The sequence below is a fragment of the Rhineura floridana genome, chromosome 4, assembly GCF_030035675.1.
Source record: "Rhineura floridana isolate rRhiFlo1 chromosome 4, rRhiFlo1.hap2, whole genome shotgun sequence".
Lineage (NCBI taxonomy): Eukaryota > Metazoa > Chordata > Lepidosauria > Squamata > Rhineuridae > Rhineura > Rhineura floridana.
In genome coordinates this window covers 2,945,296-3,182,074 of record NC_084483.1, presented here as the reverse complement: position 1 = coordinate 3,182,074, position 236,779 = coordinate 2,945,296, and the positions used below count along the sequence as shown (strand labels likewise).

General features: G+C 42.8%; 1 protein-coding gene across 7 annotated transcripts; it reads right to left on the bottom strand.

Moving 5' to 3' along the window:
• Window positions 1-29,764: 29,764 nt before the first annotated feature.
• Window positions 29,765-193,195, bottom strand: SERTAD2 (SERTA domain containing 2). Of its 7 annotated transcripts, none has more exons than XM_061622244.1 (3): window positions 72,897-73,277; window positions 72,459-72,685; window positions 29,765-37,101 (listed from the first exon to the last, which is right to left on the bottom strand). In XM_061622244.1, exons 2-3 carry the CDS (start codon window positions 72,497-72,499, stop codon window positions 36,138-36,140), a joined length of 1,005 nt encoding a protein of 334 aa, XP_061478228.1. In that variant the 5' UTR covers window positions 72,500-72,685; window positions 72,897-73,277; the 3' UTR covers window positions 29,765-36,137. The 7 variants fall into 7 exon arrangements, 6 of the variants coding, with proteins under 6 accessions (XP_061478228.1, XP_061478233.1, XP_061478230.1 ...); XM_061622249.1 differs by lacking the exon at window positions 72,897-73,277 and adding an exon at window positions 71,715-71,752 and having other exon boundaries at window positions 72,459-72,486; XM_061622246.1 differs by lacking the exons at window positions 72,459-72,685; window positions 72,897-73,277 and adding an exon at window positions 192,323-193,058.
• Between the last annotated feature and the right edge of the window lie 43,584 nt (window positions 193,196-236,779).

Here is a 236,779-nt window from a genome sequence, read left to right as displayed (position 1 = left end):
TAGCATTGATTACCATTCCATCCTTACTCAATTCAAGTTACATCCTCTGATTAAAAAAAGAAATTTCTAACCCAGGGAGGTAGACATGCATGTATATGCTGTTTACAGACAAGAAGTGTAGAACAATAAATATAAAATGAATATGGCTGCTCTGCATCTTTGTACTCTAAAACAGGTATGTGTTATAAACAGGCACATGGCTTTGCACCCCCGCATTTACTGCAGAACATCTTGAATCTGAATACCTGATACGGGGTGAGTGCGCACTGCACGCACACAGTTCCAACTGAGAAAGGAAAAGGTGTTTGGGCCGACATCCTAACTTGTACAATCACTTTCTCATCTAGCTAAAAAGCCAAGTTCAAACGATGCGACGCTCTGAGAAATGCCATAGGGTGCTTTTTTCTTTTTGAGTCTTCTTTTGGGTCTTTTCCAAAAGTCACCACAGGAAAAGGTCCACTACTACTAATTTTTAGGGAAGAGTGCCACCTACTGCATTACTGAGGCCAGTTTCTAACTCCACAAGATAATTTTCTTAGAAACTGTATCAGGGTATATTGATCTTGATTAACTTTGAGGTTGCCAAGGGAGAGTTCATTAGAGCATACAAATGAATACCCTTTTCCCATTTGCAGCAATCGTACTGAAACATGCCCCACATTATTTTGCCTATAAAATCTTTGATGTTTTAAGGTTTCTTATATGCTGAACCCTCACTACGGGAAGGCTTCCTATGGTAGAAAAGGTATGGTGGTACTACTTCCTTGGTGCAATATATGTATTAATAACCTGTGCAGTTGAACTGCTGTTTGCCGCCCTGGGCTGCTACAGGGAGGAAAGGCGGGATATAAATCTAATAAATAATATGTGTTCTGCTTTAGCTCACCTTTTCAACCTCAGAGTTTAATTATTTTTAATTGTAACGTTACTGCCAAGGAACAAGATGCAGAAACAATGTCTGCTCAAAAGTGGCTGCTATAGGTACAGTCAATATAATATAACTACTATATTGACTATGTTTTATAATAATATAGCAGTGCTTTCCATCCGCCAATCGTAGGGACTTGCCAAGCACAGCTGATTATCAGGAATTTGGGAAGTGGTGTACAAAAGCTGCACACTGACATTATTAGGATGTCCGCTAATTGCCTCGTGGATGGTCCGGCCCACTCGTGAAAGTGAGCCTGGTGAGTGGGGGAGATAGAGATACAGTTTTTAATTATCAGAAACAGTTTAATGCTATTTTAAATTAGAGTTCATGTTTTAATTATATCTGTCTATATTTATTTATGTATTACATGCTTTTAAGTGTGGTAGGTTTTAATTGTATCTGTTTTTCATCTGGAAGCCGCCATGAGTTCCAATTTGGAAAAACGGCGGGGTATAAATAATAATAATAATAATAATAATAATAATAAAGATCAGACTGTTCCCTTGCAATGCCTTCAATGTAATTCTAGTCCCTTTTGTGCAATTCACCTGTGTAATCCTGCCAATTGCGCTGTTACAGGAGTATTTCCATGATCCACATATCAAAGACAACATATTTTTCAAATATTTTTCATTTTTTTATTAAGAAATCAAACAGACTGTTGCATTACTATGTTCTCTTCCTTGTAAAAATCAAAAAATGGATGCTTGTTGCCACGTAGAACAAAAGAGGGAGGGGAGCATTTTTAATGAGCAGCACAACTTCACTGGGGATTTGCACTGTAGTTTCTGCAGTTTAATAAAATTAGACGCATGGCTCCGTGCTTTCTCTTGTTTGTCCTTCACCTCTGCCTCATTTGTTTTGATCCCTCCAGTCTTTCCTACAGTAATCCTCGTCCTCCTTTGTGCTTTATTAGCTTTGCTAAGGTTTGGCCATTTGGGGGTGATTTAACACTTTGGAACTGCACTGCACTTAATGGGGTCTCTTTTATACAAAAGTGCTCGGAACTAGGTGTGCCCTGCTGCCCTGAATGAGTTATTACAAGTCTGTAGCCAAAGCATACAAGTTCTTTTAATCCTCACCCTTCCACACACATGTAAGAACACGTTGGGATCAGGCTGGAGATGGATGAGCTCTCCTTGGTTCCCACTGGGGTGCTGAGAAGTTAGGAGACCCCTGTTCACCTCACAGAGCTACAATTCCCAATCAGTCCTTCCCAGGGTACTCTGGGAATTGTAGCTCTGTGAGGGGAACGGGTCTCCTAGCAACTCTCATCGTCCTTAACAAGCTAGTTCCCAGGATTCTTTGGGGAAGTGGTAGAATGCTACTTTACATTTATTACAACTTTGTATGTTGTATGCCACCTTCATATACTTTTATGAAAGTGCGGATTATAAATACTTCAATAAGAAATAAGTAAATGCATGGTGTAGATGGTGGCCTCAGACTGGAGAGCAAAAGCCCAGCTTTTCCCCATGAGCTACTCTACGAGGCAGGCCTTTTGTCTTCCAGCTCCAGTTTTCCTGGGGTTAGCTCTTTGGGGTAAATTCTTATTCAGCTCTGGTTTTAATTTGGGGGCTTCTGATGCTTGGCTCTCATTTTGAGGTTAGCATTTTTAAATGCCTGCAACTCATTTCTGAGCCTTAACTCAGTACCTCTAGATCAGACCAAGGGTCCATCTGTTCAAACACTAAGTCTAAAGATGGGCAGTTAGATGCCTCTGGACATTCACAAATAGGGCATAAGTGTGGTAGCCATCCTATTTGTCTGCAAACATCTGGCAGTCAGAGATAAACTACCTTGGTACACAGAGGTTCTATTTAGCTGTGGTAAGAGCTGTTCGTAGACCCACCTATCCTCCATAAGCTTGTCTAACTATTTAAAAAGCCATCAAAGCTAGTGCATACTTCAAAAGAACCAACCTGAGCAGCTAACCTAGAACTTGGAAGTCTTTCAAGCATCATCCCCTAGGTAATAAGAAGTGTCAGCCCATAAAGTGTGAGTAGATCAGAAAATGGTCCTGGATGTCACATTGCCTGCTTCAGTCATGTAACAGGCTCGCCTTCCCATTTGCATGTGGAGGACTAGGCATGTACCTTTCTCCCACTGCCCCATACCTAATGTAATGTGTGAGAGGGGTGCTTCATGTGGAGGCTTGTATATCCAATTCATACGACTGCCCCTTCCTTCCTTCCTAGGTGGAAGAATCAGGCTGCTTTTTAAAGCAATCCTGCTAACTTTACATGGATGGTGAAAGAGAGGTGTGTCCACCTGTTCCACAGCCACAGGGAAGGCAACTAGCCTGATGTGTGTATGAAAGTGAGCCTTAAACAAATCACACTGCAATGTGGCTTTCGCTGATTCCCCCCCCCCCAGCATATGATCACATTACAGGGCTGGAAGCGGTTGTCTCCGTTGTGAATAGCTCATTATCATGGGCAATAAATTATCCCTTTGCTCAGCCTACGCTGAAATAGTTTAAAAGAGAGAGAGCCTGACAATCCAACTTGTGATCTAAATGTGGCATTGGAGGCTGCTGTTGTGAAGATGGCAGGTTTAAAACTACACTGCTGAGTGAAGGCTGGAGCTCTGACAAAGCCAGCCAGCATTTCTGTAATCAAGCACTTCAGCATTCAACTTTCCCTCCTCTTCTCCCTCCCTTTCCTGCCTAACAACTTCCTCTAGCTTTTCTGTTGTTGTTTTACCCATCTGGAGTAGTCTGCTCTTGTGCCTTTCTTCCTCCTCCTCCTCCTCTTCCCTCTTGGGTAGAAGAAGGAAACCAGCGGCGAGAGGAGACCAAAGCAACAGGCTGGCGGTGTGAGTTGGGTATTAACAAGGCTGGTTTTTCATGCAAGAGGCTATGCTTCCTAAGACTCTGTAAGACCAGAGAGTAACAAAAAGCTCCAGGGACCAGGTGAAAGTGGCATGGAAGTCGAGCAGGAACTTCCAGATCAAACTTCTGGTGCCTCATTGAAAGTCTCCTAAAATTAAAGTCCTACCCGTCGCAGAGGCCCTGTGCGTTTCCATTATAAAGCAAGCTGTTTGTACAATTGACACTTTCTGCCAATCTCAGTGTTACTACTTTCTTGGATCCTACTGGAATTATGCAATATATATTACCCCTTTCCTTATCATTGAAATACTCCGCTCCCCAAGAAAAATAATTCACTAATAGGCAAAAAAAAAACCTTGTGGTTTAAGAATGTACCTACAGCCAACCAGATATTTCTATCCAACTTTAAAAAGCAGGGAAATTGGGCAGCTAAAGTGAATGCACCAGGGGAGCAGGAGACCTGACCTCCCCTCTGACATATTGGACTGCCCTACAAATTGGTCAAAATGGAAACACAATTTGGGTTGGTCTTTCACAGTCCACTTCCTGTGTAGCTTGGAAGAATTTGGTAACATGTGCCTCTGAGCATAGGTTTTTTGCCTATTAGTGAATTTCTCTGATTTTTAATGTGGGAGGTAAGAAATGGGATCCTGTGTAAGTTTGCTGAGAATGGATTGATCATTGGTTTTAATGGGATTTACTCCCCTGCAATGATGCTTAGGATAGGTGAAACTGACCACAGGAGGATGGGGAGGGGAGGAGGAGGAAGGGCAGAGAGGAGGTGGGTGGGAGCAGAGGGGAGGGAGAGGCAGGGCCTGTTGTGGTGCTAAATTAGTTTAAGCAGAGAGTAACAGCAGTCTGAAATGCGAGTGTGCCAGTGTGTGCGTGCCTTTACCTAAGAAAGCAGGCTTTTACCCTGCACCAGGATCAGTGAGACTTAGTAAAATAAGAAAAGCTACTTTATTTACAGAAATACATAGTAGATAGAAAGGCATACCTAGTTCTAACTAACTAACTAAGTTGGAGGCATAACACCCAGGTGCGGGAGTTAGCCCCATGGCTTGGAGACAGCAGAGACAAAGGGATGTCTCCTCTCTCCCGGACCGTTAGAGAAGAAACAAGTGGAAAGGGCGGAAGGAGGAGGGGCAGGTAAGCTTCCCTAAAGGTGTCACAGTCTAGCGACAGAAGGAAGTCAGTCAGAGCATCACAGGTAAAGGTAAACAGGCCTATCCATCTGGAGGTCCCTAGCTCTGTCTTCCTTCTGGAGCACAAACAAAAGAACAAAACAGGAGTTGCTCTTGCCCCACTTCCAACAAGGCCGGCCCCGGCATGCCAGGGCCCTTGGGCATCAGCTTGCCCCGGGCCCCAGCGTGTGCACATGTGTGTGTGTGCACATGGGGGGGGCCTCATGCCCCCCACCTGCCTGTCTCCACTTCCCTTTTCCCTGGAGCTACAGGGGCCTTTGAGGGTCCCCTCTGCTCCCCTTCCAGCTGCAGATCTTAGGGCGGGAGCTTCTGCCTGCTCACCATTCCCTCACTCCACCTACCTATTCTCTGTCTTTTAGCACTGCCATTAACCAAGATGGCGGACACGGTTTCCATTAACCAAGATGGCGGCAGGGGCTTCAGCACCTTAGGGAAACCTCAGCCACCATCTTCATTAAGGGCAATGGTAAAAGCCAGGAGACAGGTAGGTGGGGCGAGGGAATGGTGGGCAGGCGGAAGCTTCTGCCCTGCGATCCGCAGCTCTTGCTGCAGATTGTGGAGGGGGAGCGCAGGGGCCCCTGTAACTCCATGGGCCTTCAGGCCAGTGCCCCACCTGGCCGCCCTTTAGAACCAGCCCTAGGGGGAGTGAAGGTTTGATCATTTGTATGCTTACAAATGAGATTTACTCCCCTGCAATCATGTTTAGGATAGGTGAAACTGACCATGGGGGAGGAGGAGCAGGGAGGGAGGGAGGGAGTGGGCAGGGAAGGAGGAAGAAGGAAGAGGAGAGGAATAAGAAGAAAAAAATTAAAAAGAAATAATCACCCCAGAGCTTCAACGTGTACTGGTTAGCTTTATCCTCTCATGGGCAAATTTGTATGTGCTAATGGAGGGACACATCTAACTTTCTGCTTTCCCTAGGATGTCTTTCACTTGCCTCTCAAGGAGTCCCTCTCTTGCATAGTCAGGGGAGGGGTCAAAAGTAAATGCAGCCCTTATCAAGGGCTCTGGGGCAAGAGCCAAAGTTGAGTTTTTTTCTTATCCAAATCCAGTAGTGTGGAGTCTTCTGTTTACTTACAAATCAGATTTCAGTTGTAGTGTCTACTCTCTACATCTTTTTGTGGGGGAAGGTGAATATGTAAACGGAAGAACTAGAGGACTTGAGTAGCTTTTCAGTTTGTTGCCAAATACATAAAGGTGTTTTATTAGCCTGATTGAGATTTGTAAGAATCCAGTATAGAGACCCTGCAGGACACCTTAAAAAGCATTTGGAAGGGCATATCTACACAACAGCCTTCAACAACTTGGTGTCCTCCAAATGTTTGAGACTAGAACTCCCATCAACCCCAGCCAGCACAGCCTCTATAGCTTTGTGGGAGAGAGGAGGCAGGAACCTGAATCTATAAGGTAGAGAACTAGAAGAGTTAAATAGGGTTTCAGTTTGTTGTAAAAATAAAGATTATCTATTCTTCATCTGAATAAAAGGATTCAATCTCTGCAGGTCTGAAGAGGCCCTGTGGGCAACTTAAAAAAAAACTTGGAAGGGTATTATAGTAGCAATCACATGCATTTGACGTGAATACACTGCATTGGTTTTCAACAACTCGAAATATATTTGCCACGAAAAGTAACATCTAGAGCAGAATTCTTCAGGTACAATCCAACTTGCATTTAAACTGGGCTGAGGGGAGTTGGATGTGGTGGATCTTCAGCTGAGCCAGCTGGGTCCTGGCTCAGCTGGGCTAGGCCAGCATAAGACCCTAAACCCAGTTCACCCAGGGCTAGGACCAACACAAGTGGAGCCAGCATAAGCCGGTGTAAGGCCCAAAAAAGGGGTGTGTTGGGGATGTGCCAGGGGAGGGGACTTACGGCACATCCAGCTTCTGTTTGGAGTGCTCCTGCAGGTCCCAATCCAGGCAAAACTTACACTATGAAAAAGGTCAGTCTAAACATAATTGCAGTGGAAGTCAATGGAGAGGGCTTACTTCCTGGTAGGGGTATTTAGGAGAGAAGGCTTTTACTTTCTGGCCCCTGTGCGCAGCTCCCAACTGAGGCAGCATTCAGCCAACCCACAGGCTCCTGAATGACAGCTGGATGCGGTAGAACTTTGCACCTGCTTCTCTAGCTCAAGTACAACTTACGCTGGCTTCCCCTGAGTTGCATTGCTCTGCCTGTGTATGAGGCTTCAGTTATTTGTTTGTTTTTTGAAGCAAGTTTCAAGCCGTCACTGCTGTAAAGAGAATTCCCCCTGGAGAAGTCTGGGCAATGCTTCTGGAGATGAAGACTCCAGGACTCGGCATCACTCCTGTTCCTCAAAATTTTATTTTATTTAAAAGAGTCATATCCTAACTTTCCATGAATCATGCCTAAGGCAACTAACAATATTAAATACAAAAATATTAATTAAGAACAACAAACACTGACAAAGAACCAAAAAGGTATGCTGCCTCAGGTCTTCCTGGATTTAAATTATTCTATTCAGTTGGGGAAATTGTAGTGAAATCCCACCTCCAGGCTGATTAATGCCAGTTATGTAAACCTATATAAATGCCTAATTCATGCAATTTGATTCTGACCATAGAACAGATTGTAGACAATTCTACAGCCCCTATCACAATGATGCCCAAAAGAGAGATTCATATGCAGCGACTGATCCTAGCAAAGTTCACTCCAGGTAAGAGACCCTAATTTCAATGGGCCTTCTTCCCAAGTAAGGCTCCATCTTCACTATACATTTAAAGCAGTATTATACCACTTTAAACAGTCACGACCTCTGTGATGTTCCTATATTAATGTATATATGGTAAGTGTTGGTTGTTTAGAAGATACATGGTAAGTGGAGTGAAAGAGGAGGGGGAGTGAATGGGCAGTAGAATGCTAGATGATTGGCTGAGTGTTTAAAATGGCTGAATGTATAAAAGGAAGAGTGAGAGTGGAATCCGGGGGGAGAAGAGAAAGAGTGGGTTGCTTGGTGGGGTTTAGAGAGTTGTTTGCCAGGAGAGAGTGGAGAAGGAGGGGGGTGGAGTTCGGATTAGTATTGAGTAAAACCATATGCTTATGTGCCTTAAGAAGAAATCTTGTTAATCTTGTTAGCTTTGTTATCTTTAATAAATACTTAATTTGGTTTACCAAAGGCCTGATCCTTGGCTGGGGTTTCACAGACCAGAAGGGAGGGTAAGGTAATGACCAAGGCTGAAGGGGAACTGTAACAAATGGTGGCAGCGGTAAAGAGAATAACAATACCAGTATTTAGAGTCTCTGGGAATACTAGTATTGGGACATTACTGGTGGTTGCCTAGCAGGGGGATCTGTTGAGATCTGTGCTAGAGCGGGGAGAGAAACAATAAAAAAGGACAGTCCGGACTGGTGGAGTCCCTGGTGGTGCCTAGTGACAGACAGTAGCCACGCGCAGGTAGGAACGTGACAGGGAGAGCCAGGGAAGGGCGTCACAACCTCCCCTGGAGAATCCTGGGAAATGTAGTTCATGAAGTGTGCATAGAGTTGTTAAGAAACCCCTGTTTGCCTCACAGAGCTACAATTCTCAGAGTGGTTTAACAGTCAATCCCTCTTCACAGGTAACTCTGAAAATATAGTTCTGTGAGGGGAATAGAGGTCTCCAAAAGAACTCTCAGCATCCTTAACAAAGATAGTTCCCAGGATTCTTTGGGGAAAACCAGGGCAGTTTAAAGTGGTACAGCATTGCTTTAAATGTATAGTAAAGAGGGGGGCATGTGTGTAGAAGTCTTCAGCTTTAGTAACACAGCAGAGGCTGTATCTGAGGTTAAGCATAGCTGTCATGCCTGAGCTGCCTTATAACAGCTGCCCAGCTAATATCACCAAGTCACTCAAGAGCATCTGGGCTTCAAGGCCGATACTGTATTGCAAGGAGATCAGTAGGTTTTACCAGTGTGCCATTCCTTGGTCCGTTAGTCTTCATCTGATGGGTCTGGAACCACTATTGTGCCACAGCCTGATCTAAAGTGGGTCACAACAGCAGCACTCTCACCATACAAATATATGGGGCGTGTTAAGAGGAGTCTCCCCAAATGCATGTTTGGGCTAAAGGCGAGTCTTGAGTCAGAATAGGTATTCTACACCACTGTTCTTCAACCTTGAGTCCCCAGATGTTCTTCGACTACAACTCCCCTCATCCCCAGCCAGCTTAGCCACTAGGCAAGGGATCATGGGAGTTGTAGGCTCTAGGCTATAGGGCACCCTTTCCCAACCAGTGGGCCTCCAGATGTTGTTGGACCACAATTCCCATCTTTCCTGACCATTAGCAATGCTGACTGAGGCTGATGGGAGTTGTGGAGGCACACTGGTTGGGAAAGGCTGCTATAGGGGTAGGGAAACCTTTGGGAGGAAAAGGTATTCCATTTTTCTCTCAAAGTCTGGAGCCACTACTCAGTTCAACCCCTCCCCCCAACTTGGGGGCTTCTTTTAAATAGTTGGTCTCTTCCATGGCACAGGCGATATAAGGAAGCAGCAGCCCTGAGGCTAGGGCGGCAAAGGCATGGTTGCTGCTTGTTATTCAGATAGCCATTTTTAATAGCCCTCAGACAGGGCCAGTCCAGGATATTTTGTTGCCAGACATGGGAGCAACAGACAGCACACCACCTCCTGCACCCTGCCACTAAGTACCCAAAAGTCTATGCCTCCTAAAACCAGTCAACTTAGTTTGGCACCTGAGGCAGAAAATTCAACAAGCACCTCTCATCCTCCTTCACAGTAAAAAGGTAGTAACAATGACGTCTTTAGTGCTCTTTCATGCAACCCTGAGGCAGCCCAATGGTAGGACCTGCCCTGGCCTCAGCAGGCACATGTGTGTAAGTCATTCCACAGACACCTGTCCTGCTTCAGGTAGCAGCTTCAGGTTAACAGGGAGCCCCAGAACTGGAGTCTAACAGGAGGCCAAAGTCTAGCCACAGGGACAGTATACAAAGGAAGAGCCAGCAGCAGGCCAAGGCCAAAGCACAGGTGCTGTAACTGTCCTGAGCCCCATCACCAAGAGACAAGGCCCCACAACCCACAGAGCTCCCAGAAAGAGATGCCAGCACTTTGTGGATGGAACTGAGCTTTTGGGGACCCACCCAGAGCACAGCTGCAGGCCATCCAAGTTACCTGCTGATTTGGTCTACTCATGAGGAGTGGGTAACTCACAAGTAGCCCTGTGTACCTGAGGAGACCTTGTTCCTCAGGCAGGCACTCCGGGCACGTGGCAGACAACGGAGCCTGCACTCGGTGTATGCTTTGGGTGAGTACGCTTCCTAGGACTCGGTGGCCACTCAGCTTCCAATTCAATGAAGGGCTGTCAGCGTCATGAGGAGGTATGGGTTGCTGTGATCCCTCAAGGCCCTGGATCCCCAGCTCCGGTTCACAGTCCCTCGATGCAGGCTCTTCTATGATGTTGCTTTGAGGAGCTCCATGTCATCCCTCAAAGAGGATTCTTCCAACAGGGGCATGACAACACCTCAGCCTCATGGAGCTACCTGTGGTTTTGAAATGGCTGCTAGCAACTGCAGCTGAGAAACATTCATTTAGGAGCCCCTATCCAGGGGCCCACTGAAAATTACTTTGATAAAATTGCAAAAGTGTCAGTAGTCTTCTCTGCCAAACATATTTTTAAAATCCTCTGGGATCCTGTTAGCAATGTTACGGTTCTACTCCAGCTCATCTTTTGCTTTTAACGCTCAGCAGTGCATTTCCCCCCCGACCGTGCTATTGTGTTGTCCTTGCATCCAGGTATAAAGTTGCTTTGGACAGACAGAACTTAGAAGGGTTGTGCAAGATGAGCCTTAAAAAGAACTTGATTTGGGTGGGGATTGACTAACATGTTTTTCACTGGTAAAATGATGAGTTGCTTCATTATGGTCAGGTGAAAAGAACAGCCCTGCTGGATCAGCTAATGGTCCATCTAGTTCATCATTCTGTTCTCACAGTTGCCATTGCCAACCAGATGCCAATGGAAAGCCAGCAAGCAAGGCCCAAGTGCAACAGCGTTCTTCCGGCTTGTGATTCCTAGCAACTGGTATTCAGAGAAGTAACTGGTGAGCTTTTTTATGGGTTTCTAAGTATGTTTTACAAATATGTTACAAAGGCCTGGTTCACACTTAACCACTAACCCTGTGTTCAGATGACACATTGAACCAAATCTAGGCTTAGTTGTCATGCCACACTAAGCTGAAAGGATCAGGTAGGAGCAAAGCAGCAGTTAACTCCTCTCTGGAAGCCCACACATTTGCGTGGTCCCAGTAACCCATAGTCATGCAAACCGGACCAAACAAAGGGAGTGGGGGAATGACATAAAATTCAACAGTAAGGTTATGATTGGTTGGCATATATGTGACATCTAGGAACTGTAGACAGGCCAATACAATAAGACTTTTTGAAGTCTCACTTCCAATGCTGCTGCTTTGGGTGGGGGTGGGAATGGGGAAATGGCATGTCTAGGCCATGTCCCCACTCTTTTTTTGCCATGGCTCCATAAAAAATAGCAACATCATTTTGCTCCTCTAATCCTCTGGGCTGACAAAGCATTTGTAATGTTGGATATTCCCCCATCCTGTGCTGAGCAGGGAGGTGGACTTGATGGCCTTATAGGCCCCTTCCAACTCTATGACTCTATGATCCCTCAGGCTCAGGGCAGTTATATGTGTGTATTAGGATTGCCAGGTCTCTGGTTTTGCCCAGAGATTCCATTTTTTTGCAAACCTCTCTGGGTGAGTCACCATAATCTCTGGACTCTTAGCTTTCATATTTTACAAAAATTAAGTTTCTAGGTGGTCTTGTTTAAAAGATATAAACCAAAATGTCAGCCCCCCCAACTTTTGTTAGTACCCGCTGTGCTAATCCCTGCCCTTTCAGGTTTTTAGCCAATAAGTGAAGTCAGGGTTGTGATTAACAATATTTGTTGACCCACCCACCCCGGCAATAGCTAAAGCCACAGTTTCCTTTTCCTTCTTGTCTCATATCAGGAATTCAGTAATATGTAGCTTTCGGCAGCATACAGAGTATTTTCTCAGTACAGGATTGGGACTTGCTTTTGAGTAAGCATGCATAGAATTGCACTACAACAGAAGATCACAGCAGAATCTTAGTGGGTATGCTACAGTAAACATTTTAGTTATAATTATAATAAAATGTAAAATTAAAAATAAAATGTAGTGTTTATAATAAAATGGAGGGGTTTTTTAATTACTTGGGAAATGGCATATTATACATTTTATCTTTCAAATAATTATTGAACAGAAGTTTTTAAAAGTGTACATGATGCAGTGTTATACTTTTCTAATTAAGGAGTCAAACATGTTTAAATTTTACTGGACTGTTGAAGAGGGCACTTTATTTGTCTTATTCATAACCTGTTTTCAAAACCTTCCCAGCATCTATCGTTACTCCTGAGTGTTCCCATCTAACATCCCCGCTTTCTTCCTACAATGGCCTTCTGATGTCTGGCCTGGCCTGAAGGCACTTGAACCCTTTTTGCCAGAAGCAAGTAAACTAGATTACATGTCCCTTATCCAGGCTCTCTCTAAACAGGTGAGAAGGAATGATCCCGCCACTTCAGCTGGACCTGGAAACACCCTCATTTAGCTAAGATTTCTATCTTCATTTCTAATTAGATTTTTTTTTTAGTAGTATGCTCCAGGCAGCTGTGGTTGATGCTTAATGTAACATGCTCAATGACATCACTAGGGCACACCCCCATGACATCACTAAGGCCAGCCCCTGACATTTCTGGGTTTGAGATGCTACTGACCTGGCAACCCTAGTGTGTATACTCTCACATATCCTTTCCCTAAAAGGTTCACAATCTAATTTAAACAGGTAAACATAAGTCAACAATTTTATGTAAAACATTGTTTTCATATACTATAAAGATGAGCACCTGTGTAGTGTAATGGCTAGAATATTGGACTATGACCAGCTTCAAATCCCCAATTAGCCTTGAAGCTCACTGAGTGCTCTAAGGCTAATCATTCTCTCTCAGCCTAGCCTACCCCACGGGGTTGTTGTAGAGATAAGTGTGGACAATGTTCTACTCTGAGCTCCTAAGATACAGGGCAGGACAATAATGTAACTAAATATGCAGGCTAGGCATTTGCATGCACAAAATGTATATGAAATGTGCCCAATATTTGAACTTTTGTAAATGCCTTTAGATGTTCCCGTCTTACCTCATTTATTACAGCGTATAATTTTTTGCAGTATAGAGTTGAAGATGGTGCTCTGCTGAATGGAAATCTGAGGACTGTGTTAAGATGTTGCAGAATTAGGACTAGATGCAAGATAGGACAGACACCGTAAATCCCAATAGCTGCCTAACAGAGGAGATTTCCAGTAGATGATGCTTTTCCTATCTATCTATAACAAATTCCACCTGCCCCAATTTTTTTCTTGTGGACCCATTGAATAATGGACATAACTAACTTAGATCCTTTAATTTCAGTGGGTCTACTCGGAGTATAATTTAGTTTGATACAACCTCAAGTCTCTCTCCTAAGGGAGTCTCCAGCATATGGGAATTCTCATGTGAGAAACGGAAGTCTCAAAAATGGGGTCCAATCCCAACAGTCTGCTGGGACTGGAACAGAGTAAACTGTGTCTGAGAGAGACTCAGCATGGAATAGTGTATGCTGGCAAAGACGGAGAGTGATCCATTTCAAATACACTTGTTCAAAAATTTTCTTGGACATTTGTTTTTCTTAATAATGTTATTTGTTATTTAGTTTTTTTGTAAATTGTATTGCTTTTATTGATATATTTTTATACTTGTGTTTATTTTTCTTTGTAAGCCGCCTTGAGGGCCTTTGGCCAAAAGGCGGGGTATAAATAAATTTAATAATAATAATAATAATAATAATAATAATAATAATAATAATGTGGAAAGGACTATGCAGGGTGCCTGAAGGTGTGTGATTTCCCCCCCCTGTTGATTTCTCTCCTCACCCACCCCCATGCCTGCCCCTGCCATGGGGCAAAGAACATGGGCTTGCTGCACATTTGCAGTAGTAAAAACAAATCCTGGCTTGGTGTTGGTGCCTTGTCCTTTTTTCTTTTTCTTTTGTTCTCTTCAACATGTCTGTTACCATATCTAGGGAATTTTGCAGCCCACAACTGCTTAGTATAACTGTAGTCAAAACAAAAAATACCAATAGAGGTCTGCTTTGGGCAGGAGATGAGGATATAATATTGTCTCCAGGATGTTATATGTTTCTGAGATAAAAACAAATTTTTGGTTTTTAAATTTGTGTGCCTTTTACAATAGCTAGGATATCTCCATTTCAACAAGGAAAGAACGACAAATGCAATTAATTTATAGCTAGGGAACCTGGCACTACCATGTTGCCAATTACCTCCCCCTCTCCTTGATCCTATACAGCTCTAGTGCACCCAAAATCTTCCTCTATGATCAAAGCTCCAACACAGCCAATTTCTTAATAAACTAGTGTTCATTCCCTGTTTTCTTAGAGGTTTGTAACTACACTAGTGAAAAATATTGTGTTAAAAGGTCGTATGACATGACTGCACAGTCAATGCTGAGCAGGCAAGCTTAAGAGAGGGGGTAGCCAACAAGGTGTCCTCTAGATGTTTTTTGGATATATCTCCCATCATCCTTAACCATTGGCCATGTTGCCTGGGGCTGATAAGACTTAGTCTAACAACATCTGGAGGCATCACATTGGCTACTCCTGCATAGGAGCACAAGAAAAGGAGTCCTGAGGCCTCAAAACAAAGGCTCACCTAGTACAGCATACTGCTCCCCAAAGAGGTTCACCAAATGCCCCTGGGAAGCCCACAAACAGGACACAGGAGCAATAGTTTTCTCCCGCTCTTGTTCCTCAGCAACTAGTATTCATGGTCTTATTGCCTCTGATCCTGGAGGTAATATCATTCATTTGACAATCACTCGTATCTGAGTAAGATTGTCTTCCAAGATAAGGTCTAACAGTGGGTCCATAAGTGACTGTGGAGGCCAATTCTGGATCCACACAGCCTCCCACAGTGAGGACATAGGTTTCCAGGTGGAAGATGGTCGGTTTGAGGATTTGTTTGATGTGCCTTCTGGTTAGCTCGTTTCTCCCATTTGCCCTGTATTCATGCTTCTTCAAAGTCCAGAGCACCTTTGATAGTAGCTGACCTCCATTTGGGACGTTCATGCACCAAGACTTCCCTGTTTTCAATGGTCATGCTACATTTTTTTAGATTCGCTTTAAGAACATCTTTAAACCTCTTTTGCTGTCCACTGATATTCCATTTTCCATACTTAAGTTGGGAGTAAAGTAGCTGCTTTGGAAGACGGTGATCAGGCATTTGAACAACATGGCCAGTCCTGCTAAGTTGATGTTGAAGGATCATTGTTTCAACACTGGTAGTCTTTGCTTCTTCCAAAACGCTAACATTAGTCTGTCTTCTCAAGTAATTTGCAGAATTTTCCGGAGGCAGCATTGGTGGAATCTTTCAAGAAGTTAGGAGTGGTGTTTATAAATGGTCCAGGTTTCACAGGCGTACAGTAAGGTCGGTAGTACAATGGCTTTGTAATTAAGCATTTTGGTCTCCTTGCAAATATCCCAATCCTCAAACACTCTATGCTTCATTTGGGAGAATGGAGCACTCGCAGAGCTCAGACATGGAATTTCAGCATCGATGTCAGCTTTTACAGAGATGGCTGCCAAAATAGGGGAAGTGATCAATGTTCTCCAGCATCACACCATTAAGCTGGATTGATGGTGCTACAGAGGGACTAGTTTGCACCTGTTGATGAAGCACTTTGGTTTTTTAAATATTCAGTGAGAACCCAAGCTTTCCATATGCTTCTGCAAAGACATTTAGGATAGTTTGAAGATCTTCCTCTGAATGTGCAGAGACTACATTATCATCGGTATATTGAAGTTCTTTGACAGAGGCTGACATTACCTTACTTTTTGCTTTCAGCCTACTGAGATTAAAAAGCTTTCCATCTGTTTGATATATGATTTCCACACCAGTAGGAAGTTTCCCCTCAATGAGGTGTAGAATCATAGCAGTGAAGATAGCAAATAAGGTAGCAGCAATGACACATCCCTGTTTTATGCCTGATCCAACTCTGAATGGATCACTCTGAAAGTCATTGTTGTCCAAAATTGTTGCTGTCATGTTGTCATGAAGGAGTCGCAAAATATTCACAAATTTATCAGGGCAACCAGTTTTCAGAAGGATGGTCCAGAGAGCCGTTCGATTCACAGTATCAAAGGCCTTGGTCAGATCAATAAAAGCCATATATAAAGGTCGGTTCTGCTCCCAACATTTTTCTTGAAGCTGTCGTGCAGTGAAGATCATGTCCACTGTCCCCCTGGAAGGGCGGAAACCATTTTGGGATTCAGGGAGGATGTCTTCTGAGATAGGTAGGAGGCGATTTGTAAGGATCCTTGCAAGGATTTTACCTGCAGTAGCAAAAAGAGAGATACCTCGATAGTTCCCACAATCTGTTCTATCACCCTTCTTAAAAAGGGCGATAATTATGGCATCCCTAAAGTCTTCCGGGATCTCCTCCCTCATCCAGATTTTTTCGATTAGCTTATGAAGCTGTTGTGTAAGTTCAGGCCCACCTTCTTTTAAGACTTCAGTAGGAATCCCATCAGGTCCACTAGCTTTGTTGTTCTTCATTTGATTGATGGCTTTACTGACTTCATCCAAATTAGGGGATACTGCAAGCTCGTCTCTAGTTTGTTGTTGTGGAATTTGCGAGAAGACCTCACCAGCCACAACAGAGTTACGACTAAGGAGGTCGTGATAATGCTCTTTCCAGTGCAGTGCAATAGACTCTTTATCCTTAAGAAGTTTGGTACCATCCATTGAACGTGAGGGATTTGTACTGTAATTTGTTGGTCCATAGATAGCCTTTGTGGCATTAAAAAAACCTGTGCATCATGAGCATCTGCAAAGTGCTGGATTTCTTGAGCTTTCTTTATCCACCAGGCGTTATTAAGCTCTCTAATTCTTCTTTGGACCTCAGCCTTTGCACTGGCATAGATTTTTTTTTTTTTAGCAGCACAGTTAATGTCTTTCTGCCATATCTGGAAGGCTTTCCTTTTCTTGTCGATGATATGTCCAATCTCACTATCATTCTCATCAAACCAATCCTGATGTTTCTTAGTTTGGTATCCAATAGTTTGTTCACATGCTGCAATAATGGATGTCTTATGTTTAATTCAGTGTTCCTTGACATTTTCAGGGAGTTCCATCGGTAGATGTTTCTAGAGAGTTGTTTGAAAGCAGGCTCGCTTAATAGGATCTTGAAGGGCATGGATGTTCATTTTACACCTTGGTTTTCTTCCTTGGAGCCTACGTTAAGAAACAATATTTTTTGGTAAGCTTTAACTGGAGAGTTGAGAGTCGTTCATTAATGCCAGTGGGAACTTCTGACAAGAGCTTCACAAGATTATTTTTAATAGCAAAGCCTACTCCATGTATTCGTTGTTCTTGTTCAGGCAGTCCTTTCCAGAAGAAGGTATAGCCTCCTTTTTCTTCCTTCAGTTGTCTTTCTCCTGCTGTTCAAGTTTCTTGGAGTGCTGCTATGTCAATATTAAAATGTCTCAACTCCCTCGCGATGATGGCAGGCCTGTGTTCAGGACATTCACTATCTGTATTGTCCAGCAATGTCCGTATATTCCATGTTCCAAAGTTCAATTGTCTTTTTCAACCGCTCAGTGGTGACCCCACTGGATGGAGTAATCCAGTCAGGGAGAGAGATGAGGCAGACTATGTTTAGGGCACCTTTTCTAGCCCCCTCCCCATACGGGGTGAGCAGAGTGGATCCTGAATAGGACTGCTCAGTTGTGGATATAGCTGCCGAGCTACTCAACTGCCTCAGTCCTTGTGCCAGGACGACTGATTCTGTATCCAGCACCCATGTGCTGGTCCATGACTAGGGGCTTCTGGATTTCACAGTCCTGCCCACATTGCCATTCACCAATCGCCATGGGACGTTTGGTTTGGTTTGATTGGAAGACGCCTGTGCGTGAATTTGTTTTATGTGGGGAGATCAGCGCACAACGATCAACACACAATCTTGACAGAAAAAGGCTTTGATCCAATGGCATGGGATACCACGACTTTTGGAAGTCTTTTATCTGCTGCAGCCTTCATCCGCCTTCACAGCCGTTGTAACATACACATTGTTACCCTGGAGGGGGAGAGAAAGATTTACAATGCAAACACAATTCTTTGCTATGTTCAAAAGTCCCATTGATTCACAGCACAGTCCTAACTATGTCTACTCAAAAGTCCTATTGAATTCAATGGGGTTTACTCCAGGAGTGTGGGATTAGCATTGCCGTTTTGTTCCCAGAAAAGCGAGTATTGGATTAAAGCTTCATATTGGGTTGGTTTTCAAAACCTTCTTCAACAGCCCAGGAAAATTTAAACTTGTTTCACTCCTGTACACAAGAGGGAAAAAGACTGAAAGCTATATACTTATTCGATTTATGAGGTTTTCTGATAAGCAGGAAGAAAAAAAACATTTTCTGGCTTTGTAGTGGTTCTAGCTACTGCCTGGACATAAACAAATTCCTTGTCAATCACAATCCCGAAAGGACAGGGTCAGAATAGCCAGCTACAAGCTCATTTAACAGAAGGGGGGGCGGCTGACACTTTGGTGTATATTTCTTGAACCAGACCACCTAGAATTTTTTTTTTTAAGGAAAGCTGAGAGTCTGGAGATTAAGGTGACTCATCCAGGGACCTGGAGAAGACACCAAAAATCCAAGGTTTCCTGGCAGAAACCAGAGACCTGGCAACCCTACATGGTGTAGTTTATGCTTTTAATTATTGTGCTATGCTTTATCTCAAGAAGCTTTGGGGCTGCTGAAGAAAGGGGTCCGCCTGGGTTACACATCTCAGCAGGAGTCTAGCTCCCACTTGCCCCACCCATTTCCCTACCAGCTCAGCTCTGCACATCCCTTTCTTGTTCTGCATTTTTGCCGTGCCCTGCCACCCACTCTAGGCCTCGCCTGCTTCCCTCAGGACAGGAAGCAGTAGGAGGGGGAACAGCTGCATATGTTAACAGCAAAGGTCTTAGAGGGAACAAAAAATAAATAAGCAAGGAGGGCAGCATCCAATAGAGGATAAAGGGGCAAGAGGAATGCTCTCTTGGGATTTGTGGCCTTGAGTACCTCTGTGCTGAGGGAGAACGAGGATAGAGTGGTTTGCTTTGAGGACAGAAATCATGAGCCAACTCTAACAGCGTGGTCAAGCATCCTTCCCCACCCAGCACAGCTGCATGTTTAGTAAATGTGACAAATTTAAGTTTCTAGCTCTTAAGAAGTGATAAGAAATGTGGAAAAGCATCTGCATTGCGTACCTTCTATGTTTGAGCCTCACTGTGTTTTAGTCAGATAAAGCATTAAATGTTGTTGCTTTTCACAGTATTTTTGAAGGAGAGACTGTTTCTTCCATGATGTGGAGCGTTCAGAGGTCTCTTGTTATAGTAGTCATTTGCTGATCTAGAGGCAGAGTTTGGAAGGGAAATATTTTTTAATAGTTTATTTGGAGAGTTTGACAAGGGAGGATTCTCTGCTCACAACTATTAACATGAAAGATCAGCGTTGCAGGATGGGTTGGGCCATAACCTGGCCATAGAGTAAAACAAACAAGCAAAAAACCCTGTAATGAATAAGGATATACAGTGGGATAATATCTGGAAGGAAGGACCTTCTTTCCATATTAACATGAGTGTAATCTCAGACAAATTAGTGCCACTACCTGGTGGTGGTATTATTCTCCCCTCATTTTTTAAGGAGAGCAGACTGTTACACAAAATGAGAACAGGGATGACTTTACTGATGTTTGTGTCAACAAATAGGGTAGGCATGTATTCTATTTTACAGAGAACAATCCTCTCTTTGAAGGGCTATCAGAGGGCAGTCCTTTATTTGAAGGAGTTCCCCAGGGGTGCTGCTAGATACTTGAAAGACTCAGGACACAGGCCCATAACACAGATTTGCATAAATGTTTAGAATGCCTCTACAAAATTAAGTCTCCCTGGCACTGCATGTTTTAGCAAGGCCAGATGGTGTGTAAGCATTTGGGGAGGGGGAGTTTTGGGGGAAGGGCTATGAGATATCTGGCCTGGCACAAAAGACCTGGGGCTTAAGCCCCCTGGGCTACCCTCAAACAATGCCCCTGGAGTCCTCTATTTGAAGGGCTGTGCAGCCCAAGTCTGGTTTAAAGAGGCATAAGAAGAGAAACCAGGGGCCTATCAACAGTTAGCAGTCGGATAGCAGATTGAACCAGCACACAGGTCACCTGCTCACAGTTTCCCTTCTATGCTGAGATGTATTTCTGTTTGAACTATTGTAATTATTTCTAAATTTGCTTCTAAACATATAAATTAGCATATGCTTATTGTACGCATATACCTCTCCCCCCCCTTCTCTTTTTGTTCGTTCGTGAGTGCCATCCCACTAACAACTATGATAACGGAAGGTAAGACTGAAAAACCTGCCCTCCTTAAGAAACATGACTGACCCGCTCTGACCAGATAAGGTGGTTTCTAACTAGCAAGGAGCTTAAATCTGTAGCACAGAGGTTGTTAACCTGTGGCCCCCCAGATATTGTTGGACTACAACCGCCATAATGCACATGCTTGGGAAGGGTCATAGCTCAGTGACGGAGCATCTGCTTTGCATGCAGTAAGTCCCAGATTCAATCTACAGCATCTCCCGATAGGGCTGACATGTTCCCTGCCTGAAACCCCATAGAGCTGCTGCCAGACAGTGCAGACAATACTGAGCTAGATGGACCAATGCTCTGACTCGGGGCTCATCCAGACGACTGTAAAATGTGTGACATGATCGCTTTGTGTTTTCATTATTTTTCGGTCGTCCATATAACGCTGCACGCTTTTGCGCATTTTTGCGCGGTTAAATCCGCTCCTGCAATACCACAAATCGTGCAATTTGCTTTTTTAAACTGGGAATCATCCGCTGTACCTTCAGGCGCTCAGATGCAATACCGCAGACTTTACAGCTGTGGGCGTTTGATGGGCGGTTCTTGGGCGGTTCCCCATATCCCTTCCCTCATTCTCAGCTAATCACGTATTTCCACTGTTGCGCATGTGCGCGAATGTCCGGGGGAAAGCCCGGGAAAAAGGAACCTATCAGAGCAATGGTGTGGTGTTGGGGCCCCCCCTGCAACTTCTACTGCACAGATGCAAAAAAGTGCATTTGCGCAGAAGCAGCAACAGCGGTTAATTTTTAGCCAGCCTGCAAACTGGGCAGCCGCTCAGGGTGAGATCTGCAATTGTGGTTATTTGTAAACTTTTTCAAGGGAGAAAATATTTATCTTTGCCTAACCTCCACCTCCCACCCCTCACCCCCCACATCAAATGCCCTTCTTGAACGTATTGGTCTTTGCTTCCAGGCATCCAGAGTCAAGGGAGAGGGGGGGAGAAGAGAAATAGAGCCTTTCCTCTTGGATTACAGACACTCAGGCACCCTTAGTCAATTTCGCTTTCCTGCCTGCAAGGCTACTCTCTTTGAGTCTTGTCAATTTCAACCACAGCCTGCAGGTTCTCTGCAGCCCAGCTGAGCTGAAAAGCATACAGGCTGCTTTTGCGAAATATGGCAAATACAAGCAAAAAACCCACAGGAATTATTGGCATATAAGTGGTTTGCTAGAGCGTCTCAGCCACACACAACCATAGAGACTGGTGGTGTACCTTCCTAGACATGACACATCGTTACTTGCTGTTCTGGAGAAATAAGTGGAATTGCAATCATGTGTATCTCCAGAAACGTTAAAGGTAGAAAAGCATACAGTCGGTTTTGCGAAATATTACAAATACAAACAAACAAAAATACAGGAATTATAGGCATATAAGTGGTCTGCATGTTTCTTTTATCAGAGGGAACACCGCAAAGCCTGTGCTGGTCGCTTCAGCGCAGATTGACACAGCAGCACGCGGGGCTGCTTGCCCGCATTCCCTGCCCGAGCCAAGAGCGGCCACCCGTGGGGGGGCTGTTTGCTTCCCTCAGGGGCAGCATTCCTGCCGCCAAGCCACATAACGGTCCGGGGCTGAACTCTGCAGTGAATGAGCCCAAGGGTCATGGGGGGATTCGCCTGGTGATTACAAGCGCTGATCCCTTGCACTGCCCACAATCCCCCTGGATGGTCAGGGGTACCTGGAGACACCCCCACCCCGCTGGCGCTGCTCCAGAGTGATGAGCGATGAGGAACTCCATTACAGCCACTACTACCAAACCATCAGGAAATTCAAACTTTCGCGCTTGTACGTTCAAGCGCATGCACCTTGTTGTGCTTTGTTGCAAAGGGGGAGAGGAGCATACGTCATATTTTTGCGGACCAATTGGCTGATAGAGGGGAGTGTTATGGGCAGAGCTGGGAAAAAGTGAGAAGTAGTACGGGTCCTCTCGCTGCGTGTGTGGGCCCAAAAAAAGCGTCTTTTTATATCGGCAAAGAGTGAACAGGCAAAGTGAGGACTGTCAGATGATGAACCGGATATGGAAAACGTGGATTATCCAGCTCTGTTTGGATGAGCCCTCAGTATAAAGCAGCTTCCTCTGTTCCTATGTTCCTGCCCATTAATCTTGCTGGCTGAGAGTGATGGCAGTTGGGGTCCAGTAATATGTGGAGAGTCAGAGGTAGCCATCCTTGCAGATTCTTTCTTTAATTTGCAAACATAACTAACATAATAGAGCTGCTTTTGGAACTACAGCCCTTTTAATCCCACTCATCTCTGATACGATATAGCCCACCCATGTTGCCACAATAGCATATGACATTTTTCTTTTCTTCACATCTCTGTAAAACAGGAGACTGCTATATTATCCCTGTTTTGTAAGTGAGGAAGCAGAGCCTAAAGAGGTCTGGTGGTATCTTGTTTACATGAATCACTATGGGAGTGAATACCTATGGAATTTTTGTTACCTTAAGTTCATTCCCAATTATGCTTCCTCCTCCAAGGTGCTATTAGCACCTGGTGAATGATCATGGATATCTTGCCTGCGCAGTCAGTATTCTGATACTGTTTTGTTGTGAGGCTCTTGAGATTGTAGCGTGGAATATACTTTAATAAATTAATGAATGAATAGAGTACAAGCATGATGCTAACCATGAAAAGTGAGAGGGAACTTACCATCTCCTCTCCCTAAGAGAGAAAGTTAGCCACATTTGTCAGTTTAAGATTTGGTATGCCAAGCAACAGCAGCCTGAGAAGTGTAGAAACAAGTCATTCCAGACTTACCTCCTTCCATTCCTCAAAATTAAATGCTAGCTAGCAAGCTATTACAGCCAGTGTGGTGTAGTGGTTAAGGTGTTGGGCTACGACCTGGGAGACCAGGGTTCGAATCCCCACACAGCCGTGAAGCGCACTGGGTGACCTTGGGCCAGTCACTGCCTCTCAGCCTCATGAAAACCCTATTCACTGGGTCGCCATAAGTCGGAATCGACTTGAAGGCAGTACATTTACATTTAGCAAGCTATTAATTTCGTACCTGCAAGATAAAAATGGCAGATTTTCCAGAAGTGAACATGTATGCTCCAGTTCTCAAGGATTTATGTGTAAGATGGAAACAGTGACCATGATATATTCTTGATCACAGAAAAGAAAGAAGGATAAAGGTTTGCAAGATCCCTGTTTGTAACTGTCCTATAACTTTTGTTATTTTGATCTCTGATGCTGCCCCTGGGCTAAGAGTATATTCTACAGTCTGCTGAGATGCATGCTTCTAACTGTGAGATGTTAGCTATTCTGTGACAGTGAGAGAGAGGAGAGGAGTAGTTTTTGGACATTGTCTTTATTATTTTTACAGCTTTATATGAGAAGATCTTGATGCTTGGGTAATTACACTAATATAGAAATATTTCTTGAGTGAGTGATCTTAGCAGTAAATACAGCTGATGTATACAATGGTCACTATTTAATTGTTTAAAACATCAGAAAGTCTTATGGCACCTTAAAGACTAACAAATTTATTATGGTGTAAGCTTTCATAGACCAGAGTACTTCATCAGATGCATGGAATGTTAATCTAATTTGACAGGTATTACATACACATGGGTGTAAAGAAAAAAATTGTTAGCAATAAGGTCAGAGGGAAATGAAATGGAAGAAATATAGACTGTGATAATTGTCTTAAATCTTAAATATATATCAAATAATTACAGTGACCATTCACAAAGCACTGGTGATAATAACACAAACATCCTAGCATTGTTGAACTAATTAACACTTGTAATGAGATTAAACCTTATTACCTCAATTCAGGTCATAGGTGATAGACCTAATTTGTAGGCTATTAAACAGTGAAATTCTACGCATGTCTTCTTAGAAGTAAATCCCACTGAGTTCCATGTGCCTTTCTCCCAGGTAAGTGGGTATAGGAATTCAGCCTAAAACTGCAGTCCTAATCCCTTGCCAGCAGGAGGGGGGCTTGATAGAGCCGTACAACCAGAGCCACACCCACAGCCCTGGTGCTTGAGCTGGCCAGAACAAAGGTGGAGGAGAGGAATAAATGCCTCTTCACTACACCAGGATTCCAGCAGATTCTGAGCTGGCCTAGCCCAGCCCTATTCCTGTTTGGGGTTTTCTGCTGGCTACCGATTGGGTGGGCACATTGGGATGGTCCTTGCTGGCAGTGCTTTCCCACCACTGGTGGCAGCTGACAGAGCCACGTAGGGCTGGGTAGAGAGACCCCTCTCCTCCATCCAGCCCCTCTCCAGTGCAACATATTGCTGCTTCTTTGTTCATTCTCTCTCACACGCACGTGCACACTCTTTTTGCTTCCAAATTGGTGTTTATTGTGGGATGGGTACTCCTCTCGTATGCAGGTTTTTCGTAGCATCCATGCAACAGTTGGCATCAAAATGATAGCCTGTATTTTCTCCCATTGATTCATAATTTACTCTTTCAGTGGGAAATCTAATAAGTAAAAAAAAAACTGTTACCAGCTGCTAGTTTACAATATTTGAAGAACTATTTGCAAGATTTATGCCCTTGTATGCCTGTCTTTCTCTCTGGCTCCTTCTCTCCCTCTTAAACGCACACATCTGTACCATTCTACCTGCCTGAATTTGGATGTTCCACCTTCACCAAACTCACATTTCCCATTTCAAATATTCCAAAGAGATTTCTATATCAGGAAACTTTATTCTAATAAAGAGACATCAACAGGCCATCTTAGACCATTAAGAAACATTAACGTTCTTGGGTCCAATCCAGATTCTGATCAAGCATTGCTTTAAGACAAAACCATAGTAATAGACCTATTCACAAAGCTAGCAAATATGCAACAAAACATTATTTTTCAGTAAATCACTTTATGATAACCTTTGTTCTCATGATGAAGTGTTTATACTACGTGGGTTATTGGACAGGCTCCCACTGAGGAGCAGTTAGGGAATTTTGACCATGCAAAAAGAATTTCTGTTTCATTAAAGGTATAAATATATGCATCCTGTTATTTAGCACCACATTTTGAATATCCAGCAGTTGTTTTTAATTGTAAATGAACCTTCTTGACTTGTTCAGTCCTTGGCACTGGGTTGTCTTTGCTTGATAGTACAAAACACTGGCATGTTTGCTCAGGGCCTTGTGTTAACCTCAGTCATATTTCTGTTTCCAGTTATGGCCGTATGCCTTTATATTGTGACAGTCAAGGAAAGGGATACAACTTTATTCTGGTGGATCCTGACCTTCAGGGTCTTCCTTTGAAAGTGCCAGGAAATGATGATAGACAAGTAAAGCTACCAGCTCCTTGATCTCTCCATAGCTTTTGATACCATCGACCATGGTATCCTTCTGGAACGGCTCTGTGAGGTGGGAGTTAGAAGCATGGTATCACTGTGGTTGCACTCCTACATATTGGGCTGCTACCCGAAAGTGGCATTAGTTAGCACTGCCTCAACCCCTTGACATTTGGCTGTGGGGTGCTGCAAAGTTCTGTTCGCCCCAAAGCTGTTTAACTTCTATATGAAGCCACTGGGAGTGGTCATCAGTGGATTTAAAGCATGTGCCATCAGTATGCTGATTATACCCAGCTATTTCTCTTTACCAGCTAAGTCAGGTGAGACTGTGCAGGTGTTAGACTGGTGCTTGGATGCAGTGGTGGACTACATGGAGACTAATAAGCTGAAATGAAATCCTGACAACATGGAGGCACTGTGGGTAGGAGTGGCAGAGGTTGCTTGTCCTGGATGGAGCTGCACTCCTTCTTAAGGAACAGGTGTGAAGCCGGGGGGGGGGGATACTCCTAGAACCATCACTGTTGTTGGAGATCCAAGTGGGCTCTGTGGCAAGGAGAGCCTTTTACCAGCTGCAGATGGTTTATAACCTACCACTGTTCCTGGACAGGGATACAGATGTTGCAGAGAAATAGAGCTGGGTATCGTCAGCATACTGCTGACACCTCACCCCAAATCTCCTGATGACCGCTCCCAAGGGCTTCAGATAGATGTTAAACAGCATGGGGGACTAAATGGTACCCTGCAGCACGCCACAGCACAACTGCCAGGGGGCCGAAAGACCCAATGCTATTCTTTGAAAATGACCCTGGAGATAGGATCAGAACCACTGTAAAAGAGTGCCTCCAATAAACATATCACCAAGTCGGCCCAGAAAGATACCATGGTCAATAGTATCAAAAGCCGCTGAGAGATCAAGTAAGAGTAACAGGGTCACACTCCCCCGTCCTTTTCCTGATAAAGGTCATCCATCAGGGCGACCAAGGCCAATTCAGTCCCATAACTAGGCCTGAACACAGACTGGAACAGGTCAAGATAATCTGTTTCATCCAAGAGTACTTGCAATTGCTACAGCGCAACCCTCTCAATCACCTCCCTAAAAAGGGGGTATTTGCGTCTGGTCGGTAATTGTCACAGACTAATGGGTCCAGGGTGGGCTTTTTCAGGAGCAGTCGGATCACTGCCTCTTTCAGGGAGACTCCCTCCCACAGTGATGCATTGACCATACCCTGGATCCACTCAGTCAAATCCCCTCACAAATGTTAATAAGCCAAGAAGGGCAAGGGTTGAGAGGACATGTTGCTGGCTGCATCATCACAAGCACCTTGTCTGCATCATCAGGCCGCATCAACCGAAACTGTTCCCAAGAAGTTGAAGCAGATGTTGCACTGGAAACCTCATTGGGGACTACAGTAGATATGGAGGGGGCATCAAGACTGCTACGGAAGAGAGCAACTTTACCCTCAAAGTGCCTTGCAAACAATTCACAGTAGGCCTCCGAAGGGTCTAAGACTCCATTTTCTGGAGTTATAACCACCCCACCTCCCACATTGCCACATCAGTGTGTGCACAGGTGTGGGCACACAGCATGCTGGCATGTGCATGCAGTGTGCTGCTGTGCTGTTGTGGTGACATAAGAGTCTTTGCACAGCCAGGCCTATTTAAGCCTGCACAGGCTGCATGTGGGTGTTGGTGCCTGAGAACTCACTTATGCCTGGCCCTGGCCCTGTGGTTGGCCACTGAGAGAACAGGAACCTGGACTATAGATGGCTTTTGGCCTGACCCAGCTGGACTGTTCTTATGTTCTTGAAAATGAGTAATATTTTTTATTTGAATATACCACAATTCAAAAGCGCTTTTAGAACTTTCCAGTTCATCCACTTATATGGAACCCTCCCCTTGATCACTGGCTAATATGCAAAATCTTTATATTCTTACAAGATCCTTTTGCAGTAGGAGAGCATCACTGACTAATCCATAGTACACATCAGGAATTATGTACAGAAGAATTATATATGTAATTGTCAGGTGCTTAGAAATAAGTGGACAAGTTGTAGCAAAAGGTAGTCAGTGATTTCTGCTTTGAAGATTGCAGCCTATGGTTCCATTGGACATATGTGGTGGCAAAAAACATGAATCCCAACTGTTCAATGAATCTCTTATCTGACAAAGAGAGAGGCAAAAGCTTACAGCAGTGGGTCCAATTCTGTTTCTGATACTGGGCATGGAATGAGTTGCAGACTTAACCTGTCATTACTTGTGTAAATTGTTCTGTTTTGCACTGTCAAAAATATTAAAAAAGTATGTCTGAAGCAGGTATGTTTTACCAGCAGAGTGTGGGGGAGGAATGTAAACTGATACAGTACTGTATATGTGCTGCTTGTGGGCTGCAAACCTTAGATCACAGCAACTTCAATACAGAGGTACTGAGTGGAAGGAAAAAAATACCCCTCCTAGTTTTGTACATCAATATGTGTGCACAATGAGCTCTGCTCACGGCCGGAGTTCGATTCCAACAGAAGGAGGAAGTTGAATCTCCGGTAAAAGGGGTCGAGGTCCACTTAGCCTTCCATCCATCTGTGGTTGGTAAAATGAGTACCCGGCATATGCTGGGGGGGTAAAGAAAGGCCGGGGAAGGAACTGGCAATCCCACCCCATCTATATGGTCTGCCTAGTAAATGTCACAAGACGTCACCCTAAGAGTCGGAAACGACTCGCACTACAAGTGCAGGGACAGCTTTACCTTTTTTTGCTTTGCTTCTTAAAAACTTGTTTTGCTTCAACCATCCATTTTCAACGTACAGATATTTTTAAACTCATTTTACAGGGCTGTTCTAAGGATTGCACAGATAGCATGCATGAAGCATGTGTGTGAAGTGCTTCTGAAAACTTTAAAGCATCTCTATAAATGCTTATTGATCTTGTAAGAAGAGGAACTGCAAATTAACATTGGAGCACATCTGAGAACCAATATTGAGCCTTACCTAGCTAATTGTTGACATTTGTTCAAAAAGGTTAGAAGCAAACACCAATAATCTCTCTCTTCGAGCAAACATTTTCTACAAAGAAAGTGATCAAGTCATCCTGGAAATTTAGGGATTTGTGAACATTTTTGTTTATGGGTAATGAGACATGAGAGCACAAGGATGGGTCTGCCTCTTTTGCAGAAACCCTCTCTCTTTTGGATGTGACAGGACAGTGGAGATATGCAAGTTAGTATGGAGACATTTCCACCCTCTAAGAGGAATTACTTCCCTATTACATCTGACCAATACAAGCAGATGCATCAATGCTCAGTTTTGCTATTATGGATGACGTATGTAGGTTGATCATGTTTTTTTAAAAAATGTTGCCCTTGCTGCTTTTCATTTCCACATGGCAAAAAAGTTGCTCTCATTAAGCTTTTGTTGTTGCCTGACTGGTACTACTTTTGTATGTGCATTATTATCTGTGTATAGCCAGCAATATTAGTTGTTTATAGCCAGCAATATTAGTTGTTTAATCAGGCTCATAAGGGACTAATTTGAAAAGTGATGTTCCTAGTCTTCATGATAGTGTGAGTGGATAATTTAAAACTTGAAAGTCCTGTTCATGCAGTGCATCAGTAGTCACTGATGGCATGGGGGGAGGGTAGTAGGGTCACATTTGCTGGTCCTGACATTGACCTCTGCACATTCTCGTGACCTTGTGTATAGAACCTAGGCATGTTTAAGCTACATGTGCATAGTGTCTCTTTCTCTGCATTACTTGAATCCTATAAACCATTGCAGATGGGAGATATGTAATATGTGCATGTAGGCTCTGCACACAAGGTCAGGTGAATGCCTGGAGGTTGCAGTTGGCATGGCAATAGCAGGTATGATCCTTCTAATGGCTCTCTCCCAGTTTGCAGCGAATATGCCTTGATGTATTTGTGGCTGATTCTACCCCACATACAACCCACAAATATCATCCACCCTCCTCTTTCTGTTGCACACAGTATGGTACTTTCCTATGTTTCTTTTTGACTCCTACAGTATGAAAATGCTAAACACTGAACCAAGGACAGCTGTGTTTCTTTTTGAACTGTTTATTGTATAATATAAAACTACAAAAGTAAGACTGCTCATTTCCATGTAATTTGCCCAACTTTTTTTTATTACAGCCCATACCTACAAGTGAATACAGTAATCTGGTTTCAGATGTATATGTCTGTAACATTGCATAGAAAAGGCACAGCTCTAAGGTCTGTGGTTGGGGGGGGCAGGGGGAGGAGAAAACACTTTTTTTGGCAAAAACAAGCCCTGTTTAAACAACCATGCACCAAATGTGTTAGACTATTTACATCTTTTCTCCTCCCCCACCTCCAAATATCTGCCTTCAGAGAGTCTAGTTTGGATTACACTGTTAAGCATCTACAACATTTTTTTAAAGGTTGGGTTTTTTTAAATTTAAACAAAATCCAAAATTTGAATTAGGATTATTTTTAGCATAACATTTAAAAACAAAAGGCCATAAAATGTGAGCTAAAGTTTCCAGAATAGAAGCTCAGCCATAATATTATAAGCACTGAAACATTTCATAAAAGCAAGATACTGTTTGAGTGTGGCTTTGGGCTTTTTTTTTGTTTGTTAAAGAGAGAGAATTACATTCTAGAATAATGATTTCTCAGGGGAGGACATTTGCTCTTTTTATTATATATTAACTGTAAACTTTAGTCAGGTTTTGTAAGACATCAGGAATATCACATATAGTACAATTTATTCTCACACTGGTCACGTTTGAAACATTAAGATTGTATTCTGTATCTCACTGCAAAAATGAGCAGTCAGTAAAGGCAACATGTGCCGGAATCTTCCACACAGGAAGCTGTGATGAAAGGAAACTCTATAACATTGAGCCCCTGTGATTGCCTATGTAGCACCCACCAGATCCAGATATGCCCAGGCACAGCAGAGGGCTTCATACCTAGCATTTCCCACATTCTGGCCAGGCACTCGGCTCTCCCTCAGCAGACATCCTGTTCTGCACAAGGAAGAATGGTGGATGGGAGGGGAAAGAGTTCTGAGAGTACTGATGCGCTTGTGGTTCTATAGATCTGGATGCTGGAAGTTAGGGCACATGTAATCTTCAAATTCTGACTGCTTTTATACTGGTTTGTATAACCCCACCCCACCCAAAGACTCTTTGAATTGTAGCTTAGTTTGGGTGATTAGAATGGTTAGATCCCTAGATTCGCTCTCTGACTACTTCTCTGGGGAATTCTTACTCCTAGGGAATTCTTACTCTTAACACAGGGTCTGCGGGGTAAGACAGACAAAAGATGAAGAGGCAATCTTATAGCATTAAGCTATCTTTGTAGAAGTTAGATAGCTGTTTCAAACCAGTACAAAATATACTTCTAAATAACTACTACGTTTATCAGTGCTATTTTGTCCTGTCTCGAAGCATGGTTTATGCAAAACCTTAGAAAGTGTGTCTGGTTTTTATGTTTGCCTTAACAAACAAGCCACTCTTCACTTGCATTAGGAAATTCTTTTGAAGAGCAGCAAAACTGTGATGGCAAACGGTAATCATACTTTACTTGTGATGGCATACTTAAAACAGATTTTGTTCAATAAACTCATGTTTTTTGCCCACAAAGATTTCCTCCCTCAGTTCCACGTACAAAAGTCTGGGGCAGTTGATTTCCACAAGCCACACAGCACCCAACAACCTAGTCAAGGCAATGCAAGTTATGTTATTCATATGGGGGCAAACCTGCAAATCCACTGTGTCATTATATTCCTTGTCCTGAGAGCTTCTCCAGGGCCATGCCAGTAGACAAGTATGTGCGTACATAAGAGAACTTGAATTTGCCAGGCTTGATCTATGAGGAGACTCTTTCCATGGTGGTGTTAGAATCATCTGCACCTTTCAGAAGAAATCATGCAACAAAAACGTCTAATTGTGTTTTTCAGGCAGTTGTGTTACTACATTAGCCCAAAAAGAATATTGAAAGGGGCAGAGGGACTACCAACTTGCTGACTTTTATGTGGCAAGTCAAGACCAGTCTTAGGTTGGTTAATTGATTGTGCAATCCCCCAACCCCAACTCCCTGACCATAAACTGCTGCTTTTCCAAACTGAAAACCTAAAATGCAAGAGCAGCTTAACACTTTTAAAAATACTTTTAAACATTTGAGTGACGATATAGCAAAGGTGCGATCCACATAATCAGCTCCTAATTTTAACAGATCAAGATCGGATATATTTGTTATTTCTTCTTGTGTGTTGGTCAGATTGTTTTATTGTAACGTCCTGCTTAACTGTGTGCTTTGAAAGCTGACCTGAAACCTACTCTCATCCTGCTCAGCAATAACTTAGGTGACACTGCATGGGCCGTACCAGGTTTCCCTGTTCAGAAACTGGTGCCCATTCTGCTTGTGTGAATCCCTGGAGAGGAAGAAAATGTAAACACACTTTCCATGTGTATGTTTAGAATGACCAGGAAGCCTACACCAGATGCCTCAGACTATGCTGCCTGAGCTCACCTGTCCAACTTGAGCACCAGTGCAAGAATAAATTGCTTTAGGTCTCTAAAGGGGCAAAGGTGATGCATTAAAGCCTCAATGAAACCAAGGTTGCGCTTGGCTGATTGAAACAGGATCTGGCCCTTTAAAAAAGTAACCAAGAATACAAAAGCAGCTCAATTTTCATAACTAAGTTTATAAAAAAAATTTTTTTGCATATTTCTATTCAACCAGATCTACTCATAATAGAGAGAAAGGGAGGAGTAAAGAAACTGGAGAAGGACAAGGGAAATCTTGTGAATGACATGTATCCTGAATAGAACCCAGTTAATCTCCAAATCTAACTTTCATCCCCCTCTTGTGTGGATTTACATTCCTACAAGAGAACACATTCCTACCATACATTCTGCACATGTTACAATCCATATGTTGTTAGCCTCACAATAAAATAAATATATTTACAAAAGGAAAAATAAAAAGGAATAAATAATTTATGAAAAACGAAATAGAAAAAAAATCACTTCAAATTAACAAATTAACAAAGTAACAAAGTAACTTCAAATTCAAAAAGCTCTTTCTAATTCTGCTCTCTTCTTGTCACTTCATTGCACGTGAGTCTAAATAAAATTCCCCCAGTAATTATACCTTGGGGGGGGGCAGGCCAGAAGAGAAATCTTTACCTCTTAAAATCTAACCCAGAGGTGAGGTTGCACTAGGGAGAAAGCTACCCAAGAGCAAGTTATTTCAGTTCATATTTTCCAGGGCTAAAATGCAAAATAAAAAGCACTTGGTCATTTTGATACAAAATTCTATAGGACAATTGCATTTCCTGGTCTCATATACCACCAATTTGCACCAAATTATGTTCCAAGACCAGCTTCAGCTACAAAAGTTTCAAATGGATTTTCTGTGCACGGTAAGGGTTAGTTTTTGAAAAACAGCTTACTGCTTTCCTCTAAAATGATGTTAATTTGAACTCTTGCCCAACATATGGTACTTGTTTAAATACTCAGCTAGTCCTAAGAAGAGGGCAGTTGTTTCTAAGTTAGTGTAAAAGCAGATTTTAACAATGGTAAAGCATAGTTTTTTCACTCTGTTATTTTTCTAAATGATCCTTGTAACTGTATGGATTTTAGCCTGAACCTAATATTGCACCAGCAAAGAGATGTTTGGGATAAGTGTAACACTTGTTGACTATGCCTATGCAATAGCCTGATGTTACTTGGCATTGCAGGTAAGTACTCTCTATTCTTCAGTATCTGTACCCACGTTTGTAACTAGCAACTCGGTTGGTAGCCTGGGGCATATAAGCATCACTTCCAACTTAATCTCACAGAGAAGGATTTTTAACTTGGAAGCGAGTACAGGGATCGGTGGGTCAATGGGTTAGTAAAAATTGCTGTGTGCTAGTAACTTTTGTGGCGCTATTAGCAAGGCTGGATTCCACCACTACAAGGTTTTATGTGACAGGCTATTTTATCATTATGCTTTATACATGACTAGCTGTATACATGGTGCTTTCCGGAGTAGCAAAGCAGAAACAAGGCAACTTGTTTGAAGTAAACTTCAAACAGTTATTTCACATGGAGTGAGAACGACTCTTCAAAATATTAAATATTAAACAGGTGGACTGATTAGGATTTAATTGATAATTACGCATGATGCGTTAGTAGGGACAACCAATTCTCTAATTGCCAAGTTGGTATGTAGCGGAATGAGGAACTGTGTGTACATAACACATTATATTCATTAGAAATAAATAGATATAGCCTGTTCTAAAGTGCCAGTTTTACAAAGCTGCCTTCTTAAAGGCAGGCAAGACCCAATTTTTTTATCCATGACCAGAAGTGAGCAGAACTGACTGAATATTGCCAAATTACATAAAACATAATTTAAAATTCTTAAATAAATATAAAAGTTATTCCTAAAGAAGCCATATGCATATCAACAATATAGTTTGTAACCTGCACTCAATTAAGTACCATTTAAAATTAATATGCCATAGCAATTTCAGCAACAGGCATGATAGATAACATTGCAAGTTTTCTTTAAAGTAAATGTACATCACAATGAAAACAGAGGGGGGGGAATTGCAATAGGTGCAGTAATGAGAAGACTGCTTTGGGAAGCAGACATGCATAGAGTTGCAGTTGTCTATTCATTGTAAAACAGGCCTTGTAAAGCGAAAAGCAGGTAATATAGTCAGTTCAAGACACCAACCCTAGAGAAGATACCAAGTGTTCATAACATGGCCGGCTCCAGTTTTGACAGCAATGGATATTTGAGTGAGTCCATCCAGTACTGATAAGAGATGATTTTACTGCAGTAATACTGTATTTGCTTTTCCCCCCAGCACTTCTCAACACAGTGAATAATAATATGTTCCAAGAAAAGGGGAAGGTAAGACTAATTCAAAGGAATAAGGTATATTAGCATTACACCATTAGAGGGGCAGAAAATATTTTCCCCCTAGACCCAAAAACACATTTCCATGGAAGGAAGCTCCACTGACTTCAATGCAACTTACTTTCAAGTAAGCATAGCTAGTATGCAGGCAAAAAGAAGAAAAAAATCCTTTAAAGAAAAAAAAAAGTTACAGACACATTGTAGGTAGGTTTTCATTTAAAACCAATTGCAACTTACTAAATCATGACACTAAAAGTAGATGCAAATACAATGGCTATAATCCAACACAGAGTTAAGCTGTTAATTTCTATGGCTTGGATCCTAACCTTTTGCTCCATGACTGGTAAGGAGTGTTGAGCTCATAGCAATGGGCCTTTCCAAGCCAATGAGGTTAAGAATGCTTAACTTTCTGTTGGATAGTGGCTGAAGTCAGGTTTTCAACTTTTTTATTTTTTATTTTTAAAAGGCTCTGATTCATTATTTTTAAAAAATGTACCCTTAACCCTTTTTGGGGTGGGGCAGGGAGGAAGGAGAAGGGAGTTTAATAAGAATGAAGTTTCACAGCTATTTCCTGCCAACTGTTTGACATCAGTGTTGGAATATATACATGGCTCTAAGGTTTTTGTTAAATCACAGTAGTTAGCAGTAGGGAGTAAATATTTGTGAAACTTTAAAAGGGAAGAGCCCTTGGCCTTTTCCTTGAAGCATGTGTGTCTGGATTCAGGGAGGCCAAATGTAGAATGATTTGATCCAAATTTCTCTTTGCACCATTATACATTTATAAAATACTACAAGTCTGTATAAAACTACAAGCAGTTCTTGTACATCAGAAGGTGTGTGCAGGAACTGGGTGAGCAAATCCTACCAAAATAGCTATTTCCTTTTTCTGTGTGAGTATAAATAGCATTTTCTTTTTTTCTTTTTCTTTTTTTAAGAAAAGACCTCAGTATCATAAATTGCAGAATCTGTACAAAAATATAAAATAAATTTGGGTAGCAGTTTTTTTAAGAGCCATGTAAATGCAACATTTAAAGAGGAATAGTTAATACCTCTAAAAAGGCTGAATTGCTATGTCGACCTAGACAGGGCTAAAATGCCAAAAAGGTACTGCAATTAACTAAATAATATTTTAACCTCTTGCAATAAAACTTATAGAAAAAATAGACAAATATGCACATGCAATTTACAGCTTTTCCCCAACATAATCCTTGTGCTTAGCTTTTATAATTATTTTCTGTCAAACATATTAATATTGTTTACAATATGCATCTTTTCCTATTATCAGGATTTCAGGTCTCCCTTGAGGAACCACTTTCAAAAATACATTAAAAGTGGTCATACATGGATGAAGGCACTCCAACTCTGCATGAAGCAAAAACTAGTGTGATCCTCTTTAGAAAAAGACAAGCAAAGATGCATGCACAGTGGGGTGTGTGTGTGTCTGAACAGATTTGTATGGAGGGGGGAGGTTGTGAAAATACTACCAAGTGTTTATACTGGTACATTGGGGGAGGGGGGAAGTTGCTATATTTAAGACCCTACAAGCACCTCCATTATATGATCCAGTTCTGTAAGGTCCATTTTGAAAGGCTGATTGGGGGTTACTGGCTGGGTGCTGTAGGGAGCCAGAGTTTTTAGGAGGTCATCTGCGGAGACAGGAGCCATTTTTGAGGCAGCCCCAGTAGTAGATGTGCAAGGGTCAAAATCATACATAGAAGTATCAATGTCAGCAAAGAGAATATCATCCAAGGTCAAGTCTGTAAGGAAACCTGTAGATGTTGTGATCTCAAAATTTCCAGGTAAAGAGTCCATTAGTTTAGGTTCATTTATTCTGTTCTCCTGTACTCCCTCAGATTTCTGAATGCTGGATTCACTGGAGTTCGCCTTAGAGTTATCGGATGCTGTTGTTTCTGCTGTTGCTGTAGCTGGTACTGCCTCAGCGGAGGTAGGTGTTGGACAGAGCTCCTCAATTTCATCCAAGGCCGAGGAGAAACTGTCTTTTACTGGTTGGATAGCTGGAGGTGGTAGTTTTGTAGGACCATCTTGTGGGATAGTCTGGGAAGTGCAAAAAGTGTCATCCTCAAGGAGAGAGGCCGGGGTGAGGCAAGACTCCAGTGGTGTAGTGCTTGCTGAGTCAGTGGAATGGACTGGCGGAGAGGCCAGATGGCTAAAGGCAGGCTGAATCTCTCGGAAGTTTTCTCCAAGAGGATCCGGAGGCTGTGAAGTGGTGATGAACACGGGCCTCAAGCTACCTTCCTGTTTGAGTTCCTCCTGGATTCGCCTCAGCATGTTGTTAATTAAAACTGTCTTTTGCAAGCTTGGCTCTGTTAATGACCTGTGGTTATAAAGTTTCATAAGGGAAATGTTGAAGATAGTCTGGCGCTGTAAGGTGTAAGACACCTTAGATGGACCATCAGTAGGAGACACCACTTTGCCTTCCAGCCCATCTTCATGCTCATCAAACTTCCGCTTTCCTCCTTTCCCCAACATATATCTGGAAATAAAGGGAAAGGGAGAAATTACAACTTGTTAAACAGACAACACCAACATGTATCACCCATTTCTCGTTTTAAGAAAAGTCTTTAGAACTCCTCAGATATTATGGCCTTAGTCTTTTTGTGATTAAATATGACAATGTGCAAGGCATTTGAAATTTCATTTAGTGAAACTAAAATGCTTTCCCCTTTTAAAAAATTTGGGCTCGGCTTTCTATCAAAGTAGTTTACCATGCCCACCTGTACTCTGCTAAGTGCAAAGAAATGGGTTCACTAATAAACTCAGAAGTTACAGTTTCTGCTCTGACAGACAGAATAGTGCATGCTGAAGAGATCATGCTAGTTTCAGAGGGTTATAGGGTGGATATCATATGCTCTCCTCACCTTGTCACCCTAAGTGGGGCATGGAGAAAAAAGCTGAACCTTTCTCTATCTAGGGAGTAGAGGTGTGTGTATATATATGTATGTATACACATCATACATATACAACACACACACTCTCTCTTCAGTGTGGTTCATGGTCCTAAGCAGCTAAAAGGGTTTCCTAATTCTTCCCCATGTGTGGGGTATCTGTGCATGGCAGTCGTACGTTCACATGCTTGGACATGCACCTTTGCTAGGAAAAGTAAATGCAACCCACTTGCATTAAATGCAGGTATTGCTTTCACCTCAGGTTACCTTGAGACAATATGTGTGGAAAGAAATCCTGATTATTCCAGGGCTCTTTTTTTTTAACTTTAACTAACTCCATTACTTGTCTAATTTAACTTATCTCCGAAAGCAAAGCAAACCTGAGTTGAAAATCAAGCGGCTGAAGTGACTCCTCACAGGGTTTTAATCTCTGGCTAGCTGTCTGGTCTCTCTCTGTCTGTTTATAGTACATACACCCACAGCCCCCCAAAGACACACAAAGGCATCACAGTATTTAATGATCAAGAAGTATAGTAGCAACCCCTGGAAAATATAGAAAGAGAAATCCAGCTTGCATCAGTCCTGGAACCCTAATGTAAATGGCCTCATCCTAAAGGCAAGCCTAATGTACTGATCCAGAGATGTTTCCACCCAGGATCTGAAATCAGAGAATGAGCATCCTAAAGAGAACCAACTTTCTGATTCAGATTGCTAACATTTGCTGCCATTCCATTAAGCATATGCCTTGAAATATTAACCAGTCAATCATATGGTAAGCCCCATGCTACCGTTTCTTTATTAAGCAGCAGTTGATAAAATTAGTTAATAAGGGAATCTTAACAAGTAAAAGGCATTTGAAGAGGAACTGAAGGCCTCAACTTTCAAATGCAAATACGTATGCATATCTGAATCGTGGTTTTATTTAATATCACATGAGGGGAAGTAAGAGCAGGAAGTGCCTTTACTACTGTGGCCACATCTCAGAATCAGATACACAAGGACAACCCTATCATTAGGTAGAGTGAGGCAGCTGCCTTAGGCCGCAGATGCTGGAGATGGCGACCAGGGGCAAGATAACAGAGCTATGGCCTCCCCGGCACCCCTTAAGTTAGCCTGCAGCACTCAGGCAGAGTGGAGGATGCTGTCCTATCAACGGCCAGTCTGGTCAGCTTCACTACACAGGGCAGGAAGGGGATGCCAAATTGCCCTTTGCGTCAGTCAGCAGAATGTGTTGGGCCAGCCCTGCGGATACATTGTAAAAAGTATAGCAGCCTTTAAGGTTCACTAGTTAGCCCATTCCCTCATTCGTCCAACCAATCATTAATGGGTGTTAACTTAAATATAATGAAGTTTCTAGCTCTCAGGGTTACGGAGAGAATGCTGAAGCAGGTTTCTGCTAATCCAGTCTAGGATTTCAGGCCAATATAATCTGGTTAATCATGGAGGGAATTCTTCACTTAATACAGGTGCAGTCCTTATTTTAAATCTACATATTGTCTAGTGATGGGCTGCAGAATATCATGAAACAATAGAGAAACTGGCAAAGAGACCACCTAAAACAAGAGGTGCACAAAAAATAAACAATGCTAATGTGCTTCATGGAATCCTCATGGAAAATTTTGATGTGTTGGTTGCAAAATTAGAAATTTTGTTACTCTAGGATTCTAGATTCCCTGTAAACTTTGATTTATAGGGCAAAGAGGATTCTGCTTCTTAAAACTTTGTAACACAATAGTTAACCTGTGGCCCTCCAGATATTGTTGGACTCCAGCTCCCATTAGCCCTAGTCAGCATATCCAATAGTCAGGGACAATGGGGGCTGTAGTACAGCAACATCTGGAGGGTCAATGGTTTGCTATCCCAGCCTTATGGCATCATAAAACACATAATTGAAGGTAAAACTGGCGGTCTGTAGTATATTACTTCTCTGCAGCTGTTTGGTAATGAGGGCAAGCAGAGAGTTGATAATGCATTATCAGAGTTTACAGATAACTGGTTATAAAAATGCAGGCACTGTGCAGAGTAGCTACTGTACGATTCCTGTGCTTCTGAATCTATCCAGGTAGGAAACCTTGTTTGGCTGCTTCTGAAGAATACTAGCTGCAATCTGGAATGAGAATTTGCTCATCCCACAGTTGAAATCTGAATCAAAAGCACCAGGTTTGTAATATAGGGGCCCACGCCGCAGTCACTAAAGCCTAACATCTTAGAGGCATACAACAGACATCATTTTGGGTCACTCGCCTGTCTGCGTAACCGATCGCTGAATTTCTTCGTCTAGAATGCAGCTGCACACTTCATACGTGCAGGAATTTTTCTGCAGAGCCTGGCTGTTGAAACAACTGCAGTGGCAAGAGCCCCCAGGCTGTAAAGCTTACCAGCCCCCCTCAAGACCTCAGTGAATAAGGTACATCGTCCTTGGAATTGCAGCTGCAAAAGTTCCCTTTGGAGTTATTCCAAAGCAGAAAATACAAGCACGCACAAAGCATTCCCTCCACTGCACACACCCTCATGTAAATTAGAATGGGAATATTTATCAAAACGCTAACCTGGTACCCTATAAGCAATGTGGGGTGGGGGTGAGGGATGTCAAAATGACACTCGCACTCCAAAGTTATTGTGAGGGTTAAATATTATTCTTACATTCCTGGAAGTGAATCTCACTGCTGGTTTTAGGTTTTGATTGCCTCATATCCCCGTGCTCATCCTACATACTGAACAGAGTAAGACAAAGCTACTTAGGGAGAAGGCGGATGTGGATAAAGAACTAAGTATCTACTTTATAACTATAAGAAATGCAGCTTAGAAGTCGGAAGGGGAGTTCTTAGAATCTCAGACAAAGAGCCACATTGGGCTGAAGTCTAACCTGCATTCATTAAGGAGGATACTTTGTGGCTCCTTATGATGTTTCTGTTGGAAGTGGGGCAACAAATTTAGCACCACAACAGTTTCAGTTGTGCCCCAAGCACTTGTTGCACGTAGTCTGCTGACAAATCTTCGCCAACCAACAGTTTGATTTTTATTTTTTTGTCTAGCCTTTTCCCTTATAGCTTGCATAAATATCATCTGTTCTATAACCCTGGGCCTACTTCCAACCCCAGCAATGTAATGCCCCAAGTTTACAAGTGGTGGTAGCTTGTCAATTTTTTTTAAAAGTCAGCTAAAAGCTCTTTCAAAATGTAAACCTCAGGGGCAAAACATTATACTTTTCTGTATGCTTGAAAAAAATCACCCCCCCCACTACAGCAGCACAGCTTTGAGTAAAGATGTGCATGAGTTGTGCCTAGCAAATGAGAGATGAGTGTGCAAATATTGTGCAACTGATTGTGCAGAAATGCTCTTGGGCACTGAAACTCTATGCTGGCTACACACAATTTTTCTCAAGCAACAGGGGGGAATCTCAAGCCCAGGGACTGAATGGACTCCCACTATGCCACAGCCTCTCACTGGGCATGCTCTGCCCACTCTTTAAAATGCTTTTGCCAGGCTAGAACGTGTCCTTGGACTGTGATAACGCCCTCTTGCTTGCCTGAATATGTGTGTGTGTGAGAGAGACTGCCTTTTCCTTTTGCATGGCTGGGATGTAGCTTCTTAATCTGCCCACTTTTGCCACCACCACCATGTAGCCCTCCAACGTTTTCCACAAGGGAATGCAGCCCTCGGGCTCAAAAAAGTTCTCCACCTGTTTTCAAGTAACCAAACTCTTTCCTAGGTAGTAGAGTGATTTACAATCCCAGCAAGGAAAACAAAAGTATTTGTTTTGCCCAAAAGAACTCCAGCTGATGTTTCCTCCTCTCTTTCCTGTCCATCCATAGTATCACACCCTGGAGCTGTTCTGCCACTGGATATCTGTAAAATCTGCTTTTATATTGCAGGAAGAAATACAGTTTGCTAAACTATATTCTCACTCACTCTCATTAGAAATTCCAGGGAGGAATGGCAGTAATCAGTGATAAAAATGATGCATGTTTTCCTGTAGCTTCAAATTTAATATTCACAAAGAGGTAAAAAACCTATTGCCACCACTCACCATATGCTCAGAGGCACGTTACCAAATTCTTCAAGCTACACAGGAAGTGGATTGCACTGTGAAAGACCAACCCAAAATTGCATTTTCGCAAATTTGTAGGGCAGTCCATTATCTCAGAGAGGAGGTCAGGTCTCCTGCTCCCCTGGTGCATTTACTATAGCTGCCCAATTTCCCTGCTTTTTAAAGTTTGATACAAATATCTCTTGGCTACAGGTACATTCTTAAACCGCACAGGATTTTTGCCTATTAGTTAATTTCTCTGCTTTTTAATCCAGGAAGTAAGAAATGGGATCCTTTACAAGATGGCTGAGAATGGATTGATCATTTGCATACTTATTGAGTTCAGTGGGATTTACTCCCCTGCAATCATGGCTAGGATAGGTAAAACTGGCCATGGGGGAGGGGAGAGCATTTATTTATTATTTGATTTATATCCCACCCTTCCTGCAAGCAGGAGCTCAGCAGCAGAGGGAAGGAGGATGGGGGGGGAAGAGGAGCAGAAGGAGGGGGAGGAGGAAGGGGTAGAGGAAGGGGGAGGGAAGGGGCAAAAGGGAGGTAATGGGAGGGAGGAGTGCAGGTTTGATCATTTGCATGATTATTGAGTTCAATGGGATTTACTCCCATGGAATCATGCTTAGAATAGGTAAAAGTGGCCATAGGGAAGGGGGATGGGGAGGGTGGAGGGGAAGGAGAAGGAGGGGGAACAGGAAGAGGGACGGGAGAAGGGGAGGGAAGGGGCAAGAGGGAGGGGATATGATGGAGAAGGAAGGGAGGGCAGATTTGATCATTTGCATGCTTTTTGAGTTCAGTGAGATTTATTCCTGTGCAATCATACTTAGGGTAGGTGAAACTGACCAGGGGGAGGGCAGGAATGGGAGTAGGAGGGAGGAAGGGGGATGGAGAGAGGAGGAGATTGGATGGGTGGGCACTAGGCACAGGAGAAGCCCATTTCCTTTCCAAAAGGAAAACATTGCAAACAGTATCATTATTTTTCAGGGTTCCCCCCACCTTCTTATTCTACAGCAGGCACATGTAGCCTCCCACCCAAATTTAAACCAAAGCTGTCCCTGGCCACATCCACACCAGACCTTCATTTCACTTTACACAGCCATGGCTTCTCCCAAAGAATCCTGGGAAGTGTGGTTAGTGAAGGGTGCTGAAAGTTGCTAGGAGATGCCCTGTTCCCTCTCAGAGCTTCAGTCACATCAAACCACTCTGGCCACTGGAGGTCTGTCAGGAGAATAAGAGTCTCCTCTCAGCATCCTTCACAAACTACACTTCCCAGGATTCTTTGGAGGAAGTCATGACTGTCTAAAGTGAAATAAAGGTCTGGCATGGGTGTGGCCCCCTGATTAGCCACGCCCAACAGCTGGGAGTCTGAGTTTTAGTACACTGACAGTTGGTTCTTACTGAGCATGCCCAACATTATCACTGAGTTCAGTGCTAAATTTCTTAAATTAATTAAAAATCAGCCAGGCATTTTTTAAACTTTTAAACTGTAGAAGATGAAGGTTGAAGTGGGGGCAAGGTCAGTAATAGGATTACAGGTACTCTGTGAACATGCCTGATTTAATTTCAACAAATTATGAGACCACTGACACAAAAAAGTCCAAAAGGGGTCTGGTTTCCCCCCCTCTGTTTTTACACTTTGAACTCTCAATTCTCTCTGACTGTTTTGTGTATCACCATGAAAATTTAGAGGCTTTTTAAGCAAATGTTTCCAAGTTCAGGACTATAAGTTTTGTAAGGTTTTGTTTTGAAATGAGCTTATGGGAAGCATCAGAATGGCATGGGGGGTATTTTCAATTTAACATTGTGGAATGCAAAAAAATCCATGCTGACTATAGTATACAGCCACTGCTGTGGCTGTATAATACCTGTACTAAAAAGAGGGGTCTGAAGAACAGCAAACCTAGATATTTGGTGGAGGAGACTAAAAAAAAGTGGCCTAGTTAAAAAAAATTAAAATCCATGCTTTACAATACACTTAAATGTATGATGATTGCATGATTTATTCTCAATTTCCCCAAGATGGGAACATATTTAATTAAGATGTATAATACGCAAGTCATTCTTATTGTGTGAGTGAGGGGGGGGGAGGGGGAGGGAAGAGCGGAGGAGCTTTCTTGAATTGTGGATGCTCTATATTTGCTAATTGATCATGCTTGCATTCTGGGGGCTTCCATCCAAACCTTTGTAATTTCCCCTCCCACCCTCCAAACATCACCACTGCTTTCTTAATGCTCTCCTGTCTTCAACTTGGAATCTATTTCAGCTTGAAACACTTGGTGTTCTGTGTCACAAGTGTGCTGTAAATTCTTTGTACATGTTTCGCCTGCATTCAACGGTATGAGCTGTGACTTAAGAATATATGTACAGTTTATAAATAAAGCCATTCTTGAGCCTTATAAAACGCAATAATTATAACACTCTTAAAACACCTTTTTACACAATGCAGTAATATCCCTGGAACATTACACACCTCAGAAGTTCTTTAATTAGGAGACTACTTTTCAAACCATTTGTTGTATTCTGAACTCTGCTACAATTGGCGCACTGAATGGCAACGTTTTAAAACTGTCAGATTCTTTCCAGTGAGGTAGAAGTTCCTGTATCAGGAACAGGAAGAGAACTTGAATGATAACAAAGCCTGAAATCTGAAGTTTACTTATCAGGAAATTAAGCCCCATTGAGTGCAGAGGATTTACTTCAGAGTAAACACAGTAAGGATCAGGCTGCAAATATTTCACTTTAGAAAAAATAGAAAAAGTCTAAAGTCCAAAGGAGCAATATTCTTCAAAAGAAAAAATGGGGGGTTGGGGTGGTGGAGAGATAATGCTATAATTAACACTATTAGGAAACCCTAGGTTTTAAAAAGTGAGGCTTCTTGGCTATCTCGAAGAATCCATGGACTCCTGGAATCCAAGGAGAATTGAAAATTTCTGTGATTTAGCACTGGTCCCCACAGGGAAAGGTGGTTTCTCTCTCCTTTTCCAGTACCAAAAACAAGGAAGGCTCCTCCATCCCGAAACTGCTTCCTTTGGCTTCAAATGGCTGTGCTGAGAGCAGAAGACACCAGACAGATATCAAGCATGTCTCTAGAGCAGCCTTTCCCAACCAGTGTGCCTCCAGATGTCGTTGGACCACAACTCCCATCAGCCTCAGCCAGCATTGCCAATGGTCAGGAGAGATGGGAGTTGTGGTCCAGCAACATCTGGAGGCACACTGGTTGGGAAAGGCTGCTCTAGAGCATAGCAGTTTTATAGTCTTTGTGCTGGAATGAAAATGAGCAGTTTTGCAAGAGAGAAAGGGGATGGCAAATCTGATGCAGATTTTTAAATGCTAGATTTAAAATAAAATCACTTTTTGGCTTTTCTTTCTTTTTTGATCAAAGTGTAAAGAGACAACATCACAAAGTAACCAGATCATTAAAGTTTGTCAGGCTATGTAGATCAAAGTTATGTCATTAGAAAAATATCAGCTCTATAAAGCAAAGCAATCCCCCTTACGCCCCCTCTATTAAAGCAGACTGTGTGGGTGACAAATACAGATACTACCAATGCACACAACTTTCTACTGTCACTTTAAGATTTATTTTTTTTTAAAAGAAACTGAGCTGGCTTCTAAAAACAGGACATAAAGGTCTATTACTCAACAAGTTAAAACGGCTTTTCTTTTTTCTTAAAAAGAATTAAGCAGTGACCAAAATTATAGTAAATTCTCGCAGGGTGGTTTTTTTTTTTTGTACTAAGTTCTGAAGTGACTCACTCAATGCTTTTCTGTAGCCAGCACTGTTTACTTTCAACTACCGCTCACTCTTCACTGATTAAAAAGACACCATACTCAGAACTGTCCCTTTCCCACCCACATCACTACTATGAACAAAACACAGCTGGCTGCACACACCCTTAGGAAGTGCTATCCCCCCTGAAATGAAGGACACCAGTTGCAATTCCACACACAGGTAACAGCTGAAGAGCAACAATTAGATAGTTCTGCTACTCTGGATTCACCCTGAACTCTGGTGAGAGCTTAATCAACAATCCTCGCCATCTTCCCCTACATATAGAGCCTCTCTGAAATTAGTCAAAGCATGCCCCAGGTACGCTTTAATCAAAATATTCCCTCAAATCCCTTTTCAATGGCTGGAATTTGAAGAGTGACCCCAGCTCGTAGGCTTGCCCAGAAGGATTTTCTACTCCCCATGACATATCACAAGCTGCTTTTGAAAGCTGCAACAAGCTCACCTAGTCAAGGTTGTTTTTACATGTGGTATTCAATGTTAGTCTTATGCAGAGTAAGCCCATTGAGTTTAATGGACATGAATAACTTAGGTTCATCAATTTCAATGGGTCTACTCTGAGTAGGACTTAGCTGAATACAACCCTATGATTCCTTTTGCAATATATTTATTTGTACTTCAATTAAAAAAAACCAGACTCAAATAAGAAAGCTAAAGGTTCAGAGAGACAAGGCAAAAATAAATGTTCTTGCAGAGAAGATTGGGATGGGGAAACACAAAATCTTTAAGTAGCAAGGGGCTTCTGCTTATGGTTTGTTTGCTCATTAATCTGGGTCCGCACATCACAACTAGCTAGACTCCAGTCTATTTCCTTCCTTCAGACGGCACAGTCAGAAGCAGGGGAGGAGTAAAGCATCCCTGCATATTAAAACCATTGATCATTTTAAACTATAGTTTAATGTTGTGTGTGAACTGGGTATCTGTAGCTCTTTGGATCAAATTTGCAGCATCCCACAGCTGCATTTCAGTGAAATATGAGATATCAAGATGCTGCTTGTAAATCCTGTTTGGCCCAGACTATATTGCAACTATGGATCCATCAAGTGCCTGTGGTGCTTATGAAACCACAGTCCCAACAAGTGATGAGACACTATACAGGGAAGTATTTTTATTTATTCCTTTGGCTGGGAAAATACAGTATGCTTTAAGTGCTTGAAAACATGCCGTATCCCCAGTACCCCAATAACAGAAATGAAACTGTAAGGCAGGGATGCGGAATTGGGTCCAGCTGGTGGGCTCGATTTTTATTTCCCCCACTCCTGTAGGCCAAGTTTGGTAAGTGGGCAGGGCTAGCCACCTGATGTAATGACGTTGTCCGGCGATCTACTGCCACACAATTAAATTGTCAAGACTTGTATAGCACTATGTGCAGTACTTTGCAAGCCTCAATCAACAACCAGCTGATTGGTGGCACCTTCAAAGCTTTGTGCACAGCTCTTTCCAAGCCTGACAGTCATCTGATCGTTGTGATCCCAACCAGATGGGCGACTAATAAATTCAATAAATAAATAAATAAAACGCTGTGGACAAGTGTTTGCCAGCGCTGCCTATCAGCTGTGCTTTGGCCCAGCCACATGTTACCAGCCCTATACCTGAGGTCATATATTAATGATACAGCTTGACCAAAACAGCCTTGCAGGCCAAATGAGAAGGCTAAGCAAGCCTGATTAGGCCTGTGGCCCAGAGGTTCCCCATCCCTGTGCTAAGGGAACATGTGACAACCAAAACCAACACAAAACAGCTATACAGCTATCGCTCAGGAAACTGACAGTGTCAAAGGGCCCTCACAAAACGGACGCTGTTCTACTCCATTTTCACCAAGGGCAACATTACGTGAAGAGGGCATCACTTGGTGAGAACTTGCTTCAACTGGCCCAGTAGAAGCAAATGATAATCTCCAACAACTAGATGCATTCAGTTGGGGTGAGGCAAGAGAGAGAGAGAGAGAGAGCAAGCTTTGGAAGGGGACGCTCTGCCACGAACAGCAAAACGTCATGACCAGTTATGTGGACTTGCACACACACTTGTTTTATATGGGCCCTCTGCTGCTATGTTAGGGTTGCCAGGTCTCCGGTTTTCTGCCGGAGTCTCCAGCAAAAGGGGTCCGTCTCCGGCCTCCAGCAATACTTCATTTAAACTGGTGGATCTCCGGCTTTTCATTGGCCCCCTCAGGCACGCATGTGTGATTGACACACGCATGCGTGAAGGCTGTGGCTGGCTGCCTTCCCGCCCTTTCTGGAGAGACAGGAGGAGGAGTTGAGGCGGTGCCCTGCAGTCTCCATCGCGGCCGCTAGAGCACCTCATCGTTTGAATCAGCTCGGGATGAGAAGGCCGCTTTTCATGAGGAGCAGGTTGGAGGCCGGTTCATAGGCTCTTTGGGCAGTGAGTGAGTGAGAGAGAGAGAGAGAGAGAGAGAGAGAGAGAGTGGGGGCAGGCAGGCAGACCCTAGGCAGGCCCTAGGCAGGCAGGCCCCAGGAAGGCAGGCAGGCCCCAGGAAGGCAAGCCCCAGACAGGCAGGCTCCAGACAGGCAGGCAGGCCCCAGGCAGGCAGGCAGACCCCAGGCAGGCAGGCAGGCAGACCCCAGGCAGGCAGGCAGGCCCCAGGCAGACCCCAGGCAGGCAGGCAGACCCCAGGCAGGCAGGCAGGCAGGCAGGCAGACCCCAGGCAGGCAGGCAGGCAGACCCCAGGCAGGCAGGCAGGCAGACCCCAGGCAGGCAGGCAGGCCCCAGGCAGACCCCAGGCAGACCCCAGGCAGGCAGGCAGACCCCAGGCAGGCAGGGCCCAGGCAGGCAGGCAGACCCCAGGCAGGCAGGGCCCAGGCAGGCAGCCAGGCAAACCCCAGGGAGATGGGCTGCATAACCTCAGAGGGGGGGCAGAGAGAGCGGTGGGCTGCATAACCTCAGAGACAGGGCGGCGGCTATGGGCTGAACAATTCTCAGCGCTGATGTGCCTGTCCCTCCACCTTTATCTTGCTGTAGATAGCCGGGACGAGGTCCAGAACAGCCAAGAAACACGCACAGCAGGATCTTGGTAGGCATGCCTTTATGGAATCATATGGCTTCCTTTATGGAATCAATCCATGTCTTGTTTGGCCTTCCTCTTTTTCTACTCCCTGCTATTTTCCCAAGCACTATAAAAGCTTATTCTTATTTTGTATAATCTTTTATAAGACGTTTCATCTTGATGCAATTAAAAACCATTCAATTGCTTCAGCAGGCAAAAAAGTCATTAAGTGGTCTGCCAAGACCCTCAGTAATGTTCAAGTAGTGGTGGTGGTGAGTTTGGAAATCCCTGGTCTATCGCCTTGCTGTCTGGTTGTGAGCTTACAGGATGCGGTAGACACAGGATGCTGGGTTTGAAGAACATAAGGAGAGCCCTGCTGAACCAGCCAAAGGCCCATTTAGTCCAGCGTCTTGTTTGCACAGTGACCACCTAGATGCCTGTGGGAAGCCCACAAGCAGGACCCGAGTGCAGCAGCGCTGCCCCCACTTGTGATCCCAGCAAATGGTACACAGAGGCATATAGCTTCTGATATGAAGGGCCTTTACTCTGATCCAACAGGGTTCCTCCAGCAGCATTGTGGCATACTTGTGTGCAGGGCTGGATTACCCACTAGGCCCCTGCATTAGTGCCTATGAAACTCCTACAGGCCTACAAGAAAGTTTGGGTTCTACAAAATAATTTAATTAATGCAAATTATTGTCTGATGTAGCAGTTTACTCAGCCTTCACCCAATGAACAACAAACATATGTCTTAAGTAAATGTAGATTAAAAACTCACTTTGCAGCTGTTGTTGTTAGCAAAATCACAGATTACAATAGAGGAGCACAAGCCAAGATAGCCATGAAGCATTCTCAGTACATGAGATTTTGGCGTGAGGGACAAAATGATAAAATCTGACAGTGAAGCAGTTTGCTTCTCTTCAAGATACCCAGCTTATAAATGATGAGTAATAAAAATAGAGCTCAACCCACAAAAAGAGTGACTGGACAACCAGCCAGATGGGTTTTCCCAGCATTGTTGTCTTTTCTAATGAATCACGTCTTCTCATGATGTGTCCAAAGTATGATAATCTCCGTTTCATCATTTTAGCTTCTAGTGATAGTTCTGGTTTAATTTGTTTAACATGGCTGCAACCATATCTACTCAGAAGTAAGTCCTATTGAGTTCTATGGGGCTTAGTTCCTTAATAAGCATGTTTACAGTTGTTGCCTTCAAGGGCATCCATCTGTGCTCCCATCTAACATCTCTGCAACACTAAGCTCCTTTCTTCCAATAATGGCCTGGCCTGAGGGCACGTAAACCCTTCTTGCCAGAAGCAAGTAAACTAGATTAAATGTTCCCTAAAGGCGTTGAACTGTGACCTGGCAGACCAGGGTTCGAATCCTCACACTGCCATGAAGCTCCCTGGGTGACCTTGGGCCAGTCACTGCCTCTCAGCCTCAGAGGAAGGCAATAGTAAACCACCTCTGTCTGAATACTGCTTACCATGAAGACCCTATCTGGGATCAACTTGAAGGCAGTCCATTTCCATTTTGCATCACCATAAGCTTGTGAGAAAGAATGACCTTGTCACTTCAGATGGACCGAGGAACACCCTATTTTAGGTAAGATTTCTATTTTAATCTCCAATCAGAGAATTTTTTTTTGAATGGTATGCTCCAAGCAACTGTGGTTGATACAATGTGTCATGTTTAATGATGCCACCAGGGCCCGCCCCGTGACATCACCAGGGCCCGCCCCCATTTTCTCAGGTTTTTGGATGGTTCCGACCTGGCAACCCTATGCTATGTTCAAGTAGGAATCCAGAGATATGACTACCACAGTCGCTATGGTGATCAAGAATTGAATTCTGATGGTCAGAACTGAGGCACAGTCTCCAAATAAGGAGAAATTCTGATATTCTGCCCTTTTGCTCATTGAAATCATCAGCATTTTCCCTATTAAGAAGCTAATATAAACTGCCCTGCATGGCTAACTGCTATGGTAGGGTTTTTAATCCTGCCAAGCTCTTGATATGATTGACTGAGTGAATGACCGGGTGCTTTTTTATTGAAAACCAGCAAATATAATGAATAGTCAATAACAGTGCAACCATTTTTAAACTCTTTTTTTTTTTTTACTTCTCGGGTATGCCCTTTTTTGTTGCTGTACCCCATTCCCCCACTTCAGCAGAGTCCTCCCCTTTTTCCTAACCCCACTTGTTCCCCTGGATTTGCTCACAGCAACATGGTACACTCTCTTCTGCCTAGGTCTTGCCACCCTCTGTTTACCTTGCGGGGGTGGGGGGAGGACAATTTTACGCCAATTCACTCTTACCATTCTGTCCTGCCAGAGGGTTAATTAAAAAAAACCCAGAAATCTAGTTTGTGAAGAACCAAGTTGCTTCCAGGGGGTGGGGAGAACACCTGGAGTTTTATGCCTTAGTATTTAAAAACAGATTTCTGCTGGTCTGTATCCAGGCACAAATGAAGCCCTTGTGCAGGTGTGGGTGCTAAGAACCAAGAGCCTGCCAAAAGATAGGGAGACAGAGAGATAGTAGTGGGGGGGTATATATTTTTGCGAACAGTTGCTGGACAGGAGTAGGAGAAAGAAAACAAAGACTGGATGTTTAGAGGAAGGGAGACACTTCTTCAATGATGTACAGTATACTTGCAAGGGAAAGCCGGAACAGTGTATAATTTTTTTAAAAGAGATTCAGCCCTGTGAAAAAGTTATACCACTTGTCCTGTAAGTCCTTCTCTCTCTGTGTGAGAGAGAGTAAGAGACAGAGAGAGAGAGAAGCCGAACTGCACTTGCACATAGTGGAAGGAGTAAGCAACCCTGCATGTGACCAGAGACACTTTTAGTATATTTCCTCTAGTTCACAGAAATAACCATTGACTACCAAGCCCAATGGCAATTTGTTGAACGCTTAAGTGTGCCAGTGCAGCACTTGCCTGGGCTACAGGTCCCTGGCATGTAAAATGTGCACATGCAGACAAAGCAATCTGGTTTGAATAAGATGCTGGATATGGGCAATGCAGCATGGGGATGTTTGATCTTTAGATTGTGTTTCTTTTTTTTAAAAAAAGTCAAATGCTTTTTAAGCTTCATTCTCAGCTGTAATTCTGCACCATCTCAAGATTTTATCAGCTCGAGCAATTCCTGAGCTGCAATTAATCCTTACAAGTTCACTTAGGAGGAAAAGAAAAAAAAATCCTAGAGAGGAATATGGTTTGGAAGAACCGGCTAATTCCTGACTGACAGCACAGATTGTGTAGCACAAATTACAACACTTAAATAAAACAACAAGAAAAACAATTATTTCACAAAATCCACAGCCCTGATTCTATGGAGTAGATTCAGTATTTTCACATCTCTAACACAACAACAAAAGCAATCAAAATGCAAAGATTTTAGAGCCAAGACTCAAGTTTCCCCCAAATGTCCAAGATATTTCTTCGCAACCCTACCATTAGATGGAGTCAGCCACCTCGGACTACTAATTTTGGGTATAAAGAAAGGGCAACAAATTTGTTAGTTATTTAATTTATTATTGTTGATTTATTTTATTTTTACTGCCAGGGAGTAAGAGAAGGTCACATGGGATTTTATCTCAGGTACCAAAATATCTGGGTTTGGACACTATACACCTTGACTGGGTGGGGATGAAATCATCTACATCTTCACCTCGGGCAACAAAATGTCCTGGGCCAGCCCTATTCACAACTTTTCCACTGTGAAATACAAATATCCCCCTTTATGGTCTCAATCCCTTTTGGTCACAGCACCCCCCAAGACAGGTAAATGAATGCGCTAAATGACCCTATGTGCATAAGGGATGCTTGACTTAACTATAGATTTCACACCATATGGCAACTATGGTCTTCATCAACCGGCCCTCACAACTGAGTCTGTCTGATTAAAGTTGGGTATTTGCTCTTAACCAAAAGCAGTCTGGGGATGGATTACAGGTTTACAGATTGTCCCTAAAGGGCAGAATACCAGGGCTGTGGAGTCGGTCGGAGTCGTGGAGTCGGAAGCAATTTTGGGTGGAGTCGGAGTCAGTAGAAATGTACCGACTCTGACTTCAAATTAAATTTTGATTGACAATTTTTTTAAAACATAAATTCAAAATGTCAAAGAAGCTTCCCATGAAGTCAAGTGTAGTTGAGCATTTCACCATAACTCAGGATGGAAAACATTTTGTGTGTGACACAGGACCCAGATGAAGACAAATGCTGTGATGCCAAGATCAGCGCATATTCAGGCAGCGATAAAAATGCTCCTACGAGAGCTTCCAATTTAAAAAGACATTTACAGCCCTTTCCAGGGCTGTGGAGTTGGAAGCAATTTTGGGTGGAGTCGGAGTCGGAGAGTAGAAAAATAGAGGAGTCGGAGTCGAAGGTTTGGCGTACCGACTCCACAGCCCTGCAGAATACTACCCCTTCTTTGACTCACCTTTTGGCTTGAAAGGTGCAAACTCACATGCCAGCTCCACACCAGACTGAAGGGGAATTCCTTGGGAAGCCAGGTTACCAGATTGCTGCAGCAGAGAAAGAATACCCCAGGTATGCTATCCTATCACTGCCAGCTGCTTAGAGGACACTGGAAGAGTGGGGGAGTTGGAATATTGACTCTGTGTGAACAAGTGGCAGCACAACATACCATTCACACATTGCTTTTAGAAATCTGGGAATAAAAGAGCAGCAGGAAGTGCTCAGCCAGAGAAAACAAAACACAGAAAATAGCCATGATGGCTGTGCTGTGCCACCCTAGTCAGAGGCAGCATGCTTCTGAAAACCAGTTGCCGGAAGCCTCAGGAGGGGAGAGTGTTCTTGCACTCGGGTCCTGCTTGCGGGCTTCCCCCAGGCACCTGGTTGGCCACTGTGAGAACAGGATGCTGGACTAGATGGGCCACTGGCCTGATCCAGCAGGCTCTTCTTGTGTTCTTATGTTCTTAAAATGCATATACTGACGTTTCTGAACTATGTTGATTGTGCTAACAAAATAAAGGTAAAGGTGTCCCTGCACTTATAGTGCGAGTCGTTTCCGACTCTTAGGGTGACGTCTTGCAACGTTCACTACGCTCGACGTCAAAGGCCCTTCTCCGGGTCCCAACTCATAAAGAGGCCTGGAGATCAACAACTAGATCTAGGGCCTTCTCGGTGGTGGCCCCTGAACTATGGAATGCCCTCCCAGACGAGATACGCCTGGCACCTTCTTTGTTATCTTTTCGGCGCCAGGTAAAAACCTACCTTTTCGCCCAGGCTTTTTAAACATTTTAAATTTAATTTTAAACCTAATATGGATTTTAATTTATAAACTCAATGGCAATTCTATTTTGGATTTTTATCATGTTATATTTTTCACACTTGCTCATATTTTAATTGTGATTTTATTTGTTGTACACCGCCCTGAGAGCTTTCTGCTATAGGGCGGTCTAGAAATGTAATTAAATAAAATAAAAATAAATAAATAAATAATAAACAAGGCAGACCATATAGATGGGGTGGGATTGCCAGTTCCTCCCCCGGCCTTTCTTTACCCCCCAGCATATGCCGGGTACTCATTTTACCGACCACGGATGGATGGAAGGCTGAGTGGACCTCGGCCCCTTTTACTGGAGATTCGACTTCCTCCTTCCGTTGGAATCGAACTCCGGCCGTGAGCAGCGCTTCGGCTGCGTTACCGCCGCTCACCACTCTGCGCCACAGAGGATCTTGCTAACAAAATACCCCACCAAAAAAGCTAATGCCCTGGAGTCACTAGTACAAAGGAGTCTCTAAATCTTTGCACAATCATGTCCCACTACTATAGTTAGTCCTTAAGTCACATGCTAGAAAATTTGATGTATTGCAAAACTTAGGATTTGTATATTTCGGTGATTATGGAGGAATGCTGTGCAGTGTTTGAGTCATCTATCCCTTTTCTTCCCAAATTATTGCTTCTGTTCTATTTTCACAGGTGCTCTGAACCAGGTGCAACTCCCACCCCGATTTGCACAAGTATTATCACTATCATGTCCCACAGATAGCTATATAGATTGCTTTGTAGTGCTTTTTCTGAAGAATTAACTCTCAATCTTTGATTATTTTTGTAGTTTTATTCTTGCCTTGCTACATATCTTTTCTTTTTGCCACACTCTTTTCAGAGACTACAAATGAAAATATTCCATGAAGATTAACATATCAGTCCTTAAGTAGTGTGAAGATTCCACCCTTAACTGAAAATTTGTTCAACTATAAGCACCTTTTGAACTTAACATTTGCTGGGGGCTGTTGCTTGCATAAAAGCCTGGAGGTACCCTGAGAGGGTAAATTTAGTAGAAAAGGACAGCCAACACAAATTTGACGTATGCATACTTCTGATTCTCACAGCAAATATGTCACGTGTGGACAACAACCTTGGCTTCCACTCATGGTTTATTTGGAGAGAAACAAACCATGAGTCTGAGTTCGGACAAAATGACAAGCTATACCCTGGCTTGTTTCCTAACAGCAGGAGGAGTATGGGAGGCGATTTCAGCAGTGCAGTTTGTTTGCATTAACCCATACAGTAGGGCTCTGCTTACCGGTGCTTCGCTTCCCGGCGTTCCACTAACGCGGCGGCTTTAATTCCCCTTTTTAAAGCCGATTTTTGCAATTTTTGCATCATTTTTGCATCATTTTCGCGCAATGCGCCCCATTACAATCAATGGGGTTCCACTTTACGTCAGTTTCCGCTTTACGGCAGGGATCCGGAATGGAACCTGCCGTATAAGCGGGGCCCGCCTGTAGTTTATTTTAAGTATGGTTTATTATGATGTGCAATCTGGATCACAAAGTGTGGGGCTTCTGCAAAGGTAAAGAATCACTTTCAGGCATACAGGGGTTGTTATTTTAAGATAACTGATCATGTAAAACAGGCCCTGAATATGACCTGTTGCAAACATTTTTTATTACTGCATGTATACTGGTGTACATCAGTATTTTCCCAGCAGTATATACATAAGAATTGCAGACTACATTCAGACGTGTATACAGATCTAAGAATGCCAATTCTGATACTAGCCCTCATGCAGATCCGGCAAAAAAAAATCACACTGGCTGACTTTGAGGTATATTTGGACCCCAAAGAGATTTCCAATGGAAGGATGTGATCACTCTGAACCCCAGAGGTGCTTTTTGGGGGGGGGAGGGGTCTTGATACTACCAAAGTACCTTGAGCTAAAAAACACTTATTCAAAGGTGGAAGCAGTATAAGTTGGCCCTTTCTCCATGCATCTTGAGTAAACTGGGATATTTTGGGATCCCAGTGGTTTTTTATTGTTGTTTTTGTTTCCAGAAGGAAACTGGCTGAAATTTGGGGATGTTGTATGGGTGACAGTTTGTGACAATGTTCTAGGACAACCCTGTAGATCTACTCATAAGTAAATTACACAGTAAAAGGCAGAAATTTGCCCTTGGGTTTTTTTGCTTGGGTATTTTTTACCCCCCCCCTTGTGGTTTTTTGTTTCCAGAAGGAAAATGGTAAGTAGTAACTGGCTGAAATTTGGGAATGTTGTATGGGTGACAGTTTGTGATAATGACCTGAAAGGACAACCCTGTAGGTCTGCTCATGTGTAAATTACACAATGAAAAGTGCACCTGGAGTCCAAAAGTACCTCACAAGTCTGCATAAGAGCTAGAAAATTTACTTGTGATTTACATCACTGGTCCCTCATAATATCACGTGTGAAGCTGGGCTGAAGTGGAAGCCAAAATTAAGGTCAGTTTCTCTTCCCTACCCCTGGTGTGACATCACAGTAATTAGGATTTCCCCCCTTTTCCGGTATTTTCCTCCCAATTCCATAAACAAAGTGTACATTAGCTGTGCTTTTCCTTTCCTCTGCAAGGAAACTATTATTCATTAAGAATATGTTATTTAGAATTACATCAAAATTGGTTCCTTTTCAGTCCTGGGAAATCACTAGGCAGCCAGAGTACAGACTTGTTTAGTGTTCAGTGGTCATCACTGCAAAGATTTCAGTGCTGCCAAAAAGCCACACATTGGAGAAAGCTGCTGTTTTAAATTTTAACACAAACCAATTCTCCCCATTTACTTCCCTGTGGATCACAGGTCAAATCAGGCAGGTTAATTTCATTGAAGCTAGAATGCCCACAAACACACAGAGCAAGTTCCTAATCCCCCAAGAACACTTCAGACTGGCACAAATCCAATTCACCTTTCAGAAGCCTTTTGAGGACTGAGCTATAAGTGTGTGACTTACTGGATCTGGAAAACACTCACAGTTATTTACTGATGGGGGAAGAAATCAGGAAAACTCAGAGCTTCTGAGGGGAAAAAAAGGGAAAAGGCTAGGAACCTTTAATTTATGTGCTTAAAAAGTCTTATCCACGAGAAACTGCACATCAAATTTAAAGAGATGGAAAACTGACAGACAGTAAATAAATTATGAGAGTTCATCTAAGAATACTTTACAAATGTTGCAATATCAATGTGACATATGTTTTGGGCCACCAGGCTGAAACCGAAAGAATAAACCTTACACACCTGAACCTAGCTCTGAATCTTCTCCCTCACTTATACACGTGGAAAAGTGTTTCAGAGTATTTTCTTCTGCTCTGTGTGTTACACATCACAGAATTCGCACCCCAATTCCAAATGAGACTATCAATGTACATCCATTTTACTCTGAAGGCAGTTATTAAAAAAATACTGCTTTTAAAATAGGTCAAGATAAGTTTGTTTCAGATAGACTTTATCATGTACAAAGTTAGCTGAGTACTAAAAGAAAATTGCTAAAATATTCATACTTCAGACTAACTTCTATGAAAACCCAAAGTAGTAACATCCATGTTAATTGGGAAGAAAGGGGAAGCCTTTCTCAACAAATAAGCAATGCAATTATATGGCAAGTCAATAGCATAAGCCAGCTAACTGTTCCAGCGATATTTTGAAACTGTAATCCGATACGACTGTTTCCATCGTCGTGCCTTGCTTGCACTCCCTTGTTGCATACTGTACTATTTGAGGCCCAGAGGGCAAAGTGAGTGCTTGCTGTTTATTAATGATCAGACACTGCACTGCAAGACAGGGGGGGGGGCAGCATGAGGAAGAAGGGGGAGATGTGCACCAACACTCCCATGATCACTTTCTGCAGAGTTTAAGACCACAGAACACTGAAGCTGCAGCATAAAGCATTCATGCTGTTCTCAAACTCTCTCTCCCCAACAAGATTTTACTGTACTATATAAAAAAAAAAAAAAACACCAGGAAAAGCCACAATTCAAGTAGGCCTGTAACTCATGTGGCTTGCTAAGACTTTGCAGAAAGCATATGCTTCCGTTAAATTAGAAACAGTTTCTAGTGCTGTCAGTTTGCTAGGGGCAACCTCCTCTCCTCCCAAAGAAGAGGCGCTTGTTTAATGGTTTTGACAAATTGTGCTTGCCTGACAGGGCAATGTCAAATAAAGCTAAGAAGCCCTCTACTAAATATATCCTTTAGAATAAATTACTGCCTCATTAACTAATCCTCTGAAAGAGGACCAGGTCTTGTACACTAAAAGACTCAATTGTTCCTAAGAGTGTTTATAATATTAAAGAGTAGCGCTACGTTTTCTTGTACAAAGTGTAATCAGACCTACATCCTTCAGCTTGTTAAACTACTAGAAATTACGTTGGAAGAATCAGACTGTTTGTTCTGTGGGCTGATAGAGAAAAGACATTCTGAATACTAGGGCTGAAATCAAGAGCAAGTCAGTCTGAAGCTATTAAATAACTAATGCAGTGAAATCAGGGGAGCTTGTAAAAACAGAACATTGGCACATAAAGCAATTATTTTCCATGAAAAAACAAATGAACTGGGTCAAGTATTGATTTTTTTTAAAAAAAATCCATTGTTAGCAACACTATGTATGTTCTGCTTTGCACAAGCATAACCCAAAGTCTTGGAACAACAACCATAATACAAAAGTGGCAAAAATGCTATGATGGAAAAACAAAAAGTTGAACTTTTGTTTATTTGTTTAATGTTGTACTTCATGTGTTCAGCATCTGGTTGTTGACCAACTAATTTGGACTACTGACCACTGTCACGGCAGGGCATATGCAATCTTAAGCCCAGATAACTTTTTCTATAGTGCCACAGAGAATCTGCAAAGCCATTCTTCTAATAAAATGTTTGGAGTAGCAACTGAAGTAGTATAGCAACATTTCTCTCTCTCTCTCTGACACACACACACACACACACACACACACGAGTGTCTCCATGTGGCAGTGCAATGGATGCTACCAAGCACAGATCAAGTGATCCTACATCTGTTTATGCAGAATTCAGACTTCTATGAAATCATGCAGTACATTTTATGTTAATGGCAGTATTTCTGGAGTGAAGGATTAAAATACAGGTTAAAAACCAATTATATTTATCTAAATACCAGTTGGGCTTATACACACACAAATTATATAGAACATGAAAACATACTATGAATAATTTCATGCCATGATAAAGTTTCTAAGATGTGCCACCACTTTTCTGTCTTTCTGTTGTTACAGTCCATTCCTGCAGCTTCTGGAATTTGGACCCTTTCAGAGATACAGAATCCAAATTAAGCAACTTCTCTCTAGAAAGTAAGTAGACAAAAGTCTTTACTAAAGAACTTCTTGTTCAGAAGCTGGACAGGTGACCACAACTGACCCTGCAAGTAGGAAAAAAAGTGGCTATTTAAAATCAAGACAGCTTAATGGTGCAGGGGGGAAATGTGAAGAGGCCATGAAGCACTGCTTTTAATTTAGAAAGAAACTTAGCTGGAAGAAGCAGTTTGATCACAATTTAAATGTAAAATAACTTGGAAAACTTGCAAGGCAGGCAGCACAAGTAAAGCACGCTAACCCATCTATGCTGGTCTTCCTCTTTTAAAATTACATGCCTGAAAAACGCAAGATGGGGGGAAATATTTTAGTCCTCCTTTGGAATTCAGTTAGGGTGTTAACCAATGGATTATTGGCTGAACAGCTTGTTGAACAAAATGCCATTATTGACATGTGTGTCTCTGGCTGTTGCAGTGCAGTTTGTGCATTTAAAAGTCTCTACTTCAGGCTCCTTTCTCCCCTGCAGATATATACTTTGCATACAGATTAATGACAGTTTTGACTGCACGGTAGGGAGACTAGAACACCCCCCATATCCCTTTGCGTTATAATGGGAGGTCCCCTCCCCCTTTCCTAGTATTTATAATTACTTGGCTGGAGCCTTTATTTTCAACACTGCTGTAAAATCTTTTCCCTAAAGATACCTTGTTTTTCCCCTCACATTGTAGACCCTTAATAAAATACACTGGGGGGGGGGGGAGAGATAGCATTTAGACAGCATGAAAGCTCTGCTCAATCAGCGAATTATAGCTTTGGGGAAAAATAGTTTGACCGCGATTACAACTCAAAACAATTACTCCCCCCCCCCAAAAAAAGTTGCAGTGACTGATTTATGGGATTTACTTTTAAGTGAAATGCATTAGGGATCAGAGCACCAATTAACTATCATGCCAAAAAAGGTAACAGAATTCCCCCCCCCACACACACTCACACATAATGAACTAAACTGTAGCAACTACAAGGTTTCTGGATTTCTCTCACAAATTTTATTGCCTAATTTCTTCCTGCGGCACCCCACGAAGAGATCATAACAAGGGAAATGTTTCCATTGAGCTCTCTTTTTACAGGAGTTTGTCCTTGTCACTTAAGTTTTCAACATTTCTTGCATTCTACCAGAGTCTGCACAGCGATATTATTAAACAAATGTACCATTTAAAAAGTTTAAAAAACCCAGTTCTCTAAATAATCAAACGTGAACTAATCATAATCATTTATGTAATCCTTTTAGATTGTTCAAAGTGTATTGCATATATTACCTTCCTGCAGCCCTCAAAATCACCTGGTAAGTACTATTAAGCCCCAAGTTGCAGGTGGGTCTAAGGTGGAAAGAGCACAACAGAAGGCTATTTAAAGATCATGGCTGACGTTGTCAGATATAAACCAAGAAATGTTCAAATTCATAGTTCAATCTGAGGCTTGGAGATCACTGATTGGATCTCCTACCTCTTCTAATATTTGGAAAACAATGGAAGGGGAGAAAAGTATCCCAATATCCTGACAGGGTCCCCCACCCCCAAAGAATATTACAACTAAGAAATGAGTGTTGCAAGTTTACACAAGGAGGACGTTAAAGCTAACTTAGAGCAGAGTTAACCAATCCCCTAGAGTAAAATTTACTCCTGGGGTCGCATAGACCCATTCTGTCCTTTTGTAATGGTTTGTTGTTATTTTTACACACTGGAAAATATGGGGAGAAACCTCCTCTAGTGAACTTGAAGTGGTATAAACACATTTTAAAAACTGAATTTATGACATATACAAAATGCTAAGGCTGACCCTATCCTAACTTGAGAAGTTGCTGGGGATAGGATGGGTCCCAGTTAGCTTAGGATTCTAGGTGTTTGGAAATTTCACTTTCCTGCTGAATATGAATAAATCAGACTCCTGATTGCTTACTAAGTCACATGTATTTTTTATTTTTATATTTTTTTTAAAAAAATTGAGAAGTGGGGGCAGGGGAGAGAAATGAAATACCACAGGACAAGCAGCCCCACAATTGTTGAGGCGTGAGGAACATGGAATATGAAGTAATTCAGGTTAGCTAAAAAGTTTTTTTACAAACATTTCAAACAGTTGCTGGGTCTACAGCACCCCCATTAGTGTAGGAAGGTTACAAAGAGATGGCAAATCTACTCACAGACCAGACCTCCAGTGCCTTACCAGGTGCAGCCCTTAGCCACTAACCTTCATTTGATAAGAGATCATTCTGATTTTTCTCTAAAGGAAGACTTGTCTGTGCTAGCATGCTGTAGTGAATTGAGGCTTATCTCTTGATTTCTGTAATATTCAGGGCATTTGAAAACAAAAAATATTTTTAAACATAGGTATTTTTGTTTCAAGACAAGAAAATTCTATTCATGCCAGGCATAGAAGCTAATACAGAACATCGAATATGAACATTTGCTGACAAAAGCTTTAAGCAATGCTAGAGAAATGGGACAACTGTGAGATTTTTCTTTGCTCTTGCATTGTTTGTACTATTGTGTATTTACAGGTTTGGGTAGAATTGTGAAAGCTGCTGCGGAGAACTTTGTTGAGAGTCTAACTTTAACAATTCAGCCTCACAGGCTAACTCTAAAAAGTAGAAGAACCTGGATGTTAAGGCATATTGGTTTCATTGACAAGTAGCATGCATTACGATGGGGTCTTGGGATAGGAGTTGTCACTAGGTTTTGCCAGCAGACAATTACCACCTGGAGCTCAGTAAAAACATGTGGGTTTCTGCCATCCTTACCCCTCAAAGTCAAGAGAGACTGACAAACATTTCCCCCTTCATTCTGCCCTGTGAGTAATTGAGACAGAGGTTTAAATTACAACCACTAGCCACTTGACTGAGCGAGGAACGAGAAGGTTGTGCTCTGAATGAGTCCCCAGGAGGAAGGGAGCTGGAAGCACTTGCAGAGGGGGGACTGGCAGATGGAAGAGGGGGGCTTAACCTTTTTGACCTGACTCTCCCCCTGCAAAAGTCCCCCAACTATTTTACCCCATTTCCCCTTAGCCAACCTCTTAAACCAACGGGAAATGGCCTTGGGGTCCATCTGCAGCGAAGAACTGGTGGCCAGGAGGAAGGTTTAAACACCACCCTCCTCCTAGACAGCTTCCCACTAGCCCTCACATCCACAGCACTTTGGTGAACATGATTTTGGGAACACATATTTGCTGGGTTAATGTGTAATTCTTCCCCGATTTACTCTCTCCCATCATGAATTTCTCCCCTAACAAAATCTCTATTAACAGTGGCTCTAGCTCCTGCCAATCCCAACCATATAAAGAGCTGAGACCACCAGGTGTAGACAGTAGCCAATAAAAAAGGTGGGGGCAGAGCCTGATGCAGCCTGGGCCAGTGTTGTTCTTTCCTTGGCCAGCAGTGACCTCCTGCGGACAGATCAGCTTCCACTGACCCAAGAAGGTACGGGTGCCACTGCCAACCAGTGACACCCCCTGGTTTTCCTTTGCCTACCTCCTCCAGCCAGCTCCTCACCCCCCACAAAGGAAACCTGGCTGAAATAACCTAGGCCCAGCCTACCCCATAGGCCTCCCTCCACAGAAGCCTGGGCTAGTTGGTTTAAAATCACTGGTCTCCTCATACCACTGCAGACAGGAGAAGCTGCAGCTGGTAGACGTTTCAGGTCAATGCATTCCTCCAGGCCACTCAGTATTGGACTAGCCAACTTAATGCCCACTTGCCCCCGAGGGTTCTTTGGCTTCCAGGCTTCTTTATTAGCCTGTAAGGTTGCCAGTTTCTCTTTGGCCCTACTTTTTAAAACAGCAGCCTGGCATCAAGAAATGAAGCAAGCAATGCTGTTCTTATCAGGTAAGCAACACAACAACGACAGCTCTGCTTGCTTGCTTTTTTCATGCCGGGCCTCTGTTAATGGAGTAGGGCCAATGTGTGTGTGTGGGGGGGAGTGGCAGCTTTTTTTCTAATTTTTTTTGGTGTGTTTTAAAATGTGTATATTTGTTTTTAATGTTTTTAATTGCTGTAAACTGCCCAGAGAGCTTCGGCTATGGGGCGGTATATAAATGTAATTAATAAAGAAGCAAATAAATAAATAAACAAACTGTACTTGCAAGTCCACAGCTCACAGACTTAAGTGTTCTTAAGCCATTTATGGGATTGCCACCTTTTTTTTTGTGGCAGGGACTCCAATGTCTTTAAATGCTGAGTAAGAGGAATTAATGTATGAAACTAGTGAAGTCAGAGCTGCAATCCTACCCTTGCATGCATTTTTGTCTTCAAATCCACACCTTTGTCACCACTGAAATGGGCTCCACCCCCTGAATAAATCTGTTAGTGCCATAATTTCGTTGTCGTCATGGTGCCACAAGACTTGTTTTTGCCACAATGGACCAACATGGCTACTCCTGTGGAAGTGGTTTCCTCAAATCTCTTCGCTGTCTTCCTTCTGCTAATTGGTTCTGCTTCCTTCAGTCCATTGGCACCCAGCCAACATACTTCACTGCTCAGCACTCTTATTTATCCCTCCCACCTTCTTCCTGCCAACAATATACAGCTTCTGCAGAAGCTCATCTCAAAAAGGATATTATAGAGTTGGAAAAGGTTCAGAAGAGGGCAACCGGAATGATCAAGGGGATGGAGCGACTCCCTTACGAGGAAAGGTTGCAGCATTTGGGGCTTTTTAGTTTAGAGAAAAGGCGGGTCAGAGGAGACATGATAGAAGTGTATAAAATTACGCATGACATTGAGAAAGTGGATACAGAAAAGTTCTTCTCCCTCTCTCATAATACTAGAACTCGTGGACATTCAAAGAAGCTGAATGTTGGAAGATTCAGGACAGACAAAAGGAAGTACTTCTTTACTCAGCGCATAGTTAAACTATGGAATTTGCTCCCACAAGACGCAGTAATGGCCGGCCACCAGCTTGGATGGCTTTAAAAGAAGATTGGACAAATTCATGGAGGACAGGGCTATCAATGGCTACTAGCCGTGATGGCTGTGCTCTGCCACCCTAGTCAGAGGCAGCATGCTTCTGAAAACCAGTTGCCGGAAGCCTCAGGAGGGGAGAGTGTTCTTGCACTCGGGTCCTGCTTGCGGGCTTCCCCCAGGCACTTGGTTGGCCACTGTGAGAACAGGATGCTGGACTAGATGGGCCACTGGCCTGACCCAGCAGGCTCTTCTTATGTTCTTAAGCTTTCTCTACACCCCTTGTTGGCCCCACCTTTCCTCAATTCCTGACCTTCTCGGCCTATTGTTTCCACAAGCCCTTGTCTTCTCTTTGATCTTGGTTCCGTATCTCAGTCCAGTGCTAATCCTGCGCTTGTCTTTCCTCTAACTTTTCTCTGGGCTCCCTTTCCTTTAGCTGCCCTGCCTCTATGGCCAGTATGGCATTTTTGTTCTAGATAAGTGAGCTCAGACAAGACTATCTCTGAACATGCCACACTACTTCCTTCTGTTCTCCAGCATCACATTCGTTTAGCCAATAAAATACGGGACTCCCTTGCCCCGGCCACATCCAAAACCTCCCTTGGCTAAAAAGTGATCTGAGATCCAAGTAGGAGAAGGGCCCAGGAGACAGAAAATACTAACGGGGACAGAGGACATATGCGGCGGACTGACTGAGAAAAGGAAGCTGGAACAGGCTGAGGTTCAAAGTGATGGAGGAGCAAAGGAGACGCAGCAACTATAGAAAGGAGGGGATAAGTATGATGACCAGGAAATGAGTAATGAAGGCTAAAGTAACCAAGGCAGAGATCAGTGACAGGGCTGAATTTCACATGTTGTTTTCTATCAACTAGCCAACTCTTTGGCTGTAGGATCCTACTTTCATGGCCTGAAAAGAGTGGTGACCTAAACTTTGACCTGAAAAATCTAGGCTCATGGATCTAAGCTAGTCACGGATTCAACAGATTTCTGAGGGCAAGACAGTTCCCCATATATGCAGAAAGCGGCTTCCCTCTCACAACACTGAGGTGACGCTGAATAGAGATGAAGGTTACACAGAAAGTGTGGGGTTCCAGGCCCCACTTCAATGCAGTTGTGGGGCAGGTATGCAGCAGAGATGTCTGCTGAGCGTATGGAGGCTCTGTCAGGATTCCCATTCATTTTAATTTTAATTTAAGCTAACTTAATTTTAAATCTGTTGTAATTGATTTTAGATTGTTTTATTTTTATATGTCTTTGTTGTATTACTGCGTATTTTATTGTATTTTGTGTGTTCACCGCCCAGAGAGCTATTGCTAGTCGGGCGGTATAAAAGTCTAATAAATAATAATAATAATAATAAGAGCCTAGGTGCATTCAGCAGGCATCCCTGTTGCAAAGATGCCCCCAGAGTGTCGACAGCATGGGAGGGCTGGCAGGGGGCATGATAGTAGAACTGAGGCCACCAGACACAGTCCCCACTTTCCCATTCACCACAATGTTAAAAAATCATTTGGAGAGAAATGACGGATGCTAACAACTTATATTGTTTAATTCAATCATCCTATTATTTATTTATTAGATTTATACCCCACCCTCCTTTTCATGCTAGAAACCCAAGGCAGCTTCCATCTGGTTCCCAGGCGGTCTCCCATCCAGGCACTGACCAGACCTGACCCTGCTTAGCTTCAGCAGGGTGCTGGCCTCATGTGTCTTCCTAAAGAAGGAAATCTACATATTTGTTTTATGATTTTTTAACATTTTTGTACATCACTTTGGATATTTTTTAAATATAAAAGTGGTATAGAAGTGTCTTAGATAAATACTGAATTTAACATTTAAGTACCTACTTGACAGCAGTCATTTTCTCCATACTGGTTGCCTATTGAGCAACGTGCAGCTGTGAAGACATTGTTGTACTGTTTAGGAAGCTGGTTGTTATGAGAATGAAACTTGAAAGAGAAACTCTCTTGTAAATGGCCATCAGGAGAACCAAAGATTCTGAAGACACACTTCTCCCTTAAGTCATATGCAAATCCTGTGACAAATTCTATGCTAGAGAGAAGCAACATAAGTGACTCACTTTCCCCCACTTTTCCTTACTTCTTTTTTTTAAAACCATATGAATCAACTCTTAGTTTTACTGCATAGTCAAGGAGAGGACGATGGAAACTAGAACACACTACTGAAGGGTGCAACATGCAAGTCATATTACCTTCACAATTCATATTATTGGGAGCAAGAAACAACTCTACATTTTTTAAAAATGTTCTGGCTGAAGGATTCTGCACAACAAATACTTTAGAGAAGGAAATCTACCAGAAGTATAAGCTCACCAACAAGATGGCGAGGAAAGCGTGATGCAGACCTGATTTCTGATTCACAGATGAAGAATTATCGCCCTTGGCAGAGAAGTGTGGTACTAAAGAAAGTTTCTGATCACTAGACAATGCAATAAGGCACTTTTCTGAGACAGAAGGTGACATCAGTTCAAAGCAGCAGCACCCTGTTAATAAAGTGCAGATGCTTAAGACAAAGACAGTATGAATGGATCTTCCTATTTCATGTATGTTTTCAGTATCTTGTAATGCCTGTCTAATAAACATGGCCAACCTGCACGTTTTGGTATAAAATATTCAACTGTCCATGCTTCTTTGGACAGCAGTTAAGAATGTCTTTGTCATTCAAAGCAACCACTTAATAAAATACAATAAAAAAATGAACTCTGGCAAGTTCAATTTTATCTGGCTGTTTCAGAAGTTGAGAGAAAACTCTTTAGCTACCAATTTTAAAAAAATCTCTAACATTTTTATGAGAAGATATTAAGGTGGCACTATACTGACAAATTTGGATTTAAGAACTTACTTCACAGCTACTTGCACATTATTAAGACAACCCGCCCTGAGGCATTCAAAAACTAGTTGGACCTGCCAACTGACTAGCTGCACCCTCTGCTTCAAGTAGGCCTTCTTTCCAATCTGCCCCACTACAGACACACAACATATCTGCATAGTTTACCTGCCATCATGGGCATTTCTCCGCTGTTCACTTTGGAAAGGGGAAAGAAAATAATTTAAATTTAACACAACAGCTGCCACCATCACCACCAGTAACTGGTGCAAAAGTCTAATTAATGACAGCAACAAGCTTATGATCATGTTGCTTGTCAAAAAAGTTTACAGCATATCTATCTTGCCCTACACAAAAAGTCACACCTAAGCGATTTAGTTTAATTCAGATACAGTCTTGTTTATTTATTTATTACATTTATATACCGCCCCATAGCCAAAGCTCTCTGGGCAGTTTACAAAAAAGTCTTGCTTGTGCATATTAATTAAAACCTTAAATTATGGCAAAAAGTGATACAATATATAGCGTGACAATATTCTATAGCACTTAAATGAAAACAATTGCTTCAGAAATGAAAGTAGTGGATTTTGGTTTCGTATCTTTTTAAAAAAAATCCTTTATTCATTTTCTTTAAGAACAATCATGCCTAGTGAAACTGTCCTGATATGAATATCACCTGCTCTCAGGAACTTTAATTATCACTGCATGTAACCCAAGCATTCTCTAAAAACTAAAACTTGAAATAAGTTCTAATTTTTCAAACTTCCATAGCTTTGATAGCCTGCAGCACCACTCTAAGGCTGCAACCCAATGCACACCTACTTGGGCGTGATCCCTATTGACCAGTATGCATAACATGCAAAGGAATGCATTGTAAATGAGTTAGGCTGCATGACATTTACAGGCATGGCTCTTTCCATGTCTCAGCATTAAGAACATGATCCCTTTTTTTTTAATATTCTCTGACACACAACACCTTTAAGATCATAGAAGCAATCTCCTCTACGTAAGTATATGTCTAAGTTTATCAGCCTAGATTTCAAGTGTTAGAAAAGGTAGAGACCGTTTCCTATTATGTATTTTCTATCTCAATTACTGTGCTCAGCAAGACAACACTGAACCCAAAAGAAGCAACTCCCCATCCCATCACAGATGTTCAAAGGTTGCCCACAAGCTAGCATCCTGGCACCTAGGGACTCTCCGCACTTTCAAAAAAGACAGAAAACCCGAGCACCTGATTAACATCACACTTCATATGTGCCCTCAATATGACATAATAAGGGGCTGGATTATATGATCAAAAATCAACTCTGGTCATATAAGCCATGGGAAGATGTGCAGCAAAAAGAAAACCTTACCTCATTATGTGCTGAAAATGGATCTGGCTATGCAACTGATGACTACTTAGTCACATGGTCAACAATAATACCTGAACTCATCGAATAGCCATGCTGATATTCAGTCATGTGACTCGACCCTGTGTTTCCAGAAAGGATGAGACTCTGGCCCCATAACCTTTAGTGCAGGTATTCCAGATTTACACCAGCATAACAAAATCAAGAAATACACCTTGTAATATACATTGCTTCCCCTGCACCCTCTGAATATTAAAATATCCAATTGTACCTTTAATACCAAGTTTAAAACTGTTCGTTTCCCATCTATTTTTTGTTTCCCATATCAATTATTCCCAGACAGTGTCAGGATAGGGTTGTTACACTAGATACTGCAGCTTTCGACAATATAGTGCCCTCCAGATGTTTTGAACTACAACTCCCATAGCTGATGGGAGTTGTTCTCCAAAGCACCTGGAGGGCACCAGGCTGGCAAAGGCTGAGTTATTGCAGGTTCTTTGTTCCTTTAAGAGTTCCAGGTAGGGCAGAAGCTTGTTAGATTTTCTTTCAACTACTGTGGAGCTGGAGTCTTAGTGGTCTGTTTCCTGCAGCACCGGAAAGTAGAAAGTCAAAGCAGCCAATCTTCTCTCTTCCTCACTTCTCAAAAAAGTTCTAAACTGGCAGTGATAAACCCAGTCAACCAAGAGCCTTTAATAGATTATCTGAATGTTTAAGTAAGTTCGAAAGGGGGATCCCTGCCGGTGGTCTCATTCCACTCTCATCTCTGGTAAACTGTTATTTGCATTGCTTCAAAAACCTGCACAGCCTGCTTGACAAGAGGTAACAGTGGGAGAGAGAAACGTGTGCCCACCTTTGGATGCAAAACCTCTGTGTCAACTCACTTTCAAATCTCTTAATATCACCCTTCTGCAGCCATAGGGGAAACACAGGCTAATGGAAAAGCATATTGAGGGTCAAGTACATGCAACTTAAAACTATTTAGTGTCCAAGTCAGGTGTTGAAATCTGCAAGTGTACCATAAAAGCCACATTTTATTGTTAAATTCTTCTAGGGGCAAGGTTGCATGGAACAGATTTGGTGCACCAGAGCCCCACAAAGTACCTGTGCTCAGCATGCACTGGATTCTCTGCTACCTGTACTGCAAACCAGGGTGGTTATGTGTGAGTACTGTCCACATAAGGGAAGGGATGGCAGAACTTTACACTGTATTGACAACAGTCATTTTATCAGTAATAGATAAAAGTCTTATGGTTAAAACAACAGATGAAACCTTATATTTATTAATATCGAAGGTGTTTATTTTAACCGGATTTTAATTGTCAAAATGTTTTTAGGGTTTTTTTATTCTGTTTTTAACTGGTCAATGTAAGTTGTTTTGGGTCACCTGGTGAGAAAAGAGACCAACATAATAATAATAATAATAATAATATGATGATGATGATGATGGTGATGGTGATGTGGCTTCCCCCTTCATTCTGCACTTCAAAGTCAAACTAAAGGTGGTGGGTTTTTTTGGCTGGTTAGCTTAACAATTAGCAAAAAAAGAAAAAGGTTTATTTTAGGGGTAGGAGGATCAGCTATGCTTGTGCTCAGGACCTATTGCCAGCCTGCAGCCATTTAAACTGGACCTTGCACTTTCTCCCTCTCTTTTCCCTTTAGTGCATTAAATGATCTTTGGACTCTGTAATCAGAGCCTGCTGTTTCTGGCACAGTTACTTTTCTTCTCGCTCTCCCCACCCCCTTCTTTTTGGCCAAGAAGCAGTTGCTACTGGAGCTGTCTCCATTTGTGCTATCTTTTTAGACAGAAACTATACTTCTAAAGAAGACTCTAAACAGCCCTTATAGGTGGTTCATAGAAAGACTGCCTACATTTTAAAAACAACATAATCTCCCTTCAGATATATGGCATATAAATATACATATGTAATGTAAATGCAAAAAAAACCCAATCAATTCTCAACTAGTAAATATCATCTGTCACATATCAGCCCCAACTACATCCCAAATGTGCAAGTTATAAAATGAAGTTCTGCAGTGTTTTTCACACCAATGATTCATACCAAGTGTGAAGAAAGCACTGTAGTTGTCAGCAAAGTAGTTCAACTGGCTATTACATAAGATGTGTTGGAGGTGAAACTTCAAACTTTTTCATCTTCAGTTTGGGAGCAGACTGCCTTCAGTATGTATACCAGCTTCAACTATTATCCTTCAAAACAATGGCTTTAATAAATCTGGTTTCTGGACGGTATGTATTATGCAATTTTCATCACTGCATGTTACTACTTCATAATATGGGAAATGCATGTTAAGAAAAAAGGAATAAAAAGAAACATTTTTACTTATGCAGCCCAAACCAATGCATGTTTACTCAGAGGTAACTTCTACTGCTTCCAGTGGAGCTCACTGGTAAGTAAGGGTTCCTCAGACTTCAGCATAAAGTCATTGGCTCATTGACCTTAATCTAAATGCCATTATATTAGAACAAGTTTTCCTGTTTATTTAAGCCAAGTTCTAAGCAGGAGAAACAGTACTGAACATGAACACATAAAATATATTAGGATTTTTAATGCACGTAGTACAATTTTTAACAAGCAAGATTACATTAAAAAAATGGTTCAATATTGTTCTTCCAGAAGACAAACTAGGGTTTTTGTTATGAAGTTAAATGAAGTAGAATCAGGCACCAAAAGGAAGAAAGTCTTGCAATTGTTATGCTAGATGCTACAATACTTGTTTGAACAATGGGAGTATTCCCAAGGATACAGACTCATGTACCTGTCTGGCACCACAAGCTGCTAATCCCTCTTCCATCTCTCAACATACACTGTTCAGCAATAATATTAGCTCTTAAACTTAAAATCAGTTTCCTTTGAAAGAGACCATAGCGACAAGAGGAAAATAGGATCACCAGTCTCCACATATTTTCATTCAACAAGTTACTTGAACAATGCTGTATCAAGAACACTGTATCAAAACAGTTGCTGATATATCACTGTGTATATCAAACATTAAGGTTCTCAATTTTTTTTAAAAAAAGAAAAGCATTTTTAACTAGCAATAACACAATCTTGACCATAAGAAAGGCTTAACAGTTCTGGAACAGAAACCAAAGAAAGACCTGCACAATTCTAATTTCTAATAGTTACAGTTTAACTTTAGGGGCAACGTTGGTCCCCTACTTTTATCACTTGGATATAAAGGTACATGTGTATCCAGACAAGCTTTGAAAATCAATTTCTTGGCATCGCAGCCAAAGAAAACCAGAAATAATGAAACGTACAGGACCACACCACTGGGTCTGGTACTGCCATCAGGCCTTCACTCCAAGCATTTCTGAAAACTTCATAGAAGCTTCAGGGATTGCCTCTGATGTTAATGGACAGCATTCAGTTCAATTTCTGAGAACTGGATCGCTGACCTTCATCCAGAATTCTGAACCCTAAATGGGAAAAAGTAACTTCTCTGAAGGGACCTCGATAGGTGAGCCTACAGCCATCTGAGCTATACATTTCATTTTGTGCTGCTAATTTGCAAGAGGGGTTCCTGCTGCAAGTCAGCTGTAAACATCTCTCAGGAAAAGCAAACGTGCATTCCATAAGAAAGTTAACAAATGAAGAAAGGCAAAACATGCATTTGCAACTGAAAAATATATCCTCCCACTCACCACCATGGTAGAATTCAGTACTTCTGTGTCGTCGATGACTGCGAAAAAGTTAGAATCCACAAGAAAGTGCAAAATAAATTTTAAATTGTATTGCTTCCAGAAACTATTGTGTTTACCAGTTTCCACATTAAAGAGCTATTTAGGAAGATCAAATTTAAAATGCAGAATGTCTCCATGAAAAGGCAAATACCACCACTCACATGCACACATCACCCCCCCCACTACAATGCACACATCACCCCATCACAATGCCAAGCTGAGAAATAAAGCATGGAATAATCTAGTTCTTTAATAACCCGTTAGAACAGGGACACTTACTGGCTGGGTTAAGAATGTTAGTTCCATCACCCATGAAAACCTTCCATGTTTAGTCCTCTGTTCCCAATACCAATTCAGCCAGTCCTAGCCAACTGAACGAATATGCACAGATACTCCCTTAGTTGGAGTTTGCCAGTTTGTTTTGAAAGAAGACCCTCAACATTCACAGTTCAAGGTCCTGAGACACCCACGCCGCCGCCTCTGCTGCTTCCTCTCCTCCGAGATCAGAAAGCAAAATTGCAGTGTACAGTTTCCACTGCATCTGGCCTCTACTCTAGCACATACTGAAACTTATCAGAGCAAAAGCAAGTTGCATTGTAAACACGACTCTGAGAAACTCTTACATACGCCACACTGAGACCGGCAACAAAAATGGGCATTTACGTACATTTATGCCATAAACACCACGGAAATGCGCGCACACACCTGCTTAAAGCAAGACTGGAACCGCCGATCCGCCTGCACATTTGGACTCAACCGTTTTGAAGGAAGAAAAGTAACTCAGCCGGCCTCTTTTTTACTGCACGTTTCTTTGGAGGCGGGGGAAGGTAGTTCTCCATAGGGTTACAAAGGGGAGCAAATCATGCAACGGAAGATCGGAGCTTCCTTGGCCCCTCTCTCATCACGCCGGGAGTTCTTTCTGCCTTTAGTTCCTAACCAACAAATATGGGGGGTATTAAACGACAGCCCCCGGGTTTGCCTTGAACGCGTCCCCCCTCCAGACACCCAGCTTGCTCACAGAGCCATTCGCATCTCCCCACTCCACCGGATCCTGAAGCTGGACCGCACGAGGGACACCCTCCCTTCACCCACCACCATCTCTCCTGCCCAGATCCTTCCTTTTGATCCGAGAGTTGAACTTACCACATGCAGCTCCTCCTGAGAACTAAAAGCATCAGGGTCTGCTTCGACACGCTCCTAATCTTCCATATGTCGCTCTTCTCGCCCGGGGGGGGGGCTGACGGTGGGATGGAGGGAGTGGAGTGGGGGCGGGGAGGTGACTGCAGCTTGGGAAGGATTTAAGCCTCCGCTTTCCTCTGGCTGCGGCGATCACGAAGCATTATACAATGGAGGAGGAGGAGGAGGGGGAGGAGGAGGAGACAGGCAGGCAAGCCCTGGAACAGCAGCAGCTTCTGCTTCCAGCGCTTGCCAGGCAAGAGAGTGACGCGAGGAAAGGCTCCTGCAAGCTCCTTGCCCTTTGGCTTACGTTAGAAGCCCCGCCTATGTCCCTAGGCAGGCAGGCACTCCGTCGCTCGCTCCTGCCGCCGCCGCCGCCTGCTTTCCGCTCCATCCCCCCCGCCCAGCTCCCGCAGAAGGCCTGGGAGGCAAGCGACACATGCCCCCTTGCTGGGCCAACCAATGGAAGGCGGAGCCGAGCTCTCAGCTATCACTTACATGTGCCTTCGTCCCAGGAGATCAGCTATGCTAATACAAATCTGCTGCTTACTGCTGGAGACAACACACACGCACAGGCACGAGAGAAAGAGAAAGGGTGACAGCCGGCGCAGGGAACGTGGCTGTCCTCTCCCCCGCCCCGTCTCTGGCCGAAGGTGGGCTTGGGGAGAAGAAGGCGGCCGGAAGAGGCTATTTATCGTCGCGACAAATCTCAAAGTGACGATGGGCGCACGGGAAGAAAGACTCGTCAATTCGAAAAGGAAAGGTGACCAGGAGGTTGACTCCTGCCCTCAATTTGCAGCCCCTGGGGTGGGAACCCTAACTCGATCCCGCTGGTGGTCATGCGTAAGCGTCAAGGGTGGAGTGAAAACTGCACTTTGCATATGCCCAGTGACACTATTATGACTACTTCACATGCCTCAGGCCCAGCTCTGAAAGTGACGGAGGCCGAGCCCGATTCCGAACAAATCGGGCAGGTCCGGCCTGTTCAATGCACCTGTGACGTCCCGAATGAATGAAGTGTTCATTGTCTGCTGTTGAGCTGTGATGTTGTGGGGCAAGGACTCGCTTTATGGGGAGGCTAGCCCAAATCCTGACTACCCTGACTAGCAGTGGGGGTGGACGGAGCCTGCCTCCATCCCACCGGAAACGTGGAGGAGCAAACTTGGAACCTTCTGCATAAAAAAACAAACACAGGCACCCTGCATCGCGGAGCAGCAGCAGCAAGAGTCTTTCAACACGCACAGCCAGCCACCTAGCAAGCCAGGCGACTCTCGTTTCCGAGAGGAACGAAAGCCAGGCAGCAAGACGGAAAGACGCAGAGAGACACACCAGTGTGTGTGTATATATACACGTGGCCCGTTCCAGTTTCATGTGCACACGTAAGTTGTACAGTTTGGTAGCGACGCTCACGCGCAAAAAGCAGTTGAGTTGGGCGCGGACACGCACGCGCGCAACCTCCCAACAACCAGCAGCCAGCCTGCTGAGCGGAGCAAACCGCAACTATGATCAGCATGCGAGCTATTTAACAACTTGAAACTGGTCAACAAGTCAAACTGCAGCAGCGCTGCCAGTGCCTGAAAGCAGCGGGAGGAGCAGCAGCAGGCGAGATCTGCAGAAGGAACAACAACTGGGGTCCTCCTGCAAGCTAGAGCAGCGATCAAGGGAAGTGGGAGGAGGAGGAGGAGGAGGAGAAGGTTGGGAGGGCTGGCTCGGCTGCTGGCGAAAGGAGGGGGCAGCGAGGGCCTCCCTCCCTGGCATGAGTGCACAGAGAGAGACGGGAGGGAGGGCTTGTTTTCGTCGGCAACTTGCGCCGGACCTTTTCCTCGCAGCCTTCGGGAGAGCCACGCTTCTCTTTCTCCCCCCCCCCCCAAAAAAAATAGGTGAGCGAGGTGGAGCCTCCTACCAGCCCTTGCATAACTCTGGGATGCAGCAGGGTAAAAACAAGCCAGGCGGGCAACGGCATTGCTTAAGAGAAGGCAGCGCTCTTGCTGCGCGCTCTGGGTGACCAGACTCGGGGCGGGGAGCCGCAAGACCTAGGCTCCCCGCTTCGCACCAAACTACCCTCAAGACGAGCAAAAGCGTCTTGGTTGGAACTTTTCCCCCTCGCCTGGTACAGACGATGAAGGCGCCACAGAGGCAAACAAAACTGCTGTCCGCTTCCACCCCACCCCGTTATCAAGGAACTTGACCTACAATAAGAGCTCGTTACCATAATGACAAGGTATCACCATACGTGCGTAAAGCCAACGAGTTACCTTGACGGGAGAGGGATGGGCGCTGCCTTTCGGCAACATCTCATCTTCCCCCCCTCTTGTCCTGCCCCCTCCCAGGGATGATGGGATTGTAGGGTTGTGATGTAGAAAGATGGGTCTTTGGGGGGCAGTTTTGGGAGCTGTTCTAAGCACCCCTCCCTATTCCTAGCTCCTGCAGTTTCTTTCAACCTCCACTACTCAAAACGGCCCTTTATTTATTTATTTGTCAGTGGTGGTGGTGGTGGTAGTAGTAGGCTACAGCAGTTGTGTTACGAAATCATCAGGAAGAAACTGGTCACTCGGTTTCTTCCTTCTAGAAGTTTATTCTTACCTGGGAAGCTAAACTCTCCAAGGCTGGTGGTGGGTTTTTTGGCCCTCATCACAAGCTTGCTTTCAATACACATAAAGATTGAAGGGAGGTTTATTATAAGTTACGTAAATGATGCTTAAGAAGTATAAGTTATTTCATGTAGAATAATAAAAGGCAATTCATGCACCTTAAAATGTTGGCTCTAGCCCCAACATTGTCACAAATAATTTTGGCCTTTAATTGTTCACTAAACCAGTGGTACCTTGGGACAATAAAGCTTTGCCATAAAGTTGATTATCAGTTATTAGTATGGAGACAGGGTCGGGTGTTACACTCCAAATGTTCTGTAATGATTTATAATAAATCAGTCTGATGATTGCCTTGCCATTAAACTCAATTTTTTAAAAAGCACAGAAATCACCTGAAATGTGAAATTCAAATGGAGGCACAATTTTGAAGCCCACGTAAGTAAAGCTACTTAAATACAGAACTAAATAGGTCCCATGGAATTTAATAGGGTCTACTGCCAAGCATAAGATCCTCTGTGGCGCAGAGTGTTAAGCGGCGGTAACACAGCTGAAAGCTCTGCTCACGGCTGGAGTTCGATTCCAACAAAAGGAGGAAGTCGAATCTCTGGTAAAAGGGGTCGAGGTCCACTCAGCCTTCCATCCATCCGTGGTCGGTAAAATGAGTACCCGGCATATGCTGGGGGGTAAAGAAAGGCAGGGAAAGGAACTGGCAATCCCACCCCATCTATATGGTCTGCCTAGTAAACGTCGCAAGACGTCACCCTAAGAGTCGGAAATGACTCGCACTACAAGTCCGGGGACACCTTTACCTTTCTCTTTAGTGCCAAGCATATGCACATTGGATTGTAGCTGAAGGCAGCAATTCAAAACACATGCGCTAGAGAATAGGATCCTCTGAGCTCAATGAGACTTACTCCAGTGCTCAGGATTGAATTGCAAGGGTATTTCAGTAGTGCTCCACTTCTTGTGGCATAATGACAATTTAAAAGTAGATTGGCACTTACACACAGAAGCCCCTCCCCCTTCAAGGATACAGTTGTATTATGGAGACTTCAGCTAAGGCAGAAGAGAACTGAGTGGGTTGCTTGGTGGGGTTTAGAGAGTTGTTTACCAGGAGGGAGGTGGAGTTTGGATTAGTATTGAGTAAAACCATATGCTTATGTGCCTTAAGAAGAAATCTTGTTAATCTTGTTAGCTTTGTTATCTGTAATAAATACTTAATTTGGTTTACCAAAGGCCTGATCCTTGGCTGGGGTTTCACAGACCAGAAGGGAGGGTAAGGTAATGACCAAGGCTGAAGGGGAACTGTAACAAATGGTGGCAGCGGTGAAGAGAATAACAATACCAGTATTCAGAGTCAGAAGGGGGGGCATATGAAGATTGGGAGGGTAGCATGTTTCCAAAAACTATATACAATATAAGTACTAAATTAACTATATTAAAACATAAAAGTATGAAATGTTATTTTCGGAAGGTGAGAAGATAATATGCAGCTTATTTTGTGATCTGCATGTCATCACAAATGTGTATTAGTTTGGCATGATCTCACAAGCACTACGGAACCATATGATAGTAGAGTTGCAAGGGGCCTATGAAGCCATCGAGTCTAAACTCCTGCTCAATGCAGGAATCCAAGTTAAAGCATACCTGACAGATGGCTATCCAACTGCCTCTTGAATGGCTCCCTCCCTCTCTCTCTCCTTAGATCAGGGCATTTTCTTCAGTCTAGACTCTAGGATGTCGTAGGCTGATCTCAAGAGTTATGTGGGCACCAGGCTGTCAGCTGTAGTGCTGCTGTTGCAGTGAGTCCCCTGTGCCTGGCCCAAAGGGGCCTGGAAGAGCAACCAACAGCATCCTCCAAATTGCTGCTGTCAGGGCTGGCTGGGTGGCGAGGAAGAGGAGGAACAGAAAGGATGCCCCCCTTCCTCCAACCCCAGAGGTCCTTGAGCTGCTTCTTCAGTTTGCAGGCAGAGCAGCAAGGAAGAACAGGAAGCAGCTAGCGGCACCAGAACACCCTGGTTGTGGCTGCTTGTAACCAAAGAGGGGGGAAAAGAAGAATATCATCTCATATGAATCTCTTCACTGAAGGGAATTGTGTTCCCTTTTTATCTTTACAGTGCAATCCTATACATGTCTTCCCAGAAGTAAGACCCATTCAGTTGAATGGGGCTTAATTCCAAGGAAGTGGGTACAGGATTGTATTCAGCCTCAAAGTAAAGTTGAAATCTATGGAAAGATGATTATAGGTACATAAGATTCTGGCTGTTCTTAAAAACTTGTTAGAAACCCTTTTATCACTAATATCCAGTCCTTGCCAGAGCATCTCCAAGAGTTTTCGGGACTCAAATTTGATTCAACTGCCAAAGCTGATTTCAAACAATTCACTTTGGAAAAGTTTTGATTGAATTATCTCCCTGTATATAATACCTGAAAACAGGTGAGCAGGCTCTGCGCATAACTATTCCATTTTCATCTGCATATCTTTGCAAAGCTGGTTTTTCTACTCCTATGACTATTAAAGCAAAGCAGCAGAATATACTGGATGTTGAAAGTAACCTAAGATGTGCTGTATCATCCCCGGTGCTCAGAATCCAAAAGCTTGTGATAAGCATGTTAATCATAATTGAAGCTGACTCCTTGAAATTTAAAATTTGATGTGGCTTTTTTGAAAATTTGAATAATTTTTCAAAAATTGTAAGTACTTTGATTCATTGTTATTAAGCCCAAAATTTTATTTAGAATTAAAAGTCACAATATTTCAATCCTTTTGAAAATTCAGATAAAATAATTGGGGGAGCCAGGTTTGAAGAGGGGGGGGGGTGTAGGTTATGTTAGCTAAAAAGGGGCATGGGTTTGAAAAGGTTGAGAACACTGTGTTATGCCACAGCTGGAAGAATTGCACTGACTGCCAGTTAGCTGCCAGGCTAAGTTCAAGGTGCTGTTGGTAGTATACAAAGCTCTATACAGCTCAGGACCAGGATACCTAAAAGATTGTCTTACTCCTTATATAATCAATCAAACACTGTACTCTGAAGGTGAGAGTGTCCTGCAGATAACATCTATCAGAAAGTCAGTTTGACCCTTTGGCGTGGCAGTACATACGACAATGGAACCAATTACCTATACCACTCCAAATCAGACAGGCACCATCACTTAGTATCTTTTTGGTGCCCACTGAAGACCCTCCTTTCCCAAGAAGCCTTTTAAGTGGAGACTTTTATCCCAGTCTGTATCTGTATTGGACCTGAAATTGTTTTTATATATCTTTTTATTGTTGAAGTTTTCATTGTTTAAAATCACTTCAGGGTGTTTTATGGGAAGCAATGAATAAATATCCAACTGCTTGTGTTTCTATGCCAGTCATACTGGACAAGTAAAAATTAAATAATGGCCTAAGATTTCCTCTTGCTGCAATAATCTGCAAACTAATTTTTGATAAATGATTCAGGAATTGAATAGTTTAGACAAAACTGATGTCAAAGTTACCTAACAGCTGGATTCTTTTCTTACAATGGGACAGGAAAACAGTTTTTCCTTTTGATATTTTAAAATGTTAATTTCTCGTATTTCCCCCCCACTATACATAGTTATATATAATCAAACTGCAAGTTTATAAAAATGAATAATCCCCATCAATTTGAGTACTTTAATCTCAGTGTTAAGAATCAAGATTTATTTTTGTAAGGAATTGGGGGTTTCTTGGGAGTAGAACTTGGATATTTTAGAGGGAGATGGGAGAGCCAGTGTGGTGTAGTGGTTAAGGTGCTGGACTACAACCTGAGAGACCAGGGTTCAAATCCCCACATAGCCATGAAGCTCACTGGGTGACCCTGGGCCAGTCACTGCCTCTCAGCCTCAGAGGGAGGCAATGATAAACCCCCTATGAATACCGCTTACAATGAAAACCCTATTCAAAGGGTCACCTTAAGTCAGGATCAACTTGAAGGCAGTCCATTTCCATTTTTTCAGAGGGAGATGGCAAATAGTGTGAGCAGTCCTGGCCAAATTTAAGAAAACATAAAATGAGCTTCCTTTTTGTAACATACTACATATATACACACACAGACAGACAGGTTAAGTCTGCATCACCAAATTTAGAAGTAAAGTGACTGCCAGAAACTAGCACAAGAATGTCAGATGCAGCCTCAACTCCCACTCCCATTCTGTTTTATTACAAAGTGAGTGCAAGGGCAGTTTCAATGAACTGATGAACACGACAGACCTTTATGCTTGCACACCTCTCTCTAAAAAAATGCATGAAATATATCAAATTATTCTAGGATTTACGGACTCATCACAACAGCTCACCTAGTCTCATCAGTCTGCCTCTTTCCAAGGTAGAAAAGCAATATATATTTATATCAGAGTAAAAGTGTGGGGTCCACAGCCCTGTTCCATTGATGCAGCCACTGATGTTGGCTTCCTACCTCCAGCTCTGCACCCTAAAAAAATATTTATTTATTTATTTCACGAATGGCTTCCCATAAAACATCTCAAAGCAATTTAACAATAAAAATAGATACAAATATAATCCAGATACAGAGTTCATGTCAGAGGGGTATGCCTATGAATACCAGTTACTGGAAATCATGAGTGGGTAGAGTGCTTATTGCACACAGGTGCTGCTTGTGCCCATAGGCATCTGTTTGGCCACTGTGAGATGCCAGACAAGATGGGTCTTTGGTCTGATCAAGCAAAGCTGCTCTTCTTAAGCTCCATTATCAGCTTGTAAGAGGAACGGGCTGGGGCAGCAGGCTTGTAGCTCATGGGCACGACCTTGTGCAACTGCTTTATTAACCAGTTGCAGCAAGACTTCACAGCTGTTATATAACCAGAGGGGCATGCACCAGCAGCACATGTATTTCTGGAGTTTGCCAAGATATGCCTGCTTGTGCTGTCTGCTCTTTTGCTTTTGGCTTCCTATGAGGAACAATTCTGCAATCAATAGATAATGTAGGTGGAATGCACAGAGTGCAACAAATACATACTGCCACATACAGTGGCTATAATCTCTTGGTATCCTGTATCCAGGTCAACAAATTTATGATATAGTCTTAAATAAATACCCTCTCTGAAAACAATTGTGTCATGTCCAACTACATTAGAAAGCCCAAGGTTAGGATACTAATCTATTACCTGTAAGTAACCTATTGTTTGTCTCCTTGGCAAGTTATATTAATAAGAAAAAATGTTATGAATGCAGTAAGTTATTGATGTTGATGATGAAGGCGACAACAGCAGTGTGGAAATACAATCTATTTAGAAAAGGGGGAAGCAAAAAAGGTCCTCCTGGAAACCAAGTAACTTTTTAAATTGCATTTCATCCCATGGATCTAAAATATTGCTCACTTGGAGCACAATTAAGCCAAAAGTTAAACACATTGAAATCGAGTGGACTTCTGTGTCCTTATGTCTGGCAGAGAGGCATGCAATCTTGAACAGAGTTCTTTCTGGATTTCCTGACCAAATAGTCAGTCTCAATTCAAATACTGGAAAGAGCTAGGCATTCTTCTGAAATTCTCCCCATCTGGGTTTCTCCTTCAATTTTGGAATTCTAAATTACTTTTTCCAATTTCCAAATTGGAATAAAAACTGATGCATTAGGAAATCCTCCAATTTTTTAAATAAAAAAACGTTTATTTTGTACAGTGTGCTGCATATGCACCATTTGCTTTTGGTTCCTTCAATTCATTTGCATCTTTCCCCTTTCTGAGTTACCAATACACATGTGTTCACAAGCACAGCAAACAAACAAACACCAGTACTGATGAGACTGTATGTAATATTGTATGTAGATTATTTTTGTGTGGTGCTTACCCAGGGGCTGTTAGAAAGTTTTCTGTTAGAAGAAACCACAGTTTCCCGAGTTTGGACACAAAGTAGGATAAAGCTATGGTTTGACACATTAATTTATTAACTAACCACAGTTCTCCAAGTGCAATGGTAATAGGGGTTACCTATAGGTAAACTGTGGTTAGTTCAAGAACGATTGCTTTCTATATGCTCTCCTCACATGTGCAAAGTCTTACTCCCAAAACCATGGTTTCCCATTACATATGAAACGGCCAAAGCTGTGTGACATCCCTTAAGATTGTGCCTTTCTTGTGGGGATAGTACTTACTGCTTTGTCCCAGAATGCACATTTAATTGCTATTCAGGTTGCTGCATGGAATGTGCTTACACAAGTGTTCCAGGTAAAACTTGGTATTTTTAGTGTTGTTAGTCTTGAGCCATACAATTTCCCTTCCCCAATGCTGGCACCATTTTATGAAAATGGTTAGTCGTTGTTTTTTAAAAAAACACTTTGTAGATGTTATGCTGCCTGCTACAAGATGTGACACCTGAGAATACTGATCCTGTCACATTAAAACAAAATGTTTAAACACTGTTTCTTTAGAAAAGGGATTTGCAAAAGTGCAAGGCAAAAGATAAACACATTTTTGGAATGCTTTTTGTGCAAAAAGACCCTATGGACACAATCCACTGAAGTTATCTAGCACGTGCCCCACTGAACTGTGGCACTTATACCTGTATAACCATGTGAAAGTTTATCCTATTGAAGCCTGTGAGATTTGCTCTTCTGTAATGCCTGCAATCCAGATGAAGTTGGCTGAGTAGACATTCTTCAGTGTACAGTTAAGTGAACAGCTCTTTCTCTGAATAACACTCCAAGAGCTGGTTCGTATATGTTTGTTTATCACTTCATGCATTAAAAAAGCCATCACAGATCTAATCCACAGACAGAACTTAGAGATCACCCCACATCACCTCAAAAACACACAATACTTTTTAACATTTTCATGAAGTCCACTTCTGAGGCATGAAGTGACATACCAGCCCATGATGTTTAAAACTGGGGGTTCCAAAGTCACAATGGAACCTTAACTGTCTCAGTGTGGGCTCGAGAGGCAGTGTGGTGTAGTGGTTAGAGTGTTAGACTAGGACCTGGGAGACCAGGGTTGAAATTCCTATTCAGACATGAAGCTCACCAGGTGACTTTAGGCCAGTCACTGTCTGTCAGTCTAATTTACCTGTCAGGGTTGTTGTGAGGATGAAATGGAAAGCGGGGAAACCATGGACACCACCTTGAGCTCCTTAGAGGAAGAATAGTATTGCAGGCCATATAGGGCATGCAGAGCAACTACTTTGCACAAATTTGATAAGTGTGCTCACTCATTCAGACACCAGTTGGAAAGTGCTCTCTCTTGTTGGCAACCGTTGCAGAAGGAAACCCTCTGCTGCCATTTGGAGACTGAAAACGCTGTAGTATTTGTAGCCTAAGAAACCGTGGTGTCAGCTGAAAAGGGCGGCCTCCACAATAAACAGAATACACGAGTTGACAGGCCTTTTATTTTTCTAGACAGCTTATTTATGGCTGTTTGGGAAGCCCAAGATTTTGCTTTTATAGGGTGTTGACCAAAGTACCAAAGAAAGCCATCTTTTGCTATTGAAAAATATTTTTTGCCTGCCATTCGATGTTGAAGTGAGCAGGCACCCTCTTAAAAAAAGCAAACACATTTCAGGTGCCCCATTTATTTATTTATTTAAGCTAGGTTCTTCTCTGAACTTGGGTCGCATTACCAAAAGAAAATGCATGTATGTCAAATGCAAAATGTTTATCCTGTTAATACTAAGTAAAGCTTCTCCTTTTCAGTGAAGTTGCAGCAAGGATATCTGTTTGAAAGGAGCCTTTAGAAGTTGTAATCATGCTGTTCCTTCCCCCCCCCCCAGCAGTTGCTGAGTAGCTAAGGTGGTTCTAAATAAAGAACTGGAGTCAACAACAGGAAATAACTCCCACAGAAAAAAAAGACAGAGAGCGAGAACGAGCAGAATACAAACTCTCACCAACTCTTGTGCACAGCTGACAACAGCCCTTTTGTTCTGTGCATGCTGCATCTAAAATAGTTGCTTTTCAGAGCTTCTACTTGCCTTTTCATCAAAGCCAGTAAACCTGTCAGAGGCAGCAACCCCTGCCCATGTACTGGTGTTCAAAGTTCTACCTCCCAAGCTCCACCCACCCGTCAAACCCTGCCCACCTGCCTTGTTAGAGTTTTGCCCACTCTAGCAAACCTACAGCCTGCTCAGCCACGTCACCTGTATGCTCTAGTATGGTTAAATAGGTTCTCTGAAATAGACACACCTCTTTTGAAACTGAAGCTTTTCTTTCCAAAGCATTCTTGAAAAGAGAAGCGGGGGCTGGAGACGGGATGGATGAAGTTAGGTCAGGTTGGAGGGACTTTGGTAGGTCCATCTTTTGAGTAACACTACAATTTGAGAAAGGGCAGCAGCTGCAATTAAGATGAAAAAGAGGCAGGGCAACCAGCTTTCCTTCCTCACTTCCACAATTAAATACAAAATCCATTCAGCCTTCCCCATCCTAGAACCCTTCAGACACTGGACTCCAGCATCCTTCAGCTCCATCCAACATGACCACTGGTATGGGATGATGGGAATTGTAGTCCCAACAACCTCTGGAAGACACTGGGTTCCAGATGTACAAAATATCAAAACATCCATTGACATTGTGTATGATAATTTTTAGGGCTATTTATTGGAGATAAACTCAATGGAGAAATTATGAGTTTTATGACAGTATAAAATTGCCAGATTTGGGGGTTTTTTTTGGAAGCTAATTCTTGTGTACAACTTGAAATAAATGATGAGCTGTTCCTGTTCCTTAACATGTAATGAAGAGACAATTCATTTACAGATTGCTAGTTAGGGTTCTCCAAAGGCAAATTCAGCAGTTAATATGAGAGGCTGTCAAGGTGACCAGTTTCTCAGAAAACCTTGAGATCTGTTTCATTGGCACCTTAAGACACATTCATAATGTACTTTAAAGTGCTTAATGCTTTTTACCTTCTGTACAATTTATACTGTTGGGGGTCTTTTTCCTAGAATTACAGCAAAATGGTTGCCATTCCCACAACAGGTCCATGCTGTTCTGGTACCATCTTTTGGGGAAAGCCACTATTATGACCCCAGTTTAACTAGTTTGTAGAACAGAACCTTAACTCCAGTTGAGATCTATTGAGGACAAATACTATCAGGAGTAATGAGCTATGCTCTCTTGTTCACTATTTATGACCCACAGGCCTGAAGATCCATTTCCAAAGCTAACAACAGCTTAACCATGCTGTGGAGCCAGTTAGGAGCCTCTTGACACACCCTACTAAATTGCTGTTTAATAATCTCCTCCCAGGAAGATCCTTGTAGGCAGTACTGTAGTGGCAAATTCAGAAGTACAGGGTCCCTTCATGACAGTCATACCATGCCCCCTCACAGCCACTCCACCTTCTAAGAATATACAATAAAATGAACTCTGTCTTTTGATTTGTTTAGAGAACTTGCCCTTAGTGATGCATTGCAACTATCAATGCAGATCTCCATGTGCTGCCTTTCAGCTAGATCTACTATTTTCTGTGCATGTACATGGGCAAATGTAACAAGATGCTATACAGTAAGGAACTTCCTTTGCTGAGTTTCCCTTTTTGGCTGCCCTACCAAGACTAAAGGGGAGTGTGCTAACTAATGGGAAGAGTCATTTCACTATTATTGGCTCCAATTAGCAGGAAAGCACTGAAGATGTAGGGACCCTATTTGGACCCTACTTCAAAAAATGTAAGGGGTCTGAGACACCTGGGGCCCTGGATGATTACACCCCTGCTTATAGGGCAAAAAGTGCTGAGAGTGAACAGGAAGTGAGGAATCTCTAGCAAAAGAAAGCTAGTTCAGGCTGCAGGTAGGATATTCCTGGCCATCAGAAAGGACTGATGAATTGTTTTGCATTGCCCTCATCCAATGGGATGGAAAAAGCTAAGAAACATACAATGATGAATTCATAATCTCTCTTGACTTCAATAGAGTCTACACTGGCACTGTTTTCAAAGCTGTGTTAATTTTCAACAGAGCAGTGATGACCATTTGGGCCAACATACTAGAGACAAAAAAAGGACACCAACATATGTGTGCAGATAATATTTTGGTTTGATAATTGGGTCTTTTTGTATGTATTTTATGATGTACAAGAGCAAACGGGTCTCACTAAAAAAAGATAACATTAGATTCTGCATCTTTAAAAGGCACAGAATAAAAAAGAAACAAGCAGAAGTCAGATATTGAAGCAGGCTAAGAGAAAACTAACAAGGATCAGATGGGGCAGGGGAGGGTCAAGAAGAGGACTCAAAGGTTCAGTGAAGAAGCCAGTTTCTGGGACTGGGTTGGGGCTACAGGTATGAATCTCAGTCAGGAAGGTATTTATGGTAGGGCTTTGCCCAAGTCTTTAGTTCAGGAGTGGGGAGCCTGTGGCCTTCCAGATGTGATTGGACTCCAACTCCTATCGTTCCTGACCATTTGACATGCTGGCTGTGGCTGGCAGGAGTTGTAGTCCACCATCTAGGCAGCCTTTCCCAACCAGTGTGCCTCCAGATGTTGTTGGACCACAACTCCCATCATCCTCAGCCACCATTTCCAATGGCTGAGGCTGATGGGAGTTGTGGTCCAACAACATCTGGAAGCACACCGGTTGGGAAAGGCTGATCTAGAGGGTCACAGTATTTCCATTCCTTCTTTAGATAAAGCCTACCTTTGAGGGGCGGATAAAAGTTGTTCTGGCGGAACTGACCATATCCCATTGCCCATTTCTGCCACTGTGCAGTACTGCCATCTTGGCAAGCGTTAACATGCATACATAGCTGATAGATACGGCTACTAAATGTGACGGTGCTGTGTTCAAGTCTGACAGCTGGGCATCTGCTTTGTAAATTTGCAAAACTGTGGCAACCCAGGCATCAGTAGTGCAGAGCAGTGGAAGGACAGCCCCCAGGAGGGATGTTGCAAGCAGCTGACAAGTACAAATAGGAGAAAGAGGAAGGAAAACACAGAGCCTAGCCCCTATGGATGGTTTTCATTTATGGGCTCTGTTATGCTAAGATTTTAGTTAGGTGAGGAAATAAGAAAAATATTACCCTGCAGGTTGTTATACTCTAGCATAGCCTTTCCCAACGTTTGGGTCCCCGGATGTTGTAGGACTACAACTCCCATCAGCCCTAGCCAGCATGGCCAATGGTCAGGAATGATGGCAATTGTAGTCCAGCAAGATCTGGGGACCCAAACGTTGGGAAAGGCTGCATACCCTATACCTACAATAGTAGAGGGAGCTAAGCACATGAATTAAGTAAGCATGCTATTACTAGTAAACTATTAAATATCACATCAGCAGGTAAAGCCTTTCATTGCATATTATTTACCAGATAATCTGTATCATCCTTTTGCATCACTGATCATAGGCAACTGCATGCTGTACTTGATCCCTGCCCTTCCTGGAGGGAACAAAGTCCTCCACAATCTTAGAATGAAAATTACCTTTAAAAATATCAGTTAACCATCAAAATCCATTTCCACTCAATATGTTTGTGCTGCATTGTGACTTAACCTCCTAACAAATTTCATTTAGAAACCAAAGCCTGCTTTGAGATATCCTAGCCAGGAGAAGCCCATTTGAGTGACTAAACTTGAAACATGTACGCTTGGAAAATTTGCAAGGGAGACAAGTCAGTTTCATTTGGCAAACAGGAATTAGCTGCCAGGATAACAACAAAAACGATGAAAACAAAATACAAACTTGGAGTAAAACTTGGTAGCTGTTCTTGCAAATCCCTCTGGAAAACTTTGGTTTACAAACCAAAAATAATGTTTCAGTCTTTGTCGCAGTTGCAAAACACTGATGCCTACTGCTATCAGCTGTTGCTGAAAGCTACACTGTTATCACTGAAAGCGGATTTGTAAAGTTAGTAAGCTTTTTTCCTTCTTTCTTAGCAACTAAAAATCTAGGAAGAAGTGGCAGTAACAATCCTTGCTTGTAAGTTGTAGGCCTTGACTGTTGCACTTTCAAAAGGTGGCAGAGAGGGGAGAGAGAGAGGAGAGAGAGAAAAGATGAGAGCCCCAACGTAAAAAGAATATGTGAATCTGCAGTGTTTACAAGCTCGCAGCTGTTAGCTGCAACTCTCTTAACATTTGAAAAAGCACCGTGTCCCTGCCCACTTGCACTGACACACACAGAGCCTTAACAAGAGCAGTGATTCACGGTCGGCTCCAGTCATACTCACGAGTGATGTGGCACATTCTCGGTGCCTCCGGTATTTGCGTAATTGAGCTTCATTTGCTCTGCCTCCAGCCTGCTTGCCAAAAAGCAGCAGTGTCATCCGCCCACAACTCGTCCTCCTACCTGCCTGACGGATGTTGTGCGCGGCACGACTCAGGATGAATAAAGGAGAAAAATAAGAACGACAAAAAGTGATCAGAAAGAGCTTTCTGAGCCATCCTCTGAATTAAAGGGTGGTGGGCAGGTGGGGTGGGGTGGGGATAAGAATGAAAGGCTGATAACCATGGATGAGAGTCTCTAATACACACAGATAGTATCGTAGCAAAGTTATTCCTTCTGAATGAATTTTGTCTGTATGCATATCACAGCACAGCCTGTGCACATTTAATTGCATGAATCCCACTGAATTCAATGGAACTTACTTCCTGGGAGCATAGGTCTGAAAGGGCCCTCTTGTAGTCATCTTGTCCCTGAGAAAGGACTACCTATCTAAAATGCCCCTAACTGATGCCACTCCTGCCTCCTCTGAAAGTCTGCCAAGATGTCAATTCCACAAATATTTACTGGCAATGTGTTTCACTTCCCACCAGGGCTTGGGAAGTGCCTGGGTCGAGAGATCTATTGGAGCAAGGCATGGAGGGGGGTGCAACATGGAGAGCGAGAGCGAGTGAGCGACTCTGTGCTCCACCCAAACTTACAATCACAGAGAAATCTTTGGTAAGGTGATCCTTCACCTCCCACTAGGTGATGGGTGCCTAGGACATGGGAACCAGCATGACTCCCTTGCCCACTGTTTTTCATCTTTGGGTTCCCAGATGTTGTTGGACTACAAGTCCCATCAACCCCAGCCAGCTTAACCAATGGCCAAGGATGAATGGGACTTGTAGTCCAACAACATCTGGGGACCCAAGGTTAAAGAATGGTGCTCTAGCCAGTGTTACTAGGAGATTCTCAGGAAGCTTGGAGGAATGCAAGACACAGTGCCTTTGATCTCTCCAGACTTTCTGCATGGACCACGAATGGCAGAACAAGATGTCAGCATGAACCTCTGGGCTCTTGGCTTTTGCCCAATTCTACCAACCAATGTGCACTGGTCATATTTCCCTACCACAATTAATGTTAACAAGCTCTTCTCTGATAGCCAGCCTAAAGGGTTAACTCTACAGGTACAAACATGCAAGTTGAATGAGTCCGGATGCCATATAAGTGTGCCACCTACCCACAGCACTGCAGTCACGCATTGGCAGTACACTGCTCATTAGCAACAGGATCCAGATTGATGTGATCTCTGGATAAGGATGTGAGACATGTCAGAAGAACTGAGACCTACAGCAACTAGCTCCATGTTTTAGGTACAACGTACTTTGCAATCCTTTATCTGCCATGTAGATACAACAAAAGGGTTGGGGCCAGGCGTATCTTCATGGCACACAGTCGTCTGGACACTATCAGGAGGAGAATAATGTGCTTTACATGGGGCTGCCCTTGGAGATGACTTGGAAACGTCAACCAGTCCCAAATGGCTGGGGTCCCATTTAGATCTCATATAACCCCTGTTTTAAAACAGCTGCATTGGTTGGCAGTTTATTTCTGGGCCCAATGCAAGGTACTCAAGCTTGTGCTTAAAATCCAAAATGACTTAGGCCCCAAATATCTGAGAGGCTGCCTCCTTCCCTACAGACCCTCTCGGGTGTTGAGATCGGCAGAGGGGCCCCTCTAGATAGTTCTACTGCCCTCAGACGTCCAGGTGGTGGCAGCCCAGGAAAAGGTATCCTCTGTGGCAGCCTCTCCATTGTGGAATTCCCTCCCCAGAGAGGTACGTCTAGCATCTTCTCTGCACAGCTTTGTCATATGCTGAAGATGCACCTCTTCACCCCAGCTTTTAACACTTGAGGTGCGTATTTTAGAGCCCCCTGTACTTGTGATTGTAATTTGTTTTAGACTGTTTTTAGTGGTGTCTTTTATTTTGTTGTGACCCACCCAGGCACCTGCTGGTTAAGGGGCGGGTGATCATTTTCTTCCGACATCTATATTTTTTGTAAGTGTCACACTCGCCGTGAACGCTTCAGCACAGGTGTGCAGCTGTTGCTGCTGAAGCGTTCAGGGCAAGCGGAGCAGGCAGACGAGGCGAGTGGCTGAAGGGAGCAAGCTGCAGTGTGAATGCTTCCGCTGCCCAGCTTGGTTGGCTGGGAGGCAAACTGCAGCTGTGCTGGGCTCAAAGCCTGGGGTGGGGGTGCGAGGCTCGTAAGCAGCTCATATAGTGGCGGCATCAGCAGCCTCATAGGGAGGAGGGTAAGTGGTCGAGGCAGAGCAGCAGTGGTGGTGGGCTGGGCAGGTGGGACGCCAGGGAAGGGGACCGGTGTGTTAGCATTGGGGAGTTTGAGTGCCTCTGTGTGTGTGTGAGTGAATGAGAGAGCGAGAGACCCGGTGTGTCTGTATGTGTGTTTGGGAGAGCTGGGGGTTGGCAAGCATGGGGGTCAGCCCCCCCCCCAGTTATAGTAGTAGTAACAGCAACAAAGTAAAATCTTGAAGACTTTGAAGAAAATGTCTCTTGAAGATTCTTTTTTGTGCCAACAGGCCTATGCAGCTGTTTAAAAATTGGGGGGGGGTAGCCAGTCATCTCAATTATTGTTTTTGTATTGTTTTAAAATGCCTTCATGTTGTTGTAGGCTGCCTGATGTTTTGAAAGAGGTTGGTATATAAATAACGTTATAAATAAAATCAAATGCATAGAGCAGCACCGGCTGAAGCATCCTGAACATGTACTGTGGGGGCAGGGTTCTGTATTCTGCAGTTGCACCAGTAAACAGTAGAAAATGATTCTGAACACCGAATCCACATCCCAAGAATTCCAGATTTCATTATTTTAACACATATGTTTCTAGCCCTCAATTATGTGAAGGTAGGCTTGAATAATGTATGCATGAACAATGCCTGGTGAAATCTGAACAGTGGTTAAGAACATAAGAAGAGCCTGCTGGATCAGGCCAGTGGCCCATCTAGTCCAGCATCCTGTTCTCACAGTGGCCAACCAGGTGCCTGGGGGAAGCCCGCAAGCAGGACCCGAGTGCAAGAACACTCTCCCCTCCTGAGGCTTCCGGCAACTGGTTTTCAGAAGCATGCTGCCTCTGACTAGGGTGGCACAGCACAGCCATCATGGCTAGTAGCCATTGATAGCCCTGTCCTCCATGAATTTGTCTAATCTTCTTTTAAAGCCATCCAAGCTGGTGGCCATTACTGCATCTTGTGGGAGCAAATTCCATAGTTTAACTATGTGCTGAGTAAAGAAGTACTTCCTTTAGGGAGGTAATTAGGACCAGGGATGTAGCAGTGCCCCAGAGAAGTCTCCGCTCTGTTCCAGGCCAACAGTAGGTGAAATAAAAGAAATATAAACACAGTTTGCATATGTTAGTGCTGAATTTTAAGTTTTGTTATACCATGTGTACATAGCCCTAAAGGCGAGGAGTGGAAACACTTTCTAAATAAAGGCCATATGGGAATGTCCCAAGTTTGTTCAAATTCAGCAACATATTGCATTGTGTAGTTTTGTTGGATGCTAAACAATCCTGTCATTAAATACTTGAAACTTGCTTTCATCCCTCCAGCTGAGCCTTATTTAAGTTACACTTGGCCATCTCCTTCAGCTTTACCTCCTGAATTCCAAACACTTTGTTACAATACAAAATTGACACATGCGCTCCGTGTAACATCAAAAGGGTCTAAACAGCAATTTCTGCATGATCGGTTAAGCCCCACAGACATTTCATAGGTAGCTCACATTTCAGATTTGCTGGGTATCTGCAAGCCACACAGACTTTGGTGGCCTTTCCATGTGGGTATACTGGAAACTAGATGGGTTATTGCCATTAACTTCTTTTATGATAAAGGCGCACAGTTCTTCAAACTTATAAATTGTGTTACCCATAGTTAAACCCTCCCCCCACGAACCGTAACCTTTATTCTTCCATGACTAAAAGGAAACTTTTTCGTTTTGTTTTCTTGACACTTCCTGCAGCAGATTATGAAACCAAGACAGAAGGAAGGGGAAGAACAAGCTTCCAGGCCCAAGAGGTGTATCATAAGCAGCAGACTCTCCAATAGATTCCACAAATAACAATACTGAAATCTATCTGTTTACATCCCAAGGACAAAGGCCACCCCTGCATTACAGCACATAGAGGCTCTTCTCTGCCCGTCATGCTAAATATTCATTTGTTCTGAAAGTTTCTGTCCTGTATTGCTTTCTGAAATGGGATGTTGGTTAACCGACTACAACAGTTTCCTAAGGCTATTTTATCTCTCAGTGCATCTGGCTGTACTTGTTATCAAACAGCTGCAACTGAAACACATTCAGCTACATCTACTAACTGGATAGGAAGCTGGAAAACCATGCAAATGCAGTTAATAATTTTACATATGTATGCACTATAAAATACATCATTCCAGGTCCCTCCCTCAGATATTTAACTTTGAGGGTTCAAAGAGAAGGTGCTGAAATCTGAGTGTCGCCAAAGGGTAAAATATGGGAAAGTGTTTTACCAGAAAGAGATCATAAAACAGGTGCTGACCACCCAGAGAACAGGTGTGAATGAAGCAGAGGCAAGAACACTCACAGTGGAATCCCAGAGCAGACAATCAGGAAATGATCATATTAATTGTAAAATTCGGAGGTAGCAGACCAGAAAATCCCACAAACAAACCCCTGTTCAGGGACAGACAGACACACGCACACAAACCCCTCCTAACACTGACATCCAACCCAAGGCCACCCCTGTACACCATTTTTGTACCAGCTCCTGCAGATCTCAAACCATCCAACTAGCAAAGGGTCCTTCTGGAACTGGCAGAGCAGAAGACAGGAGCAGAGAGTATAGAAAACACCTTGCATGTGGTCCAGTGGGCTGTTGGATTGTTTGTATCGGGTGCGTAAAGGATTTCCAGCAGCAAGTGGGACAGAGCTGGGTACAGGATCATTGCAGTATCTATCTATCTGTCTGTCTGTCTGTCTGTCTGTCTGTCTGTCTGTCTGTCTGTCTGTCTGTCTGTCTGTCTGTCTGTCTGTCTGTCTGTCTGTCTGTCTGTCTGTCTGTCTGTCTGTCTGTCTGTCTGTCTGTCTGTCTGTCTGTCTGTCTGTCTGTCTGTCTGTCTGTCTGTCTGTCTGTCTGTCTGTCTGTCTGTCTGTCTGTCTGTCTGTCTGTCTGTCTGTCTGTCTGTCTGTCTGTCTGTCTGTCTGTCTGTCTGTCTGTCTGTCTATATGTAAAAACCCACCAAAGAGACCAATATTCAAAGGAAAGGAGAGTCTCAATGGAGAAGACCTCAGTCCAAAAAGATATGGATGACTGATTTCAAGGAGAAAAAATTCCATGGACTTGTTTAGGATCACAGCCTTTTAAAGACAGGGTTGAATTCTCAAAAGAAAGAAAAAATTTCTGGGAATCTGTAAACTTGAAAACAAATGTCCATGAAATCACACCAATCCAATCCATTCTTTCTGTAGCTTTCTTCCGGAATGGGGCAACTGCAGAGAAAAGCACAAACTTTGCTGTTTTAGTACAGCTGCAGGTATTAACAGCTCTAAGGAGACCATTTTAGTCTTTAAAAACCAGCACAGCTGATACACTAACAAACATATTCAGAAAAAGAAGAAGGTGCTATACTACTTTTGTAGCTGGTACCACTCGATGATGCAAGGAGGGGGAGATCACAAATAAATATTCCCCTCATCAAAAACTGCTGTCCCCAGGGAGAAGGGTCCCAATTGAGAGCTGTTATGTGCAGAGATGTCTTACGGCAGGGAAGCATTTGATCAGGCGATTCCCCCTCTCTATCTTGAAGTCTCATTCTATGATAGCTGTACCACATGCTTTTCCAAAATAAGTCCATAAGTCCTCTATCTGTCTGTACATGTCATATTGTTAATCTGGCATCACTTAAAACAAACCTGGAACAAATGTTCTCTGTTTCATAAGTTACGCTGAGGCAAGGCAATTTAGCCTTAACAAAAAGCAGCCATAATGTCAATTTTCCTTCCCAGCAACTGTTCCTAGTTACATGATTCAGTGCACAGGTCAGACTGTTTTGTCAAAGGGCAAAGAGACAGTACAATTTCAAAGCTAGTTAAGTTACAGGCCTCTTGCCACTGGCCATTAAGAGAGCTCATATGTAGGTGCAAATTTTGTGATATGCATTATAATACAACAAAGTCTGAGTTAAAATTCACTAATGGGCAGAAAATCTTGCTGTTTCAGAACGTACCTATAGCCAACAGATATTTCTATCAAACTTTTAAAGGTAGAGAATTTGGGCAGCTATAGAAAAGAAGCAAAGTAAGAAGAACACCAACAAACAGACAAAAAAGTGGTTCTCCATCTTTGGAGATGGTAGGTGTTGCCACCACTCACCATATGCTCAGAGGCACGTTACCAAATTCTTCAAAGCTACACAGCAAGTGGATTAGACTGTGAAAGACCAACCCAAATTGTGTTGGCATTTTGACAAATTTGTGGGGCAGTCCAATATCTCAGAGAGGAAGTCAGGTCTCCTGCTCTCCTGGTGCATTCACTATAGCTGCCCAATTTCCTTGCTTTTTAAAGTTTGATAGAAATATCTGTGGGCTATAGGTACATTCTTAAACCGCAATATTTTTTTTTGCCTATTAGTGAATTTCTCTGATTTTTTAATCTGGGAGGTAAGAAATGGGATCCTGTGCAAGTTTGCTGAGAATGGATCGATCATTTGCATGCTTATTGAGTTCAGTGGGATTTACCCCCCTGCAGTCATGCTTAGGATAGGTGAAACTGACCATGGGGAGGGAGGCCTGGAGTGGGCAGGGGAGGAAGAAGAAGGGAGGAGAGGAAGAAGGAAGGAGGGAGAGGAGAAGGAAAGGAGGGGAAAGGCAGGTCTGATCATTTGCATGCTTATTCAGTTCTGTGGGATTTACTCCCATGCAATCATGGCTAGAATAGGTAAAACTGACCATGGGGGAGGAGGGGGAGGGGAGAGTAGAGAGAAGGAGGAAGGGGAGAGAGGGGAGCAGAAGGAGGAGAAGCGGGAAGGAGGGGTTTGGAAGGGGAGGGATAAAGGAAAGGGGGGAAGGGGCAAAAGGGAGGTGATGGGAGGGAGGAGGAGGGGAGGGCAGGTTTGATCATTTGTATGCTTATTGAGTTCAATGGGATTTACTCCCATGCAATCATGCTTAGTATAGGTAAAACTGACCATGGGGGAGGACTGAGTGAAGGGGAAGGAGGAGGGGGGAAGGAGGGGCTTGGAAGGGGATGGGGAGAGGAAGGGAGGGATGAAGGAAGGGGGAGGAGGAGGAGGGGAGGGCAGGTTTGATCATTTGCATGCTTTTTGAGTTCAGTGGGATTTACTTCTATGCAATCATGCTTAGGATAGGTGAAACTGAGCTGGGGAGGGGGAGGGAGAGGGAAGGGGAGGAGAGAGTATGGGTGGGCACTGGGTAGAGGGGAAACCCCTTTCCTTTCCAAAAGGAAAACTTTGTGAACAGTATCATTCTTTTTCAGGGTTTCCCCCACCTTTTTATTCTACAGCTGCGCCCCTACCTTCCCAACCATCTGTTCCCACCGGTAGTACGTGCCCTGGTCACCTCTCGCCTAGATTACTGTAATGCGCTCTATGTGGGGTTACCCTTGAAAATGGTCCGGAAGCTGCAACTGGTACAGAATGCGGTGGCTCATCTGATTAAAGGCAGCCGCCGGCAAGATCACATCACTCCAGTGCTGAAGGAGTTGCACTGGCTACCGGTTGTTTACCAGGCCCAATTCAAGGTGTTGGTTTTGACCTTTAAAACCCTATACAGTTTTAGCCCAGTCTATGTGAAGGAGCGCCTCCAGCATTGTCAGGGATGCCGCTCAACAAGATCAGCCTCAGAAGACCTTCTCTCGATCCCACCGGTTAAAACAGCTAGACTGGTGAGGACTAGAGAGAGGGCTTTTTCAATAGTGGCCCCCACCCTGTGGAACTCTCTCCCAAATGATCTCTGCCATGCCCCTTCTATGATGAGCTTCCGCCGGGCCTTGAAGACCTGGCTCTTCAGGCAGGCTTTTGGGGTGGGTTAGGTTTTTATTGTTATGGTTTTAAATGTTAATGTTTTAATGTATTGTTTTTATCTTGTATGTCACCCAGAGTGGCTGGACATCCAGCCAGATGGGCGACTAATAAATTTAATAAATAATAATAATAATAATAATGTAGCCTCCAACCCAAATTTAAACCAAAGCTGTCCCTGGCCACATCCACTCCAGCCCTTTATTTCACTTTAGACAGCCATGGCTTCTCCCAAAGAATCTTGGAAAGTGTAGTTAGTGAAGAGTGCTGAGAGTTGCTAGAAGATGCCCTGTTCCCCTCACAGAGCTTCAGTCAGAGTGGCTGACTGTTTAACCACTTTGGCCACTGAAGCTCTATCAGCGGAATAGGAGTCTCCTCACAGCACCCTAAATAAACTACACTTCCCAGGATCCTTGGGGGGAAACCATGACTGTCAAAGTGAAATAAAGGGCTGGTGTGGATGTGGTCCCCTGATTAGCCAAGCCCAGCAGCTGGGAGTCTGGCTTTTAGAACACTGACAGTCGGTTCTTACTGAGCATGCCTGGCCTTATCATTGAGTTCAATGCTAAATTTCTTAAATTAATTAAAAGTCAGCCATGCATTTTAAAAACTTTTAAACTAAAGAAGATGAAGGTCAGAGTATGGGGCAAGGTCAGTAATAGGATTAAAGGTACTCTGTGAACATGGTTGATTTTTAATGAATTTCAACAAATTATGAGAACTCTGACAGAAAAAAGTCCAAACGGGGTCTGGTGTTTTTCTCTCTCTCTTTACACTTTGAACTCCCAATTCTCTCTCTTTTGTGTATCGCCATGAAAAGTTAGAGGGTTGTTGAGCAAGTGTTTCTGAGTTCAGGACTGTAAGTTTTGTAAGGTTTTGTTTTGAAATGAGTTTATGGGAAGCATCAGAATGGCATGGGGGGTATTTTCAATTTAACATTGTGGAATTCAAAAAATCCATGCTGACTATAGTACACAGCCACTCTTGTGGCTCATATAATCTGTTTTAGAGTAACAGACCAAGCTTGAATGGAGGTCAAAGGCAAGATTATTGTTTGATAAATCTCATTAACTTTCTGACACTGAAAAAAAACACTTCAGATAGAGGAGCATATCATGGTCCATGGAAAGAAAAAGAGGACAGACCAAAGTAAAAGGTTCTTAAGGCTGAAATCTTAAACCCTTGTACTAGGGAGGAAGCACTTATGTACCTACAAAAGAACTGCAGCAGGTCAGGTGGACAGCTTACAAAATTCTGGAGCAGAGGTGGGGAACCTTTTTCAGCTTGAAGGCTGCATTCCCTTCCAGACAGCCTTCTGAGAGCCATATGCCAGTGGTGGGCAGGACCAGAGGCAAAAGTGGGTAGAGCACATACATGTACAGATTCTAGTTTCTACACACTCACCTGCCTCTTGCTGTCTTCCATCCAGTCATGCAAGAGGGACTAACAGAGTTCAATGACACATTCCAGCTAGGAAAAAATATTTTCGGTGCAAAGCAGGACCAGTGAAGAGTGTGGCTTGGACAGAGAGTTCCGAGGGTCAGATAGAAAAGCCTGGAGGCCTGCATTTGCCCCCCTGGCCTGAGGTTCCCCACCCTTGTTCTAGGGGCTATACATTCCCCATGTGCCTCAGAATCCAGCAATGAAAGCCAAGCTCTTGAGCATTAATTGAGACACTTTTTTAAAAACCTGATTCTAATTAGCCAATTCATTCATGAAAAATCTGCAAGTTGATTCTCCCCCACTTACATTTACTGCTCACAAAATGGCTCACATCTCTAGATGATTAGATCACAATTCACTTGTGCACAAACTGATGTAAATGAGGTATGTTTAACTTGCTAAATAAAGCCATCATCTCCTGAATATAGAATGCAACTTCACTGAAATCTTGTCAGGGGGCTAGAAGGTACCATGAACTCTACAGACACAGAAGTCTAGATATACAGAACACTGATATTAAATACTGGCACATTATACCACACAACACTCAAACAGCATCCATATGTATATTTTCAGTGTGTCTTACATGACACAGAATGGATCTGAAACAGTGACCATTATTAGCTTTCTTGCCAGACGCTGAGGAATGGAAAAGAAGCTGTACTCTCCCACCACCGTTGCATCTTCACATATGTCGCCCAGTGGAACCCAGGCTTTTAAGGATGTTTTCTGGCTGATATCTTTATCTGGCTTTTGAAATGCTCTTCTGTCATGATGTTCCTTGTTCTGAATACAACTGTGAGGGCTCATCCAAACAGAGCGGGATAATCCACGTTTTCCATATCTGGTTCATCATCTGACAGTCCTCACTCTGCCTGTTTGTTCGCTCTTTCCCAATAAAAAACCCACTTTTTTTGGGCCCACACACGCAGCGAGAGGACCCATACTTCTTCTCGCTTTTTCCCAGCTCCGCCCATAACACTCCTCCCTATTAGCCAATTGGTCCGCAGAAATATGACGTATGCTCCTCTCCCCCTTTGCAACAAAGCACAACAAGGTGCATGCGCTTGAACGTACGAGCGCGAAAGTTTGAATTTCCTGATGGTTTGGTAGTAGTGGCTGTAATGGAGTTCCTCATCGCTCATCACTCTGGAGCAGCGCCAGCGGGGTGGGGGTGTCTCCAGGTACCCCTGACCATCCAGGGGGATTGTGGGCAGTGCAAGGGATCAGCGCTTGTAATCACCAGGCGAATCCCCCCATGACCCTTGGGCTCATTCACTGCAGAGTTCAGCCCCGGACCGTTATGTGGCTTGACGGCAGGAATGCTGCCCCTAAGGGAAGCAAACAGCCCCCCCACGGGTGGCCGCTCTTGGCTCGGGCAGGGAATGCGGGCAAGCAGCCCCGCGTGCTGCTGTGTCAATCTGCGCTGAAGCGACCAGCACAGGCTTTGCGGTGTTCCCTCTGATAAAAGAAACATGCAGACCACTTATATGCCTATAATTCCTGTATTTTTGTTTGTTTGTATTTGCAATATTTCACAAAACCGACTGTATGCTTTTCTACCTTTAACGTTTCTGGAGATACACATGATTGCAATTCCACTTATTTCTCCAGAACAGCAAGTAACGATGTGTCATGTCTAGGAAGGTACACCACCAGTCTCTATGGTTGTGGGTGGCTGAGACGCTCTAGCAAACCACTTATATGCCAATAATTCCTGTGGGTTTTTTGCTTGTATTTGCCATATTTCGCAAAAGCGGCTGTATGCTTTTCAGCTCAGCTGGGCTGCAAGAACCTGCAGGCTGTGGTTGAAATTGACAAGACTCAAAGAGAGTAGCCTTGCAGGCAGGAAAGCGAAATTGACTAAGGGTGCCTGAGTGTCTGTAATCCAAGAGGAAAGGCTCTATTTCTCTTCTCCTCCCCTCTCCCTCGACTCTGGATGCCTGGAAGCAAAGACCAATACGTTCAAGAAGGGCATTTGATGTGGGGGGTGAGGGGTGGGAGGTGGAGGTTAGGCAAAGATAAATATTTTCTCCCTTGAAAAAGTTTACAAATAACCACAATTGCAGATCTCACCCTGAGCGGCTGCCCAGTTTGCAGGCTGGCTAAAAATTAACCGCTGTTGCTGCTTCTGCGCAAATGCGCTTTTTTGCATCTGTGCAGTAGAAGTTGCAGGGGGGTCCCCAACACCACACCATTGCTCTGATAGGTTCCTTTTTCCCAGGCTTTCCTCGGACATTCGCGCACATGCGCAACAGTGGAAATACGTGATTGGCTGAGAATGAGGGGATATGGGGAACCGCCCAAAAACCGCCCATAGCTGTAAAGTCCGCGGTATTGCATCCGAGCGCCTGAAGGTACAGCGGATGATTCCCAGTTTAAAAAAGCAAATCGAATGATTTGCGGTATTGCAGGAGCGGATTTAACCGTGTGAAAATGCGCAAAAGCGCGAGGCGTCATATGGACAACCAAAAAATAATGAAAACACAAAGCGATCATGTCACACATTTTACAGTCGTCTGGATGAGCCCTGAGACTGTATCATTACAGGAGGAAGCCCAGGTGAGCTTCAGTTTGTATGCTCCCCACCCCCACCCCACTCCAGCACAGCAGCAGTTTAGTGTTCCGTCTGAGTCTTAAACTGTAGTTAATCTTAACTATGCTTTATTGAAACAAGACAACTTCAGAATCCAAAGTTTGAAGCTGGCATATCTACAGTTAAATCTAACCACCAGGTTTGGACAACATCTAACTAAGGGTAATCAAAAACAGAAGTGAAGCCTTCTGATCTCATAGCTGTGCCAAAGGAGCATGAGGAGGGAGCATATAGCTCAAAGATTACCTAGGCTCCTTCTCATAACAATAAACCCCAGCATATCATTACATTCAAATGCAACCTGTATTCCAAGAGGAAGACCAACATTTGAATCTCAGCTCAGCCAAGGACTCACTAGATGGTCTTAGGCAAGCTGCTCTGTTTTAGCCTCAGCACCAACTCCTCTCCCCAGGTTCAGCAGCAATGGAGCAACGACTGGCCTACTTCAGAAGGTTGTTATAAATGCTAACATTTGTGAAGCATTTTGAACACTTACTATTATTAGAAGGCAAATCAGGGAGGGGACTAAAAAGGAAAAATATATACATAGTTTGCAACTACTCACCAAACGTAAGGACAGAACACAAGAAAATAAGTTGCAATTATAGTAACAAGGAAGACTGGTCTAGTGCTAGGAAGCAATTCCTAACTACAAAAGCCCTTCAGCAATTGAACAACCTGCTAAGGGAGGCTGTGGGGAATTTATTTCCTTGGAAATTTCAAGGCTGAACCAGTGAGCATAGAAAAACTTAAGGTATGGGGTACCAAGCTTCAGGAAAGGTAATTTGATTAGATGGCACTTTAGCTCTGAGAAATTCTGAAATCTGCCCTTCCATTAGAATTGTGGAAAAATATCAAAAGGCAACTTTTACATACAGGTCTTAGAACAACAAGAGCCTTACAGAGTCAAAGCACTACAGCCCACTAAGGTCAGTGCATGGCAAGATGGAGAGAAGCAGGCAGAAAATGCAAGAGCGAGTTATACACATCTCAGAAAACAAAGTCAAGAACAAAAAGCCATGCATTGCCTGTAGTATCAGACTGTCACTCCCTTTTTGCAACCAATGTGACTTTGCACACTGAAGGCACAAGCTTATAAGACCCGGGCTAGTATTTCTTGCTGCTTACAAGAGGGCATCATTGTGGACATGCTTTTACAATAGAAAAACCAAGAGCCAGCTGGGACTTAACTGACAAAAATATGTGTTTTTCAAAATGCACACACACACAGCCAAAGAACTTTGTTGAATTTAGCTCCACTAACAATATGTATGTTGATTTGCAACCTCTAAGAAATCTGACTAGGCGTCACTTAATCTGCTAGGCTAAAATCGCATGCTCAATGCTGTATTTACTCTGCTGTCCTCATTGCATCCATGTCTGCATTTCAGGGCCTCACCACAGTTCTGCTCGCCAGCTTGCAAGCTGATGAAACACCAAGTCTCAGAACAGCTGCTTGAATCTATGTTAAACTGCATCTGGCACCCATCTATCTTCCAACCAGCTACATTCACTTCTGAAATCATACCAAAGCAACCACACAGTCCCACCCCCTCTCCCCTTGAGCCACTACAACACACCATCCTTTGTCTCATCATTAGACCTCTTGAAGCAATTTATCTGGTGATTTGCCTTGTGTTTTACAGGGGTAGCTTTGCAAAGGAGGGAATGCATTTAAGTACATATCTGGCAAGAGATATAGGTGAAGGCGAATAACGTCTCCTACCTACAAATAAAAGTCCTGTCAAGTTCTCATAGACTCTCATTAAATCCAGTTTTGGCTTAAACAGAATGTTTAGGGGTTTTCCAATGGAGACATTCTGGTGCCTGCACACTCAGACAGGGAGGAGAGTCTGCTGTACAATTCTTGAATTGTTGTCACGGCCATTAACTTTGCTGTAGTAGTAGAAATATCAACAGGGCTGAAAGTTTGCTATGTGCTGGTTCCAGAGGAATATTTCTATTTTACAAATTATTTCAAAATTACTCCAATTAACTAAAGAATTTACTATTGTCCAAATATGAAACTAAGAAGATTAAGTCAATCTACTCTCTGTGCACACATTTTATTCAAGTTAAAATATATCTGACATTTATCAATCACGTTAAATGGGCTGGATCTTCCCAAAAACATTTGGAAAAGCTGCTTTCCTTCTCCCCTAAGAACAAGCAAACAGTTAGACTCTGTATCTTGCCACCGTTTGCACACAAGGGCAGCGGTACGTGAGTCAGTAGTATAACAAAGCCTTTTGGGAAGGAATACCAGCCCATGGATAATGCGTTCATTCTCTAGGAATTGGAACTGCATACAGAAGTCTAGTGTTCCTAGTTTCACAGGGAATTGTGGTTTCTCTAGGTGAAGTCTGCTATAATAAATTCCAAAAATCAGTATTTCCCAAATTTCTGATCACTGAGGTACATTTTCTCCTGTATTAAAACTGGAGGTACAAGCAAGAGATGGATTGATTCCATAAAGGAAGCCACAGACTGAACGTACAAGATCTGAACAGGGTGGTTTATAATACATGCTCCTGGAGGTCACTGATTCATAGGGTCGCCATAAGTTGTAATCGACTTGAAGGCATATAACAACAGCAAGAAGAACAACTATTATTACTATTTCTACTACTACTACTAATAATAAATGTTAACATTAAATGTTGCTCCATCCTCTTGATCGTTTTGGTGGCCCTTTTCCAAACCTTTTCCAACTCTACAATATCCTTTTTGAGGTGACCAGAACTGTACACAATGTATTCCAAATGCAGTCACATTTGTATAATAGATTTGTACAATTATTATGATACCAGCAGTTTTATTTTCACTTCCTCTCCTAATGGACCCCTAGCGTGGAATTTGCCTTTTCCACAGCTGCTGCACACTGGGCCGACATCTTCAAGCTAGCTACTATGACTCCAAGTTCTCTTTCCTGACCAGTCACCAGCACTTCAGACGTCATGAGCATATATGTGACATTAAGATTTCCCCCCCCCCAAATTGCCTCACTTTATACTTGTTTACATTGAATTTCATTTGCCATTTTACTACTCATTCACTCAGTTTGGAGAGGTCCCCCTTGGAGCTCTTCACAATCCCTTTTGTTTTAACAACCCTGAACAATTCAGTATCATCAGCAAACTGGGCCATCTCACTGCTCACCATTATTTGCCTCAGTTCCTCAGGCTTCCTTCCTGCAAATGTTAGTTCAGACACAGGGATCTGCCCTACAGCTTCTGCTATGTTCTTAGCGTGCTGGGAGGAGACAAGCCCAAAGCAGTGTCTCAAGCAGAGACTCAACAGTCCTGTCTCCTGCCCTCAAGATATAGACAGCCTTGTCAGAAAACCGATTATCTCTAGACCCATTCCATTCTGGGTTAAGGACTAGTTATGGGACCGAATCAGTCCAGTATGCTGATGACACACAACTCTATTTCTCTATTTCATCTGAGTCAGAAGAGCCTGTGCCAGCCCTTGACGGGGTGTCTGGATGAGGGTCCAATAAGTAAGGCTTGCCTCCTGATGCAAATATCACTTTCAGGGGGCAACCAATGTTAATCAGGCCCCTGGCAAGACAGGAAAGAGCTAAACCCTCCTACGGACTTAATGTTGCTCAAACCTCCAAATGGCTGTTACATACATTTCTTTTTTTAAAAAAAGCCATGCACCTTAATTATATTCATGCAGGAATCATCATATCTAGCATGGCCCTGTATTCACTTAGCTGTTTCACAGAGCAACTCAAGTGAAGCATGGCTGAAAAGATGTCATTCCTTCATACTCTACTGAAAGTGGCCTTTACTACCCAGCTCTTTGGTTTCCAGATGAGGCCATTAAGATGCCAACAGCCATGGTTGTCTGGGAGGTGAGTGGGCAACTGTTTAGTAGGAACTGGACTGTGATCCACTATCACTGTTTACAAAGGCCAATGAATTGACAAGGCTGATTTCCAAACAACCAGCATACTATTATCACTATGTTCAATGTGCAGCTCAGACCCTTATTATGGACTTCTAACATTGGGTCAAGTGGCAGGGGATGGCACAGAGAGAGAGAGTGAGAGTGAGTGAGTGAGTGAGAGAGAGAGAGAGAGACAAAGAGAGAGAGTGAGAGAGAGAGAGATGTGAGTAAAACCAATAAAAGAACAATATATTTGAGGGGGGGAATCTAGTGTCAGGGGAAAGCCACTGAAGTTTGGAGCAAACAGGATCACTCCGCAAAGATAGAGAATATGCGGACCATTGAAAAATCCAGTGCTAAATCCAAATTCAGCTAAATTCTTGTCACTCAGGATTGCCCTTTATTTTAGTGAACATTTCCAATGAATTAGGAGATAAGAGTCAGTATGAAGATTTGAAGTATGGAGCCTCAAAGTTAACTCATACACCTACCTCTGTTTTGTTTGTCTGCTTATTTCACTTTAAGCACATGGTATTTGCAGTAAGGCAGTGGATATGCTTGGTCAGCTGATCTGCTTGTTTTCCACTGCACCTAACATTTGGTACATCTCTGAATTCCTTAAGTATCTTTTATCCCAAGTAACCATTAACTAGGAAAATCCTTGATAAACATACCTACTGTGTGTTATTTAATATACTCATTATCTGTCTAAAGTGGCAGTCCAATGCACAGTTACATTAAAAGCAACCTGCATTGAATAGAGCCAACTTCCTAGTAGGATCAGGCTGGAAATATACTCCATTTTAGTACTGTGTTCTTTGTGGATTTGCATCCACATTCAGGTTCACATCTTGCAAAGATACATTTTTATATAGACTTACAATAAATTTATTCTCTGATGCCTCTCTTTATGTATGAAACTGGCATCACTCAAAAACAAGAGGTAGTGATCAGCAGGCACTGTACTTCTACAATGTCTGGAAATCCCAAGGTTTGCAGAAGTACAAAATGTTTCTAGAAAAATCCTGAAAGCCCCCACCCACCCCAAAAAAACCAGAAGGAGAGTGAGTATGCTCAGTGTGCACACAATGATGACCAACTGTCTGGGGAAGGAATGGAAAACTGGGTAACTGGGCAACTGGGGCAATGGAGTGGTGGAAGATTGGAACAGAAGCACTATATGCTGCAACACTTTGTTGCAGGCAATGAAGTGGGGCTTTCCACAATGAAAATTTTTCTAGGACTTTATTTTGCAGTAGAAAATGTTTCGCTTCATATGTTCACTAATGACAATGAATGGATGTCAACTGCAAATACATGAAGCAATCTTGACTATTTCAAAGGTTCTAGCTTCGTTTACTAATTACAAGTACAATAAACATGCTAAATTAGATCATTTTCTAGAAAACAGAAAAATTTCAGATGCAGGTGCAGTTTCCTGCAGACGTTTAGAATGTATGGATCCATTTTTTCCCCACAAGCTGGGAAAAGAGTTTTGAGAATGTTGGGAGGCACTAATTGGGGGGAAAAATAGAGTGGGGAGCTTGAGACTTTAGCTGAGAGAATAAAGTATCCCCCTCCTCACACAATGGCTTCGTTTGTCTGATATGGTAAGCCAAATGATAGCTTACTGGGGCTGCATGGGCTCCTGAAGCTGATTTGCTCTTCCTTGGTCCTTTTTACTGCCACGCTGAGCTACCCCAAGATATCACTCATAGCTGAGCTCTCTCTTTGCCAACTTTGGTCTTTGCTCTCTGTGATCCCGTGGTATGATCTGGAAACACAAGAGGCCACCACCTTGCTGAAGTTAAGCAGGTCTGGATCTGGTCAGTGCCTGGATGGGAGACCACTTGGGAATGACATGTATTCTGCCTTGGATTCCTTGATGAAAGAAAGGCAGGATATAAACGTAAGAGAATAACGAAATGAACTAAAACACAAGCTGTAGCCAACAACAAACCTTAGCTAGAGCTGGTGGTTACACTTGCTGGCTTGGGCTGTTGGAATTTGGGGATCCAACAACTTCTGCAGGGCACCAGATTCCCCATTGCTGGTGATGACCTTCATTTGCTTTACTACACTTGTCACAAATCAAGACACCCTTTCGTCAGCAATCCCATCGGTCCTATGTCTGTGGAAAGCTGATTAAGAAGCATAGTCTGCAATGCTGTATGCAAAATAACCTTTGTGATGCAAGAACCCAGTGAAATATAGAGGTTCCCATTATTTTCTTTAAGCTGGGGCACCACAATCTTAACATTAGGCCCTCTTAACTATAGTAAAGAAATCTGGACCCAGCAGTGGGAATGCATGCACCCTTCTTCTACCATCTCCCCTCTCTGAAGAAAATACTCCACCATTATACCATGGTTAAGGAAAACATAATAATTACTCAATAACAGGCAAAAAACTCTTTTATTTATTTTATTTTTTATTTATTAAATTTATATACCGCCCGACTAGCAATAGTTCTCTGGGCGGTGAACATAAAATAGCATAAAAATACAATGAATAACAAAATAATACTAAAATACAATCATCAATCCAATACAATAAACATTTTTAAAAGTAAATCAGTGTAACTTAAAATGCTTCAGAGAATAGGAAGGTTTTGACCTGGCGCCGGAAGGAGAGCAGAGTCGGCGCCAGGCGTACTTCCTCGGGGAGACTGTTCCATAGTTCGGGGGCCACCACTGAGAAGGCCCTAGATCTTGTCATCACCCTCCGGGCCTCCCTGTGAGTTGGAACCCGGAGGAGGGCCTTCGTAGCAGAACGTAGTGCACGGGCCGGTTCATATCGGAAGAGGCGTTCCGCAAGGTATCGTGGTCCCGCACCGTATAAGGCTTTATAGGTTAATACCAACACTTTGAATCTAGCCCAGAAACATATTGGCAACCAGTGCAAGCTGGCCAGAACAGGCGTTATATGCTCGGACCGCTTGGTCCTTGCCAGCAATCTGGCGGCCGCATTTTGCACAAGTTGTAGCTTCTGAACTGTCTTCAAAGGTAGCCCTACGTAAAGCGCATTACGGTAATCCAAACGTGAGGTTACCAGAGCATGTACCACTGATGTAAGGTCCTCTTTACTCAAATAGGGACGTAGCTGGGCTACCAACCGAAGTTGGTAAAACGCATTCCTAACCACCGAGGCTACTTGAGCCTCAAGTGAGAGGGAAGAGTCTAAAAAGACTCCCAGACTACGAACCCGGTCGTTTAGGGGGAGTGTAACCCCGTCCAGGACAGGGTATATATCCACCATCCGATCAGAGAACCCGTCCACCAACAGCATCTCAGTCTTGTCTGGATTGAGCTTCAGTTTGTTAACTCTCATCCAGTCCATTGTCGCGGCCAGGCAACGGTTCAGCAAATCGACAGCCTCACCTGAAGAAGATGAAAAGGAGAAGTAGAGCTGCGTGTCATCAGCACACTGATGACAATGCACTCCAAAACTCCTGATGACCTCTCCCAACGGCTTCATGTAGATATTAAAAAGCAGGGGGGACAAAACTGACCCTTGCGGGACCCCATATTGGAGAGCCCGCGGTGTCGAGCAATGTTCCCCAAGCACTACCTTCTGGAGACGACCCGCCAAGTAGGAGCGGAACCACTGCCAAGCAGTACCTCCAACTCCCAACTCCGCGAGCCTCTCCAGAAGGATACCATGGTCGATGGTATCAAAAGCCGCTGAGAGATCAAGGAGAATCAACAGTTACACTCCCTCTGTCTCTTTCCCGACATAGGTCATCGTACATGGCGACCAAGGCTGTCTCGGTGCCAAAACCGGGCCTAAAACCCGATTGAAATGGATCTAGATAATCAGTTCCAATAGCGCCTGGAGCTGCCCAGCAACCACCCGTTCCAAGACCTTGCCCAGGAATGGAACATTCGCCACTGGCCTGTAGCTGTTAAAATTGTCTGGGTCCAAGGAAGGTTTTTTCAGGAGTGGTCTCACCACTGCCTCTTTCAGACAGCCCGGGACCACTCCCTCTCGTAAAGAGGGATTTATCACTTCCTTGGCCCAGCTACCTGTTCCATTCCTGCTAGTTTTTATCAGCCAGGAGGGGCAAGGATCCAGTACCGAAGTGGTTGCACGTACCTGTCCAAGCACCTTGTCCACGTCCTCGAGTTGAACCAACTGAAGCTCATCCAACAAAACAGGACAAGACTGTGCTCCGGACATCTCACTAGGATCTACTGCTATAACTTGAGAGTCTAGGTCCTGGCGGATACATGAGATCTTATTCTGGAAGTGATCGGCAAACTGATTACAGCGGGCCTCCGATGATTCCACCGTGTCCGGAGGGTTTGAATGGAGAAGCCCCCGGACAACTCGAAAGAGCTCCGCTGGGCGGCAAAGAGATGATTTAATAGTGGCAGCAAAATGATGTTTTTTAGCTGCCTTCACTGCTCCTACATAGAGCTTAGTCGAAGCACTAACCAGCGCATAATTGTATCCGTCGGGAGTTCGTCTCCATTTCCGCTCAAGCCGCCTCCTATCTTGCTTCATCGCTCTCAGCTCCGGAGTATACCATGGAGCTGTATGAGCTCTACACAGGAGAGGGCGTGCAGGAGCGATCGTGTTTACAGCCCGGGTCATCTCCGTATTCCACAGAGCAACCAGGGCTTCAGCAGGAGCGCCAGTCCTATCAGCCGGAAAATCTTGCAGTTTAAGAACATACCTATAGCCAACAGATATTTCTATCAAACTTTAAAAAGCAGGGAATTGGGCAACTATAGTGAATGCACCAGGGGAGCAGGGGACCTGACCTCTCTGAGATATCGTACTGCCCTATAAATTTGTCAAAATGCAAACAAAATTTGGGTTGGTCTTTCACAGTCCAGCCCACTTCCTGTGAGGAGGTGGGAGGGGACAGGAGAGTGAAGGAGGGAGAGGGAAGCAGAAGGAGGGGATTGGAAGGGGTGAAGGGTGGGGGAGGGAAAGGGCAAAAGGGAGGGGATAGGAGAGGGAGGGGAAAGCGGGTTTGATTATTTGCATGCTTTTTGAGTTCAATGGGATTTACTCCTGTGCAATCATGCTTAGGATAGGTGAAACTGACTTGGGGGAGGAACGGGGAGGCAGAGGAGATGGAAGGGGCGGACACTGGGCAGAGTGAAAGCCCCTTTCCTTTCCAAAAGGAAAACATTGTGAACAGTATCATTCTTGTTTCCCCCACCGTTTTATTCTACAGCAGGCACATGTAGTCTCCCAATCTGATTTAAACCAAAGCTTTCCCTAGGTGCTAGGAAAGGCCCTATTCCCCTCACAGAGCTACAATACCGAGAAGAGGGGCTGACCGTTAAACCACTCTGGCCACTGGAGCTCTATCAGGGGAATAGGAGTATCCTAACAACTCTGAGCACCCTTCACAAACTACACTTCTCAGGATTCTTTTGGAGAAGCCATGACTGTCTAAGTGAAATAACATTCTGGTGTGGGTGTGGCCACCTGATTAGTCAAGTCAAACAGTTGTGAGTCTGGCTTTTAGAACACTGAAAGTTGGTTCTTACTGAGCATGCCCAATGTTATAATAGACTTAAATGTTAAATTTCTTAAATTAATTAAAAATCAGCCAGGCATTTTAAAAACTTTTAAACTGCAGAAGATGAAGGTCAGAGTATGAGGCAAGGTCAGTAATAGGATTACAGGTGCTCTGTGAACATGGCTGATTTTTAATGAATTTCAACAAATTATGAGACCACTGAAACAAAAAAGTCCAACAGGGGTCTGGATTGTTTTTCTCTTGTTTTACACTTTGAACTCTCAATTCTCTGACTGTTTTGTGTATCGCTATGAAAACTTAGAGGATTGTAAAGCAAGCGTTTCTGAGTTCAGGACTGTAAGTTTTGTAAAATTTTGTTTTGACATGAGCTTATGAGAAGCATCAGAATGGCATGGGGGTATTTTCAGTTTAAGATGGAGAAATGCGAAAAATCCACCCTGGCTATAGTATGCAACCACTCTTGTGGCTGTATAATCATCACACTGAGATGGAAATGGAAATGGAAATGGACTGCCTTCAAGCTGATCCCGACTTATGGCGACCCTATGAATAGGGTTTTCATGGTAAACGGTATTCAGAGGGGGTTTACCATTGCCTTCCTCTGAGGCTGAGAGGCAGTGACTGGCCCAAGGTCACCCAGTGAGCTTCATGGCTGTGTGGGGATTCGAACCTGGTCTCCCAGGTCGTAGTCCAACATCTTAACCACTACGCCACACTGGTTCTCTACACTAAGCTGTAGTTACTCTTTTTTTTAATGTTATACCACTTAACATAATAAAAATCTCAGTCTAAGCCGTTTACATAAAAAGCATGAAAAATACACCAACATTCAATAACATTTCCTAAAAACTGGATAAAAGCAAAACTGCAACTGTATAACAAAAATAAAACTGTGTACAAAATAAACAGTGTAAAAACAAAACAAAAAATTAAAATTAAAGAGTCACAGTCTAGGAAACTGGGGTAAACAAGCTTTCAATAGGGTGTTTAGAGATCACTACCATCTGTACCTCACAAATTATCTGATGAAGGCCATTACAGAAGGTGGGTGGATGCCACGATGAAGGCCCACGGCCACGTTTTCACCAAGGCCCCCTCTGCACTATACATTTAAAGCAATATCATACCACTTAAAGCAGCAGAGGATGCTGAGAGCTGTTAGGTGACCCCTATTCCTCTCAAAAAGCTCCAATTCCCAGAGTTGTTTTTTAGCAATCAATCCCTATTCCCAGGAATTCCAGGAACTGTAGCCTTGTACGGGGAATAGGATGAGAGGGAGCCAAGCATAATGCCTCCTACCACAAGGTCACTGGCAGTGCATTTTAAGCCATCCCTCATTATCCTTAAAACATCCTCCCACATGTCTTTCTTCTGGATTTCTTTACAGCAGTGTCTAGGGGCCTCTAAAGACCTGTTTGGCCCCTTCTCTTTGGAGTGTCTGCTTATTCAGGTGATGTGTCTTAAGCCCAAACTACGTAAATCACAGATAATAAATTAAAATTATCCCTGGACTGTTCCACTTCAGATTGTTGGAAGTGGTAGTGGTAGTGGTATGAGTAGTGGCGCTGTAAACCGCCCAGAGAGCTTCGGCTATGGGGCGGTATACAAATGTAATAAATAAATAAATATATGTGGCCCTCCCAGACAAAACAAACAAAAAACCCCAACCCCGCATATGGAAAACTCGCATGTCACAGAGAGTAGAATTATTCTTCCCAACGTATGACTTTCTGTGTGCAGGGAGATGTTTTTACTTGAGGGAATATTTAGGCTGTATGTGTAAGATTGTGTGGCTGTAAATGCAAGATCCCAAAGCAGGTGCAGTCGAAGAACAGTTTTACTACAACGCCTACTAGAATATCTGTTTTTTCAGAGCATTCTGGCTCCATAGAGGAAATGTTCCTGTTTTCATTGAGCCCCATAGATCCTATAATCTCAAATGCCAACAAATTCTTAGTTCTTCTGAAGTTGACCAACAATCTCATGCATAAACTGAGGTTTCTCCATAACATGCCCTTGTTTTGCCATTTTATATGCAGGTGGAATTGTCTGTCCTCTCATTTGGACAGGACTTCATCCACTTCTTCTCTGGGGACATAAAGCCCCAGATGCAGTGAAGGAGGGTGCGGGGGGACGCAAAGGCTAAACCAAACTAGGGGCATAAAAAGATGAGAGCAGCCAATCTAAATCTGATAGGGAAGGAGAGGGGAAGGCAACAAAAGGGATTCAGAGGAGAGGAGCTATATGCAAACAGACCAGCAGGACGAAGTGATGATTTTTGCAGCAGCTCTTTGGGAGGCTTAAAAGGGAGTAAAGGCAAAAGGTCAGGAGGCCCAAGGTAAGGCATGGAAGAGATCATCAAGGCTCAGACTAACAAGGATTGTCAGCAGAAGGCACAAAGGGGGGAAAGAATGGTGCAGAACAGACAAATATCAGGGCTTCAACCCACGATGAGGCAAGACACATTCGAGTCTTGGCAGTGCTTCCAGCTTCCTAACTCTGTGCTCTGTTCTCTTATCTGCCCTAGCTCCTCCAAGGTCCTCGATGCACTCACTGAATGCCCTGACTCAGTCTCTGCCAAAGACATACCCCTCCCCTTCCGCCCATGTCATTTTTAGGCTGGGGTAAAAGGATTTCATTTCAGCCAAACTGGCCATCTACCTTCCATCATGGAATTTCAACTGTTGGAAAAGTCTCCCACCTTTAAAAAGCAGGAGGGGGAGAGAGAGTGAAGGGAAAGCTTTTAGGACCAGTAGAGATCAACTGTTTTTAAAAGCATTATTCTAAGAAGCAAGTGAAACAAGCAAAGGCAGAGTACAAGACACACAAAGGGACAAGCCAGAAACTGAACTGGTAGGGATCTGAAATCACACACACACACGCACAGAGCGCGGTGTGCGTTGCTAAGCACAATACGCAGACTACATTAAAGCACAGTCTGTCACTCACTTAACATGATATTCTTGTGCTCAACCGATGTTTCCTTTCTGTGTCTCTCATCTAAACACACCCATGCCCAAAAAGGGTAGGTTTCAGTCTCTAATATTCTCCAACACATTATCTGCTGCAGTTAGCATGCTGCTGCCGAATCAAAACAAGCTTTTTAAAAGTGTTTTTACAAAGTAGTTAACCAACAAGGCAATTCTATGCACGTTTACTCAGAAGTAAGTCCCACTGTGTCCAATGGAGCTTAATCCTTGGCAAATGCACACAGGTTTGGAGCCCAAGTTGTCTCTGTTCCAAGGCCAATAATATTGCCTGCATTTTCTGCACTTAAAAAATCAATGATGAAAGGAGTTCTGTGCAGAAGAAACTCAGACCTGCACAGTCCTTATGGCCATTGCTGTCTGGAGTTCTCTATGAAACTGAAAATATGTGTTTGCACAGATGGGCATTTTCAAATTGCTAACTGTTGGAGACGGATGTAAAAAGCAGAAAACCCTTGTTATTAAAACCACTGGTAGAAATAGATGAAGAGGAGGCTCCACATTGCAATACTAGTCATTTCACATGGGTATCTTCCAGATCAAGAGTAGCCAACAACATGGTGCCCTCCAGAGGCTGTGGACCACAACTCCCATCAGCCTGAGCCAACATGGCCAATGGCCAAAAACATCTGGAGGATGCTACTTTGACTACCTCATTCTAAATCATTACAAAACCAACAGTAAAGGCAGACTGCAGAAGATCCCAAACCATTGACTTAAATAGAATCTGCTGAACTGGGAGCTTATATTTCACCATCTTGACCAGTCTGGGCCATCTAACCTTAATAAATGACTGCAAAAATACATTCACATACTTTTTTGGAGTTTCTGGTTATTTATTTATTTATTTATTTATTTAAAATATTTCTATCCCGCCCTTCTACCCTGCAATAGGGAACTCAGACCGGCTTACAATAAAATCACACGCATACATAATACAATTATACACAATAAAAACACAAAACGTTAAAAATGTAAATGTACTGCCTTCAAGTCGATTCCGACTTATGGTGACCCTTTGAGTAGGGTTTTCATGAGGCTGAGAGGCAGTGACTGGCCCGAGGTCACCCAGTGCGCTTCATGGCTGTGTGGGGATTCGAACCCTGGTCTCCCAGGTCGTAGTCCAGTAAATTAAAATACATAAAGTACAATTAAAATACATAAAATACAATATATATATATACACATACATGTATATATATGCATAGATATATGGGGGAGTGATACTAAAAGGACTCAAAAGATAAAAATTAAAAATAAAGAATGTAAAAATAAAGAGCGTATAAACAGTGTCAGGCTCACCTGTCAGTCCCTCCCAAAGACTCTAGACGAAACAAGTTAGTTTTCACAAGTTTCCAAAAAACCATCAGGGGGGAGCAGAGCGGGCTTCTTGGGGCAGGGAAGTCCACAGCCTGGGAGCCACAACTGAAAAGTCACTCTCCCGCATGCCTGAATCTATCATCTTTCAATTCAGGCACATGGAGGAGATCAGAGGCAGATCGTCTTCAATCCAGGGTAGGAACATATTAGTGAAAGCGGTCCCTCAGGTACACTGCTCCAAGGCTGTTTAGGGCTTTAAATGTCAAAACCAGCACTTTGAATTGGGCCCGGAAACAAACTGGGAGCCAGTGGAGTCGACAAAGCACAGGGGTGATATGTCCCCTGCACCGTGCTGCAGTTAACCTTCTGGCTGCTGCATTTTGGACCAACTGTAGTTTCCGAACCATTTTCAAAGGCAGCCCCACGAAGACTGTGTTACAGCAGTCAAGCCTCGATGTCACCAATGCATGTGTCACTGCAGCCAAGTCAACTGCTAAATGTAGACTGCTATATGGCTAGATGTAGCTACCCAGATTTTGAAGGAATATGGTTATCTTTGAAAACATCCAGTGTGTTTCCCCCTTTTATTTTCTTTAGATTCCCTAAATGTTAAGACAAACTGCTAGCTCTGTCAAGACCTTAATCTAAGAGTAACAATTTGTTGTCCAGTTGCTGCAGGGCTCTTTCTTCTGCCCCATGCAATGTTCGCTGTTCAACTGAGAACATAATCAGGAACGTGTGTTTTGCTTTACACTCACTAAAATCTCTTTTCTTTAAGATTGTGAGGCTGCTAACTGGGTCTTTTTTTTCCTTAGGTAACACTTAATTTTTGGATGCATACAGTATAAATAAAAAATACTATTAAATGTGTTTCAATGTCATTAATGTAGGACAGAAATAAGGAGGGAGCCATTTTTAACTAGCACCGTGCAGCCAATTCAGGTATAACATTTGAATTAGAAATGTGGAAACATGAAAGACTCATATGCATCATATATGGTTCCAAGGATCATATGCAAAAAAGGCCCATGAGTAACCTTCCATGCGATCTGCCTATATTGGGGCACTGAGGAAGGAAACAGAGTGCTGCTGTTCAGACAGAGAACTCTAGGTTCTGTGCCTACAGGGCGCACAACATGACAGTGGTTAGCTTAGAGAAAAAATACCCAGCTTTATTTACTTCACCAGGAATCATGTGTAACCTGAAAGCTTGCGTGCTTAACATAAAGGTGTATGGGTTCAACAGAAAGTAGTGCTTTTTTAAAAAAAGAAAGAAAGATGTGTCTCTAGGGTTTGGCATAAAAATGCAACCCCAGTTTACACCCTGCTCTCTTCAGGCTTTGCTGTTCCAGCAACGTCTTACAAGAACAGCTTTTCTATCATTGTGTCTTGCAATACTTATATGAAGCATGCTGCTAACCCCCAACCCAACAGGGCATACATTACCACTGATTGAAAATCAGTTAAAGAGTAATTGGGAGCCAGCTTCTTCTCAGTCATGACTCCTGATATGTGTAGTCTACCAGCAAGGTGTAACGGTTAGACTGTTGGCCCTGGGAGAGCAGGGTTCAAATCCTCACTGAGTCATCAAGCTCCACTGGGCCTGTCACTGTCTCTCAGACTCATCTATTTCACAAGGTTGTTGAGAGGACAAAAAGAGATGATTGTTGCCCTGAGCTCCTTGAAGGAAAAGCCCAGTATAAATGAGATAATAAATTACAGGACCATCTGACTTCAGAAAGAGCATCCATAAGGCCACAGCTCCTCTTCCCCCATCCCAAATCACAAAAGGGGAGCTTCAATCTCTCTTTCTCCAGGATTACTTTGCTCACATGAGCCAACTACTGCCATGAGTATTTGGGGTTAGGTTGGAGTGATGGATAAGCCAAGTCTGATATTATATGAGGCAATGTTCAGGGTCTGCATGCATTGTTTTTCATGGATCCCATGAAAGGGTCACATCCATACCATACATTTTAAATACACAGCTTCCCACAAAGAATCCTGGGAACTATAGTTTATCCCTCACAAAGCCACAATTCACAGCACCTTTAACAAACAATAGTTCCCAGGATTCTTTGGGGGAAGCAATGTGCTTTAAATGTGCTTAAATGTATGGTGTGAATGTAACCTAGGATTCCCTGACCAGCTTTTCACTTCAGTTTTTTCTCTCAAAATGAATTAACATGTTAATAAAGAGGCACTGTTCCATTACATTGTGGGCCTCTCTCCACCCCAAACTTTCCTAATATTTTTTTTTTATGTCTCTGAACTTTGTGCCCCTTTTTCACTAGAAATTACATTGGCCAGGAATGAAATGGTACACCCTTGGCAATGAATCAGGAGAACTACTGTTACTTCACAGTTAAAAATAAAATCTAGAGCTGGGGGCCAGGGGGGATGTTATCTGGAAATGCTCTTCAAGACATCATTAGAGGCTGCTAAACAAGAATGACTGGAAGGAATCACAAAAGTAAAGCAAAAGTGTCAATAGTTTTCGTCCTCCCCCAGCCCGCATCTTTAACAATGTAGTTCCCATTGAAATCCATGTCTCAAAATCCAAGCCCACCATGTAATAAGATTCAGATTCACTAATAGGCAAAAATCCTTGCAGTTTAAGAACATACCTATAGCCAACAGATATTTCTATTGAACTTTAAAAAGCAGGGAAATTGGGCAGCTATAGTGAATGCACCAGGGGAGCTGGAGACCTGACCTCCTCTCTGAGATATTGTACTGCCCTACAAATTTGTCAAAATGCCAACACAATTTGGGTTGGTCTTTCACAGTCCAATCTACTTCCTGTGTAGCTTGGAAGAATTTGGTAACGTGCCTCTGAGCATATGGTGAGTGGTGGCAACACCTGCCATCTCCAAAGATAGAGAATTATATTTTTCTATGTTTGTTGGTGTTCTTCTTACTTTGCTTCTTTTCGGTGTTACTAATGTTTCTACTGAGAATCTAAGCTAGAAAATTATATTTCTCTCATTCATCCTAGAAATATCTGTCAAATCTATTTTTATTAATTTCAAAGCCTTTTTATTGGTCAATGTCATCAGTCAGCGGCAATTATTCATGACGGAGTAAGACTGTCTCCAAAATATTGGAAGACGCCTGTGGATGAATTTGTTTTATGTCAGGAGATGGATGCACAACGATCAACACACAATCTTGTTGTGCTGAGAGTTGCTAGGACAGCCTTTCCCAACTAGCGGGCCACCAGATGTTGTTGGACCACAACTCCCATCAGCCTCATCCAGCATTGCCAATCGTCAGGAAAGATGGGAATTGTGGTCCAACAACATCTGATGGCCCACTAGTTGGGAAAGGCTGTGCTAGGAGATGCCCAGTTCCCCTCACAGAACTTCAATCAGAGTGGTTGACTGTTTAACCACTCTGGCCACTGGAGCTCTGTCAGGGGAATAGGAATCCCCTCTCAGCACCCTTCACAAGCTACACTTCCCAGGATTCCTTGGGGGAAGCCATGCCTGTCTAAAGTGAAATAAAGGTCAGGTGTGGGTGTGGCCCCGATTAGCCAAGCCCAGCAGCTGTGAATCTGGCTTTTAGAACTCTGACGGTTCTCACTGAGCATGCCCAAGTTCAATGCTAAATTTCTTAAATTAATTAGAAATCAGCCAGGCATTTTTTTTAACTTTTAAACTGCAGAAGATGAAGGTCAGAGTATGGGGCAAGGTCAGTAACAGGATTACAGGTACTCTGTGAAGATGGCTGGTTTTTAATTAATTTAAACAAATTATGAGAACTCTGACAGAAAAAAGTCCAAACAGGGTCTAGTGTTTTTCTCTTTCTTTTTACACTTTGAACTCTCGATTCTCTCTGACTGTTTTGTGTATCGCCATGAAAGTTAGAGGTTATTAAGCAAGTGTTTCTGAGTTCAGGACTGTAAGTTTTATAAGGTTTTGTTTTGAAACTGGTAACAGGGATCAGACTGATCGAACATACAAAACTGATTCTGGCCTGCTTGCATTGGCTGCCTGTATGTTTCCAAGCCCGATTCAAGGTGCTGGTTTTAACCTATAAAGCGTTACACGGCTTGGGACCACAATACCTGATGGAACGCCTCTCCCCACATGAACCCACCTATACACTACGCTTAACATCAAAGGTCCTCCTCTGGGTGCCTACTCCAAGTGAACCTCGGAGGATGGCAACAAGGGCCTTCTCAGTGGTGGCCCCTAATTATGGAATGATCTGTCTGACGAGGTGCACCTGGTGCCAACACTGTTATCTTTTCGGCGCAGGTCGAGACTTTCTCCCAGGCATTTTTTAACAGCGTTGAATAGCATGTTTTTAACTTGTCTGTCGGTTTTTATGGGTTTTAATTTGGTATGGTTTTAAATTTGTGTACTTGTTTTTAATGTTTTTAATTGTTGTAAACCGCCCAGAGAGCTTCAGGTATGAGACGGTATATATATATATACCTCATGGCTGTATAATTAGCACTCCACCACCTCTAGGCTAGAAACAGCACTGAAAAAACCTAGACAAAAATTAATATTGTTATAAATATATTACATTGTGCTTCTCCTCCAAATGTCACACAGATTGTGTGTGAATTTCAGTTTGTAGTATTACACTTCCCAATGTTAGTCCTAAAACAAGCGAGATATACGATTTCTTAAATACAGTTGTAAATGAGTTCAGGACTGATGGAAATAGCTGAATGGACCTGTGGTGTGCAAATGAAACAGCAAAATGTCTGTATCTGTTCTAGGGATCATTACAGCTCATGAATTAAGAATAGGAAACACTGTCATTTCACAGCAGGCACACAATGAAAAGGGTCCAAAAGAACAAACTGCCTAAAACAGAAAAGTGGATCCTTCACACATTACCTCCCCCCACAACCCCAGCCAAATGTCCACATGATGCAGATTACAATGTGTCATCATTAGAGGGCGTGAAACAACAAACCACTTGCCAGTGGAGGAATGGATGCAACTCTGACCTTACAAAAGTAGGCTACATTCCAGCCAAAGAAAAGTCGGAGGTTGCTATACACACACCTCTCTCCATCCTTCGTCTAGGCAAGCAAGTTTAGAGAAAAGGCGGGTCAGAGGAGACATGATGGAAGTGTATAAAATTATGCATGGCATTGAGAAAGTGGATAGAGAAAAGTTCTTCTCCCTCTCTCATAATACTAGAACTCGTGGACATTCAAAGAAGCTGAATGTTGGAAGATTCAGGACAGACAAAAGGAAGTACTTCTTTACTCAGCGCATAGTTAAACTATGGAATTTGCTCCCACAAGATGCAGTAATGGCCACCAGCTTGGACGGCTTTAAAAGAAGATTAGACAAATTCATGGAGGACAGGGCTATCAATGGCTACTAGCCGTGATGGCTGTGCTCTGCCACCCTAGTCAGAGGCAGCATGCTTCTGAAAACCAGTTGCCGGAAGCCTCAGGAGGGGAGAGTGTTCTTGCACTCGGGTCCTGCTTGCGGGCTTCCCCCAGGCACCTGGTTGGCCACTGTGAGAACAGGATGCTGGACTAGATGGGCCACTGGCCTGATCCAGCAGGCTCTTCTTATGTTCTTAAGAGGCGTTATCACAGTTCAAGGGCATAGAGCACTCCAGGAGGGAGTGGACCAGGACCTAGGATGCAGCCTAGGGTGAGTCCCAAAGGCTGGATAGAGAGGCCTGGAGGGCCATTAGGCTCATTCACTTATACATTTTCATGAGAGGAGTCACAATAAATTCAACCTTGCCAAGCAAGATTAAGGACTTTTGAAACAAACCTGTTTTCTCTCAGGATAGATTATAAGGTGGACCTTATCAAGAGTTATTGTTATTATTAAATTTATATCCCACCCTTCCTCCCAGTAGGAGCCCAGGGCAGCAAACAAAACGCTCTAAAACATCTTAAAAACAGACTTTAAAATGCATTAAAACATCCTTAAAAACATATTGAAACAAACATCTTTAAAAACATCTTTTAAAAAGTGTTTAAAACATCTTAAAAAGCAATTCCAGCACAGACGCAGACTGGGATAAGGTCTCTGCTTAAAAGGCTTATTGAAAGAGGAAGGCCTTCAGTAGGCACCAAAAAGATAACAGTGATGGTGCCTGCCTAATATTTAAAGGGAGGGAATTCCACAGGGTAGGTGCCACTACACTAAAGGCCCTATGTTGTGCGGAACGGACCTCTTGAGAAGATGGAATCTGCAGGAGGCCCTCATCTCAGAGTGCAGTGATCGACTGGGTATATCATTTATTATGACTATGATAAATTACCATTTTTATACTGTTGTAGATGGAGTTAGCAAGTACCATAGGGGCACACTGTCACATGCAGAAGCTCAAAGATGGGAAGGATGCATGACTGACACAAGGCAGAGTTTGCGTAAACATGGGCTGCTATCTCAAGACAAGACAGATAATTTCTGAAAGTTTAATTGTGCAAGCCAGCCTTGACAAAGAGAATGGGCAATTAACAAATCCTAAGCTAGGTAAATGATGCACTTGATCTTTGTAGAGGTGGGTTTCATGATATACCTGAGTACAAGGCTGAGCATCCTTACCATTTAAAAAGTGGCCCCTATACATATATTATGTGTGGTGTAGTGGTTAAAGTGTTGGACTACGACCCGGGAGACCACAGTTCGAATCCCCACACAGCCATGAAGCTCACTGGGTGACCTTGGGCCAGTCACTGCCTCTCAGCCTCAGAGGAATGCAATGGTAAACCACCTCGGAATACCGCTTACCATGAAAACCCTATTCGTAGGGTCGCCATAAGTCGGAATCGAACTTGAAGGCAGTCCATTTCCATTTTTCCATACATACAATATTTCCTGTCATCACCTACCTTCTATTGGTAGTTCATGTGCTCTGGGAAATTATGCACCTCATTTGCATGCTTGCAAAGAAAACCTTGCTTGCAAATGTTGCGGCTGGGCACCTTGAATGAAGCATTTGTGTTATTTGTTGACAGCTGTTTTGCATCGTGTAGCACACTGCCACAAAGGTCTTAGGGCAACATGGTTTGGAGGCATCAAATCAGGGGTACATCTTAAGCACCAAGGCCAAGACACATGCCTCCTTTACCATAATGATTTCACACACACACGCTCTGAATTAATATGGTTCTTTTAAAAAGAACACAGTCCTACTTGTTCAAGGCTTTAGTTTGAGATTCACAGTAGAATGGTAGAACCACCCCAACAATACACTAATAATGATAATGATAATAATAATAATGTTTTTATCCTGTCCTTCCTTCACAGAGCTGAGGGCAGCTTAGATGCTCCTTCCCCCAACCATTTTCTCCTCACATCAGCCCTGCAAGGTAGGTTAGACCAAAATATAATAACTGGCCAAAGTCATCTATTGAGCTTCATAGCTGGGTGAGGATGGCCCATGGTGAACATTCTAACCACTAAAACCACACTGGGTCAAGAGATATCATGAAATATAAAGAGTCACAGACGGATCCCTACCCCGGAGAGAGAGAGATTTATTTTATTTCCATCGAAGGTGGCAAGTAAAATCAAATCATAGTTGGCACTAGAAGTCAACACAATTGGCCCAAAGGGATTCAGGGTGGGCTCTCACTTCAAGGTGGAAAAAAGCCAGGATGGAAGTGGTCTGGTGACCATGTACAGCCTTTAAGCAGCATAAACTGAAAGTCCACCAAACTCTTCTGTGTGCTGCTCTTTCCGGGACTCTATCTCAGAGACATATGCCTGTAGCCCTGCCCCTACTGGACTGGGGCACTGGAGGCGGGCTAGAGGGAGGTTGGAGCAGCCCTTCATTGATGGCATCCTCACTCACGAAGAAGAGGGAGCAGCAGCAGCAGCTGGCCGTATACAGAATACCGGGAAAGGTTAAATTTGTTTGATTCATGGCAAGCCAATATTAGGTGAGAAACTCATCAGTGCAACAGACGTCTTTAGAATGTGTACACCAGTTTCATACATCAAGCATTAGCTAGCAAGGGTTTCCCCTTGTGTTCAGTTGAAAGAGCTAGGCTCGAAATGTCAGATATAGTTTGATTAGAGCATAAATTTCAGCCACAGAAGGTTACTGTAATAATTGTGCTAACTGGCCAAATTAGTTCTAAAACCATAAATACTTTGCATATTGAATTTAATCTGGAGAAGGCAAACATCTCTTTTTTTTACATTTCTCCAAAGAAGTGGGAAAGAAGATGTTCATAATACACAAGAAACAGAAGACCACCCATTAAGATGAGGTTATTCTAGACCACTGGATTTCTGAACTGTGGACTTTGGGGACCTGCTGGCTGCCCCTTACATCCAGCTGCTTGTACAGATGCTTTTCACTGAAAACAACCTTAGGCCAAGAAAGCAAGGACAGAGGAGTTTCCAATAATAAATGTAAGAGGAGAGGAGTCTCACCCGTTCATTTGTTAGCCAACATGACACATCATATAAAGTCTGAACAAATTAGGACCAGATTATCTGAACGACCGCCTGCTCCAGTATAGACCGTTAAGATCACTTGGATCATCTGGGGAGATTCTACTTGGCATTGCACCCTACAGAACATCATAGGGCAGTGATCTGAAAACAGGCATTTTTTGCACAACGGAGTGCCCTTCCCTCTGCCATACATGAAGCAGCAACCATCAGTTGCTCCAGACATCTTGTAAATACATTATCTTTCTGCCCAGGTTTTCCCTGACCCATAAGTTCACACTTTCCTTTACCTATATAAATTCCCTGAATTCCTGTTTTCATATGCTTTTATACTCCTGTTTTATTGGTTTTGTTGTATTTTTGTTTTAAAGCATTGTGGTTTATAAATATTGTAAATAAATACATAAACCATATTCCTTTTGATTGGTGTGGATGAAGAGGGCCTCTCTGCCAATTTGTCCATCCCAACCAATTCAAGCACAGAACTGGCCTTAGAAGCACCACTGTCAGAATGCAAGAAGGGCAATTTCTAATACCCTAGATTTGTTTTAAGGCACATTCTAGATTACCTGCCAGCCATCAAGTCAATCATTCAAGATTGGAAAAATAAGAAACTGAGAGAAGCAAAAGTGAGAGATCTTTTCATCACTAATCAGGGCCTATGTCAGCAGGCAGTCCCTATTCTAAGCTTTCATTAAGGAAAAAAAGGAAAGTCTCTAATCAAAGCAATAGTGAATAAAGTGAGTTTGAAATCTGAAATTGCACAACCTCAAGAATATTTTCATTTTGTTTATCAAAATTGGCAAAATGTTTTTGTTTGTGTTTCTCTGCAAGGTGTGAAATATGCACTCAGAATATTTTTGGTAGTCTCTGAAAGCTTATGGCAGAATAAATTTGATAGTCTTTAAAATACCACAAGACTTATTTTGTGGCACCTTATGTCATGGGTTCCTTTTTGGGGTTGTTGTTGTTGTTATGTGACTTCAAGTTGATTACGACTTATGGTGACCCTATGAATCAGTGACCTCCAAGAGCATCTGTCATGAACTACCATGTTCAGATCTTGTAAGTTCAGGTCTGTGGCTTCCTTTGTTTATGGAATCAATCCATCTCTTGTTTGGCCTTCCTTTTTTTCTACTCCCTTCTGTTTTCCCCAGCATTATTGTCTTTTCTAGTGAATCATGTCTTCTCATTATGTGTCCAAAGTAGGATAACCTCAGTTTCATCATTTTAGCTTCTAGAGATAGTTCTGGTTTAATTTGTTCTAACACCCAATTATTTGTCTTTTTCGCGGTCCATGGTATGTGCAAAGCTCTCCTCCAACACCACAGTTCAAATGACTTGATTTTTCTCTTATCCGCTTTTTTTCACTGTCCAACTTTCACATCGATACATGGAGATCGGGAATACCACGGTCTCAGTGATCCTGACTTTAGTGTTCAGTGATACATCTTTGCCTTTGAGCACCTTTTCTAGTTCTCTCACAACTGCCCTCCCCAATCCTAGCCTTCTTCTGATTTCTCAACTATTGTCTCCATTTTGGTTAATGACTATGCCAAGGTATTGATAATCCTTGACAAGTTCAATCTCTTCATTGTCAACTTTAAAGTTATTACATAACTCTTCTGTTGTCATTACTTTAGTCTTTTTGACGTTCAGCTGTAGTCCTGCTTTTGTGCTTTCCTCTTTAACTTCCATCAGCATTCATTTCAAATCATTACTGGTTTCTGCTAGTAGTATGGTATCGTCTGCATATCTTAAATTATTGATATTTTGGGAACTGTACCAGGCCCCCCACTACCTTAATCCAGCCATAGGCACTGGCAACAACTCTTTTGCTGCCCCATTTTTGGGGCAAGGAAAAGGCTGGAAAAAAGAGGAATCTTGTCTACCAGTAGTTGCTTTGGAGACTGACAGCAATTAGAGCTGCCAGGAAGCATCTTTCCACACAGTGCCTTGTTAGAGCAAAGAGGATGACAACTGTCATATTCATACCCTGTCTTGTGACACTGCACACAACATCAGGCTGGACACAACTGAAAGCAGAATACTGGATTAGATGGATCTTGGCTTGATCTGGAAAGGCAGTTCATGTGGGTAAATCTTTAAACTGGCAGGACTTATTTTATCAATTCCATTTGTTCCACTCAATCTGAAATAGCTTGACACTCATGGCATAACTTATCAAAATCCCCCCCTTTAAATTCAAGCACTAACTTGCTTAGATGAATAACAGAGTTACAACAACAATGTTCATACAACAAGTTTAGTAGGAAAAAGTAGGTTCTCTTTACAACTGGAATGATCTCTGGAGAACTTCACAGCTACATGTGAACTACAATCATCAAATGCATCCGGAAGAATAATTACAGGGTGGAGTGCCCCAGCAGACGTTACTGCTGCTAGAAGGGTTTTAATTGGGGGGGGGGTTACATGATGATGATGCCGCCAGGAAATGGGTTGGGGTGAGGATGGGGAGACTAGTCAGGAAACCCACTTGGCCAGAACTGTGGAAAACAAGAGCAGAGCAAGAAATACCATCAAGTGCAGCACATAGCACTAAAAGCTGTATCCACTATGAGAGGTCACAACACTGGACAAACATCTGGTCTAGCTAACTGGGGGTGGGGGGTCCACAGGTTCTTCATTCCTGCACTAAGGCAACTCAGAGAGAGTGCTTTCTAGGAAAATTTTAGACTTTAAACCATCACTTCCAGAATCTGTTAAGTATCTTATTAAAAGCCACAAGTTCCGCTTTCTTACGCCCACCTTTTCCTCCCAATCCAAATGCAAGAATTAGTCCACTTGCTCCATAGGAAGGTATGGAGAATCCATTCTTGGTCTGTGTTGTTTTTGGATGTTTTTATCCATAATTCAGTACCATTCCACATTAATTCGACATTTTTATAGTCCGAAAATAGTATTTAAATACACTTTTATCTCAAAATGCATACTGAAAGGTGTCTTTTATCTGAAAACATGTATTTAGATGTTTTGATACATTTAAACTGCTGAGAACTGCATTGCAACATTAAGAAAAGTGCAAAATTTGTTGGATAGCTGCTTTGATCCCCACATTAACCATTGGAAGCACAATATTTTCCCCAAAGAATCCTGAAAACTTTACTTTTTTTAAGGGTTCTGGGAATTGTATCTCTCTGGGGTAAAATAATGTACTTTCCATGTGCTTTAAATGTATGGTGTATATTCAGGAATCCACAAAGCTCAAACCCCTCAAACAACCCTAGCTTGGGATAGTGGAGAGCTAACACTTTTTGTACTGGAAGGGAAGGTGATGGCACAGATATGTGCGCTCTATGAAAGCCAGTACCAATAGCATATTATGTAGGGTAAAGATAAACTAAGCAAGATACTGCAACTCTAAATGTTTGCAGAAACATTAAAATGATTAAGTGAAGTACTGAGTTGCAGTTTTTCAAGTGGAGATCTTTCCTAGGCTTCCTTACTGTTTCAGGCCACATTCACTGCTATTAGCTATGGATTTAGGAATGCAAAATATAGCACATGAAAAATTCTCCAGATCAAGTAGATCATTTTAATTTGCACAGTGGTGGGAGAGGCAGAGCAGCCTGCTCTGAAGTTAGCTTGCGGGCCAATAAAGGCAGGTTTGTAACTTTTATACAGCAATCTGGTTTTTGTCTTAGCGCATATTTTGCGATCAGGCGTAGCAAGCGACAACTTCATATTACAATAGCAATTCTCACAATACACATCCCACAAACACTTTTTAAAAAAAGTATTTAAAAGGCAGTGCATTTGAAACAGTGTCCCAAGGCTTACACTGCAATCCTAACCCCATTTACCTAGGAGTAACCCCACTGAATTCAATTGAGCTTACTTCTGAGTAGACATTGTTAGGATTGTGCTGTTAATTGTTTCTCATTTGACTCGCTTTTGGAACTGTGGCTGTGGGCAGCAGGCCAATAAAAGTAGCTGCTTGAAGCCTACAGATAAGACTGCATTGCATTCACTGTGTCCGGGAGGTCTGACTGAACAAGCATGCATGCTTTAACATGCCTATACAACAACTCAGCTACGAGGAAGGAAAAAATGCTTTCCACAAGAACAGAACGGATATCTTGTCACTGGTGCTTAAACAAACCGAAGCAAACGTGCTGCAAAACACCCTAAGACACTTTTGTAGCAAACTTATTACAAATGGTGAATGGACAATAATTTTAAAAGTACTATTTAAGGAAGGGTTTTAGGCACAGAGAAATATAATAATTCAAATCCTTTTAACCACACTTTGCCCAATAAATAAATCCAATAATTTTGTAGCCTGGAAGCTAGGATTAGTCTGAAGGTAATTCTCTGTTGGCCAAAGCACTAGAAGGTTCCCAGAGAAGCTGTGATGGTATGAGAAAAAACACTGAAGGGCTTCTGGTATTTGTGACCCATTCACCAGCAAATATGCACATTAATAAAACATGGGGTGAAGGCAAGCAGTGCTGGTTTGTAAAACAGCATCAGTTCTAAAACTAAAACTAAGCCACACACTTGGAGCATCCTCTTCTGTCGAGGTTCCTCCTTCAAGCCAGCTGCAAAACTCAGATTCATTTCTCTTGCACTGGCTACCCCCTGCTGACTCACAAGTGCTTCTCCAGCCCCCAAGCTGGTGAGGTGTTACAGGCCAGCAGCCAACTCCCATGATGCTCTCAGAAGAAACAAGCCATTGAGCAAGCATCTTACCCAGCTCTAGAGACAGACCAACAGCAAGTAAGCTATAAAGATAACCATGTTTCCCTCCCCCTCAATAGGCCATATAGCATTTCTACTATATCATTATAATTGTTTTATGAACTTAAATTTTCCCACTGATGTTGCTACTTTGCGAGTCACAGCCATGTGCAGTGGTGCCACAAGCAGAAATACACCCAAATTTACAGTCAGAAAATGGAAAGTGGGCTAGGAACTGAGTATATATATATATTGTTCTGATGTGAACAGAAGGAGGAACTTAGCAAAAGAGCAAAAAAGTATACATTAGCATTACATACCAGAGATGTTCAAAGCTTTGTCATGATGAGGCTCTCTAAATAGGAAACACAATTTGTATCTCCCAAGTCAACAATAATTAGTGGTGTATACTCAAATTTACTTCATAAGGATAAGCTACAACTTTATACGCTGAAATCATCCCATAGCACTTAAGGTGTTAACATAACACAGTCAAGGTGTTAAAAGCATGCTGAAGGGTGAAGTGGGGACTCTCACCTGTGCTAATGACTGTGAGTATGGAATGGAACAGTATGATCTCGCACATGGATTTATTTAGAGGGTATGTATACCGGTTTTCAAGCCAAAGCCTGAAATGTTAAAACAATCCATTAAGATACAATTTAAAAAACTGTAAGAGTTAACAAAAAAAAGTATGGCATTAGAAAGACAGATAGCCCAAATGAACAGCTGTCAGGTGCGTATGGAGCCAATGCAAGGGGCCAAGAGCTAGGTCCCCAAAGGAAGGCTCCCAGGAAGCAAAACATGTAGGAGAAAGTCTGGAAGTGAGAACATTGGTGATTCATTGGTCTCTAACAATAAGGAGATAGAGCTCATACACAGGTCAGAGTACATTGACAGGAAGTGGAGCAATGAGCTCTCAAAGCAAACCCAAAATGTGAAAGATTGGGGAGGAAAGGGTCAGGATGGAGCTGGCATTGTTCCTTGCTGCTACTATAGTTCCTTAAGAAGATCCACTTCATATTTTGAAAGTCATTGTCCAACATTTATGATTTCATTACATTTTACAGCTATGTCTATATAAAGGGACAAAAATGTGCTGTGAAAACAAGTTAAAATTGTTGAACTCAGGATTTACTTCTGAGTTAACTTGCTTAGCACTGGGCTTTCAAGCTCTCATCTTCAGATTGATTGGTTTTTCTTTTGGATTTGTAAAGATCTAATGAACTCAAGCCAGGAGCCCTATTCCAAAAGATTAGAGAAATGAAAGGGAAATATAAACCAAGAGTAGGATGTTGAATAATCAACAGGGGAACACATTGACTTATTGAGATGAAACAAAAGGAAGATGGAAGCAATACACTGAAAAACTCTATAAAAGAGATGACAGGATGACAGATTCATTCACGGAGGAACCATAGGATGAAGAACCAGAAATTTTAGAATGTGAGGTGAAAGCTGCTCTTAAAATACTTGGAAGAAACAAATCACCAGGAATAGATGGCATACCAATAGAGTTGCTACAAGCTACTGAGACTGAATCTGTCCAAATTCTGACAAAATATTGTCAAGAAATATGGAAAACTAAACAATGGCCCACAGACTGGAAGCGTTCAATATATATCCCACTTCCAAAGAAAGGGGATCCCAGAGAACGCAGTAATTACTGAACTATTGCCTTAATATCCCATGCAAGTAAAGTAATGCTCAAGATTCTACAACAAAGGCTCTTACCATATATGGAGGGAGAAATTGGCATTTCTAAATCTGGATTTAGAAAGAGAAGAGGCACCAGAGATCATATTGCAAACATACGTTGGATAATGGAATGGAGCAAGGCATTTCAGAAGGAAATCACCCTGTGCTTTATAGATTACAGCAAAGTGTTTGATTGTGTAGATCATGAAAAACTATGGAATGCTTTAAAAGAAATGGGGCTGCCACAGCATCTAATTGTCCTGATGCGCAACCTATACTCTAGACAAGAGGCTACTGTAAGGACAGAATATGGAGAAACCAATTGGTTCCCCATCGGAGAGGGTGTGAGACAGGGTTGTATTTTATCACCCTATTTGTTTAATCTGTACACAGAACATATATTATACGGAAAGCCGCATTGGACCAAGATGACAGAGGTGTGAAAATGGGAGGGAGAAACATCAATAATTTAAGATATGCAGACGATACCATACTCTTAGCAGAAACCAGTAATGATTTGAAACGAATGCTGATGAAAGTTAAAGAGGAAACCACAAAAGCAGGACTACAGCTGAACGTCAAGAAGACTAAAGTAATGACAACAGAAGATTTATGTAACTTTACAGTTGACAATGAGGACACTGAACTTGTCAAGGATTATCAATACCTCGGCACAGTCATTAACCAAAATGGAGACAATAGTCAAGGAATCAGAAGAAAGCTAGGACTGGGGAGGGCAGCTGTGAGAGAACTAGGAAAGGTCCTCAAATGCAAAGATGTATCGCTGAACAACAAGGTCAGGATCATTGAGACCATGGTATTCCCGATCTCTGCGTATGGATGTGAAAGTTGGACAGTGAAAAAGGCGGATAAGAGAAAAATCAACTCATTTGAAATGTGGTGCTGGAGGAGAGCTTTGTGCATACCATGGAATGCGAAAAAGACAAATAATTGGGTGTTAGAACAAATTAAACCAGAACTGTCACTAGAAGCTAAAATGATGAAACTGAGGTTATCATACTTTGGACACATCATGAGAAGACATGATTCACTAGAAAAGACAACAGGGAGTAGAAAAAGAGGAAGGCCAAACAAGAGATGGATTGATTCCATAAAGGAAGCCACAGACCTGAACTTACAAGATCTGAACAGGGTGGTTCATGACAGATGCTCTTGGAGGTCGCTGATTCATAGGGTCGCCATAAGTCGTAATCGACTTGAAGGCACATCATAACAACAACAAACAAGCCAGGGGAAAAAAAAAAGTCTAGAGATTATCCCAGATTTGGTTTGAAAATGCCACCTAGTATACTTCTTGATTTCTCAGATCGTTAAAAGTGAATATGAAACAATTGACTAGCTGGCAATGTAAAAACAGAAAAGGGCACATTTCATCCATTTTGAGACTGTGCTATAAAAGTCTCCCTCGACCCCATGGCTATTTATCCCTTGTTTATAGTATTACAAGTTACATTTTAAAAAAAAAAACTTCTGTTGCAATGTACACAAGCTTTATTAAGAAAAAAAGTTTCAGCACCCACATGATCCCTAAACAAACACCAAGGAACAAATTGTGCCCTGGCTTAATCATACTGAAAATAACTCCACTCATCAACAGAAGCCGCTGAGTTATAACCTAAGGCAGCATCTGGTACACTTTACAAGCACAATGGTGGAGACTGAATATGCTCTGAAGTAGTTTGAATACACATTTGCTGCATTCAGTGGCACTTACCCAGGACAGAGAATGTGTGTTACAACCACTTTCACCACTTAGGTTGCAATCCTATGTATACTTACCTGGGAATAAGTCCCATTACAGTGAAACCAACTTCTGAGTAGACAGTGATAGGATTCAGTGCACACAGATATGGCCCAACCCTCCTGTGAAGTGATCTCAATTTACCTCCAGTTTCAAATTACCCATGCATTTGTCCAAATTCAACACGGATTTGGGCTTCCTCTTTGCCCCTCCTCCCATATTTTAGGTTGGCTGTCTGCTTTAGAACATTTTTACAGCAAGTGCTTTATATGGCTACCCAATTAAACATTTGCCTGGCATTTTGTTTATTTAATGTAGCTAGAGGGAAGAAAAGATGGCTTTGTCATAAGGACCAATCTAGTCACAAACCAGTTTTGTGTCCTGCCCATTCAACTGCAACAAGAACATATTCCCAAAATTTGATCCAGGAAAACAGAGAAGTGAGCATCCAAAACCCAATGAGTATTCTTCCACTAAAATGATGTACATCTCAAAAATCTCATGTAAATAATGTTCAAATTATGTACATCTTGCCTTACTATTAGAATGTCTGCCTGCTTTCACCCCAAGGCAACTCAGGTTAAAAATAAGCCTTGAAAAATGAGCAAGCCACTGAGAACATTGGTGAGAAATTTTCATGGATGAAGGAACCAGTCTACAAAATGGACTATCAGGCTTGCTTTTGGGATTCCACTCAGGTTGGGGATGTGAGAAATTAGGCATTTAGCAAAAAACCAAGGACAACGTTTAGCAGAAAAGGACCAAGGACAACTCAAATATAACTGGATTCCCAGACTTATCAACGAAAAAGAGCAAAATCATGGGCCAGGTCTGGCAGATCATTTCATAGAGGAGTCTGTCAGGATCCCACCTCAGACCACCACCTGTTAGGTCCCTCCAGTCAGGATCCTGGGTTTTATTTGTTCTCTCTCTGGCTCTAGCACAGATCTCGCAAGATCCCACTGCTAGGCAGCACCATCAGCCACTCCCTATTTCACAATATTACCTTGGGACTTTGCCTTAGTCCCCTTCTGGCTTATTGTTACTTTGTGTCTGGGTGCACTTGCAGACCACAACCCCCCTGTATCTTTGTGCCAATAAAGCATACAGCCCTGGGTTGCCCTGGATACTTGATGATACACTATCTCTTCACCGCTGCCACCATTTGATACTGTTTCTCCACCTTGGTAATTACCCTGCTCACCCTTTTGGTCTGTGAAAGCCCCAGCCAAGCATCAGGCTTTTGGTAAACCAAGAAAATGTTTATTTATAAACACCAGGAAATAGCAAGATTACTTATGGGATATTTAACAAGCATATGGTTTCATATATTGTGTTACTCTTTATGTTTCTAGTCAAATATAATCTGCCTCATCAGCCTAATACCATCCAGCCCACAACCAACAGAACTCCAATCAACCCAAACTCCACAACCAACCGACCACCTCCCTCTCATTTATACCTTCAGCTACTCAAACACTCAGCCAATCATCATACAGCATTCTCCAGCGTTCTAGCCCATGTACTCTCCCCTCTAACTCAATCCACTTACCATATATACCTTAATAAACCTGCACTTACCATATTTACAGTAATATCTATATACAAGGACATCACAGAATCCCTCATCTTTGCCCCTCCCCTTTCAAGACCAATTCACTTCTAAGTGTGCCACTGAGTATACACTCAAAAAGCTGCTGCACCAATTATAGCTCGCCAATGAGTGTAGGTATGTATTTATGGAAAGGTTTGCATATCCAGTCATCACATTTTTGGGGTGAACATATAAAAAATGACATGTGTCAATTGGTCCTTATGGCAGAGTACTGTATCAGAAACCTCATTTACCCATTATTTTTATACTCCTGTGATTTCTTGAAAAATTCAATCATAGAATGATTGTGGAAGGCAGATGCAGAACGAGATGCGTAGTGCGGGATACACTTCTTCCAGAAAATTCAAGAGGACTGATGATAGTGATGCCTTCCTCCAGATTCAGCAGGAAGACAAGTGACAATGTCTCAGGCCACGCCTGCTGTGCCAGTTTCAAACGTCAACCAACCCAAAATGTCTATCTATGGGTCACATGAAGACTACTCTCTACCACATGCTTAGATATTTCAGAAAATAAGTGTAAGGCACCAAAAGTCTTCCCAAACATGCCCTAGAGAAGGATAAGCTTGAATTAGCACTCACTGTGGGAAAGAGACAGTGACATTTCTCAAAATTAGATTATGTCAAGACCACCCAGGCTTTTGGAGGAAGTTGATCTGAGAAGGTGGCAGTAAGTTCATGGATGTTATCTACTGTTCTGCTCAAATGGCTTTCAAAACTATTAGATTTAATTTTAGGTGTTTTTCACTGTATTTCCTGCCTGGCCACAACTGCCTCGCAAGGAAGGCCAGCCGTACCAGTGTTGTTCAGTAGTCTGCTACTATCGTTCCCTTTTTACCTTCTGACCAGAAAGGAAAACTAAACTACGTGTTGATTACAAAGGGGATTGTCCAGTCTTCTCCTGGCAGACAGGACACCTCAAAAGGAGGGCTCAGGTGAATCTGGAAGTGGCAGGAAGTATGTGAACAGGCCGCTTAGAAAGAACAGGAAATTAGAGAAGTTGAATGACTTAAAAGAGACTTACCCTGGCAGGGCAGATCTGTGTCACATTAATGTTTGGTATCTGTATTTCAATTTACCTTGCCTGGGACCTCCACTGACAAAGGGCAGTTTAGAAATTGAATTAATGAAATATATTTTTTAAAAAGAGATTGGGAGAGGTAGAAACAATGTACAATAATGTACAGGTTCTATGTTCATGAAATATTGTGTTCCCTAGGGATGAGTATCTGCAATGGGACTGGGGCTTCAAGTGGCTTTTCTTAGATTATTCCCTTGGTGACTGTCAAAAATTGTGTTTAGTAGCTGGTGCTCTTTATCCACTGCTCCAGATCACTATTTATTCAAAACTTAACAATGGAGACTGGAACTGGAAGTAAACTTAGGATATTACTCCCAAGCCTTTAAACAAAAATAAAATTCCCAAAGCTCACTCTATTATGTGAGCAAAGTTTGAAGTTATCATCATCTCTAGGATGTGGTCATTCCAGCTCAAACTTGAACTAGGCCAATGATGCAAGAGTGGAAGGTGGCACAGAGGAGACTCTGCCTTCTATTCATGCCTCACAGTATTCTTCAGAGAAACAGAGTTCTTCAGTTTCCACAGCAGCCAGTCTATTTGGCTCCTCTCTTAGTCACTTAAAAAACATCCATTGCCAAAATAAATGCTTTACTATTAATAGATGAAAAGCACTGCAGAATTTATTGAGTGCATACCTCATCTTCCCTATTTGAAAAAAAAAATCAAAACATTAGTCCTTATGTTTTTATGGTAATCAGCCAAGCCACTTTGATCCCAGAGCTAGTTGGTTCCTGCAATCTAATTTGGGCTTGACCAGCAGAGACTGGTGCTGATTGGGAATGGTGAGGCAGAGGGAAGGACAACTAATGGTTGGTGGAGCCAGGGATCACAGTAGGTGGAGCTAACTAATAATGGGTTTCTCATTACTAAAGATAACAAGTTGTTTGTTGCTGTTATATGCCTTCAAGTCAATTACAACTTATGGCGACCCTATGAATCAGTGACCTCCAAGAGCATCTGTCATGAACCACCCTGTTCAGATCTTGTAAGTTCAGGTCTGTGGCTTCCTTTATGGAATCAATCCATCTCTTGTTGGGCCTTCCTCTTTTTCTACTCCTTTCTGTTTTTCCCAGCATTATTGTCTTTTCTAGTGAATCATGTCTCCTCATGATGTGTCCAAAATATGATAACCTCAGTTTCATCATTTTAGCTTCTAGTGACAGTTCTGGTTTAATTTGTTCTAACACCCAGTTATGTGTCTTTTTCGCAGTCCATGGCATGCGCGAAGCTCTCCTCCAACACCACATTTCAAATGAGTTGATTGTTCTCTTATCTGCTTTTTTCCACTGGCATTTCTTTCCTGATAATGTCTCTGACCTCACTCCACAGTTCATCTGGTTCTCTGTCAACTACGTTTAAAGCCTCAAATCTGTTCCTTATTTGATCTTTATATTCTTCTGGAATGTTATGTAATTTGTATTTTGGTGTTATGATTGCTTTGTTGTTGTTCTTTAGCTTTACTCTGATTTTCGATATGACCAGCTCATGATCTGCACCGCAGTCTGCTCCTGGTCTTGTTTTTGCAGAAAGTATGGAACTTCTCCATCTTCTGCTACCAATTATATAATCAGTTTGATTCCTATATTGACCATTTGGTGATGTCCACGTGTACAGTCGTCTTTTCAGTTGCTCAAAAAATGTGTTTGCAAGAAACAAATTATTGGCTTCACAGAATTCAACACCTTTTTCTCCTGCTTCATTTCTATCTCCTAAGCCCCATTTCCCCACATTTCCTAGTTCTTCTCTGTTCCCTACTTTTGTATTCCAGTCCCCCATGATTATCAGCACATCTTGTTTTGGTGTGTGATCAATTTCTTCCTGTACTTCTGCATAAAATCTTTCCAATTCCTCTTCTTCTGTGTTTGTCGTTGGAGAATAGACTTGGATGATGGTTATGTTGATACGTTTCCCATTTATTCTCATTGATATCACTCGCTCAGACCTTGCGTTATAGCTCTTGCTTTTGCTACATCACTTCTCACTATTAAAGCAACCTTGTTTCTTCTTAATTTCTCATTTCCTGCATAAAATATTTTGTAGTTGCCTGATTGAAAATGTCCCATTCCCATCCATTTTAACTCACTCATGCCAAGTATTGTAATGTTGATGTGTTCCATTTCTAACTTTCCCTGGTTCATGCTTCTCACATTCCATGCTCCTATTGTTTACAACTCCAGACTTTCCTTTTGCATGGTCACTCTGTAGATAACATCTCTGCTACAGGAAATGTAAGGTATCACTTAAATTGACATAATGTACTTCGGACAGATGCTTTGCTATCTTTAGTCTCCTGGAACGTGGCAGGTTGGTCCAACAAGAGCTCCAACCCCGCATTTTTCACGTTTCTCTATCAGCATCATATTATAATGCTCCAAGAGACCTGGCCTGTAGAGGAATTGCACTTAAGTGGTTTTGTAAGTTATTCTCTAGAGGCAGTCTTAAGCACTGGAGGTGGCCGGCCAAAAGGTGGTCTAGCTACCCTGATTTCTACCAGATTAGGCGCAATGGCGTTGAGCCTAGAGGGGCTAGAGGATATAGCAACCGCCTTACTGTTGAATATACAAGATGATTCTTTTTTGGCAATCAACATTTACCTCCCTCCCGCATCTAGAAAACAACTGATAAGAGAGCAATGGTCGAAATTACAGGATTATGTCACCAAGCTTATGGCCAAGTACCCCCCAGCCTTTGTTATTCTGGCAGGGAACTTCAATGCAAGGTCAGGCGCTAACAATGCAGCATTGTATGAACACTTCAATCTAGTCCCTCCAATAGTGGAACGGCCCTTTTTCTGCCCAAGTAGGCAATCTAAGGACAAAGGCTGTAATTTTGCTGGCCTCTGCTTCTTACAGATGGTCCATGCCCTTGACCTGGTTATTCTAAATGGAGGCATGGCGGGAGATTGGCACGGCGAATTTACTTACATTTCTTGCCATGGAGTGTCCACCATTGATTATATTGTGATCTCCCTCAATTTGTTGAAATACATCTCCAGGTGCAAAGTTGGTGTCAGGGAGGAAAGTGATCATCTCCCTTTGATCTTTACACTTAAACCGGGTCATAAAAAGTTACTATTAGACCGAGAACCTTTATATAACCTAGCGGCGGAGAGAAGAGCCACCCGTATCAGATGGTCCCCTGCTATTGCTAACAAATTAGCTAAATCCCTATATTCTGCTGAAGCTCTAGGCATTAGGAATAAGCTTTTATTTGCCTCTGCTTCATCATCTGTCTGTTTGTGGTATCAGGAGATGGTGAAATTTCTAAGTAACTCCTTAATCCTTAAAAACCAATGGAGACCAGGCTCTCTAGAGTGGGCGTCAAAGCCCTGGTTTGACCAGGACTGCATAGCATTTAAGAAAACCCTCACATCCATTTATAAAAGGTATAGAGCCTCTGAATTATCAGTACTCCCTCTGAATATTTAGATACTAACAGACGATTTAAAAATTTAATAATAAAAAAAAAACCTTTTGCACGTGTGCGCATCAGTCTCTGGGCTTCCTTTGGGCTTTGACCCAACTGCGTCATTAGTCACAGCGCTACTCATACTTGTCCTTTGTTCTTCCCCAGTAGCTCGGTGAGTGCCTTCTGACCTGGGGATCTTATCTTGTGTTGCATTTTGGATACTCTGTTCATAGGGCTTTAGTGGTAAGAGGTATTCAGAGGTGGTTTACCATTGCCTTCCTCTGAGTTTGGATGCATCTTAGTCTGGTATCTCAGCTCTGACCATTCTGCCTTAGGTGACCCTGCTAGGAGTCTACCTTCTTGGTCTAGACTCCTGACAGTATTGCTCTCAGATTCTTCGACACTCTCAAACCCCCTCACCACATTAAGGTGTGCAGCCCAGAGGGGGAAGACACCGAGTACAAGTCTGCAATCCTAAGTATGCTTAGATGGCTGTCGGCCCCAATGAACTCAATGGGACTTCCACTGATCCACCAGGCCTCCCCATTTGGCCAGCAAAGCCATTTTGGGGAAGCCACACCCACCTGTCCTATGCCTGACATCATACCACAAAAACCCTATGAACAGGTGTTGGGCGGGTAAGGGCAGGGATTCAAAGGAACAATTGGGAGCTTAAAGTGGGCTCTCGGTTGTTTTTTTGCTGGAGCAAGGCACATTGCCAACCTTGCTTCATCCTTGAGTGTGCCTTGCTCAAGGAGGGTGAAGTGGTTTCCATTCAAGCTTGGGAACCCCATGTAATGGATTTTGACAGGTGGGTGTGACAATCCATCTGTCAATTGTGTGATACCATAATTATGTCATGTGATTGTCAAGTGGGTTGCAGCGTACACCTGTCAACAATGGACCACAGGGTGGGGCCAGAGCCAAAAATGTTTCCCACCCCTGTAGACTGCATAGAATTCCTTTGCATATACCATATCTCTCTCTTTTACCCACACACTGACTGAAAACAGGCCACAGTGATGCAAGTGAAGCAGACTCCAAGCAAGCACACAGACACAAAGCAGATAGTGAGTTGTTATAGTATGGGGTGAGGAAGAGTTGGCTCAAGTTCTGGGCTCTGATGGGTCCTGGGGGACACTACCCTAGATGCTCATAGTAAAAAGCCTCCTCCAGACCAGCCCTTGCAGAAGAAACCTCCTGGGCAAAAGCCAAGCTGTTCTACTAAGGAAGCAAGCAATTCTGTGGTTGTGTATTTCTGTCTAGATAAAATAAATTGAACCAACGCTAAAGCTCTATGAAAGGTGAGGTATGAATATTATTATTATTATTATTATTATTATCATCATCATCATATCATATCATATCATATCATATATTATATTATATTATATTATATTTATTAGTCGCCCATCTGGCTGGCTGACCAGCCACTCTGGGCGACGTACAAGATAAAATACATTGAACATTAAAAATTAAAATTTAAGAACCCAACAGTAAAACTTAACCCATTCCAAAGGCCTGCCGGAAAAGCCAAGTCTTCAAAGTCCGGCGGAAGCTCATCATCGAGGGGGCGTGGCGGAGATCATTTGGGAGAGAATTCCATAGGGTGGGGGCCACTATTGAAAAGGCCCTCCCTCTGGTCCTCACCAGCCTAGTTGTTTTAACCAGTGGGATTGAGAGAAGGTCTTCTGAGGCTGATCTTGTTGAGCGGCATCCCTGCCGATGCTGGAGGCGCTCCTTCAGATAGACTGGTCCAAAACCGTATAGGGATTTAAAGGTTAAAACCAACACCTTGAATTGGGCTCGGTAAGCAACCGGTATCCAGTGCAACTCCATTAACACGTGAGAGATATGGTCCTGCCGGCGGCTGCCTTTGATCAGACGAGCCGCTGCATTCTGTACCAGTTGCAACTTCCAGACCGTTTTCAAGGGTAACCCCACGTAGAGCGCATTACAGTAGTCTAGGCGAGAGGTGACCAGGGCATGTACTACTGGTGGGAGCAGATGGTTGGGAAGGTAGGGGCACAGCCTCCGTATCAGATGGAGTTGATACAGCGCCACCCGGCTCACAGCCGAAACCTGAGCCTCCATGGACAGCTGGGAATCAAGGATGACCCCCAGGCTGCAGACCTGGTCCTTTAGGGGCAAACAAACCCCATTAAGCACCTGGTCTATATCCCCCAACCTTCCCTTGTCTCCCACAAACAGTACCTCGGTTTTGTCTGGATTCAGTTTCAGCTTATTCCTCCCCATCCAGCCACTCACCAACTCCAGGCACTTGGACAGAGTTTCTACAGCCAACTTCGGTGAAGATTTAAATGAGAGATAGAGCTGCGTGTCATCCACATACTGATGACACTGCAGCCCAAATCTCCTGATGATCGCCCCCAGCGGATTAATATAGATGTTAAACAACATCGGAGAGAGGATGGAACCCTGTGGCACCCCACAAGTGACAGGCCAAGGGTCTGAAACCTCCTCTTCCAATGCTACTCTTTGGTACCTACCGGACAGGAAGGAGTGGAACCACTGCAATACAGTGCCTCCCACGCCAAACCTCTCCAGGAGGTCCAAGAGGATACCGTAGTCAACGGTATCAAAAGCCGCTGAGAGATCGAGGAGGACAAGGAAGGTGCCTTCGCCCCTATCCCATGCCCTCCTCATATCATCTACCAAGGCGACCAATGCTGTTTCAGTCCCATGTCCAGGCCTGAAACCCGACTGAAATGGATCCAGATAATCTGCTTCCTCCAAGTGCGCTTGCAACTGCTTTGCCACCACCCGCTCAATTGCCTTGCCTAAGAATGGCAAGTTTGAAACTGGGCAGAAGTTATTCAAATCTCGAGGGTCCAAGGAGGACTTCTTTAGGAGTGGTTTTATTATTGCCTCCTTGAGCGCTGATGGCATTACTCCCTGTTCCAGTGAAGCATTTACCACCAGCTTGATCCCCTCGCCCAGTTTATCTTTACAGCTCATAATGAGCCATGATGGGCAAGGATCAAGTAAGCAGGTGGTTGGCTTTAAGGTTGAAAGCACCTTGTCCACTTCATCAGAAGGAAGAAGCTAGAACCTATCCCACACCAGCAGAGCAGCACTGGTCACCTCTGGCTCACTCACTGTATCCACAGCGTACGGAATAGCACTTTTGATACGATCGATTTTCCCCGTGAAGTGCTTTACAAATTCGTCACAGGTGACCTTATCATGTTCCATGGGTTCCGGAGCAACTGGACCGACCAGGCTCCGGACCACTTGGAACAGTCTCCTGGGACAGCACTCCGCAGATGCAATAGAGGCAGCATAAAAATCTCTTTTTGCTGCCCTTATTGCCACATGATAGGTTGCCGCCGCAGCTCTAACATGTGTTCGATCGTCATCAGAGCGAGACTTCCGCCACCGGCGCTCTAGCCGTCTCACCTCCCGCCTCAGAATTCGCAACCGTGGGGTAAACCACAGTGCCGTCTGAGTTCTATTCAGGGGGAGAGGGCATTTCAGAGCCACCCGGTCTAATGCTCCGGTGATTGCGGTATTCCAACCTTCCACCAGGGCATCAGCCGAGTGGCTGTGTGCCTGCTCCAAATCCCCAAGCGCATTCAGGAACCCATCAGGATCCATCAAACGCCTGGGGCGGACCATCTTAATGGGTCCTCCACCCCCACGGAGGGTTTGTGGCATCGAAAAGTCTACCTTCACCAAATAGTGGTCTGACCATGACAAGGGTATGATGGAAGTATTCCCAATTTTCAGATCACTTCCCTCCTCTCCCAAGACAAACACAAGGTCAAGTGCATGCCCGGCTACAAGGGTGGGCCCCATAGAAATAAGGTGCAGCTCCCAGGAAGCCATGGTTTCCAAGAAGTCCCGAGGTGCCCCAGTGAGAGTGGCCTCCGAATGCACATTGAAGTCCCCCAATACCAAAAGGTTTGGGGACTGCGCCCGTACATCCGAGACCACTTCTAGCACCTCGGCCAGGGAGTCCGTCGTGCAGCGGGATGGACGGTACACGAGCAGAATCCCTACACTGCACTTTAGGCCCAACCTCCAGTACATGCAATCTCCCACCCTGGTCTCACAGAGAGGAGGTCTGGTGAAAACCAAAGACTTTCGATAAATAACCGCCACTCCCCCTCCCCGACTACCGACCCTCGGCTGCTGTGCATACGAAAACCCAGCCGGGCACATGGCAGTCAAGATAGGAGCAGCTGCATCATCCAGCCAGGTTTCCGTAATACATGCCAGGTCCGCCCCCTCATCCAAAATCATATCATGGATGAGGGATGTTTTTTGGGCTACAGACCTGGCATTGCACAGCAGTAATCGAAGGTCAGAGTATGGAGACTGGCCACCCCTAGCTGTCTGTTGGCTCTGGACAGGCCTGGAACGAGGGACAGATATTATGCATCTCTCCCTGGTTCCTCTTCTCTGACATGGCCTGCCCCTAGCTCCCCACCAGCATCTGCCACCCAGCCTCGCTATACATTGGCCTCCCACCCTTCCCCCATCACTCCCTTGACACATGCCCCAATGTGGCTTCCCTCACCCAGGCAAGCACCCACATATTGGTTTCCAAGTGTGAGATTGTTAAGGATATGCTAGTAACCATTTGTTAGAAAGAGTATTATGAATGACTTACATGTTTATGTAGTGGTCATTTTCACATTCTCAGCCAAACTGTTAGTATCAGCAGGGACCACAACTAACAATATATGAACACACACACAGGCCACAACTGAAAACTAGTAGGTTTTCCTTGATATAAAAATTGAAATCTTATTTGTCAGTTACAGAGCAGGATACCCAATATTAAAACCATTGTAGAATATGCCATTAAAAATGTGAGAATTTCACTTTCTACAGAATGTATAGGCCAAAATTCAGAAGCATGGCAAGCCACTTTCAAACCTGGGCAAGTTTCAAAAGTAGCTCGAGATTGTCCAAGGAAGCATACAAGCCTTTGAATGCGATTAAAAAACTTTTTGGTTTGTGACAGTCCCTCAAGAGATGTAGCCATCTAAAGAGCCAATATTCTCAAAAGGAGCAGAAAAGTTACACATAAATCTAAGGAAATATCTGAGCAAATAATGATAAGACACAGAATCTCCCCAAAGGGCACCCATTTCAGATATTTATCATCAGGTATCTAGATGTATCAGTACCTGTTACCACCTAACCTCATAGATAAAACAGTGATCTATGGACAGGAGACATCTCAAAAGGCACACATAAACATCTCTGTTCAATTCAGTAAGAGATCCACAGATGTAAAGTCTCCCATGTGCATTTCCCCATCTAGATCACAATACTCATCCAACCCTTTGAATACACGTTAGCACCCAGATCTAGTGTTCATGACTACAGATGGATTAGAGACTTCAGTTCCTCAACAGAGGTAGTCTCATGTGAAAACAAATACATACACATAGGCTCAGTTCACAGATAGTTAACGGTTTACTGTGAATGCAGAAATTAGGGCTGTTTTGACCCTCATGGTTCATTTTCCTCAAATCAACCATGCTAATTAAGCGACTAACAAGTCTTGGGTACAGATCATGGTTTGTTGGGAGCAAAACAAACCACGATCCCTGGTTCAGACATCAGGAGCTGCCTTAAGGAGATTTGGAGTGAGGTGTCATTAATATGTGAATAACACACAAGTCTCTCAAGTGGTTGAAGTGTTAGACTGGCGTTTGAAGGTGGTGATGGGCTGGATGTGGGCCAATAAACTGAATCCTGAAAAAGACAGAGGTGCTATGTGTCCCAAGTTCTTGAGTCTGGGATAGGGAAAGACAGCCTGTCCAAGATGGGGTTGTACTCGCCTGGAAGGAGCAGGTCTGTAACCTGGGAGTACTCCTGGATTCAGTCTTGTCACTGGAGTCTCAGGTGGCCTCAGTGGCTAGGAGTACCTTTTTCCAGCTCCAGCTAGTCTGCCAGCTCTGGCCCCTTTTAGAAAGAGATGAGTTAGCCATAATCCTCCATGCTTTGGTAACTTCCAGACTGGATGATTGCAATGCACTCTACTTAGGGCTGCTCTTGAAAATGACTCAGAAACTTCACCTGGTCCAAATTGCAGCAGGCAGATTACTGGCTGGGGTCCCATTTAGATCTCATATAACCCCTGTTTTAAAACAGCTGCATTAGTTGCCAGTTCATTTCTGGGCCCAATGCAAGGTACTAGCATTTGTGTTTAAAGCCCTAAATGACTTAGGCCCCAAATATCTGAGAGGCTGCCTCCTTCCCTACAGATCCTCTCGGGTGCTGAGATCGGCAGAGGGGATCCTCTTGGAGGTTGGGTGGTGGTGGCCCAGAAGAGCGCACTCTCTGTGGCAGGCAGCCCCTAAGTTGTGGAATTCTTTCCCCACACAAGTGTGTCTGGTACCTTCATTGTACAGTTTTTGTTGTATGCTGAAGATGCAGCTCTTCACCCTGGCTTTTGACACTTGACAGATATATTTTTAGGACCCTCTCTAGCTGTGACTTGCTTTAAACAGTTTTTAATAATGTATTTTATGTTGTGGTGACCTGCCCTAGGATCTACAGGTGAAAGGTGGGTGATAAATTTGATGATGATGATGAGCCATTGTTTGTTTTGTCTGGAACTAGCGGGAAGAAGCAAAACAGCCCAGACCAGTAAATTCACAGTAAACCATGAACTATGGTTCACCATGATATAATTGGGCCATAGTGAATTACACTGGTACAGTGCTCTCTCTCTCTCTCTCTCTCTCTCTCTCTCTCTCTCTCTCTCTCTCTCTCTCTCTCTCACACACACACACACACACACACATACACACACACACACACACACAAGAGGAAATAAGTCTTCTGAAATGGTGTTCAGGTTGCTCTGATGTACACACATACATGCATCATCTAAACTTAAAAAACACCTCTTTCCTCAGAACTCGTGTTTAATTCATATGCAAATTTAAACAGATTTAGTTAATTAAAACTCATTGGGTGACAGCCCTAATTAAAATTAGTTTGGTGAAGGAATCTAGATTTTTGCCAAAACAAAGAAGGATTAAGGTTCATGGTACAGCTACATTTCCATGTCAATGCAAAGTTCAGATACGTTTTTAAAGCTGAGCTGTAAGGGCTCAGAAACTGGTCAGCTTTGCAGAAACCCCAACTGATGCTGATATGTGATATGTGTGTTTACAACTCAAAAGCCCATATTTAGTTTTTTAAAAGCCTTTAGTGTTCTCTCAGAAAAGGGATGAGGAACCTTTAGCCCTCCAGATGTTGCTGGTCTATACCTCCCATCGTCCCTGACCACTGGGCATACTAGCTAGGTCCTAGGGGTGATGGGAGTTGTAGTCCAACAGCAACTGGAGAGCCCAGCTGTGCTTTAAAGTGTCACAAATAACCCGACTGAGCCAATTGCAAGGAGAATTGAACAAGGCATTTGGCTGCATGCTGAAGTAAGCAAACCTGTGGGGGTCCCCCCCCATTTGTAGATAACGCTTCCCACAAGAATCCTTTCAATCAAATATGTGTATTTACATTCCTCCTCTTCCAAGCAAGGCAAGAAAAAGAAAGCTACTATTGCCATGTGTTGCGGTTATCACAGGCTTACGTCTGCTGAAGCTCTGCAGCTGCCCAAGCCACACCCTCCCACTGGCAAATTGTGTGTGTGTGTGTGTGTGTGTGTGTGTGCTCCTTCCGGCTGCCCTCAGGAGGACCCGCTCTTTATAAGCACTACTGCAGCAAGGAAGGTTTTTTTTGAAAAAAAACCTGCCTTTGGCCAGCAGCTGTTCCAGCTCCTTACCTCCTGTCACTCATAGAAAAGGGGGAAGGAAATAAATGCCAAAGAGACAGTAGCGTGTTTTCTTTGTCAAGAAGTTTCCTCCCTTTTGCCTCAGTTTTTTCCTTTCAAGTTACCACTGAAATTACATAGACTTACATAGAGGACAGCTTCTTTAAAAACCAATTCATGCATTTATTGTCATTTTTCAAGGGGGGCTACAACACTGAAAATATTCTTAAAAGTGCACAGGCACACAATTTCTGTCCATTTTATTTAGCTAAAAAACAGCTGCTTGATAGACACATATGTCCGTGCGTAATATAACTGCAACAATTTAGCAGGCTGTCATATTAACACGCAGACGGGTTTTGAATAGGAAGAAAGCCTGAGCAAGCCACATTCTCCTGCTACCAAAGTTTCCCGGTCTTCCATTTCGATGGCCTTCCTCTCCGCCTTTCGTTCAAGTGGACTGCCTCACTCCCACAGATGTGTACATTTTCTGTGTCTGGACTAGTCTTCCCCACCTGGTATCCTCCATATACTGTTAGACTACAACTCCTATCATCACTGTCCACTGGGCAGGCTGGCTGGGACTGGTGGGAACTGGCCAGTCAAAACAGAAGCTTTGGTACTGGTAATATTACAAGCTTTATCCTATGTACAAGAAACCCTAGCAATGACACCGGGACATCGCTGCCGAGATAGTACTTTGGAGGTTTACTACCGGCATCATTGAGCCACTTCATACAAGAATACTTTTGAGAAGCGAAACACGGCTGATTGTACTGCGGGGGAAGGCCATGTGCATCTGTTCCCCAATATCCAATCCACATATTTGGTAAACCTGACCTTGGAAGAGGGGTATCCAACTATGCATATGGCAGATCTGGAGCCAATCCTCACATGAGTTTTCTACATTATGTGAAAGCACATTTCCTTACTTATGGGTACCCTTGCATTAGGGAAAACTAACATATGAAGCAGTCCATTCGGTTACGGCATTTTGCAAGGTGGAGGTGTGTGGGATCCAATATCTTATGGCATTTATATTTGGAAGCTGGTATGAATTGTTCTTTGATTGGGCTTCATATCCAAAGTTTGGTTGCTGCTAGCAGTTACTTTGGAACACCTTGCCGAGAGGCTCAGCTGCCTACTGCCCTCCATGCGTTTAGGAGGCTGATCAAAATCTTCCTTTTTAGGAAGGCTTTTACACCTGTTTTTCTAGAGCTGACTTGCGGTTCATGGCATTGTTTTATCTTGCTGTTGTGTCTGCATTCATTGCTCCATTTTATTATTCTGTATGCAAGTTATCCTGTTTTACTTTGGCCAGGAAGCTCTGTTTGTGTGTCTCTGTGTGTGTAAAACACAGAAACACTAATTTTACATGCTACAAACTTAGCAGCAAGAATTTAAGCCTTCAGAAACACAGTCTGTATGTATAGATACCAAAAAGGTAGACTCTTCAGGGGAGCCTCCAACGCGACCAGGCCTAGACATTTTGCTGCCTGAAGCAAAAGACAAGATGGTGTCCCCACCTCCTTCCATATACAGAAGCTGACTGGACTGGCAGTTGAATCTTGCTTCATTACTGGGTGACAGGGTAACACCCACCATCACACCTGAGGCATTCACCATCACACCTTGGGGTAGGGGGAGTAGGAGAAGCTGTCTGGCAACAAAGGGGAATAGCTGGTGGAGCTGAGGAGGAACAGCCAGGGATGATGGCCCTGGCATCTACCGCTTGAGGTGGTTGCCTCAGTCTGCCTAGCGGTAGGGCTGGTGCTGGCATCCAAATGTTTTGTGAACTGCATAAGCAAGAGTAGTCAATTAAACCTGTGAAGCATTTGTGAACCTTCAGTTTCAGGCAGGCAAGTAGATTGCGCTTCTATGCAGAATTTGTTAACCTGTTATCTTAACCCATGAGTATGTTACAATTCAGAAGGTTATTCGGCATTATCTAAATGACAAGTGAAGACAACAAGGGCTTAGTTCTAAGACAACAAGGACCAGATTCTTCCACTTATCCATGACCCACTTGAATGATAAGTTGTAGTCCCTAATCCTCTACTACTGCAATATGACTTAAGGATCACTGTGCCCTAAAGGACGTAAAGGGCATATGAACTGAGGAAAACACCTTTTGTGTACCATAATAATAATACAGGTAGTCTTATTCAGGCAATTCTTTCTCTGCTTTTTCCCCCAAGTAAATTTGATTTTTTGGGGGGGGAAATAGCAAACATGAGTTGAATTTATCCATTCTAAATTCAGTCTTGTGAAGGAACCGATATGACTTCAGATATCATGAATCACAATATCTAGCATACCCTTTGGAAAATGTATCAGAAAATATGGCATTATGGCCTGCAATCCAGGGTCCTTATCTTCAACCATTAATGAAATTATTCCCCACATAAGAAATTTCAATGACTAGTTTGAAAAGGGTATTTTCAGAAGTGAGGAAATAATAACACAAATTTGTAGCAATTCAGCTATTTTGTGTGGCATAAGAAATATTGTCTGTAATAAATAATGCACTATTGATTGTCACTTGATACATCAGGGATTCCAGTTTCACTTGCTTTTTCCTAACGGGCCAGTACTGATACAAGCCTTCCTTGTTAAAAACTCCAGGAAAGGTGACAAAGCACAGGCAGAATCTTTGCGGTGCAATCCCTGTATAATGAGGAGTACCCAGTACACTGTGAAATAAATATTTAACACAAGGAGTGGCATGACAAGTTCTGCACTGTCTTGCTGCAGTTCCTGCCTGTGCTGTGGTCCATCCCTCTCCACAACAGATGTCACAAGGTGGGTGACATTAGCAGTCTACCGTGTCAGACTTTTACCACACACGCAAACACACACACTCTTAGTGCTTTCAAGATAACAGCATTTTTCAGCAGCAGAATACGGAAGAAATCTCAATTCCATTATTTTAGTTTAAAACACAGGTGCACCTTTCACTCCACTCCACCTCAAGGAACATCCAAGTTGTTTTACATCAATATAATTCAAAATTACACTTGAAGGATCAGTAGAACCCACAAACATACACACACGAAACATAAACCAGAAGAAGCTTGCACTCTAGTATTCCCACCACCAGTGGCCTGCTATAAGGGGGGTAAAGAAGGATCAGGCAACCAGCAAAGGATCCGAGTGCCAGAAGATGCGTGGCTGGTGAGAAGTGCAAGAGTGCTCATGCAGTGTTTGCACAAGAAGATGCACAGGAGAATTAAGATCAGCAGCATTTTAATATCCTGCCTAGGCTGATACAATACCTATGGCTTGCCATAGCAGCCTTAATTCATAGGCGTCTCCATTGCTGAGTGATCAAGAAAAAAAGAAACTATCATGCAAACAAAATCAAGCCCTACCAGACCTGCCCTTCAAGGCATCCATGGCTTTGGACATACAGTTTTCCATTGAGAGATTTGGGGTGATAGAGAAAAGAAGAGCAGTGCCAGCCACAGACATGCATGTGCCCAAAGGGAAGAGTCAAAATGTCGTGTTGGAGGCCACAATTTAAAAACAATATTTTTAATTGAATAAGTCGATAGAAATAGCAACTCCATCAGATTACACAATCTGCCCTGACTGATTCATGCAGGTCCCAGAGAAGCCATGGGTGCCATGGCTATATTGGAATTAAATGCCTAAATATTGAAATTGGCATGGATGTCATTGTTCACATTATTTAAAATATGGCTAAACAGGGGGGAAGGGAGAGAGATTGCACTAAATGCCTGTTCTTTTCAGGGTATAAAACCTAATTGTATATTGATGGCTCACCTTCACATTAGATTCATGACATCTTATTGTGAATTGAGGGTTAATGATTGTCTTGCAGCATTAATATATTTATATAAAAAACCCCAGCAAATTATTTCCTCACAGCATGATCATAACGGCTGGTACAATTGTGATCTGTATGACCTTAAACAAACATTACTGGTGAATGCTACAAAGGAACTATAAGCCTCCCTTTGCCAATGAATCTTAATTCTCTCTGTTACAAAAAGATGGGATGAACAAGCCCAGCCCTGGCCTTTTACCACCCCCTCCTAATTTTTTTATATGCTAGGAGCATTGTGTGCTAGGAGCTGTACAAAAAACAGAATTGACTTTGTAGATACCATAAAGTTATGCAAGTATTTTTTAATGAACTGCATTCCTACCTAAGGCTGTGATCCTAAGCCCACTTACTTGAAAAGCTGCTCCTTTTCAACGCAATGGGATTTACTTCCCATTAAATGGGAATGGGATAACTTCCTAGGATACATGGATACAAATGGGCTACTTACATCATCACTGTTGTCGGGTCTTCAGAATCCTGGATGCCAAAACCCACAATACTGACTAGTCCTACACAGAACTATATCTCCACCACACACAACAGAATGAATGCAAATATACAGCTCAAGGTGCTATATACTCTGTAGCACAAAGATTTGTTTAATGAACCACCCACATTAAAAAAGCGAGAAAAATATAAAGAGCCTTGGGAACTTCTTCTTTTTGTCCTCATGTTTCCATTGGGTAGCATAGTCATTTTTATGTTTGTTTTGATTCTCCCACTGTTACCAACACAACACATTTGCAAACCATTTTAAAATGCTGATTTTGACGTTAGGCTCTGAAAGCAAGCATGTTTTTGGTGTGCAAGGAAAACAGTCACACTCACTGGTTGGTTACAGGCAGAACCAGCTACTAATAAGTCTCAAGAATGATCATGACTCAACAGTGTAAGGAGCAATGGCATACTTCACAATCCAAACATCATTTGCACTGTTACATGTTCTCATATTTTATTGACTGCTTCCAGTTTTTATTTACAATGCACACTGCTAAAGCATATCCTCCCCCCTCCCCCCATGTTTATTTCGTGGGTAGATTACACATTTTCTCACTTTGCACACTTGACGTAGTTGGGAATTCAACTTTACTAATAATGCACAGAAATTCTGCAAGTTGTAGGATTTTAGCCGCAAGATGTTAAGCAATAATAAACATGTGCTTATCCAGTATCTCTGTGTGCATTCACTTTTTAGGGTGTTAAGTTTGCAAATACATGGCCCTAATACTTCTAAACTTCTTCAGCAGAGGAATTCCAATAGTCTCCAGGGGTTTGCCTTTGTTTTGTTTGCTTATCATGCTATGAGCCACAAGTTCAATTAACATTAAGCTAATATTGTCACATGCTGGAGAGCACTGCTGATCACTTATAATTAGACTAATCACTGCTTGTGTACTCTGCGCTTAAAGTAAAAGCCCACTTCTTCACCCAGTTTAAAATTATACAAATTAAACAAAATTGCATATTCTTCATTTGCATAATTTTTTCTGCTGCTGCTAATCAGGGCAGGTGTAAACAGCTATGCAGGATATTAAAGCCCTACCCTGCTGGAGATGCCATTCAGATGTCTGGCTTTGGAGATTTCGGCAGGCAATGCCCACACACACAAGAGTAGTAAAATGTGCTTTTAAAAAAATGAAAATTGAGTTTCCCCGGGAGCTGAATTATGTCCCCCGTACTATACTGTGTGTTTCCGGGCTTGCATGAGAATCACAGAATACAGGCATCTCTTGCATGTAAAGTGTTGATTTGTTGGGCATTTCCAGATGCAAGCCTCAAAGCAGGTGCAAGCCAGGACAGCAAAGGATTGTCCAGACCACTGAAGGTCTCTCAGACCTTTTTAGGTTGTTTTTATTTTTATATCCTACCATTACCCCTTAACACACAGAGTGAGCAGAGCATGGAAGTTTTTCCTCACTTATCAGATGTCCACAGTAGGGAATAAAGTGGTTTAACCTGAAAAAAATCCAAATGCAAGGTATCATCGGGACATCCCCCCAAATTAGAATGAACAGGACAGGGTGATTGAGCAATAAGAGGCAGATCTAGCAGTGCCCCACATTTATCTTGTCTGCCTCATATATCAGATTAAGCAAGTTCTCATTGGGATGGTATGGGAACAGGGCACTGTTATAATACTGTATAAAACAATATTTCCAAGTGTGGGGTGATTGGTCTACTGTGGGGCACAAAGAACTGATGCTGGAGGGTTTGTTTTGTTTTGTTTAAAATGAGGCTATTATACACCACAACAGTGCTTTAAACAAAAAGGTATAGCCCTAGCTGAGTGGCAGAGGTGGCACACTGAAGAGTGGAGGGAGCTTTCTTCCTTATGTTGGTAGGAGTAAAAATGTAAATGTACTGCCTTCAAGTTGATTCCGACTTATGGCGACCCTATGAATAGGGTTTTCATGAGGCTGAGAGGCAGTGACTGGCCCAAGGTCACCCAGTGAGCTTCATGGCTGTGTGGGGATTCGAACCCTGGTCTCCCAGGTCATAGTCCAACACCTTAACCTCTGCACCACAATGCACTCTTATCAGGGAGAAAAGGGCATTGAACACAGTGGGACTTAGGGCCCTACTAGTCACAAAAATTAAACAAATTGTTGCATTTAGCAAACAAGTTGTTGGGGAGCTGTTGTTTTTTAAAAAAAGATAATTCTATACTTAAAGGGAGGGAGTTGATAATTAACAGGATCTAACAAGCACAGAGGGGAAATTAAGCCTCTCTCTCCTGCTGCAGTCCTGAGAAATATCCCTCTTCTGGAGCGAGCATTTTTTTTTGGGGGGGGGGATACCCTATTGTCACCAATGGGGGATTACCCTGCAATGTAAGTATCACCTTCAGAATAGGGATATTTCTCAGGGCTACAGCCAGGGAGGAAAGGATTAAATTCCCTCTCCGTGCCTACCTGATATTTATCAACCCCCCAAAGCAATTTCCATTTTGAAAAATCTATTAAATGCAAAGAGTTATTTAACTTCACATATATTTCAGCTCTTGACTGCAAAAAAACATGCACAGAATTGTGTTGCCAGAGGGCTTGAAAGTGTTTTGTTTTTCATCCCAAAGCTGCAATCCACATTTACTTTGGAATAAGTCCCATTGACCTCATTAGAGCTTATTTCTGAGTAAACATGCATAGGATTGTGCTGCAAAGAGTTCAGCATTCCAACTATTACAATTACAATTATTTAGCCTGAATTCAACAAAGGAGAAGAATCAAAACCACCCCCACTTTAAGCTATCACATTCAGTTTTGGTTATGGAGCAGCTAACATGACAGGTAAAAGGATTAAACTAACTCCTAATAAATGTAAAGTTAGTTACTTGAACTTAGTAACGTGTGACATGCTGCATAGGACAACACTGTGAAAGTAAAAAAATTAAAAACTACAATGAAACTGATTAGTTCCATCAGTATGAAAAATTCAAATTGCCATATTTTTAAAACCCTGCCTCTAGTAAAGTGAATTAAATAGTACTGAACAGCAAAGATAGACCATGAAACAACTATTACATAGCAGAAACCAGAATGCTGAATATGTATAATATAACCAGCATGTACTAAAAAAAATCACTATGATTTTACAATATCATCAGGAATTGGCCTATTATTTCTGTCATTAGCAAATCCATTTTTTTATCTAGGATCCTGTAAAGCATAGCCAAAGATTATCAAAACCAATGATAGGCTTTCAACAGCTTGTCCAGCTGAAAATCTCTCAAGTTGTGCTGCTGTCAGCCTTGCATGAGCTGACGTCAGACTGTTGTTTACAAGAGATGGGACACTGCCAATTTCCATTGAACTGAAGACAGCAGTGTCCTGCCTCTCTTGCTTGTTCAGAAGCAAAGAACAAATTCTTGTTGTTTCTGGTGTGCATGAGAGGTTGTAGATGTGCACAGATACAAACTCACAGATAAATCCTGTGCCTTCACCACTATCTAAGCAAACCAAGTTCTTCAAATATCCACTTAAACGCCCAAATGGGAACTTGCAGAAGTTAAAACAGCAACAACACCTCACACTTTTATGTACATACCATTACCAGATTTATAAAAACACTTGTTTGGAACACACAAAATAAAACAGTTAGATGTTTCAGAATTTAAAAGCCTTAGAAACTGCCCCCCAACTACTCTAACCAAGAGCAACAAAAGTAGTAAGATGAAAATATGAATGCCAGCATTGTGCCCCAACATGAATCCCTTTAAAATGTTTCAGATAGCAAAAGTTCCTTCCTCCTCTGAAGACCAGGAAATCCCCATGTTAGCAGCAACAAGGCAGGCAGATTGTATAGCAGGAAGTTGGTCTAATACTTTAATATACAGTAATACCTCAGTTAACAAAGTAGATGCGTTCCTGGACATTACTTTAACAGAAACTTTGGTACCAGAGGAAAGAACAGGGATCGGTTCCTACACCTGCTCATAGATGGTGGGGGCAGCTTCAACAGGGGCTTTAAAGGGTGCCTATTCTGCACCCCTCCCCCTCCTCTGAATCTTATTGGATCCCTCCCTCCTCAACCTTGGGAGAAAGCAAGGTATTTCTTTAATGCAAAGCAAAGGCACAGGCTTGTCAGTTTCACCCCAGCAAAGCAAAGGCACAGGCTTGAAAATGTATCCCTAGCAAAGCAAATCTAGTCAGCTTCACCTTTCAAAAGCCTTCCTTAAAAGGAACTTGGTTCCCGGAGGATTTATTAACTTAGGTAATACTGTATATTATTGTTCAAATCAGATTAATCATGTTAATATTTTTTCCCATTTTATGATTTTATTTGTCACTGCATCTAAGTTTTAATAATGTAATTTTTAATAATCAAAACTTCCCATTTCCCAATTAAAAACAAACAAACACAAGATGACTTTTCAGCTAGGCCTAGTGAAAGAAATCGGACTCTATTTTCCTCCATTTTTTTAAGGCTGGATTTTCCTGTCATAATAATAAAATAATAAAATTTTATTTAGCAGACGCCCATCTGTCCGACTGAACGGACACTCTGGGCGACGTACAATATAAAATACAATATAAAATACAATCTGCTCATATACATAATCATCACATTATTAATATCATAACATCTCATCTGAAGACCATCTTACATTAATACAGTGTAAAACCTAACCCACCCCAGAGATCCCATAGGCCTGCCTGAAGAGCCAGGTCTTCAAGGCTCGGCGAAAAGTCAACAGGGAGGGGGCATGCCGAAGGTCAAAGGGAAGTAAGTTCCAGAGGGTGGGGGCCACGATCAAAAAAGCCCTCTCCCTGGTCCGCACCAACCTAGCTGTCTTAGTCGGTGGGACCGAGAGAAGGTCCTGTGAGGCTGATCTTGTTTGGCGGCATATTTGGTGATACTGGAGGTGCTCCTTCAGATAAACTGAGCCAGAACCGTATAGGGTTTTAAAGGTTAAAACCAACACCTTGAATTGGGCCCGGTATACAACTGGCAACCAGTGTAATTCAATCAACACTGGGGTGATATGATCGCGGCGGCGGGTCTGCTTTATTAAGCGTGCCGCCGCGTTTTGTACCAGCTGGAGTTTCCAGACCGTCTTCAAGGGTAACCCCACGTAGAGCGCATTACAGTAGTCTAATCGAGAGGAGATCAGGGCATGTATCATGATTGGAACCACTGTAATCAACATGGAACACTTTCCCTATGTTATCTTGCATTGAAAGGATGAACTGGGCAGTTGGGCAGACCTTTCAGATTTGAAAGAGATAACATAGAACTGCCATTTAATTTATAGCACAGTGGGGAGTCCCAGAGTCTGTGAGTTCAAATCCCCGCTCGTGTTTCCTGGGTGTCACCAGCCAGCTAAAGATCACCCCACAGGGAGTGGCTCAGGGGTTCCGTGCCCTGCCACCTGTGCAGCCGTGGGCAAGCGGCATAGTCCCAACTAGCCCAGTTTCCCCCCAGCTGGCAGTTGCGGACAAGGAAGGGGCTGGCTTGTGCAGCTGTGGCAAGCTGAGCAGGCCCTAGGCAGCTGAGGAGGACTAGCCTCAGAGGGAGGCAATGGTAAACCCCCTCTGAATACCACTTACCATGAAATCCCTATTCATAGGGTAGCCATAAGTTGGGATTGACGTGAAGGCAGTCAATTTCCAATTTTTTCATATATTCCACAATATAATGCTCAGTTTAGTAGTGAAACTGAGACCTGGCCCGCATATGAGGATGACAGAGTGGATGTACCACTTCAGACTGCAGAGAGTGAGAAAACTTCCTACAAGTTAAAAAACAACAACTAGCACATCAAGGACAAAAGTTGCAGCCCAGCCTCATCTACTAGTTTTCTAAATGCAGAATATTTGTTTTTATGTAGGAAACCATTCAGACATTAGATTGCCCCTTCTAAAGACTGAAATTATAGTCCATTTTAGAACTCTTCACTTATTGACTACACCAATCAATTTGAACATGGGAGGACTCTGCCAGCAGCCTACAAAAGGCAGATTTTATAACCTGCCCCCTTTTCTGTTCTTTGAGTTTTTTTGCTTTACCCACTGATTCGACACCGCCAACCTTGCCATACCTGAAACTTAATGTATAAATAATTAAAATGGATGCCATGCATGACCGGATTATATGAGATTGTAGCCCACCCCACTTGCCCTCTCCCTGGATGCCCCTCCTTCCTTCCCTCCCTGCTTCCCCTCCCTGCCTGTTTTGAGCTGTTTTTGGTGTGTTTATGCGTATGAAAAGTTAAACATATAAAAAAAGAACTCTTCACTTCATATGCAATAGAATGTACATTGATTTCTTTAAAAAGCAACTTTAAAGAGTGTTGCTTGTCAGGAGTCATCCCATCATCTACAACAGAGGAGAGAAGAAAAGGGATGCAGAACCTCTCCATCAGCTAACAGTATCCATTTTAAGCTAGGAGAGCAACAACTTTTGGTTCTTTCTCTCCCTGGACCTTTCCATGCCACCTATTTATTATTATTACCCACCCCAGTTACTAGAAGAACTTGTAACTGAGTTTGATTATTTCCTCATCCCTCCCAATCCATTTTCCTTTTATATCATGTCTTTTTAAATTGTATATCTGAGGGCAGGGACTTGTCTGTAGTGAACCGTAAGGCACTCAGGGAGCTTTTTTTGCTGAAGAGCAGGATTTTAAAACAATCATCTTTCTTTCATGCCTTCACTAATGATGCATTCCAGTCCAAGAAGTCATTCATAGAATCATACTTCTGACAACACCCATATCCTCTTGGTGGAGAACGAAGCGAGGGGAGGGATCATGTCAAGTCAGTGCCAGAATATCTTCATTCCTATTGGATTATTCTGACCAAGCTAGAAAGACTGGAAATTTAATTAACTCAAATTAATAGGTATGTTGAGTGAGTGATATTTAGATGAGGTACAGCTTATGTATTTTTGCTGGAGTTACAGCTGTTTAAGAGAACACCTTATACTGCATGACAATATCTGGCCAGTTTGTCCACACACAAACAGTTTAAACCTATAGCATTCAAAGAAGTCAATCCTACAGTATCCAAAAAGAATACTGGTAAAAAAATTCCGTTTCTGAAAAGGGAAGTCTGAACAAACTGAAGTTGGAAATAGTTGAACACAAGCCCAAGGAGGGGGCAGGAGTGCCAGAAACAAGCCAGATCTTCCCCATTTACATTGATTGTAACCTTGTAGTGAAATACTCATATTAAATAGCAGAAAGTAATCGTACAATGTTTGGGAAGTGGGCATCCGGCCTGGTGGCTGCAAACAGAGCCCATGAATTTCAGGCAGAGCTTCCAGGCAGTCTATAAACTACTCAATCTGCACAAGAGGGATGAGTTGCTCAAATGGTGGGACAGTGCAGACCTCAGGTTCAATCCCGGGCATCTCCAAATGGGACTGGAGATCCTCACTGAAATCCTGGAGATCTGCTTACAGTCAATGAAGACAATACTCAGCTAGATGGAGTAACTGTCTGACTCAGTGTAAGGCTGCTTTCTGTGTTGCACATCAGAGACATACATTGCAAGGCCAGATGGAGCCTCATTGGCTCATCACGTCACTGGACCATCCTGGGCTGCAGTACACCCTGTTAGCCATCTGCCAGCAGTACCATATGGAATAATGCACTCCCATCCTAATGTGACAGTCTGGAGGCAGTGGGGAGGCGGAAGTTGAGCAGCAATTGCTAGGGCTTCAAGAAGCAGCCCGTCTCTATCCATTTAATTTCTGGATCTGAAGCAAAAAGCCTTTTAGTTTGGTTTATGATATTTATATATTGCTTCACACATCCAGAGGTGTCCCGAAGCAATTTACAATAATAAAATACAAGACACAAAATGCATAAGATATTCAATAATACATATCCAATAAAATAGTACAAATTTATAATTCATTGCAAGTAAATGAATTACACAGTAGTTGTAAAGTCAACGTAAGTCAAAAAAGGTGAGCCTTTGAAAAAATTCATCAGAACCCATCATCAACAAGCAATTACTGTGTGGACAAAAGGGAGAATACATATTAAGCAAGAGTGGGGAAATCTGGTGCCCTTCATACGTTGCAGGCCTCCACTTCCCATCAGCTCCAGCCAGCATGGCCAATCGCTGAACCGGAAGGATGGAAATTGGAGCTGAATACCAGTTGCAGAAACCGCAGGAAAGGGAGAGTGCTGTTGCCCTCAGGTCCTGCTTGCGGGCATCCCATAATGGGCATTTGGTTGGCTACTGTGAGAACAGGATGCTGGTCTAGATGGGCCATTGGCCTGAGCCAGCAGGCTTTTCTCATGTTCTTATAGGTTCCTCACCCCTGATGTGAAGGATGCCTGAGCCAACCTATTTTATTATATATTTATTTAAGGCATTTATACACCGCTTAATCATTAGCATTTCTAAGCAGTTCCACAAATATTTTTTCTAACCTGAAATGTGTTCTCCACCCTTTTCTGCAGAGATTTTTCTGGAGCCAACAAAAGGGTGAATGTGTTTGCAGAAGACTCTTCCACACACACACCCATGCACGCGCGGGCTGTGCTCCACTCCCTGTAGCCTCTCACAGCAGCTGCTTCAGCACTGTTTTTTCTTTGTTCAAATCCATTTTCTTCATAGGAACACTACAATCGCCAATTGGCTAGAAAAGGGGTGGGGAAGATTTTTTCAGCCCGAGGACCACAAGGGCAATCTTCTGGGGTGGGGTGGGATGGGGGCTAGATGCAAAAACAGCCAGAGCAGTGGATGGGACTTTTATCTTTGTACAGTAGGTCACAGCCCAGGCATGCAAAAATCAGGGGAGGTTACCAGACACACCCACACTTCTCCATTCTTGTTCCAGACAAGCAAAGAGGCATTATCATCAGTGAAGGAGACATTTCAGCCAGGCAAAAGCACTCAAGGGGGAGGTGGCCTGAGGAGAGTTCCAATGAGCAAAGAGAAGCACGGAAGGAGCCACAGTTGACTGCCAGGCCTGAGAGTCCTCACTCCCTGGCTAGAAAGCCAATCCCCTCCCCCCCCAAAAAAAAAACAGGCACCACAAGCAGCACCTGATCAGGGGCAGCAAATGGAAGAAGGTTCACAGAACATTTCAGTGCCCCCCTGAACCCCTTTTTACACAAAAAATGTTCACTACAAGAGAATATTCAATGCAGCCCTAATGTAAGCTAACAAGTGGCTTTATGAATATGCTCTCAAGAATGGTGACAAGCCCCAATTAATAAAGAGGGAACATTCTGACCATAACTTATTCCTGCAAGAGGGAAAAGACCCCACTTGTTCCTCGTCAGCTACCAGTGTATACCTGCCTGTTCAATGATCCTGGCCATGTTCTAGACATCTCAAATGTGTGTGAACTCTTGGGGAACGTGGTCTCTAGAGTCCCCCGGTAGCAGCTCCCAGAACAGGGCTTCCACTCCCCAGAATGAGAGCCATCTTAAAAGAGCTCTCTGAGAGTCAAAAACAGTAGTGAGACCTCTTTTAAAGAAACCTTCATTGGACCCAGATGATTTGAACAACTATAGACCGGTAGCAAACGTCCCTTTTTTGGGCAAGGTTTTAGAGCGGGTGGTCGCCGGCCAGCTCCAGGCGCTTTTGGATGAAACCGATTATCTGGATCCATTTCAATCTGGTTTTAGGTCCGGTTTTGGCACTGAAACAGCCTTGGTCGCCCTGTATGATGACCTCTGTCGGGAGAGGGACAGGGGGAGTGTGACTCTGTTGATTCTCCTTGATCTCTCAGCGGCGTTTGATACCATCGACCATGGTATCCTTCTGGGGAGACTCACGGAGTTGGGAGTTGGGGGCACTGCTTGGCAGTGGCTCCGTTCCTACTTGGCGGATCGTCGCCAGAAGGTAGTGCTTGGGGAACATTGCTCAGCACCCTGGACTCTCCATTGTGGAGTCCCTCAGGGGTCGGTTCTGTCCCCCATGCTTTTTAACATCTACATGCAGCCGCTGGGTGCGGTCATCAGGAGTTTTGGAGTGCGTTGCCATCAGTACGCTGATGACACGCAGCTCTATTTCTCCTTTTCATCTTCTTCAGGTGAGGCTGTTGATGTGCTGAACCGCTGCCTGACCGCGATAATGGACTGGATGAGAGCTAATAAACTGAGACTCAATCCAGGCAAGACTGAGACACTGTTGGTGAATTCTTTCCCGGCCCAGATTGTGGATGTTCATCCTGTTCTAGATGGGGTTACACTCCCCTTGAAGGAACAGGTTCGTAGTTTGGGCGTCATCTTTGATCCTTCCCTGTCGCTTGAGGCTCAAGTGGCCTCAGTGGCACGGAATGCATTTTACCATCTTCGGTTGGTAGCCCAACTACGTCCCTATCTGGACAGAGATGACCTCGCCTCAGTTGTTCATGCTCTGGTAACTTCTAGACTGGATTACTGTAATGCGCTCTACGTAGGGCTGCCCTTGAAGACAGTTCGGAAACTTCAGCTAGTGCAAAATGCAGCGGCCAGGATGTTGACGAGGACCAGCCGGTCCACGCATATAACACCTGTGCTGGCTCATTTGCACTGGCTTCCTATCCGTTTCCGAGCTAGATTCAAGGTGCTGGTTCTGACCTACAAAGCCTTACACGGTGTGGGACCGCAATACCTTGTGGAACACCTCTCCCGCTATGAACCTACCCGTACACTTCGCTCAGTAAATAAGGCCCTCCTCCGGGTACCAACTTATTGTGAAGCCCGGAGGACCGTTACTAGATCTAGGGCCTTTTCTGTGGTGGCCCCCGAATTGTGGAATAGCCTCCCTGAAGAGATACGCCTGGCGCCTACGCTGCTTTCTTTTAGGCGCCAGGTTAAGACCTGGTTATGCTCCCAGGCATTTTAATGTTTTAATGTTTATATTCTATGTTGTATTTTGTTGATTGTGTTAATTATTTGTTATCTGATTTTATTGTAATATTCCTGTATTTTATCCTGTTTTGTACACCGCCCAGAGAGCTATTAGCTATGGGAGGTTTATAAATGAAACGAAACAAATAAATAAATAAATAAACAATAACATGTGGTCCCAGGCTATGATCTGAAGGCATGTGTGGCCACCACCTTGCTGAAGCTAAGCAGGTCTGGGTCTGGTCAGTGCCTGGATGGGAGACCACCTGGGGACCACATGTATGCCGCCTTGGGTCCCCGGGTGAAAGAAAGGCAGGGTATAAATGTAACAAATAAACAAGCTGAGCACCTCTGGAGTGGGCAAGGAGGAAATTGATTAGTGCAGCTGCAGGACTGGGAAGGGCTTCCTGTTGCTCCCAACAAGCTATATTGATGCAGCAGCAAGTCATGCGCTCTCCATTGCAGTGCAATTGATTTAATTATGAAATAAAATATTGCAGCATATTCTTATCTCCAAACCTCGTTTTTACCTCTCGTTTTCTGTTCAGCGTTCCAGCCAGCCAATCATGCCCTTCTCCAGCAGGCCATTCTACTCCCTCTTCCTCCACTCTGCCCCTCACCCCAGCTAAGACTCAATGTTCTGTGGCTATTGACAATACTCAGTCCTCATTTAACTGTTTGAAAGGATAGGGTTTTTTCTTCTTCGGAAGATTTTTTTCAGCTTCTGCAAACCTCATGGTTCCTCTGAGCATGGTAATACCTCCCTTCCCCCCCCCCAGGAATCCTACTAGCACTCACCACCTGAGTTTGCTGTTAGGAGGGGTGATTTACTGAGCACACTTATTGAGTACCTGCCTTTTGTCTATCAGAGATTTCAGGGCAACCTACACAGGGCCCTCAGGTGATCTCCCATCCAGGCACCAACCAGACCCAGAACCGCTTAGCTTCAGCAAGGTGGATACATCATGTGGCCTCAGACCATGCCTAAGTTAGGATCACGATGGGGAGGGCAATCTCTGCATTTACCTTGCTTCCTCACTTCACTGTTTTCATGAGGTAAATGCCAACAGGATGACCCAAAGTTTAGTTCCACACCTATAGCCTGATATCTAATTATGAGAACCTGTAATTTCAATTCTTCTCCTGTCCTACACCCCACTTCTAGAAAAGAAGCCTTGAAAACAAATATCTAGGGGAGTTGCACATCCCCTCCTCATCTGCACTGCTAATGCCAAATATCATTATTTTAAATTGGCTTTGATCCTCTTTTAGCTATCAGTTTGAATGGATTTAATATTGGATATAGTTTCATTCTATTTTAATGTAGATTTTGTATGTTTTTATTATATGTGTTTTTACCTGGAAGCCGCCGCGAGTCCCAGTGTTGGAAGAATGGCGGGATATAAATAAAGAAGAAGAAGAAGAAAATAATAATTATTTTTCTCCCTGTCTGTGTCAGGAGAGGGAGAGAGCGAGAGAGATCTTGGCCATGCTCACACAACAGCCATAGCTTACTGCTGTGTTTCCTCAGCCAGCCAGTGAGGTATGTATGTATTAGATTTATATCCCGCCCTTCCTCGCAGTAGGAGCCCAGGGCAGCAAACAAAAACACTCTAAAACATCATAAAAACAAACTTTAAAATATATTACAACAAAACATCCTTAAAAATAATTAAAACATCTTTAAATTTTTATTATTATTATGTATTAAATTTCTATACCGCCCCATAGCCGAAGCTCTCTGGGCAGTTTACAACATAAAAAAACCAAATACAACAATATATACTATACAATTAATATTCAGTACAAAAAAAAGCTTTAAAAACATATTAAAAAGCAATTCCAACACAGACGCAGACTTGGATAAGGTCTCTATTTAAAAGGCTTGTTGCAAGTATTGGTGCTGCCTTTGACGCAGTCCCACTTCCGGCAGTGTGGGGTGCAACCTAATCTTGATGTGTTCCTCACTCACTATCTGATGGTCAGGTGACAGAAAAGCAGAGGCAACAAATTAGCATCAGCCACGGCATAATTCTGGGAAGCACTAAAACTGCCCTGTTTAAAGCACTCTTGTTGTGTACTCCCTCCCTTTCATTCTCCCCACTAAAAAAGAGAATGGGCCACAGACAGCTATCACAGCACTGTGTTTCTCCAGAGTGGGAAACATCAGCCACTGCTTCTACACACAGAGTCCTCATGCAACAGCAGTGAGGATGAATTTGGAAAACATGGGTGGTACTCTGTGCTAGTCATACTCAGAGTAGACCCACTGAAGTTAACATGGCTAATTTAGGTTCATTTATTTCAATGGGTTTACTCAAAGTAGAATACAATCCTATTTTTATTTGCTAAAGACAACCAGACAAGGGCAGAACTGCAAGTCTGTACTAGAGGAGGTTCCTTATTGCATAAGTCCTTGGAGTATCCCATTTAGCACAACTCCATTTATATTATTTTAAAACTTAAATATTGCCTTTCACACAAGTATCAAGGTGCTGTATACTGCAATGTAAGACCATATACATTAAAATTAAGTTTAAAAACATACAATTTTTAAAAAGACAGCAGACAGGAAATTACTGAGCAGAAAAAGAAATTAAGATCCAATAAATGCACAGGTGAACAAAAATGTTTTTGATTGCCAGCAAAAGCAATGTGAAATTTGTCACATTTAAAAGCCATCTAAAGTTATGATAATATACTTCTATTACTGATAATATACCCCTATTTTATATGATTTTACACAGTTTCTTCCTCCTCAAGTGATTCTTCAACCATTACCAGGAACAAACAGGATTCCCTGTAGAAGATCCTCACTTCCTCTCCTTATCCTGAAATGCCCTTCTTCTCATTTAAGCCACTTGCATATCTTTTCTTTTTAAAAAAAACACCTTAGCTCAGTACTTCAGCTCTTAAAATTAAGCTTTACAGCCACAATGTTCCTCTCTTTAATGAAATTACAATTTATTTCAAAGCCATGATGAGCGCTTATCTCGTCCTGGTGCTCCATGATAACTCATCATTTACTGGACTACACTCTTGTGATGAATGAGAACCAGCACCACATGCTTTCTAACAGCTCTATTTAAACTAGCTCCACAGTTGAAACAAATCATTCGAAGAACAGTTCTGAATTATGCATGGAACCGTTCAGAAGATAAAGGCAAGATATTTTTCAGCATTCACAGAGCTTAAGATCTTCAGACAGAAATTACTCAAACCGATGTAAGCTCTCATTACTACCAAGTCAAAGTTCTACCAAGGCATGGTGTTTTATATTTGTGTAAGAATCGTAAAAACTGGGTATAGCCAGGGATCACTAAAACACTTGAATCCTTACAGTCGGGTGGAAGGTTAGAGATAATTGTTTCACAGTTTTCATAGCTTTGAGGCTTTCAACTTAGTTGACAGAGAACCAGAAGAACTATGGAGTGAAGTCAGAATCATTATCAGGAAAGAATGCAAAAAGTTAATACCTCTAGTTAAAAAGAGTCAATAGATGACTGATGGAACTCTTAAAATGGTTAAAGAGAGAAGGAAAGCAAAAGCAAGAGGAGATAGAAACACGGTCGGAACCCTAAATGAAACAATACAGCGACTAGTACGTAGGGACAAAGAGAACTATTACAATAGTTATTGTATAGAAATAGAAGAGGACAACAAAAAGGGAAGAACAAGAGTCCTATTCCAAAAGATTAGAGAAATGAAAGGGAAATTTAAACCTAGGGATGTTGAATAATCAACAGGAGAGCACACTGACTGTCCGAGATGAAATAAAAGGAAGATGAAAGCAATACAGTGAAGTACCCTATAAAAGAGATGCAAGGAGGACAGATTCATTCATGGAGGAACTGTATGATGAAGAACCAGAAATTTTAGAATGTGAGTTGAAAGATGCTCTTAAAATACTTGGGAGAAAAAAATCATCAGGAATAGATGGCATACCAATAGAGCTGCTACAAGCTACTGAGACTGAATCTGTCCAAATTTTGACAAAAATCTGTCAAGAAATATGGAAAACAAAACAATGGCCCACAGACGGATGCGTTCAGTATACATCCCAATTCTAAAGAAAGGCGATCCCAGAGAATGCAGTAATTACCAAACTATTGCCTGAATATCCCATGCAAGTAAAGTAATGCTCAAGATTCTACAACAAAGGCTCTTATCATATATGGAGCAAGAAATGCCAGATGTCCAAGCTGGATTTAAAAAGGGAAGAGGCACCAGAGATCATATCGCAAACATATGGATAATGGAACGGAGCAAGGCATTTCAGAAGAAAATCACCCTGTGCTTTATAGATTACAGCAAAGCCTTTGACTGTGTAAATCAGCCTTTCCCAAGCAGTGTGCCTCCAGATGTTGTTGGACCACAACTCCCATCTTTCCTGACCATTGGCAATGCTGGCTGAGGCTGATGGGAGTTGTGGTCCAACAGCATCTGGAGGCACACTGGCTGGGAAAGGCTGGTAGATCATGAAAAACTAAGGAATGCTTTAAAAGAAATGGGGGTGCCAAGAAATGGGGGTCCTGATGCGCAACCTATACTCTGGACAAGATACTGTAAGGACAGAATATGGAAAAACTGACTGGTTCCCCATCGGAAAGGGTGTGAGACAGGGGTATATTTTATCACCCTATTTGTTTAATCTATACAAAGAACATATCATACAGAAAGCAGGATTGGACCAAGATGAAGGAGGTGTGAAAATTGGAGGGAGAAACATCAATAATTTAAGATATGCAGACAATACGATACTACTAGCAGAAATCAGTAATTATTTGAAACAAATGCTGATTAAATTTAAAGAGGAAAGCACAAAAGCAGGACTACAGCTGAACATCAAAAATACTAAAGTAATGATAACAGAGGATTTATGTAACTTTAAAGTTGACAATGTGGACATTGAACTTGGCAAGGATTATCAATACCTCGGCACAGTCATTAACCAAAATGGAGACAATAGTCAAGAAATCAGAAGAAGGCTAGGACTCGGGAAGGCAGCTTTGAGTGAACTAGAAAAGGTCCTCAAATGCAAAGGTGTATCACTGAATACTAAAGTCAGGATCATTCAGACCATGGTATTCCCGATCTCTATGTATGGATGTGAAAGTTGGGCAGTGAAAAAAGCGGATAAGAGAAAAATAAAATCATTTGAAATGTGGTGTTGGAGGAGAGCTTTGCGCATACCATGGACCGTGAAAAAGACAAATAATTGGGTGTTAGAACAAATTAAACCAGAACTGTCACTAGAAGCCAAAAAGATGAAACTGAGGTTCTCATACTTTGGACACATAATGAGAAGACATGATTCACTAGAAAAGACAATAATGCTGGGAAAAACAGAAGGCAGTAGAAAAAGAGGAAGGCCAAACAAGAGATGGATTGATTCCATAAAGAAAGCCACAGAACTTACAAGATCTGAACAAATGCTTGTTCATGACAGATGCTTTTGGAGGTCACTGATTCAAAGGGTTGCTATAAATCAAAATTGAGTTGAAGTTACATAACAGCAACAAAGTTTTCATAAGCACCATAAATGAGGGCATACAGATGAAGTTTTGCTTGCCTTCAATATGGTCCACACCTCACCTCCTGAAACCAAGCTCCATTTTGACTTTCAAAAGTCTGCAGACTTCTTAGTTTTCTTATAAATCTTTTATAACAGGACTGATTCCTGTCTGCTGTCTCTTACTCGTAGCTTAGCAGTTATCCAACTTTTTACTTTGAAGGCACTTGATTTTCACACTGATTCAGCTGCCACCAAACCCCTGTACATTGCAGAGAACAAACTAGTAGTAAGAGAATTTACCCTACCATGCTGAGTGCTGACAACAGGCCTGGCTTCTGGAAACTAGGGAGTATGAAACAGTATACTAAGGGACATAAAATCACATATATGAACCAGGTCTTTGCTTTAGTTCCGTGGCCCACCAGTGGTCTGTGAGCTTCATTCAGGTGTTCTGTGGCATGTCTATATTAAATATTCATACTGATTTCTAATTGTATACGTATTTCTTCTCTTATTCCTTACACTGTATTTTACTGAATTACAGTTTGCATTCTGTAGAATTCAAATTGTAATACAATAAAGTGCAATGTCATGAGTCCCAATGGACGTTCCTAGAGCGATGAGGACAAAAAGGATTGCCAATGGCTGAGGCTGATGGGAGTTGTGGTCCAACAACACCTGGAGGCACACCGGTTGGGAAAAGCTGCCTTAGGGGTTCCCCCCTACTTGCTCACATGCACACGTGGTTGTCCTGCAAGATTTTTCTCTCTCCTAAGAAAGTTCCTTCCTAAGAGTTGCAGGCAATGCTGCAACACTTGCAAAGCAAGATCAGGATCAGTATTAACAAACGAGTGACAGTTCTTGACAAGGATGTAGCCCCCACCCAAACATCATTTTATCCACCAATGTCCAGCAATGTGACAGGAGTAGGGTTGCCAGGCCTGGCAACCAAGAGGTATTCTGTATCTTTAAAAGTTGTGCAGGGCAAAGGGAGAATTCCACCTTGTGGTTTTTCCCATTACAGAGTTGCAAGAACACATCTTCTCCTAAAGATACAGGATCAGTCTCAGGCCCAGAACCTGGCAACCCTAGACAGGAGCCACTGTCTCTCTCTCTCTCTGACACACGCACGCCCACGAAAGGAGCAGGGAATGATAATTGGAGAAGAGGGGGGGGTCTAGTCAGTGTCATGTCAATTTCACATGGAGGCCTCTCCCAGCTTCATCCTTGAAGTCCAAACAGTCATGGGGATTGCAAATTGTTTTTTCAAGGCAAGGGGGAAATTTACTCTGGAAAAAAAAGGGACCTCAGAGAAATGGGGAGCAGATAACCCCACTTCTTTTCAACTGCCAAACATCCGGAAGTGGTTCAGGGTTAGGAGGTAGTTGAAATACTGCACAGGTGAAGACTTTTTGCACGTGCCCAGTAACTGAGCAACCAGATGGAGTAAACATGTAAATTGGGGGTGGGGCCACAAGGAAACAACAATACTAAACTTTTCTAGAGGAACCCTGACTAGTGTGAATAGAAAACAGCACCTTGGAAGGTAGGAAGTGTGAACCTTGCAAATCTATCGCGATGGTAAAAGCTGCCATCTTAATACAAAGTTTAGCTCCCGTGTGAATGGGCCCTAAGACCATCAGCAATTTTTAAGTGGTCTATGGAAGAAAAAGTGTGGGAACCACTGCTTTAGATAAAGCCACTGTGCATTGTTTTACTTTTAAAGAAACAATGAAACGTCACTGCCATATTTCCAAAAGCATGCTGGCAAAGGTTATCAACCAGCAATATCACACATAAGTTAGACTGGTGGTATGAGGGGATTGTTATAATACATGCATATTATAACATTTAGGTACAACCAGCCAATCCATAGGTAGATAACACAATACATACTTGCAAGGGCCTAAACCTGAACTCAAGATTTTCTCTGTATACTGTAAGAGGAATTATCTGTCCTTTCCTGAGTGAATGATGAACCATTTTTCTCTTATATTGGACTCTAAAACATAAAAGGACTATAGGTCACATTTAGGTTTTTTGTATGTGTGTGCGTGTGTGTGTGTGTGTTCATTCTGCCATGAGACCTGCGTGCAATGCCTGACGATATCTTAGAATCTGGGGGCAGAATTTTTAGTGGTCAGGAATGTGGCTTTACAGATGATTATCAAACACTCTGAATTGAGTCCAGAAGCAAACAGGTAGCCAATGCTACTGCCATATACTCTTTCTGGCTATGTTCCCAACATTGTGCATTGATAAACAGATGAGGTGCTGCATTCGTAGATAAAATGAAGGTTTCAAAAAAGTTTCTGTAAACTCTCACAAACTGTGCTTGAATATATAAAATGCATTAAGCCTAGAAGCTGCAGAATCATTGATGGAGGCTGTCAGATGCAAATAATCGAAACAGGCCACATGCAGTAGAGCACATGTAATTTGTAGGAAGGTCTCCAAACCATGGCTACCAACTGGCTATCTAGGAGCAGTGCCAGGTTCAAGATCAGTTGAGCTACAGCTCTGTCAACAGTAGGCAACCCCTCCTTCTTCACTCCAGATCATAAGGAACCTCTGTCTTGTTTGGATTCAGTTTGTTTTCCCTCATTCACTGCTACTGGACAGTTGGTAAAGTCCATAAATGGCTATGTGGGATGAGATTGTGGGACTCGGTGTGTAGGGACACTGGGAACCATGACCAGTCAGCTGCCAAACAGATGGCCCCCAGGATGAGACACTTGCAGTTCTAAAATAAGAGCTTCTCTTAGGGTTGCCTCCTGTGGAAGAAACAGCACCTGGCAGAGGTTCTAGTGCAGGCAGCAATAATGGAAGTAGCCATTCTCCAGCCAGAAGACAAAGCAGTAGACATTTCCCCATCCACAGGAGCAAGAAAGCACACGCAGGGCAAGATGGGGAGGGAGATTCAGACTCTCTCCGCACTGCAATGAAACTGCACTCAAATGTGTGGCCAATTCTATCAGCAAACAAAATCACACAGTAGTAGAGCAGGATTAACCCTCTTTTCTGTACATAGGCAAACACTATGTTACTGGACAGAAATCTGAGTGCACTGGAGTAAAACAAACCCAATGTCACAGTGTTTTCTCCTAGAAACCAGGGGTTGTATTTAACCTTCTTACAGTCAAATTGTACTTATATTTAGCAGGCAAGATCTTTGCTGTCGTAGAAACATTTATTTAAAAGGCACAAAGAGAAGCCTCCCTTGATGGCCAGGATCCAGCTTGCTTGTTCAAAACTTCAGTGTGTGATGGGAGGCCCAGAGGGGAGAGAGGTGGAAAGAGAAAGCAGACAGGGATGTGAATATTCGGATATAAAAATAAGCCTTTTAAATTTTTACTTGTTGGCAGCTTTACAATCCAGCCTTTTGTCTTTCAGGCATTCAGAGACAAAGCAGATCACCAACAGAAAGTGGAAGTGCAAGGGGTGGGTGGGGAAGAGACAGCAAGTGAATAACGTTCTTGTGCTTGATTTGTACACACAAAAACAATTTTATAATATAAAATACTTTTAACTATTAATAGGAACAATACAGAAATAAACATTACAGAGCAATACTTTATAAAACACCAGCACTGATCTTATCAAGCAGTGCTGTCAGCTTACTTGAAACTGGGCTGATCTATATGGGTATGTCAAACGTTGGTACTATTTAGTTTTGTACGTTACCATTATATTTTACACATCCTTCAGAGGAGCACCCAGTGGTTGTGGTGGGCCATAGATACCTTACTTAGCTGTCACATGGCAGCAAGCATTCTTTCAGGATGGAGCAGAGGGACAGAAGGGAAGGAGGACCAGCAGGTAAGAGACGAGCAACGTTGGGCTCCTCCTCTCCTTCAACTGATTCCATTCCAGCTGGATGTTTCAAGAAACCTGCCACTAAGATCTAGAGCAGCCTTTCCCAACCAGTGAGCCTCCAGATGTTATTGGACCACAACTCCCATCTTTCCTGAGCATTGGCAATGCTGGCTGAGGCTGATGGGAGTTGTGGTCCAACAACATCTGGAGGCACACTGGTTGGGAAAGGCTGATCTAGTGCCTCAGTTGGCTTTCCCCCTCCTCCCTCCCAATCCTGTTTCCTTTTGTGTTAGAAGGACTAAGAGTGTCTTTGGGCTCATCCAGACGACTGCAAAATGTGTGACATGCCCGCTATGTGTGTTCATTATTTTTCGGTCATCCAAATGACGTCTCGCGCTGTTATGCATTTTCACAGGATAAATCCATTCCTTGCAATACCGGCAAAAATGCAATTTGCTCTTTAAAATCGGGAATCATCCACTGTGCCTTCAGGAGTTAGGATGCAATACCGCGGACTTTACAGCTGATGGGCGGTTCTTGGGCATTTCCCTTGCCCCTTCTCCTCATTCCAGCCAATCACCTATCTGCACTTTTGCGCATGTGCGAGAATAAGCCCGGGAAAATTGAACTAATCATCACAACGGTGGGGTGTTGGGGGGGTGTCTGCAACTACTGCGCAGATGCATTTAATTTTTTGCCAGCCTGCAAACTGGGCGGCCGCTCTGGGTGAGATCTGCAATGCACAGCAAGCAAGAAAGGGGGTGGTGGTCGGTTTCAGCCTGCCTCTGAAAGCTTTGTCAATTTCATTCTACTTGCTGGGGGTTTTGCTTCAAATCAGAAAAGCATACATTCCTTTAAGTGTAATATCCCAAATACAAACAAGGAAAGGGCTTCTGGTCGGTTTCAAGCCTGCTCCTGAAAGCTTTGTCAATTTCATTCTCTGTGGGAAGGAAAGGGAGAAGGGGGGGTGACACTTTCTTGCTTTTTTGGAGAAATAAGTGCAATCGCCAGCATGTGTATCTCCTTAAATATCAATAAAGGCAGAAAAGCATACATTCATTTAAGCATAATATCGCAAATACAAACAAGGCATGCTCCCAGGCATTTTAAGCGTTTAATGTTATAACTTTAAATCTTTTATTTTTTGTTTGCTGCTTATGTTTACTGTTGGTAGGTTGATTTTATTGTGCTATTCTGTATTTTAATCTTTTTGTACACCGCCCAGAGAGCCACTCGCTATGGGCCGTTTAAAAATGAAACAAACAAACAAACAAATAAATAAATAAAGGCATGAAACCGACCAGCAGCCTTTTCTTCCGAGTTGAGAACTCCTTGAGTTGAGAACTCCTTTACAGCCATATTGTGCTTCGTTGCAAAAGGGGAGAGGAGCATGCGTAATTTTTTTGCTGACCAATTGGTTGATAGGGGGAGGTTTTAGAGGCGGAGCTTGGAAAAAGCAAAAAGAATGTAGGGGTCTTACCGCTGTGTGTGCGGGTGCAAAAAAGCGTTTTTTTTAATTGGGAAAGAGCGAACTAAAAGACAAAGTGAGGACTATCAGATGACAAACCGAATATGGAAACCGTGGATTATCCCGCTCCGTTTGGATAAGCCCTTTGTGTTTGGGCAGGTGAAGAGGCCCAGACTATACTAGCTCCAGACTTTTTACTTATATTCATAGAGACATTTCTATGTTACCTTTCGAGCACCTATGTACTACACAGGGTGGCTTACAAATATTTAAAGTCACAATCATATACAATAAAAATACATTAAAAATACAGTAATAAAATACAACAGTGAATGCATCAGTTGAAGTATTGTATGCATCTCCCCCTGGCATGCTATGTCTTATTTAATTTTGTAATGCTTATCATATTCAATTCAACCCTTATTCACACTTTTTACAATTAGGGTAGAACAAGGTTTTCTGTATATCTTCATTTATGGACTGGCTGCTGGAGAGTGCTTGACTAAAGGGATACAAAACATGCCTTTCAACCATTACCTGGACCTAGAAGAGGGGCCTGGCCGCCTGCAACCCCTTCCCCCAAAATGTTATTTATTGTACTTTTAAGCAGTAGGAGAAAAGTTGTGGAAGTGACCATTTCCCTTTCTAGCTTTTCAAGCTAGAAAATATAATCTGCCTGCTCAACAGCTCAATTTGCACATAACGCTAAGCCAAATCACAGCTCTGTTCAAACGTAGTGGCTCTCACGGAGTTCTCTCCTCCTTAACCTCATTCTGTAGCCAAGGTGAAGGGACGTTAACATTTGGATGACACACTAAGCCAAACTATTGTTTAGCTGCCACACTGCGCTAAGCTACAAGCACTGGAGAGGCGCAAGATGGGCGCAAGCTCCTCTCTGAAGGCAAGCACATCCATGCAGACCTGTTAAGTCATCGTTTGGTTTACTGTGATGTGCAAACCAGGCCAACATCACGAAAGACGTATTAGTTTCCTTCCAAAGGTTTAGGTAACAGCTCTTCTCTTTCCTAGAGGCAGTATATAAATCTGCTGGAGAAACTAAGATGTTAGTGGGGAATGTGTTTTCATCACCTCTCTTAATACGTAGTTTGACTGCAATGGCAATTCTAATTCACCTGAGGAGAGTAGGAAAAAGTGGGGAGGGGTAGGGAGGAATTCTACAAGATCCATTAAGCTACAATAAAAAGATGTGGCCGTGTAAGAATGCCTCTAGACAGAATGCAGAGTTTCATCCGCCCAAATAAAAGTAAGATAATAGATATCCACCCTCCCACAGAGTATGCACATGTGTCTAGTAACAGAAGCATTATGGCTGAATTAGGCTTCTGATTTTCAATTATGTATAGCAGCACCACCCAGACACCCTAGGGTACTGTGAAAATGTAAAATGAAATGAATACTTTCCTCTAAGGACCACACAGTCTACTTTTTGGAGCCTGGAAATTCCTGAAACAGCTACTGTTTCAACTGACATATATCAGTTACCAGCTAAAAGGCCACTTTTTCACATACAGCAAATGGCAAAATCTTCAAAAAAGCAAAAAGCTATTTTAAAAAACCATAAAAACGGGGTTGCTTAAATGTGAGGAATAAGAACCTAGACAAAGATCACGTATGGTTCCTTTGCAATATGGATCCACTCCATACAGATCCACTTATTATTCAGTCACAAGAGTAGCTATATACTATAACGAGCATGGATTTTTCACATTCCACCATGTTAAATAGAAAATAACCCCATGCCATTCTGTGGCTTTCCATAAACTCATTTCAAAATAAAATCTTACAAAACTTGTAGTCCTGAACTCAGAAATGCTTGCTTAACAAACCTCTATGTTTTCATGGCAAACCCAGAGTTCAACGTCTAAAACAAGAGTAAAAATTCCAGACCCCTGTTGAACTTTTTTCTGTCAGTGGTCTCATAATTTGTTGAAATTAATTAAAAATCAGCCATGTTCACAGAGTACCTGTAATCCTATTACTGACCTTGCCCCATACTCTGACCTTGCCCCATACTCTGACCTTCATATTCTGCAGTTTAAAAGTAAAAAAAATGCATGGTTCTTTAATTAATTTAAGAAAATTAACATTGGAATCAATGATAAAAGCAGGCATGCTCAGTAAGAACCAACTGTCAATATTCTAAAAGCTATACTAACAGCTGTTTAGCTTGGCTAATCAGGGAGCCACACACATGCCAGACATTTATTCCACTTTAAACAGTCATGGCTTCTCCCAAAGAATCCTGGGAAGTGCAGTTTGTGAAGGGTGCTGAAAGATGTTAGGAGACTCCGATTCCCCTGACAGAGCTCCAGTGGCAAGAGTGGTTAAACAGTCAGCCCTTCTTCCCAGATAATTCTGGCCATCATAGCTATGTGAGGGGAATAACATATCTAAGCACCCTTCACAAACTACACTTCCCAGGATTCTTTGGGGGAAGTCATTACTGTTTAAAGTGGAATAAATGTCTAGTATGGATGCGGCCAGGGACAGCTTTGGTTTAAATTTAGGTGGGAGACTACATGTGTCTGCTGTAGAATAAAAAAGTGGAGGAAAACCTGAAAAATAATGATACTGTTTACAATGTTTTCCTTTTGGAAAGGAAAGGGGCTTTCCCTCTGCCCAGTGCCCACCCACCCCACCTCCTCCTCTCCCTCTCCCTCCCCCTACTCCAGGCCCACCAGGGAAAGAGTTCAAATTGTAAGTGAGTGAATGAGTAAGTGAGTGAACACCCCCAAAGATTTCCAGGCAAGGTACCACTGAAGAATAATTTTCTATGGCAGTGACCACAAAGAAAGGCAAAGGAGTGGGGAGAGGCCAGGCCTTAAGGGAGGGATCCTTCCTGAGTGAGTAGTGGGGAAGGCCAGCAGCAGGCCAGAACCAGAAGACCTGTGAGTCTGAGCCCCAAGAAGCAGAAAGAAGCTCTCCCAGAAAGGACGTGAAATATGAGGAGGTACGCAAGAGAAGCACAACCAAATCCCTATTCCCTTACTCCCATGTAAGAAAATATGAAGCACATTCTTCATTCTGCTTGATCACTGGAAGAAGAGATGTTGCAGGTGAGAATTCTCACATGTAGTCCATGCATACAGTAATTCTCACATGTGGCCTCCAGCTTTGTACACACATGCATGGGTCTTTATAGAGGGCAGTAGCAGGGGCCCCAACATCTTGCCTGGACCAGACCACATAAACCCGCAGGGTGACCATGCAAATCTGACCAGGGGGGTGACACTGAATGCACTCCTCACCCAAGGCGCTATTTATCTTGGGGGCAGCCCTGAATAAATTACTCATTTGTAGTTTCCCCCTCCTATCCTCTTTGGGAAATACAGACATCAGCATCTAGCCTGACCTCACTAGATGCTGCTTATCATTAGACTAGACAAAGAAAACGAATAATGATAAAATAAGGACTTTTTTAAAAGTTCTACATTAATCAAGCAAGCCATACGTCTAGCCACTGTAACCCCAAAATCAGCATTGCAGTTCAGAGAGGTTGCATGAATAAAGTCAGAGATTCAGATGCAAAGTTGCATAACCAAGTAATTCCCTAACTGTGCATCTTTTAAGCACAAAATATTTATGTATGAAGTATTTATGTAATATTTCTTTTGAAGGGTGGCAGACATTTTTTAAATAAAGAAAAAGTACTACTCCCTCACAAGGAGGTTGACAGCTGCAGCTCTCTGCATGACTTACTGTTGGGCCTTGAGTCCTTCAACATAGCCATTTTCAGAGTTTGGCATATCAGCTGCAGCAAGCAGCAAGCTCTCTCTCTGTCTCTCTGTCTCTCTCTCTCTCTCTCTCTCTCCCCAGGAGAACTATCTGTCCTCGAGAGGAGGTTGGCCTGTTCTGCCTCTGCATGAGCAAGTGTTGTGATCTTGTTTCCTTCCAATGAAGACGCATGCCCAGATCCATACTCCTTTGTCCCAACATCAGAGGTGACAATAAGAGTAAGTTTTGTTATGTTAGTCTACCTAGTATAGGACAAGATTAGGGATAAAAAGATCTGCCAATTTTGGTTCATCTTGTTTCTCATTATTCCATTCTTAAATTCATTTCTCCACATTTCTGCAGTAATTTCCTATTATTTTTTAATCTTCATTAAAATTCATACACATTTTTGCAATCAACTTCTAATATACTGCATTTTTGCAAACACTGTCTGGGTGGACAACTGCATCACAGAATTTGGACAAGTGCAACTTTCAAAGGATGGCTGTGTTTCAGTTCTCTTGTTGTTCTGCAAAGTGATTGTGTAATAGGTTCAGCTTTAAACGCGAACTGAATTGAATTCCCACCTCTTCTCTAGATTAGATAGACCAACGTTCTGGTTTAGGGTCTTATTTTCTTTTTGACTGCATATTTGCTGTTCCACCCCACCCCCCATTTTTATATTCCTCCTAAATAATCTGCTGCACTGATTTTTGAATACACTCAAGGGCTATTTGTTCCCCACAGCCATAACTCAGATTGTTTGGTCTACTGTTCTGGTTTAAAGTGCCTGGGAGATCAGGAGGTATGATAGGGTGAAGATGTCAGGCAGGAGGACTTGGAATTTGTCTGGTAGAAGTGTAAAGACCCAGGGAAAAAAAACAGAAAAATTAGGGAAAAGACATTTTCCTTATTTCCCCCCAATTATTTGGGGGGGTATGGAAAAACTCTGGGGGGGTTCCCAATTTTTCAGTTTTTTTCCTAGGCCTTAACATCTCTACCTTGTGGTCCCTCTAATTTCAAGTAGACCACTGTAAGGCAGTAGGGATCCTGCACCCTTTGCGCTATGTGACAAACAAGCAGGTGATCACAAGAAAGAGATAAGATGGATGGGTCACTGTATCCTATTGGGTTGGCACTGCAGCAGAGTATAGTTGTCCCTTTGCAATCACTGGTGTGGCTAGTTACCTTGAAAAGATAGTGATAGGGAACAAACAAACAAAAAGAAGGGTAAAGCTTCTTCTCATCCATAGCATAAGAAACCAAACCAGGCTTGCCTTACATCAAACCATTACCCCAGTCTATAAAATAGCCCCCACTGCCCCTGTTTCATTATAATTATTCTAATCATGCACGTGGTATGACACAAATCCAACAAAACCATTAGAAAAGCAAGCCAGACAAGCACCAAGGCGTTTGGGGGTGTAGATATATACACGCACGCACGCACACACATGCACGCACACACACACACACTGCACTAGAAGCTAGCTGTTGTCTTTAAGGAAAATTGCTTCCACAATAATAAGAACATACCATCTATAATTCTCCAGCACAGTAGTCTTACTAGTTCTCAGGGCACTTTACAGAAGGATAAATGCATCAGCATTATAAGCCACAGTTCTTTTCCTAGATGGTCTACCAGCAGATCTTTCCCAAAGGCAGAGACATCATCCAGATCTCCAGAATCGTGGAAAACTAATCCATGCAAACACTTTAGAGTAATGAGACCACAGCAGGTAGACTCTTCAGACACAGCGTGCCACTCTTTTGAATGCTACAAGATCTGTCTGTTTTCAGAGAGGTTTCTCCACAGCCACCAACCCCCACATCTTCACAGAGTTCACGTGGGATTAAATGCACTATGGGTCATCCTAAAACTGATGGGTAACAGGCAGAACTGCCCTCAGAAATGAAAGACCTTTTCTACCATTCTAGCCTGAGCCCAATAGAGGAAACTCCCTTGAAAGGAAAAAGCAGAATGCCAGTCCAGAAATTATGTTCATTTATGTGACTGCTAGACACACGACAGCTTTTTTTTTCTGTACAGCCTGAACAGCAACAGGATTCATGCACTAGCCCCTGAAAGGTTCCACAATCATCAGTTTGGCATCCAGCGATTAACCCTAAAAGGGAGGAACAACACAGGTGAACAAGCAATCCAAGAAGAATGTCTGGCTAAGCTAGAAATGTAGGTGCAGAAAGGGTAGCACACTCGTGCAAGTGAGTCACCCTGCATGCACCTCAAGATGAACAAACTGAGGCCTGCATAAAATGTACAGTATGTAATCCTAATTACCAGGTATAAAGCACCTGCACACACCCCACAATTACTATGGGAACCATAACTTTTTATGTTCCTGTACCATAGTCATGATGCAATGTCTGATGCTATTATAACAACCTAATTCTGAATAACAGTCAGTCATATTTTGATTGTGCCGCTTTTCTGGCAAATACTATTGCTTACCCACTTTATTAACATATATTGTATAGATATTTTCACTGAGTATGTTCACAGCACAAAGAAAGGTACAAATCTCTGAAAAGAGGCTTAGCATCCCTTACCCTCAAAAAGAAAAAAAACTTTGGAAGTTGATTGATTACAAAAAGAAGCCATGGAAATCTGGCTTTTACTCTTATAACTCTTGAGAGTTATATGCTGCTGGAGATACAAAGAGGTTTGGGCAGTGCTAGGGAGAAGGAGCAGGCAAAATTGTGGATAATGTGGAATTTATTTTTTTACATCTAAAAACCCCATCTGCCTTTCAGATATTGTTTCTAAGTAGCACTGAAGCCCTTCTTCGCTGTATACTGGAGCCATAGCCACAATATCAAAAGTTTCCGTAACTCAAATCAGTCCCATTTAATAAGAGCAAACCACAACATTTTATTTAAAAAAAAATCTTATTCTTAGCATGGTAGACAAAGAAAGATTGTGTTTGGGGAGGAGAAATTGGCAGCACTTTCTCCTCTTGAACTGAAAGCATGAAATAAAAGAGTATACATCCACTACCCAAAAAACATGCTGGAGCGTGCCACACCCCAATCACCAATCCCTCTGAAATGTCAACATGAACTATTTTATTAATTTTCCAACTTGGTGACCTTTACTTTTGCATGCATGGTAATATGAAAAGTTTCTGTCGTGTACAAATTCTGTAGGCCCTGTCCAAGTCAAAGCTCACTCTAAACAAGCACCTGGAGCTCCACAGCAAGCCTCTTCATAACGTTGCTGGGGGTTTTTGTCCTCAGTTTTTCTAGAACCTATGCTTGCTATCCAGAGCTCCCCTTGCTTCGCACCCAACCTGCATCAGATAATCAGTTAGACCCTATGCAGAATCGTAGCTGTTACAACTCAGGACAACGTCTGTGCTACAGCAGCAAAGTTGGCACCCTTTGAGAACACTCTAATTTTGTTTTAATTAGGGACAGAGGAGAAATTTGTTCTGTTTGCTGTCTAAAGTGAACTGACCTAATTCTTCAATCCTAACTTTATATGCAGATCAGAATGCAACCATCAATAGGTTTACACACTTTTCCAAATTTTGTAACACGGCACATTTCATAGAAAAATGCATACAAAAATGTGTATTTTATGAGAAAATCCATCAGATTTTATGCCAAAATGTGTGTTTTAAAATGTGCACAAAAGTTGTACATACAAAATGTGTACATTTTTTTAAATCCAGAAAAAAACAGGATGGAACATATGATTGGGCACATGCAAAACTGACACAAATGGAAAATGAATGACCCATCCACCCCTAGCATCAATTCCCTTGAACTCAGATTCCAGCCGCTTTCTACAGATTCTTGGTGAAACATCTGCACTATACCACTTTAAACAGTCATGGCTTTCGCCAAAGAATCCTTGGAATTATAGTTTGTACAGGGTGCTGAAAGTTGTTAGGAGATCCCTATTCTTCTTTAAAGAGCTACAATTCCCAGGATTCTTGGGGGGGAGCTATGACTGTTTAAAGTAGAACAATACTGTTTGAAATGTATACTGTGGATGGGGCCTTGGTGTAAACAAATAAGTCTTGTGGCCCTGGATACTGGGGTGAGGCCCCAAGCATCCCAGAAGCAGAGCAAGGATGTATGGTGTTCACTTGCACCAGCACTAGAGAATAATTTCTCTTCCAAATAAGTATCTGGGGCCTATATGATACATTAAATGCATTTTTGAATCTTTAGCCCATCAATTATATGTATAATGAAGCCAATACAAAATATATGGCTATGCCAGAATGCCACATACTAGGATGTAGAGATGATTTTTGGAATACCCAAAAGGATTTTTTTTAGAGGAAAAAGGATTGATTATTTCTCATCTATACACATGGATTGTCTTAACAGAACAAAAGAAGCCATTTACAATTTACTGCAATGCGAGCAAATGTGAAATGCACTAAGGAAACTTTGTGATTAATCAGCCAAAAGAAAAAAATCTAGCATTTTATTGATACTGAAAACAGTATCTAGGCTCACGGACGTTTAGTGTCAAGTTCTCCAATGTTGTGATGCCGCCTCTTTTTGAAAGGCATAATTTCAGCTGCTTTTCCAGGGTTCTGGTTTTTAATATTTCCAAAGTGCTACGCTATTTAATCCCCAAACAAACAGCAAATGTACCTATTCCTAAAGCAATCCTGAGTTCCAGCTAACGGCCATGGAACTGTTCGTCCCCACCATCTATCTCCATGGTATTAGGACCATTCACAGTAACAAAGTAAAAACATGAACTTGCAAACGTCTGAAGAATGAGCCAAGTATTTCTGAATACTTGAGGGAGGGGAAAGTGCTTTTATTTTTCCAAAGTTCCCTTCCCCACAGTATTGCACATCTGACTCTATATGTAACAAATATAGCAATAAGTGCCTTAACACCAAATCACAAGTATTAGTTTCAGTTATAAACCAAGATGTAAGCCATAAAATTCTATAACAAATTTGAATTGTCCAGGGAACAACATACTTGATAAGAGACTATGATCTATAGAGAAGGAAATGATTATGAACCGACGTTTTGTGCAGTGGATAAGAGCATTTAACTATGAACTGAAAGCTCCTGCATCAAGTCCCATGTTAGCCATCACTCAGATAGGTGATCACACACAACCTCCCTCTTGTAACATCAGTCCTTTATCAGAAATATGGAATAACAGCCATAAGATCACCAAGGTGGCATAGTAGACAGATTGCTGGACCATAAAGGCATGGGTTCAAAGCTCTGGTCAACACATTGCTGCACTCGGAGCTATGGAAAAAACCAAAAGTATTACAATAATCACAGGTACTATTATTATGATACTTAATATTGAAGCAGTTCTGCTGCTACTCCTTAAGAAGCCTTCCTTAGACCCAAAAGATTGCAATAACTACCATCAATTGGTTAATATTCCCTTTTTTCAAAAAGTTGCTTTCTGGTCCAACAATCTGCCTACTATACTAAAATGGTGTCCAGCAATTATATGTGCAGCCTATTCTGGAATGGGTTGTACTTTTCTTGAAGGACCCGGTACATCGTTTGGGAGTACTCCTGGACTCAAAATGGTCACTCAAGGTCCAAATGGACTCAATGGCAAGAAGCGTCTTTTCCAACTTCAGCTGGTTCATCAGTTACAATTGTTCCTGAATAGAGACAGCCTGTCCACAGTGGCCCATGCTATGGTATCCTCCCATTTTAATATGTTGTACATGGGGCTTTCCTTGAAGATTATTTGGAAGCTTCAATTAGTGTCAAATGCAGAAGCCAGAGTTTTGACTGGTACGGCCAGAACAGATCATGTTACACTGCACTGATATATTATATTGTACCCCACTCTGATGTCAGTGCAGATCAAGGGCACGGTACAAGTCTTTTAAATAAATACATATAATATAGTAACCTGGTATATACCTGGCCTAATTTCCTTGGTGCTTCCCAAGCAGGACTCAATGACTGAGTTGGTGAGAAGTGCAGAAAGGAGAGTGCCCTTGCTAAAATAATATTTAAGATCCCCTCACTCCATCCCACACAAGTAACTCCATAAAGTTTAACCTGTCTAAATAGATGGTTTTCACTTAGCTGAGAGGAAGGAGGCATAGAGGCAACAGCCCCTCCTCCTCTTTCAAGTTCAAGGAGTTTGAGGAACATGAAGTCAGGGCAAGAAGTACCACCGCAGGGTGGTAAATCTAGCTGAAACTCTAGGGAAAAGTCCCTAAGTATGACAGCAAACAACCCAAGAAGGTTCTAGAATATTTTCACCTGGAAGCTAGGCAGTACAGTATATGCCACCTAACAATTGGACTAGTAGATGGTCCACTGGATATCTTCCCATTCTGAGTCTTCATCACAAAAGACATCTTCTGCCCCTCCCCATAAAAAGAAAAGCCCTTTTTCTTAACTTTCACATTTTAAAAGTAATAACCATTTAATCTAAATACTTTTATAATAAAAAAGTGACTTCACATTTATTTTAAATGACAAATTTATCAAGGCTGAAAGGCTGCCAATTTTTAAACTACTATAGTTTAATTTGGGGAGATGAATTTTAGCTCTTTATGAAAAAGGAACTCTTTTGATACTCCTTTTAAAAAGCCAAAAACAACCATTCACCTGTGTCAATTTTAGTCCATTTGAAATACATTAAATACATCTGCACTATTTGTTATAGCTATAAGGGGGGGGGGGAGAGAATCTGTGGTCTATTCACAAATTTTCAGAACTACATCTAACTATTTCACAGTCTGGTCCCTCTCATACAGTGTTGAACAGCACTTGTTTTTAAAGTTGTGTTTTTAAAAGCTGCATTTTAAGGATTTTGCGAAAGCTTGAATTCTACTTTTGGCACCTGTGTTAACACTGTTTCCTTGCTAATAAAGTCAAGTTTCACCAGAATACTAAAACATACGAATTTTGTTTACTACATAAACTATTTGGCAGTATGAAGAGCCAGAGAGCCCCCAAAGGATACTTTGTCTGTATAATTAATGGTGATTACTAAAGCATCCCCATCAGTGACACAAAGTATAGCAATGAACAACACTCAGTCACACAAGTGAGCGGAAATATGATGAAACAAACACACAGCAATTGCCCTTCATTCCAAATGATTCAGAGATACAAATTTCAGATCTAATTTAAAAGAGACATGTGCTAATGCAAACGCACTATAGGAGAGCTCACCACCTCTTAGCCAGACAGGTTGCCTCCTTACAATCCGTTCAGGGGGAGAGCTTTCCGCCAAGACAAGAAACAACTCAGAGCTGTAGACATTTCGGGTAGTACTATCTTCTAACACAACCAGACCCAAGCTCCTATCAACCTTGCTTAGATGACTGGTTAGATGCTTCATTCCATTCCCAGAAAAAAACAGTGATAAAAATCTCCATGCCATTGCACAACTTCACATTTAGGTAAACAGACTCACAAATGTCACTAGTCAAACTTCATAATTTCAGGGTTTTGTTTTTTAAAAAGAAAGACAGAATGATCTACTCAATTAACGTTGCTTTCACCAGAAAAATGTAGACCTAGGAAGAGAAACAAAACGTGCTTCATTTCATTACTTATGGTGTAGGAAAGTTCAATCTTCCAGCACTCTCATAGGAACAAATAAATCTGCCTTCTACTGAGTATGGCCATTGGTTCATCTATTTCTGTATTGTCTAATCAGGGATGACAAAGAGGATAGATATTGAGCTCCCCCCACCCCGACTGGCCACTCTGACAAGTGGGCGAGGCCGCCCACCTGTCAATCACCTGGCATCTCCATGATGATAGGTGAGCTAACTTTAAAGGAAAGATCCAGAGCGCACTAAGCACACTTCCAAATCTTTCCTTTCTTCCTTTGCTACCTGGGCTAAACGCAAGTCAGGCTGAAAAGAAAAATCCCTGCCACAGCGATTTCCTCAAGGGCACCCAGGCTTAACAAGGTCTGCAGACACCATCAATCCGCTTCACCTGCAAATCCCACGCTGGATTCCAGTTGAGAGCTCCAGAATGCAGCCCATTGCAGCAGGGCTTCCATTTGCTGCCAAACTTAAAAGGTGGCCAATACAAGCCCGCTTGCCAAGGAACAATTAGAAGTATACTTTAAGGCTCCCGTTGTTCCTTTGCAGCCACATCTTTACCGGTTCAGTGCATATGAGACCAGTGGCCGCACGGGCCCAGTTAGAACCTTTCCTGGGCCTCATTATGCCTTCAAGTGAGAGGTTCTCCACTGTGACTCTATAGTGACCGGCAACAGCTCCCCAGGATTTCAAATCTGGATCTTTCCCAGGTCTACCTGGAGATGCCAGGGACTGAATCTGAGACTTTCTGCATGCAAAGCGGATGCTCTGCCATTCAGCTATAGTCCTCCACAACCCTCCATTTTCCTGCTACTGTAATTAAACCCTGCTGTTTAGAGATGATGATTAGGGTAGTATTCCATTTCAAACACAAGCCAAAAGAAGATTATCCCTCATATCAAGGTATTGCTTAAAATGTTTAAGGACCTGTTTGTGGTAGAAGAAGAAGAAGAAGAAGAAAGAAAATTTATATCGCACCCTTCCTCCCAAAGTAGCCTAGGGCAGCAAACATAACAAAACAATTTAACAGCAACAACAACAAAAAGCATTGTAAAAACACTTTAAACACCTCCTAAAACATAGTTATAGTTTCAAAACATTCTTCCATTCAGTGATCTCCAGGCTGGTTCATATATGTTGAACCAAAAATAAACTGCCCGCTTGCACTGGCTGCCTGTATGTTTCCGAGCTCGATTCAAGGTGCTGGTTTTAACCTATAAAGCCTTACACAGCTTAGGACCACAATACCTGATGGAACGCCTCTCCCAATACAAACCCACCCGCTCAACATCCAAGGCCCTCCTCCGGTTGCCTACTCTGAGGGAAGCTCGGAGGATGGTAACAAGGGAGAGGGCCTTCTCAGTGGTGGCCCACAAATTATGGAATGATCTCTCTGACAAGGTGCGCCTGGTGCCAACACTGTTATCTTTTCGGTGCCAGGTCAAGACTTTCCTCTTCTCCCAGGCATTTTAGCATGTGTTTTTTAATTGCTTTTTAAAAATGTGTTTTTAAATTTATATATTTGTTTTTAATGTTTTTAATTGTTGTAAACGGCCCAGAGAGCTTCAGTTATGGGGCGTATACAAATGCAATAAATAAATAAATTGGTACAGATTCAGATTATGTTTGCACAATGGAGTTTTCCTGACCATCCCAGCAAACAAAAAACTGTCTCTGACTGCTGGGGGATCACCTAGAACAGTATGTCATGAAGGACTGCAGAGCTGGAAACCGTGATACCGTCAGGGTAGGCCTTTGGGGACAGATGTCCAGGACCCCACTCAGTAGGAGGGCCCTCAAAGGTGGCAGGACTGGTTCCTACATTTTAAGTGAGGTAATACATATTAGCATCTAAAATGGGAAGATGGGTGTGAAGACAAATTCAGAGTCCAAAATTACATAAATGCACTACTGGCTGGAAAGGGGGAGTAGCAGAATTTGGCAACACCCCTATCCCTTGCACAAGTAAAAATACCTTCTTGTGCTAGCGGGCTTTTAGACTGGAGCCACTGATTCTTATTTGATCCATCATTCTGGATCAGTGAAGGTGAGCGAGATTGAAAACTGGGCAAGTGTGGAGAGTATGATAATCTCTCATATGCTCCTCTGGGCTTAACTTTAGGTTTTTATTGATTTTCTAAAAAAAACATTCCACATCTCAACAGAGCTTTTAGAGCTTCTTGACTTCATACTCTTTCATTGGAGATTGTCAAGGGGGCAATATAATGGGACTACCTACAAGACACAGCTGTGTTTGTGGGTCAGGGGCTATAGAAGATTTCCCTCATTTTCTTCCATATTGTCTCCTGTATATAGCTCCTCTCTTGTTACAACCTGTCCTGGAATAGATCCTAGGATACCCTGTTGAGCAGCTCATGAGTTATCTGTTGAGAAACCAGTCTAAGGCTGCAATCCTAACTCCACTTAACTGAGAGTAAGCCCCATTGAATTCAATAGGAGTTGCCTCTGAGCAGACATGGTTAGAATTACACTGCATGCCGATTAACACGAAGGATTGCAAGTTTTATTGTAAAGGCCTGGAAAATCTGGGAGGCTACATGACAGGATGGAGCCTTTCAGGTAGATGGCAAGACCATTTTATTTAGCATTATTTCATGAAAATTTGGCCTGTTAATTTTTGGTTTACTTATGCAATGTGACATTATGTAACATTGTTTTGTTATGGCTTGGATGTGCTGTTGGCATGAGAACATAAGAATCCTGCTAGATCACACCAAAGACCTATATAATTTAGTGTTCAGTTTCTGAGAGCAGCCAATCAGGTGCCCTGGAAAGCCCAAAACAGGACCCTCTCGTTCCTTCGTGACTGGCATTCAGGGGCAGGCTGTCTGTGATACTAGAGGTAGCATATACAGTCATAAGCTGCTCCTGCATGAATTAGGCTAATCCCCATTTAAAGCCAAAGTTCATGGCCACACCATATTTTGTGGAAGCAAATTCCATCATTTTAACTATATGCTATGTGAAGACTTCCTTTTGTCTGTTCGGTATCCTCTAGCATTCAGCTTCACTGGATGGTCCCAGGTTCTAGCATTATGAGTGATGGAGAAAAACATCTCTCTATTCACTTTCTATACTACGCATAGCTTTATATACCTCCATGATGTCCTCCCTTATTCACCTTTTTCCTAAACTAAAAAGGCACAAATACTGTAACCTTTGCTCCAGCCCCTTGATCATTTTGGCTGCCCTTTTCTGCACCTTTTCCAGCTCTAAAATACCCTTTTTGAGGCACAGTATCCCAGGTGAGGTCACCCAACAGATTTATATGAAGGCATTACATAGAATATTATTTTTATCATCATTTTATGACCCTTATCAGGAAGAGTTGTGGCTTGTTGCCACGTTATTTTTCTTTTGTGTGTTTTTCTCTTTGCGCTGCTGCTGCTATGGGCAAGGAACTCTTGCTGTAGATGCTTGTGGGCAACAATTCATACACTCAGGGTGAGAGCCTGGATGGGTTGGAGTGTGGGGAGGAAAGATGTTGTGTTTCAGAAGCCACAGACTGAGAGTCTGCTGGCACAGAGTGGGGCCCTCTTTGGGTGAGATGCAGAGGGGGAGTGAGTGGGCTGCCATACCTGATAAATCGGGTGGGAGCTGTTGTTCAGACCATTCGTTGCTGAATCTGTTTGAATGTCCTATGTGGGGGTTGTTGTATTACCTAACTTTTTAGTTAAATTGGAAACTTTACTTTTTGTCCCTATTGTAGTTTTGCTTGTCTGCCTGCTGACAGAATTGTTCCTTTGTTTACTAGACCTGTTTATATGACTTTGCAATTTTTGTAACAACACACAACTGTTTATCTTTATTACTTTGTTCCTTGCTGTGGGATTTAAATTATTCAATGAAGAATGGGCTATAAATACTATAAATAAATCTCCTAATTATTCCTAACATGGAATTTGCCTTTTTCACAACTGACACACATGGGGTTAGCATTGTCATCAAGCTATCCAAGATCGCTTTCCTGATCAGTCACTGCCGGCTCACATCTCATCAGCATATATATGCGAACTGAAGCTAGGATTTTTTACCTCAACATGCATCACTTTACACTTACTTACGCTGAACCGCAATTGCCATTTTATTGCCCATTCCATTTTTCTAAAACTACAAATCCTTTTAAAAAAAAAAGACAAATTAATAATAGCAACAGTTTCCAACAAAACTTTGCTTAAATCCAGGGGGGCAAATCATATTTCCCTTGGTTATGGTTTTTAAGGGACATCCTGAAACCAAAACTGAGTAGGCTTGACAAACTTCCTAGGAAAAGAACTCTCATCAAGTCAAGACAGCATGATTGCCACCAAGAAAATATCCTGTCTCTTGTGTCAGTCACTCTAAGCCAATGCACTCATCCATTGACCTTGGGAGGTTCATATGAGATTCTTTAAAAGTCAAAACCAGCCATTCAAGTTGTGCCTATAAATTAATTCAGCCCAAGTGTTACATGCTTTTATGCACCATCCTCCACTAAGAGGTGGTCTGAAACAACTGGAATTTCTGGGCAGCTTTCAATGAAAACCCAATATATAATGTTACAGTTGCCCAAGGCATTTGTAACAGGGACTACATCACCTTTCTCCAGGAATGGCCACAGCTGAGGTATCACCTGAAGCTGATAGTGTCTGTGGCCAGGATTACTCTATCTGGGGATTCAGGAAAATTCCCAGATAAAACAGCACACTTAACACTGTGTACCTGCTCTTTAAGGGGTAAATGCAAACCTGTCCAGAACACAAACAATTGCCACCTCCTAGATCAGTCAAACCATCCACCGTTAAACATCTGCGTCATACCTAAACAGAGCTTCCATTTAATCTCCCTTATCTACACCGCCACTGATTCCAGAAACCCACTGAAGTAGACTTCACCTGGTTCAGATGAAAGGAGAAACAGTGCTGAGTTTCATCAGCATATCGACATCACCACAGTCCAAACGTCTAGAAAATCTTTCCCAGCAGGCTCACGTGAATGTAAAAGAGGGTGGTGCACAAGATGGACACTAGTGTCACACACAGGACACACTTAATGGGATGGAGTAGCAGTCCTCCTCAAGGAAGACTGACTTAAATACAGGTAATTTAAATCATGTTAAATCACCAAGAAAAAAGGATGAATTTTAATTAATTAATCTGAATCCAATTACCAGCTTTCATATATTATCCCAGAGCAAGCATGTATACTGATTGATTGCTATAACACATAGCAGCTAAACAGAGCCTTTGTACTATGCAGGAAAATAATTTTCTGGTCATGTAGCCCTCATGGCTTTTTCACGAAGAATTGTATGTCTGCCTCAGGGAGCAATTGCGAAACGTAAGGATATCGGTTTGGCTCACTATCTGTGATATGTCCAATAGTCAAAAGCAGGATCGCCAGTAGGATGGGCAATAAATGCTATTCAGTTTGCACCGCAAGCAGAATCTACCAAATTTGCACTTTCAAAAACAATTTGAGAACCGAAACACAGCCGTCCTTCAAAATGTGCACGTATCTGAATTTTGCAATGCAGTTTACCAAACAATGTTTACAAAAATGCAAACGTTAGGGAAATTGTGCATAAAAATGAATAAATGAGTGAAAACAGCGTACAAAAATGCATTGTAAGAAATTGCTTGCAAAAATGTGTTTATTAAGAGAAATTCTCACTAAAATGCTGGAGAATTTTCATGCGTATTTTTTTTCAAGCAAATTACTGCAATGTGGAGAACTGGATTTAAGATTGGAAAAATGAGAGAGCCGAAACTGACCGATCTTTCTATCTCTAATCACCACAAAACAGTGCCTCCAGTCCCAACCCAGTAAGACTATGTAGAGACAATGAGGCTTGTAACTACACTCGGGCATTTAGGGGGCTTTCCTCCCAGTATGAGAGTAGTAGGATCCGGTAGGAAGTTCATCCTCCACCTAGTAACATACGAGGTGGCAGAATCATAGAATAGTAGAGTTGGAAGGGGTCTATAAGGCCATCAAGTCCAGCCTCCTGCTCAGTGCAGGAATTCAACTGTCTTAAAGCATACCCAACAGGTGGCTATCCAGCTGCCTCTTGAATGTCTCCAGTGTTGGAGAGCCCACCACTGCCTCCAGGATCAAGCCACACACACACACACACACACACTTTCTTCCTAGATCAGGACATCCTGGATCAGGGCATTTTCTTCAGTCTGCAGCACGCTGCTGTAGGCTGCTAGCATCTTGAGAGTTATGTGGGCACCAGGCTGTCAGCTGTAGTGCTGCTGTTGCAGTGAGTCCCCTGTGCCTGGCCCAAAGGGGCCTGGAAGAGCAACCAACAGCATCCTCCAAATTGCTGCTGTCAGGGCTGGCTGGGTGGTGAGGAAGAGGAGGAACAGAAAGGATGCCCCCCTTCCTCCAACCCCAGAGGTCCTTGAGCTGCTTCTTCAGTTTGCAGGCAGAGCAGCAAGGAAGAACAGGAAGCAGCTAGCGGCACCAGAACACCCTGGTTGTGGCTGCTTGTAACCAAAGAGGGGGGGAAAGAAGAATATCATCTCATACGAATCTCTTCACTGAAGGGAATTGTGCTCCCTTTTTATCTTTACAGTGCAATCCTATTATATCATTATTATATTTCCTTGTGCATGAGGAGGTCTGCCATAACACCCCACAATATGTGTGGATTATACCATGCCTCACAGTTATTTCAGGGGCCCCATTAATACAAAATTCTTCTGGGGCAATCACAACAACTTTCATCCAAAGGCAATATTATCTACATCATTTGGAAAAGGTTCCCCACCCTGAAGAGCCACACTCCCTCAGATTCAGCTCAGTTCTCTTTGTTCAATAGGCTATATTCCAGCCACACAAAGTTTAGAGCTTTCTACAACCCATCCAGGCACCATTCAAGGACAAATGCCTGACAACAAAGCACTTGAGGAGGCCATGGAGCAGGGCTGGTGATGGATACGTTCTGGGGAAAGAGATATTGCTCTAGGAGAGTCCTGAAGGGCTGTACTTGGTTCCCAGGCCCAAGATTTTCCAACCCTGATTTACATCCTTACTAATCAATTTCATCCTGAAGTTCCCAGAGTTGTACAGCCACCACCTTGCCAGGGAATAGTACCTTTAATACTGGCAAGTAATTATTCAGGTCCAAGAGATCCTACAATGGGTTTTCTCATTTCCCTTTACTACCAGTGCCTTCAGAGGCATTTACTACTCCCTAGATCACCCCAGCCAGCCTCCACCAACGAACCAAAATCTGGGTCGTAATCAAGCAAAACATGCCATTGTATGAACCTCTCCAATGATATTGGGGGAATGTGGTGCAGGTAGAAAAGCAAGATTACTTCACTGCCATCACTGCCATAGAGTACAACTTTAAGCTGACTGTTTTTCAGTAGGTTTTGATCTGTGATTTCCATCAACATTCACTGACAGCAATTCTCTGAAATATTAGGGAAATGTATGGACTCTTGCATGTGAGAAAAGGTGCATGTGAGGTAGTGTCAACCACTTGTTAGTTCCCTGTTCCCTGTCAACAGGGCAGTTAGTTGTGTTAGCCAAAAATTCCCTGAGGGCCATCTGGAAATCATGTATATCTATCAGTGAATGATGGCAGGTCATTCTAATAGGCACACCAACCTGTAGGGTTCATCATCAGGCTGTCCATGATAAGCAAGTTAACAACATTCCCCCAGCCAGAAAACACCATTATCTTGGCCAACACAAAATCCAATGCAAGGCCTGTTTATAATAAGTGTTTTAGAGGACTGATTTCTTTAAATATGTAAGCAAAGAAGCAAAGGCAATCACAGGTCTTTGGTTTCATGATCCAAGAGCCAATATCATGAGTTTCAAAATAGAACAAGTGGGACTTGCAACAAATTATTGCAGTATGGAATGCTCCTGTTCAGAATACTCCGCTTAATTTCTCCTTTCTCCTGGTTTTCTCCTGATACACTTTAGTCAACCACCATTTTGAGGCCACTTGTCCATGCTCAATTCTCAATGGGCTGTTTTTGCTTCCCCCCCCCCAACATATACCTTATGGTCTTTGGTATTTCTGCAAACTGTGGAATCTCCCCAAACCTGCTGATATTTCCTTGTGCATGTATGGTACCATTTTGGTCATGTCAGCAATGGCACTCACCTCTGAAGATTTGGAAATGTACTCTTCCGAAAGCGTGAAAGTTTGACAGCACTGAACAGCCCCATAAAATACGACATGCATTAAGAGGAGGAAAGTGTAACAAAACTGTGACAAAGGAAGGATAGTGCACTGGTTAAAATGGGGCAAAACAAGATAAGAAAGAGAGCCAAGTTTCCATGTCTTTCACTCTTATTTAAACTCCAGAGAGACATCCGGTTACACAGCACTTGCAATTATGGCTAAATTCCCAGGAACATTAGGTACTTTTTAGAAGGGCAATGCAGGAAGGTGTGGCATATATCTGTACTGCGCACACACCCCATTGATAAATAAGAATGCATAACTTTTCACCTTAGACTGATCACAGTGAGTAAACTCATGATGTAGAGATCCCCCCAAAACAGAAGGGAGTAGAAAAAGAGGAAGACCAAACAAGAGATGGATTGATTCCATAAAGGAAGCCACAGACCTGAGCTTACAAGACCTGAACAGGGTGGTTCATGACAGATGCTATTGGAGGTCGCCGATTCATAGTCGCCATAAGTTGTAACCGACTTGAAGGCACATAACAACAACAAGAGATCCCCCAGTTCTTCTTGGCTTTGGCTCCTACAGTACAAACAGTCAATGATCCCTATGGCAACTTCCCCATAATATTCACAATAACTCCTTTTTAAGGAGGAATGCAGACTCCTATTCCTTCCTTACTACTTTCTTGGGGTCATTAACTAAATAGTTTCCAACATTCTTAAATCCAGGACATACCTTTAGCCTCAAAATGCATTTGGAGACCCATTTCTTAAGTTTGTTACCAGATATTTACAGGATGGTTGTACTGCTATTGTAACCCACCACTAGGGGGACCTGACCCACCACTTGGACCAATGAGCTAAAGCACATTAAGGATCAAAGGTGCAGTCATTAAATGGAAAATGGAAATGGACTGCCTTCAAGTCAATTCCGACTTATGACAACCCTATGAATAGGATTTTCATGGTAACCAGTATTCAGAGGGGGTTTACCATTGCCTTACTCTGAGGCTGTGACTGGCCCAAGGTCACCCAATGAGCTTCAGGGTTGTGTGGGGATTCAAACCCTGGTCTCCCAGGTCATAGTCCAACACTCTACTCACTATGCCACACTTGCTTTCTCATTAAATAGAAGTGGCTTCATATAAGACAAACAGGGTCCAAATCAAAAGATCGACAGCATTTGGAGAGTAGGTAAAAGTGAAGATTCAAGGCATGATATCAAAGACGTTGTGGGAAGGAAACCAACAAAAAAAAGGTGCAGTGACCCCAAAAAAGTAAGGACTGTTCAACAACATCTAGACAGAGACTGAATTTTAAAAGATTAAAAATTGGTTATCCAACACATAGTCACAAACACACTGCCTCCAAAAAATGAGCTAAATTAACCAAACATCACTGACGTTACTTATCCGGGTTCCACGAAGCACCACATCACATGAAGAATTTATGCACACCCCATACTTGTCACCACAGTGCAAACCCAACTTCAAAACTTGTACAATGCAACATCTCTATAGTATCATTGTTAACACCACTGCTTGTGACATGCCAGCAGAACCGTGAGACTGTTCTGCCCAATATCTTTGAGCTTTAGACTTTTTGAGTGTTTATAACGGAGTTGAAGGTAGCAAAATACTAATTAGAGCATAAGACGACCCCTGTTGGATCAGACCAAGGTCCACAGAGTCCAACAGCCTGTTTCCCACAGCAGTCAACCAGATGCCTCTGGGAAGCCCACGAGCAGGCAATAGCCCCCTCCTGTTGCGCTCCTCCGCAACTAGTGTTCACTAAGATACCACCGCCAAAACCAGAAATTCCATATACCCATCATGACAAATATCTAAGAACTCACAGAATGCAAAATAAAACAGCTCTGAAGATTTGTTCAACCAGGGAACAATTTAGAATTTCAAAATGTAGTTTTGCCAACTAAGAGCAATCCAGTTTTGCTTTGGCGCAACATTAGGATGATCAGAAGTATTTACATGGTAAAAAGCATACACCATTTTGCTCAAGAATCTGAGTAAAAGCAAAATCCCAGGGCAGCTACATTTTGAATCTGAATGGAGCGCAAAAAAGTACATTAAAGGGGCCACCCTGTGGAACTCCCTCCCAAATGATCTCCGCCATGCCCCTTCTATGATGAATTTCCACCGGGCCTCGAAGACCTGGCTCTTCAGGCAGGCTTTTGGGGTGGGCTAGATTTTATCTTCATTGTTTTTAGACTCTCAATGTCAAGGCATTATATGCCTATGTTGTACATTGCCCAGAGTGGCTGGACAGCCAGCAAGATGGGCGACTAATAAATTCTATAAATAAATAAATAAATAAAAATACATCCCATCTGGGCCAAATACCAAAATATGTAAAGAATATCCATAACAGGCATCAGAACAGGTGGATTCCAGCAGGCTAAGGGCGAAACACCAGCAATGAAGGCCATCGAATAAAAAGATACATCTTCCACTCATCATCAGTCTATTCCCCTCCCCCCCCCAAAAAATAATACCATGGATGTTAAGCAACTACCATATTTCCCCCCTAAAACTGCAATTATCCTTTTGGTCCCATTAAAATCAATGGGATTGAAATCAATGAGCCATGAGTTAGGGCTGAGCTACAAGTCTCAGAGGGAAAAAAAATATTAAGGTGAACACCTATCGTTTCACACCAATAGGTAGTTATCAATTTCCAGTAACATATATGTATAAGAGATAGTGGAGAATAGGAGGAGTGTTTTTGGTCAAGATAAGAAAGAGAGACAGAAGTAAAAGGGATGGGGTGTTAGGATTTAATCCTAACTTTAAAAAAATTAAACCAGTTTTAACTTTTCGAACAGTTGGTAGTTACCCAGATTAAAGTTAGCCATTAAGATGCAAGAGGGATACAGAATAAAGCTTAATTCCCATCATCTAGTCTGTCATTATTATTTTTTTGCCTCTTCCCATTTTACACAGTAGTGCAACTAACACTCCAAATCGAGAACATTAGGCTTTTGAACAAGTATGGGGTGTGAGGGTGGTGGTGGGGGTACGTGTGTACATATATAATTTTGTACTTACCCTTTCCAGAAGAATTCAACAACCCAGGCTCATACGACAAGGCGAAACAGAAGGGAATCAACTAAAAAAAGGGGAGCAGGGAGAGCTAGGGGAGGGGTGGGCAAGCACGAAAAACACGAAAGAAAACAAGAGCCTTAAAGGCAGGGGGAGGGAAAGGGGTATGACAAAAAGAAGGGAAGGGACGATCCAGGCTGACAATGACCAAAATGCAGGCGCCCCAAGTCCTGAAGTGGCTTTTGCTTTAGTCTATCCCATCACTTTGCAGTACAGCCTCTGCCAAGGAGGGAGACTAGCTGGGAGGGAAGTTGGTACTGCAGCTGTGAAGGAGGATATGGCACCGTATGTGGCCAGTACAACCAGCTAGCCATGTAGCGGCGGCGGCGGCGGCGAGAGCGAGCGGACAGGAGAAGGAGGCGCCGACACCAGCAAGAACAGGAGCAAGTCGCGCTCGGGGAGGGCTGGGACCCCAGACGCAGGAGGAGCCCGTGCCCCGGGAGCAGGGAAGCCCAAGGCGGCGGCGGCGGCGGCGGCGGCGGCAGCACAGCCTCACTGACTGCCTGCCTGCACAAGGCAGTTAATGGGATTGATGGGTTGTGCAGTCAGTGACTCACAGACTTTGAGTTAGAGACAGGAGGGTGTTGAGTGGAAACCCCGCCCACCGCTCTCTAGAGAGCCTATGTCCAAGTCAGCTGGCACTGAGTGACAGCCCTGCTCACCAGTGCCTGGGCAGCTCCTGGCCCAGAGGGTGGAGCCGCCTGGTCCCTGTTGCTCAATGAGTCTTCTGAGGACACCGTCGCTGGTTAGTGGAAGAAGCTAAGAAAAGAGACGGGGGGGGCAGTCAGAGAGAGCGTAACGGAGAGGAGGGAGCCTCTCTTCCTCCCCTCCCCAGGTCTGTACAAAGTGGCCAATGCCGTGTGAGGAATTGTTTGACAGGCAACAAAAGGCTGGCCAATCAGAGGAAAAGAGAGAGGCAGCTAAGGGAGGTGTCCATCTTTGCTCCGCCCCCTCAGCGAATCTTGGAAGCAACTTGGTCCAGGGGCGGGAGAGGGGAGCGCGCTGCAGAAGGGATGTGGAGGGGGCACGGGGCAGGGGCAAGTAGTGTCTGGGGACTGTGTAACCAGTGTGCCTCCAGATGTTGCGGGACCACCACTCCCATCTCTCCTGACCACTGGCAATGCTGGCTGAGGCTGATGGGAGTTGTGGTCCAACGACATCTGGAGGCACACTGGTTGGGAAAGGCACCCCTTGCCTGCCTGCTGACCTGGCAGGCCTGTTGACAGCAATGGGAGTTATCTCTGAGTAAATCTAAATAGGGTCGGGGGGCAGCAACACATCACAGGTGGAGGGATCGGCAGATGACTCCGGATGAGTTCGACTACTAGCGTGAGACTAAAGGGCAAAGTGACCACCGTCCCTTAACTGTTTCCTTTAAACTCTGGTTGAAAGTATGCTGGTTGGCAGAGTGATCACGTGTGTTGCCATAGGATGGCTAGGGGAGATGCCGGGTTCCACTCCATGTATTTTGAGTTAATTAGTATTAAAACCACCACCCTTACATTGCCTGTCTTTACAACACTGAGTTTTACTGCTGCCTTTTTTTAATAAATATTTTACACAAGAACCAAATTAGCCTCAAAAATAAGCAATAGCGCTCTTAATTTTCAGGCCCGCTTCTGAGGATGTCCCTATGCTAATTAATCAGCTTTAGTTGGTTAAGTGTCTGAATTTGCAGGATTCCTGCCTTAGCAAACTTTATTATTCTGCTTTCATAAAATGAGATAAGCACAAAACAACCCTAAAATTATTATCAAGCCCAGCTGCTAATGCAGTGTGTGAATATTACAGATAAGGTTCTGTAATTGTGACTACTGTCAAGTTAATAAATGAGCAACACTTTGAGGAAAGAGGATGACTTACTAAAGTGATAACAGTAGATTACATATTTGTTCATAGGGTCGCCATAAGTCGTAATCGACTTGAAGGCACATAACAACATAGTGTTACTGTATTTGTCTAATGGATTGAGTTGTCCTTGCTTGCCCTGATGGATAATCCTTACAGAGAGTGGGACAAGGGAAGGGTGACCTTGCTCTTGCTTCTTGATCTCTCTGTGGCTTTCATTACCCTTAGGGCTGGTGTCAGGACCAGCCCTGTGGAATGGAAATTCAAGGCACCGTGTTATAGTGGTTCCAGTCCTACCTAGCGGACCGAGTCCAGAGTTGTGGGGTCTATAGGGCACTATTTTATCCCCAATGCTGGGAGCAGTCATTAGGAGTTTGGGGGCAAGTTAATATATGCCATCAATATGCTGATGACACTCAGCTCTATTTATCCATAGCATCTGAATCAGCAGAGGCCATGCAGGCCCTGCACCAGTGCCTGGATGCAGTGGCATGATGGATGAGGGAAAATAAACTGAGCTTGAATCTTGGCAAGAAGGAGGCACTGTAAATAAGTGGTCTCCGGGTCTGCGAAATTGGTCAATTGCCTGCCCTAGATGGGGGACACAGTCTGGGCGTGCTTCTGGATCCAGTTTTGTCAAAAGGCTAGAAGTGCCTTTTACCAGCTGCAACTGGTACGGAAGCTATGGCTGTTCCTGGACCAGGAGAACTTGGAACTTGACCAGAGTAGAACAGGGACTGGTAACTTTAAGTTTGGATATCTGCAGTGAACTCTATGTGGGGCTTCCCTTGCACTTGCTCCGGAAGCTGCAGTTAGCGCAGAACACTCCAGCATGGCTGCTTACAGGAGTGAGACACTGTCAACGTATTACACCTCTACTCACAGCTCTGCACTGGTTGCCGATTTGCTGCCACGCCAAGTTCAAGCTCTTACTATATATAGCCCTCAGCAGCTTGGGACCAGTTTACTTGCGGGGTTACTTTGTCTCAGAGGTGCCCACTCAACCGCTGCAATCTGTGGAACTGACATGGTGTAAGTGCCACATAATACTCATCCCACCATTGTAAGAAATCAATATTTTAACAAGTCAGCACCTTCACTTTGGGACCCCCTGCCTATTGACATCAGGCAGGCGCCTTTGCTGTACACTTTCTGGCGCTGGCTTAAAACATTTGTGTTTAGGCAATCCTGTCCAGATATAGAGAAGTTACATGTGTTTGAATCTGTTTTTAGCTCATTGTTGATTTTAATTAGCTTTTGAATGTTTTTTAAAGGCCTGTTTTAACTGTCTTCTATTGATAGTTGTAGATTTTTGTGTTTTCCTTTTGTAAACCGCTTTGGGGTTTAATTACAATCAAGCAGTATATAAATTTTGTTAAATAATATGTTTAAGTGTTTTGCTGGAACACCTTATTTTTGTGTGTGATATTCTGTCCACTGGGAAGTGTGTTTTGGTGGAGGACGACCATGACTTCATCAGCCTGATTTTCATTGCCAGGAAAGCCCTAGAGGATGTCAAAAAGGTACTGTCTCTAAACATGCCCAGGGTTGATTTCTCTCCCTTCTGATTAACCACACCTAGGTCACTTCTAGGTGACCTGTTTATTGAGCATTCATTCTGATTTGTTTGCAGGAAGGGTACAGGATGTTATCCCACATTTTTCAGTGCATTTTCCCATCCCTTTCCTTATTGCAAATAGGCCGATCTTGAGGGGAAGTGGATTTGTTGCTCAAGAATTCCAAATCAACTTTAATTGTACAACCTGAGTTTTCCAGTATGTGACTGAATCCCTCTCAAAAATAGTGGTGGTCCGGAAGCACCCCAGCCTCTGGGCCTCTCCAGACAACCTTATTTATTGAGTGTTCATTCTCATTTGATTGTAGGGCGGTTATATGATGAGCATTTGTCCTGCATTCATCCTGATTTGCTTGTGGGGTGTTTATACAACTTCCTGGAAGTTATTCATTTATCCCATACTTTTCAATTAATTTTCCTATCACTTTCCAAACCGCAAAAAGTCTGGTTCCTTTTTAAAGTGCATTTGTTATGCTAGGGTGACAGAACCCTTTAATCCGCTTTAAAGGCAGAAATCTAGGGTGTTTACACACAGCAGTTTAAAGTGGATCCCATGCATGCATATGCAACACCGTCCTTATCCAAGTGGCAGCCCACACTTTCCCTCCAATCAATTGAGATTTTCCCACTCTGTGGATAATTCGATAATGGGAAAAATCCAACATAAAAATGGCATGTTACCCAAATGTGGAAGCACTGAAGTGCATTACGTGGGCATGTTTTTTAATGTGTGTGGTGATGTTTTTCTGGGTGCTATCTATTGCCAGACTCTACTTCTGTGTGCTCATCCCCTGAATGCCACCTAGCCTTTTGTTTCCATAAGCCCAATAGAAAGCATGCAGCGTGCCTGTTTCCACCAGTTGTTGCTGAAGGCATCTTCGCAACATTTTTTTTTTAAAAAGTAAAAAAAAATATTTTGCACACAACTGCTGTTGTGCAAAACAACTTTCCTGTCTTGGCTGTGTTTGAAATGTATTGTTTATGTTTTTCTGCAAGCCACACTGCAAGTTTCTGTGTCGGGAGAGGATGATCTAGAGATCACCTGCCCAGTAGTTGTTTGCCCTGGCAAGGCACTCCTTGGTAGGCTGCTGATTCTCTATCTGGTGGGGCGAGGCACAACACACAAATATATATTTATTTTTAAAATGGCTGTTTTGCACAAAACCGTTAAACTGAAAAACATGTATTTTAAAAATAAAAATTGGCCATTTTTCGCTGTGAAACATGCTTGAAGCTTGGTTTTGGTGAAAGTTTGTTATTGTGCCATTCCACAGACAAAACATTTTAAAGGCTGTGCATGCACAGGTAGACAAATATCTGCATGCCTGCATGCCCAAAATAGACTTCAAGTTTCTGGAACTTCCAGAGGACAAGGAAGTAGTAATTGAGGGGAGGGGACAACCACACACAGTGTGAATATATCCCATTAAGCACTGCCCACTAGTGTGGACAGGAAAACCTCAAGACAGATTTAAATTGAAAGCACTCATGTGAGATGAAAAATCAGATCTGTCCATTAATACCCAGGGCTATACGCAGCCTTAAAATTTTGGGTTATACTTGTATCCCTCTTGTAAAATAGTGACAGGCTAGAAGTACCCTCCATGCCTCAAGGATTAGGAAAAACAAGGTAGATGAAGTTTATTTTTTCAAATCTCGAGTCCTGGAATCCGTCTTGGGGCAAGATAAGCACTGAGGATAAAACGAGCTTATGTGAGGATGGGGAAAGGGATTTTACTAGATGGAAGATGCTCCTTAGGAAAGGGAATACAAAGCTTGCTTGACTGCTTTTAAAAAAGAATGGAATAAGAAACAGAGAGCCTGTAGTAGTGTCTGAAGTTAAAAGACAAAAGTATAATGGCGGTGGGAGTTTGCAAGGGGGGCGCCTCTCCGGACTACTGTGGAGTCAGGAATCAAGCGCTGCGAGGGAAGTCGAGAGGGAGCCAGAAGGGGACAGAAGTGGTCTGCCTTGGGAATGGCGGGAGGCATTGCCTGTCATTAAGAGAAAGCAGGCTGTCTCCTGCCCTGCAGTGGCCTGAGAGGCCTGAGGGAAGGGAGCACTAGTAAAGCGTGCTTCAGAGAGCGGGGGTGCGGGAATGTGTGGTTTTTCAGAGAGTGAGCATTGGCAGGGAGACGGTTCTTTCCAGCCAGAGCTCCCTGCTGCTTTCAGGGAGAGAGAGAGAGAGAATACAGACCCTTTCTTGGCCTGTAGGTTGTGAAATGATGTGGGATTTGCAATGGCTGTGCAGCAAATGGCTTACTAATTGTTGGAGTATACATGCTGGAAACTGATCTTGAAATACTCATAATTTATTACACACATCTGTGCTATCTGATATATGAGTGGGCTGACTGCATCTAAGCTTAGACCTAATTTTTTTTCTATCGATATTTTCAAACTTTTTAAAGGATTCCTACAAAGGAATTTGCAGATATATTTTGTTATTAGCATGCATTACAGATCCAGTAATGGAAGTGAAACGGCACCACTAGCCATAATATCGTGTCTTTTTCCTCCAATGAGCTCAAGGTGGAGTATAAACATGGATCGCCCAATTTTATCCTCACAACAACACTGTGAGATAGGTTAGGCTGAGAAAGCTGGAGGAACATGAGTTCCCCACTCCTGCTGTATAACTTATGCAATGATAGCACCCCTCTTTGGATTGGTAGTTTTGGGGTCTATGTATAAAGGGACCTATACCTCCTACAATTTTAGCAGCTGGAGAGACATGGCATATATTGTCTCATTAGTTGCAATTTGACCCATATACTCAAGCTAAATTAATTTTATGGGGAAATCCAGATTTGAAGATAGAGAGGGAGGGGTTTTTGTGAAAGAAATGGGTTGATTTGTGGGATTTATACGATAGATCGGCTGATTTACCTCTGAGTGCTGAATGGCAATATCTTCAATTTTGACATCTAGAGGTCTTATATTGACATATATTAAGTTTACGATGAATGTATTCATGGTTATTGTATCCTTAATGTGAGCTGACAGGTGTCTTCTCTCTCTCTCTCTGTTAAATTTGCTAATAAAATGGGCTGGGTTTTTTACCAAAATTTATATGCTGTTTGGGTATAATAAAGCTTCAGGACAGTTTACAAAAAATAATTTGGTTCACACATGTATGTTAATAACTTGGCTTCTCTATGTCATGACAGGCAGCTTAATGCAAGAAACTGGCTCCATTGAAAAGTATTGTATCTGAGGTCAGGTTGTTAAGGGAACTTGACGATGACACATTCAGACCAGAGAAAGGTACAACAAAGGGTTTATTGCTGCAGCAAGGCGCTAGGGAGTCAAGCTCAGCCAACAGCACGCCAAAAATACAGAAACAGAAAGTATTTATACACTTTGTGCAGGCCGTGTCTCGGCATCCCATAATTTCAGTTATAAACTGTTACAAAAGAACATTACCTTATAAGGTCATGGACACAGCAAGACAGCAAATGCATGCGTGCCAAGATGGCGGTGATATTTTCGTGACAAAACATTTGGAGGTTATAACATGTTAGGGGGTATTTACCTTATCATTCCCCCCTTTAATACTTTAACTTCTTATTATAATGATTAAAGTATTACATAACAATAACACTGTTTTACAAATTATTCTCTTCTTCATGGGGTACTGGTTGATATCGGTTGGCTTGTAACACCATCTGTCGGGCAACCTGAGTCTCTACTGCACCTGAAATTATACTTCTCAATCCATTGATTATTATAGGCATAGTGCATGGTAATAGCAAACATAACAGTATCAGTACAGCAATAGTAATGATCATTCCTTTCAATCCCCCATTTTCATCAATTTTTAAACAACATTCTGTCAAATTTAATAACTTACAAACTCCTCCTTCTTTAGATAACAGGTAATCTAGGGCTAACCGATTTTGCAATGGGGGGGAAACAATAACAGTATTAGTATAACTCCAAACTGGAACAACATAATTAAATAAGATAATTTGCAACAGGGCATTTTAATTGAAGCTGGGCAAATCTGTATCTTCGGGTGGTGTCCCACTACTCTCTCCTGGTCGGTAGGGGATGCAACACCCTCTTGAGTTTCGCTCACTTGGTTGCCGGTCCCAAGGAGGCTTCTCTTGTCGCGTCCTTTCGGCCCACATTGGCCCTTTTCCAGATCTTCATCCATAGTGTCTCTGGTAACATGGCAACAATTTCCCATTCTGGAATAAAGCTGGCTTTACTCTGGTCCAATGGATCCATGGGATCTGTCCTTCAACTTTCAGGGCTGTAGGGGTGACCATAATTACTGCAAACGGACCTTTCCATTTAGGTTGTAGCAATTTGTCTTCCCACGTTTTTACCCAGACTTTATCACTTGGATTATAATTATGCATGCTAGTGGTGATTTGCAATGGGCTGGGATCAGTATATTGCTGCAATTCTCTTATAACTCGATTTAAGGCTTGTAGTTGCCTCTGAAAAGTTACTTGTCCCTGCTCTCCTAAGATTTCTACTCCTGTTGGTAAAGGTGGTGGTCTGCCATACATCAATTCATATGGAGTATAACCAGAACTTCAAGGTGTACATCTTTGATGCAACAGGGCTAGAGGCAGTAGCCGGACCCATTTTTCCTTAGTCTCTATGCACAATTTTGTCAAATGTAATTTCAAAGTCTGGTTTGCTCGTTCCACCATTCCACTACTCTGCGGTCTCCAAGCACAATGTAATTTCCATGTTAAGCCTAGGGCATTAGAAACATGTTCTACTAGAGCGTTTGCAAATCCCGGACCATTATCAGAATTTATTTGTAAAGGCAGTCCATATCTAGGCACAACTTCTTCTAATAAAAATTTAGCAACTATTGCTGCTGTCTCCCCTGTTGCCGGTCTAGCTTCTATCCATCCGGTGTAAGTACAAACTGCCACCAGCAACACTTTGAATCCATATGCTAGGGGCATGTGGGTGAAGTCTATCTGTATGACTTGAAACGGTCGTGTACCCTTAAGGACAGTCCCGAGTGTTAGTCCTGGTCCTCGATGGGGATTTGCTTGTGCACAGGTAAGACATTCTTTTGTTATTAATTTACACCATTTGTATAAATGGTCAATATAAAGAGTTTTTCTAGCTAATCTTTCCAGATTTATTTTTCCCAGGTGACATTGGTTATGGATTTTAGACAGAACTCCATAGGCTAAGCTTTGAGGTATCCAGACTCGGTCATCCTCCAAGATTTTCCATCCATCTATGTCCCTGAACTCGTAGTCTTGAGCTTCTTTTTCCTCCTCAGGGGAATAATATGGTTTGCTCATTCCAACAGGTATCTCTGCATAGTACAGGTGGGCAAAACTTCGAGTCACTGGAGGCCCAGAAATAGCGGCCTTCTTTGCTTCTTGATCTGCTATGGCATTTCCTTCTGGCACAGGCCCCCCTTTTTTGGTGTGTGCCTTGCAGTGAACCACTGCCACCTTTAACGGTTTCCACACCGCATCCAAGAGGGCCCTTATTTCACTAGCATAAGCTACTGGTCTTCCTTCAGAGGTTAGGAATCCTCTTTCTTTATACAGGGCTCCATGCACTTGTAGAGTCAAGAAAGCATTCTTGCTGTCAGTATAAATAGTGACTTCTTGTCCAGTTGCTTCTAGTAAGGCCTGGGTGAGGGCTATAATTTCAGCTTTATGGGCTGAAGTTCCAGCAGGCAATTTCCCATTTCTCACCATCCGTCCTTGCTCCACCACAGCATATCCTCCTACCTTGCAGCCTTCCTTTATGTAGCTGCTCCCATCACAGAATAAAATTCGGCCTTTTTTCAGTGGTTCATCTTTCAAGTCTGGGCGACTGGAATATACCTTGGTCATTACCTCCTCACAATCATGCACAAGTTCCTGCTCTGGTACAGGCATTAAGGTAGCAGGGTTCAAAGTAGATCGGTCTTGAATAGTTACATTAGGATTTTCACAGAGCTGAGCAGTATATTTAACAAGCCTGGAACTTGTCATCCATCTGGGACCCTGTTTTTCTAGTAGGTTTTTGATTGAATGGGAGGCGGTGACATAAATGGTCTGTCCAAAGGTAAGTTTCAATGCTTCAGTTAGAAGTAAAGAAGTGGCGGCTATACTTCTTAGACAACTTGGCCATCCTTGACTAACTGTGTCTAACCTTTTACTCAAATATGCAATTGGTCGGTCCCATGAGCCTAAAATTTGGGTTAGCATTCCCACTGCCACTCCCTTTCGGTCATCTACAAACAGTTTGAAGGGTCTGGTTGTGTCTGGTATTCCTAAAGCTGGTAGGCTTTTGAGAGCTGCTTTCAGGGTTTCTATAGCTTTCAACTGGATGGGTTCCCATGCAAGTGGAACATTCTCCGGTAAATTTCCTTGCAACATAGCATACAGGGGTTTAGTTATTGAGGCAAAATTCAAGATCCAAATTCTGCAGTAACCCGCCATTCCCAGCATTGTTCGTAATTCCTTTTTCATGCGGGGCAAGGGCAATGTCGTAATGGCCTTGGTGCGTGCTGGGCTTAAAAGTCTCTGATCCTTTCTTATTATAAAGCCCAAATATTCCACTTCCTCTTGACATATTTGAGCTTTCTTCTGGCTTGCTCTATAACCTAATTGTTCTAATTCCTTCAGTAGTGATAGGGTATGTTCCTTACAACTATTCAAGTCGGGACATGGGAGCAAGATATCATCCACATACAGAAGGAGGGGTCCATTGGTTTCTTGCCAATGTTCCAGATCTTTATTCAATTGTTGACTAAAAATAGAGGGAGAATGACAGAACCCTTGAGGCAACCGCATCCAAGAAAGCTGAGAGGTGATTCCTGTCCGAACATCCTTCCAAGTGAAGGCAAACAAAGATATAGAATCTACTACAGTATAAACTGAACTGTTACCAGGAATTCTTCCCAATAGAGTATAAGGGTTTGGTACAATCGGTGTCATTGGGAGTACAGATTCATTGACTGCCCGCAAGTCCTGTACTGGTCTATAGTCACACTCTGTCCCAGGTTTTTTCACAGGTAACAAGGGAGTATTCCAGGCGGAGGCGGTTTCGATCAAGACGCCTAATTTCAAAAGACGGGCTAAATGGTTCTGAATAGGTTCTTTTGCTTCTATCGGGATCGGGTATTGCCTAACTTGTACTGGCCTGGCTTGAGGTTTCAGGATTATCCGGACTGGTACCGCCTGTACTGCCAGACTAATTGGGTTATTTTCTGCCCATACTCCAGGTACTAAATTAATTTGTTTCCACTCACCTACCCCCTTCTCCTTTACAGAGAGGGCTTTTACTGCTTTTTGACACCTCCAAGCCTCTTGTACTGGGCACAACAAGATAGGAGCCCTGCAGTGTAGGGATTGCATCTTTACTTGCCCATTTGGAGCAAACTCCAAGGTTGCTTGCATCTTACAAAGAAGATCTCTACCAATTAAGGGGATTGGGTACTCAGGTATGTACAAAAATTCATGGTAAATAACTTGAGATCCAATTGCAACAGGTTGGCTCTTTAAGTTCACTGCAAGTGTGGCTTTTCCTGACGCTCCAATTATACTGGTGTTATTCTGACTAGCTGTTCCAATTGGAATATTTAAAACAGACCGTTGTGCCCCTGTGTCTACTAGACCTGTAACAGTAGTTCCCCCCACAATGATTTCCATTACGGGCTCAGGGGGGCTCGCCCGTAGGCAGCCCTATGGCCGTGCGGGATACGATTCTTCTGGTTCTGTCTCTTGGGGGTAAGGAATCCTGCCTCCGATTTCCGATGGTCTTCCACGATATAGTCCTCCCTGTAACAATCCTCTAGCTCCTTTCATAGTCGCTTCTCCTTCTATCTGTCTTTTGAACTTCTTTTCTCTCTCTGGACATTCATTCTTCCAGTGATTATAACCTTTACAGTAGGCACACTGGTTCCGATCTAACGAACTCCTTCCCATCACTTCTCTTCCTCTTCCTCTTCCTCTGCCACGTCTCCAATCTGGAACCGCTGGTCCCGATGGCCCCTGTAGGGCCGCTGCCAACAAACATGCTTTTTCCTTCATCCTCCTCTCCTTGTCTTTAACCTCTTCTGCATCACGGTTGTTATATACACGATCTGCTATTGCCTTCAACTGTGACAAAGGCATCCCCTCAAATCCCTCAGTCTTCTGTAGCTTCTTTCGGATGTCAGGAGCTGACTGTGCCACAAAACTCATCACAATAATAGACCTATTCCCTTCCTCTTCAGGGTCTAGGGGACTGTGTTTTCGATATGCTTCTTGTAGACACTCTAAAAATTCTCCTGGGGCCTCGTCCTTCTTCTGGACCACATCATGTATTTTTTTGCATATTCATCAACTTCTTCTTTCCCTTTTTGACTGCATCTAGGAACAATGTCTGGTACATTGTCTGAGAGTTTTGTCCTTCAATGGCATTCAAAGCCCAATTAGGGTTTGTGACCGGTGCCCTTTCTCTGATCCAGATAGTAGGATCTGCCTGATTCGCAGCTACTGCTGCTTGGCGCACTACTTCTTCCATATTACTCTGAAATGTCCTTCTTTGTTCACTGGTAAGGAAGTACGCCATCAACTGTTGAATGTCGGCCCAAGGAGGATTCTGGGCCTGAACTATGCCCTCAAGCATATCTATAAATTTACGGGTGTCCTGTTCATACGATGGGCCATGATTCTTCCAATTTAATAGGTCTGATGTTGAAAAAGGCACATAAGAACGAGTCTCCACCACCAAGCCTTGTACCTGGCCGTTATCGTCTGTTCGGGGCACAATGCCAGCCGTAACTCGAACTGGTGCTGTGAAGACCTTTTCTGAGGCAGGTTCCCTGACCTGCCGTGGATGAAGGCGATTTTGTATAGGGGTAAGTTGGTTTCCTTCTATTGGGGGTGCCGAAGGTTCGGCATTCCCAGAGGCCGCTGACAACTGTGGATATAATCGTTGGGCCGGGACAGGAGGCGATGGTTGAGTTGTATCTGGCTCCTGGTCTTGATCTTGGGGCAGAGGTGGGGGTTGTGGCCTAAGGACTGTTGTGGCCACATAAGGAGGTGGTTCTGGTTCTAGCTGACTTGATTCCTTTAAAACAGGCGTTAGTTTCTTCAAAGTTCTTTTAGTCCTTTCCTTAGCCTCAGAGACACTATAATTTAGCATCAAACGGGCAGGTCGATCTCCTAACTTCTTCTGCATGGCTTTAACGTCCTTTGGGGGGTGTTTACTAATTTCTAGCCAGCCCAAAGCGTAGTCAGCGTCCACAAGATCCACTCCAGGATTAGAGTCCACTATCACATAGTTAAACAAACGGCTGACAGCAGGGACATAAAAGGTTCCTTCTTCTGGCCACCAGATGAAGCTTGGGGCCATATTGGGCCATTTTTCTTGGCACTTCTGTTTCATAGTTGTCAGGTTACATTTGGACTGATCAAAATATTTATTAAAATGGGTTACGGCCATATTTAGGGGTGTGCTTTGTCCTTTCCCCATCCTGCCTGTCCTTTTCACTCAGTAGGATAGTAAGACAAACAAAAGAGGGATTTCAGGCACCGTAGAGTAAGGGGTCTCTACGGGGAGGATACACAGAAGGAATTTCTACAGGCCGTGTGGATTCCGCTTTACCGGCAGAGTACCTTTAGCGCTTACTAACCCTCGGTGATACTTGGCCTGGAGCCAGAGGCACTAGGAGCAGGAAACACTAGTGCTTAGCCAGGTCCAGAGGTACCTTTACTCCGGGTTTTCGTCACTGGGTATTTTGCTTTCAACTGTTCCACACCTTTCACACAACAATCATGCCAACAGGAAACCCACCAACCCGTTTCCTACGGCTCCAGGTGAGGGACTGGCCTTGTCCCCCCTTCAGTCCTTAAGGACTGGCCAGAACTGTCTAAGGGACTCACTATACTTGCCTTTCTGACGTGGTGGGGTGGTCCCTATTCCGGTGCCGGCCGGTCTTTCACAGGAACCGTTTGTTGTCTCACTCCTTTCCCGGTGGAGGGCTCCAGCAGAGAGACAGACCGCCCGTGCCGCAAGGCGATCGGTGAAAATTACCAGTCGGCGTGCTCCCTTTGGTAACGCTCGGTCTTCCTCTCCACACCGGTCCGTCCACTTCAGGAGGGCGGAATACCGCAGCCTATTAGTGTCTCGTCAGAGTCCCACCTGGGTCGCCAAATGTTAAGGGAACTTGACGATGACACATTCAGACCAGAGAAAGGTACAACAAAGGAATTATTGCTGCAGCAAGGTGCTAGGGAGTCAAGCTCAGCCAACAGCACGCCAAAAATACAGAAACAGAAAGTATTTATACACTTTGTGCAGACCGTGTCTCGGCATCCCATAATTTCAGTTATAAACTGTTACAAAAGAACAATACCTTATAAGGTCATGGACACAGCAAGACAGCAAATGCATGCGTGCCAAGATGGCGGTGATATTTTCGTGACAAAACATTTGGAGGTTATAACATGTTAGGGGGTATTTACCTTATCAAGGTGAGGCCTTCAGACTGGATATTTTTTATACTGGTTATTTTTTAAAATTAGGATGCACACACACATATGTTTTATTTTCTTTTTTTCTGGTTGCTTGCTGATTTCCACTGCAAAAATAAACCCTGCAAACATAGTTTGGATCACAGCATGCCTGAACCCAAAGAAAGGTTGACAATCACTGTTCTTGCCCTCTGCACTGAGAAATCTAAGTGAACTGAGAATGATCCACAAAGGGTGAGGCTGAATGGAGATGATGGGATTTAGTTCTTGTTTCTTTTAGGGATTTGGACAGTCCAGCTGTATGGATCTCCTTTAGCTGCTATATGGTACTGTACAACTAAGGCTGCATACACACTAATTAACCCATGTGTAGCACACCAATGTAGTTTTTCTCAATCCACAATTGTTGATTCTTGTTCTCAGCATGCTGCTTTTAATCTATATTTATTCTACAGCCTGTTGTCCAGAAGAGGGTGTGTGGTCATAAGAACATAAGAACAGCCTGCTGGATCAGGCCAGTGGCCCATCTAGTCCACCATCCTGTTCTCACAGTGGCCAACCAGGTGCCTGGGGGAAGCCCGCAAGCAGGACCCGAGTGCAAGAACACTCTCCCCTCCTGAGGCTTCCGGCAACTGGTTTTCAGAAGCATGCTGCCTCTGACTAGGGTGGCACAGCACAGCCATCATGGCTAGTAGCCATTGATAGCCCTGTCCTCCATGAATTTGTCTCATCTTCTTTTAAAGCCATCCAAGCTGGTGGCCATTACTGCGTCTTGTGGGAGCAAATTCCATAGTTTAACTATGCGCTGAGTAAAGAAGTACTTCCTTTTGTCCGTCCTGAATCTTCCAACTTTCAGCTTCTTTGAATGTCCACGAGTTCTAGTATTATGAGAGAGGGAGAAGAACTTTTCTCTATCCACTTTCTCAATGCCATGCATAATTTTATACACTTCTATCATGTCTCCTCTGACCCGCCTTTTCTCTAAACTGAAAAGCCCCAAATGCTGCAACCTTTCCTCGTAAGGGAGTCGCTCCATCCCCTTGATCATTCTGGTTGCCCTCTTCTGAACCTTTTCCAACTCTATAATATCCTTTTTGATAAGTGTTTGAAAACCATCCCCTTGATTAGGTTATCCACACCTTTTCCTTCCTGCACATCCCCCAGGTGAATGAAGGAGGAAGTGGTGGTTGGGTTCTTGGTATACTCTCACCCACAACATCATCAGGCAGGTGTAGAGACACACATGCACCAATTGCTGGGACCACCTACATCTGTTTTAATCTGTTCTCAAATGCACACACTGTGGGGTAATGCAGAATCAATCTGTAATGAGCCTTCATTTTCAGAATGAAACCAGTTTTTGAAGAAGTGCTTTTCAGCGGCAAAAAATATGTAACAGGTCTAGATTTTGTGTGGACTACATAGAAAAAACAAGTACTCAGTCTCCAATGATTCTAGAATAAAACATTATGTGTATGCAGCCCTGCTTACTACAGAGGAATCACATTGCACAGATATGCCACTGTTTGGGGCTTTAGAGCCAATGTTTCAGGGGAAGAGGAAGGAGTGTTGATAACTGCTTTTGCACTACACTTGACATGAAGTTAAGCTCTATTTCTGGTGGAAGGACTGTCTCAGATCCAGTTCTGAATGCCAGGAATCATTGCCGAACATGTAAAATAAATCAATGTTAAAGGAGAGAATGCCTCCTGAGCATGCAGACTTCTTTTTCCCATTGCTGAGTGTTCACAGCTAGCAGCACGTGCACATTTTCATTCGGAGGTCAGCAGATTTGTCTTCTGGGTGTACTTAAGCCCCTACAACTCTCTTTGTTTTTTTTGTTTTTTTTTATCATTAATTTTTATTCAAATTTTCAAAGACAAGAAACAAAACAAAACAAAAACAACCAAACAATAAAATAAAATGTTGACTTCCGATTTGTCGCAGATCAGTTATAGGTCTACAATATATAACAATCCTATCTCTAAAATTATATTATAAAATCACTTTCCTCCAGTAGTTATCTTAATTAATCATCAAATCTCATAAACATTATTTTATTCTTTCCACAAAAAGTCCAAGAGAGGTTTCAATTCCTTGAGAGATATATCTTTCAATTTTTCTCCAAATAAACATATCGCTTAATCCATCTAATTCAAATCTGTTAGGCCCAATAATTTCAATAGCCATTCTTCCATTATCTATATTAATTCCATCTTCCATCTTCCATAATCCTGTTAAATCCAGTAATTTCAGTAGCCATTCTTCCGTTATCAGTATCCCATAATAATCTTGTTGTCATAGCCATAGTCCAAGTAAACATATCAATTAATCCATCTCGTCAAATCTGTTAAGTCCAATAATTTCCATAACCATTCTTCCATTATCAATATTAATTCCATCTTCCATCTTCAATAGTCCTGTTAAATCCAGTGGTTTCAGTATCCATTCATCCATTATCAGTATCCCATGATGATCTTGCTGTCATAGCCATAGCCATATAACAAGAGTCGGATGGGAATTTCCCCCATCACAAATATGTCCTTGCCAGCAATTCTGAATATGTTGTTGAAATATTGTTGTAAAGTCACATCTCTGCTCTGGGTGCATCTCTGCTCTGTCACATATTTGTAGTTAATTCCATAACTTTTTTCTATGTCAAGCCCCATCACATCATTCCAGTCAAGAATTCTGAATATGTTGCTGAAATATTGCTGCAAAGTCATATCTCTGTTCTTCTTTTTTACAAAATGCACTGGCTCATTTCTTAAGAGTTTCTCCACTGTCACATATCTGTAGCCAACTCCATAGATTTTTTCTATGTCAAGCTCCATCACATCATTCCAGTCCAGAAAATTATCCAAGACATTGATAACTTTACAACCAAAATCTTCATTAATTTCTTCAGAGACAACATTGAATTCCAAACAGTAAACTTTATTTCTAACATCCATAAACTCCAAATCTTTTTCCAATTTCACATTTGTTCCAATCTCCAGGGCTTGTAGCTTCCCTATCCCATCAAACTCCTCTCTCACAAAATCCATTGTTTCTTTAAGCTCCTGCATCATTTTGTTAAATTCAATCTTCATCTCCAGTCTACCCTGTCTCAGGGTTTGTTTCGTTATCTCAATCTCACCCATTATTTTCTGAAACATAATTTCTTCCATGGTCTCAATCACTTTCCTGGTTGTCTTTCTTAAAACCACAGAAACAAAAATTATTTCAGCCACAATTGGGTTAATGTTCCAGGCTTGCTTATATCAGTGTAGACAATACAGCCTGCCTTATCTCTATGTATTCAGGAATACAAAAACAAACTTAGTTCCCAACATCAAAACAATTAGTGGCGTCGTGAATAAGCAGATTCGTCAAAATGAAATAGAACCCCAAAAAAGTTTTTGTTCCCCCCTCCTCGAAATAGAAATCCCTCTTCCGTTGGTATCTTTAGAATGCACCTCCAGGACAGCTTTTTGCGATAAAAACAAAGATAAGCTTTTTCGATTTCTTTCCTCCTTAATTTCGTTAGTGAAAGAGAAAAGCCATAAACTCCCTAGAAGTTCTTCACAGCTGATTCATTGACAAATCTCTTTTTTGCTACACCAATTTAAACCAAGTAAAAAAAGAAAATAGAAAGAAGGATGCTTATCTGCCTGTTGAAGTCCGTTTTTCTTTAAAGAAAAGATAAACGTGTCGCTGTAATCAGCAAGAGCTTGATGAAAGTCCGTCCGGCATTGCAGTTTGAACCTTCTCTCATAAATAAATGAAATCCAGTCCTCCCCACAAAAACAGGCTTTATGGTTAATCTCTACGTTTCTCCCTGAACGGGAGAAAATCTTTATCAGTCAAAAAGAGCGTTGTGACTGATTTTAAAGCTGAAAAAGCTTCTTCTGAGACAAGAGCTCGTCTCAGAGGCAGCACAGGCAAAGCAACCCTTCCCGGAAGTCCAGCCCCTACAACTCTCTTTGTAGATGCGACTTTGAAATATGCAGTGTATGCACTGAAACAGCTTCAAAACTATCTAAACATGGAATTTAGTGTCCAAACTCAGGGACTGTGTACAGAAACCAGAGCTTGGAAAAGTTACTTTTTTGAACTACAACTCCCATCAGCCCAATCCAGTGGCCATGCTGGCTGGGGCTGAAGGGAGTTGTAGTTTAAAAAAGTAACCTTTCCAAGCTCTGACAGAAACCAACTTCTCGCAAGAAATAAGCCCATCATTTGTGCTGAGACTTAAAGGGGGAGTGCCTTGTTTCCCTTCTGTGATGATTCACATTCTTCCACATTTGCTGTTTTGCTTTTTGGATTTAAAAATAAAGCACCATAACATTATTTTAACTGGGGAGTGGGGAATTTGAGTGCAAAGAGAGTAGGCTAGCCCAGAGATGAGGAACCTGTGGCCCTCTATATCCCTAACCATCGGCCATGCTGGTTGCAGCTAATGAGAGATGGGAGTCCAGCCATCTGGAGGGTGTCATTCCCTGGGCTAGAGCCGGTGTGGGGAACCTTTGGCCCTCCAGATGTTACTAAACTACAGCCAGCCTGGCCAATGGCTAGGAACCATGGGAGTGTCAGTTAGCAGTATTTGGAGGGCCAAAGGGTCAGCTGCACGAGTGCTACTGCAGAAGGGGTATGCATTTGCAAGTAGTCATTAGAAATGAAACAGGAAAACAGCCTTGTGAAGAAGAGACAATGCATACCAGAAGATCTGAAGAGGAGGAAGGTAGTGGTGAGGGAAAGGTTAACACGCAAAGGGGGCGCATCACCAAAACCACATTGTTAAGGTACTTCTGCCTCAAAGAAACAGGTGGGGGAGATGGCAAGAACAGAATGGAAGGAGCAAATCTTATTTTCCAAGACCAGCGCGGTGAGATTTAGAGAGCGCCTATCTCACGCACAGGAGATCCGTGAAACTTAGCCAGATCACCGGCATTGTAGAGATGTCGGCGGCACGCCAAACACAGCCAGGAGGCCATGCGAGTCCCTCCGACCGTCTGCTGAGTGATCCGGGTGACTTGAGTACAGAATGCTCGCGGCGCTGCAGAGAGAAATAAAGTGATTGATTTACGGCGCTCCCCTTCCCCACCGCCATCTCCCCTCCCCTCCTGCATTGCGCAACTCACAGACAGACCGCGCAGGAAAACGAGACAGAGCCTGTTCTGCGGTTGGTGGAGCGCCTATAAATAGAAGGTGAAGTGGCCTAATACCAACAGGGTGCGTCATAATGCCCCTCCCAGAGGCGCCCTCGACTTCGGCGGCGGCGAACGGGTAGCAACAGCCTCTGCCGCAGTCCCACCGGCACCCGAAAGGGGATGCCTCCCTTGCACGGGCTGTGGCATGACAGCACCGCTCAAGTCCAGCCCCCTTTGCCGGGCTCGGGAATCAGCGCGGAGGAGAACATAAGTAGAGCCTGCTGGATCAGGCCAGTGGCCCATCTAGTCCAGCATCCTGTTCTCACAGTGGCCAACCAGGTGCCTGGGGGAAGTCCGCAAGCAGGACTCCAGTGCAAGAACACTCTCCCCTCCTGAGGCTTCCGGCAACTGGTTTTCAGAAGCATGCTGCCTCTGACTAGGGTGGCACAGCACAGCCATCATGGCTAGTAGCCATTGATAGCCCTGTCCTCCATGAATTTGTCTAATCTTCTTTTAAAGCCATCCAAGCTGGTGGCCATTACTGCATCTTGTGGGAGCAAATTCCATAGTTTAACTATGCGCTGAGTAAAGAAGTACTTCCTTTTGTCTGTCCTGAGTCTTCCAACATTCAGCTTCTTTGAATGTCCACGAGTTCTAGTATTATGAGAGAAGGAGAAGAACTTTTCTCTATCCACTTTCTCAATGCCATGCATAATTTTATACACTTCTATCATGTCTCCTCTGACCCGCCTTTTCTCTAAACTGAAAAGCCCCAAATGCTGCAACCTTTCCTCGTAAGGGAGTCGCTCCATCCCCTTGATCATTCTGGTTGCCCTCTTCTGAACCTTTTCCAACTCTATAATATCCTTTTTGAGATGAGGTGACCAGAACTGTACACAGTATTCCAAAGGAGGAGATGGCCCTTAGCTTAGAGCCATCGCAGGAAAGAAAAACAGTCTGGAAAAGGTTCAGAAAAGGGCAACCGGAATGATCATGGGGATGGAGCAACTACCCCATGAGGAAGGGTTAGGACATGTGGGGCTTTTTAGTTTAGAGAAAAGGCGACTGGGAGGAGACATTATCCAGGTGTATAAAATTACGCATGGCATGGAGAGAGGGGAGAGAGGGATGTTTTTCTCCCTCATAACGCTAGAACTCATGGTTGGAAGCTTCAGGACAGAGCAAAGAAAATACTTCTTCACACAGTGCGTAGTTAAACTATGGAAATCACTCCCACAAGAGGCAGGGATGGCTACCAACTTGGGTGGCTTTGAAATACGATGAGACAAATTCATGGAATACAAGGCTACCAATGGCTATGTTCTACCTGTATGATTGGACGCAGCATGCTTCTGAATACCTGGAATGAATTACAGGTAAGGAGAGCACTGCTGTGCTCCAGTCCTGCTTGTGGGCTTCCCATCGGCATCTGGCTGGCCACTGTGAGAACAGGATGCTGGACTAGATGGGCCTTCCCTTTACTCTGATCCAGTAGGGCCCATATTAGCCTGGACTCCAAAGTTTGCTTTTATGTTTATTTACATATGGTACTGTAGGGAGGAATCACTTGAGGACGACTTGCTTGTGGGAATGGGCCACCAGCGATTTAACAGAGATAGAAAACTGTTCTCCGGTCGCCTCTCAGTGCATTGCAGTGGAGTCACTTGCTTCACCCTGGCCATTAAGGGGAGAGAAATCAAAGGCTCTACCTGCATGCAGGGATGATCCCTAAGTAGAAGAACACCAGGGCCATGGGGCAGAGTGAGGGATCCACCTCGGGCAGCATGTGGATGTCATGAAAGGGCCTCAAGCTCTCAGTTGTTTAATTTCTGATTGTTTTATTTTCACTGCCAAGGAAGGGGAAGAGGTGCTTGTGGGATTTTCTGCCTCTGAAGCCAAATCACTTGGCTTACCTTGGGTACTACATGTATCTTGATTTGGGGGGAGGGAGAAGCACTGTTTGTTGCTCTGCTTCAGGCAGCAAAATGTCTTGGGCCTGCTCTGTATATCCCGTAAAGGTGTTTTAAACATTTCCCCTCCTCACCATGCAGTAGAGTGAAGCAAACTGCTTCAGGCAGCACCTTAGGGTGGGGATAGATGAAGGCAGGAACTGGTGTCTGAATGGTGCAGCAAAACCCTTTGAAGTGTTGGCCCTAATTTGAGGGGCGGAGGGGGGCAGTATTTGGGCTCCGCTTCAGGCAGCAAAAAGTCTTGGGCCAGCACTGAAGAAAACTGAACTGGCAGCCAACTTGCCAGTGCTTGATCTTTTGCAATAATGAAAGCCCTCTGCCCTTCATACATTATCATAAACATGCTTTCCCCCCTTATGTGGACAGGTTACCTACAGAGCTGGAGATTACTTTCCTGGGATTCTCTTTGCCTTAGTTTTAAACTTAGTTTTTTAGTTGCTGATACAGCTGCCGGGCACACTGCAAATCACAGTGCTAGAGAGATCTTAATTTGCTCAGAAACCAAAATGTGCATCCATGTCTATCAATTACCACATGCAAATTTTATGCACATGTCTGTTGTTAGTAGGCTGTGCCCTGAGTCTCTTAAGAACCACCCAACACCCCTGAGTCCTGTGTTGCTGCAACCTTTGTGGCGGCAAGCAAAAATTCTTTCCGGTGTTTGTACTTCTTGGAGAGTGAAGCACAGAGGTGTGACAGCAGTTCAACCAAACAATTCAGACATCGTCCTCTGCCTTGTGCAGTGCCCTCTGGCCACCGTGACACCCCACTGCTGCAGCTTCTCCTGGAGCCTTTTTTGTCCTCTGCCACCTCTTCTCCCTCAAATCAGTGCCACATAATCCTGTATGCTTTCCCTGTTGACCAGGGAAGCCATTGCTGCCTGCCACCCCACTCACCCCGATCACAGGTGGGAGGAGCTCAGGAAGTGCCCATCTATACTGGAAGCTGGGGTGGTTAACTGTCCTCTTGGGATGCATTTAATTTCCTTTAGATTGTGTATTGTGACGGGCAGGGGAGCAGGAGGAGGAAGAGGCAGATTGTTTAAAACATTCACCTTCAGTCAGGTTGCTTGTTTTGGGGCAAGCTGGATGCATTTGTCCTCTTCCCCCTGCCCCCAACTGTGCCTTGAATGCCATTCCCAGTAATGCCTAAAAGGTCAGAACGCCGTCTGTACATTGACATTTTTCTTGACCAGGATTTCCCCATCATCGCTAGTTGCAACTAATTGACAGCAGAGGGAGCCCAAGAGCAGTTAAGGCTTTCCGCCGCTGCTTTCCTTTTCCTATAGGAGCCTATTCCCTTGCCAATTGAGATCTTCCAATGGGATTCCAAATTCTTTCTTATGCGGAGGCTGGAAGAGCCCTGCTGGATCACACCAAAGGCTCATCTAGTTCAGCATCCTGCTTTTCACAGTGGCCAACTGGATGCCTCAGGGAAACCCACAACCTCAGCACAATAGCTCTCTACTGCTGTTTACCCCAGCAACTGCTATGCAGAGTTTTCTTAACATTGGAGGTAATACATGGAGCCATAACAGCGATTAGCCACTGATAGCCTTATCCTTCATGAATTTGTCTAAACCCCTTTTAAAGCCATCCAAGTTTGCGGCCATCATGACCCCTTGTGGTAGCAAATTCCATTGCTTAAATATGTGCCGTGTGTACTTTTTTTTTTTCTTGAATCTTCCCACATTCACCTTCCTTGGAGGACCCTGAGTCTGAATATTATGGGAGAGAAGGAAAAAAATTGTTCCTATCTACTTTCTCCACCCCATGCATCATTTTATACACCTCTACCATGGCCTTCATTCCTTGCCTTTTTTTCTACTTCCAAACGGTACAACCTTTCTTCCACACCAGGCATTTATTTCACTTTAAACAGTCATGGATTCCTCCAAAGAATCCTGGGAAGTGTAGTTTGTGAAGGATGCTGAGAGAAGACTCTTATTCCCCTGACAGAGCTTCAGTAGCCAGAGTAGTTTAACAGTCAGCCACTCTGATTGAAGCTCTGTGAGGGGAACAAGGCGTCTCCTAGCAGCTCTCAGCACCCTTCACTAACTACACTTCCCAGGATTCTTTGGGGGAAGCCATGACTGTTTAAAGTGGAATAAATGTCTGGTGTGGATGTGGCCTTTCTCCAGCAGTCCTGATGCTCTTCCATAACAGTTCTGCCCAGCTGCCTCCCCACTGCTATTCTGCAAGACCTTCCCGTTGGTGCCCCCTAAGCCTAACTGCTGCAAGAGGTATAGTATGTGTGCTACTTTTGTTGCTATTACTGGAGTGAACTGATAAATTTCCCCACTCTGTGTGCTGTGTTTCCAGTTAAAATCACAGCCTTCCATACTGGTAATTAAATAAACGCACATGCACACAAAGTGATTGGGAGTGACACAAGAGCCGGCACTAAGCATGACTGAGCTCTTAGGCACCAACCTGCTCTGGGCCTACAGCACCACACTTACCAACGCACCCTCCCGATGCAGGCTGCGCAGGGTTAAATAGGCCGGCCTGCTCCACATACCTCCTGCATCAGCGTGTCGGTCTCACACAGTTAGCATTATATGTAGTTTGACCAAGCTTTGTCAACCTGGTGCCCTCCAGATGATTTGGACTACAACTCCCATCAGCCCCAGCCAACACACCCATTGTTGTCCAAAACATCTGGAGGGCACCAGACTGGTGATGGCTGAGTTAGATGGTGACTCTTTGCTAACTGTTGTTGTTTAAGCTATTCTTAATTTGTGCTATTTTGTGCTGCTCTTTTTAAAAAATATGATATATGTCATTGTTTTATTGTTTGCTTCATTTTAACTTCTGCTTCTGTGTTTTTATTATTGTGTCTTTACTCTGGTTGTAAATTGCTTTGGGATTTTTGTAGTGGGAAGCAATATATAAATTTAATAAACCCAACCAGACTTTAAAATATTTCACACAGTTTGGGAATCCCTCCTGTATTGCATCATCCTCATGTTCTCAGGTTTATTACTCAAAATGCAGGAGCTAGGAAGAACAGTTCTGTCGCCTTGGTTAGAGTTTGTTTGGATTGCCGCATTCTGTGGGTTTCCTGGAATCAGGTTTGGCAGTAATGTGTTCCTGTGTCAAGGCCAGTGCATGGGGGTCTCTAGCCCACAGGTCTGGAGTGGACAGCATCTACTCTGGATGGATGACCTCCTGGTAACTACATGCACATCACTTTGGTTCCTATGATGGAAAAAAGGCAGGATATAATTGTAGGACAATACAATAAACAAACAAGTTAAGGTGCACCCAGGGCCGGCGCTATCATTACGCCAACTCGGCAGCCGCCCAGGGCGCAGACCTCAGAGGGGCACAGCACTGACCTTTGAGGGGCACAGTTTTATACAGATTAGTTTTTTTAACCCTTGGAAAAAATGCAGCTAAAATAAATTTAGCAGTTTCAAGTTTTGTGCTTTTCATTTTTTCTACAAGACATCTGTTTTTGAAAATTGAAGTTAGCAATTTGGGGGGTTACAAGTAGTTAGCCTTGCCTAGGGTGCAAAATAGCCTGGCACCGGCACTGGGTGCACCCTAGTCCTATTAGGGAATTGGCATCTTCACCAATACTCTTTCATTTCTGCATATCATTTAACTGTTTTCATTCATATGCCTCCTGCTTCCTTTTGTATAACTTTGCATTTTCATGGACTCTTTGTTTTTTTAAGCACCCTCAGTTTGCACCATTGTTGGTGCATCAGCGATACAGATGTCACCTTCACAAAACAAGATCCACAGGCCAGAGGCCAGAAATGATTATGATGGCCAGAAAGAGCCAAGATGTGGGATTGTTTCTGCACTACATGTGCAAAGGTTTGTTCCTCTTTAAGCAGCTACAGGCTTTGCCTGAGAAAACCAAGACGCGGAATGTAAATGGCAACTGCTCAAGAGAATGTGCTGTGAACAGTGCCCTCTCTTCATTTGATCAGCAGCAGCAGCTCTCTCAAAAAGCAGCTGTTGCAACACGCCCCTAGAGGGGGCTCAGGTCCTTCACACTTCACAGCCATGTTTGTGGCTACTTGCCAAATCTCATCCACAGATCTAGAAAGGCCTGGATTTAGCCCTGTATTCCTTTATATAGTTCTCTGAGCAGAAACAGTGCCTTCCTGAATACTCTCTGAATGTGTTCAGCTGTGGTTCAGGCAGGGGATTGTGTCCAAGGAGAAAGTCCCCACTAAGTCAAGTGCATTGGTAAGAGGGCTGCCTAGCTGCTGGGCTATCCGACTATTCATATCATCACAACTTCTGGGTCATCCAACACTTGGGTTAAACATGCACTAAGTGTCTACAGTAGGGCCCCGCTTTACAGCGCTTCACTTTACAGCGTTCCGCTAATACAGCGGTTGTCAAGTGCAGAAAGGCCCTGCTCCTACGGTGCTTGTTTTGCTTTTACGGTGGTTTTTGCTCGTCATGCACCATTTTTGCGTCATTTTCACACGACGCGCACCATTATCTTCAATGCGTTCCGCTTCACAACGGTTTTTGCTTTACAGTGGGGGTCTGGAACTTAACCCACTGTATGAGTCGGGCCCTACTGTATATGCTTTTCTAGAAACACTAAAAAACATGCAGATGCAGAATGCTAAATCTTAAAGAGGATTCTGATGATAACATTACACAAAGTTAGTTAGGAATTTGTGCAAGAAAACTTGTTCAATTATAGGTCGTGGGACACCTAGATTGGATGTAAATTATGTTGACGAATATGTCACTTTCCATTTTCCTCCTTTGGGTGGTCTGCTACCTGAATTGTTCAATTATATTTGGATATTCTGACAATAACACTATTGAACTGAAGATTGCCTTCACCAGGCACCAGGATTCTCGCCAATATAGCTGGCTGGAACTGTTGGCCTGCTATCTGTTGCACTTCAGTGCCGCCACTGCAGGTGGCCAGAGGGTGGTGCTGCAGCCACCAGATGACAGAAGAGACTAGGTCCTACGAGGATTCCATCTGGTTGAGGAAAGCTGCTGTCATAGGAGCGGTGGAAGCTGCCTAGTGCGGAGTCAGACCGTTGGTCCATCTAGCTCAGTCCTGTCTACATTAGGTAGCAGCAGTTCTTCAGGATTTGAGAGAGAAGTATTTCCCAGCTGTACATGGAGATGCCAGGGACTGAACCTGGGACCTTCTGCATACAAAGCAGATGCTCTACGCACTGAGCTATGGCCCTGCTCCAGCCTGGTTCCTCAGCCTGAGCTGCCTTGCCTGCCTTTGGCCAGCCGGACTCCCAGCTTGTCTCTAGAGTCCCAGCACTGACATTTTTGAATCGTTCCATTTTTATTCCCCAGTTGAAAGGCTGCCACAAGCCCTGATTGTTCCTTCCCAGAACTACATCATCTGCGACCCCATGGCTTTATAGCTCAATCAATATTTTGGTTGCTCTAAGCAAGGCAGCGGCTGTAAATTTTGCCTCAAGAGGTTTCGTGATATATATCCACATATAGTTAGCATCAGCTAACTAGCATCAGCTAATGAAATGATTTCCTGAGCACTTTTAATTCAGAAGCGTTCTTTGGCAGCCCACTCGTAAGATGTTTGTTTTCGCTGTTATCGCAGCGCAGTCGACCACTGAAACACAATAGCTACAAATATTACACATGATTAATTCATTTTCTCTCCTCGACAATGACGGGTAAAATAAACATCCCAAGCCTGACTCCTCACCATTGTCCATCCCATTGAGGAACTGTTTTCACCTACACAAAGCTCTCATGAAATGCTATCCTATTCATGCCCCAGGCAGACTTGTGTGCTGTCTTTGTTCAGTTACAAATGGGGACCACACAAGGACAGAGGGCTGGAAGAGGATGCAGTTTCTACACCCACAAATGCACACTGAAATGCATATCCCAACTGTGCTGTAGCAGAAGTAGTGCTGTGTGTTGACACACCAAAGTACTTTTGGACCTGGGGAGAATGGGACAAAGTTCTCCATTCCCACTTCCACAATTTCATCTAAAAAGGCTTCTTCAGGGCTGTGGCTATTCTGTGCTAAAAAAACAAAACAAACCCAACCCCTCTTTAAAATAACATTTTGAATCTAAATAACTCAAATTCAACAACCCGGAAGCTGGATTCTGTTCCCTCCATGAATGAAGCAAGTGTGCATATATTTCCTTCATCTATACACTTGCTACTGCTTCTGATGGCCCTAGGGCCAGGCAACAAGCTAAGGAGAAGCTGCCCTGATCACTTTGGCTTGTAAGACTACCGTACATACTTCAGATGATCCTCACTGCCCTAAGGGCTAGAAACTTGTGCATGTGTAAGGGTTTTTTTTTCTTTGTAAATTAAAACAAAGATAATCAGGATGCTGAATTTTGCAATGAATGACAAATTCTATGGCTTTTGAGATTTTGGCACGTACTTTAAAAAAAAACATATTTACAGCCCCGAGGACTTTAAAAAAAAGAAAGCAGAAATGTTCAGGATGCTGCAATATCAAGTTTGGTGTTTCATCCTTTTGTTCTGTGTGTATGTGTGCACCTTTGTGTAACCGCAGGTTATGCACAGCCCTGGGCTTCTTTGTGTACTTGTCTTTTAGAGCTCAATGCAATATTACCCCTGGATGTGACTGAGCCCAGGGTTTAGCATGAAGGCACATGAACCCAACACCTTGCAAAAGCTAAGACAATTTAGGATGCAGCCGCCGCCACCTCTGCTTTATGGTGCTGCACCTTTTCCCTCTTAACAAGTTGAGCTCTCTTTGACAGAAACTTCTATGTTTTATGTGGTGAAGGAGACAACAGAGTTCCTGTGATATTTCTTAAAAAGAAAGAGAAAATGAAAACTTAATCATTCATCATTACATAGAATGAAGAGTCAATTGTGGCCATCTTTTGTTTACAGTAAATATACCCCACTACTGCTTCAAATAAATCAAATGGTGAATTACCACTGTTAAATTACATAATTATAATGGGTTGTACTTCTCTGCTTTCATTTCCCTCTGGCCTTGCTTTTTGCAATTCCTGCACCTGGCCATTTATATTATGTACTGCAGGTCAGGATAACACTTATGTGATGAAAGCTTATGATATAATAATTTGTTAGTCTTTGAGGTGCCACAAGAATTTTTGTTGTTTCAGATAAATCAGTTTCATGCAGCTCTCTTCTTTTCTCCTTCCACACTTCTGCAATTGTGCCAAGCTATATGAATGAGGTTGCAGCTTCAGTGGCTCTGTAATGCATCCTGTTGGCATGACACTCACAGGTTTAGCCTTGGAGAGTTGAATTTTTCCAAAAGAACTCCATAGCATATTTCATGCGGAGAATCGTCTTCGTTGTATAGCCATCAGATTTCTGGCATTTCTATCGTTTGGATTCAGCAGGTGCTTTGGATTCCAACTGATGGAGAAATTATTATATACAAACAATAAGCAAAAACTAAAAATAAATCTATAAAGGTTTATAACGGTTTATAACATTTTAATAGTTTAATTTAACATTTAATAAGTTTAGCAGCCAGCCAGAACCCTTTTTTTCTTCTTGTAGCTGTCTTCCCTGACTGTGCTGGTTTGTTTGGAACTACTTGTACTCAAAACAATTGATAACACTGTGCTGAACATCTCAGTATCTCTAAGACACAGAAAGAATTACAGTAGCTAAAATGCTTACCTAAATTGCTTAGCTCACTAGCTGAAGTACTCAGCTCATGGTTAAAGTGTACTTTTATGTGAAGTACTGAACATTGCCAAATTAACTAGGACATGATTTATTTATTTATTTATTTAATTATACTTGTATACCTCCCCATAGACGAAGCTCTCTGGGCGGTTTACAGTAACTAAAAACATTAAAACAAATACAATTTAAAACAGATCTTATAAAAACAATTTAAAACACAATTTAAAAATTTAAACAGTATAAAACACATGCCTGTGCAATCCCTGTACTATGCCTTTTGCAATACTGTAATGCCTGTGTCATACTGTGTCATACTGATGTGTTAAATCCTGATTGGTAGAAGCTAAAGTCTTTGTCCTGAAATGTATAAAAACTCCAGGCAGCCAGTGCCATGTTGCAGTTTTCTACTCACTCAGAGGGAGATTGACTAAGTGTTCATTTGTCATCCAATAAAGGCTTACCTTTTTACTGCAAGCCTGTTTCTTCAATTTTACTCAAGGACCCTCAGTCCAACGAACTACAACATGCCCCATCACAACCTCCTGAATTCTGGACTTTCACAACTCCTCCGTTTGAGGCAATAGCTTGTGAGTGTTTGTAGCCAAGAGATTTATTTCTTTTTCTGGGCATAGTGCTGGCAAATGGAATTTGATAGTCATCTTTGGATTTAAGAATTTGATAGTCACATTTGGATTTAAGAATGTTGCCCAGGTCTATTCATATCATGGAACATATGGACAATATTAAGACTTTTACTGTATTGGAGTCTATTATTATACAGCCACGAGAGTGGCTGTACTATAGTCAGCATGGATTTTTCGCTTTCCACAATGTTAAATTGAAAATACCCCCCATGCCATTCTGATCCTTCCCATAAGCTCATTTCAAAACAAAACTTTACAAAACTTATAGTTCTGAACTCATAAACGCTTGCTTAATAACCCTCCAAATTTTCATGGTGATACACAAAACAGTCGGAGAGAATTGAGAGTTCAAAGTGTAAAAAGAGAGAGAGAAAAAACAGACCCCTTTTGGACTTTTTTCTGTCAGAGTTCTCATAATTTGTTGAAATTAATTAAAAATCAGCCATGTTCACAGAGTACCTGTAATCCTATTACTGACCTTGTCCCATACTCTGACCTTTATCTTCTGCAGTTTAGAAGTTTAAAAAATACCTGGCTGATTTTTAATTAATTTAAGAAATTTTGCATTGAACTGAATGATAATGTCGGGCATGCTCAGTGAGAACCAACTGTCAGTGTTCTAAAAGCCAGACTCATAGTGCTGGGCTTGCCTAATCAGGGGGCCACACCCACACCAGACCTTTATTTCACTTTTGACAGTCATGGCTTCTCCCAAAAGATCTTGGGAAGTGTAGTTTATGAAGGGTGCTGAGAGGAGTCTCCTATTTCCCTGACAGAGCTCCAGTGGCCAGAGTGGTTAAACAGTCAGCCATTCTAACTGAAGCTCTGTGAGTGGAACAGGGGATCTCCTAGCAACTCTCAACACCCTTCACTAACTACACTTCCCAGGATTCTTTGGGAGAAGCCATGACTGCCTAAAGTGAAATAACAGTCTGGTGTGAATGTGGCCAGGGACAACTTTGGTTTAAATTTGGGTGGGAGGCTACATGTGCCTGCTGTAGAATAAAAATGTGGGGGAATGCTGGAATAGGCAAACTTGCATGTTCCCTTGTAAAAAGGGAGATGTTCCCTTTAAGGGATATTTGGGAAATATCCCATGTACCTGTTTACCATGATGTAACTTCCTAATGGGTGGGATTAGTTACCTGGCTTCCTCTTTCTTTGTCCTGGGGATTCCTGCATAATCTCCATTACTGAGCTTTTTACCTCTGGGAGAGGCCACATGGCAGATGCTCTCCTGAGAGCATCACTACCAAAGACTAAAATGGACTAAGACTTCTACTTTTTATTTCATCTAAGCTAGAGCCTATGTTTCCTGAACATATGAAAGGTCATGAGTAAATATTCTTTATCTTTTTACCTAAGAAGACTCTGTGTGTGAGTTATTTGACTAACTAGTACGTCTGTGGGAAAGGTGTGGACTGGTTTATATTCTCACTCTACTGCTAAGAAACAGGACCACGAAACCATTTCCTGTTTCATTATATATTTTTTAAAATACCAAACAGGGAAAACCCTGAAAAACAATGATACTGTTCACAATGTTTCCCTTTTGGAAAGGAAAGGGGCTTCCCCTCTGCCCAGTGCCCGCCCACCCAATCTCCCCATATGCTCAGAGGCACGTTACCAAATTATTCCAAGCTACACAGGAAGTGGATTGGACTGTGAAAGACCAACTCAAATTGTGTTTGCATTTTTACAAATTTGTAGGGCAGTTGAATACCTCAGAGGACTTCAGGTCTCGTGCTCCCCTGGTGCATTCACTATAGCTGCTGAATTTCCCTGCTTTTTAAAGTTTGATAGAAATATCTCTTGGCTATAGGTACATTCTTAAACCACAAGTTTTTTTTGCCTATTAGTGAATTATATTGGACATCATTTTCTTAAAGGAAGAAGCTTGACATTAACAGTTCATTCTATTATAGACCTCACTTACGCACTTTATTTATCCTATTTCTTTACAGTATTTATCTTTCATAGAAATTTTTTACTCCTCCCTTCAAGCAAGCTTCCTGGGGATCTTATCCCACCCCGCAAAATAAAAACAGAATATAAAGTGTTAAACCATACAAATGTACCTGTTATGTATGACACCCTGGCTACAACCTGCACATTCACATATCACTACCCCAGCTATATTGAATCGACCTCCTGCTACAGAATGTTGTGGGGTCTTGAGCAGGAGATTGGTGATATTCCCCTCTCCTGCAGGTCAAGAAGTCCTTTGCTCGCTTGCACAATTTTTTTAATTCCCCCAAAAGTTCATGTTCTCTCCCAATGTGCCAAGCACCAGACAGATGTTGCTATGGCTTACATGTAATGTTACTTGTGTAAGCCTTGAGCTTATGTGCTTCTCCTCCCCTCCCTTCCTCTTCCTCCAGCATAGCAGGAGGAGGAAATTGGAAGCATTCACTTTAGTTTTCAACTAACCATGATTACTCCGTATGGCCAAACCAAGAACTGTGTTTAATATAGTAAACAGGTCAGGATCATTATTTATATATTTATTATTTGATCTATATCCCGCCCTTCCGCCCAGCAGGACCCCAGGGCGGCAACCACACTTTGACGTTAGCTTGTTTTGCTAAACCGTAATTAACACTAACCACAGTTTCCCTGGGTTCAGACATACAGAGTAACCGCGATGAGCTGAAAACAGAAGTGAAAGCTTCCAACCCCCTTTTTGTACCCTTCCAGAGAAGTACACAAACACAAGGTTCACTCCTGCTCATGCATATAACACTAAATTATGGTTTAGCACTGTGAGCACAGCTAGTGTGTTCTTTTTGGTGCCTGTAGATCTACTCAGAAGGATGATGAGGATGATGATTAAATTTATATCCCACCCTTGCTCCCAAAAGGAGCCCAGGGAGGCAAACAGATGATGAAGCACCATAAAAGCATCTTTAAACATCAAAACACCTTTAAAGCCATCTTTAAAAACAATTCGAATACAGGGTGAGTGTTGCTGCTTGGTGCTTTGTGCCGAAGGCTGCAGCCTCTCTTTGAAAGTGAATCAGCTGATGATGGTGGATAAGGACAAGCTATATCCCTTAGTACAGCCTTCACCAGCTTGGTGCCCCCCAGATATTTTGGACTCATCTGGAGAGGAGGCAGTAATGCTGCATATATGGATATAGTAGCAGGCTCTTTTAGCTGTGTTTGATACCATTGACCACAGTATCCTTCTGGAACATCTGTCTCAGTTGGGAGCGGGAGATACTGCATAGTCATAATTTCCTTCCCTGGTGCTGCTGACACACTGTTGCAGGGCTGTGCATAGTTTGGAAATGAGCAATTGAAACAAATAGGGACCACTCACTTAATTTGCTTCTAGTGAAAAAAAGAATACCAGTGTTCTGAAATAGTTTTGAACGTCATATACCAATCCGTTGTTAATTCAGAAATCATTCTGAGCCAATTTAGCTTTTATTTCCCCGTAGCAGCCAGAAAAGGCCATCTAGGGGTTCTAGGGAAGAGGTAGAGAAAGACGCTGTGTTAGCTGTCCAGTCTTTAACTCAAACACCCTTTAGCAAAAGTGTCCAACATTCTGATAGGTCTTCTTCCCACAGTTGAACATTCCAACCATGAGGCAAGGGGAGGAACCTGTGGAAGTCTATAAATAAAGAAAAAGCTCTCTACCACGCCCCCGGGTTTTTGTAGCACTGGTATGATAGTAGAATCACTGGTATGATAGTAGAATACCCGGTCAAATCCTGAATGATGGGCTGGATGAGGGTAAATAAACCCATACGCCACCCAAATAAACAGAGATGTAGCTGGCAGGGGACCAGACAGTTGTGGGATTACATGTTCTGTGAGGGATACACTCCCCCAGATATGAATGGGTTAACTGGTTACTCAATGGTTATGGAAATTACCGTACTCTGCACGTACTCAGTGGCATTCTCATCTATTATTGTTCTGTAGTACACACCAAAGCCTTGCACTGAAAGTTGAAACAGGTTTGGGTTAGTCCCCAATAAATGCTAGTGGTCTGCTGTAGATATTAGTGACTAAAGACAATTTTACACACACAAGTTCATCAGTGCATGACGCCAACATCAAGTGATGACTTATATGTGTGAGTAAGCCATCAGGGAGATGATACTATAGATAAAACTCATATTTGTGCATAACACCTCATATGAAATGCTTTCAGAGGAGGGAAGTCACACATTAGCTGACAGTGAAGATACTACAGTACTCCCCTGTAGAGAAATCAAGTGATATACATGCATGTGTGAACCAAGCTTAAGAATATTATTTATCATCCAGATGCATCAGTATTTATTAGGCTGTAGTCATATCCCTTTACCTGAAGAAAGGTCCACTGAACTCAATTGGGCTTACTTCTGAGTAGACATGCATAGGATTTCAGTGTTAGGATACCTGTACATCTGAAATGGAGATGACTAGCAGGCTGTGCATTTGACCAAACTTAACAGGCTTTAAAAAGAGGTACTTGAACCAATATAATAATTTTTGTGTCATGAACAATCCCAAGATCCACTCTAACACAAATTATGGCATACAAGAAAGAGATATTTCCAGATGCCCAAGTTGCAAGCTAACATATTATGAGTGTCAAATTGGAATGTTTAACACAGGTTTATAAAAGATTGTGCTTTTATTTTTAAGCTTCCTTGTCCCCCTTTTTTTCACTGGACCAGAACAGTGCCTAACTGTTTAACTTGTGGTTAAGGACTGTTTGTGTAGGGCACTTCTGTAGGTGAAGTGTCATGTATTTGGCCCTGTGCCTGCAGGCTCTCTGGTTACAAGCTACAGCTGTATAACATAACAGGAAATGTGGGGCTTGAAGGTATTCCACTGGAAAGATTAATTATTTGGAAAAATAGCTATGCAGCAGCCTAATGTATTTCTGGAGCAAAGGCAAGCGATACCATTTTATAAATTCATGAGACAACAGAACCATTTTGGAAATCACACGTTAAATGCAACTCATTTTTTCTCTTCTGGAACAACATGTATTGGGCTAGTGCTAATTGCCTCTTCTTTTTCTTAGAACTGAATTGGAGGAAGAGCTCACCAAGATGCAGCCCAGAAATGACAGAGCTCAGCTCCGGAACACATGAAACAGTAATTAATATGATCTGAGCATGGACAGAGTGTCATTCCCTATGGAGGCACTACTGCCAACTCCCATTCTTCTGAGAATGGGGAGCAGAACTACAATTTCAGAAGACATGTCAAGCTAGCAGCTTAGATGCTGCCATTGCTTTCATGAAATTAAGGACTGATGATGCCAGGCCATGTCCTAATGTTATGTTGTGTTATGTTATGTTACAGTTTATTTCTATGCCGCCTTTTGACCAAAAAGGCCCTCAAGGCAGCTAACAGAAAATAAACACAAATAAAAAATACACATCAGAAAAGAATACAGTTTACAAAAATGTAAATAAAAATATTATTATAAAATATTATTATTAATACATCAGTGCTTTACCTGGGAAAGGATACAGGGTGGACTGCACTAAATATTCAAATGATCTGTCCCAGAGACTTATGAAATCTCAGAGATTCCTGAATGCTGTGGCAGATTTTCCAGTTGACATTGGCTGGTGCTTCTAATCAAGGTCCTGGTCTCGTTATGGAACGGTGAGATGAGGAGGGTTATTTACACAATTGTTCCTGAATGTCCTCTCCATCGCTCTGGAGCCAGGGCAGCTCCCTGTTTCCTGGAGAGCGGTGGCCAGTGAAGCGAGATAAACATAGGATAGAGTGCAGATGGCTGAAATCTTCCAGCAAATATGACCAAGCACAGGTACAAATGCATAGTTACGCCTGCTGAGTGGCGAAGAAGAAAGCTAACTTCTGTGCCACCATTGTGTCCTCAAACAGCTATCCTGCTGAGCTTCTTAGGGTCATGAAGAGGCTGGTGGGTGCCAGACCCAGTTCTTTTTCAGGACCAACAAAATCCTTTGAGCCAGCTGTGAAAGATTTGCAAGGCCCTCTGTCGTCAAAGTCACTCCTGTTTGCTCTGGACTGGATGCCACTGAGGGTACAGTTCAAGCGGAGCTATCAAGGACACTGTTTGATCCAATGTCATGGGATTGGTTTCAGTTGTTCTGGCTCAAGGATGTTGACAAAATCCTTGAAGGAGTTGGTCCCACTACCTGTACTGTGGAACCTTGTCCATCTTGGCTGATAAAGAGCTAGCTGGGAAGGAGACTTGGTGGGCTGAGTCCAGGGGTGCAGTTGTCCAGGGTCTCGGGGGGAGGTCTTAGACGCCTTACTTTTTTGGGAGAAGGGTCCCAGCAGAGTCCCTATGTCTCCAGTGTCCTGCGAGCCAATCAACACAAAAGGGGAGTGTGTTAGCCACTGAGAAGAGTCTTCTGACATGCTTCCTTGTCCTTTCCTGTTGATTGGAGCCAATCAGAGTGAAAGGAGGTGACTTGGCCACTGAGAAGACTCTTCTCAGTAGCTAACACACTCCCCTTTCATGCTGATTGACTTCTAGGAACGTCTGTTGTTGTGGAGGAAGGCCCGCACAGGAAGGAGTGTGGAGATGATGACAGACAGCAAGCAAGCTAGGGGGTGCGGCATGGCTATCATGAAGGGACCCTGCTCTTCTGAATTTGCCACAGCACTGCTGGCTGAGTCCAGGAAGTTGGAAATGCCTCCCTGAAGGTATCCATGGCTTTGAAAGAGGCATTGGTGTGTGCGGGGTTTCAGGTCCCACGCACGTAAAGAGAACTATGCATGTAGTAGGCTTTTCATCTACAGCAGTCCACACCTAGCATGGGGTTCATAGGGGATAGTGAAAACTGTGCGACTCTGTGGGCAGGCCCAATAGCATGGCCCCAGGGTCACTTGAGTTCATGCACTCTTTCACACAAGTGCGCAGAAATGAAAAGGGCTAAAGGAACACAGGAAGTCAGACCATTAGTAAATCTAGCTCCATATTGTCCACACTGACTGGCAGCAGCTCTCCAGGGTTTCAGATAGGAGTCTTTCCCAGCCCTACCTGGAAAGGCTGCCAGGGATTGAATCTGGAACCTTTTGCATCCGATACATGTTTTTCCTTGACCCCAATTAAAATACAGTTTTTCAAGGAAATAGTTCAGTTTAGAGTTTTTCCCCCCTGAATCACGTACATATTATTTCATAGGAGAGGATACCCTATTGCTCTGGCAAGAACAGGGGTGTAGTCATCCAGGGTCCCAGGTGGTCTTAGACCCCTTACTTTTGGGGGAGCAGTGTCCCACCAGGGTCCCTGTGTCTCCAGCATCCTTTCCTGCTGTTTGGAGCCAATCAGGGTGAAAAGAGGTGAGTCAGCCACTGAGAAGGCACTTCTCAATAGCTAACACACTCCCCTTTCATGCTGATCAGCTGCTAGGGACGTCTCCTGTTGTAGGAAAAAGCATGTGTGGGAACAACTGAGGAACGTGACGACAACGAAGAGAGAGAGAATACATTTAAGAGAGGGAGAGAGAGAGAGAGAGATGATGTTTCAGCTTTTAATCATGTTCTATATATGTGTCATGCACGATAAAGTGAAATGCAAATGAATATGCCCCTCCTCTCTGTCTGTGTGTGTGTGTGTGTGTGTGTGTGTTGCACCCAACATCAGAGGTTGGAGGTCAGGAATTTCCATGCTTAAATTTCCTCCTAAAACCCATAAGCTCTGCTCAAATGCATTTACTCTGAATCTTAGTACAACAACCACAAATGGAAACTCAGCAAAGGAAGTTTCTTACCTTATAGCAACTTAGTGCACTTGCCCATTTACATGCACAGAAAATAGTAGATCTAGGTGAAAGGCAACATTGCATTGATCATTGCAATGTATCACTGAGGGAAAGTACTCCAAACAAAGTAAGGGGCTGAAAGCTCATTTTACTGTATAATAAATATGTATAATCTTAGAAGGGGGTGTGGTTGTGCAGGGTCATGGTGTGACTATCATGAAAGGACCCTGCATTTCTGAAAACACTACTGGACAGAATCATCCAGAGCTGTGGAGTAAACTCCAGCCACTTTCTATAATTTCACTCATTATTCACACAAATTAGAGCAATGTAAGAGAAGGCTGTTGTGGCTGACTCCAAAGCATTCCTATGATCAGGATTCTTTTTGCATTTGCCACTAGCTTATGTTCCCGGAGGGAATGGGGTTTGGATGAGGAGGGGGAAGAGCTATTTTTAAATCAGCATAATATGCCACTTAATAAAACTTTTCCATCCAAAGTCACTGAACTTAAGTCCGCTTTAGGAGCAAAACGTTATTCCACCTCTAATGTATTTGCTAGTGGGATTTTGCCTAAGGCTCTGATCAACAGCTGCCAGCCAAGGAGTTCTTGAACTACTGTTCCTGCCAATAGGAAATCCCCACCAGAGAAACATCTGCATCCATCTACTTGGTGTGGATTTTGGATGTACTCTGGCGAAGATCAGCAGCTGTGATATACATCAATTTACTCCCCAAACATTTATTTCATGCATTAAAGTCTGCCTTTGGAAAAGAAAAAGATCCTTGCCTTTTCCATTGTGAAAAGCTTAACTGTTTTTAGCCTTTAAAAAAGAGTTCAGCATTTATGTTTAAAATGCTCATTTTCCTGCTTTTCTTATACCATTAATCAAATAAAGGGCCTCGTTCTTCTTACTTGTAGGTAGAGCCCTTAGTGGTCATAATTTAGATACCATAGGTTATGCTGCTTTCTAGATGAAAAATAACACTGTGGGTGGTTCCTTTGTCTGAGAAGGGAGAATTGAATGTGTTTTGGAGGGGATTGCACTCATTCTGAAATATGAGGTTCACAGATTGAGAGGACTTTAATCCAGCACTGTCAGTTGAGACACAGGTATCCGTAGTGATGCAAAATGCTTTCCCCTGCCGTCCCCACCTTAGGCTCAGACATCAGTTGTGACTTCTCCTGGACAGATGAGGATCTTGGTTAATATTCACTAATAGGCAAAAGCAGTTTAAGAATGTACCTATAGCCCACAGATATTTCTATCAAACTTCAAAAAGCAGGGAAATTGGGCAGCTATAGTGAATGCACCAGGGGAGCAGGAAACCTGACCTCCTCTCTGAGATATTAAAGAAAACATATTCTAATTATTTCTGGGTACAATATTGTGAACAAAAGCTTTACAACTGCAACAATGGGAGCAACTGCAATGACCATTTATTATCATATTTATTTCACATGCACAGCCTTCATAGAAGGTCCCAAGAATTAAATATAATTTGGCAGTTGCTGCTTTTTTGCTTGGTGCTACATTCATCGGGTAACATCCGCCCAAATTAAGCAGCAAGCTAGACAGACTGTGGATTATAGGGTACTAATGCACACCAAGTTACAGCCATGAAAATTCAAGCCCATAAATTAAAACTTCCTTCAAGTGAGCAAGTTTTTTGCACCATCCAAATAATGTCATTGGTGTCAAAATGCCAGCTCATACTTTTCCTCCTATTTAATCCAAATTTACCCTTTCTGGAGAAAATCTGATAAATTAAAAAAAAATGTCCGTAATCCGTTTGCCATATATGCATGACCTGTTTACTAATTAAACCCCCATCTGGAAGCGCCCAGTGACAAACGAACTAATCTTATGATTACAAGAACAGCTACTCATCCTTTCCTGTTTGCTTTCTCCCCACTTGCCCTCTACAGATAAAATGTGCCACCACTGTAGCAATGCAATGAATTTCCACAACACAACATCAAAGCAACATCTCATGCACATCATCTCCCTTCTTTAAAGCACAGGCCTCTTCTGCATTGAAGAATTGTCCCTTTCGGAGTTATTAGATTTTAATCAAGGCCACTGTACGAAGCCAAGTTCTTGAGATGCTTAATACATCTGTGGGGGTGATATCTAATGCTGACTGCCCGCTGACAGAAGGAAACCTTTCAGTGGAACCCCTCCTCCCCCTGCATCTCCCTGTGGTCCCCCAAATCTGCTCTGGAAGGTCCCCCAATGCTCTCTGGAGTAGATTTAGAGGGTGTGTGGGGAACTGCAGGGGATATTGCCAAAATGCCTTCCCTCCGTGTTCAGCATCCAACATGTTATTATTATTGAATATTGTTTTTTTTTCAATTAATTTTTATTCAAGTTTCCAAAACCAAAACAATACAAAAAGACAAAACACAATTCAACAACTAATACAATAAAAAAAACATAAAAAATATTGACTTCCGATTTGTCTTAGTTCAGCTATAAATCTATAATATATAACAAGTCTGACTCTAAATAGATTATAAAATCACCCTCCTCCAGCGGTTATCTTAATTGGTTTCAAATCTCATTAACATCATATCATTTTATTCTTCCACAAAAAGTCAAAGAGAAGTTTCCAATCCTTGAGATATATGTCCATCAATTTTTTTTCTAGATAAACATGTCAATTAATCCAACTCATCAAGTCTACTAAGTCCAGTAATTTCAAATCGCTCTTCTTCCATTATCTGTATTGATTCCATCTTCCATCTTCCATCTTTACGCACCCCATAATCTTGCTGTCATGGTCATATAATAAAAGTCTGATAGGAATTTCCTTTATCACAGATATTTTCTTGCCATCCATTCCGAACGTATCACTGAAGTATTGTTGCAAAGCCACATCTCTGTTCCTCTTTTTTACATAATACACTAGCACATCTCTTGAGGATTTTTCCATTAACACAAAACAGGGATTAATTCTGTTAACTTTCTCCATTTCAAGTTCCATCAAATCCTTCCAGTCCAGGAATTTTTTTGAACCGATAATATCTTTATCTCCAATTTCTTTAATTCCTTCAGGGACAGCGCTGAGTTCCAAACCATAATATTTGTTTCCAGGATCCATCACAGCCAGGAAATCCAAATCTTTTTCCATGTCCATATTTAATCCAATCTCCATAGTTTGAACCTTGCCTTTAATTTCTCTTTCATCCTTTTTTGGTTTTCCAGATCTATCTTTATTCTCCTTTCTCATAGAATCCTGAATTTCTTTCAGCTCCTGTCTCATTTCTTCAAATTCAATTCTCAGCACTTGACTATTATTTCTCAGTTCTTGTTTTATTGACTTAATCCCATTCATTATTTTCTGAAACATGTCTAAAGATAAAGTCCCTTCTTGTACATCCATAATCTTCTTAATTGTCATTCTTAAAGCCAAAGGAACAAAACCCCTTCAATTTTCAATGTCCCAAGCAAAGAGCAGTTTATTTCTTTATCCAGTTACAAAGGAGTTAATCTTTCAAACCAACTGGCATCACACTCTAGACAGCTCTTATCTCTTAAATGCCCAGAAGTGCAAAAACAGCTTTAGTTCACAGCGTACAAATAACTAGTAGCAGAAAGAGTGAGCAGATTCGTCAAAAAAAAAGTAGATCAGAAAAAATAGTCCCAGACTTATGTTACACAAAAGTCTTATAAATCAAAAATCTCTTCCAATCAGAAACCCCTCATTCGTTGTAATCTTTATAATGCTATTTTCCATGTCAGCTTTTTGCAATAACAAAAAGATAGGCTATTTTTATTTTCTTCCCCCTTAATAAAAGAGAAGGAGTAAAAGAGAAGTAGTAAAAGAGAAGGAGTTTTGACTCACCCAGGTTATCTTAATTGCTGTTCCTTTGACAAATCTCTTTAACTGTATAGATAAGAAAGTGATAATCGTAGACAGGAGAATGCTTGCCTGTTAGTCCGTATTTTTTTTAAAGAGAAAAAAAACGGATCACTTGTTCAGCTGAGCTAGCTAAAAATCCTCGCTCCATTCGAGCTGCTGGAAGACCTTCTTTCACAGACAATTCTGACGAATTCCAGTCTCCAACAATCACAACAAAGCTGTGTGGGAGATCTCACGTTTCTTCCTTATCCGGAAGAAATTATCCCCAGTCAAAAAAAAAAAATTTCTGACTGGATTTATAGCTGAAAATGTTTCATCCAAGACGAGAGCCGTCTCAGAGGCTGCACAGGCGGAGGGATCCTCCTGGGAAGTCCTGTTATTATTATGGAATATTGTCAGGTGCAGCTTCTCATGCAGGAATTAGAAAGGTTGTCCCAAATATTGGAAAGGCCATCTCCACTCCTACTGGCCTTCTCAGATGTTTAGATCTACAGAGGGGGTTCTCTTGGTAGCCCCATCACTCTTAGCAGTGCAGGGAATGGTGGTGTGGAAGAGGGCTTTCTCTAGGGCAGCCCCTAAATGGTGAAGCTCCCTTCACATAGAGATGTGTCCGCATGTTCATTGTACAGTTTTTGCTGCATGCAGAAGATGCACCTCTTCACCCTGGCCTTTGACAGTCAAGGTGTTTTGTTTTGTTTTGCTGAATGTCTGCTGTTCTGTTCCATTTGGAAATACTTTATTTGTTTTATCATGCAATGGGACCTTAACATGAAGGGCAGGTAAGAAATTGTATTCATCAACAAAATTAAAATTAAAATGCCCTCTTCTGACAGGTACTGAAAGGTACTGGAGGCTGTCCTCACTTATTCCATATAAAGAGCTCATGTATGGCAAGGCTAGCTAGGTGGAAGGGGCTCCAAATGGAAGACAGTAAATCACTGGGTGCCTTCTTTAGCTCCCTTGCAAAATGCAAAGACTTTTTAAAAAAAGAGAGTTCAAAGCTGTTTCCAGCTCAAGGGCTCAAAAATGAGGTATGGATAACTGACAGATGCCAAGATTAATTTTCTGTCAGGCATTGAGACCCAGCAAAGGGCAAAATTTGCTTCCCTTCATTCCACTCGCTTCTTCATACCTGCTGAAAGGATTATTATTTCCTACACTATCTGATTTGTGAAGACAGATATCTCCTGCTTTTTACACCTTAGCCCTTGCACTACAGTTCAAGCAGGAAAAGACCAGTCTTGCACAAATACTCTCTCCAGTCACCAGAGAGGGGGTTTCTTGCATATGCTGTATATCAACTTAGGGCAGCTACCCTGTGGCCCACAGCCCACCTCCACCCCCAAAGAATGTTTTTATAGTCCTCCAAATCTCTCCTCCCCCCCAAATTGTCATTTTGTTTTTTAAAAAGGGGCATGTACACATACACACCCATATACATAAAAAGTGGGCAGTATCCGACTCATGTGTCCCATCAGTAAAAGGATTTCCACTTCCCCCTCTCCTCTTCCCCATGTACACCCCTGCGCCCACGCCAAACTGGTACCAGAGGGCTGGGAGAACCGCTAGAACAGTTTTAGGGAGCACATTGAGGGAGGAGAGGGGGATGTTCCATTGTGCAAGCAGAAATCCGTGTGCTGAATGAGCAATTAAAAAAGACTGAAAAGACTAAAAGGACGTTCTGTTGTTAGAAAGAATGAGACTGCATATAACATCATGGTTGGAGTGCTCTAGTAGCTAAATTGAAACTGCTTTAATTTTCTTCTACTCTTGCAATATTGATTAGATGTGTAATGCGGGCTCCTATAAAATGTTATATTTATAGTTGGAAATATTTTTTGTGTTGTTGCAATATTTGCTATTTGTTATTTTTTCTATTATGGCTGTATTATTTTGCTTGAAATTGTTTTGTAATTGTTTTCTTTTGTTGTAAGCTACTGCAATTATAGTGTTTTTGCTTCTTTTTTGAAAGTCGCTTTAAGTTCTATTGTTGAAAAAAGAGACTAATAAATACTAGTAATAATAATACTAGTAATACTAATACTACTACTACTACTAATAATTTTCCTTAGTGCTGCTTTGGATACAATTCTTTGCACTAGTCTTATGAATTGCCTACTGTAATACAATGATGTCAAAATAATTTTGTGCCTCCCAAGCCCTCCATTCTAAAAATAAATTACAAAAGATGTTTTAATTTTGAAAAAAAAATAGTGACCTCCCTTGCTGTTATGCCAAAAGGTGTTTTGTGGATCTCTAATTTTTTTAAAAAAAATTAGAAACATTAAAGCTTTAAATTAATTTCTACAATTATTTTAGTATTGTTTACTGACTGCTCCCATAGGGACCCCACTGTGATGTAAAAAGGGTTTTGGGGGGGGCATATCCTAGACTTCTTCCAGTAGCAAATAGCAGGAAGACAATGCTGAGGATTAAACTATCATGGAAGTGGCACCTCAAAACCAGTTGACTAGCAAGAAGGTTAGAAAAGAAATACATGGATCCTCAGGGATGGGGAACCTGTGGCCCTCCAGATGTTGTTGGGCATCCTTTCATCCTTCCTGGTCATTGGTCATGCTTGCTGGGGCTGATGGGAGTGGGGGTCCAATTACTTCTGGGAGGCCATAGTTCTGTACCTCTGATTTAGGAGTTTAAACATATGAACACATATCCCTCTCCAAGCATCTTTTTTGTGTAGTTTTTCCTCTGATCCTTTGAGTTCTTAGCTATCTAAAGATAGCTATCACTTATTTTTGTACACTTGTTGCCCAATTCTCCTCTATCCTTATCCCCATCCCTGGCATAAACAGAAGCCCCTTGGCAAACAATTTCCCCAGTTGAAACAATTCAAATAAATTATATATATATTTCAACCATTCTTTCTCTCCACCCCCCTCCCAGCTCTTCTTGGAGAAAACTGGATCATATTCCTCTATACCTCCTCTCTCACCTCTACATACTAATATCTACCTAACTTCCAGGGTCTGTGAGGATGCAATGTCAACAGTCCTCTTCAGAGGCCTTGCTTTGCATTTTGCCACCAAGGCATTTGGTGGGGATGCAGGACAGGGCCTTGTGGGTGGCAGCAGCCTGACTATGGAACTCCCTCCCAAGAAACGTGAGACCAGTCCTTTCTCTGTAGTCCTCTAGGCTGGCAGTTAAGACATTTTTGTTCCATCGGCCTTTTAATGTGTTTTAAATTCATCTAGCTATGGTTGTGTTTCCTTTCTGTTAATTGTGGCATGAATATGCTTTTTCATTATATTGATGTTAATAGTTGTAAACTGCCTTGGGGGCTGTCTTTAGAGCTGAAAGGCGGTACAGATTTAAAAATAAAACAAACCATTCACAAGCTTAAATTCTTGGTGAATAAGCTGGGGGGGGCATTGGCCAAATCTTGCCTCGGTGGGCCACCAAATAAAAATCCGTATTGCGACAAATCACCACCACTGCTCCGGTTTCACTATGCTAAAACTAAAGTTTGCCATCTTTCCAGCTTTGACTGGCCTGCTTGGCTTTTTCAAAGGCTGGGGTAGTTACTTCCAGGCTGACAAGGCTTTGGGGGTTCAAGAAAA

Excerpts from the sequence above, each read along its gene's own strand:
- SERTAD2 (XM_061622244.1), bottom strand. The coding sequence starts at position 72,499 with ATGTGCAGGCGGATCGGCGGTTCCAGTCTTGCTTTAAGCAG. Across the intron at positions 37,102-72,458 it reads TCCAGTCTTGCTTTAAGCAG|ATATATGTTGGGGAAAGGAG; the intron begins GTGTGTGCGCGC and ends CTTTATTTCCAG.